Source organism: Bos mutus, chromosome 20, assembly GCF_027580195.1.
Source record: "Bos mutus isolate GX-2022 chromosome 20, NWIPB_WYAK_1.1, whole genome shotgun sequence".
NCBI classification, from domain to species: Eukaryota; Metazoa; Chordata; class Mammalia; order Artiodactyla; family Bovidae; genus Bos; species Bos mutus.
Window position 1 is genome coordinate 29,581,999 of NC_091636.1, and position 288,358 is coordinate 29,870,356.

At 40.2% G+C, this 288,358-nt stretch overlaps 3 protein-coding genes across 4 annotated transcripts; all 3 read left to right on the top strand.

Moving 5' to 3' along the window:
* The first annotated feature begins 48,549 nt into the window (after nt 1–48,549).
* On the top strand, nt 48,550–174,587 carry FCHO2 (FCH and mu domain containing endocytic adaptor 2). The gene is made up of 26 exons (XM_070357584.1): nt 48,550–48,703; nt 67,584–67,675; nt 82,875–82,949; nt 86,649–86,790; nt 86,881–87,033; nt 92,764–92,868; nt 100,186–100,284; nt 100,877–100,973; nt 120,163–120,207; nt 122,219–122,291; nt 125,444–125,468; nt 134,093–134,150; nt 134,431–134,606; nt 136,708–136,719; nt 137,072–137,096; nt 138,914–138,956; nt 141,361–141,455; nt 145,923–146,026; nt 147,646–147,775; nt 152,125–152,236; nt 155,558–155,713; nt 156,075–156,207; nt 167,933–168,132; nt 168,874–168,938; nt 171,728–171,892; nt 172,210–174,587. Exons 1-26 carry the CDS (start codon nt 48,671–48,673, stop codon nt 172,230–172,232), a joined length of 2,436 nt encoding a protein of 811 aa, XP_070213685.1. The 5' UTR covers nt 48,550–48,670; the 3' UTR covers nt 172,233–174,587.
* A 39,262-nt stretch (nt 174,588–213,849) lies between these two features.
* TMEM171 (transmembrane protein 171) lies at nt 213,850–224,341 on the top strand. Of its 2 annotated transcripts, none has more exons than XM_005889329.3 (4): nt 213,850–214,710; nt 216,826–217,535; nt 221,375–221,516; nt 224,081–224,341. In XM_005889329.3, exons 2-4 carry the CDS (start codon nt 216,893–216,895, stop codon nt 224,274–224,276), a joined length of 981 nt encoding a protein of 326 aa, XP_005889391.2. In that variant the 5' UTR covers nt 213,850–214,710; nt 216,826–216,892; the 3' UTR covers nt 224,277–224,341. The 2 variants fall into 2 exon arrangements, with proteins under 2 accessions (XP_005889391.2, XP_005889390.2); XM_005889328.3 differs by having other exon boundaries at nt 213,850–214,392.
* Nucleotides 224,342–272,025: 47,684 nt separating this feature from the next.
* TMEM174 (transmembrane protein 174) lies at nt 272,026–272,947 on the top strand. The gene is made up of 2 exons (XM_005889327.2): nt 272,026–272,651; nt 272,842–272,947. The coding sequence occupies exons 1-2, from the start codon at nt 272,026–272,028 to the stop codon at nt 272,945–272,947; spliced, it is 732 nt and encodes a 243-aa protein (XP_005889389.2).
* Nucleotides 272,948–288,358: the final 15,411 nt, after the last annotated feature.

The window sequence follows — 288,358 nt, forward strand, 5'->3', positions numbered from 1 at the left end:
CTCCAGAAAAGATAAAAGACTTGTAATTTTGGAAATTAATATTTACAAAAGCAGTAGTTTCCTCTTAAGGTTGTGACTTGTTATTACAGTTGCATGTTATTAATTTAAAATATAATTATTTAAAAGGAAATGTGTACATAACTGTCAAGTGGGTTTTTTTTTTTTTTTTTTTAGAGCAAGCAAAGTGCCTGAGGTTAGATTAGTGCAACCTAGAAAATTTAAGAGAGATGGGACTCCCAAGTCCCATTTTTTTCTTTTTTTTCCCTTTTGTTACCTGTGCATGGAAACATTGAGATACCTTACTTGTGTTGGAGAAGAGTGGGAGGGAATGACATCTGGCTATCACGCTGTTCTAAAACATCAAGAAAGATTCCAGGACTTAGGTTGTGGAAGAAGATAAAACCAGCCTCATCCTTAAGTTTTTCATCATTCTGATTTGCTGCTAAGGTCTTAAAATGTGCCTGAATCTAAAAATCTTTTGTAAATCTTTAACATTGTAATGAAACTAAAGTACAACATTTAAGATGTTTTCACTTTATACTTACTGTTACAGATGGGTGTTTGTTACCTTTCAATGAGTTATCACCCTAACTCTGGTTATTTGCATTACATGTGGTTCTTGAGGAATGATTCGAAAAGTAGCAGGTGGCCCTCACAGCTCTGAGGTTGGACTCCCTTACTGCTCTGGTGAACGCGGAAGCTGCCATCTTGTCCTTAACCTCAGAGTCTTGTGCTCACCTGATGTAAAAGAACCTGCTGAATCATCCTCGTAGATCTCCAGTGTTCAACACAATTTACAAATCACAGTTTAGAAATTCAACCCAATTTCTAAATCATTGGGAAAAGTAATCCCAGAAAATTGTTATACTAAGAACCTTTGAGATTTTGTGTCAGTTATTAGTGTAATTCATTTCTATGCATATTACAGCCATTTTGTTCTGACAATTGAAATTTTATACTAAGTATTCCTTTTCAAGTTTATGTGACCTTTTGATGAACTTCATTAAACAGTTTTAAGAAAAACAACTGAACAGTTTTAAATGAATTTCATACAACTGCCCCCCAATGATAACAATGACTTGATCTTTCTGTGCACATATGAATAATAAAACTTGCCTGTTAATATGCATGATAGCTATATCATCTTCTATAAATAATTTACACAACCTTCTTATTGTTGGACATTTCAGAAGTTATTTCTCATTTTTCACTCCTGGAGATAGATGAATGCCCCTATACTTAAATGCCTACATCTGCAGCAATTTTTCTGGAATTACATGTCACAGGAGGTCTCTTTCATAGAAACTTGTACTAGTTTTCACACTCAGCAACTTCAGTGAGTGTTACCATCTGTGCTGTAAATTCTGATTTAAATAGCATGATTTTATAATTTTGTTTTTAGGAAATCTTACATATAAGGTCATTTTCACATTACATACTTAAATATCTGAGCCTTATGTTACAGGCACAGTCTTACAGAGCTTACATTCTGTTACAGCAAGGTGGATAAGGAACTGTTCAGTCGCTCAGTCGTGTCCAACTGTGACCTGCAGCATGCCAGGCCTCTCTGTCCATCACCAACTTCCGGAACTTACTCAAACTCCTGTCCATCAAGTCGGTGATGCTGTCCAACCATCTCATCTGTCGTCCCCTTCTCCCGCCTTCAATCTTTCCCAGCATCAGGGTCTTTTCAAATGAGTCAGTGTTACCTGGTGGCAGGTACCAATGAAATGGAAAGTGATGGTGGAGATGTTTTCAATGGGGTAAGTGAACAGAGGAAAGTCTGAAGGGGGTCATTTCAGCAAAAACTTGGAGTAAAACTATAGCTGTCTGGGGGCAACTCTGAGGTTTGAAGGACGTGGGACCCCTTTCAGGGCCCAAAAGGGGACTTTTAGACATCTAACATTCAGAAATGAATTGTCCTTGGAGACACATGTGATGACTAAGAGACTTTATTGGGAAGGGGTAGTTGGGCAGAGAGCAGCAGGTAAGGGAACCCAGGAGGACTGCTCTGCCATGTGGCTCACAGTCTCAAGTTTTATGGTGGTGAGATTAGTTTCCAGATTTGCCTGGCCAATCACACTGACTCAGGGTCCTAACTAGTGGCATGTGCATTGCCCAGCCAAGAAGGATTCTGGGACGTTGGTAAGAACGTGACATCTCCTTTTGACCTTTTCTGAATTCTTCGGTTAGTGGTGGCTTATTAGTTCCATGTTCCTTACCAGGACCTCCTGTTGTAAAATAACGCATGCAAATGGTTACTATGGTGCCTGGTCAGGGTGGGCAGTTTCAGTCAAGTGTTTCCCCTAACAAAAGTAACAGTAAGGACAAATGTCATGAGACAGTAAAATGTTTGGTGTGTTGGTTTTGCCCTTGAGTAAAATTAAAGGAGCATTGTACGGTAAGGATGAGCTTTGGTGGTGGCTCAGATGGCAAAGAATCTGCCTGCAATGCAGGAGACCCAGGTTTGATGCTGGGGTCGGGAAGATCCCCTGGAGAAGGAAATGGCAACCCACACTAGTGTTCTTGCTTTGAGAATTCCATGGACAGAGGAGCCTAGAAGGCTATAGTCCATAGAGTCACAAAGAGTCAAACACGGCTGAGTGACTAAGATTTCAGGCTAAGGATTCATGATTTGCAATCATCCTAGAAATGGGTTTGAGAAAAGAAACCAAGGATGGCTCTTACGGTTTTGGGGTTGACCTGAGCAGCTAGAGGGATGAAATGTGAACTGAAATATGGAATATCTTAACATTTGGTTTGAGCCATCTATAAAGAGAAGTGGAGTAGGTAGGTGGAGTTCAGGGGAGATAATGTGGCTATAGACAAAAAATTGAAAGTGTGTAAATGTGCTTTAAACCATGAGATTGAATTATCATCTGAGAACAGGAAAAGGGAAGATGGGAGCACTAAACATGAAACTCCCAACAATGAAGTCTGAAGGCTTCAGTAAAGAAAACAAGAGAAGCCTGATGTTCTGATGTGTAGAACAAGACAGAATTTATATTTAGCAACATGGAGGGCATTTGTTCTGGCAGATTTTTTTTATGGCTGTAGAAGAATCAGAATGAGGGCTGTTTTCCCTCCCTCCAGAAGACCATAGGCTTCCTTTTTCCTCAAGACCATGTGAAGTAGCTTTGTTGTTTTCTAAAAACTGGATCATTTAAGAAATGTGGAAGCTTTTGAAGCGTGAACAGGCAAGAGTTGATAGATAACTCCCCTAAATGACTACCAGCATGTAGTGTTTAAATTTGAAAGTTAAAACATCCCCAAAGACTAACAACAATTTTTGTTTGTTACTAGACAAGGTTATTTTAGAATTTATATGAAAAAGTCAGAGAAGCCAGAAAAATTGTAAAAAAAAAACAGGTAATGAGGATGGGACAGTCCCAAACAGGTGTGTGTGTTTGTTTTAATTATGGCTACAGGAATTAAACTGATTCATGTATAGGCAGCTTAAAAGAACGAAGACCAGAAGTACCTAAATGCTTCACATGAAACTCAGATGTGGCGCTTAAGTGGGGGTGGGGGGAAGGGTTATTTGACAAGTGCTGGAAAACCGGGTAGGCATTTGTTAAAAAAAAAAAAAAGTTAGATTCCTACTTCAACCTCATACTAAAAATTCTTGTTCTTTAGTCTCTTGTGTCTGACTCTGCGACCCCATGGACTGTAGCCCTCCAGCCTCTCTGTCCGTGGGATTTCCCAGGCAGGGATACTGGAGTGGGTTGCCATTTCCTTCTCCAGGGTCTCTTCCTGACTCAGGGATCAAACCCATGTCTCCTGCACTGGCAGGTGGATTCTTTACCTCTGAGCCACCCCAGGGAAGCCACCAAATGCAGCTCCTTTTACAGAAAATGATTAATTTTCTTAAATTATAAAGAGTTCCTACAAGTCAGAAAACAATAGAAAATACGCAAAGAATATTGAGTTCACAGAAAATTTAACCTTAGATTGCTTTCTCATTGACTAGAGTCAGAAAAGGCTTCACAACACACCTAGGGAACATGGTAACAGGAATTCATACATTGCTCAGTTCAGTCGCTCAGTCGTGTCCGACTCTGTGACCCCATGGACTGCAGCACACCAGGCCTCCCTGTCCATCACCAACTCCCAGAGCTTGCTCAAACTCCTGCCCATTGAGTCGGTGATGTCATCCAAACATCTTATCCTCTGTCATCCCCTTCTCCTTCTGCCTTTGATCTTTCCCAGCATCAGAGTCTTTCCTAATGAGTCAGCTCTTCGCATCAGGTGGCCAAATTATTGGAGCTTCAGCTTCAGCATCAGTCCTTCCAGTGAATATTCAGGACTGATTTCCCATAGGATGGACTGGTTGGATCTCCTTGCAGTCCAAGGGACTCTCAAGAGTCCTCTCCAACACCACAGTTCAGAAGTATCAATTCTTCAGTACTCAGATTTCTTTAGAGTCCAACACTCACATCCATACATGACTACTGGAAAAACTATAGCTTTGACTAGACGGACCTTTGTTGGCAAAGTAATGTCTCTGCCTTTCAGTATGCTATCTAGGTTGGCCATAGCTTTTCTTCCAAGGAGCAAGTGTCTTTTAATTTCATGAATGCAGTCACCATCTGCAGTGATTTTGGAGCCCTAAAAAGTAAAGTCTGTCACTGTTTCCATTCTTTCCCCATCTATTTGCTGTGAAGTGATGGGACCAGATGCCATAAACTTAGTTTTCTGAATATTGAGTTTTAAACCAATTTTTTCACTCTTCTCTTTCACTTACAACAAGAGCCTCTTTAGTTCTTCATTTTCTGCCATGAGGGTGGTGTCATCTGCATATCTGAGGTTATTGATATTTCTCCCAACAATCTTAATTCCAGCTTGTGCTTCATCCAGCCCAGCATTTTGCATGATGTACTCTGCTAGCAGGAATGTAAATCAGTATAATATGAAGGACAATTTAAAAGCATCAAAATTATAAATACATTCTTTGACCTACAAATGATCCCCTAAATACTTAACCGATATGATAGCTCATAAACTAATGAAGATACTACATATCCTTTAATAGCCACTAAATTCACAAAAATTGAAAATACTAATTGTTAATAATGATGCATGATAGAGGAACAGGAACTTTTACAACACTGATTTAGTATAACTATTTTGGAAACTAGTTGGCCATTACTCAGTAAAGTTGAGCACTTGTATATTTTGACTAAGCCATTATACTACCAGCTGTATACCTTGAAACAACTTCATGTGTGTGCCAGAAAACACACAAGACTCTGTACTGGCATTGTAATAACAGAATAAACAGGAACAATCCAAATGTCTCACAGGATGGATGAATTCTTAAAAGAGTTCTGATCAAAAGAAGCCAGTTTCAGTAAAATACCTATAGAAAACCATTTATATTAATATAAAATTCAGAAACAGGCAAAACTGCATAGAGATGCAATTAAGTGTGTAAATAAAGAACACTACATCTTGGAAAAAGAGCTGAGGGTGGCAATCATGAGGATTTTGGGCGGTGGGTACATTTTATTCTTTAAATGGTGCATGAATGTATACTCATGTATATTTAATACATAACTTTATATAGTACCAGAGAAGACTTACCTAGTACCACACATACTCCCTCAAATTCATCTTTTATAATAAAATCAGACAAGTTTATGGTAAGGGTATAGATGTGTTAGCTTAAGTTCATTTCAGTCCAACATACTTAGGGACTAAATCTCCATGAGAGCTTTTGTTGTTAAATGTCTAAGATATCCAATGCTTCCTACAAGGCCAAGTCTATACATATCTAGATTTACCTTCTGAAATCTTTATTGATAAACTTCTCTACATACTTTGTTTTTATATTTTCACTTTGGCATTACATTTTCTCAAACAGAAAAGTTTATATAAGATGTCTGATTAACACGTATTTCCTTATCACAACTTAGACTTTGAAATATTTAACTTGTGTTCAAAGACGCACTCTTTTTTTCCTTGGCCACACTGTATGGCTTGCAGAATCTTAGTTCCCTGATCAAGGACTGAAACTGGGCCCTTAGCAGTGAAAGTGCAAAGTCCTAACCCCTTGGACAGCCAGGGAATTCCCCAAAGGCCCTCTCTTCATAGGCAGAAAGGAAGGAATTGATACTTAGGTTGAGCTAGTGGTAAAGAACCCGCCTGCCAGTGCAGGAGAATAAGAGACTCAAGTTTGATCTCTGGGTGGGAAGATCCCCTGGAGGAGGGCATGGCTACCCACTGCAGTATTCTTGCCTGGAGAATCCCATGGACAGAGGAGCCTGGCAGGTTACAGTCCGTAGGGCTACAAAGAGTTGAACACAACTGAAGCGACTTAGCACACACACAGGTTTTTCTTCCATGTCTGCTAGGATTTTACAAGCATTGCCGTTTTGTTAAGCCTCATCATTTTTTTCAACTGTAGGCATGCACATTTTCTTTAAGCTTCTTAATTCGATTCCCTGAAATCCTTTTGCTGCTAAGCCGCTTCAGTCGTGTCCAACTCTGTGCAACCCCAGAGACGGCAGCCCACCAGGCTCCCCCGTCCTTGGGATTCTCCAGGCAAGAACACTGGAGTGGGTTACCATTTCCTTCTCCAATGCATGAAAGTGAAAAGTGAAAGTGAAGTCGCTCAGTCATGTCCGACTTCTAGCAACCCCATGGACTGCAGCCCACCAGGCTCCTCCATCCATGGGATTTTCCAGGCAAGACTACTGGAGTGGGTTGCCATTGCCCTTAAACAATATCCAGTTCAGTCGCTCAGTCGTGTCCGACTCTTTGCGACCCCATGAATCGCAGCACGTCCATCACCAACTCCCGGAGTTCACTCAAACTCACATCCATCGAGTCGGTGATGCCATCCAGCCATCTCATCCTCTGTCTTCCCCTTCTCTCCCGCCCCCAATTACTCCCAGCATCAGAGTCTTTTCCAATGAGTCAACTCTTCGCGTGAGGTGGCCAAAGTACTGGAGTACATCATGAGTACATCATGAGAAACGCTGGGCTGGAAGAAGCACAAGCTGGAATCAAGATTGCCGGGAGAAATATCAATAACCTCAGATGACACCACCCTTATGGCAAAAAATGAAGAGGAACTAAAAAGCCTCTTGATGAAAGTGAAAGAGGAGAGTGAAAAAGTTGGCTTAAAGCTCAACATTCAGAAAACTAAGATCATGGCATCTGGTCCCATCACTTCATGGGAAATAGATGGGGAAACAGTGGAAACAATGTCAGACTTTATTTTGGGGGGCTCCAAAATCACTGCAGATGGTGATTGCAGCCATGAAATTAAGACGCTTACTCCTTGGAAGGAAAGTTAGGACCAACCTAGATAGCATACTCAAAAAAACAATACCCAACAATGTATAAATTCATACATGTACCACTAGGTGGAGCCGTTGACCTATATTAACCTGGCTTCCCAGGTGTGGTTCAGTTGTTCAGTCCTGTCTGACTCTGCAACCCCATGGACTGTAGACCACCAGGCTTCTCTGTCCCTGGAATTTCCCAGGCAAGAACACTGGAGTGGATTGCCATCTCCTTCTCCAGGTTTGGTGCCAACTCAGGGATCTAATCTGGTTTCCCGTGCTGCAGGAAGTCTCCTGCATTGCAGGCGGATTCTTTACCAACTGAGCCCACCTGCCAATGCAGCAGACGTAAGAGACCCGGGTTCGATCCCTGGGTGGGGAAGATCCACTGGAGTAGGAAATGAAAATCCACTCCAGTATTCTTGCCTGGAAAATTCCAGGGACACAACTGGGCACCCACACACTCACCTATTAGTACAATATTTTCCAAGAACTGAAAACGTGTGTATAAATAAGATTTCCAGCCCTTAAGCTCACCTCCATTAACATGACATTTTTACATGAAAATAATCTTGAAAACTGTTAAGGCCATTCTTCCTTTTGTATAAAAAAAAATCTTTAAGAAATGTTTTCCTAAGTCCAAGTACAGAGACTGCAGTCTAAGAAAGGCATCTTAAACTTGAAAGTGCCCACATACCACCTGACAGTCTTTTAAAATGAAGACCCTGATTGAGTAGGTTCCGACGAGGCCTCAGGTTGTGCATTTTCCACAGATTCCCTAGTGATGACTTGCAGCTTGTTTAGGGATCTTTGAGTTAGAAAGGGCCTAGAGAATTCTTTGGAACCTGAAGTTCCCTGATGACATCAAGGACTAAATAGTTACTTTGGGCATGTCATGTGAAGAGTTGATTCATTGGAAAAGACCCTGATGCTGGGAGGGATTGGGGGCAGGAGGAGAAGGGGACGACAGAGGATGAGATGGCTGGATGGCATCACTGAGTCGATGGACGTGAGTCTGAGTGAACTCCGGGAGTTGGTGATGGACAGGGAGGCCTGGCGTGCTGCGATTCATGGGGTCGCAAAGAGTCGGACACGACTGAGCGACTGCACTGAACTGACTGAAGCTTCACAGGACAGCAGGGGCTTCTGCGGGTGTATTTTGTTTGCTCAAATGACTTCAATGCCCTGAGCAGTTCCTGAAACAAAAGCTAGGTGCTCGATAATATTTGAGTGAATGAAGACAATGTTTAAGTGCTTTATGTATATTAACTTATTTCATTTTTTTGACAGTCTATGAAGTCAGCTGATTTGCTATTCCTGTTTACAGAGAAGAATACTGACATTATACATAGTGGAACCAGGATTTAAACTCAAACACTTGAACTTGTCCCTCTGGCTCCAGAGCCCATGCTTTTAACAAAAACATTCTACTGCCATTCATTTTTAGGGACCCTGTCACTAACAAAGAGATAGTCCCAAGACTGATTCAGAAGCTTATCGTCCCAAGGTCTGTTACCATTTATCTTTTTGTGGTCACTTGTTCCTAACACACTGTAGGGTTTGTTGTGCCACAGCAGAGAGTCCCAGGGACAGGAGTCATGGGTACTCACTGTCAGCGGGCAGAGCATCCCCTCTCTCCTAACCTGGCCTATAGAGCAGAGGTGGGGAACAAAAGAGGGGCAGCCAGCCCGTCACTCAAGGCTCATGAGGGAATGAGGCGCCGCCAGTCCTTACCTGGTCATCTAATTGGGTTACGTCCTGTAGTTTCCACAATCGAAAGAATGATTCTCATGATCCCAGATTGCGGAAGATCAATAAAGACAGGAGCACCCAAAGTGCCCCTGCGCACCCAACGAAACATCAACATCTACCTCGCAGGCCTTTTGCTGCGCCAGGCTTCTGCGCTGGGTCAGCGCTGGCTTCTCCATGGGAATGGCTGTTCTGGTTAGATCATCATATCGTGAGAAAACCATGTGACTTTACTTTGTTTATTTTCCCTAATCTTCCACAGCAACCATTTGATCTCATTTGTGAATCTAGTGAAAAGGAGGTTGATGCTTCTCAATTTTGAATTGTCCGATGTTTCCTCATTACTGAACTGGAGTTGTGAATGGTTTTTTTTTAAGACTTCTACAAAGACAAAGCATCCTTCTCACTGCATCATATCAGCAGGTACTTGATATCAATATGACTTATCACTAATGATGTTAACTTTGATCACTCTGGTAGGGTGATATCAGCCAGCTTCTCTGGAGTCAAATTACTATTTTCCTCTTTCCAGACTCCACTCTTTGGAAGTGAGGCATTGAGTCTAGCCCACACTTAAGAGGAAAGGAATTAAACCTCACCTCCAGAAGGGAACGTACCTACATGTGTTATTTGGAATTCCTCTCTAAAGACGATGTGACCCTTCTCCTTAAGATATGTATGTATATATCTAATTATTTACATCAGTACAAACTCATGGACTTTTTTTATTCTTTGGATAATAGTCTAATACTTTTTCTACTTTGTTGCTCAAATTCTTTCCGCTTTGACCATTGGGAACACTTGTAGGTTGGTTTCTGGGTACTTTTTAAAAAATTTTTTATTGGAGTAAAAAAACATTTAAAAAAAAAGTTTATTGGAGTATAGTTGCTGTACAACATTGTTCTGGCTTTTGCTATACAACAAAGTGAATATATATAAATATGGACAGAGGAGCCTGGTGGGCTGCAGTCCATGGGGTCGCTAAGAGTCGGACATGACTGAGCAACTTCACTTTCACTTCTCACTTTCATGCATTGGAGAAGGAAATGGCAACCCACTCCAGGTTCTTGCCTGGAGAATTTCAGGGACAGGGGAGCCTGGTGGGCTGCCGTCTATGGGGTCGCACAGAGTCAGACACGACTGAAGCAACTTAGCAGCAGCAGCAGCAGCAGCATGCTTATACATATCCCCTCTTTTTTGGGTTTCCTTCCCTTTTAGGCAATGGCACCCCATTCCAGTACTCTTCCTGGAAAATCCCATGGATGGAGGAGCCTAGTAGGCTGCAGTCCATGCGGTCGCTAAGAGTCGGACATGACTGAGCGACTTCACTTTCACTTTCCCTTTTAGGTTCTGTGTAATTTTAACATGTCCCCATTCTTTTTTATTCTAATTTTTAGCTTTTACTCTCTGGCAATAAGTGATGCTCCAGACTCATCCTATGTATTTCCTGCCCCAGCCCTAAAATCAGCTATTTTTCTAAGGAGTCTTGGTTCCTTTTTCTAGAGAATGGCATTTAAAAACTAACATCTGGGTGCTGGTTATGCTAACTGCTGCTGATGTATCACTGTTCCTACGTCTTATCAGTGGACAGAGCTAGAAAATGTATGTATACTAACCCATCTATCACCACATATCTGCATTTATTACTATGTTGTTGTTTAGTCGCTAAGTCATGTCCAGCTCTTTTGCGACCCCATGGACTATAGCCTGCCAGGCTCATCTGGCCATGGGATTCTCTAGGCAAGAATACTGAAGTGGTTGCCATTTCCTTCTCCAGGGGATATTCCCAACACAGGGATAAAACCCACATCTCCTGTCTGGCAGGTGGATTCTTTACCACTGAGCCACCTGGGAAGCCCCGTTTACTTCTACATCAGTATATAAAGATCATGGAACTGGAGATACATCATGATAATTTGACGTCAAAGTAATGTCAGAATATCCTGATAGTGTCTCCAACGCGAATCCAGTCTAGTCCTGCCTCCTACTCTTGCTTTGCTTTATTATAACTTCTTTCTCTGACAGTAATAAGCCTGGCTCCAGTTATCTTCAACATCTTTACTTATTTGTTCAATCCTAGTAAACATGACAGTACTTTTGGAATTACTAGCCTGTACCACTGAGAGAAACAGCTTAGTAGAGTCCAGTGTTGACATGTAGTATTCAGTCATAAAATCATTTCCAAAGTTACCTAGGTCAGCTCCTTTTTCTGCGACCCCTTCAGCGAGGTTGTGTCATACTCATGATACAATTAGAGTCACTTGTCTCAACTGCATTTCAGACTTTGATTCTCATCTCCCCCAGCATCCTGGTTTGTTTTTTAAATCTGCATACTGTGAAAGCTCTATGGATTCTGACAAATGTAACGAATCGTTTCTCCACTGTCCTGAAACCATACAGAAGGGTTCCATCACCCTAACAAATTTCCCCATGAGGCTGCATTGTAGTCAGCCACTTTCCCTTCTTCCAAGCTCTGGCAGCCACTGATCTGTTTTCCATCCCTACAGCTTTGCCTTTTCAATAGTATCATAGGAATGGAATCATACTGCATATAACCTTTCGCGTCTGACCTCTTTCACTTAGCAAAACGCTTTTAAGATTCGTTCATATTGCACAGATCGATGGCTTGTTCATTCTCACTGAGTAGTATTCCACTTTATGGGGACGCTGCAGTATATTTATCCCTTCATTTGTTGAAGAGCATCTTGGTTATCTCCAATTTCTGGAAATTATGACTAAAGCTACTGTACATCTTCACATACTGAGTTTTGTGTGAACATAGGGTATTCACTTGGATAAGCATTAATGGGTAAATATTATTGTTTTTTCAAGTCTCTAAGTTTCAGGGTAATTCGTTCAAAGAAATAGATAACCAATGCTCTTTTTTCCCCCCTACACTATTTGAGTATAAGCTGAAGATGCCTCTTTAGTGTGTTGTCCTAAAATATTCTCTTATATGACCGCAGAAAAATGATCAAAATTTGGATGTACTTTGCATTATTCAAATTTCACTAGTTTATCCTGATAACATCACTAATAACAAAAGAACATTCCCTTATTATTCATCATATTCAGGTGGCATTGCTTTAGCTTTTTCAACCTGGTAAGACTCCCCCTAGCCACTGTCTTTCATAACATTGACATTTTTGAAGATGATAAACCAAATTTTTCATGTCATGTCCCTCCATTTAGGTTCATATTATTTTCTTTCTGTTAGATTCAGAAATATGAATTTTGGGCAGAAGCACTGTGATGTTAAGAGACATATTATGCTAATCTGTACTGTTATGAAAGATGTCAACCTTGACCTCTTATGGTCCTGTCTACCACATTTCTCAAATCTAAAGTTACTATTTTCCCCTTGACAATTAAAAGTATATTGTGGGCTTATACTTTGAGATTATGCAAATCCTGCTTCTCATTGAACTTTCACCCACTAGTTTTAGCATTTATTGATTATTCTTGCCTGGGTCAATTATTATTATATTGATTTTTCATTCTTATTATTCTATTTTTCTACATTTTAGTTGACATTCTAAGGAAGAGGTTTTTCTTTCCCATTATTTATTTATTCTTTTATATCAATATGAATCAATGCATTTTAATAAATTTTGACTTTATGTGTCAGATGAAAATTTGGTAATATTAAATATTTTGGTTTAGCTGCTCAGTGGTGTCTGACTCTTTGCTACCCCATAGACTATAGCCTGCCAGTCTGGGATTTCCCAGGTAAGAATACTGGAGTGGCTTGCCATTTCTTTTCTTCTCTCTTCCTCACCTCCTAACCTTCCCCACCCATAGGCTTTAGAACCTCAGCAAGCATTTATTTGCTTCAGAGATGGGCTTAAAGAATTAGAGCAAACAAAACACCTAATTGAATTTCCAAACGTATTTTTTAAAACTTTCTGCTATCATGTGAACTTTTGATAGCTCATATTGGCTTGGCCAATAAGATTGTATAGAAAAACCCAAACAAACTTTTTGGTCAACCCACTATCTTAGGAACTAAAATTTTAAATTATCTACAACTGATTTGTATTAATTAGCAGTAGAAAGGGAATGAAGGGAAGGAAAATTTGTAACGATGCACAATATGATAATAAGAGGTGAAGTAAGAGATCAGGGGTGGCTGCTATCGTCCTTTTTTCTTCTTCTTCAACTAGTTAGAGCACTAGTTGATATGTGTAACATCCTTCCTCCGCTGTTCATTCCATGTTCTCTTACTCTTAGCCGGCCAGCCCCTCAGCATGTTGCAGTACTTAAGCGGGTGAGGTGAATTAAACCTTCTTTCCTAAAGCTCTCCTGAGCAGTAGGTGGATATAGCAGACTCTGTTGGTGCCCGCCAAGATGCTCTTCGCAAAGCCAGTCAGTGAAGCCCCAGCTGATGAAAGATAGGCTGAGAAAACCCACAGGCACCTTCTTCTCCTGACCGTTGCCCTTGGCTGATGGGCAATGCCCCATTCAGCATTTGCCAAAATGGGTGCCCCAGCAGAACCCATAGAGGCAGCCCCACACACTGTCACGCCCAGGGACACACTTGGGAACTGTGCTTCCTGCTCCCACAGTCTCAGGCTCTTGACTACGATCGAGAGACCTTGTTTCCCAGAGGGAGATGCTTCTAAAGGGTCCACAGGAGGAATCTCACTAAACTTAAAAGCTGCTATGGCTACCGAGTCATGTTAGGCTTTTTATGCCAGTAAGCCCGCAGGTTAAAAAGGGACTTATTTACTGGTAGGGGTGATTGGCCCTGATAATCATCAGGGGGTAGAACTGTTGCAAAGTAGAGCAGGAAGCAATAATCTGGGCATTCAGACAATCGACTGGGTCTTCTTTGTGTTGTTCTGTTGCGTGTGTGTGCTCAGCCATGGCCAGCTCTTTGTGACCCTATGGACTGTAGCCTGCCAGGTTCCTCTGTCCATGGAATTTTCCACGCAAGAATACTGGAATGGGTTGCCATTTCCTTCTCCGGGGGATCTTCCCAACCCAGGGACGGAACCAGAGACTCTTGTGTCTCCTGCGTTGCAGGTGGATTCTCTACCGCTGTACCACTTGGGAAGCCAACTGGATCTTCTTTAACTCCTCTCAAGTATGTTTAATCCAACTCAGAGGGTTGGAAAGTAACTCCAGGTAAGTTCATGGATCCACGGAGCCTACTACTTGATCTACAAATTTCTGAGAGAAGTATACTAAAATCTCGCATTATGGACTGTGAATTTTCCTATTTCCCTTTGTAGCTCTGTCAAAATTTGATTTATATACTTTGAAGATAAGTTGTTAGATATATAAAGTATGAGTGGTGACTGCATCTCAGGGGAATTGAATTTTTATCATTGCAATAAATTATTAAGTAATTTGAAATGAATATATTAATAACAATAACTTTCTTTTGGTTTATATTGCCTGATATGTATTTTCCATCATTTTTTTCTGGCTTTCCTTATTTTTACGTGTGTCATGTAAAAATTACAGTTGGAAAGTATAATTGGATTTCCTTTTGTTTTTTAACTTTTTAAATTTTTTGCTGTGCTGGGTCTTAGTCGTGGCACTTGGGTTCTTCATTGCCGTGTGTGGGTTTAGTTGCCCCTGAAGCGTGTGGGATCTTAGTTCCCAGGACAGGGACTGACCTTGTGTCCCCTGCCTTGGAAGGCAGATTCTAAACCACTAGACCACAGGGAAGTCCCCCTAGTGGAATTTGTCTTTAAAATCCAGTGTGACTCAAAAGAGTTATATATGGGTTCATATGTCCCACAGTGTTCTCTTTCTTTTCTTTTTCCTTGACCTCTTTTTTGTTTTGGAACTTTTTCTTCTTTCTTTAATCCATTTTTCTCTATTAATCTGAAAGTTATATCCTTCAATTTTGGCTTTCCAAGTGGCTCGGTGGTAAAGAATCTGCCTGCCAATGAAGGAGATGTGGGTTCAATCCCTGGGTCAGAAAGATCCCCTGGATCTTTCTGGAGAAGGAAATGGAGAAGGAAATGGCAACCCACTCTAGTATTCTTGCCTGGGAAATCCCATGGATGGAGGAACCTGGAGGCCTACAGTCCATGGGATCAGAAAGAGTCAGACATAACTTAGCAACTAAACAGTAACAACAATCCTTTCATTTTAGTATTTTATGGTAACTTCACCTATTTTACCCACATACCTAATGTCATTCAATGATATTTAAGTTAATCAGTATCCTTTCCCTTCGTTTGGAACATTCCCTAGACCCTAGAATGCTTTAACTCTGATTACTACCCTCTCCCACTTAGGTGCCATTATTGAATAATATTTTAGTTCTCTTCTTTTTTCTCCATAAAGTATACATTATATTTATTTTATATATTTGACTTTTTTTAGATTTGTCCATATATTATATTATCCTTTTGTAATCTTCCTTTATCATTTCAATTTGTATGTCACATTTTTGTCTAAAGTCATTATATGAGTATCAATTCAGTTCAGTTGCTCAGTCATGTCTGACTCTTTGCAACCCCATGAACCGCAGCATGCCAGGCCTCCCTGTCCATCACCAACTCCCAGAGCCCATCCAAACCCATGTCCATTGTGCTGGACATGCCATCCAACCATCTCATCCTCTGTCGTCCCCTTCTCCTGCCCTCAATCTTTCCGTGCATAAGGGTCTTTTTGAATGAGTCAGCTCTCCGCATCAGGTGGCCAAAGGATTGGAATTTCAGCTTCAACATCCGTCCTTCCAATGAACACCCAGGACTGATCTCCTTTAAGATGGACTGGTTGGATCTCCTTGCAGTCCAAGGGACTCTCAAGAGTCTTCTCCAACACCACAGTTCAAAACCATCAATTCTTTGGGGCTCAGCTTTCTTTATAGTCCAACTCTCACATCTACATGACCACTGGAAAAACCATAGCCTTGACTAGACGGACCTTTGTTGGCCAAGTAATGTCTCTGCTTTTTAATATGCTGTCTCATGAAGTCATGGAGTCGCTCAGTCATGTCCAACTCTTTGTGACCCCATGGACTGTAGCCCACCAGGCTCCTCCATCCATGGAATTTTCTAGGCAAGAGTACTGGAGTGGGTTGCCATTTCCTAGGTTGGTCATAACTTCCCTTCCAAGGAGCAAGGGTCTTTTAATTTCATGGCTGTAATCACCATCCGCAGTGATTTTGGAGCCCAGAAAAATAAAGTCAGCCACTGTTTCCACTGTTTCCCCATCTATTTGCCATGAAGTGATGGGAACAGATGCCATGATCTTAGTTTTCTGAATGTTGAGCTTTAAACCAACTTTTTCACTCTCCTCTTTCACTTTCATTAAGAGGCTCTTTAGTTCTTCTTCACTTTCTGCCATAAGGGTGGTATCATCTGCATATCTGAGGTTATTGATATTTCTCCCGGCAATCTTGATTCCAGCTTGTGCTTCTTCCAGTCCAGCGTTTCTCATGATGTATTCTGCATAGAAGTTAAATAAGCAGGGTGACAATATACAGCCTTGACGTACTCCTTTTCCTATTTGGAACCAGTCTGTTTTTCCATGTCCAGTTCTAAATGTTGCTTCCTGACCTGTATATCCTTTGCAGCCAAAGATGGAGAACTCTATACGGTCAGCAAAAACAACACCAGGAGTGGACTGTGGCTCAGATCATGAACTCCTTAGAGCCAAATTCAGACGTAAATTGAAGAAAGTGGGGAAAACCACTAGACCATTCAGGTATGACGTAAATCAAATCCCTTATGACTACACACTGGAAGTGAGAAATAGATTTAAGGGACTATATCTGATAGACAGAGTGCCTGAAGAACTATGGACAGAGGTTCATGACATTGTACAGGAGACAGGGAGCAAGACGATCTGCAAGAAAAAGAAATGCAAAAAAGCAAAATGGCTCTCTGAGGAGGCCTTACAAATAGCTGTGAAAAGAAGAGAAGTGAAAAGCAAAGAAGGAAAGATATACCCATTTGAATGCAGAGTTCTAAAGAATAGCAAGGAGAGATAAGAAAGCCTTCCTCAGCGATAAATGCAAAGAAATAGAGGAAAACAATAGAATGGGAAAGACTAGAGATCTCTTCAAGAAAATTAGAGATACCAAGGGAACATTCCATGCAAAGATGGGCTCAATAAAGGACAGAAATGGTATGGACCTAACAGAAGCAGAAGATATTAAGAAGAGGTGGCAAGAATACACAGAAGAACTATACAGAAAAGATCTTCACAACCCAGATAATCACAAAGGTGTGATCACTCACACTTACCTAGAGCCAGACATCCTGGAATGTTAAGTCAGGTGGGCCTTAGGAAGCATCACTATAAACAAAGCTCGTGGAGGGGATGGAATTCCAGTTGAGCTCTTTCAAATCCTGAAAGATGATGCTGTGAAAGTGCTGCACTCAATATGCCAGCAAATTTGGAGAACTCAGCAGTGGCCACAGGACTGGAAAAGGTCAATTTTCATTCCAATCCCAAAGAAAGGTAATGCCAAAGAATGCTCAAACTACCACACAATTGCACTCATCTCACACGCTAGTAAAGTAATGCTCAAAATTCTCCAAGCCAGGCTTCAGCAATATGTGAACTGTGAACTTCCAGATGCTCAAGCTGGTTTTAGAAAAGGCCAAGGAACCAGAGATCAAATTGCCAACATCTGCTGGACCATCGAAAAAGCAAGAGAGTTCCAGAAAAACATCTATTTCTGCTTTATATGAGTATAGACTTTAGAATTTCCTTTGGAAAGGGTCTGTTGAAGTAAAATATATTTTCACTTATCTTAAAATTTTTCCTAATTTTTGTTTCCTTTTTTGAGAGCATTTTGGCTGGGTAGATAATTCTAGGTTGACATTTATTTTCACTCAGCACATGGACGATATTATTTCCCTCTCTTGAGCCTTATATTGTTGCTATTGGGAAATCAGTGTTCATCTTAGATGCTTTTTTTTGTTTAAAAAAAAATTTTTTTTTAGTCTTTGGTATGTATTTCACCATGATGCATCTGAATGTGGAAATATTTTTAATCTTACTTGAGATACAACAGACGTGCTAAGTTTGAAGATTTATGTCTATTAATACTTTTTAGGGGCTTCCCTGGTGGCTCAATGGTAAAAAAAAAATCTGCTTGCCAATGCAGGAAACATGGCTTTGATCCCCAGTCCATGAAGATCCCACATGCCATGGAGCAACAAAGCCCATGTGCCATAACTATGAAGACTATGCTCTAGAACCTGGATATATGTGTTAAGTCACTTCAGTCATGTCTGACTCTGCAACCCCATGGATGGTAACCCACCAGGCTCCTCTGTCCATGGAATTCTCCAGGCAAGAATACTGGAGTGGGTTGCCATTACCTCCTCCAGGGGATCTTCCCAATCTGGGGATCGAAACCATGTCTCTTATGTCTCCTGCATTGACAGGCAGGTTCTTTACTACTAGCGCCGCCTGGGAAGCCCCTAGAACCTGGGAGTCACAACTATTGAGCCCATGTGCCCATGAAATTACTTTACTGAATCCCATGTGCCCATGAAATTACTTTACTGAAGCCCATGTGCCTTAGGGCCCCTGCTCCCCAACAAGAGAAGCCACCACCAGGAGAAGCCCATGCATCACAGTGAAGAGTAGCCCCCGCTCTCCACAGCTGGAGAAAAGCCCACAGCAGCAAAGACTCAGCACAGCCACAAATAATACATAAATAAAATTATTTTTTAAAACTAGTGATTTTTATGATTCTCTTTTTAAACAATCTTTTTGTAAATCTTCTTTTTTCTTACCTACTAATCTAATCTCTTATCTACTTCTGGAACCATAAATGTTTGTTAGAATTCACTTTTATCTTTCATCCTTTAGCTATTTTTTTTATTTCTTCCTAACTGTCCTCAGAGACTCTTTTCTTTCTCACTATCTTCCAAGTCACTAATTCTTCTTTAGTTCTGACTGATCTGCCATTAATTTCTCCACTGTTTTAAGTTTTAATTATTTTACTAAAATAAACTAGACGCTCTAGATGATTCTTTTTCAGATTTGGTCATTTTATATAGTCTCTAATTCCTTGCTTATTATTTTCAATCTCTCTTTTTATTCCTTAAATACACTTAGCTTAGTTATTCATACTGTGTCTGGTGATTTCATTATCTGAATTTGTTGTGTGTCTGATTCTGGTACCTTTGTATCTCTTTCACTTGTGGTACCTGGTTCCCTTGTATTTTGTGATTTTTAAATTAGCTTTCAGATTCCTTGGAATTTCATTTGTAGAAATTCTTGAGGCATGGGTTGGCATGGACCGAAATTATTGTCCTCCAGAGAGGATTTTAGTTTGCCTGTGCTACTTACTTGGCATGTAAGTAACCCAGGGACACTGAAGTAAGTTCTCTGCTTCAGTTTTGGTTTTTTTTTTTAATATAGTGTGAATTTAGGCTACGAAATCATGTAAGTGCTAGCTTGTGGTAATGAATTTTTAGCAGACATTTGCCCTCTTCATTGAGTGTATAGGCCAAAATCCACAAGGTTCCTTGCTATCCCCTTCTTTCCAGCAGGTTTATTTCGTGCTCACCTTTGCCTTGATAATATTGACTTTAGGGTCCCAAATCATGATTAAAAGTGCTGCTTTAAATCAATAATGAAATGATGGAAAATATAATAAACAGTTGTGTTATAACTTAAAAAATTGTTAAATCCCTGTATCATGCCTTAAACTAAAACATATTCTAAAGAGATTAAAAATGTTAAAGTAAAAAATGAAATCAGGGGAAGGTTATAAACATACTCTATGTATTCTCCCTCCCCTGAAACAACTCAACAGTGTGGAAGAAGTTGTGGGGGAAATGTGATCACCACCAGAGCCTTCAGGGTAAGTCCCACCTATGAGACTGAAGCTTTGGATTTTATGGAGACAAGCAAGTACTATTCAGACATGTAGTAATATCTATTACTGCATAACAAACCAATCTCTTCAACACTCACTGGCTAAAAACAATAACAATGCTTTGCACGTGACTCTGCAATTAGGGCAGGGCTTAGAAGGAAACTGCCGTCTCCACTCTGCATTTCATTGGCTGGGGTGGCTTCCTGGAAATGGGAGGACCCACTTTCAAGATGTGTCATTCAAATGGTTGGGGAGTTGGTTCTAGCTGTTGGCTGGAAGCCAGATGGGAATGTATTCTTTGGGCCTCATTCCTGGCTGTCTGGATCGCTCCCGTGGCCCACAGGCTTCTGCACAGCATGGTGCTTAGGGGTCAAGATCGAGTGTCCCAGGAGAACCAGATAGACGTGGTACAGCTTTTTACGACCTTACCTCAAAAGTCATATATTATTTTCATTGTAGTCACAATCTTGCATAGATTCAAGTGGAGGAAACAGACACCACCTCTCACAGAGAAGGGTGTCAGAGTCACATTGTTAGAAGAATATGTGGGATGAAAAATATTGTTTTGCCCATTTTTGTGAAATACATTCAATCACAAGGACATGAGTTTGCTGTAAACTTGACTCTTTGATGTGACATAGGTTATTGAACCCACAGATGACCCTGCCCACCTGGGAAGGACCTGATTGTTTCACAGAGCTTTGGGAATTTTCCATTGGAGAGGAAGCCATTGCATACCTATTTACACACCTACCTGGCAGCCACCACCTCTGCTGACTCATGACAATTGTCATAAGACTTCTTGGATTTAAATCTTTCCTCCACCACTTCCTGACCATGTGACCTCTCTGTGTCTTGGTTTCTTCATCTGTAAACTGAGGATAATAATAATACATATTTTAGAAAACTGTCATTAAAGTTAAAGGAATTAACTCGTGTAGAGGCCTCATACAGTACCTGACACATAGCTAGCCTACAGAGGATTCCACCCCAGGGACTCAGCTCCGTGCCTACCTGCTCATATTTCCAGGGTGAAGTAAAAGTTGCTTCTGGCCAGAGAGGGCCTTCCAAGTGTTGGGGTCCAAGTGCCATCAACCAAGGAGTCACATGAAAGAGATCTAGGGCCGGGATTTCGCTGGTGCTCCAGTGGTTAAAAATTTACCTTCCAATGCAGGGGACGTGGGTTCAATCCCTGCTCAGGGAACTAAGATCCCACATGCCACAGAGAAACTAAGTCTTCACGCTTTAACTACTGAGCCCGCCCATCGCAACAAAGACTCAGCACAGCCAATGAATAAATAAAGAGATCTAGAGCTGAGCATCTCTGAACAAATCTGGGCAGCCTAGTCATTTGACCTGCATCCTTCTGCTTCTGGCCACCTGAGGGTGGAAGACACCTTTGACCCCAGGCCACTAGCTATTCACCTCAGAGACAGAGCACCTCCTGGGTCACTCCTCTCTGGCCATTATGAGTGGTCTCCATGAACAGAGCAATTCAGTTCAGTTCAGTTCAGTTGCTCAGTCATGTCTGACTCTTTGCAACCCCATGGACTGCAGCACGACAGGCCTCCCTGTCCATCACCAATTCCCGGAGTTCACTCGAACTCACGTCCATCGAGTCAATGATACCATCCAGCCATCTCATCCTCTGTCGTCCCCTTCTCCTCCTGCCCCCAATCCCTCCCAGCATCAGAGTCTTTTCCAATGAGTCAACTCTTTGCATGAGGTGGCCAAAGTACTGGAGTTTCAGCTTTAGCATCATTCCCTCCAAAGAACACCCAGGGCTGATCTCCTTCAGAATGGACTGGTTGGATCTCCTTGCAGGGTTTTCCTCAATTGGAGCCCAGTGGAAAGGCAGACAGCTTCAGTCAGTAAGCCAAATTGCCCCCAGAAACTTCTGTGAGCCAGTGGCCTGGTTAGTCAGTCATCCTTCAGGACAGTGAGCTTGCAGGAAAACCACTGGTCATAGCATCAGCCTCCGAGATATAAATGGAAGTGACTTCTAACGAAAAGTTAAGGCATCAAATAGAAGGACTTCTGCTTTGCCTCTCCTCTGTTCTCATTCATATGGCCAAGAAATAGAAAAATAAATTCAAAGCAGTACAGGAAAACCAGAAAGGGTGCTTCCAGCAGACCAATACAGTAAGAAATTTTCAAAAAGAAATGAGACTGATTGACAGAAAAATCTGGCAGAGCAGAAGAAACTAAAGCCCTTACCTGGACCAGGGCACTTGAGCAGTTAACAAAAGCGAAAAACAATCGAGCCATACCCCGGCTCTGCTTCTACTTCTGCTCAGTCGCTCAGTCACGTCCAATTCTTTGTGGTCCCATGGCCTGTAGCCCTTAATGCCCTTCTGTCCATGGAATTTTCCAGGCAAGACGACTGGAGTGGGTTGCCATTTCCTACTCCAGGAAATCTTCCCAACCCAGGGATTAAACTCGTGTCTCTTGTGTCTTATGCACTGGCTGATGGATTCTTTACCAATGCCCTGCCTGGAAAGCCCATACGCCTAGACTCTACCAACTCATCAACTCCTGGAGTTGCTCCCACAGCAGCTGGCTGTAATTGTATGGGCTCAGATGAGAGTCACCGGTACAGTTTTCTGAAGTAATTATTTACCACAGCAGACCCAGAGTAGTGGTGTTCTGAAGACAGGCTCTTGGGAGTCTGTGCTCATCTCTTCCCAATTCCCATTCAGTACTGTTACATTGCCAGCTTGAAACTGGCCAGAGTAGGAGAATTTATACCATGAAAATCAGCAAATGCTGCAAATCAAGGCTTCCTTCCCTCCACCCTAGAGCTAGTTGTTAAACATTTACCAGCATACCACTGCTCCAGAGTAAGCTAAGATTGGAGGAAAAGGACACTGCCCAGAGGGTCAGGGAACCAAAACTAAAAAGAGAAGTTTACCTTCACAATCACCCTGTCCTTCCACAATCCCACGAGGCAGATTTCTCTAATGAACACATGCATTCACTGCGAAGTAAACAGGAGTTTTCATTTGACGTGAGGAAATGCATTCCAACTATGGATAAAATTTAGTCTAGAGTTGCACCTACAAATAGGAACAGGCAACTAAGAACTAATAAACATTTGAGAGGAATCAACAACATGAAAGAGAGCACCAAATTCAACGTACAGAACTAGCTCATGCTAAAAAACACAGAGTTAATGGAAACAGATTAGAAATAGTCAGTATCCTCAGAGTTACTTGAAAGTATATTACATTTAAAAAAAGAGATACTTCCCAGGAAACACAATCAGAATTTATGGAAATTTTAAAATATAATTGCTAGACCTAAAAGTTGGTTTGAATATGCAATTAAAGAGTTAGAAAATTGAGTTGAAAGATTCTTTGACTATGATATGCCCCAAAAGACAGAAAGAAATGAAGAAATAGGGAGGAAAAAAGAAAGAAAGAAAAGTAACATTAACAGACATGGAGGGTAGGTATAACTAAAATTGTAGGTATAGAACTGTGAGAATAAACAAGAGGAAAGTACCAAAGGAATAAGAAAAGAACATATGCCAGAACTCAAGAGGGACTTGCACTGAACGGGCTTATTAAATACCAAGCAGAATTAATGCACGGAGAAGGCAATGACATCCCACTCCAGTACTGTTGCCTGAAAAGTCCCATGGACAGAGGGGCCTGGTGGGTTGCAGTCCACGGGGTCGCTAGGAGTCGGACACGACTGAAGCGACTTAGCAGTAACAGCAGCAGAATTAATGCAAAATTATTTTCTAAAGGTGTCTGAGTATTAATATGAAGAAAGTTGGGTTTTCCTTCCTCTTCTTTTAGAAAACACCTATAAATAACAGGAAAATTATAACAGGAAAGTGAGAAACAGTGATGCCAACCCCATATCTAATGAAATGAGATGGTGTCTGAAACTAAAACAGGAAGGATCGCCAAAAGTGGCAAGGGTCACACAGAGATCCAGAGAAGCATGGAACCAGGAGCTGAAGATGTGGGAAAAGGCAGCAGAGTCCGTGACTCTAGTGTGCAGAGCTTAAGCTGAAAATCAATAAGCACTCATTTGCAAAAATGAAATGAGGTTCCGGTGGGGAGAACCTCTTTGGGCTCAGTTTGGTACCAAGAAAAAGCTGAGGAAGTAGATTTGAGCTAGAAATAGATGATTTCTTGCTAATCATATTTTTCAGGACTCATCATATTTTTCAGGAAGCAGTCTGTTGCTGAGGGAGGAGAGTAAAGGAGAAAGATGTATTGTGACATCCCTTTGTTACTGACCTCAAGTAGGCTGTGGAGAAGCAAAACCTAAAGGAACTGACTCACACACATACCCTGTATTATGAGGACAGTTTCTACTGATCTTGAATAATTCTGGCCTCTTTCACACAAAACTCCAGTAAATAGATAGTCTGGGGAAAACTTACCTTATTTCAGAGAAGGCAATGGCACCTCTTGCCTGGAAAATCCCATGGACGGAGGAGCCTGGTAGGCTGCAGTCCATGGGGTCGTGAAGAGTCAGACACAACTGAGCGACTTCACTTTCACTTTTCACTTTCATGCATTAGAGAAGGAAATGGCAACCCACTCCAGTGTTCTTGCCTGGAGAATCCCAGGGATGGGGGAGCCTGATGGGCTGCCGTCTATGGGGTCGCACAGAGTCGGACACGACCGAAGCGACTTAGCAGCAACCTTATTTAAAATTTAATAAATGAATTTTTTTAAAAAAGCTACTCCAGGAACTATGAAAAGATATGAGAAAGAATGAGGTGGAAGAAACCAGGCAAAGCAAATGTCAGATGAAGAATTTTTACCAGGGAGCAGGAAAAATTTGAGACCAAGCAAACTGCCATGAAATAAGTTTTAAAATTTTATTTCAATAAAATTCATTTGGATAAAATAAGAGCACAAAGCAGAAATATGAGCATTCAGGGAAGATAAGATAAAAACATGAAGATATATTTTTTTCCACATCGATGAAACACGAGACAGTAGGGCCCTAGGAGAAATGAAAGGAAAACAAAAATTTCAGTTGTCACTACAAGGATATATTGTACAATACGGAGTATACACACAATATTTTTAAATAACTACTTAAAAATTTCAGGTGTAAGCATGACACCAGAAGCAGCACAAAGGAAAATAAGCATTTCTGGAAACACAGTGAGGTAGGAACACAGAGGATAGGATTAAAAAAAACAGAACAAAATGAAAAAAATATGTTTTAACAGGATCAGACAAAGAAAGAAAAATCTGTTTATGCATGACTAGTGTCTTTCAGTCTAAACACTAAATAAGATGTTTAGATATCATTCAAGTAAACATTAAGAAATATTTAAGATGTACTTCTGAAGAATATTCCGGAAATAAAAAACTTTGTACCAACTCATTGAAGAAAGACATCATATCATTGGCAAAATCGGTTCTTCCACTTTTCTAAAGAGCTGGGCATATGGCTCAAGTCTCCGAATCACAGTGTGAAGTGAAGTTCAGTTGCATAGTCGTGTCTGACTCTCTGTGACTCCATGGACTGCAGCACGCCAGGCCTCCCTGTCCATCACCAACTCCCAGAGCTTACTCAAACTCACATCCATCGGGTCGGTGATGCCATCCAGCCATCTCATCCTCTGTTGTCCCCTTCTCCTCCTGCCATTAATCTTTCCCAGCATCAGGGTCTTTTCAAATGAGTCAGCTCTTCGTATCAGGTGGCCAAAGTATTGGAGTTTCAGCTTCAAGATCAGTCCTTCCAATGAACACTCAGGACTGATTTCCTTTAGGATGGACTGGTTGGATCTCCTTGCAGTCCAAGGGACTCTCGAGAGTCTTCTCCAACACCACAGTTCAAAAGCATCAATTCTTCGGGGCTCAGCTTTCTTTATAGTCCAACTCTCACATCCGTACATGACTACTGGAAAAAAATTGTCCTGAAACCTGGAATACTGGTTGTATTCTGTTACCTTAGGAAGAAATGAACTTCTATTTTGTTAAGACCATTTCATTAGGGATCTATCATAATAGTTCAGCGTATCCTAACAGGGGCACAGAAAAAGTGAATGTGGAACATCTATAACAAGTTATGTTGTGATAAATTTATTTGACTTCAAAGAAAACCCTTTGGACAGACAGGTTGAAAAAATAATGTAAAAAGGGAAAAAACAATTTTGGCCAGCTTCAGACTATATTCTAATATAATATTCAGACTTCTCCATGGAATATTATTGCTAAGAGCCAGTAGAACAATTCTATAAAATCAAGGAAATAAAGTGTCATGCAACAGACTTGTCAAATAATCTCTGAAGTAAAAAAGGCAACAGGAAGACATTTCATTTTTGTTTTGTTTCAAGTATACACTTACTAGTATCTTTGGTGGTGACATCCAATACATTTCAGTACCTTTGTTTGCTACCTTATCCCTCCATTTTTAAACATCTTGGTAAAATGATTCTGATTCTTTTGTTCCCCTTTAATGTTTAAGTTTATTTTTAAATGGTGCATTCACATGGATGGGACAAAATTCAAAAGGTTCAGAAGTCAGTCTCCTTTTTATTCATCTTACTTAGTTTCCCTCTTTAATAGCAGTCATGATTGATTCTTGGCCTTTCAGCTAAGATTATGTTTAAAGGCAATCATAGTTACCAGTTTCTTACATATTCTTCCCAAGAGAGGGTACAGTTCAGTTCAGTCTCTTAGTCATGTCTGACTCTTTGCCACACCATGAACCGCAGCATGCCAGGCTTCCCTGTCCATTACCAACTCCCAGAGCTTACTCAAACTCATGTCCATCGAGTCGGTGATGCCATCCAACCATCTCATCTTCTGTCATCCCCTTCTCCTCCCGCCTTCAATCATTCCCAACATCAGGATCTTTTCAAATGAGTCAGTTCTTCACATCAGGTGGCCAATGCATTGGAGTTTCAGCTTCAGCATCTGTCCTTCCAATGAATATGCAGGACTGATTTTTTTTTAGGATGGACTGATTGAATCCCCTTGCAGTCCAAGGGACTCTCAAGAGTCTTCTCCAACACCACAGTTCTAAAGCATCAATTTTTTGGTGCTCAGCTTTCTTTACTGTCCAACTCTCCCATCCATACATGATTACTGGAAAAAACATAGCATTGACTGGACGGACTTTGTTGGCAAAGTAATGCCTCTGCTTTTTAATATGCTGTCTAGGTTGGTCATGCTGTCTAGGCTATCTAGGTTGCTTCCTCTTCCAAGGAGCAAGCGTCTTTTAATTTCATGTCTGCAGTCACCATCTCCTGTGATTTTGGAGCCCCCCAAAATAAAGTCTGTCACTGTTTCCATTCTTTCCCCATCTATTTGCCATGAAAGTGATGGGATCAGATGCCATGATCTTAGTTTTCTAAATGTTGAGCTTTAAGCCAACTTTTTCACTCTCCTCCATCACCTTCATCAAGAGGCTCTTTAGTTCTTCACTTTCTGCCATTAGGGTGGTGTCATCTGCACATCTGAGGTTATTGATATTTCTCCTGGCAATCTTGATTCCAGCTTGTGCTTCATCCAGCCCGGCATTTTGCATAATGTACTCTACATATAAGTTAAATCAGGGTGACAATATACAGCCTTGACGTACTCCTTTCCTGATTTGGACCCGTCTGTTGTTCCATGTCCAGTTCTAACTAACTGTTGCTTCTTGACCTGCATATAGATTTCTCAGGAGGCAGGTCAGGTGGTCTAGTATTCCCATCTCTTTAAGAATTTTCCATAGTTTGTTCTTATCCACACAGTCAAAGGCTTTGGTGTAGTCAATAAAGCAAATATTTTTCTGGAATCTTGTGCTTTTTCTATGATCCAACAGATGTTGGCAATTTGATCTCTGGTTTCTCTGACTTTTCTAAATCCAGCTTGAACATCTGAGAGTTCATGGTTCATGTACTGTTGAAGCCTGGCTTGGAGAATTTTGAGCATTACTTTGCTAGTGTGTGAGACGAATGCAATTGTGTGGTAGTTTGAACATTCTTTGGCATTGCCTTTCTTTGGGATTGGAATGAAAACTGACCTTTCCCAGTCCTGTGGCCACTGCTGAGTTTTCCAAATTTGCTGGGATATTGAGTGCAGCATTTTCACAGCATCATCTTTTAGGATTTGAAATAGCTCAACTGGGATTCCATCACCTCTACCAGCTTTGTTCGTAGTGATGCTTCCTAAGGCCCACTTGACTTCACATTCCAGGATGTCTGGCTCTAGGTGAGTGATCACACCATCGTGATTATTTGGGTCATGAAGATCTTTTTTTGTACAGTTCTTCTGTGTATTCTTGCCACCTCTTCTTAATATCTTCTGCTTCTGTTAGGTCCATACCATTTCTGTCCTTTATCGAGCCCATCTTTGCATGAAATGTTCCCTTGATATCTCTAATTTTCTTGAAGAGATCTCTAGTCTTTCCCATTCTGTTGTTTTCCTCTATTTCTTTGCATTCATCACTGAGGAAGGCTTTCTTATCTCTCCTTACTATTCTTTGGAACTCTGCATTCAAATGGATATATCTTTCTTTTTCTCCTTTGCCTTTAGCTTCTCTTCTTTTCTCAGCTATTTGTAAGGCTTTCTCAGACAACCTTTTTGCATTTCTTTTTCTTGGGGATGGTCTTGATTACTGCCCCCTGTACAATGTCACGAACCTCCGTCCATAGTTCTTCAGGCACTCTGTCTATCAGATCTAATCCCTTGAATCTATTTCTCACTTCCACTGTATAGTCATAAGGGATTTGACTTAGGTCATACCTGAATGGCCTAGTGGTTTTGGCCTGCTGCAGGGTCAGGGGCACTCAGTGCAGCAATGCATACATGACTCCTTTTGAAGGAGGTCACCATTATTTTCATTACCTCCACTATAGTTTGGCCTCAGGTCAAACAATAAGGAGGAACACAGCCCCACCCATCAACAGAAAGTTGGATTGAAGATTTACTGAGCATGGCCCCACCCATAAGAACAAGACCCAGTTTCCCCCTCAGTCAGTCTCTCCCATTGGGAAGCTTCCATATGCCTTTTATCCTTTCTATCAGAGGGCCAACAGAATGAAAACCACAATCATAAAAAACAAGAGAAGGTAAGTACACATAAAAAAAAAAAACGTTAATATATGTTGTATACATGTTATATGTATAAAAAGTTTTTGCATATGTGTAAAATGCTTGTGTATATATACAGGTGTTTGTACATATATACAAACACACACATGTATAGTTTTCTTACTTTATGCAAACAGAAATACACCAGGCACTCTGTCCTATATCTTGCTTTTTTTCTGCATATTACTGTATCTTGAATACTGTGTAGTGATGTGCTGGTAAATATTTCACAAACAGCTCTCTTGCCCCTCTATAGCTTAATCTCCATGGAGCAGCTAGGATGGTGCTTCTAAACATTTGGTCACAGCCCTCCTCTGCTGGAAGCCCCTGATGGCTTCTCACCACCTTTAGAACACCATACGTGGTTTTTCTATGCCTGCAAGGCCCTATCTGGGAATTCTCTGGTGACTCAGCTGTAAAGAGTCTGCCTGCAATGCAGGAGACTTGGGTTCGATCCCTGGGTTATGAAGATTGCCCTGGAGAAGGAAATGGCAACCCACTACAGTATTCGTGCCTGGAAAACCCCATGGATGGAGGAGCCTGGCAGGCTACAGTCCACGGGGTCACAAAGTCGGACATGACTGAATGATTTCACTTTCACTTTCAAGGCCCTAGCTGATCTGACCCCCAGCTCCCATCTCACTTCCTACCACCCGCTTGCTCCGCCCAAGGCATATCAACCTTCTGTTTATATTTTGTCCTTGCTTTCCCTTCTGCCTAGTAGGTTCTTCCGCCAGACATCACAGAAGACTCTCCTCCACTCCTTTTACCTTCTCACATAGGTCTCCTATTGAGAACATTCTTTCTGAAGTCACACCCCTCATCACTCCCTTTGTTGTTCAGTCACTCAGTTGTATGCTACTCCATGGACTGCAGCATGCCAGGCTTCCCTGTCCTTCACTATCTCCCAGAGTTTGCTCCAACTCATATCCATTGAGTCGAGGATGTCGTCCAAACATCTCATCCTCTGTCACCCCCTTCTCCTTCTGCCCTCAATCTTTCCCAGCACCAGGGTCTTTTCCAATGAGTGGGCTCTTCACATCAGGTGGCCAAAGTTATTGGAGCTTCAGTTTCAGCATCAGTCCATTAATTCCTATTCCTCTTGATAATACTAGTAACTTACAGTTATTGAATTAACTATATTCCAGGAACTATCTGTTTTCCATATTTTAAATCATTTAATCCTTCCAACAATCTTTGGAGGTAGATGATATTATTCTTCCCTCTTTCAGTTCAGTTCAGTTCAGTCGCTCAGTCGTGTCCGACTCTTTGTGACCCCGTGAATCGCAGCACGCCAGGCCTCCCTGTCCATCACCAACTCCCGGAGTTCACTCAGACTCATGTCCATTGAATCAGTGATGCCATCCAGCCATCTCATCCTCTGTCGTCCCCTTCTCCTCCTGTCCCCAATCCCTCCCAGCATCAGTCTTTTCCAAGGAGTCAACTCTTCACATGAGGTGGCCAAAGTACTGGAGTTTCAGTTTTAGCATCATTCCTTCCAAAGAAATCCCAGGGCTGATCTCCTTCACAATGGACTGGTTGGATCTCCTTGCAGTCCAAGGGACTCTCAAGAGTCTTCTCCAACACCACAGTTCCAAAGCATCAATTCTTCGGCGCTCAGCCTTCTTCACAGTCCAACTCTCACATCCATACATGACCACAGGAAAAACCATAGCCTTGACTAGACAGACCTTTGTTGGCAAAGTAATGTCTCTGCTTTTGAATATGCTATCTAGGTTGGTCATAACTTTTCTTCCAAGGAGTAAGCGTCTTTTAATTTCATGGCTGCATGGAGTCATACAAACGATTAAGTAACTTCCCTAAGATTACAGAACTTGTAAGTGTCAGGGATAGGTTTAAAACCCAGTTGAATTCCTGAGTCATATTCTATATAGTCCCTCATCTGCTTTTTTAAAAAATATAATATTATACTGCCTTTGCCCAGATTTTTTAACATAGTACTTATCACTATATTATATATCTGACATATATCAGATATTATACTATATGTCTACATCTTTATTATATATTATTTTTGCCTATTAGACCTACTGGGTTATAAGATTTCTGAAGGCAAACTTTACTTATTTTCTTCACTACCATATATCACATATCTAAAACAATATCAACACACGGTACATGACACACAATTATTCAGTGAGTAAGTGGGGATATATATATATATATATGTGTGTGTGTGTGTGTGTGTATATAGGGCTTCCCTGGAGGCTCAGATGGTAAGCGATCTGCCTGCAATGCAGGAGACCCGGGTTCAGTCCCTGGGTTTGGAAAATCCCCCGCAGAAGGGAATAGCTACCCACTCCAGTATTCTTGCCTGGACAATTCCACGGACAAAGGGGCCTGGCAGGCCATATAGTCCATGGGGTCACAAATAGTCACACATGACTGAGCAACTAACACACACACACACACACACACAGAGTGTGTGTATGTAGAAACTTACAGATAAACTGAAAAGTAGGAGAGGATGTGTTTTTGAGAGTGAGGAAAGAAGGGTGAATACCCCCTACCCCAAACACTGACATCAACACATACGGCTGCAAACAATAAAGATGCTACAAAGAACAGTTTATAGCTTTTTGTGACAAGATATAAACTACTTCATCTAAAGGATATATCAGTGAATATGGATTAAAAAAAAGAAATATAAGAGTTATACAGAAGGCAATGGTTTAGCAACTTTCTTTTTCTGGGGAAAGTATATTTGAAGATGGTGTTGAATAAAGAAAAAAAGTGGTTTTAGCTGGCAGGTGGGAAGTGAGAAGAAGAAAATAATATTTTTTGGACCTAAATTAAAAAAAAATCTAATTGATGACAGTTTGGTCTTAAAACACTATTTTAAAAAAAGTATATTAAGGCAGATATCATCCAGCGGAATTTCAAGATTAGAAACAAAATTTTATCACATTTGGATCTGGTCAATTTGGCCTAGTCCTGGTTGCCTCCCTGAAAACAGTTCATCATAATGTAGTGGTCTTTCTTAATTAGTTGATGGAGAACATTGTAGTCATGTCCATAGGGTGATTTGGTTGTCTGTTTCCTTCTGCCTGTAAAAAGGGACTTTTTAAAAAGCTAGTACAATGACCAGATGTCCTGTTTAGGGTGGGACATATCTAGTTTCTGATTAGAATATGAGCTTTTGGACAATTCCATTTTTTGCATGTTTCAGAACTGATGGTGAGGAGAGAAAAGACTTTTTGCTCAGCAGCTCAGTCATGTCCAACTCTTTGAGACCCCACACACTGTAGCCTGCCAAGCTTCTCTGTCCGTGGGATTTCCCAGGCAATACTGGAGTGGGTTGCTGTTTCCTCCTCCAGGGGATCTTCCCAATTCAGGGACCGAACCCGCTTCTTCTGCGTCTCCTGCATTGCAGGTGAATTCTTCACTGCTAAGCCACAAAGGAAGCTCCAAAGACTTTTTAAAATAATATATATGTAAATAAATTAACTCGAAACTTTTATGTGATCCTTATTAGTTATCATTCATATCCATTTAGAGAACCTGGGTTGAGCGATAATAAGCAAAGAAGGGACTTCCATATGGAAAGAATGTGGCAATTGATGAACATCAGCGTATGATTTAAAAAATAAATTAATAAAAGCCCTGGGTGGATGAGTTTAAATTTTACCCTTGACCACTCATCTTCTTTTGACTTCTTCTATTGTTTGCAGTCTCATTTACCATCCTTCATAACACTCTGTTCATGCCTCTGTTAGCGGTACTGTAGCTTATCACTGTTAAGAAATTTACCACAAGCTAACGGTAATTTACCACTCAACTACTTTTGTTATCTTTGCAACTTATTTAATCTTGTGGAGCCCATCTTCTTATTTGTAAAACTGGGATAGGCTTCCCTGGTGGCTCAGACAGTAAAGCGTCTGCCTACAATATGGGAGACGTGGGTTCAATCCCTGGATCGGGAAGATCTCCTGGAGAAGGAAATGGCAACCCACTCCAGTATGGAAAATCCCATGGATGGTGGAACCTGGTAGGCTACAGTCCATGGGGTTGCAAAGAGTCGGATACAACTGAGCAACTTCACTTTCACTTTGACTGGTGGCTTAGATGGTAAAGAATCTGCCTTCAAGGTGGGAGACCTGGGTTCAATCCCTGGGTTGGGAAGATTCCCCTGGAGGAGGGCATGGTAACCCACTCCAGTATTCTTGTTTGGAGACTCCCCATGGACAGAGCAGCCTGGTGGGCTACAGTCCATGGGGTCACAAAGAGTCAGACATGACTGAGCAACTAAGCACAGCACAGCACAATAGCAGTGACCTCATGAGGTCACTTATGTGAGGATTCAGTAAGGTAATACGTGAACATGCATGCTAAGTCATTTCATTCGTGTCCAACTTTTTGCTACCCTATGGATTGCATCCTGCCAAACTCCTCTATCCATGGGGATTCTCCAGGTGAGAATGCTGGAGTGGATTGCGGTGCCCTCCTCCAGGGGATCTTCCTGACCCAGGGATGGTGCTCTGTGTCTCTTATGTCTCCTGCACTAGGAGGTGGGCTCTTTACCACTAGCACCAGCTGGGAAGCCCAATACATGAACTAAAATTGCACACACAGTTATAATTATTTTTCCAAAGAATTGATCAAGATTCGATTATAATTATTAGCTGGGAATTCAGAAACACTCTGTCCTTAAAAAATATTTATTTATTTGGCTGCCTTGGGTCTAAATCGTGGCACACAGGATCTTTGATCTTGTGGGATCTTTCGTTGTGGCATGTGGGATCTTTAGTTGTGGCATGTGGGCAGCATGTGAACTCAGTTGAGGCATGTGGGATCTAGTTCCCTGACAAGAAATCAAACCTGGGCCCCCTGTGTTGGGAGCATGGAGTCTCAGCCACTGGACAACCAATAAAGTCCCCAGAAACATTCTCTTGACGTTTTGATTTTGCTCTGGATCCCAGGTCCTTTCCTCTACTCAGGGACCACATTTCTGTAATTATCTCCCCTTTCCCTTCTTTTTGGCACATCCCCTTTGACCCCCAAGCATGACTTTTAAGGCTTCTTCCCTTTGCTTCCTCGATCCCTTCAATAACTGCCTGTTTCACTGTACCCTTTCACAGCAAAGCTGATTGAATAAGTTGTCTGTACTTGCTGTCATTACTTCCCCTTCTCTTTCAACTCACTCCAGTCATGTTTATTTCTCCACCACTTTAAAGAATCAACACTTGCTAAGACTACTTCCATCCTGCTAAATGCAGTGCTATTTTTTCGTATTTGGCCATTGATCAGTTCTTAAAACATTCTCTTAGCTTCAATGTCATCCTTTTTTCCTTATATTTCTTCTATTTTGCTACTCTTTTTAAATCTCTGACACTGGCTCATCTGTTTCTCCTGACGTGTAAGTGTAGAAGTGCCCCAGAATTTTTGGTTCAACTTAATTCCCTTCCCCCTTTATGTGTGATTTGTTCATCTCATCTATATGTGGTGATGACTCTCAAATTTATGTCTTTGAAACTGACATCCGTGTTCAACTCCCAAGTCTTGTATCCGAAAGTCTGATAGCCATTTCCACTTGGATTGTTAATAGGCATCTTAAACCGAATATGTCCAAAACCCTTGAGTCCTCCTCCCTTTCTTCAAACCAGCTGCTCTCCATACCTTTTTCATCTCCGTGGCACCATTATACACATTATGCAACATTATACACCATATGGAGAAGGAAATGGCAACCCATTCCAGTGTTCTTGCCTGGAGAATCCCAGGGACGGGGGAGCCTGGTGGGCTGCCGTCTCTGGGGTCACACAGAGTTGGACACGACTGAAGTGACACAGCAGCATACACCATTATACACCAAGCATAACTCCTAGGCCCATCCTTGATTTCTTTCTTGCTTTCACACTCTACTTCCAATCCATTAGCAGATTCTGTCAGCTCTACATTAAAAACAAATCTTGCGCCTGACCACTTCTTATCTCTTCCACCGCTGTCACCTAGTCCCTGCCACCACCTTCTCTTCCCAGGGCTACAATATCTATTTATTAAGTGGCCTTCCAATTACTGCCCCCCAAACCCCTTTACACAGAGCAGTCAAAGTGACCCTTTTAAACATAAATCAGATCATATCTCTGTTGCTTTAAAACCCTCCATTGGCTTCCTTGGACTGCAGCTTAGAATACCACCTTCCTTAGAATATGACCAGCCTCTGCCTCCCTCTCTGACCTCATCTTGGATCCTCTCTCAATTTATCACCGATCTCCAACTATACTGCCCTCCTTTACATTTATTTTAACAAATCAAGCTCATTGCTAAATCTGAGCCTTTGCATTATCTGATACTTCAATGTAGACCTGTGCAGGTGTTTGCCTGGCTGATTCTTTGGTTCATTCAGGTCTGTGCTCAAATGTCACCTTCCTCAGAGAGGCCACTCTCTGGAAAGAGGTCCCTTCTCCTCACCACGTGCGTGCACGCTAAGTCACACTAATCGTATCCAGCACTTTGAGACGTTGTAGCCCACCAGTCTCCTCTGTCCATGGGATTCTCCAGGCAAGAATACTGGAGTGGGTTGCCACACCCTCCTTCAGGGGATCTTCCCAACCCAGGGATCAAACCTGTGTCTCTCTTGTCTCCTGCTATGGCAGGCGGATTCTTTATCACTGGCACCACCTGGGAACCCCAGTCCTCACCACTCTCTATCCCAATTATACTTCACAGCATGTATCACTCTCCTCTAGGATCTCGTTTATATCCTTGGGGCTCTCTTCCCACACTACGTGCCGCAAGAGCAGCAAAGGCATTTGTTTTGTTCACTATAACATCCCCCGTATTTAGAAGAGGGCCTGTCTTACTATAGGTGTTCAGTAAATGTTACTTAAATGAATGGACAGGGCTCCATTTATTTGACTATTCGTTCTGTCTCCTCATTTGACCAAGAAACTCGGGGACTCTGCTTCTTACTGGAATACCATGCTGTTACTGAAATCTGGTGCTCCTCAGTGTGCAGAAGGTGCTGGTCTGGCAGTGACTGAGATCTCTGTTCAGGCTTCAGTGAGTTTTAAAGGGAGACCAAGCCCACTCCTCCATTCTTAGCTCAGCCAAAAGTATCTCTTTTCTTGGGTTCCGATGGTTACAGTTCCTATTCTACTCTCTATTCTTCCAGTCGCCATACACAGCCACCTCAGAGGAGGCTACCTGGTCCCAGAAGCACTGAGTTTCAGAATGTGCTCTGGACTCCACTACCCACATGAACCTCAAACCAGCTAACAGAAAAGAGCCTCTTTGAATCCAGACAATCTCTTGTCACCTTCCTTGTAAAAGAAAGAATGAGAGGGGAAAAGGAAAGAAAGAAAAAAATATATAAAAAGAAAAGAAAAAGCACAAATTGAATTTTTTTGAGGTTATTCCTCTGAATAAAGTGATTCACTGATTTAGTCATTTAATAAATGTTTATTGGTTGCCAGCCAGATACCAGGTATTCTTCTGGGCAATTGTTATATTACTGTAATCATCTCTATTGTCTTACACATCAGTCCATATTGCATTGTGAATTTTTTAAGAGCAGTAATACTCTTCATTGTATTAAATACTCAATAATTGTCTATTGCTTGAATAAATGAAAGCGAGGAGATAGTTAATGAAAGACTTAAGGAAGATTTGGCCCAGTTATAGTCATAATTAAATGAAAACAAAGAATAATGATTGCTCTTTAAATCATATTGCTATTACAATAAAACAAGTTTTAAATGTTTAATAATTGTCATAATCTGACAACCATAAAACATAAACATTTTCCATGTTTTCTTTTGATTTTTGTCCATTTACACATACATTTTCACATATTTCTAACTTTATTTTCTGTGTTATCTTTTGCATTTCTCCTTAATACTGATGACAGACATTTTTGCATGTTTTTAACTTGTCATATATTACCTTTCTGTCTGTATTTTAGTAATTTCTCTTTATTTATTATATCTTGAAATTTTCGTTTATTTATTTTTGGTTGTGCTTGGTCTTGATTGCTGTGCCCAGGCTTTCTATAGCTGCGGCGAGTGGGGGCTACTCTCCAGTTGCCCTGTGCAGACTTCTCCTTGTAGTGGCTTCTCTTGTTGGGGCGCACAGGCTGTAGGCACACGGGCTTCAGTAGCTGTGGCACGTAGGTTTAGTTGCCCTGTGGCATGTGTGATCTTCCTGGACCAGGGATCGAACCTGCATTGCATCCCCTTTATTGGCAGGCAGATTCTTAACCACTGGACCACCAGGGAAGTCCTCTCTTCCCTTATTTTTGAAATCCCTGTTGGATTCCCTGTGGTTTAGCACTATCACCCCCGAACAACGTACCAGGTATTTTGTACTTTTTTCACAGATTGCAAGGTAAGGGAGTCCCTGGGAAAGTTCATCTCACTGTGAAGGAAGAGGTGCTGCCACGTCAAGGACCAGTCAGTCCCAGATGCACTCAGGAGAGAGAAGAGGTGTGCCTAACCAAGCTGCTCGAACAGAGAAGAGTGTGTGGAGGGTGATGTTTAGCTCCATCTTGCATTCTGAACGTTTCTACCTCCTGGCCCTTGGAGAGCAGCCTTTCTAGATACCATCTGCCAAGTTTGTGCTTTTCTTTCTGTTTTGCATAAAGCTTTTGTTTTCACTATGCTGCTATTGAGTAGGGGAAAGTGAGAGAACACCAGATTTCAGGGGCCTGCATGTTTCTCCTCTGCCTTTTAATGGAGCTTAGCTTTTTTTTTTTTTTTTTTGTTAACCACTTGTTATTGTCAAGTATAAGATGAGTACAGAGAAGGACTACTGCATCTAACACAGGATGGTGCTCCTTGAAGAAATTAGCAGGAAATAAGAGAGTTTTTTTTTTTTTTTTTTTTAATAGGAGCTTCCTCTCTGCCACTCTCAGCTTGGGAAGAAGCAGAAGTTTATTTGCAAAATTATATTGAAAATAAATGAGAAAAAGAGTTCCAGGCAACTCTTCTGGAATAGAACTAGTTTTAAATTATATAATGAAGAAATGGCTCTTGTAATTCAATGTTGATTAGTATTCTGTGAGCTATGAATCCAGGATTGGAAATAGGAGATCCAACTAAGGAATGAAAGAAGGAAGTTCTCTGGGTGACTTGCTCTCAAATCTTAGAGATATTCAATATATCGTAAACCAGAGAATTGAGGATTTAAGTTATTTTGTTTTAATTTCTCCTCTTTTACTTATCAAGGTATGTTTTAACACTTGAAATATGCTTTGAGCTGTTAAGAAAAAATTCAGCTGAGTAAATTTAAAGATATAATTGACTTTATTAAAAGATTCATGAATTCAGCATCCCAGCTAACAAATAAAAGAGGCTCTCAGGAGCTACAGCAAATGGAAGGCTTTTATAAGCAGAAGGAGGCTGGGACAAAGACATTAAAAGACTATATTATTTCAAGCAAGGTCACCTTCCTTTAGGGGAAAGTTGGGGGTCTTAGGTAGATTACCTCACTAGTGCTGATCAGGAAATTCCAGATATCAGTTTAAAATTCCACTCCTTTGGAGAAGGAAATGGAAACCCACTCCAGTGTTCTTGCCTGGAGAATACCGGGGACGGGGAAGCCTGGTGGGCTGCCGTCTGTGGGGTCGCACAGAGTCGGACACGACTGGGGCGACTTGGCAGCAGCAGCAGAAGCAGCATAGACTCATTTACCAGTGGATGATGACTCAGATCTACAGGATCGAAGATTTGATCTAAATGAGAACAGATTCAGTTCTTACAAGTATGAAAGCCTCAAGAAGTTATCTTTTTGCAAAAGAAATAGTAAATGATTTAACAGTCTTCATATATGTTAATGTTTCAAATGTATTTGTATCATAATATGTAACATAATGTATGACAATATCTGCAGTAAAAAAAAATAAAAAATAAAAGTCCACTCCTGGGAGAGGATGAAACTGCAATGTCATTATTTAGTCACTCAGTTGTATCTGACTCTGCAACCCCATGGACTGTGGTCCGCCAAGCTCTTCTGTCCACGGAATTTTCCTGGCAAGGGTACTGGAGTGGGTCGCCATTTCCTCCTCCAGAGGATCTTCCTGACCTGAGGATCAAACCCACGTCTCCTGCATTAGCAGGCAGATTCTTTACTGCTGAGCCACCAGGTAACTCACCAGCCCTAACCAGGGAATTCCAGACATTGGTTTAAAATTCCACTGCTGGGAGAGGCTGAAATTGCAACTAAGTTAGGTATTAAATCTCAGTGAGGCTTAGTGTAAGTGACCCTGCTTTGAGGTCTGTTGCTTCTTTTTAACAACTCCCCCCTTTTGATCAAACACTCAGCCTAACTGAAAGATGTGGCCAACATTTAAAGCTTTAACGCCACTCTCAGCCACCACTCTATAGTTCTCACAGCTCTCCTTGATTCCTGTTTCTTGCCGAATCTTATATGGTATTCACAGGTTGCATTTCAGGCTTGTATTTTTTAAGTTGGTCACTCCTTTGTTTCTTTTTCCATGTTCCAAACTTAGGGAGATTATTTGCTTGGAGATCATTTTGCTTGGTAGTTAGCAGCTAGGAACATGCATTTGATAAGCTCTTACTAGAATACAATGCACAAGAGAGATTGTTATGATTATTTTAAGCAGGATCATTTCCATATCTAAAGTATATTTTGGAGCCATGGCCCCCAAGACCCAAACCAATCAAAATCATGTAAGTCAAAAAAAGACACCTTGATGAAGTCAGCTTCTAAAGCCAAATGGCTTGTTCAGTGATAGTATGTAACTGAGTTTCAACTTCCTCAGAAGGTTGCAGCAGGTGGTGGTGGCACAGACCACCATCTTTTTCAGCTAAAAGATGAGATCAGATCAGTCGCTCAGTTCAGTCCGACTCTTTGCAACCCCATAAATCGCAGTGCCAGGCCTCCCTGTCCATCACCAACTCCTGGAGTTCACTGAGACTCACATCCATCGAGTCAGTGATGCCATCCAGCCATCTCATCCTCTGTCATCCCCTTTTCCTCTTGCCCCCAATCCCTCCCAGCATCAGAGTCTTTTCCAATGAGTCAACTCTTCGCATGAGGTGGCCAAAGTACTGGAGTTTCAGCTTCAGCATCATTCCTTCCAAAGAAATCCCAGGGCTGATCTCCTTCAGAATGGACTAGTTGGATCTCCTTGCAGTCCAAGGGACTCTCAAGAGTCTTCTCCAACACCACAGTTCAAAAGCATCAATTCTTGGGCGCTCAGCCTTCTTCACAGTCCAACTCTCACGTCCATACATGACCACAGGAAAAACCATAGCCTTAACTAGACGAACCTTTGTTGGCAAAGTGATGTCTGCTTTGAATATGCTATCTAGGTTGGTCATAACTTTCCTTCCAAGGAGTAAGCGTCTTTTAATTTCATGGCTGCCGTCACCATCTGTAGTGATTTTGGAGCCCAGAAAAATAAAATCTGACACTGTTTCCACTGTTTCCCCATCTATTTCACATGAAGTGATGGGACCGGATGCCATGATCTTTGTTTTCTGAATGTTGAGCTTTAAGCCAACTTTTTCACTCTCCTCTTTCACTTTCATCATGAGGCTTTTTAGTTCCTCTTCACTTTCTGCCATAAGGGTGGTGTCATCTGCATATCTGAGGTTATTGATATTTCTCCCGGCAATCTTGATTCCAGCTTGTGTTTCTTCCAGTCCAGCGTTTCTCATGATGTATTCTGCACATAAGTTAAATAAACAGGGTGACAATATACAGACTTGACGTACTCCTTTTCCTATTTGGAATCAGTCTGTTGTTCCACGTCCAGTTCTAACTGTTGCTTCCTGACCTACCTTCTCAAGAGGCAGATCAGGTGGTCTGGTATTCCCATCTCTTTCAGAATTTTCCACAGTTTATTGTGATCCACACAGTCAAAGGCTTTGGCATAGTCAATAAAGCAGAAGTAGATGTTTTTCTGGAACTCTCTTGCTTTTTCCATGATCCAGCGGATATTGGCAATTTGATCTCTGGTTCCTCGGCCTTTTCTAAAACCAGCTTGAACATCAGGAAGTTCACAGTTCGCATATTGCTGAAGCCTGGCTTGGAGAATTTTGAGCATTACTTTACTAGCGTGTGAGATGAGTGCAATTGTGCGGTAGTTTGAGCATTCTTTGGCATTGCCTTTCTTTGGGATTGGAATGAAAACTGACCTTTCCCAGTCCTGTGGCCACTGCTGAGTTTTCCAAATTTGCTGGCATATTGAGTGCAGCACTTTCACAGCATCATCTTTCAGGATTTGGAATAGCTTAACTGGAATTCTATCACCTCCACTAGCTTTGTTCGTAGTGATGCTTTCTAAGGCCCACTTGACTTCACATTCCAGGAAAATTGGGCTCAATAATGGACAGAAATGGTATGGACCTAACAGAAGCAGAAGATATTAAGAAGAGATGGCAAGAATACACAGAAGAACTGTACGAAAAAGATCTTCACGACCCAGATAATCACGATGGTGTGATCACTGACCTAGCTAAAAGATAATCAAGGGCTATCCTGTTATCAAGAAGAACTTTGGCCAGATTGTCTAAAGGTCTGTGTTGCATGGTCTTCCCACGTGGTCCAGTGGTAAAGAATCCACCTGTGAATGCAGGAGACGCAGGAGATGTGGGTTCGATTCCTGGGTCGGGACAATCCCCTGGAGAAGGAAATGTCAACCCACTCCAGCATTCTTGTCTGGAAAACCCCACGGACAGAGAAGTCTGGTGGCTACGGCCCATGGGGCTGCAAAGAGTCTGACGCAACTTAGTGACTGAACACACACACGCGCTATTGCTCTTGCATCAGATACTGCAATATTTTTAAGAGTCAAGGAGAGCTTCCTGATTATAGTCTAATTTGTATTCACTCATAACTAGAGAAGTTGAGCCCTACCAAAAGAAGTAAATACTGAAACAAGAATGCCTCTTGGTCAGCCCTTTCAAACTTGATAATTTAAATTCTAGGAAGTTGACCAATGAGGTCTCAATTTGTTTTTAGACAATTAAGGGCACAGTTAGATAACCTAAAAGGCATTGCCTGGCTATGTGCCAGCCTTCTAGGTATTCACGGGCTCAAGGAGGATGATAATCATCACAGGCAAAGATAAATCCTGTGGGGGCACAAACCACTTTCACTAAGGTACTGTTACCGGACTCATTTGCAGGGAGTGCTGCATTTTCCTGTTCAAGCCAAGAGTCAGTTAGGTTCTTTTCCTGGCCCGAAATAAAAAGTTGTTCTAAATTCCAGAGATCACCCCCTCTAAGCAATGTCCTGGGAGATATGGGTGACATCATTATTTTGCAGGCCATTGAGATCCTTTGTAAAGGGAAGAAGAGAAGGTTTCATGTTTAGTTAAAATATGAAATCTTTATCTTGCAACTTGTGTGGAAGCAGTCTACATTGATGTCAGCTATTTCTTTTCTTAGTCAATTTGATTTGAAGGTGTACAGCATTTACACAGGAGCAGATGGCAGGAAGAGTATTCAGCTAGGAGATGTATATCCAGAGTTCAAATTCTTGATGTTTGGTTGTCATTTGGGTAGTGAAGAAAGCCTGGTGTAGTCCCTTCCAGAGAAATTTGAGGGCAGTCTTTGCTCTTAGGGATTCAAAAATAGAAGGGTGGAAGAAAACTGGAAATGTTAGTTTGGAGAGTTGTCATCAGATATTTGAGGAAACTACAAGAGTTCAGGTTTTTTTTCAGATATCTTCTCAGGTTTCAGCTGGGACAACAGTGAATATTTCTGGCAGTACTGAACAATCCCTTGGTTTTAGGAGGCATTCCCAAAGAAGGTGCAAAAGACATTACCATGCCAAGATCTCAGAGTTACTCCCAAAGATGGCCAAAATAAAGACTTAGATAATGACCAAAAAGAAGATGACAGCTGTCCCAGGGAGAGAAAGGATCAATAACCACTGGGTCTGGTTTTGGAAAGGAGGGGATAACATGACATTATATCTTCCTTTCTCATTTGGACCTACACACTGAAATCTAAGGAGAGCTGACTCTGGTAAGAATTCTCACACTTAGCCAACTTTTGCTGGCTTTCCCAGGACTCCATCTGCGGGCTTTGGTATTTACCAGAATTTGGCAAAGTTCTCCATTAATTTTATATTTAGTTTTCCCTTTGATGATTATGGAAATAACAGCAATTTACCAGAAAAATCCCTTGGAGTCCCAGACAACTTTGGGAAGTGCCCAAATGGGGGCCCTCCTTTGAAGATAGATATAGGGGTGCTTGTCAGGTCATTAACTTGGCAGAGTTTTGTGTGTGGTCATGTAGTCTTTTCAGAGTGGAAAAACAATTCAGACAGAGGATGACTAGAATGAGCACTCAAAGGAGTATAGCGGGGAGAGCAGGAGTTTTGTCAGTCTTACAGTCTTTTGTTTTAGGTACCTCAAATATCTTTAATCTTTCATTAGTCTCTAACAGTGAATCTTTTAATGAAGCTATTTTTTTGGAATTATAAAGCCTTTTGGAGGCTTCTATATACAAATTAAAATAATTATTCTACTGTTTTATGTGAGAATTGTTACTTTTAAGTGCACTTTTTGAATAATCTTATCCAAGTGGGACAGTGCTCACCATGGCCGTTATATTCTAGATTGTAAATCCCCTGAGAGTTTGCAGCAGTTTGGCAGGATCTCAGGCATAGACAGAATTTAACCTGCATTTTTGTCCCGCCATATCTGGCTGCAAATGGGGTGCAATCCACATCTCTGTCCAGCCATATTTTGGGAACCCCTCCACCACCAACCTGATGGTTAGTTACCAAGTCAGATTCTCAGGAGACAAAATTCTAGATCGTCTTTGTAAGATCTTGCCAATTTTGTAGGTATTTATAGCTTTGGGACCATAGTTTTCAGATATAAAATAAATAGATTGCCAGACGGTAGCACATTCAACTTGAAACCACGCCCCATAGAGTTAACAGAAGCTAATGTCGTAAAAGAAATCCCAAGTGTGTCTTACAGAACAACAGATAAAGGAACGGTTTGTTTAAAAACTCTTCTTCTAACATGCCTTTAGTGATGAAGCTTGCTTTATGTATTCCTTTTTCTTATTCTTCTTTCTTTAATTGTATACTCTCCAAGCTTCACATAGGTTAGATAATATATTACAAGACTTTTTAACCACTTAGCTAACACCTCTAATCCATGAGGTCACTACAATGGGGGCTTAAGTTGTTTCCTAGAAACTCAGTCAGCCTGTCCAGTTCAAGTTGGCTAAAGTTGTTTGGGATCACTGACCCTAAAACTGGGCCTGTGTAGGTATTGGATGAAATGACCTTTTGATGTCAGAGGGCTGAAAAGTCCACTCTCGAATAAAGCTAATCACCTCCAATTTTGAATATGCATCCCACTAAGAAGCATGTAACCCAAATATACCTGCCCAGGAGGCTTACTACCTCACCTTTTCCCTACCTCCAATCACTTTTCCCTACACCTAAGACCACCTTGCTTCTTTATGCCATTGATATCTCAAGGCCCTTGCCTTCAGGGAGGTAGATCTGGGACTTGTTCTATCTCCTCTCTTGGCTGTCTTGTGAATAAACTCTTTCTCTGCTACAAACCTTGGCATCTCAGCATGTGGCTTGCTACAAGTCAGGCAAGTAAGCCTGGCTGGGTAACAAAGTCTGGATATAAAGGATGCCATTTCTTTAACTAGGCCTTTGGTTTTGTGGAGCTGAACTAACACCTAAGAGAGATACATGTGGTGTTGGAACCTGTGGGGTGTTTTACAGCATAACTTGTTGCACAGAAATTTTCTTGAGTCTGGTGGGAAACTTAGCATCCAACCAACCTATTCCATAAACAACTTATTGTGGAAGTTTTCTTGAGGTGGCAAGCACTGTACAATGTTTAAATGTACAATCCATAGACACCAATTTTTTAGGTTTTCTGGCTTCCAAAATCCCCATTAGCCGTAGCTTTTACTGGACCTAGTCCAGTTTTTAAACCAACCCAGTATGATCCCAGTAGGAAACCACCAACAATTCTCATGGCTCTTTGGGCTGGGGAAATGGATGAAACTAGTAAAGGAGCCCCACACTGAGATCCTCCAGCCCTCTACAAGGGCTGTGAGCCCGCAAGTACTGAGGTTACTACTGCCCAAAGCCCCCACAGGCTGAGGTCAAGGGCAGAAACCCTGGGACTCCCACACTCACATAATTTCCAAAATCCTTCTGTCACCCCAAAATTCTCCATGAAATGCACCATGACTCCAGTTTGGGTTTGTTGTTTCTTTTTAGCGGGGCTATAACATAATTGCTTGAGCCAGAGATTTAATGGTGAACAGGAGCATCCCCTGGAAGCCAACATATGGATAGCAGGTATAATTAAAGAGAGCTGCTAAGAGGGAGAAGATTCTGGAGGTGAGGGTCAACCCAAAACTGAAGGCTAAACTGTTTAGCAGCCTCTTCCTAATAGAAGATCTCCTGCCAGAGCCAAACTTGAATATTATCATTTCAGTTTTATTTTTATTACAAAAGTAGCTTATACTTTGATAAGTATCCTCAAGCCCCTCCAAATTCTTTTGAAAATATTTAAAGTAATGTGAGGAAATCAAGTCAAGTGGAACTTAAATAACGACATTTTTATAAGCGCTAAGATCTAGCACAATTAAAAGTCTGAGTTATTAAAATCAGAATGGAATTACTGAAAAGCCAAAGCCCATCCACCCCGACATTCTAATATGCTCATTCATTCATCTATTCTTGCACTGAACAGTTACTGAGTGACAATTAAGTGCTGGGTATTATAGGCAGGAGTGAGTGGAACACTGTTGTTATCTACGTATTTAATACATTCAGAATGTGTTTGGATAAGTGAGGCTTAAGTGTGTGGGGCACAAATACTTTAAGGCATGAGTGAGGCTACCGGCTCAGGGCCTTATCTACACTCTGCATCCTTGGAAATTTCACTTGATGTCAGAATGTGGTTAATGCTATCCACATTCTTCTACTACACCATCTTGTCTGAAGATTAGTGACCTTAATCACTATTCACTGTAAAGTCCCACAATTTAAATACCAGGCGATTATAGCATATGGTTTTTTGAGCCTGATGAATTTTGTATCAATAGATACCCAAAATATATAGAAGATTTCTCTTCATGGCCTCTGATATACATGGGAACAGTGTGAAGAGTACGAAGTGGAAGTCAGTGTACCTTGTGCAACTCTGAATACTGTGCAAAATTGTTGGTGTTGGAATCATAGATTGGAACAGTAAAACAAGGAAAATCTGTACTAGACACCACTTTGTTATGCAAAAAAAAAAAAAAAAACCCAAAAAAAAACAACTTTGTAATGCAAGTATTTATTGCACTCAGCTGAGAGGAAGCCTTCACAAGTTAATTTGTCTTCTGATTTACCTAACTGCTTCTGCTGCTCAGATTCTGCGTAACTCCAAAGCAGTTCTATCTCTGATATGGGCAGCTATAGCACCCACAAATTTTCACTGCATTTGGAGTTCTACCTTTTGTTTTGAAGATAAAGGGCAAGAGATCCAAAATGTTTCCTAGGAGCCTGAATAGTACTGGTCATGGGAGAGGGTACTGATAGTTAAGGGCCAGAGTTCAGCATCTGTAGGAGAGGCACTCATGTTTTTTAATAAATCTGTGATATGTAAGGTCTTTTAAAGCATGGGGTCCAGGATAAGGGCCCCTCCTGTCTAGGTCTAAGTGCCGTAGTGGTTAGTGAAACTGGGAATTTAATGCCACGTTCATCTGCAGGGTGATCTAGATGGCTGTGGGCTTCCCCGGTGGTGCCAGTGCTAAAGAACCCACGTGCCAACGCAGGAGACATAAGCGACCCAGGGTTCAGTCCCTGGGTCGGGGAAGATCCCCTGGAGGAGAGTGTGGCAACACATTCCAGTATTCTTGCCCAGAGAATCCCAAGGACAGAGGAGGCCCTCTGGGGTTGCAGAGTCCAAAAGGACTTAAGTGACTTGGTACGTGCGCGCTAGGTGGCTGAATTTTTCTTAGAATTTCTTCAGCATCAAGAAAGACAGTGCTAGAATACTGGCTTAGAGAATTATAGCAAACCTCTAAGTTTGACTTTCTTCCAAACTAGGTGTAACTGATAGTGCTATGAAGACTTTTTAAAGAAAGGAAAAAGCATATACACCAAAAAGAGGATAGTAAAGTGAACCCCATTTCCAATGCCTAGCTCCAAGACTTACCCACTGATGGTCAGTCTTCATCTATACCTCTACCCATTCCTCCTCCCTCAAAGACTCATTTTAAAGCAAATCCTAGGTGTTTTATAAGTGAAAATCGCTCAGCCGTGTCCGACTGTTTGCGACCATGGACTATACAGTCCATGAAATTCTCCAGGCCAGAATACTGGACGGGTAACCGTTCCCTTCTCCAGGGGATCTTCCCAACCCAGGGATTGAACCCAGGTCTCCCACATTGCAGGCGGATTTTTTACCAGCTGAACCACGAGGGAAGCCCAAGAATACTGGAGTGGGGAGCCCATCCCTTCTTCAGCGGATTTCCCAGTCCCTGGAATCCAACCAGGGTCTCCTGCATTGCAGGCGGACTCTTTACCAACTGAGCTACCAGGGAAGCCTAGATGTCTTATAATATCCTATTTATTTCTGTAAGATATAATCACAATACCATTATCCAATGATTCCTACTTAACTACCCTTCACAGCAACATCCTTGTGAAAAGCACTGTCTGGTTCTTACTTTGAGGATGTAAATTATTTGCCATGAAGAAATAGTGGTGTAGTGTTCCGCATGTTTGAAGTCACAAGATCTGAAGAGGTGTGCCATGAATGTACAGTTAAAGTTACACTAAATCTGTTTGTCCGGCTTGGCTTCAACAACTGCATATTTTGGACCTAACTGACCTGGTTTAATTTTTTTCCCCTTACCCTCTGGAAAGCACGGCGTGGGAAGGAGATTTGGTGTCTGTGTTAAATGCCGAGGCGTGTTTGAACTTGTTTCTTTTTCCAAAACGTACAAGTTGCTGAGCGAACCATGGACTTATGTGAACAAGTGCTGCAAGAAAAAAATAAAAGAGACAAAACTGGCTGAGTTAGGAAAAATCGTCGGCTTTGGGTCACGTTCTTGCAGTCGGCAGTCCCGGCCGGTTTGCTCCGGGCGTGCTGCAGGTCAGCGGCCTCGGACTGGGTGCCTGGGTCTCGGGCAGCTCTCTGGCTCCAGGGCGTTTCCTCCTTTTCCGGCCTCGGAAAGTTTTGTTTTGGTTCTTAATTCCCTATCAAGGAAAGGCACCCTGTTGACCATTTCTCAGAGTCTCCTCCGGTTGGCCAGAAGCCAAGTTTCCCCCGTCCCAGTTGGCCCCAACTTGGGTCCCTCTCCGAGATCCTCGAAAGCTCAGGAAGCGAGTCTTCTGAGGAGGGAGAGAGAAGGCAGCCTGGCGGTGGGTTCCACTGTTTCTGGCCGACCCTTCTCTTCGCTCCGTCCCTATGCCGGTACCCATCGCACAGCGAAGGGGGCGGGCAGTCTCCCGGGTGATGCTCCGGGGCCGGGTTAGCCACCATTCCAAAAAGAATACTCATTCTCCGACGCGCCAGCGCTGGGCAGAGAGGAAGAGGACGAAAAGCCCGGGAATGGGGCCTAGGGCGCATGCGCAACCCAGCCTGGGCGTTTGAAGGCTCGCCCCGCGGCGGCAGCCGCTAGGTGGCGCATGCGCCCTGGAGGGTGCGGGCAGGTCTCCGGGAAGAAGGCGGCGGCTGCAGCGAAAGGCGGGGGCGCCGTGGGGGCCGGGCCCGTGTTTACGGAGCGGCGGGAGGGCGCGGACACGGAACCCGGCGCGGCGTCGGCAGCGGCACGATGGTCATGGCGCATTTCGTTGAGAATTTCTGGGTAAGAGAAGGATGTTGGACATGGTGTGGGTTTCGGAGGCCGAGAGTTTCTCCGCCTGACCTCGGCCTGCGGGCGCTTCGGGCGGTGGCGGCGGCTCCGCGGTCAGGGCCGGCGTCCTCGGACCTCCGCCTGCTGCGTCCCGCCTGGACGAAGCCCGTCGAGTGACGACGGGTCGTCGGCCGCGCCGACTCGCGGGCTCGCCGCCCCGGCGGGGGGCGGGGGCTGTCAGCGCGGCCCCTCAGCCCGCGGCGGGGACGCCGAGGGGCCGCCCGCCGCCCGTGCGGGGACAAAGCGCCGGATGGGGCGGGAGACGGGAGCCGGCCCCGCCGGAGACTCCCGGCGCCGGGCGCGCTGCGCGGTTCGGACGCGGACGACGGGCCCGCAGCGCGGCCACCCCGGCTGCGCGCTGCCGGCGAGTGCGGCCCGGAGCCGGGCGGGGAGGCTCGCCTCCCTCCCGCCCCGCAGGCCCCCATCTTAGCCCTTCGGCCCCCCACCATTTCCCCACGAATTCCCATGCGGACTTGGGCTGGATCAGCATTTCCTCTCGGCCTCGCAGCTCGACTCGTTGGTCTGCGCCCAGGACTTTGCCTCTGGGCCTGTTCACAAAGCGTACAAAAGTTGAATTTAGTGTAACTGGATTCCTTGAGCTTGAATGCACCCATACTTCCCCTTGTTCCCTGGGCTCCTTCGCCTTCCTCATTCTTTCCACACCTCTCTTCTAAATTCAGTATTGGTTTTAGGTGGTTCGCTGAGAGTGACTTCCCAGTCTCCCAGTGGAGTGTTTTTCTGCAGTTACTGTTTGTTGTATTGGGGAGTAGAGTTCCGCCGTGTACAGGAGAGGAACATGTGTGTGTACTTAGGTGTCTCAGGAATCCCATTTTATGGCTTGACAGTTGCAAGAGGTACAATTCTATTTTAGTTAAGATGTAGAAATATTTAAAGTGGTACGCATAAAGTGAATAAGGAATGTCTTAAATTCTTAGTTTCTAATTGTTTCACTCACGGGTTTGCTTAGTAATCAAATCAGTTCATAATTATTTGTCTTGAATGTTCCTTGTTTTCCACAAGCGACACAAATCCTAGACGTCAGCTTTGTTTTTTTTTAAATAGCTTTATTGAGGTACAGCTCACCCACCATACAACTCATTTAACAATTCAAGGATTTTTCGTATATTCATAGAGCTGTGCAGACGTCAACGACGCTTTATTGAGGTGTAATTCACCTGCCATACAACCCATTTAAATGAACAATTCAAGGTTTTTCATATGTTCATAGAGTTGTGCAGACGTCAACCATGCTTTTAGAATAATTTCTTCATCTAAGGAAGGATCCCAGTGTTTATTAGCAGTCATCTTACCTTACCATGTAGATTTGTAGTCATCTTTCCTTACCATGTAGATTTGTCTACGCTGGGCATAATAATATAAATGGGTTCATACACGTGGTCCTTTATGACTAACTTCTTTCATTAACATGTTTCCAGGATTCACCCAGGCTGTAGCATGCAACAGTAGTTAATTCTATTTAATGGTCAGTGTTCGTGGGGGGGTGTGTGTGTGTGTGTGTGTGTGTGTGTATCGTATTTAGCCATTCATCAGTGTTAGAGATTTGTTTGGTTGTGCTTTTTGGCTGTTATGAATAATGCTGCTGTGAACATTTTTGTACAAGTGTTTATGTGGGCACATGTCTTCATTTCATTTGGGAGTCGAATTGCTGGGTCATATGGTAACTCTGTGTTGAACATTTTGAGGAACAGCCAAACATTTTCCAAAATAGTTGCACCATTTTACAATCCCACTAACAATGTCTGAGGGTTCCAGTTTTTTCACATGCTGGACTACACTGGTTGTTATCTGTCTTTTATTGTAGTGGATGGGTGTGAAGTAATATCTCATTGTAGTTTTGGTTTGCAGATAACATGATTTTGTAAGTATTATTTCCCATTGTTGGGGTTGTCTTTTTCACTCTCTTGATAGTGTCCTTTGAAGCATGTAAGTTTTTAATTTTGATGAAGTTGGATTTGTCTAATTTTTCTGTTATCTGTTATGCTTTGGTTGTCATATCTGAGACGTCTTTCCTAATCCAGGATCACAGAGGTCTACTTCTGTGTTATTTCTGTGGGTTTTATATGACGTTTTAGTTCTTACACATAGGCCTGTGATCCATTTGAAGTTAGTCTTTGTGTGCAGCTCTGGGAAGAGGTACACCTTTATTCTTTGCATGTGGGTTTAGTTGTCCCAGCATTATTTAAAAGACTCTTCTTTTTCCATTGGATAGGTTTGGCACTCTTGTCAAAAATCAATTAGCAATAGATACATGAGTTTTATTTCTGGATTTTCATTGGTGTCTCTATCCTTAGGTTAGTACCACACTGTTTTGATTACTGTCGCTTTTTAGTAAGTTTGAAATGTGGAAGTGCGAGTGCTCCAACTTCATTTTTCTTTTTCAACATTATTTTGGCTCTTCTGGGTCCCTTGATTTTCGATACAGCCTACTGATTTTAGATACAGCCTATTGATTTTAGACTTCAGTTTTTACGTGGACAGTTTGTGAAACTTCTGTAAGGATTGTCTGAAATTTGACGTTCTTAGAGGTGTTTTTGTTTTTTGTTTTTTTTTTTGATGCATAATTGTGTTTTTGAAGTTTGATAACTGCACATTAACATTTAAAAGTTACGTTTTGTTTTTTGTCCATGATTTTGAACATAGCCTTTTGGGGATGTGTTTGGCTATCTTATGAATAATGTTTTGTGAACATTTTTGTGCAGATTTTTGTGTGCCCCTTGTTTTCCCTCTTCGTCGAGGCGTGGGGATAAATTTGGGTATCTGAAATCTAGAGGGAATCTCCAGTCTATGTTTTAGTGTATGTTTAGTGTTTGTTTTCACTTCCAATATTGTGCACATATTCTTAAAATAGACTGCATTTGATTTTACCTCCAAGCCTGGTTGTGGCTGAACGTGCTAAATTGGCTCTTAAAAAGCTCCAAAGAATGATAAATGAACTGGAAAACCCTGAGAACTAAATAACTTCTCAAAATTCTTAGCTGTCTATTTAGACAACTTAAAAATTTGCATATTTCAGAATCATTATAAAATAATTTCTTAAAGTAGAGAATTTATTTCTCTATTCAATTTCACGTTTCTCCCCTAATGTTTAAAGTGGCACTGTCAAAACAGAATAAAACTTGTCAAAGTGAGGTAATGGGAAACTTTAAAGCTTTAGGTTTCTAACCAAACCTATTAATTGTTTTTTTCCCTACATATAAAAAGACATATCTTTTTGTTGTGGCATTTTGTTAGAGGAAAATTTGAATCATTCAAACTCTCTTCAAGTTCATTTGAAAGCAATACATCCTGCCTTTTTCTTTATAGTTTTTTTCTTAACTAAAACTATATGCTATGTTACATATTCCTTTATTTAATACTAACCTTTGAAGAGAAAAATATATACAAAACTTCCTACGCAACAGGTGTTTGGTTGCTGATAAGTCAGTTTTTGCCACAGAGTATAGTGCTGCAAAGATAATCAAGTAGAAAATGTTTTTCTATTAAAATTAGACGGCAAGAATAATTTGATAACATATCCACAGTTACTTTTAGTATATAAAAGCAGTTGTTAGCCCTTCAAAAGATTATTTAACTTTTTAAAAAAAGTTACTGACAAATATCACAGTAAAGAAGTGTCTCCAAATGCTGCTTCTTTCTCAGAGTGCAGTACTAGTTTTTAGTACTCTTGAGATTATAGATGTCCACTTTACATTATAGTGATTAAAATGGTGATTTATATTTTTTATAAAGCCCAAATTATTTTAATTCAGGAGTTAAAAGGTTTTTTATTTTTAAGAGGTAGCTGCTGCTGCTGCTAAGTCGCTTCAGTCATGTCCGACTCTGTGCGACCCCATAGACGGCGGCCAACCTAATAAGGGAAAAAAACAAGTACAATATAACATGATTTAAATAGGTCTCATTTTACATAGTGATCCCGATCTATATAAGATATAAAGCATTCTCCCAAAGACAGCAAGTATTTTTTAGCATACATTACATTGTAATAAAATGACATTTTTACTTAGGTAACTTTTTTCAAAGATCTCCATTCAGCATATCAAGAATGAATGAATAACAATTATCTTAGATATTTTTGTTCTGAATCTTTCTTTTGGCTGCAGCAGGTCTTAGCTGTGGCACGTGGGGTCTTTACTTGTGACATGTGCGCTCTAGTTCCCTGACCAGGGATCGAAGCCCAGGCTGCTGCACTGGGAACTCGAAGTCTTAGCCACTAGACCACCAGGGAAGTCCCTGTTCTGAAGTTTTCTTCCTTTTGTTTTCTTTTCCTTTAGTGCTTAACTAGTTAAGAAGTCTCAAGTCATTTATCTGCTGATTTCACTGGTATTGGAGTGCTTTACTTTTAAATAAATTCAGAGCACCTGGTTATACAGTGCTCTCTGGTTATCCTTGGGGGATTGTTTCCGGGACCAATACCAAAATCTACATAATGCCCCGGTCCCCCCTGTAAAAGGCATAGAATGCTGTATAGCCCAAATTTGATCTGTCATTACATGGATAAACTGGGAGGATTAAAATTAAAAAAAAAAAAAATCTGGAGTTGCTATTAATAGGACTATGGAATGCAAACTATTATTATGTTTTTGCTTGGTTATTTAATCTAAATTTAGTACACGTTCTTTGGGGTTATTTATCCTTATGAAAAATTTGAAATACGTATTTTTAGAAAATTAGTACGCATTCTTTGGGGTTATTTATCCATATGAAAGATTTAAAATATACATTTTTAGAAAATTAGTTGACCATAGAAACGCAGAATATAGACTGTTACTTGAAATTTACAAATATTGTAGTTGGATCTGATCCCATCAGATGATATACAAAAATTTTTAAAGGATGTACGTTTGTATATTTGCATATATATGTTAATTAACATATTTGCATGTTTTAGTATTTAGCAGGTGCAAAAGGGAATGTAGTATAAGATCTCCCTCATTTTATCCACCCACCAAGATCTCCCAAAAGGCAATTCACTGTTACCAATTTCTTATGTAGCTTTCCAGAGGTAACGTATGTATATACAAGCAAAGAGCATATATGTTAAAATGTGTCATTATATGTTAGCCAGTTATCTATGCCCAAACTATTTTCAACTGCAACAGGCTATGAAAACTCAAACTACAGGTTCATCTATCTTGGTTCAAGTAGACTTGTCAGGTAGATATTATATAATTATTTTAGATGAAACTGAATTCTTTGTCAGTCCCTTAGGTTTTTTTCTGGGAGGGAGGTGGAGTGGAAGGCTGGTTTATTTTTTGTTTTTGCCTTTATTGTTGAAGTTGAGAAATTGTTACTGGTTTAGTCTCTTTTTACTAAATTTGCTAAGAAATATAGTCTGCATTTACTAAGAAATTGTTACTGATTTAGTTCAATTTAGGGGAAGGATTTTAGAGAATTGGTACAGAGTGATAAAAATCTGCTGTCTGGGTTCTTTTCCAGCCCTACAGACTGAATCTTAATTGTTGGACTCCTTTGAGAACTACTTAAATTGTTTGGACAAAGGCATGGCAGAGCGGTGTGCCTTGTGGCGTCCTGCAGTTTGATTAGCATAAGCCCTTTGGAAATACATTGTTGTTGTTTAGTCCCTAAGTCGTCTGTCCAACTCTTTTGTGGCCCCATGGGCTGTAGCCCACCAGGCTCCTCTGTCCATGGGATTTCCCAGGCAAGAATACTGGAGTGGATTGCCATTTCCTTCCCCAGGGGATCTTCCCAACCTGGGGATGGAACCCGCATCTCCTCATCTCCTACATTGGCAGGCGGATTCTTTACCACTGAGCCCCCTGCGAAGCCCTTGGAAATACACACACACACACACACACACACGTATGTTTTGGGAGGAGAGCAAGTAATTTTTTGAGTCAGAGGGTATCTTCTCAGATTATCCATCCTGATTTTATAATTGTGGAATAATTTAACAGAAGCACACTGGGAAGTCTTTCTAGGAATACAATGCAAGGAAAATTATGCAGAAAGGGGAATTAGGACTTATCTTTACATTTATCTAGTGTGGAAAAATTAAGATATTTGAATTGGAAGAATTTTAGTAGAAATCTAGCGCATAGGGATAAGCAAAAATTGGTCAGATGTGAGGAAAAACAAAAGCCAGGCAGTAATGGAGACCTATAATTACAGTTGACCCTTGAGTAATATGAGGTTTAGGAGCGCTCCTCTGCATTGTTGATGCTTCCTATCCACGGTTCTCTATGGTGGGACTCTGAGTCCTTGGATTTAACAAGCCCCTGATCGTGTAGTAGTACTGTAGTAGTTACTGTTGAAACATGTAAGTGGTCCTGCACAGTTCAAACCTAAGTTGTTCAGGGTTCCTCTGTGTATCTACTGGTAAAGAGGCTAGAGAACATGGCTGCAGTGGCCAGAGGCAGAGAGGATTAAATTGAGAAGTGATTAGTGAACGGTGTGATGAAATTGAGGCACAGAATTCCATCATTTCCATTACATGCTCCGTGATGGAATAGCAGGAGTAAAATGTATGGAAAATATGACAAGCATGTTTGCTTGACTTGAGGGAAAAAATAGGAAGGTACAATACAAGTAATGCAAATTAGTGGCTGCTGCAACCTTAGATAAGAAGTGTTAGCTACTAGTTGCTTAATAGCCAGTGACTGGCTCATATCATGAACTCCCGTATTGCAAAATTCAGACTTAAAGTGATGAATATAGGGAAAACCACTAGACCATTCAGGTATGACCTAAATCAAATCCCTTATGAGTATACAGGGGAAGTAACAAATAGATTCAAGAGATTAGATCTGATAGAGTGCCTGAAGAACTGTGGACAGAGGTTTGTAACATTTTACAGGAGGCAGTGATCAAAATCATCCCCAAGAAAAAGAAATGCAAAAAGGCAAAATGGTTGTCTGAGGAGGCCTTACAAATAGCTGAGAAAAGAAGAGAAGTGAAAGGCAAAAGAGAAAAGGGAAAGATGCGTCCATCTGAATGCAGAGTTCCAGAGAATAGCAAAGAGAGATAAAAAAGCCCAAGTGAACTATGCAAAGAAATAGAGGAAAACAGTAGAATGGGAAAGACTAAAGATCTCTTCAAGAAAATTAGAGATACCAAGGGAACATTTCATGCAAAGATAGGCACAGTAAAGTACAGAAAGGATATGAACCTAACAAAAGCAGAAGACATTTAGAAGAGGTGGCACGAATACACTGAATCTTAATGATCCACGCAGAGAACCACAATGCTGTGATCACTCACCTAGAGCCAGACATCCTGGAGTGTGAAGTCAAGTGGGCCTTGGCAAGCGTCACTACAAACAAAGCTAGTGGAGGTGATGAGATGCTGTGATAGTGCTGCACTCAATACGCCAGAAAATTTGGAAAACTCAGCAGTGGCCACAGGACTGGAAAATGTCAGTTTTCATTCCAGTCCCAAAGAAGGACAATGCCAAAGAATGTTCAAACGAATGCACAATTGCACTCACTTCACATGCTAGCGAAGTAATGCTCAAAATCCTTTAAGCTAGGCTTCAGCAGTATGTTAACTGAGACCTTCCAGATGTTCAAGCTAGATTTAGAAAAACAAGAGGAACCAGAGATCAAGTTGCCAACATCCCTTGGATCATAGAAAAGCAAGAGAATTCCAGAAAAACATCTGCTTCATTGACTACTCTTAAAGCCTTTGACTGTGTGGATCACACCAAACTGTGGAAAATTCTTGAAGAGATGGGAATACCAGACCACCAATACCTCCTGTGAAAATTATATTCAGGTCAAGAAGCAGTAGTTAGAACTGGACATGGGACAACATACTGGTTCCAAATTGAGAAAGGATTACATCAAGGCTGTATATTGTCACCCTGCTTATTTAACTTATATGCAGAGGACATCACGCAAAATGCTGGGCTGGATGTAGCACAAGCAGGAGTCAGGATTACTGGGAGAAATATCAGTAACCTCAGGTATGCAATTGACACCACCCTTATGGCAGAAAGTGAAGAGGAATAAAGAGCCTCTTGATGAAGGTGAAAGAGGAGAGTGAAAAAGCTGGCTTAACACTCAACATTAAAAAAACTAACATTGTGGCATTTGGTCCCATCACTTCATGACAAATAGATGGGGAAACAATGGAAACAGTGAGAGACTTATTTTCCTGGGCTTCAAAATCACTGTGGATGGTGACTGCAGCCATGAAATGAAAAGACACTTGCTCCTTGGAAGGAAAGCTATGACAAACCTAGACAGCATATTAAAAAGCAGACACATTACTTTGCCTACACATGTCCATATAGTCAAAGCTATGGTTTTTCCAGTAGTCATGTACAGATGTGAGAGCTGGACAGTAAAAAAGACTGAGTGCCGGAAAATTGATGCCTTCGAACTGTGGTGTTGGAAAAGACTCTTGAGAGTCCCTTGGACTGCAAGGAGATCAAACCAGTCAATCCTAAAGGTAATCAACCCTAAATATTCGCTGGAAGGACTGATACTGAAGCTGAAGCTCCAATACTTGGCCCCCCTGATGTAAAGAACTGACTCATTGGAAAAAGACCTTGATGCTGGGAAGGATTGAAGGCAGGAGGAAAAGGGGACGACAGAGGACGAGATGGTTGGATGGCATCACCAACTCAATGGACGTGAGTTTGAGCAAACTCTGGGAGATAGTGAAGGACAGGGAAGCCTGGCATGCTGCAGTCTATGGGGTTGCAAAGAGCAGGACACGACTGAGTGACTGAATAACAACAGACAGACAGTGAAGATGTTTTTCCTTTTTTTGGGGGGTGTGTGTGTGTTTTCCTTTTTGTTTATAGCTTATTATATGATAGTTAGAAGACATAACAAAGTAAAAATTACCTATAGCCTTTTGTTCCAAGATTTTCTTTGGAAATACAAAATTCTTAGCGAGTTCTATATACTTCTGTATCTTGATAGCTTCAAATGATACTAACATCAAAGCACTTTTCTCGTGATTAAGTATTCTTTGAAAATATTTTCAGTATAGGTTTCATGGAACAGATAAGATGTAATTTTTAGCATTCTCCTTTTGGACATTTAGGTTACTTTCAGTTTTTGTTTTTTTCCATTCATGAATTACGAGGATTGGTGATTTAAATCACCAATCAATGTGAATGAAATGCCAGATTAAGAAGGTAGCCTTGTGTGTCTTTCCAAGCATAGATTGAGAAGTTTTTAAAAAAGCTGAAATTGTTTTATTTTTCATTTTGAAAGTAATGAAAACAAATTTATATACAGAATACTACAGAAAATTTGAAATATAAAACAGTAAGAGAATTAGCTCAAAACTATTTGCTTCTGCTGTTTTTGTTGTATCTGTAAAATATTTTTTTATATGGCTTAAGGATTTAACTAACTGGAAGAGCTGAGTTGTAATTTAAAAGATATGGGAGGAGTATTTGAGGGGTGAGAAAATGATTTTTTTTTTTAAGTAATAAGATTTGTTTCTTTCAACCAGTCAACAGATGTGTTTGAGTAACTACTGTTCTGACTGCTGAGCAGTACTCATTCTACATTTTAATCACTGTTTTCTGCTTTAACAATATCTTGCCAAGAGCTCTACATAATAGTTTTAGTGATCTTGTGTGAAAATTTTAATATGTAGAGGTTATAACTTGTGGTTGAAGTCCTGTTTACCTGTAGAAAAACTGTGCATGTATTCTTTTTTTCGTAGTGGTTTTCAAGGCAAAAAAGAAATGGCCCTGGAGGGCCATCATTGCATATTTGTTGAATTCCTATCAAAAATATCTAGAAAATTCCTCACTAGAGGGGCCATTCTTCAAAGCAAAAAAAAAAAAAAAAATCTTCAGAATTAGTTTAATGTTTCATCATGTTTTTCAGAGAAGACAGAGTAAAATGAGATGATATCAAACACAAATTAATGTTATGTTTTGCAGTGATTTGTCCTAGGTTACCTGTTAAATGTCAGTAAGAGCTAGAGTGAAGGGAGAATGTAGAAAGGTTGGAAATGATGATATTTATTCATTTCTGCAGCAGTTTAGAGTGGAGAGGGAACTTAGGCAGGATATTGCTGTCCACGTGACGGTGCCTCCTGATCCTGTTCTCCTTCCAGAAAAAAAGTTTGATTAAAAAGGAAACTAGGTAAAATCAACTTTTTAATGAATAGCCTGATTATCTAGCATGCACTCTTAATCTTTTGCCTATTTTCTCATTCTTTGACTTCCCCAAAGTGAAGAATATCCAGGTTTTTAATTTTAGTGTTTAATATACGGTTGCCCTTAAAAGTTCTTTGAAGGAGAAGTATCAAAGCCCAGTTAAAATCTATAGGATTTACAGTTTTGTGCTTTTTCATTATTACTTTCCATAGCTCTCTAAAACCCAGATATGTAGACAGTTCTACTTTCATTAAGATAGGAGTTTCATAGCATCATTAATACAGTGCACATTTTTCTTCAGATGGAAATACTTTGTATTTTGATTGTATTTTGTAACTATTAAAAAAATAAAAGTGTATAGTTAAGAGATCAGCCAGAAAAGTGAATGTTTTGAATTGCCAAAATAGCTTTGATGACTTAAAGATTTTAACTTGAAATTTCAAGGCTATCTCACTTGTAGACTGTATATTGTATGCTTAGTCACTCAGTCGTGTCCGACTCTTTGCGACCCTGTGGACTATAGCCCACCAGGCTCCTCTGTCCATGGGTTTTCCAGGCAAGAATACTGGAGTGGGTTAGCATTCCCTTCTCCAGGCGATCTTCTTAACCCAGGGATCAAACCCAGTTCTACATTCCAGGCGTATTCTTTAGCGACTGAGCCACCTGGGAAGCCCCAAGACTCTATATTAGACCAGAAAAAAATCTGAACATTTTTAGTGACTTGGTGGCCTTTTTATTTAGTTATCTTTTCAGCTAAATTCACTTAAATTGATGATTTAGATGTAAAACAATATGCATAAATTATCTCATTTTTATATTAAAAAGAAGCATGTTTTTGTATGTATGCAGAGGAGGAATCTGCACTGATACAAATCAAACTGTTAATTTCAGGAATCTTACTTCAATTAGCGTATTTAGAAGAAATGATAGGTGGTCTTCTCTTAAAGGATCTGTTAAAAAAAAAAGCAGGTTCCAGAAAAACATCTATTTCTGCTTTATTGACTATGCCAAAGCCTTTGACTATGTGGCTCACGATAAACTGGAAAATTCTGAAAGAGATGGGAATACCAAACCATCTGATCTGCCTCGTGAGAAATCTGTATGCAGGTCAAAAAGCAACAGTTAGAACTGGACATGGAACAACAGACTGGTTCCAAATAGGAAAAGGAGTATGTCAAGGCTGTATATTGTCACCCTGCTTATTTAACTTATATATGCAGAGTACATCATGAGAAATGCTGGGCTGGATGAAGCACAAGCTGGGATTGAAATTGCCAGGAGAAACATCAATAACCTCAGATATGCAAATGACACCAGCCTCATGGCAGAAAGTGAAGAACTAAAGAGATTCTTGATGAAAGTGAAAGAGGAGAGTGAAAAAGTTGGCTTAAAGCGCAACATTTAGAAAACAAAAGATCATGGCATCTCGTCCCATCACTTCATGGCAAATAGATGGGGAAACCGTGGAAACAGTGGCAGATTTTATTTTGGGAGCTCCAAAATCACTGCAGATGGTGACTGCGGCCATGAAATTAAAAGAGTCTTACTTCTTGGAAGGAAAGTTATGACCAACCTAGACAGCATAAAAAAAACAGAGATATTACTTTGCTAACAAAGGTCCATCTAGTCAAAGCTATGGTTTTTCCGGTGGTCATGTATGGATGTGAGAGTTGGACAATAAAGAAAGCTGAGTGCTGAATAATTGATGCTTTTGAACTGTGGTGTTGGAGAAGACTCTTGAGAGTCCCTTGGACTGCAAGCAGATCCAACCAGTCCATCCTAAAGGAGATCAGTCCTGAGTGTTCATTGGAAGGACTGATCTTGAAGCTGAAACTCCAATACTTTGGCCACCTGATGCGAAGAGCTGACTCATTTGAAAAGACCCTGATTCTGGGAAAGATTGACGGCAGGAGGAGAAGAGGGCGACAGAGGATGAGATGGTTGGATGGCATCACCAACTCAATGGACATGATTTTGGGTAAACTCCGGGAGTTGGTGATGGACAGGGAGGCCTGGCATGCTGCAGTCCATGGGATCACAAAGAATTGGACATGACTGAGCGACTGAACTGAACTGAAAGGATCTGTATGATTCTGGACTTCCGTCTTTAAAGGATGATGAAACTTTGTCCCACTTCATATTAGGAATTATTAAAAAGATTTTTACACCTGTTTGTACTGGATTATGACAAAATTTTATTTACCTTGGGCACTTTCAGGGGGACTTTCTATGAAAATGCTACCTCTTTGCAATGTACATTGAGATTGGCAGAGAAAAGATTCTTAGTCTGAGCCTTCATTGTAATTGTCCTTCTTGGATCAGCAATGGTGTTAGTAGCTGTTCTTGCCAGTTAATACTGAAAATTTCCCTGCTAGAATTGATTATCAATAATGTTGATAAACTGTTATTTAGTTGGGCTTCACTGGTGGTTCAGGTCATAAAGAATCTGCCTGCAATGTGGGAGACTGGGGTTTGATTCCTGGATTGGGAAGATCTGGAGAAAGGAATGGGTACCCACTCTAGTATTCTTGCCTGGAGAACTTCATGGACAGAGGAGCCTGGCTGGCTACAGTCAATGGGGTCACAAAGAGTCCGACACGACTGAGCTTCTTTCACTTCACTTTGTTATTTAGTTTTTTAGACAACTTTATTGAAGTATATTTTGTGTACCATAGTTTTTCATTTGAAATATACAGTTTCATTGTTTTGGTAGTGTTCACAGATATTTGTAAACCATCATCACAGTCAAATTTAAATTACCTCAAAAAGAAATCCTGTACCTTTTATCAACCCCATCTCATCCTCACCCCACCTCGAGAAACACACTAATCTACTTTCTGTTTCTCTCTTCTGGCCTTAAATAAAGTGGAATCGTATAGTCTTTTGTGACTGGTTTCTTTCTCTTAGCATAATGTTTTCAAGGTTCATCAATATTATAGCATGTATCAGTATTTCATTTCTTTTGTAGCTGAATCATATTCCAGCACATGGGTATATCACATTGCTTATCCATTTGTTAGTTGATGGACGTTTGGGTTGTTTCCATCTTTTGATTATTATGAATAATGCTACTCTAAAATTACAAACATTATAAGCATTTGATATACATTAGTGTACTGATTTGTTTTTGTGGACATAGGTATTTTCTTATGTGTTGATTGAACTAATGACAAAGACACAGTGAAGGAAGGAGAAGGTGGGATGGATTGACAAGTAGCATGGAAACATATCCATTACCACATGTAAAACAGACAGCCAGAGGGAATTTGCTGTGTGACGGAGCTCAAACCCGCTTTCTGACAGCCTAGAGGGGTGGGATGAGGTGGGAGGTAGGTGGAGGAAGGGTCAAGATGGAGGGGACATATGTGTATCTATGGCTGATTCATGTTGATAATATGGTGGAAACCAACAAAATATTATAAAGCAATTATCCTCTAATTATAAATAAATTTTAAAAAACAATTGAAAATAAAGCTCATCACTGATGAGTACCTTCTCTTAAAAACTTAGCTGTTTGGATTTGAATTTCTTTCTGGTGTTCTAAAATTGATTGCAGTAGTGGTGCGGTAGTGGTGTTATGACTCTGTAAATATACTAACATTTTTTGCATTGTATACTTTGAAAATTTTGTATCATGTGAATTATATCACAATAAAATTGTTACTAAAAAAGAATAAAACTTTGAGGAGAAGGAAAAAACTGGCTGTTGATAATCAAGATTTTATATCAACAATTGTAACATACCTGGGAGAAAATTGCATTTTCAAACTGCTTATCACCATAGCTTTTAACTCTACTGCTTCTGTATTAAAGACTTGACTTGTTTATTAGAAAGTTAATCTATGCTCATTATTCCAGTTTCCAGAAATAATTTGCTGTTAATACATTCTTTTTGTATGCATATATGCAACCTTTTGGATTTCCTGGATGGCTCAGTAGTAAAGAATCGCCTGCCAGTGCAGGAGATCTGGGTTCAATCCATGGGGCAGGAAGATTCCCTGGAAGAGTAAATGGCAACTCGCTGCAATATTCATGCCTGGGAAATCCAAGCACAGAGGAGTCTGGCAGGCTACACAGTCCAGAGGGTTGCAGAGTCATACACGATTTAGTGACTGACTGTGCATGTGTGCAACCTGTTAATTTTTTCAGTGAAAATCAAATTCTACATGTACTGTTTTACACCTTTTTAGAAAAAAGTTTTACTGGAGCATATTTTATATATCATAAAATCTACCCAATATAAGTGTGTGAGTCATTGATTTTTAGTAACTTTACTGAATGGTGCAGCCATTATCAATTTTAGAACATGTTTATCCTCCCAGAGATTAGATTATGCCCGCTTAACAGTTAATGCTCTTTTCTACCCTCAACTCTGTAGATTTGCCTGTTCTTACATTTTGTATAAACGGAATCATACAATATATAGTCTCTTGTGTCTGGCTTTCACTTAGTAAGTGTTTATGAGGTTAATCCATAAGGCCTTATGTGTCAGTGTTTGTCACTTTTTATTGCTGATTTGTATTCCATTGTGTGATGCTACCTCATTTTGTCTCTCCATTCATCAATTTGAGACATTTAGGTTGTTCCCAACATTAGATTATTTTTGCTTTTATGAATAATTGCATCATGCTTTTTTTTCCTCACTTATATTACATATATCTGGGCAGATTTAAGAGATTAATACTAAAAATTCGACTGCAAGTTTTTAATGCAATTAAAAAACACTATATTTCATTGTAGGATATGCTGTCGTTTAACCAGTAATGTTAATGAATGTTTTTGAGTTGTTCTGTTTTTTCACAGTTATAAACAGAACTGCGGTGAATATTTTTCCACATTTATCTTTGTATGTGTGTTTTTGCAGTATAGATTTCTAACTGTGGAATTGCTGGACAAAGGGTATGAAAATGTCCAGTTTTAGTGAAATACTGAAGACCAGAAAACACCTTTAGTTATAATTCTACTTGATGATAAAACTGTTGTCTATTTGCTTGTACATTTGTGTATTTGTAGTTAGCTAAGAAAAAGCAAGCTCTGCTTGCTTGAGTTAACAGAATACGTTAAGATAAATTTTTTTGTGTGTCAAAAAAAACATATCACCAAAGGGAAACGGTGCTCGATGGGGATAAATTAGGAGTTTGGGATTAACATGTACATACTACTGCATATAAAATAATCAACAAGGGCCTACTGTATAGCACTGGGAACTTTATTCAGTATTCTGTAATAACCTATATGGGAAAATAACCTGAAAAAGAATGTGTATATGTGTATGTGTAACCGAGTCACTTTGCTGTACACCTGAAACTAACACAGCATTGTAATCAATTATACCCCAATATAAAAGAAAAATGAATGTAAAGGAAATGATAGGAACGTATCCACTTCAAGGTCTAAGATGATAAAATGGATATGTAATTCAGAAATACTTCCTGTTATTTTACTTGTCTTTGAATTAGAATAAAAACATTGGCAGCTATTAAAAGATGAATTAGAACTTGCATGGAAGTACTTGTAGTTTTAAGAAAACTGGTTAATCTCAAATGGTGACAGAATTATGAGTTAGGATTGCTAGTTTCAAGAGTAGTCTTCCCCATCTCCCCACAATTTCCAAATGTTTTTTCAGGTGAAGTTACTGAAGCCACGTGTGTCTAGACATGAGCTCCAGTGCTCTGTCTCCCACTGTATTTTTCACCTGTATATAGATATGTGTATGCTTAATACACTGTCGTTTCTTATCAAAAACTATAAAGTCGGTTTTGATAAGGTAATAGTAGGCTTGGGTTCTTTTTTGGTACTTACCTTTGAATATTTTTCTTTAAGATAATGTATATTTGTGTCTGTGTGTGTGTGTGTGTGGAGATAGAGCCATTTGAAAGTATTACAATTTTTGCTTAGTTTTAACAAAGAAAAGTTAATGATCCATTAAGTATTTGTATTAACAGGTTTGTGAAATTAAGAAAACAGTGCCTAGAATCGGGCGTTTTTACATTTAGAACGTCAAATGAGTGAGTGGGCTTCCCAGGTGGCTCGGTGGGTAAAGAACCTGCCTGCAATGCAAGACAAACCAGAGATATGGGTTCAGTTCCTGGGTGGGGAAGATACCCTGAAGGAGAGCAAGGCAACCCACTCCAGTATTCTTGCCTGGAGAGTCCTGTGGACAGAGGAGTCTGGTGGTCGATAGTCCATAGGTTGCAAAGAGTTGGACACGACTGAACACAGCATAGCACCAGCTTCTTTCTAATTTGAATATGCATAATGAATATGCATAACACACATTGGGAACCTGACTTAGAATTACGTGCCAGTGAAAACTGGTAGTTGTCAGGGAAGAATTTTGGGGACTGAGAGCTCCAGACTATGGATTTTATGATTTTAGATTTCAGATTTGTTTTTTTTTCAGGGTTCATGACTATATTAAGGGAGTTGCTGGATAGTTTAATTATTTGTAGTTTCTGCAGTATATTCAAGTAATGGAATAAATCCCTTGGAGATTTCAGGTCCTTGATTATTTTGTCTGTAATTTTATTTACTAATCTTCATGTTGTTTTTTTTTTGCTTGCTATAGACTAGAGATAATGGTTACCTCAGAGAATATTTTGGCTGGAATAAATTTGCATGAAAAACCCAGAGAAAGTAAAGAACTAAAGTTAGATCATAGTTTATTTTAAACGTGAAAAATTATAGAAGCAAAAATGGATGTGTTTAGATTTATAGGAGAACTGGAGAAAGAAATGGCACCCCACTCCAGTACTCTTGCCTGGAAAATCCCATGGATGGAGGAGCCTGATAGTCTGCAGTCCATGGGTTCGCACAGAGTCAGACACGACTGAAGTGACTTAGTAGCAGCAGCAGCAGATTTATAGGAGACTCTAGTTTTATATCCTTGATAAAATGGAAATGGATGTTCAGTATGCTAGGGATACTATTTGTATTATCTCATTACATATATTTTAATTTTTTGTATGTGTAACAGTCTGGTTACTTGCTATACTAGCTGACAGGTTTATTAGGAATCACTTCAACATAGCCGGAAGTTTCTATAATATGTTTCCTGTTTTTGTTGAACTGTGGAAAACTAAGTCTCAGATTGCATAATACTTTTGCTTTTGGCATTGCTTTCTATTTCCAACAAATACATTCAGTTCTTTTTATTATCACTAAGTGAAGTGAAGTCGCTCAGTCGTGTCCGATTCTTTGCAACCACATGGACTGTAGCCTACCAGGCTCCTCCTTCCATGCGATTTTCCAGGCAAGAATACTGGAGTGGGTTGCCATTTCCTTCTCCAGGAGATCTTCCCGACCCAGGGACTTAATCACTAAAGAAAAACTAAAACTGCTGATTGTAAAAAGAGTTGTTGAACTTAGTTTTTTTTTTGAACTTAGTTTATACTCTTTCATTTCACCCATAAAATTTCTGTTTCTAATGTTTTCTTTGTTATTACTTGCTAATTTAAATCTGTATTGGATTAAATGGCTCTAAGATTTTCTAGGGTTGTACAGTAGTCTGGTTCTGTTAATTTTCCATTAGTTGAGGTCATGGGGTTGCAAAGAGTCAGACACAACTGAGCGACTTAACACACAGCCAGTAGTCTGTTACTGCTCTTTTATTAAGATTTTACCTCCTTTCTGATATCTCAAGTTAAATTTACTGAAAGACTTACGTTAGCGATTATAAAGTGTTCTGTGGTGTTTAGTGCTTATGTGATTAGTAAATGCTGTTTTGACTCAAAAATCAAGATTTAGTTATTTTAAAGTATAGACTCTGAGTTAAATAATCAGGAATACCTCAATATAGGTAAAGGGATTGACATGAAATTTGGTAATGGTCCATGTTTATCTTTCCTAAATTCAGTTCAGTTCAGTTCTGTTGCTCAGTTGTGTCCGACTCTTTGTGACCCCATGCACTACAGCACGCCAGGCTTCCCTGTCCATCACCAACTCCCGGAGCTTGCTCAAACTCATACCCATTGAGTTGGTGATGCCATCCAACCATCTCATCCTCTCTCATCCCCTTCTCATCCTGTCTTCAATCTTTCCAAGCATCTGGGTCTTTTCTAATGAGTCAGCATCAGATGGCAAAAGTACTGGAGTTTCAGCTTCATCATCAGTCCTCCAGTGAATATTCAGGACTGATTTCCTTTAGGATTGACTGGTTTGAGTCCAAGAGGCTCTCAAGAGTCTTCTCCAACACCACAGTTCAAAAGCATCAGTTCTTCAGCCCTCAGGCTTTTTTATGGTCCAACTCTCACATCCATATATGACTACTGGAAAAACCATTGCTTTGACTATGCGGACCTCTGTCGGCAAAGTAATATCTCTGCTTTTTAATATACTGTCTAGGTTGGTCTTAGCTTTTCTTCCAAGGAGCAAGCCTCTTTTAATTTCATGGCTGCAGTCACCATCTGCAGTGATTTTGGACCCCAAGAAAATAAAGTCCTAAATTACACTGTGTTTATTTTTTTAAATTTCAAATGTGTTTCATTAATATATCCTTAATAGTAATTATAGAGTGTGTTTATGTATGTTGTGTATATATGTGTATACAATGTACACTTTAACAAAGCCTATAGTATTCCTTTGATACAGTTTAAAATTATACAGTGAGGAGCAATGCTTAACTTAAGGAAAACAGTTCATTTGAACATTGGAATTGCATGTTAATTATGCTTAAGTAATTTTGATCTCTTCTTTTGTTAAACTAAAAATCTTTTTAAATTTTAGGGGGAAAAAAATAGTGGCTTTGATGTCCTTTACCATAATATGAAACATGGACAGATATCGACAAAAGAACTAGCAGATTTTGTAAGAGAAAGGTATGTATTTTTTAATAAGTCATTTAATAATTCATTATTGAGAAACATTTCAGAATATGAATAATTGAGAAAAATTTTAGTTGGATTTGAATAAAAGTAATCAACTACTCTTAAAAAAGTATGCTCTTTACACTCTAAAGCAGTGGTTCTCTGTCATCCGTACGCTGCGGCCTAAGTCGTGGCTCTCAGTGGCACTGATCTGGTTTGCAGATCACTGCTTGAGAATATTATCTATATATTTTTTATTAAATATGCTAGCAAGGTGATAAAACAGGAATTTTGTAGGGTAATAATTACTGTTTCTTTAAACAAGTATGTCATTAAACATACTAAAATAACTTGAAAAGACTTAAGTTTTCTGAATTTGATATTTAGCTATAGTTTTATGACTTTTATTTTTAAAAATCCTTAATTATGTGTTTTTAATTGTGCAAATTTACAAAACATAGTTTTCTTTAATACTCTTAGAATATAATAGTCAATTAAAAACTATTAGTATCAGCATAATTTAATTTGATTAAGGCTATTTTGTGGCTGGTCCCACTTGGTAATTTTTATGTGAACACATTTAAAATGTTTTCCTTGCTAATATAGGGATATGCTGCCTTTAGATACAATATACCATTCATTTATTCTTTACATATATATCCCATATCTGCTGTGTGTTGGGGAATGTGGCAATAAGGATTCAGCTTCTGCCTTCTTGGAGTTTATCAACTTGTAGGAACTGAGGAACTAGGTAACGTTAGACAAATCCTCTTTGACTTCTAGCTTTCTGCTGCAGTTGAAAGGGGGACCATAAGCCCTAAGTGCTGTGGATAAAGTTGTCCCTTACTGACACACTTTCCATCACTGGAAAGAGTAAAAGGAAAGACAGTGGAACTCTGCATCCCTGGCCCTTCCTCCAGCCTCCTTCTCAACCAACACTCCAATCACTACTGTAATTATCTACCTTGCGACCAACAGGGCAGTTGTAATTACGCATTTTAGTCCTGTTTGTGTCAGTTACTATAAGAAGTCCAGGACTCCTGGGTCATCCTTCTTTGTTCAGAATCTGACCGCTGCTACTTTATTTTTCTCCATAGCACTTAATAGCCACCTGATATGAGTGATATTTTACTTATTTAGCCTGTCTCTCCCCACTAGAATATAAACCTCACGAGAACAGGGTTTTGTTTTCTTTTTGTTTTTTTTTTTCCTTTTTTTCTTATTCATCGTCCTGCACTTAGGGTAGAGCTTGGCCCTTGGTAGGCCCTCAGGAAACATTTTTTGATAGAATGAATTTCTAACAGCACTGTCCTGATCCAAGCTATCATTATTGTTGCCTGGACTGTAGCAGTAGTGCCTAACTGTCCTGTCTACATTCATTATTATTCTCCTGCAGTTTATTCTCTGTACTGCAATTGGAGGTTTCTTTTTCGAACTACAGTTTGAAAGTTCAAAGTGAAGTCTTTCAAAGTTGAAGTTTCAACTTCTGTTGAAACCACTTCAGAGGCTTCCCATTGCTCTTAAGAGGCCTACGTAGTATGACCCCAAATTGCCTTTCAAACTTTAGCTCATACCAGACTTATGTTTATTTAGATTCCTTTTTCCTCTCTAGAAACATTGGCTGTTTTATTGACAGGCTTTTATCAGTCGAAGTTTTATACATGCTTCAGTTCAGTTCAGTCAGTCAGTTCAGTCGCTCAGTCGTGTCCGACTCTTTGCAACCCCATGAATCGCAGCACGCCAGGCCTCCCTGTCCATCACCAACTCCCGGAGTTCACTCAGACTCACGTCCATCGAGTCAGTGACGCCATCCAGCCGTCTCATCCTCTGTCGTCCCCTTCTCCTCCTGTCCCCAATCCCTCCCAGCATCAGAGTCTTTTCCAATGAGTCAACCCTTCGCATGAGGTGGCCAAAGTAGTACTGGAGTTTCAGCTTTAGCATCATTCCTTCCAGAGAAATCCCAGGGCTGATCTCCTTCAGAATGGACTGGTTGGATCTCCTTGCAGTCCAAGGGACTCTCAAGAGTCTTCTCCAACACCACAGTTCAAAAGCACCAATTCTTTAGCGCTCAGCTTTCTTCACAGTCCAACTCTCACATCTATATATGACCACTGGAAAAACCATAGCCTTGACTAGACAGACCTTTGTTGGCAAAGTAATGTCTCTGCTTTTGAATATGCTGTCTAGGTTGGTCATAACTTTTCTTCCGAGGAGTAAGCGTCTTTTAATTTCATGGCTGCAGTCACCATCTGCAGTGATTTTGGAGCCCACAAAAATAAAGTCAGCCACTGTTTCCCCATCTATTTCCCATGAAGTGATGGGACTGGATGCCATGATCTTCGTTTTCTGAATGTTGAGTTTTAAGCCAACTTCTTCACTGTCCTCTTTCACCTTCATCAAGTTCCTCTTCATTTAGTTCCTTCATTTTAGTTCCTCTTGATTTAGTTCCTCTTCATTTCACTTATACATGCTTAGTCCTTATTTGTACGTATTGACCTTAGAGGTCAGCAATGTATTAATACTCACCTTTCCAGGAATGCCTTTCCTAATCTCTTTGACTAGGTCAAAATCACCTTTTATAATCTCTCTCAAGATCACATATCTCTTTGTAGTATTTATAAAATGTTGTAATTTCTTATTTTTGTTATTTGTTTCTATGTTCTCCTATAAGGGAAACAGTATACAATATTCTGTTGTATCCCAGTGCCTAGCAGAGAGCCTGAAACAATTGGATACTCATATTTCTTGAAGGAGTGAATGAGAAAGAAAATAAGAAAAGATATACACACAAATATATGATGTGCACTAAAAATTTGCGTGCGTGTGCGTGTGCGCTAAGTCACTTCAGTTGTGTCTGACTCTTTGCAACCCTATGTACTTAATAGTGTCTTTGCGAGCCTGCCCGGTTCCTCTGTCCATGGGGTTCTCCCAGCAAGAATACTGGAGTGTGTTAGTATGCCCTCCTCCAGAGATCTTCCCGACCCAGGGATTGAACCTGCCTTTCTTACATCTCCTGCACTGGCAGGCGAGTTCTTTACCACTAGTGCCACCTGGGAAGCCCCAGGATTTGCATACGCCGTCTCATTTAACTGTCGAAACCCGCCTAAGTCTTATTTTATAGTTAAGAAAACTGGGGCCCAGAAAGGTTAAATAACTTCTTAAGCTAATCATTCAGACTTACTTTCTGTCATACCCTTGTAATTTTTTCCTGCCCTCCTCCATGCTTCCTTCCTTTCTCTTTCCTTTCTCCTTTGCTCCTTTCTTTCTTCCCTCTCTCCCTTCCTCCCTACCTACAGCTTTATTGAGGTATAATTGACACACAATATAGTGCATATATTTAAAGCGTGGAGTTCGATACATTTTGACGTATACATACACTCATGACCATCACCACAATCAAGATAGTGAACTTATTTATCTTTCCTTGGTAATTCCTTCCTTCTCTCCCCACCCCCATCCATAAGCTAATACTAGTTTGCTTTTGATACTTAGGTTAGTTTGCATTTTCTATTATTTTATCTGAATGGAATCATGCAGGATATACTTAGTTGTCCAGTGCTTTCACTCAGTATAATTATTTTGAGATTGGTCCATGTTGTTGCATGCGTCACTAATTTATTCTTTGCTATTGAGTAGTGTTCCATTTATGAATATATGGTAATTTTATCTGTCAAAGGAAGTAAGTTATACCTATTTTTTGAACTTTGAATTAATTCTGTAGTAGGTATTTTTTCTGACTTCTGTTATTCAGCACTGTTGTGAGATTCATTTGTGTTGAATTTACTTATAATGCTGTTTAATATCAAATTATGTAAATATACTGAATGTATTTATCTATTACTGTTGACAGACATTTGGGATGTTTCCAGGTTTTTACTGTTACAAGTAATACTGCTTTGAATATTCTTGAACATGTGTCTCAGTGTACATATATTTATATCAGTTAATTACCCTGGAGTAGAATTGGAACAGGATTCCATGGACAGAGGAGCCTGGTGGGCTGCACCCCATGGGGTCACAAAGAGTAGGACATGACTGAGCGACTAACGCTTTCAATTTCACTTTCATTTACCCTGGAGTAGAATTGCCGAGTCTTAGAGTATATGTATGTTCAACTCTAGTAGATAATGCCAAAGAATTTTCCAAGGTGGTTGTACCAATTTACAGCAGCAGCGGCCTTGTTGGAGAGTTCCAGCTGCTCCATGTCCTCAGCAACACTTGGTTTTATTTATCCTTTTATTTGAGGCATACTGATAAGTAGTACTCATTGTGGTTTTAACTTGTATGTCCCTGATGAATAATGAGATTGAACATCCTTTCATATATAATTGGCATCTTTTCTTTAATGAAGTATCTGTTCATCTTTTGCCTATTTTTCTGGTTTTTCTTTCCTTTTATAAATACATTGAAAAAAATTTCTTTATATATTCTAGGTAAAAGCAATTTGTCAGTTATTTGTTGCAGATTTATGTAAACATGCTTGAGTTTTATATTTTGATTTTTATGTCCAGCAGCCTGGAAGTTCTTTCTTATTCTGGTAATTTTATTTATCTGTAGATTCTTTCGAATTTTCTGTGTGTTCAGTCATCTTGTGAAAATGACAGTTTTCCCTCCCCCTTTTTAATCTGTATATATTTTATTTGATTTCCTATTGCACTGGCATACATCTCCAGTGTAATGCTGAACAGAGATGGTGATGAAGAGGCGTCCTAGTCTTGTTTCCAGCCCCACATCCCACTCTTAAATATTTATTTCAGTTCTTTTCCCTTCTGTTTATCAGATTGTGGAAATTCTACATATTGTTTTGTAAGGCTTTTGTTTTCCTTTTCAAGAAAATCATGAATGGATGTTTTCTTTGTTTTTTATTTCTTTTGTTAATCTGAATTACATTGAATTTTGAACTTTCCAGTGCTGATATAAGCCAAATTTAGTGGAGATGTATTTATCATTTTTATACATTAGTAGAGCTGTTTGCTGCTATTTTATTTTGTATTTTTGCATCTATATTTATGAGTGAGATTGACTTGAAAATTTCCTTTCTCTAAATGTCCTTTTTCGGTTTTGCTAATCAAGGTTTGTTGGCATCATAAAATGAGTTGGGGTATATTCCCTGTTTTTCTATTCTCTGGAAAAAATTTGTGGAAGATTATAGTTTCTTCCTTATGTGTTTTATAGAATTTGCTGGTAAAACCACCTGGGCTTGAAATTGTCTTTGTAGGAAAGTTTTAAATCATGTATTTAATTTTTTAAATAGTTATAGGACTATTCAGATACTGAGTTTGGTAAGTTGTATTTTAAGGAGTTTTCCCTTATGTAAATTTTCAAATATATTGGCAAAAAGTTTTTCTTAATATTCTTTAGAGAACTTTTAAAATTGTCTACAGGATCTGTACTGATGTCTTACTTTTTATTCCCGATACTGGTTATTTGTGTCTTCTCCCTTTTTTCATGATCAATCTCATTGGATGTTTGTTGGTTTTAATAGTTTTTATGAAGAACCAGTTATTAACTTTGTTGATCTCTATTTATATATGTATTTTCTGTTTTGTTAACTTCTGTTCTTTATTTCCTTAAACTTTGTGTTCAATTTGCTGTTCTATTGCTAAATTTTGGGGGATGGATGCTTAACTTAATAATTTTCAACTTTTTTCTTTTCTGATATATTCATTTAACTCTATGTATTTCCCTCAAGCCTTGCTTTTGTTGTACTCCATTATTTTTGAGAAATAGGATTTTCATTGTACTTTGTTTAAATATATTTTTAAAGTTACATTGTGTTTTCTTTTTTGCCTCTGTGGGTTATTCAGAAGTGTATTTCTTAATTTCCAAATACATGTTCATTTTTAAAGGTATATTTTTTTCTTTTTTTCAAGCTTAATTGCATTGTGGTTAGAGAACATACTCTGTATGATTTAAGTGTTTTGGAATTTGTTGACACTTGATTTATGACCAGGATAGAGTCAATTTTAGTAAATATTTTTACCTACCTGAAAGTGTTTTGCATTTGTTGGATATCAAGTTCTCTATATATTATGGTAAATTTGTGAATTCTGCTGTTCCAATTCTAATATATTCTCATTGTTTTTTGTTTTTTTAATCCTGCTCATTTTATCAGTTTCTGAAAGAGCTGTTTTGAAAATCTCATGTGTAGATTATGAATGTTCATCTATGTAATTCTGCCACTTTTTGCTTTGTATATTTGGGCCATAGGGATAGAAATTTAGAACTAGTACATCTTCAGGTAAATTGAAGTTTTAAAAAAAATCCATTCTAAAGTATCCTATTGTATCTCTAGCAGTGTTTTTTTGTATTGAAGTCTTTATTTAGTTTCATCTTTTTGCATTTAGATAGTATTTGCATTATACTTGTACTTTTTTTCTTACCTGTATTGTTGTGGTGTAAATGTGTTTCTTGTTTGTTTTTAAAGCCATTTTCACAATCTTTATTCTTTATTTGGATCATTTAGTCCTTTACATCAGTGTATTTCCAGATACATTTAGGCTCAAATCTGTTGTGTCAGAGGCTGTCAAACTTTCTGTAAAAAGGCTTTTTGTGTGATTTGGTGTCTGTCGCAGCTATTTAGCTCTAGTGTTTTTGTTGTTGTTTTAATGTATTTATTTATTTGGCTGCACTGGGTTTTAGTTGTGGCATGTGGGATCTAGTCTCCTCACCAGGGATCCAGCCCAGGCGCCCTGCATTGGGAGCTCGAGAGTCTTAGTCACTGGACCACCTGGGGAGTCCCTCTGTTCTTTAATACAAAGGCAGCTATGACCAACGTGTAAAAATGAGTACGGATGTGTCCCAATAAACTTTATTTATGAAAACAAACAATTGGCCAGATTTGTTGATGGTGCTGCAATTTGCTAACCTCTTTTACTATTTTAATGTTTTTTTCTGTTTATCTTACTTGTTTTATATTTTGTCCTTTTCTTTCTTATCTTTTGGCCTTAAATTTTTTTTTATTCTATTACGTATTTTCCTTCTCTCACCTTAGAAGTAATAGCCTCGTTTTTTAGTGGTTAACCTAGAGATTGTAACATACTTCCTTGATGTATTAATTTCTAGTAATAATTGGTACTTTTATCATTTTCCTGAAAACGAAGGAACCTGAGAACACTACCACCTCCTGACTTCTATGCTTTATATTCCATTAGTGAGTATGTGTGTTTAATTTTTTACTCTGGAAATTAAAAATTTTCTATTTTTAAAACACTTTTTATTGTGGAAATGTACACTTATATGCCATTTTTGTGTGTGTTTCTTTAGCTTTTTATTATAAACCACTAAGTAATGAACTGTAATATAGTTTCAACAGTTTTTAGTATTTTCACAGTCTTGTTTAAAACAGTTCTCAGACATCAAATTATTACCTGTCCATAGACACTTATGTGTAAGTGTCCATAGATACTTATGTATCTGTAACAGCTAATGATTTAGAGGACAATAATATTACCCAGCTAACAAAATTAATGATAATTAAATATTTTTAATATCTAGTTTATTTGTTCAAGTCAGGTGGTTATGTTTTTTATATGTTTTGTATAGTCATTTTTTAGATTTATTATTTTACTTTTCCTGTGATGCTTTTGTCCTGGGTTGTTTTTCTGCTTTTTAAAAAACATCTTTTAATACCCCTTAATGTGGATTTTCTGGTGATAAATTCTCAGTTTTTGTTAGTTGGTCATATCTTTAATTTATCTTCATCTAAGAAACTTTTGTTATGGGCACTTTCAAACATGAAATATTAGGGTAAAGGAAAACGTTAAACAAAACTATGAATATGCAATTAGTATGTTCCAGGATGTGGGACCAGAGAAGGCAGTGGCACCCGACTCCAGTGCTCTTGCCTGGAAAATCCCATGGACGGAGGAGCCTGGTAGGCTGCAGTCCATGGGGTCATGAAGAGTCGGACACGACTGAGCAACTTCACTTTTCACTTTCATGCATTGGAGAAGGAAATGGCAACCCACTCCAGTGTTCTTGCCTGGAGAATCCCAGGGACGGCGGAGCCTGGTGGGCTGCTGTCTGTGGGGTCGCACAGAGTTGGACACGACTAAAGCGACTTAGCAGCAGCAGCAGGATGTGGGACCCTCTATAGAACAAATAATTTGGTTCCTTCAACATCAAAAAAACAGTACGGAAAGGTTGAGGAAAGCCAGAGATAAAGAGACTCAGAAATCACATCAATTAAACATAATATATAAATCTTGCTGTGATCCTGACTGGAGAAGATCAGTTACATGTACTATGTGTGTGTATGACAATTGAGGAGAACTGAGCACTGACCGGACACTTGGTGACATTAGAGAACTAATACTGTATTTTTAGATAAGGTAACATACTGTGGTTATGTTTTTGAAATTGCCCTTATCTTTCACAGACACATCTGAAATGCTAATGGATGAAATGCAATGTCTTTGATTCTGAGATCTGCTTTGTAACAATTCAGTAGTACTGGTATGGAATAGACAGAACAAACCTGGCCATGGTTTAACCATGCTGAAGCACAGAGATTGCAACATGGAAGTTCACTATATTAAGATCCTAGCGTCTGAGTAAGCTTTATACATGTTTGAAAGTGTTCATAATAAAAGGTTTTTTTAATGAAGACAAATTAAAGATATGACCAACTAACACAAACTGAGAATTTATCACCAGAAAATCCACATTAAGAGGAATTAAAAGATATTTTTTAAAAAGAAGAAAAGTGATCCAGGACAAAAGCATCACAGGAAAAGTAAAATAAATTAAATCTAAAAAGTGACTATACAAAACATATAAAAAACATAACCACCTGATTTGAACAAATAAACTAGACATTAAAAATATTTAATCATCATTAATTTTGTTAGCTGGGTAATATTATTGTCCTCTAAATCATTAGCTGTTAGAGATACATAAGTGTCTATGGACAGGTAATAATTTGATGTCTGAGAACTGTTTTAAACAAGACTGTGAAAATACTAAAAACTGTTGAAACTCTATTACCGTTCATTCAGTTCAGTTGCTCAGTTGTGTCTGACTCTTTGCGACCCCACGAATTGCAGCACGCCCAGCCTCCCTGTCTATAACCAACTCCCGGAGTTCACTCAAACTCACGTCCATCAAGTCGGTGATGCCATCCAGCCATCTCATCCTCTGTTGTCCTCTTCTCCTCCTGCCCCCAATCCCTCCCAGCATCAGAGTCTTTTTCAATGAGTCAACTCTTCACAGGAGGTGGCCAGAGTATTGAGTTCCAGCTTTAGCACCATTCCTTCCAAAGAACAACCAGGACTGATCTCCTTTAGGATGGACTGGTTGGATCTCCTTGCAGTCCAAGGGACTCTCAAGAGTCTTCTCCAACACCACAGTTCAAAAGCATCAATTCTTCAGCACTCAGCTTTCTTCATAGTCCAACTCTCACATCCATACATGACTACTGGAAAAACCATAGCCTTGACTAGACGGACCTTTGTTGGCAAAGTAATGTCTCTGGTTTTTAATATGCTATCTAGGTTAGTCATAACTTTCCTTCCAAGGAGTAAGCATCTTTTAATTTCATGGCTGCAGTCACCATCTGCAGTGATTTTGGAGCCCCAAAAAATAGTCTGCCACTGTTTCCACTGTTTCCCCATCTATGTCCCATGAAGTGACGGGACCAGATGCCATGATCTTCGTTTTCTGAATGTTGAGCTTTAAGCCAGCTTTTTCACTCTCCTCTTTCACTTTCATCATGAGGCTTTTTAGTTCCTCTTCACTTTCTGCCACAAGGGTGGTGTCATCTGCATATCTGAGGTTATTGATATTTCTCCCAGCAATCTTGAATCCAGCTTGTGCTTCTTCCAGCCCAGTGTTTTCTCATAATGTACTCTGCATATAAGTTAAATAACAGGGTGACAATATACAGCCTTGACGTAGTCCTTTTCCTATTTGGAACCAGTCTGTTGTTCCATGTCTAGTTCTAACTGTTGCTTCCTGACCTGTGTATAGGTTTCTCAAGAGGCAGGTCAGGTGGTCTGGTATTACCATCTCTTTCAGAATTTTCCAAGGTTTATCGTGATCCACACAGTCAAAGGCTTTGGCATAGTCAATAAAGCAGAAATAGATGTTTTTCTGGAACTCTCTTGCTTTTTTGATGATCCAGCAGATGTTGGCAATTTAATCTCTGGTTCCTTTGCCTTTTCTAAAACTAGCTTGAACATCTGAAAGTTCACGGTTCATGTATTGCTGAAGCCTGGCTTGGAGAATTTTGAGCGTTACTTTACTAATGTATGAGATGAATGCAATTATGTGGTAGTTTGAGCATTCTTTGGCATTGCCTTTCTTTGGGATTGGAATGAAAACTGACCTTTCCCAGTCCTGTGGCCACTACTGAGTTTTCCAAATTTGCTGGCATATTGAGTGCAGCACTTTCATAGCATCATCTTTCAGGACTTGAAATAGCTCAACTGGAATTCCATCACCTCCACTAATTTTGTTCATAGCGATGCTTTCTAAGGCCCACTTGACTTTACATTCCAGGATGTCTGGCTCTAGGTGAGTGATCACACCATCATGATTATCTTCGTCGTGAAGATCTTTTTTGTACAGTTCATTACTTAGTGGTTTATAATAAAAAGCTAAAGAAACACACACAAAAATGGCATGTAAGTGTACATTTCCACAATAAAAAGTGTTTTAAAAATAGAAAACTTTTAATTTCCAGAGTAAAAATTTAAACACACATACTCACTAATGGAATATAAAGCATAGAAGTCAGGAGGTGGTAGTGTTCTCAGGTTCCTTCGTTTTCAGGAAAATGATAAAAGTACCAATTATTACTAGAAATTAATACATCATGGAAGTATGTTACAATCTCTAGGATAGCCATTAAAAAAATGAGGCTTTCTAAGATGAGAGAAGAAAAAAATGTAACAGAATAAAATGTAGCAACTAGATAAAATTCAGTTCAATATTTTGATGAGACTACTTCATCGGCAATATGTATACTTCCATCAAAGACATATAGTATTTTGTTTTTATCTCTTTCATGATGTTAGTAGCCATTGATGCTCATCACCTAGATCCATTATTTTATTAAGGGTTTACTTTCATTTGTATTTTTGCTGGGTATAGTATTCTAGTTGAAAGATTTTTTTTTGTAATTTTTTAGGAGCAGTTTTAGATTTACAACAAAATTGATAGCCAGGCTCCTCTGTCCATGGAATTCTCCAGGCAAGGATACTGGAGTGCATTTCCATTTCCTTCTCCAGGGGATCTTCCTTACTCAGGAATCAAACCTGGGTCTCCTGCATTGCAGGCAGATTCTTTACTGACTGAGCCACCAGGGAAGCTGAAATTAAAAGGAGGTTTTGTGTGTGTCCCCGTCCCCAGACACATAGCCTTTCCATTATCAACATTACTCATCAGAATGATACTTTTTTTTTTTTAACCAAGAATGAATCTACATTAATACATCACAATCATCTAGAATCCGTAGTTTACCTTGGGGTTCAATCTTGGTGTTACACATGCTGTGGGTTGGTCAATGTATGATGACGTATACCCATCATTATAATATTCTGCGAGTATTTTCACTTGTCTAGAACCCCTGGTGTTCTGTTCCAATGTTTCCATAGTTTTGCCTTTTTGAGAATGTCATATTGTAGTTGACTCTTAAGTAGGGGTTCCACCCCTCTGTGTAGTTGAGTGTCATGTATATTTTTACAGTGGACACTTCATATCTGCAATTTTGTATTCATAGATTAAAACAGTTGTGGATCATTTAGTAATCTGTGTATAAGTGGTCCCACACAGTTCACACCTGTGGTGCTCAAAGGTCAACTGTAGTTGGAATCAGACAGTATGTAATAATAACATTTTTAGGTTGGCTTTTTTCACTTAGTAATATGCTGAATAATATTCCACTGTCTGGATGTGAATTCATTATCCATTCTGTCTGTTCTACTGAAGGACAGACATCTTGGCTGCTTTTCAGTTATGAATAAACCTACTGTAACCATTCTTGTGCGTGAACTTAAGTTTTCAACTCCTCTGAGTATATAGCAAAGAACGCAATTGCTAGATTGTGAGGAAGAATCTTGTGAAGTGGCTGTATTATGTTGCGTTCTCACCAGCAGTGAAAGGGAATTTCTGTTGCTCCACATCCTTGCTGTTGTCAGTGTTCTAGACTGTGGCCATTCTAATAGATACATAGTCGTATCTTGTTTTAATTTACATTTCCCTGATGACATATGATGTAGAACATCTTTTCATATGCTTGTCTGTCATCTCTATGTTATCTTTGGTGAGGTGTCTCTTAAAGTTTTTGGCACATTTTTTAATCAGGTTGTTTTCTTACTGTTGAGCTTTAAGAGTCAACAATATATTTGGGATAACTTTTTTTTTTTTTCCTCATTCTTTTGCAAATAATTTATCCCAGTCTGTGGCTTGTTTCCTTATTTTCTTGACATCTTTCATAGAGCTGGTTTTTATTTTAATGAAGTCCAGCTTATCAGTGAATTCTTTCATAGATTGTGTCTTTAGTGATTTATCTAAAAAGACATCACCATAGCCAACGTCATCTAAGTTTTCTCCTATGTTATTTTCCAGGAGTTTTATGGTTTTGCATTTTACTAGATTAAAAAACAATTCTTCAAAGATGATTGCATTGTTTACTGTTCAGATATTAGCTGTCAGTCTCATTATTGTTCCTTTGAAGGCAACATTTGATGGTGGGAAGGCTTTAGCTGCTTTTAGATGTTCTTTTTGTCTTTGACCTTCCCCAGTTTTACTATGATGTGACTTATCTTTTTATTTTTATTGATGTGTACATATCTTTTTATTTGTCCTCTTAGGATTTGTTGGGCTAACTTGAACCTGTGGTTTGATAGCTTTTATCAGCTTTGGAAAATTCTTCAGCATTATCTCTTGTAGATATTTCTTCTGACCTGTTCTTACTTTCTTTACATGTCAGACATTTTTGCATTGTCCTTTGTCTTTTATTTTTCTTTTCTGTTTCCCAGTCTTGTGTTTCATTGAGCTTTTCTTTTTTTTAAATTAATTTTTGTTGGATTGTAGTTGATTTACAATATTGTATTAGTTTATGTTTCACTGAGCTTTAAACCAGAATAGATTTTTCTCACCTCTCTTTAGTTTACCAATTCTCACTACAGTATATTGGAGATTGGAAATGGCAACCCACTCCAGTATTCTTGCCTGGAGAATCCCATGGACAGAGGAGCTTGGTGGACTTTAGTCCATGGGGTCACAAAGAGTCGGACACTCTGAGTGAGTGACTGAGTGACTAACACACACTACAGTGTATTGAATCTACAGTTTAACTGCATCCGTTGAGATATTAATTTTAGTTATTGTATTTTTCAGATATAGAATTTATATTTTTATAATGCATAAACTCATAAAGTCTGAGCTTTATAATATTAACATTTGGAACATTGTTAAATTTGTTTCTTCTGATTGTTCATCTTATCTTGTTTCTTTATCTGCCTGGTGGTTGTTTGAATGTGTTTAAGACAACCATGCAGGGTCCAGTATCAGAGTTTGAAAAGATAAGAGTTTGTGGTCACTTTGAGAGCTTGCCTACTTATGGTTCATCCTTAACTCCTTATGCTTATTCTTTGGGTCTCAATTCAAAGGATATGGATTTTCTCATGCTCCCCACCTGTGGCAAGTCTGAAGCTTACCTTGTGAGGCTTTGCTCCATTTCTCAGTCTTAGCTGCCTCTTCTAGATGCCCCCAGGGAAAAGCTGCCCTACATATCTGTCTCTCTCTCTGGATATCCTCCTCTTGGATCTTGGCTTACTGATTCTTAACTGGTCTTCAGTTCTCTGATGCTCTTTAAGCATACCCCCCACGTCTCCTACTTTTCTCTTTTCTCATTGGAAGGTTTTTAGATCAATTTGCTATTACTGGAAATTGAACTATTTTTCCTTGCTGTTTAACTTATTCACGGATATATAATTTCTGTATTAACTTTTAAAAAATTATTAAAGTACTACTCTTGTAATATAGTATATTAAAAAGATGCATAGAAATTTAAAGGAGCAGGAAAAAAATCACAGTGCTGTCAGTGAGAGGCAGTTACTATTAATAGTTCCTTTTTTTTAAAAGAGTTTTTGTGGGGTTGGGTTTGGGGAAGAGTTTGGAGGTAAGCTTATTTTGGCTATTCTGAGTTTGAGGTGATTAAAATATCTAGGTAGAGTTATGCTTGAGGCATTTAGATATTAAACAGATGATTTGATTCAAGAACAGGGTGTCGATCTGAATTTGCACATTAAAAACAATGTTAGTTGAACCTATCAGAGTAAATAAATGGAAGGCAGTGGTAGTTGTAGACTTCCTCTGTTAAGGGTGGCGCAGATTGAGAAGGGATAGGGTAATTATGGGAGAGGTAAGATAGAACTCAACTTTTGTAGAGTTGGAAAGGCCAAGACAGTATCATATTTTTTATTTGTAAGTTATGTGCCTATGGGAACATTTTTTTCTATTCCATATTTAATGGCTTTGGTTCAGTTTTTTTAGCATAAAATTCTGTATGCTGAATAATAGTATGTAAAACAATATTATAGTGTGAAATATTAATTTGCAGTTATTCTGTGGCTCTTCTACTCTAGTCAGTAAAGAAGAAATTATGTTCAGAAGAGGCAAAGTCTACATGGAGGAGTTAAAAAGAGGAGGATGCGAAAAAAGTGAGGAGAGAGAGGGAAAAAGAAGGAAGAATGAAGTTAGTGTTTTACATCTAATCACAGACCAGATTAAGAACTTGACGTTCAGGATCTCAGACTTGCTAATAGTCTTGTGCAGATGACTGTCATCAATCTCGTATTCTATTAAGTGTGCATAATCATGAAATCACAGTGTTAATAATAAAACTATGTTAAACACAAAAGATTTTCATACTAAATCAGTTTGTATGTATAGAGACAATATAGGAAGCAGTACTTTTGTTCTTCCTGTTCACATAACCATTGGTACTAAAAAAAAAAAGAGTGACTTTATACTGAAGTTTCTTGGTGACATACGTTATTTTAGTTCTATACCAGACAAGTTCTTTAAATAGACGTGCACAAAGGGCATTTAAAGATAGATTAGAAATTCATGACCACATACCTACTTATTTTTAACATATACTTTGAATTATCTGTTTATTTCTGCAGTTGTAATTATTTTGTATTTTTTGTGTTTGGTCATTAAACAAGAGCCCTTACAATATTGATATTTGATTTAACAGAGCTACAATAGAAGAGGCGTACTCCAGGTCAATGACAAAACTAGCAAAATCTGCAAGCAATTATTCACAACTTGGGTGAGTTAATTTCTTTGAACAGCTCTTTCAGTGTTGATTTAGCCGAAGTTTTTGAGAATAATAGGTTTCCATTAAAGATGTAATAGTTCATAAATATAAAATATATAGTTGTTTAAAATATGCCTATATGAATATATTCTTGACTTAATAGAAAATACAGCTGAATTTGTTGAATCAGTTAATGCAAAATGAAACTTACTTTTCCCCCTTTAAAACTACGTAGTCTTTCAGTAGTATAATTTTGGGATTATAAATGTTATGTGTTATGCACATTATTCTGGTTTTCTATAAGTTCATTTACATTCTGTTGAACAGTGGTCTTTAAAAACCCACTTAATATAAATTTTATTAAAATGATTAAAATGCATTAGAAATGTCAGTTAGGATTTTATAGACTACCTTTAAATTTTCCTTTTAAAAATATGGGCTCAAGAAATGTTTTCTTTGAAAACTGAATATTATTAATAAGAATATATTTTGAATGAGGTATACTTATAGCCATAACAACTCTGGAAAGAGTAATTGTATAATTTGAATAATAACAAGTCTGGAAGGAATACTTAGTCTGACTTATATAAAATTGGGGGAGATATATTTTAACTAAGATGTTAAAATAGTCTTATATTTACTTAGTGTAAAGATTTTTACAGTGATACTCAGTAAAAGATTCCTCTTCCTCTGGGATTCTGATGAATCTATGATTCTTCTGAAATTTTATATAAGATTTTGTGTAGGTGTTAATCCATACTTCTGATGAAGGGGTGTATACCGGTTATCAGATTCACATATGGTTCTTATGATCTAAAAAGCTGGTTAACAATGACTATTTTATGAAAGTATTGTCTAGTGTAATTGGATGAGTTTAAACAGAAGTCTTCCTAGTTTGTAGCCCAGATAAAGGGGGTTAGGGCTCTTAGTTCATCCTCAGGGTGGTGACACTGTCCTTTATGTAAGTGCTAACAGCCGCAGCCAAGAGGATCTTCTGCAGTTCTGTTTTCACCCAGAGGAGAGTGGAGACTGGTAGCTGATGGCTGTGTTTGTTTTTTCCTCCCAGTTGTTCTGCAGTTATTGGTTCCTTCCATGCAACTTCATTCTTCCTTCTTTTTCCCTCTCTCTCCTCACTTTTTTCGCATCCTCCTCTTTTTAACTCCTCCATGTAGACTTTGCCTCTTCTAAACATAATTTCTTCTTTATTGACTAGAGTAGAAGGGCCACAGAATAACTGCAATAATAGAAACTAGCTTTAACGAACTGGCTTTTTTTTTTTAACATATATATAACAAATTATTTTCTTTCATACGCTCACTCTTTTAGGTTTCCAGTATGATTGATATTTTAGAAATAATATTTTAAAACAATTTTTATTGGAATATAGTTGATTTACAGTGTTGTGTTAATTTCAGTTGTACAGCAGAGTGAATCAGTTATCCGTGTGTGTGTGTGTGTGTGTGTGTGTGTGTATGTATACACACACACACCCAGTCTTTTTAAAATTTCTTTTCCCATATAGGTCATTATAGAGTACTGAGTAGAGTTCCTGTGCTTTGCATATAGCGTAGGTGCTTGTCAGTTATCTATTTTATATATAGTAGTCTCCCAGTTTATCCTCCCCTGCCCCTTGGTAACCATAAGTTTGTTTGTTTTCTGCATCTGTGACTCTACTTCTGTTTTTTGTTTGTTTTTTGAAGATTCTTTTCCCATGTAGGCCATTAACAGAGTACTGGGTAGAGTTCCCTGTGATACACAGTAGGTTATTGTTAGGTGTATTTTATACATAGTGGTTTGTATCTGTCACTCCCTGTCTCACAATTTATCCTTCCTCCCCCTTTTCCTGGTCACCATAAGTTTGTTTTCCACATCTGTGACTACTTCTGTTTTGTAAATAAGTTCATTTATGCCGTCCTTTTTTTTAGGTTCCACACATGAGTAATATTGTATGAAATTTGTCTTAGTTCACTGAACATGAGGCATAGTTTTAATCTAGGAAATTCTACCTTATTTTTGTTACCAGGTGGGAGGTAGAAAAAAACATGTGTTTCCTAATAAAGTTGTCAGTAACTTTCCTATTAAAGTTGTCAGTTCTGTCTTTGAAATGTATGCCTTTCATGAATAATAGATGTTCTATCATTTTTTTAACAGAAAAAATGATTTTAAATATTACTGAAATTGAATTTTATCTTTCTGAATTTAATTTCATTTAAACATATTTTGGATTCATTAGCTTCATTTCTTAGTGCTTATTGTATGTTACTGTGTATTACTTGGCCAGAAAAAAGTTGTGTGTATCAACCTTTATAAAATGGAATAGTTGTAATTCCTTAAAGAAACCTTATTTAAAGAAATCTTATGCTAAACCTCCTTTGTTAAAGTGAAGGGACACTCTGGTCTGTTTTGTGAAATCCAGACTGTCAGGTATCAGGTTTACTTGAAGTGATACACATGTATTTTGGTGCTGTTGTGAGTGCATACTTTTCAGGTGTCCTTTTTTCTCTTGAAATTTTCCATCTAATTACTTGCCAGTTTTAGTGCTGATTAGATTCTAAAGTGGGAGGTAAGATCTAATCAGAACAGTCCTATTTAAGTATTTATCCTCTTTGAACATTATTGTTACTGCTTAAAATGATTGTCAGTCAGCTTTCTTGCAGGCTAAGAAACACAGCAACCGGTAAAGAGTACATATTAGGATGAGTGATTTCTTTCTCTACCTTCTTGCCTTAGTGATCATTGCTACTCTTTGTTTTTGTTTTATCATAGAGCAAGGCAAGTGCTGTTGAAAATATCTGACAAAGTACCTGAGGAAAGCATAGGATAAAATTACTCTTATATCATTCTCTACTGACCAAATTAAACTGACCTTTGGCATCCTAAGTATTATCCAAGATATTATAATATAGTCATTCTTGGAAGTACTTGAACCTGCTAAAAATATTAAATTCTCAATGTTGAGAAAAAGTGATAGAAAAGTGTCATACGTTCTGTACCAAGTGTAGTAGGAAGGGGACCGTCTAGTGTTTGTTGAAGTACATGGTAAAATCTGAAACAAAGTTTCGGAAGACAGTTCTAAAATAATTCTTAAATAAACTTTAATGATGAAGACATTTAGAAAATCATGTGCAGATTTAACTTTTGCATGTTGAAATTCAGAAGAGTTTTTACTTTTTAATTGTATTTTTTTATTTGGCCACACTGCATGGCATGGCTTGCGGGATCTTAGTTCCTTGACCAGGGGTTCAACCTGTGCCCTCTGCACTGGAAGTGTGGAGTCCTAACCACTGAATTGCCAGGGAATTTCCAGGAGCTTTTATTTTCAGTGAAACTTTTTAAATGGAGCACTACAGGGTCTAAAATTGAGATTTGATAATAGATTAGTTTTAAACAGACAGTGATTAGAAAGTCTTCTGATAGAAATCTAAATAACCAAATCAACTCAGAAAATGACATTTTATAGTTAAGAGAGGGTCATGGCCAGACCTGTGATATGAATTAAGTCATTTCTGTGTATCTGAGGTATAAAAATATTTTAAATAATTAACCAAGGCCTAAAAAATCAAGATCAGTCTTTCAGTCATTTCATTTGTGATTTAATTTCATCTCATCTTTTGTTCATTATTTCCTGTTTTGGTTCTATTAGGTTCTATTTTGGAGCTTAAACTTTTTTTTTCCTTTTAGTAAATTATTCCCATGTTTTCTTCACTTTAGAACATTTGCACCAGTGTGGGATGTATTCAAAACATCTACAGAGAAATTAGCAAATTGTCACTTGGATCTTGTTAGAAAATTACAAGAATTAATAAAGGAAGTTCAGAAGTATGGAGAAGAACAAGTTAAGTCACATAAAAAGGTATCAGTTTTGTTAATCATTGGTTTGGTTGGTCAGATATTGAATACTTTGTAGTTCTGTTATTTTGATGAATCATTTCATACCTAACAGACTAAAGAAGAAGTTGCAGGAACTCTGGAAGCTGTTCAAGCCATTCAGAGCATAACTCAGGCCCTCCAGAAATCCAAGGAAAATTATAACACCAAGTGTGTAGAACAGGAACGTTTGAAAAAGGAAGGAGCTACACAGAGAGAAATAGAAAAGGTAATTGTAATAAAAATAATACCTCTGTGTTTTCAAAGCGTTTTCAAATACAAGACTGCATTTAATCTTTAAACACTCAAGAATGATCTCATGCTAACGATGAAAGTCACTGCGCATGTTAATGATTTCCCTAAGTGAAACAGAAGTAGGTTTGCAAAATATGTTGTGTATGGTAAGTAGTTTAGCAAATACATGAAAAGGGATGATTGCTTTATATCAGTGACACATTTGTAGGCTATTTGTATAAGATAATTGATGAGATAGTCCTTGGTATAAGATTTAATAATAAGGTAAAAAAAATTTTTAAGCTAGACTTTGGTATATTTAGCAAGGCAATAGATACTTGAAGGTAAGCTATAAATATATGTTGTGGGTGATTTATTGCTGACTTTGAGCCCATGTATCTAGCATTGTGGTAAACCACAACGCTTTCCCTGACTCTCATCTTGATTGAAAGTAGATTTTTTTTTTCTCCCTTTCAAAACAGTTTAACCATCCACTTGTTTGATGTGGTATATTATCATTTAGGAATCAGTCATAGAGAGTGATAATTTTGAAAGCTTTGTAGATTATTTGAAATATCCAGTTAAAAAAAATGTAACTATCTTGGAATTATAATAATTATAAACTTGTATATACATGAGCAAAAACTAGAAATCTGGAAAAATCAAAACAGTCAATGGAATTTGGGATATTATGTTTCCTTTAGTGTTGTGCAATAAATAAAAATTGGGAGGGGGTAAAAAATGAGGCACAGCAAATTCATGATTTTCAAACACAGCATTTCAGACACAGCAGTTAAGAATAAAATATAAAAAGAGAAAGTAAAGCAAAATAAAAGGCAATGGCACCCCACTCCAGTACTCTTGCCTGGAGAATCCCATGGATGGAGGAGCCTGGTGGGCTGCAGTCCATGGGGTTGCGAAGAGTCGGACACGACTGAACGACTTCCCTTTCACTTTTCCCTTTCATGCATTGGAGAAGGAAATGGCAACCCACTCCAGTGTTCTTGCCTGGAGAATCCCAGAGACGGGGGAGCCTGGTGGGCTGCCGTCTATGGGGTCGCACAGAGTTGGACACGACTGAAGTGACTTAGCAGCAGCAGAAGAACAATATTATTCTTCTTAATGAACTAGAAATGGAACAGAAACTCAAAGGCATGTGTCAGGATTGATTATGCAGGCTTGTTGGACCCAAAGTCCTAAGTTAGGCGGTGGAATTTAGCTCTTGTATGGTATAGGGGACTAAATACTGCCCACTTGAGGTGAAGCCACAAGGAACCCCACTCCCTTGGAGAAGCTATAAATAGCAAAAAAAAAAAAAAAAAAAGACGTGCTGCTGAAGGGCTGAAGCATTATTGGAAGCTGGGGCTTAACGGACACAGTTCTGAGTGGCAATCAGGCCACGGATTTGCCCTGATTATGACAATTTTGATCATATCCTCAATATTCTTCCAGGGATGTAATTAAAAGCTGCCTTTGTAAGACTGGTAGTAAATTGGAACCTTGGAGGGCTGGCAGGAGATAACCTGAAACTGCTAGATGGGGACGGGTGAGCATAAATGATTAAATACAACATAGTTCTAGGAGGTGATGTTTACCTTGTATTCTATAGAGTTGTCCACCGATGGAGGGACAGGGAGAAGAGAGGGGAAAAAAAAGAAACCTCACACTTGAAACGAGCAAACAACCACACTTTTAGAGTACATCTTAAGAAATCTCATATAGCTTTCCCCTGCTATACAACAGTGGATTTTTCGCATGAAAACTTACATGAACCAAAATGGCAGAGAAGCAGTTGCCTTAGAACACATCTTGCTAATGAACATATGAAGGAAATTGAGTTAAAGCACAGATGCTTACAGAAGCAGTTCAGATCTGTGGAGACCAATGCCGAGATGCTAAGTGTAGATCCTGGAAAGGAGCTTGGATCACTCTCACTGGTCTCAGGGTGTGTGCTCCCTTCATATTGGCTCCTGCAAAGCAAACACTCAGTACTGTTTTTCTTTTCACCTTTTTTTTTTTTTGTAAAAGTGAAAATCCTCCCTGGATTTTTTTCCAGTTTGTGAAGACAGGTGCTAATGTAATTCATTAGTAAAAGCAAAGTGGCATAAGACAAACTTTGGGAAAGCAAGGGAGACCTTTGTTAAGACAGATGGCAACAAATTTAACAGCTAGAAGAAGAATTCAGTTCAAATAAAATTTAGATTTATTAAACATGATCAGAAACATTCATATATGTTGAGGATGTTCAGAGTTGCAAATGAACGTAACACTTATATAAAAGAAATTAAGAAAGACAGATGAAACAACTAGTAGATGGGAAAACAGCTAACTAGAAAACTTGGCAATGAAATATATAGTTACTTCAATTTTAAAAAAGCATTAGAGAAGATAAACTTCAGAGTTGATATAGTGAAAGACTGAATTCGGGAACTTACCAGTGACATATGCAGAGAGTAAAGGTCACCATGGTCTGCTGTGGATTTTAGAAGAAAAAAATTGGAGAGGATGGTAGACAGGTAATATTTGAAGAGTTAACAGATCAGAATTTTTTAAGAATTAAATTCAAGAATTAGATCATAAATACATTCTCGGTATTAAGCAGGTTAAAGATAATTCAGACTGAGACACCAGAAAAAAAAAGAGAATGTTAAAAGCTACCAGGTATATCTTTTCCCTCACATCTCTGAAATTAGAATGCATCTTCACATGGTGGTGGTGTTATAATCACTGTGGGCAGGTGGCATCTGCCGTGCGGTCTCACTGGCTCTGTGAGCTTGGTTGTATATCTGGTGGCTTGACTGGACAGCTGCAGCACTGGTGTTTCAGGTGACAGACCACGTTAAGACCATCGAGGGAGGAATGGTTCTGATTGTTACTTGAAAACCTTTTGTTGAGATCTGGTAAAATCAAGAAAATGTAAACACCACTGTTTGGAAGAAAATCTGAAGATGGTGGTGCAGCACTTTTAAGATATTCTGTGTCAATAATATTTTTGGTGACTTTGAAGACAATAATATGTAGGGGGAAAAACAGACCTTAGCAGCCCCTGACTTGGAAGTAACTGAGAAGAGTCAGACTCTGAATGTGAAGAAAAATTTAGGAGTATCTCAAACAGTTTATTTTGCTGTCTTTTTTATTTTTATCACACAAGAATAAAAATCTACCTCCAAGTAAGTCTAAAAGAGCTCTTACAATAAGTCTAAAATAAAAATTTTAAGTGATAAGAAAGCATAATTTCATGGTTTAATCGACAGTGTTTTTCTGTTTGAGTGGTATACAAAATAATGGTGTGTTTTACAATTAATGGTATATTAGACTTCCCTGGTGGCTCAGACAGTAAAGCGTCTGTCTACAATGCGGGAGACCTGGGTTCGATCCCTGGGTTGGGAAGATCCCCTGGAGAAGGAAATGGCAATCTACTCCAGTACTATTGCCTGGAAAATCCCATGGACAGAGGAGCCTGGTAGGCTACAGTCCATGGGGTCGCAAAGAGTCAGACACGACTGAGCGACTTCACTTAGAATTAGTAGTAGTCAAGTATAACATTAAGCATAACTACTGAAAAGAGTATAATTTAAATCTTCTGAATCAGCAAAAAGAAGAGAAAGCAGTGCTTTTTTCTAATTGTTCTGCTCAAGAGGTGATATTGTTGCTTGTGATACTTGAGGTGTTAGTGTGTCTCTGATTCATATGTAGTTAAATCCAAGCTTAAGTAAATATTTTGGCCTGTAATAAGCTCTTTATTACCATGAATGTAGATTTTTTTTTTTTAAACATAGATCTTTGAACTATTTTTTGTGTGTGTGAACTTGAAAACATACTTACTGGATATTATGACATAGTATGCTTCTCATCTTCATTTACAAACCCTTTTATAAAGCGCCATTTAGAAGTTACTCATATTTGTGGACTATGACAAAGTACTTATTTTTTATGTATATATTTGATTCATAAGATGTTACTGGGAAAATTATATAGACCCTTAAACAGAGTTATTTCCAGTAGTATATCAATAAATTTATTTATAATGCTAAGGAAATGATAAAATACAGGATTTCTTTCATTATCACTAGGTAATCTATTAGAACCCGTCTTTTAATTATGAGAAGAAATGTAGCTATTGCTTTTAAAGCTTAGTTTCTTCTGACCCAGTTTCCTGTTTACTTATTTATTTTATTTGGCTGCATTGAGTCTTAGTTGTGGCGTGCGGCTCTTCATTGCGTCACGCGGGGACTTCTGTTGTAGTGCGTGGGCTCTGTAGCTGCAGCCCGCAGGCTCAGTAGTTGTGCACGGGCCCTAGAGCATCGGACTTGGTTGTTCCCTGGCATGTGGGATCTTCATTGCCAGACCATGAATGGAAACCGCATTCAGTTTTGATACAAGATATGGTTTTAATACACTGCAAGATAAAGTGGTGCCCTATATTCTTTGTTTATAAAGGCCAGCAAGGATAGAGCATATATGTTTAACATAATATATGCAGTAAAATTTTCAAGACAGTGCAGAGTTAACTTTTTTAGGGTCTAGAACTGTATGCATCTCTTGCCATTCCCAACTTCCAGGTAAACCCAACTTTGTGTTTCGAATGCTTAATAGATTAGTTTCTAATACTTATTTTTAGACTCCTGAACGTAGCTGGAAATAATTGCCTATGGTTCTGATTGTCTGTGTACAAATTGCAGGTTTTGCAGCTTAGCCCTCAGTGGCTCTTTGTAATACTTTTACTCCTGTAATTATTACCAGTTGCATCCTCCATAACCATGGTTTGAAACTTTATTCTGAAGTTTCCAACCACAGCCTTCTCTTCTTCACTCATAGCAGACTACCTTTTATCACACCAAGAAAGTGGAGATCTTTTATCTTGAAGTGCTATAGCTTCTCTCCTATTTTTTGATCTTCTTTAAACTCTTATTTACTTCAACACCCCTTCCCTTCAGACTTCCTGTATTCAAATTGAGCAGTCTTTTGAGAATAATTAAATTCTTGATAGCCACATGTCTGCCCCAATCTACTGGTTACTTTCCACCAATTTCTAGCCTTTTTTGTATAGGTTATGCTTCTTTTATGAACTCCCTGAGGAAGAGAGTCCTACATAATTTGTCTTCCTGTTCCTTGGTGCCTAATATTTAATGTATTGTTAAGTTTGTGTTGAATAAGTAACTTTGATAAAAGTTAAAACTATTATAATACAGTAGCAATTAAAAAATAGAAATCTTGAAAAATAGACAATGATTAAAACAAATTACTGACTTTCTGAAGTGTAAAAAATATTAAGCAACATCAAGGAAAATTGAATTTTTTTTTTTTTTCAACTTTTGTGCTAGCTTTATAGTCACTGATCAGACCTTAAATGGAGTATCTGTTGTGGGAGAAAGGAAGAAGACTCATAGCATATTCTGCTGGTATTGTCACATTCTTGATTGCTGAATTTTTAGTAACATTGTACTGTTATAATGTGATTGTGTGATCTTCCTCTGGGTTATAAATGAAAGTATTTTAACTTTTAAAAGCACATTCCATTGGACAAGAGAATTAGGATTTAATTTCTACATCATTGTATGACCATAACAAAAACACTAATAAGAAAGACTTGAAAAAAGGTGTTAAAGTTAGTTTATGTCATCTTGAACTCAGCATAGGCCTCATCTCTTAAAATGAACTTTTTTTTTTTTTAAGGAAAGTAAAGTGATTTTGTGTAATTCTAAATGTTTTTGTTTTGTTACAGGCAGCTGTTAAATCTAAGAAAGCTACAGATACTTACAAACTCTATGTGGAAAAATATGCATTAGCAAAAGCAGATTTTGAACAGAAAATGACAGAAACAGCTCAGGTTGGTACTTTTAAGGCTTTAAATCTAAAATAGGATATTTGTATTTATTGTTTATAAATTACAGTAAGTTATATTAAATATATTTCTGATATAATTTTTTGTCATAAGATTTTTTTATATAGAAACTGTTAAAATACACAGTCTCAATATTTTAATAATGCTGTTTTAAAAATACACCTCTTATTTTGGAGATTGAAAATTATGGTCAGTCAGTAGTTATAATATCATAAGGGATTATTCAGATCAACTAGAAGAGAATGTTCTAAGAGAACATTGGAGAAAATGAGGACATTGGTAGATGATGAAGATTATGTATGGGTTTTAAAATTGACTTATACTTAAGTAGAAAACTGGAAATCACTCAGTGCTGAGGATGTAGTAGTTAATAAATAAAGCAATCAAGAATCCCTGCTCTCCATTTTAGTAAGGGAAAATATAAGATTTTAAAAAGTCTGTCTCCCATTAACTTGGGATAAATTATATTCAATTTGATATTCTTAAGGCCTTAATTACAGGGCTAGATTTAAGATGGGTGCCTTTTATGAATCATATCCAAAGCTTCTACCCTCATGTCTTGTTCTCTTGGTTTGTTTTTTTCCTTAACAGCTGTCATCATCTAACACCATGAATTTTATTTACTGTTTCAGACAGGATAGGATGGGTATGCTGTGATGACAGAGAATCCCCACAGATCTCAGTGGATTACAATAGCAAGTGCATGCTACTTGTCCATGATGAGTCAGCTCTTCACTCTGGCACTGAGACTGGTAGAGAAACCTCTTTTTAGAGCATTCTTAGTCATCGTGTCTGAGAGGACTAGAAATGTGGTGAAGCACACTAGCTTTGCTGCCCATATTTTTTATTGTCTGTCTTCCACCATTGAGTAAGTTCTGTGAGAGCAGAGACTGATTTGTGTGCTGCTATCTCCTCTGCATTTAAAACAGTTCCTAGCTCATGGTAGGCACTCTGTAGGTGTGAAGAAGGACTTTATGAATCTGCCTTTCTGGATTCTAGGGCGTCATCCTGCTTGGAGTGCTAAATGAGTCACGTCCCAGAAACAAAGGGTTTGCGTGCTTGTGTGTAGGCATAATGTACTCATCTTACCATGTTGCAGGCACTGCTAGATGCTAGATGTATACAGTATGTATGTAAATAAATTCTCTGTGCTTTATGTGGAGTATACAGTATAGAGGAGGGAGACAGTAAATATATGCTTAATTATAAAGTTACAGATTATTATAAATGTTACAAAGGAAAAGAACAGGCTTCCATGAGATCATGAGATAGAATTATAGAGATGACCTAATTTGGACTAGAGACTTCCTGGGTAGCTCAGCTGGTATAGAAAATACCTGCAAGGGAGATGAAGAGGAATGTGACTGAGAGACCATGGAAAAAAAAGAAAATACCTGCAATGCAGGAGACCCTGGTTTGATTCCTGGGTCAGGAAGATCCGCTGGAGAAAGGGTAGACTTCCCGTTCCAGTATTCTGGCCTGGAGAATTTCATGGACTGTATAGCCTGTGAGGTCAAAAGAGTCAGACATGACTGAGTGGCCTTCACTTAATTTGGATTAGGGAGTTAGGAAAGGCCTTTTTGGAGAACTAACATTTAAAATTGAGCCTTGAAGAATCGGTACAAGACAGTCTAGGGTATGTGTGTTCCAAGCATTGGGGACCATGGCTATGAAGGCCTAGGTGTATAAAAGAGCTCCACATTCTAGAAAGTAAAAATGCTTACTAAAACAGGAGAGATGGTGGTTAGAAATGAGATTAAAGAAATAGTCAAGGACCAGGCTCTAGTGAGGGCTTAGGTTTTCTTCTAAGAGCAGTTGGAAGGCACTGAAGAGCTGTATGCAGGGATACGACATGATATGATCTGCATTTTTAAAGCTAATTTTGACAGTTTCATAAAGAATGGATTATAGTGAGGCCAAAGGAGAATCATAGTCCAATTTGGAAGGTAGTATTGTAGTCCAGTGAGAAGGATAAGAGTCAGTGTGGTGGCCTTGGAAAATGAGAGAAGTGAATACATTTGGATGTGGCAGGGTTAGGGTGGATGGGAGAATTCTGAAGGAGTTCCAGGTCTCTTCCAGGTTTGACAGAGATGAATAGCAAAGTCTAGATGAAGAGCTGTTAGTTTGAGGGGTCGGAAGGGGATCTCCTGCATTGTAGGCTGATTCTTTATCCACTGAACCATCGGGGATTAATCCCTATATACTTAAGTGGAGAAAGCAAATGGCTGTTTTGGAGGCTCTAAGTAATCTGGACTGGACATAATGTTCACAGTCCCTTATTGACAATTCTGAATTCTCTGAACCCCCCCCCCCCCCGCTTTTTTTTTCTAGAATTCATTTGGCAGCAGAACTTGATTTGATCTGATGTGAGGCTATATATAGTCTCTTTATCCTACTTAGGCTGAATATAAATGTTTTCCTTTAGTGTTTGATAAACAGATGCCACTGCAGATCCTACTGGTAGTATAATGACATATATGATAACACGTTACCTTTATTTAAAAAAAATCCAAAATATTTAAATTCCCAAACACTTGGTCCCGAAAATTTTGAATAAAGAATTGGGCCTTTATAATATAGGGGCTTGGCAGTATACAAAACCATAATGACATGATCTTTGGATAGAGAGTGGGGAATTAAGCCAAACTCTGAGAGGTTCATCATTGTCAGTTTGGAAGAGGAAGAGATGCTGAAACCCAAGTAGGAGAAGCCAGAGAAGGAAGAAAACTGGAAAGTGTCATGTCCTGGCAGCTCAGAAGTGATAATGTTTCAGGAAGGGTTTAGTTGTGTTAAATGAGGCTCCAACTCCAGTGAGATAGAAAGTTACAATTTCTGTAGCAACTGTGGTGGTTGTGGACTCCAGCAAGTTCTGTTTTATCTTTTAAATCATTAGGAACACTCATGTATAAGGCAGTTATTGATTTATTTTCTATCGGAAAGATTAGTTTCTATCAGTGAAAATCTTGCCTTCAGTTATTTAATTTGAAAAAAGAGAAGTTAGAATTTGTTCAAGTCAGTGTTTTCGTTTGTATGTGTTACCTTATATAGAATCTCAGCACTTATTTTTCCCTTCCCTCTTGCTGCTTCCTCATTACATTTTTTTTTTCAGATTGGCATTTTAATTGTTTATCTTGCCAATCCCAAGATGGAATAATTAATTTGTTTGAGCAGATGTTTAGCCACGCTGCTTTTAAATAAAGGTGATGGTATGCGGTGCTAATACGTGTATGTTTTCTCTCGTGTTCACTCTTTCTCTCTCTCTCTCTAGCATGTACACACAACCATAGAACCGGTTAACTCTTGTTTCTTAATAGATAGTAGGCTTTATTTTGGGTTACTTAGAAGGGGAAAGAATTCTTTTGCTGCTTTGGTTTTTGTTCCAGGCCAAGCAGGTTGACCTAATCCTAATGGGAAAGGGGTCTGTCAGTCTAGCAGTAATGAGATTTTGGTGGCAGGACCACACCAGAGTGAGAAGAAATTGAGTCCTTGGGTGAAAGAACTTAGACTTTACTTGGAGTACTTGTGATGTAAATTTTTTCACTTGAGAATGTGTGCTCAGTCACTCGGTCGTGTCTGACTCCTTTGCAACCCCTTGGACTGTAGTCAGCCAGGTTTCTCTGTCCGTGGGATTTTCCAGGCAAGAATACGGGATGGGTTGCCATTTCCTCCTCCAGGGGATCTTCCCCATCCAGGGATTGAACCTGCATCTTCTGTGGCTCCTGCACTGGCAGGTGGGTTTTTTTGTTTGTTTTTTTACCACTGAGCCACCTGGGAAACCCTGAGTTAAGAATAAGCATGACTAAAATTGTGACTATGCTTATGCTTTTCACCACTATCAGTTTAACTTGAAACAGTAGGGAGATTTTGTTTACTTTGAACAGTAACATGGCTAGTACAAAGAATTTGAGATTTGTTTAATTAACACCCTCAGATTAAGTTTAGTATTAGAGTGCTTTTATATCTCTCTCTCTATCTATCTATCTATCTGTAGTGGTGGTGTTCAGTTGCTAAGTCATATCTGACCCTTTGTGACCCCATGGACCCCATGCAGCACGCCAGGCTTCCCTGTCCTTTACTATCTCCTGGGGTTTGCTCAAACTCATGTCCATTGAGTCAGTGATGCCATCCAACCATCTCATCATTTATTGTCCCCTTCTCCTGCTGCCTTCAATATTCTCAGCATCAGGGTCTTTTCCAGTGAGTTGGCTCTTCACATCAGCATCAGCCAAAATATTGGAGCTTCAGCTTCAGCATCAGTCCTTCCAGTGAATGTTCAGGGTTGATTTCGTTTAGGATTGACTGGTTTGATCTCCTTGCTGTCCAAGGGACTCTCTCGTCTTCTCCAACACCACAGTTCAAAAACATCAATTCTTTGGCGCTCAGCCTTCTTTATGATCCAACTCTCACATACATACATGACTACTGGAGAAACCATAGCTTTGACTATACAGACTTTTGTTGGCAAAGTGATGTCTCTGCTTTTTAATATGCTCTCTAGATTTGTTCGGAGAAGGCAACGGCAACCCATTCCAGTACTCTGCTTTTCTTCCAAGGAGCAAGTGTTGTTAAATTTCATGGCTGCAGTCACCATCCACAGTGATTTTGGAGCCCAAGAAAAGAAAATCTGTCACTGTTTCCACTTTTTCCTCATGTATTTGCCATGAAGTGATGGGACTGGATGCCACGATCCTAGGTTTTTGAATGTTGAGTTCATAGCCAGCTTTTTAACTCTGCTCTTTCTCCCTCATCAAGGGCTCTTTAGTTTTTCACTTTCTGCCATTAGAGTGCTATCATCCATCTGCATATCTGAGGTTTTTGATGTTTCTCCTGGCAGTCTTGATTCCAGCTTGTGATTCGTCCAGCCCAGTATTTCACCTGATGTACTCAGGCAGGGTGACAATATATAGCCTTGTCATATTCCTTTCCCAATTTTGAACCCAATTTTTGTTCATCTGTAGTGGCTGACAAAATTGTACTTTTTAAAAACGCTAATGTAACAATAATATGAGCCCAGTGAATTTGAATGCAAGGAAGAAAAATCTGTTCAGGAAAGTTTATTCATTTATATTCAAACACTTGATACTATATTCCTTTGCTAAATAACTTAATTTATTTAAGTCACTAATTTTGAGGAATTGTGATATTTAGCAATATCTTCCCACCAGAAATAAAGCATAATTTCAAAATTGCAGCTAAATCATGCTTTTGGGTTCTGTTTGTCTTCACGCTTCAAGATATTTCTCACTTATTAAGGATCTGACTTAGGTTTGGTGTTTCAAAAGAGAAAGAAGGTGCATAGTTTTCTTGGTATTAGGAATCATCCATATGAAATTAGTGGCCATTTGACCAGTCTTTTCCTGGATTTGAGACTACCTTTCTGTGGGAAAACATCTTGTTCATCAAATTGCCAAATATTAAGCTAAGGGTGAATTCTTATAATAGAAACATAAAGTAGAATCATGTTCTGGCTGACTGTTCCTCAGTTCTTAAGAATAATTCAGGATCTTGCAGTTTTGGTATTCTTATTGGACTTGGTCAGAATTAGCCAAAACAAGTTCTGTATTTTAACTCTGTCATTCCTCACGAATAAAATTGGTAAGTTTTTGGACTGTTGTTACATTACTGCCAAAATTGTAATTTCACCATTATTGATTTTTTTTGAAGTTCATACCCTTTATACAAATACGGATATGATTATTTGGCTTAGAGATTCTGATGCATGCTGAAGGAAACTGAACATTTAATATGGGGTGAGGGAATTTAATTTGATAAACTAGGGAAAAATAGCAAACATCTAGGCCTGCTCCTTAGACCTGATATAATTTGCCAAGAAAGAGGGTAGTCAGGTTTGGCAGTGGAAATGACAGATGTATTTTTTCTTTTTTTATTTGAAAATGACTAGTTCAGCATTTCCCAAATCCTGTTTTGAAGAAAATTATTGTGAGATATTAATAGATACTCAGAGAGGAAGAGAAGGGTTGTATGGTTAAATTTGGAAGACACAGGGTTAAGCAGAGTAAAATAAGCTTTGTTACTTTAGTATTTCTCAGTTTTTAATATATTTTTACTTTAATATATCTTTACTTCAGTTTTTAATATATTTCTTATGAAGTGAAGTATAGCACTGGTTTTCTTCCCGGGAAGTAAAGACCACAATAACGTGGAATTTTTTTCCCAGCAATATTCTTACCTCTTTCTAGCCCATTTCCTGAATAGTGCTGGGGGATCTGTGTGTTTTGTAATTTGAAAACATTCCCCAGGTCATCTGAATCATCCCTGCCTTCAGTTGAGAACTGCTGAGATAGAGTATACACACACGTTTTCACAGATTTCTTAAACCATAGATTACCTCTTTTGGAGAGTACATATTAACATTTTAAGAATTAGACATTTTGAAAGTCGCTGGGCTAGATTGTAAAGTCTTAAGAAGTAAACTGTAGTTTTAGCTCTGCCAGCTAGTTGTTTTTCAGTTTTTTTAAATACTTCTCCTTTTGGTTTTTTGACACTATTCTCTTCTGGGTCTCCTCCTAATTTTCTGACCCTGATTATAAATTTTAATTTGTGGTATCTTCTAATACTGAAAAAATTCATATTTGCCTGTGAAATGGCACAACAAAAAGTTAACTTTTTCTGATGTTATATTTCAGTATCTAGAAGCATAGTTCAGTTCAGTCGCTGAGTTGTGTCCAACTCTTTGTGACCCCATGGACTGCAGTACGCCAGGCCTCCCTGTCCAACACAGACTCCTGGAGCTTACTCAAGCTCGTGTCCATTGAGCCATCCAACCATCTCATCCTCTGTCGTCCCTTTCTCCTCCTGCCTTCAATCATTCCCAGTATCAGGGTCTTTTCAAATGAGTCAGTTTTTCCCAACAGGTAGCCAAAGTATTGGACACCAACTTCAACATCAGTCCTTCTGATGACTATTTAGGACTCATTTCCTTTAGGATGGACTGGTTGGATCCTTGCAGTCCAAGGGACTCTCAAGAGTGTATGTTTAAAAAAAAAAAAAAGAGTCTTCTCCAACACCATAGTTCAAAAACATCAATTCTTCGGCACTCAGCTTTCTTTACTGTCCAACTCTCGCATCCATTTATGACTATTGGAAAAACCAAAGCTTTGACTAGATGGATTTCATTGGCAAAGCAACATCTCTGCTTTTTAAAGCATTGTTAAATTTTATATAATAATGGTAACTTGTTAAATTTGGTTAGCTGTATTAAGATGACTTCGAAAAATTTGTTTTAATTTCAGAATATATCTGTGTGTGTGTAATTTTTTTTTTTATATATTTGCTCCCCAGAAATTTCAGGATATTGAACAAACTCACCTCATTCACATAAAAGAAATTATAGGATCCTTGTCAAATGCTATTAAGGAAATTCATCTGCAAATAGGCCAGGTAAGTTTTCACTTTTAGTAAACTGATTCATGAGAATTTCATGTTCTCTTATGACTTTAAAAATCCAAATTCATTGCGTGGTACTGAATTATTTCAGATGAAGACTATATAAAGACTATATATTTACATGTATTAAATATGAAATAACCTGGAGTTTATAATCCTATCAAGGATGATAATTTAATTTTAAAAATTAACTTTGCTCAGTCTCTTTACATTAAAAGTCTGCTGTTAACAATTTTTGAATATTTCTTTTTAAAGTTTTATTTTAAAATTTAGAATAGCAACTTTAGTAAGTTATAGAATTTATACTTAGAAATTTTCCAAAAATATAAAAGTGGTTTAATGATGATATTTAGGGTGCATTGAAATATAACAGAGAAAGATGAAGTCTTTGTTACTAAAATTCTAATACTATTTTCATTGCTTTATGAGTTTTATTTCTTATAAGACTGATGTCTCTAAAACACTCAGATATAAACATGTTACTGCACTGACTTCTATTTTAATTGTTTTGTGAAAATTTTGTCTGAAATACAGTAAGAATATTTATGGAAAATGAAAAAAACTTATCTTTATTTCATTTTAACAGGTCCATGAAGAATTTATAAATAACATGGCCAATACTACAGTTGAAAGCTTGATACAAAAATTTGCTGAGTCAAAAGGCACTGGGAAGGAAAGACCTGGTAAGATGACAGACTCTGCAAAGAGGCATATTCATATTTCCCATTCAGTAACAAGTGTGTTTGCCTTTAAATTCCAAAATTGCAAAATGGAGCTTGGGAGATACCTAAAAATCTGTGTGAAACCTCAGATGTCATTTACTTTGCGTCAGATGGTACATTAGGTTTTTGTTTTGACCTTCAGTATTAATAATTAAGTACTACCTAAAATGGTTATCACGGGCTTCCCTGGTGGCTCACACAGTACAGAATCTGTCTGCAATGCAACAGACATGGATTTGATCCCTGGGTCAGGAAGATGCCCTGGAGAAGGGAATGGCAACCCACTGCAGTTTTCTTGCCTGGAGAATTCCATGGACAGAGGAGTCTGGCAGGCTGTAGTCCATGGGGTCGCAAAGAGTCAGACACGATTGAGCAACTAACACTTACTTACTAAAGTGGTTATCATACTTTACTAAATGAATATATTAAAGTTTATATTTTCATAAGTGTAGTTAGCAACAGAAGGCCATTTTATAAGACAAAGAGTGGAAGAGAATATTGAGCCCTCAGAGCATTGAAGACAGTGGAGAACCTTTCTTAAAATTTAGTAAGAATTTAAATTTTCTTTCCTCATTCATATATGTATTCAATGTTTTTATCGAGTGAGTATAGGAATCCTCTTTCCTATTTTATGAAGAGATGACTATAGGTTTCCTTAATCTCACTTTTAATATACATTTTATATCAGATATCATAAGCAGCATTCTCTTACCTACTCAGCATACTTACAGTCTTCTATTTAATAGATTTCTTGAATCTATTTATTATACTTACAGTCTTCTAGATTTTTAAAATCATTTATTCCATATTCTTTCAAGATACTTGTTTTCATTCCACAGGTAAAAAGTATTCAGTTCTCAGTGGACTGAAGTTAAAATCTAGTTTAGAATTCAGGAAAATGAATAAGTGATTTGAGAAGTCTGAGCCATTTTTCTTTAGTTCACAATACTAAGTTTAAAACCTAAATCATCTTCACTTCCTTTTCCCACATTTTGTTAAGTTTTACATTGTATTGATTCAGTTTCTTCAGTATTTTTCCCTTCAGGCTTTCCTCCTTATATCATTGAATGCAGCAGGAGGTTTCTAAATACAGGCACAGTAAAGATTTCTCTAGTCTGTCTTATATTGTATAGCATATTAATGCTTTGGCTGTATAATTATGAACTTAATAACTGCCTTACTCATAAATCGCTGTCTTTTCATTATCAGTTCAGTCGCTCAGTCGTGTCCGTCTCTCTGCGACCCCATGGACTGCAGCACACCAGGCCTCCCTGTCTATCACCAACTCCTGGAGTTTACCCAAACTCATGTCCGTTGAGTTGATGATGCCATCCAACCATCTCATCCTCTGTCATCCCCTTCTCCCCTTCTCCATCTTCAATCTTTCCCAGCATCAGGGTCTTTTCCAATGAGTCAGTTCTCCGTATCAGGTGCCCAAAGTAATGGAGTTTCAGCTTCAGCATCAGTCCTTCCAATGAACACTCACGACTGATCTTCTTTAGAATGAACTGGTTGGATCTCCTTGCAGTCCAAGGGACTCTCAAGAGTCTTCTCCCAACACCACAGTTCAAAAGCATCAATTCTTCGGTGCTCAGCTTTCTTTACTGTCCAACTCTCACATCCGTTCATGACTACTGGAAAAACCATAGCCTTGACTAGACGAACCTTTGTTAGCAAATTAATGTCTCTGCTTTTTAATATGCTGTCTATGTTGATCATAACTTTCCTTCCAAGGAGTAGGCGTCTTTTAATTTCATGGCTGCAGTCACCATCTGCAGTGATTTTGGAGTCCCCCCCGCAAAATAAAGTCTGCCACTGTTTCCACTGTTTCTCCATGTATTTGCCATGAAGTGATGGGACCGGATGCCATGATCTTAGTTTTCTGAATGTTGAGTTTTAAGCCAACTTTTTCACTCTCTTCTTTCATTTTCATGAAGAGGCTCTTTAGTTCTTCTTCACTTTCTGCCATAAGGGTGGTATCATCTGCATATATGGGGTTATTGGTATTTTTGCTGGCAATCTTGATTCCAGCTTGTGCTTCATCCAGCCTAGCTTTTCTCATGATGCACTCTGCATTTCTCCTTTATAGAGAGAATGAACTTTAGATTCTGGACTTAGATTCAAAGTCTTTCAGGATCTGCCCTTGCCCAGTCTTTAGTGTTACTTTCCATTACTTCTTTTCTGTCATCCTCCACTGCAGCCAACCTGAACTGCTTGCTGTTTCCTATTCATACTCCCTTTGTGCCCTTGGTACCTTAGTTATGTTCATGTGTACTCTAGAAAATGCTATATCCCCTCATTTGCCTGCACCATCGTTGTTGTCTAACTTAGATTTTAGTAATTGTGCTTTTGTGAAGAAAGGTTCTGTATTTGATTCATCTGTTTATCTTCATTATGTGTAAATAGTACATTTTTGCTCAGTGAATGAACAGATGGACATATATGGTAAGGTTAGGATGTTAAAGAGGTTGGAATGGTTGAAGATACTGGAATGGATGGAATGCTGTTAAAAAAGTCTTGGTAAAGAAATAGTAAATAGTTATGGCTAAAAGTTTAATGAGTACTTATTTGTACCAGGTACTGTGTCAACTGCTTTGCAGGCAAAGCTTGGTCTTCAGGAACTCTTTGAAGTAGGTACTTTTATTCCCATTTTACAGATGATGGAAATATTGAGAGGTTAAGTTATTTGCCCAAACTAAGTACATGGCAGAATACTGGGATTAAATTTCAGAATCCTTGACCTCAAGGCCCATGCTTTGGAGGAATGAGAATTGAACTGCTTAAGTTGACATATGTAGAAAGAATGAGAATGCTGAGATATATAACTATAGAGTAGTGTGAAACCCTAAAATTTATTGTAAAGATTGGATGATTGGATGGCATCACCAACTGGATGGACATGAGTTTGAGTAAACTCCGGGAATTGGTGATGGAGAGAGAGGCCTGGCGTGCTGCAGTCCATGGGGTCGCAAAGAGTCGGACACGACTGAGTGACTGAACTGAACTGAAGACGAGTTATGAGAGGTAAAAACAAAGAATTTTTATATAGATCATTTAGAAATATTGATAGAATAAAAGCAAATGTGTATTGGCTGACTGAAAATGCCTTAGAACTGAGTGAGGCTGGTAGATTGTATCATTATCAGTATCCTTTTTGTGACACTATTTTGTAGTTTTGCAAAATGTTATTTCAGGAAACTGGGCCAAGTGTACAGGGAATCTTGTTGTATTTCTTTCCTTTTTCCTTTTTTATGCTGCAGCTAAGTCACTTCAGTTGTATCCGACTCTGTGCGACCCCATAGACGGAAGCCCACCAGGCTCCCCCGTCCCTGGGATTCTCCAGGCAAGAACACTGGAGTGGGTTGCCATTTCCTTCTCCAGTGCATGGAAGTGAAAAGTGAAAGTGAAGTCGCTCAGTCGTGTCCGACTCTAGCGACCCCATGGACTGCAGCCCACCAGGCTCCTCTGTCCACGGGATTTTCCAGGCAAAAGTACTGGAGTGGGGTGCCATTTCCTTCTCCAAGACATGAAAGTGAAAAGTGAAAGTGAAGTCGCTCGGTCATTCCTTTTTTATAAAACTGTGTAAATCTACAGTTACCTCATTAAGTTCAGTTACTTGCTTATCTGTGGTATAGCACAGTACTTAACCCTGTAGTTTGTGATCTCTACTTTACTACTCGTGAGATGTAAGCCTCAAAGTCTTCATCTATAAAGTGAGGATAATAATAGTACCTACCTTGTGGGGTTTTGTGAGGTTCACCTGAGATAATGTAACATTTATTGAGTACTTAGTGTTATTTTCCCCAAATTAATACATACTCGATTAATAGATAGGTACTATGGGATATTGCTTATTTATAAATTTAAATGTATTTGCCTCAAGATATACAAAGACATGGAGCAAATTTCTGTGACTAACTGGTAAGAGGGAGGCCAAGATTGGTGACGACATGGGCTTTCCTAGAATTACTTAACCCAGAATTAGGTGACAGTTTTAGGATGACTGTTGACATCATGTATATAGGTGACTGATTTTCAAGATAAATGATCCTAGAACTAATTTAGGGGAAAGAAAAGGCGTGAGTAGGGGTGGAATGGAAAGGTTGAATACTACTTCTCTAGTTGACTTGCTGTGGGCAACAAGTTACGCCTCTTTCATACATTTTGCACTATCTGTGGGCACTAGAGGGAGCTCATTTCAGTAATGGAAATTTTGTGTGTCTCAGAAAATAATACATGTGATTGTAAGAAATTACTGGATTTAAAGAATTTTGTTTTGTAAGAAATACACTTCCTTCAATTGTGTATACTAGGGCTTCCCTGGGAGCTCAGCAGTAAAGAATCTGCCTGCAGTGCAGGAGATGAGGGTTTGATTCCTGGGTTGGGAAGATCCCCTCAAGTAGAAAATGGCAACCCACTGCAGTATTCTTGCTTCAGAAATCCCATGGACAGAGGAGCTTGGCAAACTGTGGTCCAGGGGGTTGCAGAGTCAAAACACACACACACACAAGCACTCTCTGTCTCTCTCTCTCTTTCTCTCTCTCACACACACTCTCTCTCTCTCTCTCTCTCTCTCTCTCACACACACACACACACACACACATATGTCCCTCACACACACATACACACAAACACAGACGCACACTGCTGGTAACGTTTTTTTCTCTTTTGTAAGGGCTCCCTCTGGTGGATGAGTTCTTCTGTGAACTGGTTTTAGTCCAATGGGACACAATTTTAAAAGAAAGCAAGAGGCTGACTTCTTTAGAAACTTTGCATAAACTGAAAGTTAAACTATTTGTCTTACACTGAAAAATGAGTATTTTTTTCTGTAGTCAGTTATCTGTTGAAAGATGTAACCTCTAGCTCTATGTCTCCAATTTTCCTGTGTAAATCACACTTTGAGAGCATTAAATTTTCTCACTATTCATTGAGACTATTTTATATATAACATAAATATACATATATAATAATCTATATTTAGTAAATATATATTCCATTCAGTTCAGTTGCTCAGTCGTATCCGACTCTTTGCTACCCCATGGACTGCAGCACACCAGGCCTCCCTGTCCATCACCAACTCCCGGAGTTTACTCAAATTCATGTCCATTGATTCAGTGATGTCATCCAACCATCTCATCCTCTGTCGTCCCCTTCTCTTCCCACCTTCAGTCTTTCCCAACATCAGGGTCTTTTCCAGTGAGCCAGTTCTTCACATCAGGTGGCCAAAGTATTGGAGTTTCAGCTTCAACATCAGTCCTTCTAATGAATGTTCAGGACTGATTTCCTTTAGGATGAAAGGAAAGGAGAAAAGGAAAGATATACCCATTTAAATGCAGAATTCCAAAAAATAGCAAGGAGAGATAAGAATGCCTTCCTCAGGGATCAGTGCAAAGAAACAGAGGAAAACAATAGAATGGGAAAGACTAGAGATCTCTTCAAGAAAATTGGAGATACCAAGGGAACATTTCATGCAAAGATGGGCTCAATAAAGGATAGAAATGGTATGGACCTAATAGAAGCAGAAGATATTAAGAAGAGGTGGCAAGAATATACAAAAGAACTATTCAAAAAAGATCTTCACGACCCAGATAATCACAATGGTGTGATCACTCACCTAGAGCCTGACATCCTGGAATGTGAAGTCAAGAGGGCCTTAGAAAGCATCACTACGAACAAAGCTAGTGGAGGTGATGGAATTCCAGTTGAGCTATTCCAAATCCTGAAAGATGATGCTGTGAAAGTGCTGCAGTCAATGTGCCAGCAAATTTGGAAAACTCAGCAGTGGCCACAGGACTGGAAAAGCTCAGTTTTCATTCCAATCCCAAAGAAAGGCAATGCCAAAGAATGCTCAAACTACCGCACAATTGCACTCATCTCACACGCTAGTAAAGTAATGCTCAAAATTCTCCAAGCCAGGCTTCAGCAATACGTGAACCGTGAACTTCCTGATGTTCAAGCTGGTTTTAGAAAAGGCAGAGGAACCAGAGATCAAATTGCCAACATTGGTTGGATTATCAAAAAAGCAAGAGAGTTTCAGAAAAACATCTATTTCCGCTTAATTGACTATGCCAAAGCCTTTGACTGTGTGGATCACAACAAACATATATATTAAGATTAAATATACATATATAGAAATAAATGTATTTTATGATATGTAGTATCATTTTTGTCAATACTTTTTTATTGAGTTATAATTGACAGATACCATTGTATTAGCTTTAAGGTATGCAACATAATGATAAATGTATATATTGCAAATGATTGCCAGAGTAAGTTTAGTTAACATCTATTCCCATGCATAGTTAAATTGTTTTTCTTGTGATAAGAACTTTTAAGGACTACAGTTGGCCCTCTCTGTTTGAGGATTCCACATCCATGGACATGGAGGGCTGACTGCATTAGGCCTTATAAGGGACTTGAGCATCTTCAGAATTTGGTATCTGCAGGGATCCTAGAACCAGTCGCCTTCAGATACTGAGGGATGACTGTACTCTCTTAGCAGCTTTCAAATACATACTATGTTGTGCATTATGTCTGTAGGCTTATTTTGTCCTATAACTGGAAGTTTGTATGTTTTGACCACTTTCACCCATTTTACCCAGTGGGTTTCCCCCTCACCCAATCTGTATCTGTCAGTTCAGTTTTATTTTTTAGGTTCCACATGTAAGTGAGATCATAGAGTATTTGTCTTTCTCTGACTTATTTAACTTAGCATAATGCCTTCAGGTTCCATCTGTGTTGTCACAAAGACAGGATTTTCTTCTTTTTATGGCTGACTATTTTGTGTGTGTAGATATATATATATGTGTGTGTGTGTGTGTGTATGTGTGTGTAGATATATATATATTTTTTTTTTCTTGATCCATTCATCTGTCAGTAGAGACTTAGGTTTGTTTCCATGTCTTTGCTCTTATAAATAGTGCCACACTGAACATGGGGCTTCCCTGGTAACTGCTCAGATGGTAAAGAAACCGCCTGCAACGCGGAAGACCTGGGTTCGATCCCTGGGTTGGAAAGATCCCCCAGAAAAGGGCATGGCAACCTGCTCCAGTACTCTTGCCTGGAGAATCCCCATGAACAGAGGAGCCTGGTGGGCTACAGTCCATGGGGTCGCAAAGAGTCGGACACAACCGAGCGACTAAGCACATACATACACTGACCATGAGAGTGCAGCCTCTTTTTTTTTCGGTAGTGGTTTAATTGTCTTCTGATAAATATGGAGAAGTGGAATTGCTAGATCATATAGTAAGTAGTTCTATTTTTAATTTTTTGAGGAACTTCCATACTGTTTTTGTCATTACTTTTTAAATGTTGTACTGCCTGGCTTTTCTGGAATTTGAGTTACCCTGAGCAGATGCTTTGGATGTCAAAGCACTGTGTCTGAAAGAATCGTGAATAAACAGGTGTTTTCTAATTGTGAATGGCTTACTATGTTCTAATGACATTGTCTTAGTATTTCTACTCATCCTCATATATTTTAGTTGCAGCTAAAATTAAGATTAAAATCTGTATTTTTAAAATTTCCTGTTTTACAGTCATTCTGCTAATTTCACTCTGTGCTGTTTATAATTCATAAAATCTAAGCGAGTTTCCATTTATAAGAAATAAAAGGATAGATAACTTAAGTAAAAAGTTGGTAAACCAGGTCTAATATGTTTAAATAAAAGATTTTGTTGCAAAGCTTATCTATATATTCATTATATAATAATATAGGTTTATGGCTTCCATCTGAGGACATCCAGAGAGAAGGAAATGGCAACCCACTCCAGTATTCTTGCCTGGAGAATCCCAGGGACAGAGGAGCCTGGTGGGCTGCCCTCTCTGGGGTCACACAGAGCTGGACACGATTGAAGCAACTTAGCAGCAGCAGCAGAGACTATATATTGTGTTTATAGTTACAAATAGAAAAAGCCCCAGAAAGGTAGGCATAAAACCAGCCACCAAGAAAAAAGGAAAAATGAGATTCTTGTAGTCAGATCACCTACATGTGAAATTGATTAGTTTAGATTTTTAGAATTTTTCAGCTTCTAATTTTAGATATATTATTTTAAATATAGGGTATAGATAATAGAATATTATTTTAAATATAGTTGAAAAAAAATCTAGTGATCGTCTTTCTAGGCTCCTCAATGATTTGGAGTAATGCCAAACCTATAAATTAACCTTCTTCCACAAAGTTTTTTTTTTGTTGTTTTTTTTTAATTTGGAGAAGCATTGAAACGCTTCTGTAGAAAGCAAAATTAAAATTAGCTGATAAAACCAGAGCCCCACAAACCACACCAGATTTTCTGTGATTACTTCCTTTTTCTAATTGATAGTAAATGGGAATGATCAGAGAAAGAGAAAAGAATGGATGATGATTAGTGAAGAGGATAATAAGATTTGCACAAATCAGAGAGTGAAAGAGGAGAACTTCCAGAAAGGCTTTTCTTTGTGCAGAGTACACCTCTACCTCTGGATAGGGCAATGGCAGCCCCCTCCAGTACTCTTGCCTGGAAAATCCCATGGACGGAGGAGCCTGGTAGGCTATGGTGCCCTACTTACCTAGGACAGAGGCAGAGGAGTCTGCCCTGTGGGATGCGTGTGCCTCCTGATAATGGTTATCTCCTGAGCCAGATTTAGCTTTGCCTCTTATTTTGAGGCCCACAAAGAATGAATGTGGGGTGGGGAGAACATGTATTTTGTGATACATAAAATTATAAAATTCAGGTGTTGGTGTCCATGAAAGTTTTTTGAAACCAGTCACACTTGTCTGCTGTGACCCATGTCTTATCTGCTCTCACACTTTGGTAGCCAAGGTCACTAGTTGTGACAGACTTTATGACCTACAATGTCTAAAACACTTATTATCTTGACTTTTTATAGAAAATCTTTGCCCAACTTTGGAGAATGTACTTTTTTGATGTAGATGGTAGCAAGCTTGATAATACATTAGAATTGTATAACTTATAACAATACTAATTTTTTTTTTCTAAAAGTTGATTCTGCTGTTCTTGGATTCAGAAATCATTTAATCTGATACCTTACACCAACTACATCTGTGGTCATATCACAGCACAGTACCTGATCATCATCATCATAATCCTGAATTGTGAAGTAAAGATTAAACTGTTTTGAGCAGACTTTAAGGAAAACTTAGTTCTTTAATTTGAAATAACCATTAAAAATATTCACTGTATGTGCATGCTCAGTTGCGCCCAGCTCTTCACGACCCCATGGACTGTAGCCTGCCAGGCTCTTCTGTCCATGGAATTCTTCAGGCAAGAACACTGGAATGGGTAGCTATTCCCTTTTCCAGTTGATCTTCCCAACCCAGGGATTGAACCCAGGTCTCCTGCATTGCAGGGAGGTTCTTTACTGTCTGAGCCACCAGGGAGGCCTATTCAATGTATAAACACTGATCCAAAAAAAAAAAGTAAAAAAAGAAAAAAAACTAAAGGAAGCTCGTTACAATTTTTACATGTGCATCAGAATAAAGACAGGGTTTTAGTTCCTTTTGCAGTATGTAAAAGAAGTTAAATCAACTTGACCTTAAAAGGAAGTTTATGGAAAAGAAACTGAGGTACCCCAAGGATTCAAAATCAGGAATATAGCCAGGCTACAGAAGGAAACCCAAACCAGTAGAAATACTAGGTATTATTTTTCCTTTACTAAGTCTCTGCATTCTACTGCTTTTTTTTTTTCTTTGCAGAATGGCTTTCTTTGCTTCTCCGGGTACATTATGTAAGGTGATCTCTTAGTAAATTCTAGATATTTTCACTTGTCCTTTAATTGCATCCATAGCTCAGAATTAACCCAGGTTTTTGTCCTTTTTCTTGACCAGAAAGAACCTGGTCTAGGTAATCTTGGGTTGGGGTGATCTTCTTTCTCGTTCAGTCAGTTCTCACTAGGTATTACTAGTGGCTGCTGTTCTACTTGTGAACAGTGGGAAATTCCCAGAGAAGAGAGATTATAGCAAGCAGAGTGTTAGTTCCTAAAGGTTTTATTAGGATCCCAGAAAGTGAAAACATGACTTAGTCGAGGGAATGGAAGCAATGTCAGATTTTGGACATAGGGGGAGATTATGTTTCAGTGCCAAGATGCTGTGTTGGAGAACTTGGTGAAAATTTAGATTTTACAGTGACTGAAATTCTGTGGTTAAAACCTGTTCTTTTTATTTGAGATCAAGGTTCCTAAATTAGCTTCATCACAGCTTCTCAAGCCTTGGCTACCTGTGAGAATCATTTGTTGAAAATATTTTCCTTTTCCTTTTTATTTCTTTCTCTCTCTTAAAAAAATGTACAGACATTGTACTATCCCAGAAATTTTGATGTCATTGGTGAAGGGTGGGTCCTTGGTAACACTATATTTTAAAACTTATTCGATTCCAACATGCAGCCATTGTTGAGAAATTGTAGCATTACATCCCTGGATGCTTGTCATAAATGCAGACGCTCAAGCCCTACCCAAGACCTACTGAATTAGAATCCAAATTTTAGTAAGATCGGTGGGCAGTTTGTGGTGCTTCCCTGGTGACTCTGGTTCAGTGGTCAAGAATCCACCTGCCCATGCAGAAGCCACAGGAGAAGTGAGTTCAGTCCCTAGGTTTGGCATATCACTTGGAGAAGGAAATGGCAACCCACTCTAGTATTCTTGCCAGGATACTCATGTGGACAGAGGAGCCTGGTGGGCTACAGTCTATGGAGTCCCTAAAGATTAAATGACTGAGCATGCACGCAGGCAGTTTGTGCAGTAAAATGGGAGAAACACTGTCTAGACTTACTGAATATCTGACAGTGGACCCAGGGAATCCTTGGGACTATCATTCTCAAAGTGTGATCCTAGGACCTACTGCATCACCTGGGAATTTGTTTAAAATGCAAATTCCTGAGCACCAACCTAGATCTTCTGTAGAGAACACTCTGCAGATAGGCCCCAACAATTTGTGGTTTAACAAGCCCTCCTGGTGCTTCTAATACAGGAAGCATTGCATTAGGAGAGTCAGAGGCAACTAGGACTTGGATTGAGGGAATTGTCTCTATAAACCTTTATTAAAAGAAATACTCCTGAAATGAAGTAGTATTGATGTTTGCAACTTTATTTTCTAATGGTTTAGTGGGTGGGGGAAAAATGTGTCTCTGAGTATGTGTAGAATAGTTCAGTCACTCATTCGTGTCCAACTCTGTGACCCTGTGGACTGCAGCACGCTAGGTTTCCCTGTCCATCACCAACGCCCGGAGCTTGCTCAAACTCATGTCCATCGAGTCGGTGATGCCATCCAATGATCATCCTCTGCCTCCCCTTCTCCTCCTCTCCTATGAGTCAGTTCTTCGCATCAGGTGGCCAGAATATTGGAGTTTCAGCTTCTGCATCAGTTCTTCCAATGAATATTCAGGGTTGATTTCTGTTAGGATTGACTGGTTTGATCTCCTTGCTGTCCAAGGGACTCTCTAGAGTCTTCTCCAACACCACAGTTCAAAAGCATCAATTCTTTGGTGCTCAGCTTTCTTTATAGTCCAACTCTCACATCCATACATGACTACTGGAAAAGCCATAGCTTTGACTAGATGGACCTTTGTCAGTAAAGTAATGTCTCTGCTTTTTAAATATCTTTCTAGGTTGGTCATAGCTTTACTTCCAAGGAGCAAGTGTCTTTTAATTTCATGGCTGCAGTCACCATCTGCAGTGATTTTGGAGCCCAAGAAAATAAAGTCTCACTGTTTTCATTGTTTCCCCATCTATTTGCCATGAAGTGATGGGATGATGGGACTGGATACCATGATCTTAGTTTTCTGAATGCTGAGCTTTAAGACAACTTTTTCACTCTCTTTCACTTTCATCAAGAGGCTCTTTAGTTCCTCTTCACTTTCTGCCATAAGGGTGGTGTCATCTGCGTATCTGAGGTTATTGATATTTCTCCCAGCAATCTTGATTCCAGCTTGTGCTTCATCCAGCCTGACATTTCTCATGATGTACTCTGCATAGAAGTTAAATAAGCATGGTGACAATATACAGCCTTGACATACTCCTTTCCCAATTTTGAACCAGTCTGTTCCACGTCTGGTTCTAATTGTTGCTTCTTGACCTGCATACAGATTTCTAAGGAGGCAAGTAAGGTGGTCTGTTTTTCCCATCTCTCTAAGAATTTTCCACAGTTTGTTGTAATCCACATGGTCAAAGGCTTTGGTGTTGTCAATAAAGCAGAAGTAGATGTTTTTTTGGAACTCTCTTGCTTTTCTGATGATCCAGCGGATGTTGTCAATTTGATCTGATTCCTCTGCCTTTTCTAAATCCAGCTTGATCATCTGGAAGTTCACAGTTCATGTACTGTTGAAGCCTGGCTTGGAGAATTTTAAGCATTACTTTGCTAGCGTGTGAGATGAGTGCAATTGTATGGTAGTTTGAGCATTCTTTGGCATTGCCTTTCTTTGGGATTGGAATGAGAACTGACCTTTTCCAGTCCTGTGGTCACTGCTGAGTTTTCCAAATTTGCTGGCATATTGAGTGCAACACTTTCAGAACATCATTTTTTAGGATTTGTACCCCCACTAGTTTTGTTTGTAGTAATGCTTCCTAAGGCCCACTTTATTTCGCACTCCAGGATGTCTGGTTCTAGATGAGTGATCACACCATCATGATTATCTGGGTCATGAAGATCTTTTTTGTATAGTTCTGTGTATTTTTGCCACCTTGTCTTAATATCTTCTGCTTCTGTAGGCCCATACCGTTTCTGTCCTTTATTGTGCCCATCTTTGCATGAAATGTTCCCTTGGTATCTCTGATTTTCTTGAAGAGATTTCTACTCTTTCCTATTCTGTTGTTTTCCTCTGTTTCTTTGCATTGATCACTGAGGAAGGCTTTCGTATGTCTCCTTGCTGTTCATTGGAACTCAGCATTCAGATAGTATATCTTTCCTTTTCTCTTTTGCCCTTAGCTTCTCTTCTTTTCTCAGGTGTTTGTAAGGCCTCCCCAGACAGCCATTTTGGCTTTTTGCATTTCTTTTTCCTGGGGATGGTCTTGATCATTGTCTCCTGTACAGTGTCATAACCTCTCCGTCCGTAGTTCATCAGGCACTCTATCAAATCTAATACCTTGAGTCTGTTTGTCACTTTCACTGTATAATCATAAGGGATTTGATTCAGGTGATACCTGAGTAGTCTAGTGGTTTTCCCTACTTTTCTTCAAATTAAGTCTGAATTTTGCAATAAGGAGTTCATGAGTGGAGCCATAGTCAGCTCCCAGTCTTGTTTTTACTGACTCTATATAGCTCCATCTTTGGCTGCAAAGAATAAAATCAGTCTGATTTCGGTGTTGACCATCTGGTGATGTCCATGTGTAGAGTCTTCTCTTGTGTTGTTGGAAGAGGGTGTTTTCTATGACCAGTGTGTTCTCTTTGCAAAACTCTGTTAGCCATTGCCCTGCTTGCTTCATTTTGTACTCCAAGGCCAAATTTGCCTGTTACTCCAGGTATCTCTTGACTTCTTACCTTTGCATTCTAGTCCCCTGTGATGCTGCTGCTGCTAAGTCACTTCAGTCATGTCCAACTCTGTGGGACCCCATGGACTGCAGCCTACCAGCCTCCTCCATCCATGGGATTTTCCAGGCAAGAGTACTGGAGTGGGGTGCCATTGCCTTCTCTGCCCCTATGATGAAAAGGCCACTTTTTTTGGTGTTAGTTCTAGAAGGTCTATAAGTCTTCATAGAACCATTCTTCTTCAGCATTAGTGGTTGGGGCATAGACCTGGATTACTATGATATTGAATGGTTTGTCTTAGAAACGAACAGAGATCACTCTGTCATTTTTGAGATTGCACCCAAGTACTGCATTTTGGACTATTGTTGAGATGAGGGCTACTCCATCTCTTCTAAGGGATTGTTGCCTGTAGTAGTAGATATAATAGTCATCTGAGTTAAATTCACCCATTCCAATCCATTTTAATTTGCTGATTACTAAAATGTTGACGTTCACTCTTGCCATCTCCTGTTTGACCACTTCCAATTTACCTTGATTCGTGGACCTAACATTCCAGGTTCCTATGCAGTATTGCTCTTTACAGCATCAGACCTTGCTTCCATCACCAGCCACATCCACAACTGGAAGTTGTTTTTGCTTTGGCTCTATCTCTTCATTCTTTCTGGAGTTATTTCTCCACTGATCTCCAGTAGTATATTGGGCACCTACCAGCCTGGGGATTTACTCTTTTAGTGTCCTATCTTTTTGCCTTTTCATGGGGTTCTGAAGGCAAGAGTACTGAAGTTGTTTCCTGTTCCCTTCGCCAGTGGGCCACGTTATGTCAGAACTCTCCACCGTGACCCGTCCATCTTGGGTGGCCCTACACGGCATGGCTCATAGTTTCATTGAGTTAGACAAGGCTGTGGTCCATGTGTTCCATTTGATTAGCTTTCTGTGATTGTGGTTTTCATTCTGTCTGCCCTCTGATGGCTAAGGATAAGAGGCTTATGGAAGCTCCTGATGGGAGAGACTGACTATAGGGGAAACTGGGTCTTGTTCTGATAGACAGGGCCATGCTCAGTAAATCTTTAATCCAATTTTCCATTGATTGGGAGGGCTGTGTTCCCTCCCTGTTGTTTGAGCTAAGGCCAAACTATGGTAGGGGTAGTGAAGATAGTGGTGACCTCCTTCGAAAGGACTTGTGCACACACTGTTGTATTCAGTGCCCCTGACCCTGCAGCAGACCCCTGTCGATCCACCTCCACCAGAGACTCCTGGACACTCCCAGGAAGTCTGGGTCAGTCTCTTGTGGGGACACTTTTCCTTTCTCCTGTTTCCTGGTGTGCACAAGGTTTTGTTTGTGCCCCCCAAGAGTCTGTTTCCCCAGTCCTGTGTAAGTTCTGTAATCAAATCCCACTGGCCTCCAAAGTCAAATTCCCTGAGGGTTCTAAGTCCCTTTGCCAGCTCCTTAGATTGGGAAATCTGTTGTGCGTCCTAGAACTGTATAAGCAGTGTGAGAATTTCTTTGGTATAATTGTTCTGCAGTTTGTGGGTCATCTGCTCAGCAGCTCTGTGTTGGGGCTATTGGTGGCCTCCTCCAAGAGGGCTTATGCCACATACTGGGTGACCCAGATCTGCTGCACGCATAGCCCCTGCCCCCATGGCAGGCCACTGCTGATCCGTGCCTCCTCAGGAAACACGCAGACATTCAAAGGCAGGTCTGTCTTACTCTCTTTGGGGTCTCTGGGTCCTGGTGCACACAAGGTTTTGTTTGAGCCCTCCAAGCATCTCTGGTGGGTATGGGGTTTGATTCTAAATGCAATTTTGCTCCTCCTCCCATCTTGTTGTGGCTTCTCCTTTGCCCTTGGACATGGGGTATCTTTTTTGGGTGGGATCCAGCATTCTCCTGTCGATGGTTGTTCAGTAGCAAGTTGCAATTTTGGAGTTTTCATAGGAGAAGATGAGCGCACGTCCTTCTAGTCCGCCATATGTGTAGATAAGAGAAAGAGGAAGGAAATACGGCAAAAGGTATTATCACCCCTCCATATCATTTATAAAAATGATAAGACCTAGGTTTAAAAAAGGTAAGTAACTAGTCCAGGATAACTAGCCAACAAGCAAGTGGCAAAACCAGGACCTGAACCTCCATGTCCTTTGAGTACCACTGCAAGCTAGAGTTTGGTGCTCTTTTTCCTGTTAGCTTTCTTGGTTCAGCATCTGAGACACGTAGGAATGTGGCTGTGTTGCGGTCCACAGGCCCAGGAGCAAGCTTGAAAATGTCACTGACTCCCATTGTTTACGAGCCCTCCCCCGACTTTGCCTCTTTCTCTCTCCCTCCTCTCTTCCTCATCTCTCCCTCATTCTCATCACTTTTTGTTGAACTTTGAGGTCTGGGCATATTTGTATGTTTTAATTTGGCTTCTAAATAGAACCAGTGATCTGTGGTTTTAGTTGAGTATATGCAGTAAATACTTGATTTAGGTAGCCCAAACCTATTTGATTTTGGGGGCCAGTTTATAACTAGACAAAATTGCTAATTTTGTTGATGGCTTGAGATTTAGAATTGATTCCAAAACAATGGAAACTATTAATTAAATGTTTCACATTTTTTTAATATTCTACCTCATTCCACAAAATACATGTAGTGATGAAAGGTTAGTGTTAAATACATTCTTTCCTCCTGTAACATTTCTTAAAAGTTTTGCTCCAGATTAGATTTGGATGAATTGTTTAGGTTATTGACTTTTTCTCTTGCTAGCAACAATTTATTCCTACCTGATGATTAAAGCATCATATATAAGAATTGTTTGGTTTTGGATCATTGGCCCTCTTTGAGGTCTGCCTTCAATTTCTTCTGCATTTAATTGAACTCTTGATGGCATTTTTAGATAATGTATAAAAGAGCATCAGGAGGCAGAGCCAAAATGGTCTTATTTGCTTTTATACAAACTAAATTGCCCTTGTGGCCCAGCATAAAATCTAAGTACTAAGAGCAGTTATTTATTTTGACAACAGAATTAATTGAGCCTAAAACAATTGAAATTCCAGTTGTAGCAACTATTCTTTGACTCTCACTCTGGCTTTGGTACTGTCAAAAAAAGTAACTTGTCTTATGATTAAATAGCAGAATGATGGGCAGTGGACTGCATTTGGGAGAGATGCTGAATAAACTTTCTACTTGTGAAACGGTTCAGAAGTGACATGCTACCAGGGGGGTCAGAATGTGCATTGATATCCAGCTGAGCTGTCAACTGGCACTGAGCCAGGCACGCAAAGCTTTGCCATGTGAAGCAGCATGTGGAGCGTATGCCATTTGAAAGAGAAAATCTTTTTCATGCATGATTTAATGGTTTTTTTAAGGGCATATATTTAGTTTTATTGTTCCAGAAACTGTTAGTATTTCTGTTTTAATAGAAAAGATTATGTGTGGATGGAAGTCAATTAATTCTTTTAAATATATAGTAATTTTATAATTTGAAAGTATTTGACATCTAACATTTCAGAAATGTCATTTTGAATAGCTTATTTTTATTTGATATTTTTTCTGTTTCAGATAGATTTTAAGAAGATTATGTTTAAAAAAGATAAAGGGAAAAATAATCAAGATATGTCTAGGTAAAATGTGAGAAAAAAATGTAGAATTTTGTTTGAAAGGATTGATGTTAATAGGGATAAGGAATGTCTTACTATTTTCACATATTTGAAGACATCCAAAGATCTTAAAAGAATATATACTATATTTACTCAGGTGATGTTTTAAAAGGTTTTCTAGATACTGTTTTTTAAAATTGTAAATAATGCAATTTGGTATTGCTCTTTTGTTTTGTTCCCTAGAAAAAGCTCATAGCTTGAGTATTATAGATTCTGTAAATAGTTACTGGGCACAAATGATGTGCTTGTAATAGGAAAATTTTTGATTAATTATGTTTCTGGTTGTCTTTTTTTTTTTGACTGGTGGTTATAGTCTCTCAAGCTTTATTAGGAAGTGATAAAATTAATAATACATAATAAACGGCTGGTGATTTAGGCAGAGATTTTTCATTCTTCATAATTCTTAAACAGCAAAAGATGGCTGTTTATCAGATGCACATACTACTGAAATTCCTTACCTTTATTAGTCTTTCAGTTCTCATCTCTCTGTAAACTATTAGTGTAGGCCTTTAAAGGATTCTAAGACCAAGCTCATTACCCTTTCAGTTAATGAATTTTTAAGCTTCCAGATTTACAGAGTGGACCTGAAGTCCTTGAAATTTTAATTGGGCCATTTTCTGACTCTTAAGAATTTTTTGGATGGAAGTAGTGAATGTATTTTTTTCGTTTTAGCCAAATGATGTTTATTATAAGAATGCCCCAGTAGGGAAGGTATTGCTAATTAATTAATTAAGACCTTGTTTATCATCACATTTATGACTTTTATTCTGCCTATCACTAAATGTTAATCTTCTCTATTTGAATAGAAACTGGAACTGAGGAAGTAAATCTTTGACTTAGAGGTAAAAAGAAGGACATTTTAGCCAATATTTTTAGATGCTCCTACTTGTAGAGAAATTTTCCTTGTTCGTTAGTGGTTTTCTTTCATAATGGAATGACCTATAAGAACTCTGATCATGAATTTGGACATAGTTACAGTTAAGCTTAACATATCAGAAGGATCAGTAGTGAAATCGATTATGTACTCTTTACTTCAAGCTCTATTTAAAAATCTCTTGATGTAGCAGATTGTACCAATCACCATTAATAAATTAAAAATGGTTTCACAAAAAACCTTGACTTGCATAAATTTGTATATTACAGAATAGGGCTAAAGTGACAATTTAGTGGAACGTAAAATTTTAGTTTGATAATTTGTTTTATGTATATTTCAATAGAAAAACAATTCCTACTGTTCACTACTTTATTTACTGTCTAAATAATTTGGTATTTTACATATATGAAAGATACCACATTTTATAGCATTTAAGGTTAGTCTCAGCAGACCTGTCATTTCAGGGCTGTTTTAATTGTTTTTCAGCTGGTTTCCATTTTGTTTTTGTCCCCTTCTCTGCAGTCTATCTCTGGTACCAGTGCTGAATTAATTTTATATAAGACCACTTTCAGGAAGGTGTATGTGTATCTCTTTCTCACATGAAAGCTCTTCCCATTGCCTGCAAACTAGAGTTTAAATTCTTTGACCTGCTATATGGATAGATCTGGGTTTTGACTTTAGCATCACCTCTTAGCTAGTATGTAATTAATTCACTTACTTATTTAGCAGATACTCATGGAAGACATTACTTGCTGGGGCGCAGTGGTGAACTGAACAAGCAAGGTCCCAGGCTTCCATTCTAGGAGTGTTTGCTGTCTTGGCCTCTTGGTCTTACCACCAGCACAACCAAGGATTCAGCAACTGCCTCTTACTGTTGTTTTCTCTCAACTGTACATACAACAAGCTCCCAACTACATGTTAGATCTCTGTGCTCCAAGTTGTGTGGCATCATATATAAAAGGTTTGCAGTAAATTGTGGTCATAATAATGGGCCAGTCACAGTTTTTTTTCCAGTAACACTGAACATGCTTGCTATTTGATTTTTAAACTATTGCTGATATTTTAGTTAACATCAGGTAACCCTGAAACATTTCAGAATCATTAAAAAGATGTAATGGGATCCCATCTGATTGTTTTCTGTCACTTTTTTTTTTAACCAGTACTCGTCCATGTAATAACATTTTTCTTTTTAGGCCTTATTGAATTTGAAGAATGTGACCCTGCTAGTGTGGTTGAAGGTAAGTTGACTAGTTGTAATGTGTGGCAGCTAGCTGATAGCTTCTGTTTACTGAATAGAGAGGCTGCTGCCCATTGGTGTTGGCATGTCTGTGGAGTGATGTAAAAAATCTGAATGTGGTTTAAAGGCTTGCTGTATTAATGTTTGCTTTATAAGTAATAAGTTTGCCCGAAGGATGCTAATGTGTTAGAATATATATTTTTTAAAAGATTAAATATAACATATATTTGTTTTTAGATAAACATTGAGAATGTTTTCTCCATTGATATCCTTCTTTAAACATTCTAATGTTATAAATATGAAACATCACTACATATTGATGTATACTGCTTATTCTACAATGGGTAGCATTTCAGTAATTAATAAGGTTATGCATTAATGCTAATGTGACTGTCATTCAAAATAGGTGATGATTTGAATTGGAGAAAGGGTCCACAACACTTCCTATTTAAATTTATGTTGTTTATAGTATGAAACCCAAGAGATACCTGCAGTTTTTGTTGTAGGTTTGTGTGTGTGTGTGTATTGTGTTTTATATATCACTTTGTGAGCTGCTAGAAATAATTTGCAAGCAGTCTTTGATTTTTTTCCAAGACCTGTATAAGAGTTTAGAGAAACGGTTTGCTATTTATTGTGTGTGTAAGGTTATTACTTCAGCAGTCAAGGAGCTCTAGGGCCTAGACTTTTTATAGTTACTAGCTGTTTGATTAAGAGCAGTAATTGTTTTAAGTTCTCTGTAATCTTTAAAAATTCCTCAAAAGCTGAAAAGAATTTAAAGAGTTCTTTAAAAATGTTTATAAGAAATAATACCTACTCTGAGGAAAAAAATGTATTTTATTTTTAAAATATTTTAATATGCTATACAGATATATGGTTCAGGGAATTAGTTGTACATGAAAGCAAGTACATTATTCTAAGACATTTGAATTATTATCCTGATTGTAGTGATAATAGCTGTATAACACTTAGTTACAAAAACTTAGTTACATAATACTTTTGAGTTTCTTCATCTACAAGATGTGAAGTTAGCTTGGGTGTACTCAAGCCAGTCAGTCCTAAAGGAAATCAACCATGAATATTCATCGGAAGAACTGATGCAGAAATTGAAGCACAATACTTTGGCCATCTGATCCGAAGAGTTAACTCATTGGAAAAGAGCCTGATGCTGAGAAAGATTGAAGGTGAAAGGAGAAGAGGGCAGCAGAGGATGAGATGGTTAGATAGCATCACTGACTCAGTAGACATGAATTTGAGCAAACTCCAGGAGATAGTGGAGGACAGGGAAGCCTGGTGTGCTGCAGTCCATGGGGTCGCAAAGAGTCGAACATGACTTAGCAACTGAACAACAGCAGCTAAGCTTTAAGTGCTGAATTCTATTAACAATTGATAGCATTACTGACCTTTTTAAAAAATAATTTGTCATGCAAGAAGAGGAAGAACTGCCTTATTTGGCAAAACAAATGATATTTTCCCTCATTTATGGTTGGATCCACTTATGACATTGTTTTTATTAGAGATAACACATGTACAAAAGAATGCCATATTATAAATATCTGTCATACTGTTAATGGACCTGTTGTCACTTATTTATTTAAAACAGCACATTTATATTTTGTGACCTTTTATACAGAGAATGTGATCTGACCTGCATTTATAACCAAATCTCTTATAATGAATGATGTACTTTCTTTGAAGTCTTAAGATATCTGCAAATGCTTACTTTGCCTGAGGTAATTTAGAGGAGGAGAGAATGTCATCGCTCAAGTGATTGTTCTATGTATAACCTTTTGGTGAATAACAGGCTATATTATATTAACATAAGAAAAATTTAAACAGATTATGGCCCTGATTTAAATTTTAGGGCTTAGTAATTGATGCTTGTATTTCTTTCATCCAAATTTAGTATCAACATTTATGAGCAAATCATGTGTCAGGATACAAGATGCATTCATAAATTTAATATGTTTATCAGGAAGAGTCATGTTTCTATAACAATATATGTTTATTTTAAGGTATAAAACCAAGGAAAAGAAAGACTTTTGGTTTACCAGGAATAATTAAAAAGGAAAAGGATGCAGAGTCTGTGTAAGTATATTAAGTATTGTCAAAATTCTTTCCATTTTTAGAAATAATATTTTATAAATAGTCTTATAACAATAAAACTTATTATGAATTTGAAAAGAAAAAATTATTTTGGAAATAACTCAAAAGTATATATGGCTAAGGTGTGAAAAATACAGACTTTTCTAAGAACATTTGCCAACCCCTCTAGTTTTAATTAAAAATGTTAACCTTTTATATTATTTTAAAATTTCAAGATGAAAGCTTTAGTATTTTCAAATTGAAACTCAAAAGATGCCTTTATTTTATAAAATTATACATGCATATTTAAAAAAATAAAAAATACAGTGAAAACTAAAAATTGTTCTAAGTCTTAATAACCTAAAAGCAGCACCATGGTCAACAATTCGATGAAAATCTTTCAAGACAACTCTAAGCATATAGGAACTTAGTGATATACGTATACATAAATGGAAAATGTTAAATGGAGGAGAAAAAAGCCATAACACATTTTAAACATTTATATTCATCAGTTTTAGATGGAAGATGCAGTATAAACTTCTTTTACCTTTAAAAAAAATAAATTGGTATACAGAGAAATACAGTTATCATATGTGAAATTAAACTAGTATATTAACTAACTCAAATTTTGTACCTTGGCTACACAGTAGAACTACCTGAGAAATTAAATGTATCTATGCCAGCCTCTGCTTCAGACCAGTGAAATCAGATTCTTTGGGTGTGAGGCCCCAGAAGTTTAGAAGTTTTTGTGTTGTCTTAATATACAATGGGGGTTGAGAGTCATTAAACTATGATTAACCAGAGACAAATTGGAATTAAAGGAACTTTTCTTTGCTTGATTATTCAACCCATTTAGACTGCAGAGACACTAATGCAAAATCTCAAGTGATTTGTTGATCCAGTAACACTGAATGAAATTTGTTTAAAATCCCTGCTATGCTAGCACAATCAGAAAAACCCTCCCAAGAGTTAGTATTTTGATGGACAGTCATATTTTCTATGTAAGAGAACAATTTGTGCTTTGGGTATTCTTGTCTCCTCCCTGGTTATATGCTTATCTGAGTTTCTAACATTCCAAATGTCTGTTTCTTTCCTCCTCCCTAGTGGTATTTTGGTTTAACAAATTAAGACTATTTGCAAAGTGACTTATGCCTATAGCTACTGTCTCTTCTGCAGATGTCTTTTGAACTTTGTGAAGGGGGTATTTTGCTTTGTGAAGGGGGTATTTTGCTAAGGGATGGAACCTAATCTCTTTTATAACATTGGAATTGAAGTCTAAACAGTTGATTTGTAAGTGAATTTTAAAAATGTAGCCAGTTTATCTGTTAGTGACTGTATTATAAATAGTTAATATATATAATTGACAGCTTTCACAGCTGTTCATTTAGGGAGCTTCTAATATTTTTGTGTATTTCATGTTTTTAAAGTAGTTTTTCATGATCAGTAATTTCCCAATATGATCATTAGGCCACTTGGATATTGGAATATTTTAACCAATAAGAATACTAAGTCGGAAAACTAATGCCTAAATCATTGCATCACTATCGCCATCTTTCAACACTGCTTGGCAGGAAAAATGTTAAGAGTTCACTTTGCTTGAAATGCCCGAGGCTCTTGGCGTGCTTCTTCTCATAGCCTGAAGGCTTTTGAAATGCCAGCAATTGTGTACGAGGGGTCCTGCTCAGAGCTTGGTCTTCCTGGGGCTTCATCTTCAGGTCTCATACTGCATGCTGTGAAGGCAAACAGATAAGTGCTTTACCACAAAGACTAGAGAATTCTGGCTTAAAGCCAGAGAATAAATGGTTTGGAACTTTTACATTTATATTTCAACTTTATCTTTTAAAAAGTAGATAACATCTTAAGTGATTTGATTCGTGCAGGGATTGAATTGATCATTATAGTAGCTTTTCTAGTCATTTCCTCAGAGTATACATAGGTTTTTTTGATAACAATATTCCTTATAATCTACCAATAATAAGGAAGCCCTTTTTCAGCATTTATGATTTTAAGTAAATATAAAGGCAAGTGGGATTTGCATTTACCCTCGGTGCTCCCTTTTGAATTAAGAGCAGGATAGTCATTTCCCTCTTTTTATCATTCTTTTAGTCTACTCCATCTTATCTTTATTTAAGAAAGTTCTTCATGGATTTTTCTGGTTTGTGCTTGGTCTTTGAATTGATACAGATTACCTGATTATCTTATATTTTAATTTTTTTTATTTTTTCATTTAGCTCTTAAAGTGTAATGTCTGCGTTTTCAGACTGTTATTAAAGTGGCAGAATCTGATATGATATTCAGTTAAGTCTATCAAGCCAAAGACTATACCTAATCCACTGCCTTTTAAATAGACACTCTAATTTCTGTTTGTGAATTTGTTTTAGAATGTATATGTATAAATTCTTCTAACCTCATTCTAATGACTTTAATGCCTTTAATTTTATATATTTAGGGCTTTATTTGTTTAGTTGAGAAGGTTGGTGTCTTTTGTTTTAGATTTAAAATAATAGTTTTCACTAGATTATATCCAGATTTATATTTGCTTATCAGTTAAATGATAAAATATCAGTGCTCAATTGCATATTACATTAGACTAGAAACTATTCCAACTGGAAGTCTAGCTGTTCATTTAACATATTTGGAGAAAAGTGGTTTCACTTCTGTATATTCTGCCTTATGGAAGTACTTCAAAGGGAATAAGTTAAAATTTTTTTATTTAAAAATGTTACTGTTGTTTACCAATAAATGTAAATACAGGCTTTTTAAAAGCCAGACTTTCTTCTTTAGGGGAGCTTTTTGTTTGTTTGCTTTTGTTTTTTTTTACCTTTTTCTACCTGAAGGATTAAAAGCCACTAGAAATCCTTGACAGCTTCGTTGATACGATTCATGTGCCAATTCATGGAAAAGAAGTAATTTTGAAAGTTTTAAAAATATTTGTAAGCTTTTGGTTTTATTTTGTCTTGTATAAGTAAAGGGGAATGTCTGAATTTTAAAATCATTTGGTATATTTTAATATTCATGATTTGATTTCTCTAAATACTTTGATGGGGTTTAAATGAAAGTTATGTTTCAGTACCAAAGCAAACACTTTCAATACAGTATATTTACCAGATAGTTCTAATAGTTGTATGTTTATAATGTTTTGTTTGTTTTAATAGGGAATGCCCTGATGCAGATTCACTTGTAAGTAGATTTTATTTTGGTTCAAACAGTTTAGCTATTTTCATTAGGAATACTGAGCATATTTGGGTTGAGTTTGTTTGCAGATCTTTCCAAAAAAAATACTAGCCATATTATTAGAGATTCACTATTGAAATTATTTTACAGATGTATTTTTGGTTTTACATTGCCAGATGCTTTCCTTTAATAAATGTAAGTTATTTCTAACTAACTTTGAAAAGTGGACATTTACTTTTAAAATTGGTGTAGAGCCATAGTATATTACTCTGTCTTGGGAAATATGTCAGATATCAAATCTGCCTGTTTTATTTTAAAATGTGCTGTTACTAATTGATTCTCACCTCTATTAAAATACTACTGTATCTGTTCATGTATTTGAGGTTTGTTTAGGAGACTGACATTTTAGAAAAAGTAGCAACAAACATGGTTAGTACTTTTGTGTGCTCTTTATTTTGTGTTTTAAAGAAAATTTGTATGTATTTCTTATTTAAATATATTTCTTCATGTATAATTAAAGAAGACATCAAATGGAGCTCCCTGTGGTTATAATGAGAGAATAGACTTACCAAGTGATGTTAAGTAATGGGTAGACAGATATGGTCAGATCTGTCATTAGGATTGGTCATTAGACACTGGTTCTGTTGCTAAGTGTAGTAGAGTTAAGCTTTCTCCTTTATTGTTCTTGCTTGCATAACTTGTTTCTTTTGACTCCAAAACATTATGGTCTTTTTCAGCATATTGGCATACCAACATAAAGAACTACATATTTTGTAAAACATTGTGGTTTATTTTATTTAAGATAAAACTCGTATTTTTGTTGCACGTTTCAGCTTTAAGATAAGAAAACTATTGTTTGTTAATAAATTTATAGTGAAAATAAATTAACTTCTGATGAGCTCTAGGCCTAAAATTATTGGTGTGTGTGGAATTTTAACATTTACTTTCCACTTGCCTGTTTTGATACCCTTAGTTTACTAATTAATGAAAAAGTCAACAGATATGTTTGGCATTTACTGTAGTGCTCATCATGCATTTTATTTCTGAATGATTTATAGCATTTATTTGATGAGTGCAACATTGAATATAAATTTTAATACTTTGTTTTATTTTATATACACACTCCTATAAATAAAATATTTAAAATTTTCTTAGTTTATTGATACTTTTCTGTAATGATCAATATTTAGTAGTTTTGAACTTTAGCCAGTACTTATCTGGAATTAGGGGCTTTAAAAGAGGACATGAAATTCTACTGCTATGTAAGAAATGATTGATCAATTTGATGGTATAGAAATGAATATCATAAAATTAGAAAAAATACACCATAGAAGGATTTGAATCACTAAAAATACAGTTGGGCAGAGTGTATTTGCAAGATGTTTAACAAGGGGCTAATTATTTTCCTTTGCAAAATTTTTATACAAGTAAGTTTAATAAAAGACAAGCAAGTATCCCAGTAGGAAAAGGGCATTAGGATAAAAACAGGCAATTTTAATAAGAATAAATAAAAGGTTGTGGTGAATAATCATGCTGCTGCTACTGCTGCTAAGTCGCTTCAGTCGTGTCCGACTCTACAACCCCATAGACAGGAGCCCACCAGGCTCCCCCATCCCTGGGATTCTCTAGGCAAGAATACTAGAGTGGGTTGCCATTTCCTTCTCCAATAAGTAATGTTATTCAAAATTGTAGTCTTCTTCTGATGCAAATTAAAATGAAATTTCTATATTCACCAATCATACTGGCAAAAGTTTTGATACATGTGTACTGTTGTTAAGACTGTAAACTGGTATAATCTGTCTTGTGCATAGTTTGGCAGTATCTCTCCAAATAAGAAATGTATATTCTTTTTGACTTTGCAGTGCTGCTGCTAGGGCTTTACTGTTATTGCTATAGTCACAGGCATTGTGTGTATGTGCATGTGTGTGCTGCTAAGTCACTTTAGTCGTGTCCGACTCTGTGTGACCCCATAGACGGCAGCCCACCAGGCTCCCCCATCCCTGGGATTCTCCAGGCAAGAACACTGGAGTGGGTTGCCATGTCCTTCTCCAGTGCATGAAAATGAAAAGTGCAAGTGAAGTTGCTCAATCGTGTCCGACTCTTAGCGACCCCATGGACTGCAGCCTACCAGGCTCCTCCGTCCATGGGATTTTCCAGGGAAGAGTACTGGAGTGGGGTGCCATTGCATGTGTGTATTGATATATATATACACACATGTATATATATATTCTTCATCAAGATATATGCTTATATAGATAAGGAGAAAAGGTAGATAGAGACATGTTTATTTCAACACTGTTGATATTAGCAAAAAATTGGAAGCACTAAAGAAAGCATCAGTTAAAATGGGGATTGGTTAAATTATTAAACATTCACTTGAAGACATAGTCATGTTACAGAGCTAGATGGCTCTGTGTCTGTTGATGGGAAGAACTATGTGGTCTTTAAAATAATTGCTTTTTAAAATATATACATGTGTATATGATATGCATTCTCTTTTTTAAAAAGAATGAGTTACAAGATGTTGAATTTTGGTTACCTTTGAAGAGAAGGATTACAGTAGTGATCAGCAGAGAAAGGAGGCTTTCATTTTTTGTTGTTTCCTTTTGTTTATGGCCTCTGGTTTATTTAGGGCTTCCCTGGTGGCTCAGTCAGTGAAGAATCTGCCTGCAGTGGAGGAGACCTGAGTTTAATCTGTGGGTCAGGAAGATCCCCTGGAGAAGGAAATGACAACCCACTCCAGTATTCTTGCCTGGAAAATTCCATGGACAGAGGAGCCTGGTGGGCTACAGTCCATGAGGTTGCAAGAGTCGAATAGGACTTAGTGACTAAACCACCATGATTTATTTATGGCCTCAGTTCAGTTCAGTTCAGTCACTCAGTCATGTCCGATTCTTTGTGACCCCATGGACTGCAGCACGCCAGGCCTCCCTGTCCATCATCAACTCCCGTAGTTTACCCAAACTCACGTCCATTGAGTTGGTGATACCATCCAACCATCTCATCCTCTCTCGTCCCTTTCTCCTCCTGCCTTCAGTCTTTGCCAGCATCAGGGTCTTTTCCAATGAGTCAGTTCTTCGCATCGGGTGGCCAAAGTATTGGAGATTCAGCTTCAACATCAGTCCTTCCAGGGAATATTCAGGACTGATTTCCTTTAGGATGGACTGGTTGGATCTCCTTGCAGTCCAAGGGACTCTCAAGAGTCTTCTCCAACACCACAGTTCTAAAGCATCAATTCTTCAGCGCTCAGCTTTCTTTATAGTCCAACTCTCACATCCACACGTGACTACTGGAATTTCCATAGCCTTGACTAGACAGACCTTTGTTGGCAAAGTAATGTCTCTGCTTTTTAATATGCTGTCTAGGTTGGTCATAACTTTCCTTCCAAGGAGTAAGCGTCTTTTAATTTCATGGCTGCAGTCACCATATGCCGTGATTTTGGAGCCCCCCAAAATAAAGTCTGCCACTGTTTCCACAGTTTCTCCATGTATTTGCCATGAAGTGATGGGACTGGATGCCATGATCTTAGTTTTCTGAATGTTGAGCTTTAAGCCAACTTTTTCACTCTCCTCTTTAACTTTCATCAAGAGGCTCCTTAGTTCTTCTTCACTTTCTGGCATAAGGGTGTTGTCATCTGCATATCTGAGGTTATTGATATTTCTCCCAGCAATCTTGATTCCAGCTTGTGCTTCATCCAGCCCAGTGTTTCTTATGATGTACTCTGCATATAACTTAAATAAGCAGGTTGACAGTATACAGCCTTGACGTACTCCTTTCCTGATTTGGAACCAGTCTGTTTTCCATGTCTAATTCTAACTATTGCTTCCTGACCTGCATACAGATATCTCAAGAGGCAATTATGGCCTATTTGTCACCTTTTTGTTTATGGCTAGTCTTACTGTAACTTAAATGTCAGCTACTTTGGTAGGGAAATATCCATCATTTTCTTTTCCTTTCTTAAAAGGTCTATGTATGTAATTTTAAAAAATTATTTTGAGATACAGATCTTTTGAAAGTTGACGAACTGTAAATTGCTCTCTTCTTTTAGTTTTAGCTAATTTCCCCTCTCCAGAGAGATTGAGAAATATACCGTTGACTTGTGAGCTCTTATCCCAATATTTAAAAAAAATTACTACTACCACTATCCGCCAACTGCCTCTAAGGTTGTTGACTAAAGTTACCTGCTCATTTCTTTTTCTTGTACTGCTTTTGACTTAATAGTTTGCTCTAGCAGTATGGGGCCCTAATATAGAAACCATGGATTGAATGGACAAAGGTGTAAACAGGTAATGTGTAAGTTTTTATCAATATCATGAATAGTTCTAGCATTGAAAACCTTATACAGTAAAAATTACTGCTATTTTTAAAAAAAAACACATACCAAGAAAGCATTTTATTTTTAAATAATTGTCAATTTATAGATCATTACAAAGATAATACAGAGCAGTCTCATGTGCCTTTCATCTTGCCTCTCCTGATGGTAACATCTTGTAAAACTTTGGTACAGTAACATATATAACTAGAATATTGATACTGCTGCTGCTGCTGCTGCTAAGTCGCTTCAGTCGTGTCCAACTCTGCAACCCCATAGACGGCAGCCCACCAGGCTCCCCCGTCCCTGGGATTCTCCAGGCAAGAACACTGGAGCGGGTTGCCATTTCCTTCTCCAATGCATGAAAGTGAAAAGTGAAAGTGAAGTCGCACAGTCGTATCTGACTCTTAGCAACCCCATGGACTGCAGCCTACCAGGCTCCTCTGTCCATGGGGTTTTCCAGGCAAGAGTACTGGAGTGGGGTGCCATTGCCTTCTCCAATATTGATACTAATACAGTCAAAACAACATTACCATTAAATAAGAATCTTTTTTTCCCTCACCTATTTAACCCTGTCCTAGTGCTCAGATCCCTGGAATTTACTGATCTGTTTATCACCTCTATATGTTGACCTTTTCCAGAATGTCAGATAAATGGGATCCTATAAGATACAACTTTTTTAGACTGGATTCTTTTGCCCTAGGAATATTAGATATGCATTTAAGATTTATTCATATTGTTGCATGACTCCATAGTTCATTCCTTTTCTGGCAGTAAAGAGTATCACTGTATAGATGTCCCACAGTTTACTTATTTACCTATTGAAGGATATTTTGCTTGCTGCTTCTTTTAGGTGATTATGAATAAAGCAGCTTAATAACATTTGTGTGCAGGTTTTTGTGGGAAAATAGTTTTACTATCAAGTGGGTGAATACCTAGGAGTGTGATTGCTGGATTTCTGGGAGGATCTTTCATTTTAATTGCCCCTTTTCTGTCACTTTTCTTCTGATACTACCCTCCCCCCACCAACCACCTCTGGCAACTACTAATCTTTTCTCCATTTCTATAAACTTGTCATATCAGTAATGTTATTTAAGTGGAATTGTATGTAACCTTTTCAGATGGACATTTTTTTACTCAGCACCCTTTTCTGGAGATTATTCCAGATTGTTGCATGTATAAATAGTTCCTTCCTTTTTATTGCTGAACAGTATTCCACGATGTAGGTATACCAAAGTCTGTTCACTTATTGTGGGATATTTAGTTGTTTCCAATTTTTGACTATTAGAAATGCTACTTTGAACAATTGTATACAGGTCTTTGTGTACATAAAGTTTTCTTTTGACACTGGTATTTTTCTTTCTGAAGTCTATTTTATTAGTATCTAATAGTGAAATAGTCACTGTCATTTTTATTTTTTAAATGAATATTTCCTGGTGTATATACTTTTTCATTTTCCTTTCAACCTACCCCTTTTTGTTTATTTGAAGTGAGTTTCTTATGGGTAGCATATGGGTCATGTTTTTTTAATCCATCCTGTCAATCTGTCTTTTGATATATATGTGTATAGTATATTAATATGTAATGTAATTATTGACATGTTGGGGTTTGTCTGCCATTTAATTTTTTGTTTTTGTTCTTACCTGTCTTTGAATTTTGTTTTCTTGTTCCTACTTTTCTGTGGGTTATTTGAACCTTTTGTTTTTAGAATTTCACTTGGATTTATAGTTTGGTTTTTTTGTTTCTTTTCTGAAGCATATCACTTTGTATATCATTTTAGATGGTTACTGTGGGTCACTCTCCAGTGTCTTCAGATGGATGTTTTTGTTTATTTTGACCAGAGTTTATTGATGTAATTTGCAGGAGGTTGATTCAAAGCAGTTTATTTGGTCTTATAGAAAACAGCTCTGTATTATTTTAAATTAGTACATTGTATAGTATAGTGTATTGTAAACAAATTTTAAAATAGGGTAAGTAGCAGATCCCACATAGAACCTCTAGGAGATTAAATATCTGCTATATTTATAGGGTATCAAGAATACAAATAAAGTATTTTGAAAAAAACTTTTTCATTCTGATTTTTAATGAATCCACATTTGGCAAGGTTTCTTTAAAGTATCATTTGCTTATTATTTGCACTTTTAAGTATTATTTGCACATTAGCAAGCAACATACAGAACTCAAAGAAAGTGCTCTACTTCTGGGGTCATAACTACATCACTTGTCATCTTTTTGTCTATGGAATCTGCTCTTTACCTTATATTAGATATTTCACTTCTAAACTTTAATCCAGTCTGTTAACTCACTGCTAGCTACATTAGGGAGAAGGCAATGGCACCCCACTCCAGTACTCTTGCCCGGAAAATCCCATGAATGGGGGAGCCTGGTAGGCTGCAGTCCATGGGATCACGAAGAGTCGGACACGACTGAGCGACTTCATTTTCACTTTTCCCTTTCATGCATTGGAGAAGAAAATGGCAACCCACTCCAGTGTTCTTGCCTGGAGAATCCCAGGACGGGGAAGCCTGGTGGGCTGCCGTCTATGGGGTCGCACAGAGTCAGACACGACTGAAGCGACTTAGCAGCAGCAGCAGCAGGTACATTAGAATCTAACAGGCACAGCACAAGGTTTATACAGTTATAACTTGGAAGCTGAAACTGTGTAAACCTTGTGCTGTGCCTCTTAGATTAGCAATCCCTCATGTTTCTCTTGATGAGCTTCAACCAGTGATTGGAGGAAGACTGGGAAACTTTACCAGGAGAAATGATATAGGCTGTCCTCTGCATGCATGCTCAGTCGTATCCGACTGTGTGACCCCATGGACTGTGTGTAGCCCACCAGGCTCCTCTGTCCATGGAATTTTCCAACCAAGAATATTTATGTGTGTTGCCATTTCCTACTCCAGGGATCTTCCCCACCCAGGGACTGAACTTGTGTCTCCTGCATTAGCAGGCAGATTTCTTTATCACTACATCACCTGGGAAGGCCATTGGCTGTCCAGTTACATACAACTGGTAAACCCTGGTTTTTCTTGGCAGTCCTTTTTTCCTCCCCATTTTCAAAAACTTTTAATTTGGAAATATAGTCTAACCTCAAAAAATACATATACAAGAGTAAACTAGTACAAAGAACACTTGTATACCTTTAACTTTTTACTACATTTGCATACGTACATGTGTTTTTAATATTTTTCAGATCCATTTGAGCATACATTTTATAGTCTTTAGCCTAACTACAAAAGCATTTTTAGAGAAGTGACCCTTCTGTATCCCTTCTGCTTCATTGCCCTTCCTTCTTTGGAACCAGCTTTATTTTATTTATCTTTTCAGTATTTTTTTTAATAAAGATAAACATATCTATATGTTAAATTTTAAATTAACCCATCTTTCTTACTTAAAAGGTAGTATACTATATATGTTCTCTTGTACTTGTTTTTTTCAGTTAGCAGTATTTCCTGGAGGTCTCTACATATCAGTTCATAAAAACTTCTCATCTTTTTTGTTTTTAAATACCTGCATAGGACTTAATTTTGTGTATACACCTATAATTTATTCATCTATACTTGGACACGTTGTGCTTTCCAAAATTGTGAGTTACAGATAACCTTATTGCATGTATATTTTTAAATTCTTGGGGGGTATATCTTCAGAATAAATTCCTAGAAAAGGAACTCTTGGGTAGAAGAATAAGCATGTAAATATTTTTATTAGATACTGCTGTTTTTCTCTCTGTGTGAATTGTACTATTTTGTATTTATACCAGCACAATATAAAAGTACATTTCTTCACAGCTTTGCCAACAGAGTATATTTTCAAACTTGAATTTTTATCCAGTCTCATGGGTAAAAGATGGTATTTTAGTATAGTTGAAATTTTCTTGGTAGTCTTTTATTTATTTGTTTTGTAATTTTGATATGTATTTCCATGTACTCAAGCTGTCAGTCCTCTGATTTTACCTCCTCTCTTCCATGATACACACAATCCCAAGCTTTTATTTCTTCATTTTGAAGATTTGGGTGAAAAGTTGGTTGTTCGCAGAACTGCTGGCATGCCTAGTGGAACACCTGTTCTCTTCCTTTCCGTGTGTATCCTGTTTGGTTTGCAGTGCTCTTCTCTTTTAGACATCTTAAGTATGGAGTATCATTAGAAGCTAACTAAAAAGACATAATTTCCCATAGTGTTAGTAATTTTGTTAATCTCTTGATATTTGATAAATTATAGTAAAATCCCTCAGTAATAGTTAAATTAAGACTGTTTTGATAACCTTTACTGTTTTTGCAGTTGGAGCCATTGTTAAAGTTGTTTTCTTTCCCCATAGAACATTCCTGATGTGGATGAAGAAGGCTATAGTATAAAACCAGAAGCAAATCAGAATGATATCCTTTTACCATCTGGGTATTCTTGTGGATTGTGTTGGCATATATAAGTAGACAGTTATAACAAAATAATCTATTGTTTAATAAAGACTTTAATTTCTAATTGTAATAAAATGTGCCTCTGTGTTCTTTATTTGATATGTTATGAATAAGTTAGTAGTTATATTTCTGGTAAAATCCATCTTACCTTTTAAAGTTTTTTGTTCCTTTTTATCAATGTGTGAAAAACTGGTTGTGCACTAAGATAATGTAAAAACTCGATTCTTTAACCAATACTCACATACCAAAGAGAACCATTTCTACTCATCTAGTGATTCTGATTCTGAAGATGAAGAACCAAAGAAGTATCGGATAGAAATCAAACCTGTGCATCCAAACAACTCACATCACACAATGGCTTCCTTGGATGAATTAAAAGTGTCTATAGGAAATATAACACTCTCCCCAGCAGTATCTGTAAGTAAGAAAATAAGCAAGTTTCCACTCACTATATAGAAGCCTTTGGGTTTTGTTTAGTAGCTTATCTACCTGCGTCTGGATAGTTTCTAGTGAAGTCACTCAGTCGTGTCCAACTCTTTGTGACCCCGTGGACTGTAGCCTACCAGGCTCCTCTGTCCATGGGATTTTCCAGGCAAGAGTACTGGAGTGGGTTGCCATTTCCTTCTCCAGGGGATCTTCCCAACACAGGGATTGAACCTGGGTCAAAGGACTAACAAAAATTAAAAATCACTTAGTGAAAGAAAGTGAAGTCGCTCAATCGTGTCTGACTCTTTCTGACTCCATGGACTGTAGCCTACCAGGCTTCTCCTTCCATGGGATTTTCCAGGCAAGAGTACCGGAGTGGGTTGCCATTTCCTTTGCCAGGGAATCTTCCCAATCAAGAGATCGAACCTGGGTCTCCTGCATTATAGGCAGCCGCTTTACCCTCAAAATCACTTAGTAATAGTTAGTTTAAGCATGTTGGATGAGGAAATAATTTATTATATTTTTAGCTTTATTGAGTATACAGTTTATAATCTTTATACAGGCAAATGAGTTTGTGAGTTTGGCTTAGTTTTGTTTCCTTTTGAATGTGTTTTAAGTGAAAGCATGGAAAATACACTATTTTTGCCATTGATGTATTTTATAAATACTACTATATGTCTCAGGCAGAATTTTGTAAACTACAGTATTAACCTTTTCCTCATCTGATGTTAAAGTCTTTCATCCATTTTTTGGGTTTTTTTTTTTTTTGGTAAGCTTTATTGTAAAAGGGAATTCCATTAAAATGAATCTCATGATTAAATTGTATCTTCTTTTTTTTCCTGTCACTGTAATTAATGGTTGTTTTCCATAATTTTCATACTGGAAAAGTCACAGATAAGAATTCTTAGTTGATAGTGATTAATTCCTCAATTCTGAGATACTAAACGATAGGTTTTGAGACAGAAAAACAATCAACATAATGGATCTTTCTAATGATGTCATACTTTTAAATTCAGAAATGTTAAACTGTGGGGAATAAAAGTATGTCTTAGAATGTCAAGTTAGTTTATCTGTACATACTTATTGTGGTTGATATTAAACTTACTGTTCTTGATAATGGAGAATAAAACTTCTCGCCATTTTGTATTATTATTTAATTGCAGATTTAAGTAGTTTATATGTATTTGTTGGAAAAAGTGTTTTTCTCCCAGTGTCATCAGTTCAGTTCAGTTTAGTCATTCAGTCATGTCTGACTCTTTGCAACCCCATGGACTGCAGTATGCCAGGCTTCCCTGTCATCACCAACTCCTGGAGCTTGCTCTAACTCATGTCCATTGAGTCAGTGATGCCATCCAACCATCTCATCCTCTGTCATCCCCTTCTCCTCCCACCTTCAATCATTCCTAGCATCAGGATCTTTTCCAGTGATTCAGTTCTTCGCATCAGGTGGTCAAAATATTGGAGTTTCAGCTTCAGCAGTCAGTTCTTCCAATGAATATTCAGGACTGATTTCCTTTACACTTTTAGAATTTGAGAACTGTTTTTTCCACCAAAAAGATATTTCTGAAGTGAGGTTTTATTCTACCATTGTTATTAATACCAAGGTTAAATCATGGTGCATATATATATGAAATAGGAAGTTGTAAAGCCATTAAAAAGTTTTATTGTGTAAGAGCATAAATAATTTAAAATATATATGTAAATAAAAGCCTAGAGGAAATAAAATATTAATCATCTTTGGGTAGGGAGATAATTGATGCTTTGTGCTATTTTTTTTTTTTAAAAGGAATGTATTGATTTCATACTCAGAAAATAAGTAATAATCAGAAAAATTAATTATTAATATCAGGTTTGAAAAGAGGATCTTGAGAGTATATTTTGTTGCCTAGTTTGCTTGTCTAGCTTAAATTGTTTTTTCCCCCAACAGTGTATGTCTTTTAAGTATATATATATAGATTTTAGATACGATTAAGAAGGGAATAGACAGATTGTTAGAGCATAGATATATATTTCAAACTCTGAAATGAATACTGTGGTTTTTTTCTTTTTCCTTTTTTAACACTGTTTTCTTTTTCTTTCCATGTACTACTAGAGACACAGCCCAGTAAGTGCAAAATTTTATATTTTTATTTATTGACTTAAAAAATCATTGTATATTTAAACATTGATTTTCAAAATATTTGCTTTTAGATTAGCAAGTCATAGTATCTTGCTGTAGATACTAGTATTTTAAAACATTTCATTTTATTGAATTATTTAAAGGTACACATGTTATTTTTGATTATAAAACAAAAGGTTTTTTTCTGTAATCTCTTTAGCTAAATACAGTTTATAATTGAGCAAATATATGAAAAACTTAAAATTATGTTCTCAGTGTTAACATTTTATCAAGTAATTGTATTACAAACATTAAATTATTTGTTTGATGGCACTTGGTTTTTGCATTTCTATTTTAGGTGCAGATGAATCGGAATTCATCTAGTAAGTTTGACATTTAAATTGGTTATTTTAAGTCTATTAAAATTTATCAGAGAATTTGCTAAGCTTGTAGCCTAACATACGTAGTTGTAGGAATGGTCTTTGCTAATCATTAACCATGACAACAGACTATAGAAGTATACCTATTTTGCAACAGAAGACAATTTATGTGTATTATTTCTTTTAGTTTTAAGATGTGCTTTAAGCTTTAATACATGACTACCACATTTTTCATAAATCAGCAAAACCAAAGAGCAGCTTCTGATTAAGCTTATAAAACAGTTAAACTATCATAACTCTTCATGAAGCAGAAGGCGCTTCTGAGTTTTAGCTTGGTCTTTAAGTCATATCACATTTATAGTTTCTATTATAAAGTTTTTAGTATAGTAACTTAAATTATACTACAAATGATTTGGGGATGGTAACATCATTTGCAGAATCATGAGTTAAACATAACAGGAATTGAACCAGGGTCTCCTGCATTGCAGGCAGATTTTTTACCAGCTGAGCTATCAGGGGAAGCCCAAATACAGCGCACATTGTGGGAAAAACAGAGCTGAGCAGCCCACACCAAAGTTATGCAGTTTTGTGAACAGTGCCTAATAAAAACCATGACATCAGTCGTAATTAAAAATTCTAGCACAGTTCAAAAGACCTATTCTTAGTAAATACCAAACTAAAAGTAAGATTTCATTAATACTTTTAAAAAATAAATGGTAACTAGCTTGTTTATAGGGGATAGGAGGAAAAAGAGTATAAACTCAGTTTCAGCAACTGAGTTATGAAGATGAGGGCAAAGTGCAGAAAGATAAAGAACACCACAGTAAACACTTTGAGGCAAAACATATGGCTGAGAAAAGCCAAATGGGAGAATGTGATATGAATGGGCATTATGTACAATGTGGAATTATTCCACATTTGTTATTGTTTAGTCGCTAAGTAGTATCCAACTCTTCTGTAACCCCATGGGCCCACCAGATTCCTTTGTCCATGGGATTCTTATCCAGGCAAGAATACTAGAGGGGTTTCCCATTTCCTTCTCCAGGGGATCTTCCCAACCCAGGGATTGAACCTGTTGCCTCCTGCATTGGCAAGTGGATTCTTTACCACTGAGTCACCAGGGAAGCCTGTTATTCCTCACAGTTTGCTGTAATTACCCATGCTGATGTGTTCTGCATTCATCAGCTATTCTTGGTGATGCAAAACATTAAGGTGCAGTGAAAATTGCTTATGAACCAACAGAACTTTTGCTTTACTGATGCTGTTCCCCCAGGTACCAGTTGCTTATGAAATGATTCATGTTACAAATGCAGAAGGTAGAAAAATAGACTATCTCATAAAGAGACTGTTGTTCCAGTTTGTTACAAAAATTTTATTTTTCAAAATAAGGTGTTCTTCAAGAGTTAGTATCTACTTTTGGTCAATAAAATAATCACTAATAATATCTTAGAGCTTGAAAAGTGCTTTCATGATTCATCAGTTAAAATTGTTGAGTAGTACATACGCTTTTAAACATCTGTTCTGATTTTTAGAGTTGCATCCCATATTTTTTTATGAACAGCAGTTTAACAAATATGATGGTTTAGTTGACTCAAGTTATTTCTTATCAAAGATACTAGAGATAAAGGTTCAGCAGAAATTCAGCTCTTATTTTAATATTCTTAAATGGTAGAAAATTTGTAAAAGGATTGTTTTCCTTTTCTTCGTGTGTGTGTGTGTTATTATCAGAATTTAAAAGTTGATCTGTGTGTAGTAGTTCTCTTTACATTAAAATATTTTATTGGATTAATTTTTTCATAATATTTCAACTTTTTAACTAGGTGAAGAGTTAACAAAATCAAAGCCGTCTGCTGCATCCAATGAGTAAGTTTTACGTTCAAAATCTTTTGTAAATGACTTTATTTTTTAGAGAAATTTTAGGTTCACAGCAAAATTGAGTGGAAGGTACAGAGGTTTTTGCATATACGCTTTGCCTCCACATATGCCAAACCTCCCCTGCTATCAGAATCCACCACCAGAGGAGCATAGTTACAATTGATGAACCTCTGTTGACAAATTGTTAACACCCCCAAAGTCCATGGTTTACATTAGGATTCACTCTTGGTGTTGTATGTATCCTGTGAGTTTTGACAAATGGATAATGACATGTGTCCACCATTATAGTATCGTACAGAATAATTTCACTGCCCTAAAAATCCTGTGTCTTCTACCTATTTAATCCTTTCCTCCCCGCTACATTTAAATTTTAAGTATCCTTTTTTTCTTTCTAGAGAGTTTTACTTTCTCTGTAGTTTTAACTCTAGAAGACTGTTTATATTCATCCCATTTCCTAAGCTGTGAAATGTCAGAGTTTTTAGATGTTTTAAATTATTTCTCATTTGACAGTATTTATTTCTATGATAATTAGAAAAACATTCATTCCACTGTATTTGGCTTTGGGATCCTCACTGCTGTTTTAAGTAAATGATAGTATCCCAAAGTCATGCACGTCTATTTGTTTTTAACTCTAGTTTACATTGGCGTGTAGCTGATTACCAGTGTTGTGACAGTTTCAGGTGGAGAGCAAGGGACTCAGCTACACATGTACATGTATCCTTTCTCCCCCTGACTCCCCTCCTGTCCAGGCTGCCACATAACCCTGAGCAGAGTTCCCTGTGCTGCACAGTAGGACACTGGTTATTCATTTTAAATACAGCAGCGTGCATGTCTATATTTCAACTAGTTATTCCCATGGAAATTCTCTCACTTTTCCTTCAATTTTGACTTTGTAAAGTAGACTGTATACTTTATGAACCTCAAAACGAAATGTTTCAATTAAGTTGATAAAGGAGAGAAGACGTGTTGCCAGTTGTTCTTAAAAAGAAAAAATATTTTAAGCCAGTGTTGCATGGGTTTTTTCCCTCACTTCTATATTAGTAAGAATACTTTAAATATTTATTGCATGAGTAAAAGTAGACTTAATTAAATGGATAGTTTGAAATGGAAACTTCTGAAGCTAAGCACTAATTGAGCACACCAGTGGTATTCATTTGATTTTTCATTTTTAAAGATAAGTTGTTTAGTGTTTTAAGACTGTTTTCAGGAATCATTTATACAATTATGATTCTGTACTTTATCATAAGTGTGTTTCCATATGGGTACCTGTTGAGATATTAGATCTCTACTTATAAGTGATTGTAATATTTTATTATCGTGGGCCTGTTTTCTCAGATTTCTAAAAAATATTTTAAATAATGGTGGTTTGATACATTAAATTATTTTAAAGAGGGGATTAATTTTATTTTTTTGCATAAATACAATTTTTATTTGTCAAGAATATCTCAGTAAATTTGGGAAAATTAGTTTAAAAAGGGGTACAAACGTCAGGTGTTCAGAATAGAGATTAAGCGTCTTAAAAGGGGTATGACTAAAATGAAAAAGAGAAACATTTATATAAAAGTTTGTATTAAAGTGAAGAGCCAAGATTGAAATCCTGAGAGTAACTAGTTTGGAGGATTCCAAAGGTTAGTGGAGGAAAATCTTTGGTTATGCAGCACATGGAGGTTTCTGAAACGAAAATGTTCATGCTCTTGATTTTGTAGTTAGTCTTGGTAACCTCTCATAAAAAGGCATGTATGACCCATACATCCAGTGGCCCAGGCAGGGATTACCGAGGGAGAAATTCTGCCTGTTTATGATTTACTACAGTGGTCAGACCGTTGAAGTTTGTAGCGTCATTTATATACATAGGGCTTAAGCCACCACCCTGTACTTAAAAGATACTTTTTAAAAAGTCCTTTACCCCCTTTCTTCATCAACTTACAAAATTTCTATTTGATTTCATGTCACTTAAGAAATTTCTGTCCAAGACTGGGTTCTAGATGTGAATTTCACAAATCTGACACTGCCATAGAGTTAGCTCTGTGAGTTTAGGCAGCTCTTTTAGACTCCCCATGCTGCTTTTCATTTGTAAAACTGAAATTAATTTCCATTCTGGCAGCTCCTATGATTATTAGAATATAACAAGATTTAATTTGTAGGGATTAAATTATTCTCACTTAAGAACTTTACATAATGTTATTGTAGGGTTCTGTTTATAGCAGTTAATACAGTTTATTAAACCTATTTACCTGCTAATTAAGTTCTTCATATATTCAACTGGCAGAACATCCAGTTCTTTGATCATATATATTGCTGTTGTAGTTCTTTCTATGAAATGTATTCCTAGATTTTATAACTAATAAAATGCTCATTTGCTAAAATGCTTCTTTTTAAAATGTTGTGATAGGAAAGGGACCAGTGATTTACTTGCTTGGGACCCCCTGTTTGGACCATCTCTTGATTCATCGTCTTCAGCTTCATTAACTTCATCATCGTCATCAGGTAAATATATTTATTTTTTTAAACTGCAGCAGTTATTTTTTCTAACTGATTTATCCATTATTTCAATGTTGTACTTCACTATCAAAAATTTAACTTGTCCTCTGATCATATTGCCATATAAAAGTAATTGTGTACTGATTTGTTAATTTACATTAAAGACCATATGTCTTTAAAGTAAAAATTCATCAAAAACCAACTTTTTTTCCCTTTGTATATCACTGCACAAATAATAATTTTTAGTATTCAACTGTGTGTTAATATAGATGTGTGTTATTGTGTTAATATAACTAGTGTATGTTATATATAACTAGTAATATATAAGATGTGTGTTAATATAACTAGTCCATTCTTGATGTACATTCAAATTGCATCCAATTTTTATTGTTATGGACATTAATAGATAAAACAGATTTTGTCCACACGTCTCATATCTTTATAATAATTTATCAGTACAAGATTTAGGAGTCACAAGGTATGCCCATTGATGCTTATTGCCAAACTGCTTTCCAGAAAGGCTTCAGCACTTCCCAAGAAGTGCATGAAAAGAACTTAATGAATGCATTTTAGTTAGTCTTCTGGAAAGAATATATTAAATTCCTCTTTTCTTCAAAATATAAAATCCCATTAGTCAACAATCAAAGCATGTTTAATAAAACCGCTTGTTCAAAAACAGAAAATAAAATCACTTTAAGTTGATCTTCAAACTTCTTTGGGATTTCAGAAATGCCATACAGTATTTAGAGTTAAGGAAGTGTTGCATGAAGTCCTTTTTATTGTCAGTATTTTATATATGAAAAAATTAAAGTTCAGAGATGATCAGGAACTTCTCTAACACCGTGTAACTAGGAAATGAGGCATAGATTCAAACCTGGATTTTACTAATTCCAAAATCTTCATTCAATTCATCATATTCTGGCAGATAAAACAGTAAGTTACATTGAAACACTTTGCTACAAATACTAAAATAAACACTAGTATTTCCAGTTGGATTGTTTAGAAACTAATGTTTTTTAGTTCTAGAAATTATGTGGATTTTAGGCAACCTTAACTGAAAAATTGAGAATTTTGAAGAGCAAGAATCAGTCGTTAGATAATTGAACATATTCTGAAGTGGCATTATAGCCTTTCTCATTTGGCTTTTGTTTACTGTTCAGTTTTAGGAAACTAATCTTACTAATGGATCTTATAAGTAAAATAATTGTATAGGAAAAACTGAAGTTGTATTAAGGTCTTAATCAAAATTCTCACATTGTCTGTTCTCACAGAGGTTTCCGCCATACAGAAATTTCTTCATAATTCCACCATTGTTTCTGTTTTCTTTAGCACAATCTCTCTCTTTTCAAAAAATTGCTCTTTTCCTCTTGCTACCATCTAAAGAATGTTTTGCCCATATTCCTTTCAACTTCAGGTAAAACAAAAAAATGATACTTTAGTTGTCATTTGATGTTTAGTGGGTTGGGAGTGATAAAACTTTGTTTTTGCTTATTTTAAAATTTATTTTGATACGCTTTTTAAAACCTTCCTATTAAGTCTAAAAAATACTATATTATTTTCCCTTCAAAGAATGTTAGTGTTGTTGAAAAGAGTTATTCTGCTGTGCAATAATTATTATTAGGTCTTCACCCATAATTATTATTAGGTCTTCACCTGGACAGGATATAATTATTGATAAAACTGATGAATACATTATGATGATTCTATTTCATAAGACTGGCTGTAAGTGAAATTATTAAATAGGCATTTTGTCTTAAATTTCCTTCCACCTCTTTTTGCAGTACATGTCTCCCTTATTTTAACATTGTCTACACCATTAACCCATTTTCACGTTAGAATGGGCCAGGTTGTCAGATTATTCCCTCCTCTCTTTTGTCCCCTCCAGAATGTTAATTCATTAATGACTCCATCTCAACTAAACTAGTCTAAGAAAATAATTCCTATCAGTTAGTAACTGATACATTAAACCTTTCAGTGTTTTGTATTTAAAAAACATGCTTGGAGCTTGGTACAGAAGTGTTTTCAGTTGCTTTTTCTACCATATAGATGTTATATATGTATAACTTACATACAAATTTATATATAATAAAAACATGTATATAAAGTTTAATATAAATATCTCATACCTGCCTCCCCTTTGATAAGTGCTAGTATAGACCATCTCAACTCCAACACTGATTTCGCCTGTCTTACTCCCTGTGACAGTTTTAAGTTTTATTGCTTGTTGAGGAACACAGTACCCAGCACCATCACTTTGACACCTTGTCAAATCTTTTAGACTTTTACAGACTCTTAGCATTACCTTTTGCTCCTCTGGGAAAAAAAAAAGAATAATTCTGGCTTTATATATTTTGGGGCCTTAAATTTAGTTTCTTATTCTTGTAATTATTTTCCGCGATGAATATAAAGTTTGAGCTCCTTGTCTTGTTCCATGTATTATTAAAATTTTCTGTTTTTGAGTAATTAAAATAATACTACCTGAAATAACAACTATTTGCCTATATAGATTTATATTTTAATTTTAGAATTTTCTTGTTGCTTCTAGTTTTCAGTTGCTTTCTTCTGTTGCTGTTGTTCTTAATGAACAAAGTAGGAACTCCACTTTTCTCTCCCAGATTGATTTGTCTGGGCGTGTGATAATTCAAAGTTAACTTGAAACCAGGTCAGATTTGGGGTCTAGAAAACCCATCACCAGACTATTCCACCAACCCTCTCTGCTCTCCTGCTGTGATGACGCCACCAGGAAGCATAAAAAATTTTCTTTTGCTTCATGGTTGCAAAGTTGGTGGATTTCCTTTACTGAGGAACTTGTTAAAATTACTAGTGGAGCCCAGAAGGCACTCGAGATTGCATTGTAAAGCTGAATGAAAATACTTTCAGGTTCTCTGGTGCTTTGGATAGATTTGTTTATAATTTATGTATTATAACTTACAACTAATAGATTAATTTATAACGGTGAAGACAATGAATATTGCTGTTAGTTTTTCTCAAAAAGCAAATTCTGATTATTCGAAGAAGTGGAACTTGACACTCCTACCAGGCTTGGATTGAATCAGTCTAAATGCCACTTGTTCTGTATTCACGTGTTAATACCTCTGCTATGTTAAGCCCTCTCACAAGCGTGAAGTAGCTTGAGTGTTGGTCACTGCTGGTTTTGTTGATAATGAACACATCTTTAAAGTAAATGTGTCATCGCACAAGGAAGTATTCCAGCCCTCAGGTTATTTCACATTTTTTCCAGCGTTCAGCTTACAGTAAGGGGGCAGCATGAAAGAACCGGTGCTGACTGGAAGATGGCAGCTGCTAAACTTAATTTCTCATCAGGGTTCTACTGTTTTCTTCAGGCAGCCTGAACTGTGCTTGCATCTTTTATCTCTCCATGTGATCTGCTTTCTAGATAATTCCGTGCCCCCATGCATTTGCTTTCACTCCTATGTAACTGCCTTTTTCTTTGGGTCTCTTCCTACCACCTCCACGCTCCCTTTTACTCCTCCATTGCTGACTAAGAGTTCTCAGCTCTACTGTTTATTTTTATGTGTGCGTACTCAGGCACTTTCTTATATTTTTAGCTTGGCGCGTTGTAAATGTACAGAAGTTACTGAGATACAGTCTTCAATCTAAATTATAGACCCACTTCTTAGAGTGGACCAAAGGAATTTGAAGGGCCTTTTAATTAAGGATTATTTAAATGTATTTGCTTCCATTCTACATTCTTGCTTTGATTATGCTAATACGTGTGTAACTTTTGATAATATACGTTTGAACTTTATTCATTAATTTCTGTCATGCTGAGAGTTATTTTTAATTAGGACTACTAAGATTTGTATTTCTGATTTTTAAAACTGCAACATTTGCAAATAGTGTTGAAAAACATTGAACACTAAATTTATGTAGGATTTAGGAAGTTAATATATAATTTTCTGTGTTTGCCAAAAATTAATTATAGTGATTTGGGGAGGGTTTTTGTAAACTAATAAGATATTTTGATTGTCACCAAAAAATGGCACAGTGTGGTTCAACTTAAAAGTGAGATTACAAGTTTAATTAAGGTAGATATTTTATTTAGAGTTCATGTTTTTACTTTGAAGATGTTGCTTCAAAGGCTTGTTCTTACATAAGTGTAAAGTACAAGTATTGGCAAGAAACTAAAGACCTTAGGCCTTAAATTAGTTTACTTTTACCTTCTTATTAGGTTTAATTTTTATATGTATAAATAATTGAAGCTAATATAATTTATAATTGTCAGTTTTATTGAAAACTTAATTTTTTTCAGGAATATTATTGGTAACTCTGAGAAAGTCATATTTGATAGACTCCCAGCATTTCACAAATAGCCATAATTACATTTGAAAGAAAAAGAACTTCTGAAAAATGAGCTTTGAATCCTAATGATTCCTCTGTCATGGAATGTTTTTATCTAAGGATTGCTATGTATTAATGGTTTTCTTCAAATCCTCTTTTTCCACCCACCAGCCAGGCCCACAACTCCTCTTTCTGTAGGCACCATTGTCCCACCTCCAAGGCCTGCTTCCAGACCAAAGCTTACTTCAGGCAAACTCTGTGGGATTAATGAAATAGTATGTACTCAGTTTTCTTTTTCATTATAACTGTTTTGATTTAATATGCAAATGATATTTTTCTGTATATTCCTTTACTGCTAAATCCTTGGCATTTTCTACTTAAGTCTTCACAGTATAGAAAAATTTCCCTGCCTTATTTCATCTTTTATTTGCCAGTTTAATTGCCAGAATTAAATTTCTAAGTGTCAAGCTTAATCTTTTCCCCTGATACACATCTGCAGTGTTACCCCATAATCCATGTATTGAATGTTTTAGCTGAAGTAAAACAGAACAGATTGAAGGAAAGAAGACTAGTTTGGGAGAGTCTGACTCTGAATAGAACCCAAATATCTGGGGACAGAAAGTGTCTTTCACCTCTTTGTATCTAGTACCCATGACTTGACATGTAGTAGGCACTAAATAGGGAGAAGGTGATGGCACCCCACTCCAGTACTCTTGCCTGGAGAATCCCATGGACGGAGGAGCCTGGTGGGCTGCAGTCCATGGGGTCACTAAGAGTCGGACACGACTGAGCAACTTCACTTTCTCTTCACTTTCATGCATTGGAGGAGGAAATGGCAACCCACTCCAGTGTTCTTGCCTGGAGAAACCCAGAGATGGGGGAGCCTGGTGGGCTGCTGTCTGTGGGATCGCACAGAGTCAGACACGACTGAAGTGACTTAGCAGCAGCAGCAGGCACTAACTAAATACTTAATTCACATAACTTTATAAACAGGAAAGGGTTGTTTTTAATTAAGCTCAGTATTCCATATTTTAAAGATGAAACACCTCAGGAAGTGTTGGTAATGTATTATTGGAACAGTTAGGAATTTGGAAGGAAAAAATCCATTCACCAAGTAAAAGATAAATGGATTAGAATCATATTTTTTGTATTTGTTTTTAACCAGAAAACTGGAGAGACAATAGAATTAAGATTTTCTCCTCTGAATGGGGCAAACTTTTCTCAGTAAGGAGGCATTACAATGAATTATAAGGAAAATGTAGACAGGTTTATAAATGCCAAAAGTGAAGCAATATTTAGGAAGAAAATACTTGCTTCAAATGAAAAAAAGAGTTAGTGAAAACTCAGATAATACTAAGACCTCCTCAAACTAAATCAGGCAAAGCTAATATAGACAGCTCGTAAGACAGAAATGCCAGTTTTGTTTTTATCTATAGCATTAGCTAAAATATTTAAAAATTTATTATTTTTTCCTTCTTCTAAGGTTCATCGATTCATTGCTGGCAAGAGTGCAGAAAAATATTCTCTTATATTATTATAGGCAATGGGGTAAATTGAGTTACCCAAATAGGAAGCAGTTTGGCATTATGTATGAAAAGCTTTCATACTGTTTAATAATTTAGCTTCTGAGAATATATCTTAAGTACGCTTTTTAAAATACAGAAAAAGTTTTATATACATTACAGAAAAAGTTTTATATACAAAGATTCTCTTGACAGGATTATTTTAAAATAGCCTTTTCAGCTCTATGGTATCTAATTGTGAGTTTTAAGAAACACAATAAATTTGGTTTATTAATAGTATGTTAAAACTAATCTTACTTGATACCTAAAAATATTTTCTGATAACTGGGGGATTGTTTGAGCATTTTGGTAAATGACATTTCGTTTTTAAGCCCAGGCCATTCAGCCCACCTGTAACTTCTAATACCAGCCCACCTCCTGCTGCTCCATTAGCACGGGCAGAAAGTTCTTCCTCTATCTCATCTTCTGCTTCACTAAGTGCTGCCAATACTCCAACTGTAGGTAAGTGAGTATCACAGATTGCATGCAAAAGTTAATGTCCAAAATATGATCAGGTTGATTGATGGTAGTAAAGTTTTAACATTTGACATTTTGGTTTTTGGAAACACACCTGGCATTATCAAACTAATAATGATAGTTCCTTTTCTTTTTCACATTTTATATTATCTGAATAGAGAATTTTAATCATGATTAGCACTGTTAAGAATGCATCAAACTTATAAATTTTTGACCAATATAAATATAATTGAAGGCAGAATATGATGCAGTACTTTCTACTGTGAATTGATATTTGCATTCCTAAAAAAATTTGTTTTAAAAAGCAGTTGACTCTGAAAGAAAGAGGGCTTTGTGCTTGCAGTGTGATCCTTGGACCTGCAGCATCTGTCTGTATCACCTGGAAACTTAATAGAAATGCAGTCCTTTTAAGTTAGAAACTGTGAAGTGGGGCTAGCAGTCCTTGAATAGGCCTTCCAGGCCATTCTGATGCATCTTAAGTTTCAGAATCCCAACTCTAATTAAGCTGATTTAATTATACCCAATTTGATTTGTCCGAACTCAGAAGAAATGCATCTTCTGTGTGTATCCAATACAAAAATTGCATGAGTGGTACAGGCTGAGAAAAATGATTTGATTTCTAAATGTCTGAACATGGTGTTACTATTTTATTTTATATACCTTTGTGAACAGACTGTTTTTCCCATGTTTTAACTTTATGTAAATAATATATTCAATAAGTATTTCTGTTTGCTGTAATGGGCACTTTCTTTTTATATTTTGTTTGCATATGTGGTTTTCTTACTTTTTATTTCCATAGAATCTGTGTTTTACTCATAAAGAACATAGGTGGGTCCTGTTAGAAATCAAGCAGGTCTGAGTTACCAAAATTGCTTTAGTCCTTTCCCATTACCTAGATAATTCATAAGGTTTTCTGTTTGTAAAGGAAACTTTAATTTTGATTAAGTTGGAAAATATTTATCGTTTTAGCCAGTGCTGGCAATAGGAGAATCAAAGTAGGTGGCATTGATGGTACAGGCATGCAGGAGGATGTAATGTGGACTTTGTGCAAGAGTTTCTTTAAATCTATCTAAAATGTTCTCTCTCTCTATTGTGATATTTATTCAGCTCTGTGTTCAGATTTAAGTTTTTGCTTCTTGTTCTTGAAAGTATTTTCTTTTCCTGCAATATTTTGTTTTATTTAAATATGATAGAAGATGATAATTTGATTGGGACACTCTGTGAAATTGAAAAGCACAGTGAAACTTCACAAGGTATTGTATTGAAAGCAGATGTATGTGTTGACTAATGATCCTAAAGTATATCTAAAATACTGTTACCCAATTTTTCCTTTTCCAGCAATGTATAGTGTTTAAGAAATCAAGAATAACTCTGAGGTTTAACTGTCTCAATTTTGTACTAATTATGTCCAGTTTCTATACAGGATCTATTAATGATACTGGATAAAGTATAAAAATATACAGTATTTTTGCATTATCTTCCATCCCCCTGCTCTTCTTTCCTCTCTATTAAGATATAACAACAAATATTACTCTGGGGCTATCAGAAGCAGAGAAAAACTGATTAGGAAAGAACCAGAAAGATTATATCAGTGTAAAGAAAACTATAATATAAAGACATCCAAAGCAAAGGCTGTCATACAAAAACCACTCGTACAGTGAGCTGAAGTTAGAGGTGCAGAGGCGGGAAGTAGTTGGATTAAGCACCTGTTTTTCACTTCTGAGCTGAAAGGAATTCCACAAAAATCTATTCATTGATTGTTACAAAGGTAGATACTCTTTATTTCAGCTTTCTCTGTCTGCATTTTCAAAACACATACAGTGTTTAAATATGCAACAGTTAAGTCAGAATTAGAATGCATATTATCCTTAAAAAGAATATCCAAGGAATTATTTCTATACAGTGAGTTATTCTAAATAATAATGCATATTATCCTTAAAAAGAATATCCAAGGAATTATTTCTATACAGTGAGTTATTCTGAATAATACAGTACACATTTAGACTTTTAGGGACTTAAGTAAATATTTCCTATGTCAAACATTTTAAGTATGCATATACAATATGGCCTTGGGAGCAAAAATGGAAAATACAAAGGAGGATATGCAAAAATGTTAAGTAGATTTTGAGTTTTTACCTAACTCTCCAGTATTTTTTCCTTCTCACCAGTATTTCAATAACAGGCTTTACAATTTAGGGGAAACTATTTCAAGAACTCTCATTTTATATGCCTAAATTGGGTAATTGAAAAGAATAACTTTGTAGGTTCTTTTGATTTTTAATGTCAGAGCAGTAGCAGACATTAATGTTACCCCTGACTGTGTGTAAATACTCACTTGTGTAGATTATTTAAGGGAAAAGATTAATTTCATATTTAGGAAAACATAATTTTCTCTAATAAAATATTACTATAGCCTTCCTCTTTCTCTGAAAATATGCTTTCCTGAATTTCTAGTGACTCTCTAGTTTAGAACAAGATATTTTTTAAAAAATTGAACTAATTTAGATTTACAAAGAAATTTTCCCACTGCATGAACATGTGATTGCATAGTTGTAATCACATATCCTAGAAACTACTGCCTCTCAAGCCCTTCATTTAATTATCTCTCGCCTCATTTTGAATTCCTGTCAAGTCATTTGTATCTTCAATCCAGGATTCACAGTGTTCAGTGATCTTGCAGAATGAAAAACACAATCATGTTTCTTTTAAACGTTTCAGTGGCTTTTAGTGCCAGAGGAATAAAATTAAAGGTCCTTCGTGTCCTGTCTGGGTCATAAACACTTCTTCAGACACATTTTCATGTCCTTTCATCACTCAGCCTATCACCCACAAAGTATGTTTCTGATTTGCAAAAAAACTCCTTGTGGTTCAAAAAGGCACCATTTCTTCCATGCCTCTTTGGCAAAGTGTCTGGCATATATTAGTGCTTAGTAAATAGTAGCTGTTGTGATTTTGGGAATACATTTTAATACTGAGTTTATTTTCGTATGAAATTTTAAGTTGTCTTGTTAGGGAGGATTTACTTTCCCAGTGACCTAGAAATAGCAGTTCCTGTTTCTGTGTATTTTTAATCACGGAGCCCTTTTTTTAAATTATGAAGAACCTTCTAAATCAGAATTTATCAAAATCTTTAACATTACAAAATCTTCCTGTCCTCTAAAGGTAACAAAAGCTCTTTCTCATTGTTTGTAGGATACTAAGTTTAGTTGCAAGGCAAATAAAACTGATTTTTGTCAGAATTAATATTGTGGGTATCACGAAGTAACTCATGTTGAAATAAACATATCTGGTGGCTGTGAACATTGTATAATGTTTACATAACAAAAACATACATTCCAGTTTCAGAGCTATGTGTTGATCTAGGTTATTTTTTTCTTTAAGAATGAATAATTACTCTATAGACTTACTTTTACAAAATTGCATCATAAATCATATGTTAAAAGAAATGTTCCACTTTCCGATCAGTAACAGTAATGGTAGGCATAAATGAAAAGAGTACATTTGTAAAGAAAAAAAAAGGCAGTGTGCTATTTGAACGGATTTTTCTGTCATGAAGTAAACCAGATACTTTGTTTAGGTTTTTAAAATACACATGCATTGAATTTGTTTACATTTTGTTATGCTTTTAAAACATGTATGATTTGTCTCTAAAGCTATCTTACTAAGTGAACTTTATGTCAGGAATGTTACACCCAAATGATGTTATTAGTCATATTTCAAGGAAAGATAATATGGGAATATAGTACAAGCATTAGACAAAGAAGAGGTAAAAGAGAATTATAGCAACCCACTCCAGTGTTCCTGCCTGGAAAATCCCATGGACAGAGGATCCTGGCAGGCTATAATCCATAGGGTTGCAAAGAATCAGACGTGACTGAGCATGTGTGCGTGTGCACCCGCACGCACACACACGTACATACACAGCGGTAAGGAGTACATGATCACATTACATTGCTCATTTAGAAGTACTGAATGGAGAGCGATACCTTAAGTAGAAAAATCTCAGGGTAGAACCTGAGAGAATTTAATATCTGAGTGGTTTTGAAGCCATATTTTAGTAACTTCAGCTCTTCATGTGAAGAGCTTTTTCCCCTCTGACATTCCTTAACCCACCCCTTCTGTGTCATTCCATTAAAAGTCAGTGTGACATGTTTTCTTGACTTTTTATTTGTCCAATTTGTTTTATGCTGTTTTTTAACCAGATTTATACTTGGGGCATCTTTGAAACCAGAAATAGAGTTAATTTTGACAAGCTAACATTTTGACTCTACTCTGTCTTGGTATTCAATAGATATCTTTCTATAGGATTAACAAATGACTTATATTTATTCTAGGTGTGTCACGAGGTCCCAGTCCTGTCAGCCTTGGAAATCAAGACACCCTGCCTGTGGCAATTGCCCTCACAGAATCTGTTAATGCCTACTTTAAAGGGGCAGATCCCACCAAGTTAGTTTTTCAAAGATGTGTGTGTGTGTGTGTGTTGCAGGGCACAGGGGACTTGGTAAATTTTGAGAGTTATCTTTTGATTCTCTATAGGCTAGGGTTTTCTATTACTTGTTTACTTGCTTTTTGCTACCAAATATAGTCATTTAGAGATTGTCTTTCAGATATAAGAAACCACTATAATCAGAGTGTTGGCTTTTTTCTAGTTTATGTACCTTTTTGGCCAGGTTTTATGACCAGTGTGACATATCTGTTGTTTAACACATCTGTAGAACAGGATTGTGGCAGCTGACCTAGATGGGGACAGAATTCTGAATCTTCACCTAATGTATATCTTTGGTGAAAGTGTGATTTTTGCAAGAACGACCTACAGTGTATATCTATTTACAGCAGACTCTTGAAGGATTAGTTTAACCTCTTACTTTTAAGAAAATGATCTTTGGGTAAATGATCACTCATTTATTTTTCATGTATAACATTCATTCATTAAATATTTTAGTGCAGGACTAGTATAAGTTTGCATTGTTGTGAAAGAAAGTTTATTAGTTTTCTCTTGAGATAATGTAAGCTCTCTAGAGAAGAACTTTTGTTTACTAAAGTATCCTCAGCACTTATAACAGAATCTTACACATGGTAAGTGTGCAAATATTTTATGAATGAATGTGTGTTGAATGAATAATGTTACTTATGAAAAGTAGAGGTATTGATAATATGCTATGAAGCAAAACCAGGTTAAGGGGATAAACAGTTAACAACAGTCAGCTACTATTTTAGATAAAATGATCAGAGAAAACTTTTTTAGGTTGATTTAAGTAGATGTGTGAAAGACACTGAGGGAAGAGCATTAACTAAAGACACATAACTTGAGTGAAAAGCGTTCCAGGCGGTGTAAGGGACTGAGGTAGAAGCACACTTGAAATATTCAAGAAACAGCAGAAAGAACCATGTCACTGAGTAGAAGTAAACAAGGAGGAAGGTAGCCACGCTAAGTCCACAGGCGGAACAGATCAAGTTGGGTATTGCAGACCATGATAGCGAGGTTGGAATTCATTCTGGGTGAGGTGGGAAGCAAGTTGAGACTTTTGAGTAGAGAAGTGATGAGGTTACTAACCTATATTTTTGAAGTAGCACTCTGCCTGCTATATGGAGAATAAACTAGAAGGAGCCAGAGTAGATGCAGAGAGAAAGGGTTAACCACTGAAGTCCAGGTGAGAAATGATGGTTATTTGTATAAGGGTATTAGCAGAGGAGATGGTGAGTGGTAATGGGAGTTTTGAATATATTTTGAAAAGAGAGCTGGCAAGATTGTTGAGTGTGTAGATTGCCAAATTTAAGACACCTTAGTGGAGATGTTGACGGTAGTTGAATACATGATTCTGGAGTTAGGGAGATAGGTTCAGATTAGGGAGAAAATATTTGGAAGTTATTAGTTTGTACATGACACTTTAAACTGGGGGCATTAGGGTGTAAAGAAGAGATCTGATGAGAACTAAATCCTGGCAAAAACAGGAAGCTAAGAATGATCAGCAGTGGAGTTTGGGACAGCAAGCAATATGAGAGGTGGGGAGAGAACCAATAGAGCAGTATCCCAGAAACTGTGAATAAACTCTCATGAAAGCAGGCGTCAGGTCAAGAAAAATTGATACTGACATTATAGAGGTCATTAATGACCTTCACAAGAGCAGCTCTAGTAGACTGGTGGAGATGAAAGCCTGCTTCAGGGGAGCTCAGGGGCAGGAGATGATGCAAATACAGACAGCTGTATTCAGAGAGAGCAAATGTTAGGCAGTTCTTTTAGGATAGTTTGCTCTAAGTAAGAGCAGAGAAAGTGGGCGGTAGCAGGAGAGAAATCAGAGGAGGCTTTTATTTATTTTAGTTTTTGTGTTTTTTAAAGATAATAGGCATTTCAATATGCATGTGGGAAAAATCTAATATTTATGGAAAAAATTGAACCTGCAGGAAAGGGGACAATTGCATGAGTGAAATTCTTCAGTGTGAGATGTGCTTCAGGACAGAAGTGACAGGATTAACCTTAGGTGCATAGACTTATTATCTCTTGAAATAGGAGGGAAGGCAGAAATATAGATGCCTTCAGCCTAAGGGACATTTAGGATTTTAGCAGTGAGACTGTGAGGAAGTTCTTTTCTCATTTTATTTCCTTCATAAAATTTAAAGGAAAGTCATTGACTGCAGGTGGAGGGGGTGATATTTTACAGGTTAAAGGAGAAAGTAAGTATGAAAAGAGCTAGGGAATGTAGTCGAATATCCTATACCAATACTAAGGGGGTCCAATTGAGAGTTCTGGCTGTATAGTTATATGTTTTTTCTAGTCACGTTGAGCCATGTAGAAGGGGGTGAGGATCTGGATTTGGTTAAGACTTTCGCCAAGCAAGCATAGTCAAGTGAGAGAGAACCAACGGGTGGGTTATACAAAGGAGTGTGCATAATGATGGACCATGAAGTCTCAGGCTGGGGAACTGAGGATATGAAGGGAAGGGAGAATGAAGATTAGTGGAAAAGCTAGAAGGAACATGGACTATGGAGGGTTTTGATGAAGTTGGGGATGCAGTACTAGATGGAATGATTTAGAAACGTAGGAGGTGACAATCTGATCCGTGGGGAGTCAGACTGAGATGATAGCGGGGCTTAAGTGTGGCTGAGGTAGGCTGGAAGGCAGGATCCAGAAGGTAAGGGGCTGAAGAACTAGGTGACCAAAGTACTGAGAAGATTTATCTGTGTGGATATTGAAATCACTAAAAATTTATGACAGGAGTAGTGGTACAGAAACAGATTGACAGTGAGTCAGGAGCTTAAATTTTCAGGAAACGAAATGTTGAAAATGATTTGAAGGGTTCTGATAGAGAGTAGTATAATCTGATGGTTTTTCAAAAGAAGGTGGTTCTTCTTTCAAAAGAACGTTTTTCAGAAGGAGGAAAGAATATACAGTTGTGAGAAGCAGTGAGGAGCAAGGCACCTGCCACTGCCACCACCAGGCCCAGCACTTTGTAGGGTTTGGAGGGAAAACAGCTACAGCTGGAGATAGTGTTTCCAGGGAAGCAGTGGCCTCAGGAGGCCGCCAGCGGATGGTCTGAGCAGACATCATCAGTGTGCTTCCATTTGTGTTTGGAATTTAATTCCAGGGAAGGCTGGTGTTAGACGAATATGTCATTTCACAATTGATCATTTTTTATTAAGAAATAATTCATCCACAATTATAAAATGCTGTATGTATAAATAAAGCCCTTTTTAAACTAAATATGCTTTAAATGGAGATTTAAATGCCTTATTTATAAACTTAAAATTTTTCACAATCTCCACTTTCAGGTGTATTGTGAAGATCACTGGTGACATGACAATATCATTTCCAAGTGGAGTTATTAAAGTCTTCACCAGTAATCCATCTCCAGCTGTGCTCTGCTTCAGGGTGAAAAATATCAGCAGACTAGAACAAATTCTTCCAAATGCACAACTTGTGTTCAGGTTTGTGTACTTTTATTTTGAAGGTGAAATTCCTTTTTAAGAAAATTTTATTTCTTCTTTGAAGCAATAATAGTTCAGTTTGAAGATAGTACCAAAATTATTATGATTAATTAGGCTTCTGCTGTCTTTGTTTTATGCGTGCCGATGGTGGTAATAGTTATTGTTAAATCCTTCTCTGCTGTACATCTTCTCATCTTTTAGGTAGCCTTCTACTGTGTACCATTCTTTATCCCCTAACTTTAATTTTTTCTATCCTATCTTTTGGTTCATTTCTACTAGTCTTTCCCAAGTCACCAAATTACTACAGACAGGCAGATAAAAAAGATAAATAAAATAATGAAAATATTTCTTACACATACAGTGATCCATCACAGTGTGATTCTAACACAAAAGATTTCTGGATGAACATGCAAGCTGTTACTGTCTACCTCAAGAAGCTATCAGAGCAAAATCCAGCTGCTTCTTACTATAATGTAGATGTATTAAAGTATCAGGTAAGTGTCATATCATTAATAAAATATTAAAATATTTTAATATTCAATTAAAATATTAGCAAATAGAATATTGCATGTCATTAAATAACATGTCATAGCCAAAATGAAGTTCATTTGAGCAATGCAAAGGTATTTCAAACTTTAAAAATCTTTTCATAAGCTTACGGAGATTTTGACGAATTTGATCAAATTCACCACCTATTACCAATTAAAATACTCTGTAACTATAAATATATGAATATGTCCTTCATCTGAAAAGACTAGCATATCAATCTTAATAATGAAATACCTAAAGCATTGAAAGAAGTGGCAAAGACACCTATTATTCCTATTAGTACGTAAGATTTTTCTGGATGTGTTAGTATAGTTCAGTTCAGTCACTCAACTGAACTGAAAAGTGTCCAACTCTTTGCGACCTCATGAATTGCAGCACACCAGGCCTCTCTGTCTATCACCAACTCCCGGAGTTCACTCAGACTCACGTCCATTGATTCGGTGATGCCATCCAGCCATCTCATCCTCTGTCGTTCCCTTCTCCTCCTGCCCCCAATCCCTCCCAGCATCAGAGTCTTTTCCAGTGAGTCAGCTCTTTGCATGAGGTGGCCAAAGTGTTGGAGTTTCAGCTTTAGCATCAGTCCTTCAAAAGAACACCCAGGACTGATCTCCTTTAGAATGGAGTGGTTGGATCTCCGTGCAGTCCAAGGAACTCACTCTCAAGAGTCTTCTCCAACACCACAGTACAAAAGCATCAATTCTTTGGTGCTTAGCTTTCTTCACAGTCCAACTCTCACATCCATACATGACTACTGGAAAAACCATAGCCTTGACTAGACGGACCTTTGTTGGCAAAGTTATGTCTCTGCTTTTTAATATGCTATCTAGGTTGGTCATAACTTTCCTTCCAAGAAGTAAGCGTTTTAATTTCATGGCTGCAATCACCATCTGCAGTGATTTTGGAGCCCCAAAAAATAAAGTCTGACAGTTTCCACTGTTTTCCCATCTATTTCCCACGAAGTGATGGTTAGACAAGAGAATTAAGAATTGGTGATAAATTTGGTAAAGAACCAAAGTTATCAGTACAGGTGATATATTTCTGAATATATCAAGAGATATATTGATATCAATATATCTCAAAAGAATCAACTTAAAAACTGATGTAGGAGAATTTAGCAAAGTGGTCATTTAAAAATTAATATTAAAATTAATAGCTTTCAAAATAACCATTTAGGAAAACTAATGGAGAAAAATATTCACATCAAAAAAAAAAAAAACTAATTAGAGCTGGAGACAGTGTCCAAGGTGTTAACACAGGAAGATCCTGAACTCACTTTCTCTCAGGGACACATCACATCTGTAGCTGCATGTGGAATGTTCCCTCTTAAAGAGACTGAAAGATAGCTAAATAGATTCTTCACATCAGCTCATAAGAAAAGGACCACACTGAGGCAAGTAGGAGAGGCTGAGATCCAGCTTCACCACAGGCCTCAACCCCAGCAAAGCAGCCTATTTATTACCTGATGGAACTCAGAAACATGGAGCTTCTTTCTGAGGAACAAATGGTTTGTAACCAGCACAGACACTCCAGCTTCTGAGACCTGCACTTGATAGACAAGTCCCTGAAACATCCAGCTTTGAAAACCAGTGGAGCTCACATCCACAGGAACCAAGGGCTGCAGGGATCTGAAACAGCTTTAAAGGGCTTGCATGCAGACTCAAGTACTCTAGGTATACAAGTGGCCATGTGAAGGAGATGCATTTGCTGATCTTAAAGTGTCAGCTTGAAGGGCCAGGGTGTGAGGTGAACACTCTCCAGGGAATGAGGTGCTGAAGGGCACCTCTTTTGCTCTCTCCCAGCAAACAGGTACCACTTTATGATTATTTTTACTATAGACTTTTTCTCTTGGTGGGCACTACTTTATCCTCCAACCAGTGGACTCTCCCTCTCTCATGCTAAGGCTGGCAGGTGCTATCTTTTTTATTTAAGACTTCCCCACCCCCCTTTCCTTGATGAGTGTCATCTTTGTGCTGTCTTCTGCAACACTGGTATCTACTAGAGGAGTTTTTATAGATGTCTGGTGCCCCAAGTTTTTCAGCTGTAGCCCAGGGACACCCCTTGTTCTGGAGGCCAGGGTAGCTTATAATTCTGAGTCCCACAGGACTGTAACAGTTAGTGAGACAGTTCTTGGCAGGCTACTGCCACCAGGGTAATGCACAGAAAGCAGACTGAAAAGCTTCTGTAGTCTTTCTCTAAAAGACTTCATTTGCTTGGCCTGGAATAGCAGTCCAAGGGACAGGCTTCAGATTTGATGCACATCTAGGAGTCTGCAGGTATGTTCTCAGAGAACATAGGCTTGGGGATGCAGTCAGTTCACTCTCTCTGCCTTGCCCCAGCTCGCCAGTTTCTCCCAGAAAGGAACTTACACACTTGTCCAGAGCCCTGATTTTTATGACTGTCAACCAGGGGACATCTTCAGATCCCCTGATCAGGTGGCCAGCAGGGCTTACACTTGTGTTCAGTCCCACAGGACTATATCTATTTGCCTGCTTTCAAAGCTGCTGCCTGAGGGTCTAGCTTCCTAATCTGAATCTACATGCTGGCAGATTTCCTGCTTTGGAACACGAACCGGTCTTGGCACACCCTTGATCACCAGGAGGTAGTAAATATAAAATAGGCTGCTTGGACAATCACCAAGGTTTGAGAAGCAACCAAGAGCTAAGGCAAGTTTGAACAATAAGGTTCATCTCCTACAAGAGGTTAGTCATTCAAGACTGGAAGGGATGGCTGTTTCACCTAATACAAAGAAGTACAGAAAATCAAATAAAATGAGGAAACAGGAATATATTCCAAACAAAAGAATAAGCTAAAACCTTAGGGAAAAAACCTTGATGAGACAGAGGTAAGTAATTTACCTGATAAAAAGTTCTAAGTAGTGGTATTAAAATGCTCACCTCACTTGGGAGAAGAATGGATAAGCACAGTGAGAATTTCAACAAAAAAGTAGAAAACAAAAGAAAGTAACCCATAGAAGTCACTGAACTGAAGAATAGAGTAACTTATTTGAAATATGTACTGGAGGGGTTCAGCCACACACTACATGAAGCAAAGACAAGACAAGTGAATGCAGACAGGGCAGTGAAACTCACCTGAATCAGAACAGCAGAAACAAAAAACTTTAAAAAGTGGACATAGCTTATTGGACAGCATCAAGCAAACTAACATTCACATTTTGGGAGTTCCAGGAGAATAAAGGGGCTGAAAACTTATTGAAGAAATAATAGCTGAGAACTTCCCTAAGAACCTGGGGAAGGAAACGGACATTAGATCCAGGAAGCCCAGAGAGACCCCCACTAAGACACATTATAATTAAAATGTTGAAAGTTTAAAAAAAAAGAATGTTAAAAGCAGCAATGGAAAAAACCAAGGGAACTCTCTTAAGACCATCAGCAGAAACTTTGCAGGCCACAGGGATATATTCAAAGTAAGTTTTTAACCAAGAATTCTCTACCTGGCAGTTATTGCTCAGAATTGAAGGAAAGATAAAAGAGTTTCCTAGACAAGCAAAATTTAAAGGAGTTCATCACTAATAAACCGGCCTTACAAGAAATGTTAAAGGGACTTCTTAAGCTGAAAAGGGTGCTAATTGGTAACAAAAATATGAAAGTATAAACCTCACTGGTAAAGGTAAATATAAAGTAGAGGTGGATTAATCATATATAGGTAATATGAAGGATAAAAGACAAAAATAGTAAATAACTACAATAATTAGTGAAGGGATACACAATATTAAAAGATGTAAAATGTGACGTGAAAAACAAAATTGGGAGAAGTAAAAATGTAGAGCTTTGGAAAGTATTCAAACTTAAGTTGTTTGCAACTTAAGACTGTTAGGTTGTTAAATGTAAAGTGTTAATGTTGGTCACTTAGTCGTGTCTGACTCTGCAACCGCATGGACTGTAGCCTGCCAGGTTCCTCTGGCACATTAGACTAGATAGACTTAACAGATAATTAGAAAACATTCCATCCAAAAGCAGCAGAATACATATTCTTCTCAACTGCATATGGAACATTCTCCAGGATCATACATCAGGTTAAAATACAAGTCATAATGAATTTAATATTGGAGTCATATCAGGCATCTCTTTCTGGGTCACAGCAGTATGAAACTAGAAATTGGTTACAAGAAGACTGAAAAATTCACACATACGTATAGATTACACAGTATGCTACTGAGGAACCAGTAGGTCAACAAAGAAATCATAGGAGAAGTAAAAAAATACCTTGAAACAAATGAAAATACAATATACCAAAATTAATGGGATGCAGCAGAAGCATTTCTTAGAGTGTAAGTTCAAAATGATACATGCCTACCTTAAGAAGAAAGAATAATCTCAGACAGCTTAACTTTACACCTCAAGCAAGTAGAAAAAGAAAAGCAAACAGAGCCCAGCATTGGTAGAAGGAAGGTAATAACAAAATTCAGAGCAGAAATAGATACTAAGAAAAATGATCAGTGAAACTAAGAGCTGGTTCTTTGAAAAGATAGACAAAATTGACAAACTTTTATCTAAACTCACCAAGATAAAAGGAGGGCTCAAATAAAATCAGAAACAAAGGAGGAGTTGCTACAACCAATACCACTGAAATACAGAGAATCACAAGAGACTGCTATGAACAATTATATGTCAACAAATTGAACAACCTATAAGAAATAGACAAATTGATAGGAACATCCAGCCAGCTTTCCAGTACTGAATCATAAAGTAGAAATATGAATAGATCAGTTCCTAGCAAGGAGATATGAATCCATAATCAGAACCCTCCCAACAAACAAAAGTCCAGGACCATATAGTTTCACTGCCAGATTCTGCCAAGCATTAAAAGAATTAATACCAGTTCTTCTCAAACTGATTCCAAATAGATGTCAGGGATTAGATCTGATAGATAGAGCACCTGAAGAACTATGGATGCAGGTTCGTGACATTGTACAGGAGGCATGATCAAGACCATCCCCAAGAAAAAGAAATGCAAAATGGCAAAATGGTTGTCTGAGGAGGCTTTACAAATAGCTGAGAAAAGAAAAGAAGCTAAAGACAAAGAGAATAGGAAAGATACACCCATTTGAATGCAGAGTTCCAAAGAATAGCAAGGAGAGATAAGAAAGCCTTCCTCGTGATCAATGCAAAGAACAATAGAATGGGAAAGACTAGAGATCTCTTCAGGAAAATTAGAGATATCAAGGGAACATTTCATGCAAAGATGGGTACAATAAAGGACAGAAATAGAATGGACCTGACAGAAGCAGAAGATGTTAAGAGGTGGGAAGAATACACAGAAAATACACTATACAAAAAAGATCTTCATGACCCAGATAATCACAATGGTGTGATCACCAACCTAGAGCCAGACATCCTGGAGTGCAAAGTCAAATGGGCCTTAGGAAGCATCACTACAAACAAAGGTAGTGGAGGTGATGGAATTCCAAATGAGCTATTTCCTGAAAGATGATGCTGTGAAAGTGCTGCACTCAGTATGCCAGCAAATTTGGAAAACTCAGGAGTGGCTACAGGACTGAAAAAGGTCAGTTTTCATTCCAGTCTTAAAGAAAGGCAATGGCAAAGAATGTTCAAACTACCGCACAATTGCACTCATCTCACACGCTAGTAAAGTAATGCTCAAAATCCTCCAAGCCAGGCTTCAAAGTTCATAAACCATGAACTTCCAGATGTTCAAGCTGGATTTAGAAAAGGCAGAGGAACCAGATCAAATTGCCAACATCCATTGAATCAACAAAAAAGCAAGAGAGTTCCAAAAAAACGTGTACTTTGCTTTATTGACAACACCAAAGGCTTTGACTGTGTGGATCACAACAAACTGTGGAAAATTCTTCAAGAGATGGGAATATCGGGTCACCTTACCTGCCTCCTGAGAAATCTGTATGTGGGTCAAGAAGCAATAATTAGAACTGGACATGAAACAACAGACTGGTTCCAAATAGGGAAAGGAGTATGTCAAGGCTGTATATTGTCACCCTGCTTATTTAATTTATATGCATAGCACATCATGCAAAATGCCAGGCTGGATGAAGCACAAGCTGGAATCAAGATTGCTGGGAGAAATATCAATAACCTCAGATATGCAGATGACACCACCCTTATGGCAGAAAGCGAAGAAGAACTAAAGAGCTTCTTGATGAAAGTGAAAAAAGAGAGTGAAAAAGTTGGCTTAAAACTCAACATTCAGAAAACTAAGAGCATGGCATCTGGTTGCATCACTTCCTGGCAAATAGGTGGGAAACAATGGAAACAGTGAGAGGCTATTTTTTGGGGCTCCAAAATCACTGCAGATGGTGACTGCAACCATGAAATTAAAAGACTCTTGCTCATGACCAACCTAGACAGCTTATTAAAAAGCAGAGACATTACTTTGCCAACAAAGGTCCATCTGGTCAAAGCTGTGGTTTTTCCAGTAGTCATACATGGATGTGAAAGTTGGACCATAAAGAAAGCTGAGCGCCGAAGAATTGATGCTTTTGAATTGATGCTTTGTGGTGTTGGAGAAGACTCTTGAGAGTCCCTTGGACTGCAAGGAGATCAAACCAGTCAATCCTAAAGGAGATCAGTCCTGAATATTCATTGGAAGGACTGATGCTGAAGCTCCAGTACTTTGCCACCTGATGTGAAGAACTGACATTGGAAAAAACCCTGATGCTGGAAAAGATTGAAGGCAGGAGGAGAAGGGGACAACAGAGGATGAGATGGTTGGATGGGATCACTGACTCGATGGACATGAGTTTGAGCAAGCTACGGGAGTTAGTGATAGACAGGGAGGCCTGGTGTGCTACAGTCCATGGCATCGCAAAGAGTTGGACACGACTCAGCGACTGAACTGAACTTCTCAAACTCTTCCAAAAAAAAGAAAGAAAAAGAGGAAAGACTTCCAAACTCATTTTATAAGACCAGCATTACCCAGATACCAAAACCAGATAAGGACAGAACAAGAAAAAAATTACAGGCTGATATCCCTAACGAATCGGAGAAGGCAATGGCACCCCACTCCAGTGTTCTTGCCTGGAGAGTCCCAGGGATGGGGGAGCCTGGTGGGCTGCCGTCTATGGGGTTGCTAAGAGTCAGACACGACTGAGCAACTTCACTTTCACTTTTCACTTTCCTGCATTGGAGAAGGAAATGGCAACTCACTCCAGTGTTCTTGCCTGGAGAATCCCAGGGACGGGGGAGCCTGGTGGGCTGCCGTCTATGGGGTCGCACAGAGTCGGACACAACTGAAGCGACTTAGCAGCAGCAGCAGCAGCAGCAGCATCCCTGATGAATATAGATGTAAAAATCTTCAACAAAATAATAGCATACTAAGTAATACATTAAAAAGGTCATACAGCATGATCAAGTGGGATATATTCTAGGGATGCAAGGATGGTTTTACACCCAGAAGTCAATCAACATAATATACAACATTAAGAAAAGGAAGATGAAAATCATATGCTCATCTCAGTGGATTACAGAAAAAGAATTTGACAAGATTTAACATCTATTTATGATTAAAAACTCCCAATGTAGTGGGTACAGAGGCAGTGTGCCTCAACATAAAAAATGTTATATATTGCAAGCCTACAGCTAGCATCAGGCTCAGTGGTGGAAATCTGAAAGCTTTTCCTCTAAGGGCAGGTATAAGACAAGGAGGCCCACTCCTAACTCTTTTATTCAGTAATAAAAGTTCTAGCCAAATCAATTAGGGAAGAAAAAGAAAAGGCATCCAGTTTTATCACTCTTTGCCAATCACATAATATATGTAGAAAACCTTTAGACTCCTTCAAAACAAAACTTAGAATAAATACTGAATAATAAATGAATTCAGTGATGTTGCAGAATCCAAAATATATCTGTTGTGTTTCTGTACACTAATAATAAACTAGAAGAGGAAATTAAGAAAATAATCAAAAGAACAAAATACTTGGAGATAAATTTAACCAAGGAGATGAAATACCTGTACACTGAGAACTAGAAGACAGTGACAAAAGACAAAACTAAATGAAAAGCTAATCCATGCTCATTGGTGGAAGAATTAAAATTGTTAAAATATCCATACTACCCAAACAGATGTAATGTAATACCTATTAAAATTTCAGTGGCATTTTTTCACAGAAATAGAATGTGCTTAGTCTCTGAGTCATGTCCGACTCTTTGCGACCCCGTGGACTGTAGCCCACCTGTCCTTGGGGGTTCTTCAGGCAAGAATACTAGAGTGGGTTGCCATGCCCTCCTCCAGGGCATCTTCCCAACCCAGGATTCCCACAGCGCAGGTAGATTCTTTACTGACTGAGCCACCAGGAAAGCCCCAGAAATAGAATAAACTATCCTGAAATTTGTATGGATTCACAAAATTTGTATGGATTTGGTCAAGTAGCCAAAGCAATCTTGAGAAAGGACAAAATGCTACAGGCATTGCGCTCCATGATTTCAAACCATATGACACAGTAATGGAAACATGGTATTGGCAAAAAATAGTGAAATGAGTCAAGCAAAGGAAGACAGAAATCGCAGGATCTTTCTTATATGTGGAATCTATAAAACCAAACAAAGTAGACCAAGTTCATAGGCACAGGGAACATATTGGTAACCACTGGGGCACAGGGGGCTGGGCATAGGTGAAATGCATGAAGTGGGGGCGGGGGGAGTAAAAAATTACGGACTTGTAGATATAAGTAAGTCATGGGATGTAATGCACAGCATGGTGACCAAAGTTGTTAATTCTGGGTTACATGTTTCCAAGTTGCTAAGAGTATATTTTAAAAGTTCTCAGGACAGGAAAAAAATTTGTAGTATATACGTATAGTGACACCCAATAACTAGACTTACTGTGATGATCATTGTGGTCACTGCACAATGTATATAAATATCAAATCACCACATTGTACACCTGAAGCTAATATATCATTTATACTTCAGAATTGTTTTTAAAAAGATCTATTATAGCATCCCTTTCCTGTGGCTACAGTGAACACACAAATTTTTTTTTCAAACTAAGAAACATACCTCTTCTGCCTTGAATATTGTTAGAAAGGTATACTTTAAAAAGGAAGACTTATTTTGTAAAAATCTGTTTCTAAATTAGCTTATAAATTCAATGTGACCCTGATCAAAAACTTGGTGAATTCTGGAGACCTGACAATCATTTTTAAGTTCTCAGAAGCATAAAGCCTGGAAAATTAAGAAATGTTTTAAAAAGTAACCTAAAGTACTGTTTAGTTTTAATGGGAAAACATTATAAGCCAACAGTATTTAAAATAGTTTGGAACTGGCAGAACAATAGATGGCCAGATGAATGGAAGAGATGAGAGTATCCAGAAATAGATCTAAGAATAAACAGAAAACTGCTTATATGACATAGTAGCATTTCAAGACAATGTGGAAATGATGAAGTTTTCAATAAGTGAAATTGGGGCAACAGACTAGAGATTTGAGGGGAAAATTTGGCTAAATCTCCAGCTCATACCTTAAACCAAAATAAAATCTGCATGTATCAAATGTTTAATAATAATAAATCAAGCCATGAAGTGAAATGAAGTGAAAGTTGCTCAGTCGTGCCTGACTCTTTGTGACCCCATGGACTATACAGTCAGTCCATGGAATTTTCCAGGAGTGGTTAGCTGTTCCCTTCTGCAGGGGATCATCCAAACCCAGGGATCAAACCCAGGTCTCCCACATTGCAGGCAGATTCTTGACCAGCTGAGCTACCAGGGAAGCCCAAATAAAAACATAAAAAACACTAAAAGCATGGGTGAGTATATGTATACCCATGGGTATATGTGCATGTGTACCGTGTGTTTATTACATGTTTTAATCTTCAAGTGTGGAAGACCTACGTATACTGCAAACCCAGACGACATGCAGTAAGCGAGTAAGATACTTGAGACAGAAAGAAATGAATCTGTGTGTGTTTGTATTTGTTTAAACAGAATCAGTATTTAATCTGAGGGAAAAGTATTATGTAAAATAGATCAAAAGGTTTACTTCAAAGGATCCTTATAAATTACAAGTAAAAGATGAATAATTCAATAGATAACTTTTAGAAAGATGCTCCATGTCAGTAGTAATCAGAGCAATGACTGTTAAGACAACAATGAGATACCAGTTTTAGTTCTCATTAGATTGACCAAAATGAAAAAGATTGCTCTATTAGAAAAGGTGTGTGTGGGTGTGCATGCTCATTCATGTCTGACTCTGTGACCCTATGAACTGTAGCCCTCCAGGCTCCTCTATCCATGAAATTACCACTTGTTAATAGAAGTACAAATTAATAGAACCTCTTAGAAGGTAACTCTATTAGATTGTTGAATAGATGTAACCTTTAATTCAACAGTTCCAGAAATCAGTTCTTTGGAAATCACACAGATGGGGTTGGAAGGTACAAAGGATATTCACTTCAGCATTGTTTGGAAACCACTCGAGTACATGTCCACAGAGAAAGAGATTGATTAAATTAATTATTATGGCCATTTCAAAGAATGAGACAGATCTCGTTTGCATCCCTAGGAAGTCTGGAAGTGTATGTACCATGAGATTAACAGTGGGGAGTAAGTGCCAAGGGATAAGTTTCCTATTTTCATATTCTTATGTCTTGTTTGAATTTTTAATAGGGTAACTGTATTAAAAATGACTTATGTTTCTAGGAAATAGACTTAAAAGAATAAAAAAGTACTGCCACTTAAGTTGGCTTAAAGTTTATTCCAAGTATTCATTTTATCATTCATTCAGCAAGTATGTATTATTCAATGCTTGCTAATTGCTATGAATAGCATAGGGAGATAGTAAACATAATAAGTAAATAATGTATATTGTGCTATGGAGAAAGAAAAGTCTGTACAGGATGATCAGAGTAGGTCTCATTGAAAAGAAGTAAGTGATTGTGATTAAAATTTCATTTGGAGTTTGGAGTATTCCAACTCCAGGCTTGTGGAACTGCATGGTGACCCAGTTTTTCTGTTTTAAATCCAAATTCTTATGAAGAATCTTAGAACTTTCTGTTGAATGTTGACATTCTCAAATGTTACCTGCATAAATAAGAATCATGTGGTTAACACCCTGATTTCTGTACCTGTTGAATCAGATGTTCTGCATTTGGAAGGTAGCAATGGTTGGAGAAGGCAATGGCACCCCACTCCAGTACTCTTGCCTGGAAAATCCCATGGACGGAGGAGCCTGGTAGGCTGCAGTCCATGGGGTCGCTGAGGGTCGGACACAACTGAGCAACTTCACTTTCACTTTTCACTTTCATGCATTGGAGAAGGAAATGGCAACCCACTGCAGCGTTCTTGCCTGGAGAATCCCAGGGACGGGGGAGCCTGGTGGGCTGCCATCTATGGGGTCGCACAGAGTTGGACACGACTGAAGCAACTTAGCAGCAGCAGCAGCAATGGTAACACTAATATCACCAATGCCTCCAGATTTTCTGCATTTGGAGCCAGAGAAATATGCATTGTCCACAAGCACCACAGAAATTTTGATGTAAACAGTCCCAGGTCTACACTTTGAGAGTCATGCTTATACCTTTGAGATGAGCCTGCTTCACTCTACCTAGCAACAGACAACTCCCTCATTATTGTTTTTGAATGTGTGATCTCTTGTGTTCATGTATATGTCAGTATGACTTGTTTACTTTTGTAGGTCAAAGGTTTGTTTTTTTCTTGTTTGTTTTTTTCTCTCTTTAAAGGTGTCATCAAATGGTATTCAGTCCACTCCTCTAAATCTTGCCACATATTGGAAATGTAGTGCTGGCACCACAGATCTTAGGGTGGATTATAAGTACAACCCGGAAGCTATGGTGGCGCCAAGCGTGCTCTCCAACATACAGGTGGTGGTACCAGTGGACGGCGGAGTCACACACATGCAGTCCCTTCCCCCTGCAATATGGTGAGTAAGTAGATTCTGAATTCCTACTACATTTCTGTCTGCAGTCCCCCAGTATAGGACCTCATTTCTGAAAGTTGTCTTACAAGTTTGAAAATTTTTAGTGTATTTTCACATAGAAATCGTGTTATAAAATGTATTGTAGATTTTACTAGTCAAGCTACAGTAGCTTCAACCCAGAATAAACAAACCAAGTTTGCTGTCCCCACCCAGACTTGAGTGATTCAGTACAACTTTACCCTCAAAGTACATTACTTCTCTAAACTTTTTTCATTTAAAAATAAAGATAATTATTTTACAGAGTTAAATATAGTATCTAGCATATCTATAGGAAAACCTACCTGGTTAGTGTTAAGTATTAGTCCCATCTCTTAACTGCCTCTCTTGCTTCCTCCATTAATGTTAGTATATACTCTGACGATTCTTTGTTTATATCTGCTTCACCATTTAATAATAAAACTATTTTCCTTGAGTAATGAAGGTACTCGATCACCTATACATTGTTTTCCTTTCTCTTATCAACAGAAATAGAATTATATAATTTGGTAAATATCTACTTATTAAGAAAAAGAATAGTATTTTGTTTATATTATTCATAAACACATTTTCACCAGTGATACTATTCTAAAGTAAATTTAGCACTAGTTCTAGTGAAATATTTAAAATGTATTTACTGAAGTGCTCATCCATGTACAAGGAAGGCATCATACTAGACACATTAGCTGAAGATATTTGTTCTTACAGGAATGCAGAACAGATGAAAGCCTTTTGGAAACTGTCTGGTATTTCGGAAAAATCAGAAAATGGAGGTAAGTGTGTGCATGGTTTGTTTATGATATAATGGCACTGAAAATGGATCTTTTAGGCATGTTTATGGAAAATTTTCTCCTGGAATTTCATGCCTTCAGTTCTAGAACTGACCACTAGGTGGAAGTTAATACCTTAAAGAATGGACCAATTGAGATTCAGAACACATTTTTTTCTTCTAGATTGAAAGTGCTTTCTCTGTGAGAAAATGTTTTGCTATAACTTTATAAATATTATGTAAATATTCCTTATGTTCATGTGCTAACTAATGTTAGCACATGAGAAGATACCTATTAATTTATAGATGTCTGGGAAACCTGATAATTGAAACTGATAACTAATTAAAGTAATTAACATGCTGTTTAGTTCATTCTGTTAATGGGGTCTGCCTGGCCTCCCGGAAATAGTACAGAAGCTCTCAGGCTTTAAAAACTCCCCTTGCCTATCTTGCCTACTCTTTCTCAAGAGAACCTTTCCTTGGTCATATACCCTTATTAAAACTATTAACAGCCTTTAATTCTGTGATCATTATTTCAAGAAGAAGCAAGGTAATCGCCTCCGCCCACCACGTCTGCATGTGTGCTCACAGTGCAGAGAAATCTCTACTAGTCAGTTGGTCACTCCTAGTGTATCCTCTCACTCAGTTTAGAATATAATTCCCAGGACAGTCTTTAACATTTTAATGGCAGTTTCTCTTAATCAAAGGAGACTTCTCCTATCTCTTTTGAATGCCTAATTAATCTCCAATAACTTTTCCTATTAGGTAGGTTTTTTGGCTTTTCAAGTTTTACTCACTTTTTTCCTTTTGAACATTTTAAGCATCATGTGATTAAAATATATCATCAGTAGTTTTTCTTAAAGGTATTTCTGCATAAAAGACCAGGTGCATACTTGTATTGTTCACCTCCTGTGCTGAACTAGGCTTTTACAACTAGAGAACCACACTCCTAACCCAGCTAATCTCTGGTTCCTTTGTTTGTATTTGGTACTTAAAGGTTGCCTGTGCTCAGGTGGCAAATGTACTGATTTTTACTCTAGCTGTATGACTTAGGAGATAAAACTGAAAGTCCTAGTTGAAACTGGAAGTACAACCAGTTAGCAAGGAAGAAAGGGTTTTTATATTTTAATATTTTCCCCATATTTAATGAAACAGTGTTATTGTAGGTATTTGCCAAGAAGGGAATTTGTTCTCTGAAAAACAGGATACAAATTTTCTAACTGGGTGTTGTAATTATAGTTTCCCTCTGCTGTTCAGGTATCAGAGTGACTGTATGAGGACTGTGTGAGAACCACATCTTACAAGTGTGGTTCTGATTTGGTTAGTCAACCTTTAAAAAGATATCTCCAAACTAGAATACGATAAAGTAGAAGTCTGTTTCTGTTTTGGCTTTATGCTCCGGAGAGGAGCAGGAAATATTCTAAAGTTTAAGGGTTGCCCTGTTGGCTGCTCTTGGCCTGTGGTCGCACTTTCACAGAATTGAGTTGCATATCACAAACTAAAAGCTTAGGGAGCACTTGGACACGGGCTAAGGGTTAGACAGCAACTCATTTTCCCAACTGATCTGTGTGCCACCAGGTACAGTAGTATAGGATGGGTCTTTGTTATATTTTCTTTCAAGTTTCTGTCTGTGGTGTTCAGTTTCTGCACGGGGAATCACAGAATGTCACTGTTTCTACCCAGCAATTCTGTCTGCTTTTCTCAAACCAGAAACCTGGGAACCCTCCCTCTTAGGCTTCTCCTCCTATTTACCCTTTGACTTCAACTCCTGAATGTTTTCCAAATTCATTCTCCTCTTTCCTTTCCCCCAGTGTAGTTCAAACACACTTTTCCTGTCACCTAGAGTCCTAGACCATTTTATTGACTTGCAGGTGGTGTCCCTGCCTTGCATCTTGTACCTTGTTGCCCTTCTAAGATTCTTACCTGAAATGTTTTGTCTTCCTTGTCTTTGGTGGCTCCCTACGTTTATTTATTATTGTGGTCTGTAAAGATACTTAGAGCTTTCCTCAGCTACCAGTCTATCGTCTTCTGCCACTTTGCTCCACTTACATCTGTTCTCCTGATCTTCTGGTATAGATGTAGTTACCTTAAATGCATCGTGCTGTCAGCTCTCCCGTCTCTGCACCTGTAGTTACCTTTTCCTGAAACAGACCCCATCATCCCCACAACATTTTATGTGCTTTGTATCCATAGCTTTTGATAGTTTCTTTTGTATAATACATTTATAATACTATAAATTTATAATATTCATAATTATATACTATTTCTGCCAGACTATTAGACTGAGGAATGTGGAATAAATGGTTACATTGAAAAGAAAGCCCCTCAGACATATTTGGCATGATTTTAAAAAGAAAGATGAATACAGAGGTAATACTGATACAGCTCTTCCCAATCTTAGCTATCTTAGCTTCTTTACCTCTCCTGCCCCATGGTACTCAGCAGTCATTTCCCTTTGGCTTTAATGCCCATTCATTGTTTCCAGGGCTTCCTTCCTTCCTGTCCTCAGCCTTGCTTGTCTTTTGACTCACTTCAACACACACAGAGTGTAGGAATATCAATAGTAAATCTCTCTGAAGACTGTTATTAAGTCAAGGAGAAGCATGGATTAAGATTACTTAATGAAAATTCAGATTCACTGACTAAAATCTGATTTGAAAACAGGACAATGATTCACTTATACGTTTAAAGAATTTGGAATAGGATTGACTTTTTTTTAGCTTTTACTTGCTCACTTGCCTTTTTTGGTGTGAAATAGTATCCTGTATAAATTCTTTCTTCTCTTCCTTATAGGTTCTGGGTCCCTCAGAGCAAAATTTGATCTTTCAGAAGGACCCAGTAAACCCACAACACTTGCAGTGCAATTCCTCAGCGAGGGAAGTACCCTCTCAGGAGTAGATACTGAACTTGTAGGCACTGGCTACAGGCTTTCCTTAGTAAAGAAGCGGTTTGCCACTGGTAAGTTGGGAGATTTCAAGCTTTTTCATGTACGTGGGAAACATTTATATTCTAATAGTTACTAAATGACTCTCAAGTAGTTTATAGTCTGAAGGCATGTAAATGTTTCCTTTGACCTTTGGTACAAAGTGCCAGATAGAGACACGCCTGGGAGAGAGAGTACTCATGGTCAGTATAGCTGAACACCTGTGATCTGATTCTAATGTACTGTAAACAGCAGATGGGAACTGGGGTTTGTGTCTGTAACCACAGTGGAAATGTCCTCCTTTGAGTTCATTTGAAATTATAATGGCAAAGGTCTACTTGGTGTTTTCCAGGACGATACCTGGCGGATTGTTGATGGACCTGGGAAAGTGGTTGGCTCAAGGGAGTAGTACAGACCTGCCGTTCTGCATTATTTTTCTTTCCAAACACTATTCTGACTTGTATTATATCTTTAAGAGCTAACTACAAACATTAAATTGCACTTTTGAAGTGAGTCACCGAAGAAAATAGCACTGAAATGATTTTCAACGCTGTAAATGATCAACTGCAATATTCAGGAAGCACATTTATTCAGATTCTCAGTAAAATGAAGTTTTTATAGGCTGGAAATTTTATCTTCAGTGTCTATGTTGAAAAGGGGGCTTTTAGTGTAATATGAGGCCTGAAATTTCAGGAGAGGAAGCACAAGATAATTTAGCTTTCTATAAGTTTTTAGAGTCAGAGGTAGCTTTTAAAAACGTTTAAGTTTGATATTAAATGGATACAAACAGAACGTGAATTCTAAGTTTGGGATAATGTTGATAACACTCAATCAAATTGAGTTATGTGCCATAAAGTAATCAGACCAGAGTCCAAGGTGTATGCAAAATTTATAATTTGATTCTCATATAAACATATTAATAAAGTGTAAATGGTGTTTTATATGATTTTTTTTAATCCTCAAGTGCAATGTGTTTTAAAATAAGCTTGCAAAAGACAGCAGAGAAATTTGCTTCTGCAGTTAACTTTATAGAAGTTGTGATTGTTTTGATGAATTAATGCTGTTAGATTTAATTTATTTTTATATGGATTGCATAACGTGTGCCTTTAAAACAATAACAAAACCCAGAAATGTGCCTATCCAGTTTGTGTTCATTAATGTGCCTCACTTTTTTCCTCACAGTCCAGATTTTGTATTCAGAATCTTAGTCAAGAATTTTTACAAGATAATTGCGATTTTTTATAAAAATCTTTGGTTGCAATTGCAGTGGGAATTCAGAATAACTAGAGGACAATTTATACTTAAGAACCCTGGCTCCCTTCTTTAGTGTTACACTGTAGCCACTAGAGAAATATAACTAACAGCCTATGTTTACAGGGGAAAAGATTACCTTCAGATGTTCCATCCTAACCTTATCAAAAAATTCTGCAACACCGTAATGGTAAATTGGTAACTGGCATTTTCACTCTCAACTTAACATTTCCCCTCACTCTTATTATTGGAAATTTATATATTTATTTACTGAATGTGATGTGAGCATGAGTTTGTAGTAGTTTGTGAGGAACACACTTTAGAAAAGATCAGTTTTGGCATTTTCAACACTTGGAAAAATTGGCAGTTTTTATGTTCTTTTTCTTATCACCACCTGCTAAAAATGAGGAAACTATTTGAAACGATGGATTGGGTTAAGCGTTTCTTAAAATAAACTACTAATATTAAATAGTAAAAAACCTAACTTTATAACAAATCCTGATTAATTGAAGGAAGTAAATATTTTGGACACAGTTTCATAATTTACAAATGGGAATTTTATTTATAAGGATAAGTACCAGTGTCCTGCATTTTGCATAGAAGTAATAAATTGTGTTATATATAGTAAATTTATATAAAATCACTAATTGTTCTCTTAAGCTCTACAGAAAGTAAAATCCCTCCCTCTATACATTTATGTAACATCTTGCTATATTAAATACAGCAGAAAATCTACTCATTAGCAATATATATATATAACACAATATGTGCTTTTTAAATATATTCAGTGTTAGCCCCATTCTAAATTTAGATTTGACTAAAGCAATACATAAGATAATTTGCTAAAATTTTCATCTTGACTAGATAGTGGACAGAATTAGAATTTCTAACATATTGTACCCTTTTAAATGCCAATTACAGTCCCTTACTGGAATCTTAACTGTAATTGCTTTGCAAACTGCTTTTATTGGGAAGTTAATATTTTATTATTGGATAGACACCATTATACTCACCATGTTTGTTTTTAATCAAGTATTACCTTAAAATGTACAAACTAGTGAAATGGTTATACTTCTGCACTTTCTTAATTACCAGTCCTCATACCAAGTATTGGTACATAAATTTGTATCGGGTGCAGGTTACAATTTTGAAGCCATATGAGTTTATATTGATTTTTTCATTTAAAAATCCACTAATGGTGTAAAAAAAGACCAATAGATTTTCAATGGGAAATGTATTTTAGCAAGCTGGTTCTTGCTTATGTATAGTGATAAACTTTGTAGCTGCCTCTTTAACCAAGAATTTGTAAACACAGAACTCTTAACAAATGTGAGTTTTTAAGATTTGTTATTTACTACTTTGAGTTGTAATTAGAACAATGCAAATCTTACAATATTTTGTAAATATTTTTGATTTTTCAGAAAAATGTAAATTTTACATAAAAGTTGTACCCTTAATAAACATGTAATATATAATTTATCAGTTGGTTTGTGTGTTGTACTTTTGTTGATGGTAATAATAGCTATGTCATAGACATTATGACAAGGCAGGCTTGGTAAGTAATGAATAATTGGTTTTGAACTTTGTATCACCATTTAGACAGCCATTTACTAAGTTTTAATTGGTTATATAGGAAAACTTCATTTAGCATATAACCCAAAAATGTAGAAATTGTTTAACAAGGGATTATTTTGGTTTCTAAATATACTTAACTTGATGTTAAGCTTTAGCAAATACTCTCCCCCTGACCAGTTTTTTAGGAACACAGTGTTGCCGTTTCAAAATTATACTCTTCCAAGGAACATCAAGGCTTTCAGAAACCAGTGGATTTAGAAAGGAGTTAAAAAAAAATTTGAAAAAGATTTCCTCATAAATATTAAAAATTTTGCTGACTCTATGTCATAAAAAGGACAGGTTGTGTTGGGTTGGGGACCCTGTGTAACGAACAGGTAGCACTCTTACATTCATGTCATACACTTCACTTACCTTATTTCTTCATTAGTCTCTTTTTTCCCCTTCCCCTGCTCCCACCTGTTATAGTGAATGATGCTAGCTGCTATAATAAGTAAGGTCTCGACCTTAAACACTGTAAAATAGTATTGCTCACATCACAGTTCTAAGGAGGTTGGAGGAAGAGCTCTGCTCCTCACAGTAATTCAGGGCAGGCTCCCTCTGTTTTTGTGACTCTGCTCAAAGTCTTCTCCATTTGGCCAGTGGATGGGGAAAGAGAGAAAATGGGTATTTATGGACCAGGCCCAGAATTGGCATTATTTCTGTTCACATTCCTTTAGCAACAACTTGATCTGTGCTCCCAACTAACTACAAGGAAAGATGAGAAATATATAGTGTGGCTGTGTGCCTAGGAGGAAAAGAAAACATGTTTTGATAACCCAGTAATCCTCTGGCATGTATCCTAGCCTTTCTCTATTTGGTTAACTTACTTTATTCCTTTCTCCTAAATGTGTATTTAATGGTGTCTGTGGCTTTCACTACAAAGGGTCTATTCCATCATCTCTTGCTATATATACATATTTTACCCCTATTTTAAATTATATCTGATTATTTCTGTATTTCTTCTAATTATATATGATATTTATGATTATCTATAACTCAGAAACCAGTGCTTTAGTATGCAGCGTTCCATTGTCAGTAATTTTTTAACTGCAAGTAACACAAAATAAAACTAAAAACGTTGTAAACAAAGTGTTTTTCACATCACAAAGTCTGTGAGTTTGTTTGTTGCTGTTGTTGGACAGAACAAGTGATTCTCTTGGCATTTTTTTATGGTTGCGATATGGCTGCCACAGCTTCAGATTATATGTTCTCATCCAAAGCTAGGAGAGGGGCAGTTTCAGGTATGTCTGTCCTTTTTGTCAGGAGAGTTAAAGCTTTTCCAGCACATTTCTGCTTATTTCCTGCTGGCCATAATTGTGTAAGGGGCAGAATTGTTTAAAGTAGCCTTTTTTTTTTTTTTTAAATGATAAAGGAGAAGGTGCTGGGAATGGCTTGAAAATGAGCTGGCCAGCAGATCAACCACAGAATTTCTGACTGGTGGCACTAGTAGTAAAGAACCTGCCTGCCAATGCAGGAGACAGACACACGTTCAGTCCCTGGGTCGGGAAGACCCCCTGGAGGAGGACACGGCAACCCACTCCAGAATTCTTACCTGGAGAATCCCATGGACAGAGGAGCCTGGAGGGCTACAGTCCATAGGGTCGAAGAGTTGGACATGACTGAAGCGACTTAGCACACCAGTGCACGTGAGCATCTTTTTTTACAGCATATTTCCAATTCAATCTCTGTGCTTAGCCCAATCAACTTATTTGACAATTTTAAATTTTAACTCCGCAAGGAGCAGGGTGAACTTGAAAGTGCTCTATGTTTTATCTTCAGAAGAGTGAATCAGTATAATTTCCCTAAAGAGCAGTTTTCTAAAATCTTTAAAAACATTATTTATCATTTAAACTAGTAATTCATCACTGTTGGGAATTTGTCCTAAGAAAATGAAACAAGTAAGCAAAGATAAGTTTATAATATGAAAAGCTTGGAAGGATTGGTTGAGTTGATAACTCCCATTTAGTGAAATACTATATAGCTAGCTAGCTAGCTAAGTCACTTCAGTTGTGTCCAACTCTGTGCGACCCCATAGACGGCAGCCCACCAGGCTCCCCCGGCCCTGGGATTCTCCAGCCAAGAACACTGGAGTGGGTTGCCATTTCCTTCTCCAATGCGTGAAAATAAAGTCGCTCAGTCGTGTCTGAGTCCTAGCGACCCCATGGACTGCAGCCTACCAGGCTCTTCCATCCATGGGATTGTCTAGGCAAGAGTACTGGAGTGGGTTGCCATTGCCTTCTCCCGAAATACTATATAGGTATTTAAAATAATCATGATCAAGGTTCTACTGAATAGCACAGTGAATACCTATAATAAACCATAATGGAAAAAAATATGAAAAAGAGTATGTGTATATATGTATAACTGAATCTCTCTGCAATACACTAGAAACACATTGTAAATCAACTTCAGTAAATTAAAACAATCATGAAGGTCTATAGTCATTAATAATGAAAAGGTCAGTTTTTATTCCAATCCCAAAGAAGGGTGATGCCAAAGAGTGTTCAAACTACCGCACAATTACACTCATTTCACGACAGCAAGGTAATGCTCAAAATCCAAAGACGTTCTCCCACTGTTGTGAAGGTTCTGAACCCCACTTCAGGCTTCCCAGCCTGAGGATCCGACAAAGAGACTACGAATCCCCAGGGAATCTGACCTTCAAGGCCAGCGGGACTTGATTATAAGAATTCCACAGGACTGGAGAAAACAGAGACTCCAGTCTTGGAGACCACGAAGAAAACCTTGCCCACACCAAGAGTCAGAGGAAAGGAGCAGTGACCCCATAGGAGACTGAACCGAAACTACATGCTAGTGTTGGAGGGTCTCCTTGGTTGGGGCTCATCACAGGGATGGGAACACTGGCAGCAGCAATCTGGGAAGGTCCCCCTTGGCATAAACCCTCTTGGAGGTCGCCATTAACCTGACCATAGAGCCCAACATAGAACCCGTAGACCTGAGGGCTGGGTCACCTCAGGCCAAGAAACTACCAGGGAGGGAGTGCAGCCCCACCCATCAGCAGATAACTGAACTGAAGCTTTACTGAGCAAGGTTCTGCCCAACAGAGCAAGACCCAGTTTCCCCATCACCAGTCCCTCCCATCAGGAAGCTTACCAAAGTCTCTTAACCTCCTCTATCAGAGGGCAGACGCAAGAAGTGAGAAGAACCACAGTCCCACAGTGACTAAAAAAGGCACATTACAGAAAGTTAATCAGCATGAAAAAGCAAAAAGTTATGTCCCAAAGGAAGGGACAAGATAAAAACACCGTAAAAACAACTAAATGAGGTGGAGATGGGCAACCTTTCAGAAAAAGGGTTAATGATAGTGAAGATGATTCAGGATCTCAGAAAAAGAATGGAGGCAAAGATTGAGAAGATGCAAGAAATGTTTACCAAAGAATTAAAGAACTAACAGAGATGAATAACCCACTAGAAGGAATCAATAGCAGAATAACTGAGGCAGAAGAACATAAATGCCCTAGAGGACCGAATGATGAAAATCACTGCTGCAAAACAGAACATAGAAAAAAGAAGGAAAAGCATGAAGACAGCCTAAGAGACCTCTGGGACGGCACTAAATGCATCAACATTCACATATAGGGGTCCCAGAAGGAGAAGAGAGAGAGAAAGGACCTGAGAAAATATTTGAAGAGTTAATAGCTGAGAACTTCCCTAACATGGGAAAGGAAATAGTCAACCAAGTCCAGAAAGCAGAGAGTCCCAGGCAGGATAAACCTAAGGAGGAACACATGGAGACACATAATAATCAAACTGGAAAAATTAAAGACCAAGATAAAACATTAAAAGCAACAAGGGAAAAACAACAAATAATATACAAGGGAACTTCCATCAGGCTATCAGCTGATTTCTTGACAAAAACTCTACAAGCCAGAAGAGAATGGCATGATATATTTAAAGTGATGAAAGGGAAGAACCTACAACCAACAAGACTCTATCCAGCAAGACTCTCCTTCACATTTAATGGAGAAATCAAAAGCTTTCCAGACAAGCAAAAGTTAAAAAGAATTCAGCACCACCAAAGCAACTTTACAACAAATGCTAAAGGAACATCTCTAGGCAGGAAACAAGAGAAGGAAAAGACTACCTACAGAAAATAAACCCAGAATAATTGAGAAAATGATAACAGCCTCATACATTATTGATCAGTTCAGTTCAGCCGCTCAGTTGTGTCCAACTCTTTGCGACCCCATGGACTGCAGCATGGCCCCATTTATTGACTTCAGCACATTATTGATAGGATCATAAATATCATTAATTACCTTAAATGGATTAAATGCACCAGCCAAAAGACATAGACTGACTGAGCAGATGAAAACATATGCATGTATGCACTTTCACTTACTACATCACTCTGCTTGATCTCCCCAAATTGTATGTAACTTACACTGTTAGGTTAATCATGTTCCCATTATGGCTTGCAATTGTAATTATCTTTTTGTCTGGCTGTTGATTGTGAAAACTGGTAAACATCTTTTACTATTGTGATTATGGGACCATTACTCAATACCACTGTATCATGATTGGTCAACAGAAAAATAATAGAATTCTGTATCACCAAAACTACCACTTAATAGAAAAACCTGTAATCACTTTTTAAAATCCAGATGCATATCAGAATTATCTTGGAATTTTTTGAAAAATACAAAATGCACAGGTATTGCTTTCTTTTCTGCCAGAGTTCCAGATGTTTCTAATGAGCAGTCATGTCTAAAAACAACTGGACTATATGAAGATCTGTTACTTTTATCTAGTTTGTTTCACTTTTTCTATTTCATATTCATGGTTCCCATTCATTTAAGTTTATATTTTCCAATTTCTCCATCTTTTTTTGGATGTTCCTCCTTAAACCTTTAGTAGAAAAAAACATATATATATATATATATATATATATATGTAATATGTATAGTGTATATATAGTTTAGAAAACTAATGAATTTTTGCCAAACTAAAAAATTAATGACATTTTGATTCCACTTAATTGACTTAGTATGAATACAGTGCTGCTGCTGCTGCTGCTGCTACTGCTGCTAAGTCGCTTCAGTCGTGTCCGACTCTGTGCAACCCCATAGGCGGCAGCCCACCAGGCTCCTGCGTCCATGGGATTCTCCAGGCAAGAGTACTGGAGTGGGTTGCCATTGCCTTCTCCGAATACAATGCTAGATTTGTAATTAAAAAAAAAAAAGATATGCAACAAAAGTTTACTGTATAGCACAGGGAACTATAGTCAATAATAACTTATCAGTTCGGTTCAGCTTAGTCGTGTTCAGCTCTTTGCAACCCCATGGACTGCAGCACACCAGGCTTCCCTGTCCATCACCAACTCCTGGAGCTTACTCAAACTCAGGTCCATTGAGTCGGTGATGCCATCCAACCATCTCATCCTCTGTCATAATAACTTATAAAGGAAAATAATCTCAAAAATATATGTGCATATGTATAACTCAATCACAAAAGAATTCTGTTTTTTGAAATTTAATGATGTTTATCTTTTTGCCAGTTTTTCTAAATGTCCTATGGAAATCTAATAAGAAGGTATGAGATACAACATTCTAAATATGTTTATGTAGGACATAAGATTAATATTGACTATGCCAAAGCCTTTGACTGTGTGGATCACAATCAACTGTGGAAAATTCTGAAAGAGATGGGAATACCAGACCACCTGACCTGCCTCTTGAGAAACTTATATGCAGGTCAGGAAGCAACAGTTAGAACTGGACATGGAACAACAGACTGGTTCCAAATAGGAAAAGGACTACGTCAAGGCTGTATATTGTCACCCTACTTAATTTAACTTATATGCAGAGTACATCATGAGAAATGCTGGGCTGGAAGAAGCACAAGCTGGAATCAAGATTGCCAGGAGAAATATCAATAACCTCAGATATGCAGATGATACCACCCCTATGGCAGAAAGTGAAGAGGAACGAAAAAGCCTCTTGATGAAAGTGAAAGTGGAGAGTGAAAAAGTTGGCTTAAAGCTCAACATTCAGAAAACTAAGATCATGGCGTCTGGTCCCATCACTTAATGGGAAATAGATGGGGAACCAGTGGAAACAGTGTCAGACTTTATTTTGGGGGGCTCCAAAATCACTGCAGATGGTGACTGCAGCTATGAAATTAAAAGATGCTTGCTCCTTGGAAGAAAAGTTATGACCAACCTAGATAGCATATTGAAAAGCAGAGACATTACTTTGCCAACAAAGGTCCGTCTAGTCAAGGCTATGGTTTTTCCACTGGTCATGTATGGATGTGAGAGTTGGACTGTGAAGAAGGCTCAGTGCCGAAGAATTGATGCTTTTGAACTGTGGTGTTGGAGAAGAGAGTCCCTTGGACTGCAAGGAGATCCAACCAGTCCATTTTAAAGGAGATCAGCCCTGGGTGTTCTTTGGAAGGAATGATGCTAAAGCTAAAACTCCAGTACTTTGGCCACCTCATGCGAAGAGTTAACTCATTGGAAAAGACTCAGATATTGGGAGGGATTGGGGGCAGGAGGAGAAGGGGACGACAGAGGATGATATGGTTGGATGGCATCCCTGACTCAATGGACATGGGTTTGGGTGGACTCCCGAGAGTTGGTGATAGACAGGGAGACCTGGTGTGCTGCAGTTCATGGGGTCACAAAGAGTTGGACACGACTGAACGACTGAACTGAACTGAACTGAATGCTGGGAAAGATTGAGGGCAAAAGGAGAAGGGGAAGGTAGAGAATGAGATGTTTAAGTAGCATCGTCAACTCAGTGTACACAAGTTTGAGCAAACTCTGGGAGATACTGAAGAACAGGTAATCAGGGCATGCTGCATTCCATGGGGTTGCAAAGAGTTGGACACAACTGAGCAGCTGAACAACAGCAGCAACATGGAATATTGCCATGACATTGTTAGATGTTAAAGGTAATTATTTTTTGTTTTTAAAATGCATATACCTAAAGCAAAAAACCTTTGTACAATTATATACCAAGTTGTATTATAATTTCTGGGTGATGGGATATTTTCTTTAATATAGAATGTTTAATATCCAAATTGCACGTTTTAAAATAATGAGTAGGTATTACATTTATACCAAAAACTTTATTTTGAAAAACAGTTTTAGAAATAGAGTACAAGCTGATATAAACAATGTACAGGATCTTTTTACGTGGTGGTCTTCCTATTTTGATCATTGCCTTAACCTTTCACTTGATTCTGTCATTCTGCAAAATAACTACTTTGTTTTGTATTGCTTATTAATGTATGGGAGTAGATTTCTGCTCCACTTGCCCCCCCCCACTACCACACACATACACTTTTTTTGTTTCAAAGCTAAATACCCCAATTTATTTTTCCTAAGTGAATACAAGATCAATTCTTTTTTCTGCCCAAATCAATCTCTTTTAAAAAGGTATGATCAAGAGAAGGGACAGAAGAAATGTGTAAGTACAATGTAGTTCAGGCTATCTTTTTTTTTTTTAAACATAACAATATTTAATTACATCAGTTTCCTGTCAACACACAAGTCAGTTAATGATGTTGACACTGGCCATTTTCATGGGTTGGCAGGAAGCTCTTCCACTAAAGTCTCCCATGGTTTCCACTGAATCATTTTTCCGTCTTAGGGTAGCTTTTGGCAAAATTAAGAGCCTTTTAAATTTCAGAAACTTGATGTTATCACCTCAATATCATTCCTATAGTTTAGGTGGCTGGGCTTCCCTGATAGCTCAGTTGGTAAAGAATCCGCCTGCAATGCAGGAGACCTGGGTTCGATCCTGGGTTGGGAAGATCCCCTGGAGAAGGAAAAGGCTACCCGCTCCAGTATCCTGGCCTAGGGAATTTCATGGACTGTATAGTCTATGGGGTTGCAGAGAGTCAGACACTACTAAAGGACTTCACTTTCACAGGTAGCTCTACTATTAGCTCTATTACTAGCTCTATTAGCTCTGTTATTTTCCATCCCAATTCTAGCAATTATCTCAGTAGTTCATATCAAAGCATAACATTCTGACCCCTCAGCCAGTGCTCATTCTGACTTCTAGTAGCAGACCTACCAACGTAGAAGAGTTGGAAGATAACCAGTTAAACACCCATTTATCATCACTGGACAACTAGCATCAATCTTTTCTTATTCTCTACTTAGGCTACTTACGATCTTAATTGAAAATAACCTAAAATGAAGACTCTTTGTAGTTTATTTATCATTCCAGTATTGTAACCCAGAAAAGGAGAAAAACCTCCCTACAACATCAAGGAAGAAGGTCCAACTCCACCGTCAGCACCCAGAGCTGGAATTCTACCTAAACTATTCCTTGAAAGTCGTACATCAACAGTGACCTACTCCTGCCTGTGATATTAAAAACTCCAGAGGGTCACATTGCTGTACTTCAGATACTAAATGACCTACCCTATTACAGTGTGTTAGTACATACATACTTGATTATACATGATACACTCTATATAAGTATACATTGTTTACTCCATGCATGAATACAAACTATGAATATAACATAATTACACAGAACAAAATACTAATTGTACAAATTCCATTACGTCAACTCTAGTCACCGTACTTATCACAACCAACAACTTTCCTTAATCCCAAGCTTTGGGAAGTCTGCAACTCATTCACAAACATGTCCCTCTTTTTGATTTGGGCCCATTTAACACGTGGAGGTTTCTAGAACTGAACTATATCTGCCATCTGGTTCTTCAGGACCATCTCACTTAAAATCTCCCAACCTTTCCTCTTAAATAAGACATCTTGTTGGACTAATGACTAATCAGCCCATGTGCACACATAACTATGATGTCATACTTCAAATATTTTTAAATGTGAGGGCAGCTATGGCCATCTGAGTCCTTGATGCAGTCAAGCAACATATAGCCAAGTCTGTATTGAATATTATTTTTCAACATCAGGAACCATAGATATTAGTCAACGCTTGAAATACATATGAAAATGGATACATGTGTACATTCATGCTCCAAATAAAAATTAGCTAATTCCCCTTAGCTCCTGTACACCTCACAGCATATATTTATTACCAATCTTGCCAAGTTTCCAATAAGTACATAAAAGCTTACTTTCTATAAGAAATAACTAAATCATAAATTAAGACATACTTTAGCCAAGATTTTTAACAAAATGAAATTTTCAACACCAAAAACTCTAAACCTACTCACCTGCACTTCCTTGTTGGTACAGGGGATAAGAATCCACCTGTCAATGCAGGGGACATGGGTTCCATCCCTGGTCTGGAAAAATTCTGCATGCTGTGAGCAATTAAAGCCCATGTGCCACAACTACTGAGCCCTTAAGCTACATCTACTGAAGCCTGTGCCCCTTAGAGTCTGTGCTCTGCCACCAAAAAAAGGCACTGCAATGAGAAGCCCAAACACCACAACTAGGGAAAGTCCTCACACAGCAACAAAGACCCAGCACAACCAAAAAAAAAAACAACCTATGGACTAGGAAAATGTACTCCCTCCACAGTAACTTAAAATATTTCCACTAATGACCTGCCTCTTGAGAAACCTGTATGCAGGTCAGAAAGCAACAGTTAGAACTGGACATGGAACAACAGACTGGTTGCAAATAGGAAAAGGAGTATGTCAAGGCTGTATATTGTCACCCTGCTTATTTAACTTATATGCAGAGAAACTCATGAGAAATGCTGGGCTGGATGAAGCACAAGCTGGAATCAAGATTGCTGGGAGAAATATCGATAACCTCAGATATGCAGATGATACCACCCTTATGGCAGAAAGTGAAGAAGAACTAAAGAGCCTCTTGATGAAAGTGAAGGTGGAGAGTGAAAAAGTTGGCTTAAAGCTCAACATTCAGAAAATTAAGATCATGGCGTCTGGTCCCATCACTTCATGGCAAATAGATGGGGAAACAGTGGAAACAGTGGCAGACTTTATTTTTCTGGGCTCCAAAATCACTGCAGATGGTGATTGCAGCCATGAAATTAAAAGACACTTACTCCTTGGAAGGAAAGTTATGACCAACCTAGACAGAATATAAAAAAGCCGAGACATTACTTTGCCAACAAAGGTCCGTCTAGTCAAGTCTGTGGTTTTTCCAGTGGTCATGTATGGATATGAGAGTTGGACTATAAAGAAAGCTGAGCGCCAAGGAATTGATGCTTTTGCACTGTGGTGTTGGAGAAGACTCTTGAGAGTCCCTTGGACTTCAAGAAGATCCAACCACTCCATCCTAAAGGAGATCGGTCCTTGGTGTTCATTGGAAGGACTGATGTTGAAGCTCAAACTCCAATACTTTGGCCACCTGATGCAAAGAGCTGACTCATTGGAAAAGACCCTGATGCTGGGAAAGATTGAGGGCAAGAGGAGAAGGGGACGACAGAGGATGAGATGGTTGGATGGCATCACCGACTTGATGGACATGGGTTTGAGCAAGCTCCAGGAGTTGGTGATGGACAGGGAAGCCTGGCGTGCTGCAGTTCAAGGGGTCGCAAAGAGTCGGACACAACTGAGCAACTGAACTGAGCTGAACTCTAGCATGCTACTTAAATTCACAAAATTTTGATGGACAGGGATCTCCCTGTATCTAGCTTGTTACTCTAACAATAAAGCAAGGCACTAAAAATACCTAGATGAGATTACTAATTCCATAAACACATAGGTTTGGCCCCAGTCTTTCCATTAATTCTTAATAAAATTACACATGCAAGTATTCTCCATCCAAGTAAGAATGGCCTTTGGATCACCAACAATTAAAAGGAGGAGGTATGAGGCACATTACCCAGTAGCTTATGACACCTATGTGGAGCCCTGCACCAAAGTCACAGACTGTACCAAAGCCACAGATGCAGAGCCCTGCATCAAGGTCATCTCCAGAACTGATTGAACCTCATACCAACCGTTGCCAAAAGCCCAGTGATCTAAACTGGCAAGCTCCCTAACCCCACATTAGGTAAAAATACCCAGCCTAACCAGTCACCTAATGCCATCCTTCTGGCAGGAATTTTCTTTGTCTTGAGGCTATAAAAATTGGGTGCTAGCCCACAAAAGCATGAGCTCTCCCTTGAGCTGCCCCTGCTGTTCTAACAGCATCCCCTGCTCTAATAAACTCTATTCTGAAACACTCTGGGTCTGAAAATTCTTTTCCAACCCCTGCTTAGACCATAACATCTGGTGGCCCAAATGGGGCTTCCCTGGTGGCACAGAGGTAAAGAATGCCTGCAGTGCAGAAGACAGGGGCTTGATCCCTGGGTTGGGAAAATCCCCTGGAGTAGGAAATGGCAACCCACTCCAGTATTCTTGCCTGGGAAATCCCATAGACAGAGGAGCCTGGTGGGCTACAGTCCATGGGGTCACAAAGAGTCAGACACAACTGAGTGACTAAACAACAGCAGGAGTTGTGAAATGTCATGCCAGCCATCAAGGTCATATGAGTAACTCAAATTAATAAAACTTGCAGTGTAAAGTATATTAAAGATATAATAAACTTAAATTTTAATTAGGCTAAAAAGTTGCACCTAAAATGACTTTAATATTCCTGATCACACAATAAGACTCAAACAGGGATCCAATATTCCTTTATGCTTAGCCCTAAATGTAATAATTAAAACTATACCAGAGTACTACTTGCAATAGCCTGAAATTCAAAGGACTTGGTATTAATTCATCTCTCTCCTAAAAGATGATGCTGTGAAAGTGCTGCACTCAATATGCCAGCAAATTTGGAAAACTCAGCAGTGGCCACAGGACTGGAAAAGGTAAGTTTTCATTCCAATCCCAAAGAAAGGCAATGCCAAAGAATGCTCAAACTACCACACAATTGCACTCATCTCACATGCTAGTAAAGTAATGCTCAAAATTCTCCAAGCCAGGTTTCAACAATACATGAACAGTGAACTTCCACATGTTCAAGTTGGACTTAGAAAATGCAGAACCAGAGATCAAATTGCCAACATCCATTGGGTCATCAAAAAAGCAAGAGAGTTCCAGAAAAATATCTACATCTGCTTTATTGACTATGCCAAAGCCTTTGATTGTGTGGACCACAACAAACTCTGGAAAATTCTTAAAGATACAGGAATACCAGACCACCTGACCTGCCTCTTGAGAAATTTGTATGCAGGTCAGAAAGCAACAGTTAGAACTTGACATGGAACAACACACTGGTTCCAGATAAGGAAAGGAGGACCTCAAGGCTCTATACTGTCATCCTGCTTATATGCAGAGTACATCATGTGAAATGCCAAACTGGATGAATCATAAGCTGGAATCAAGACTGCTTGGAGAAATATCAATAACCTCAGATACGCAGATGATACCACCCTTACGGCAGAAAGTGAAGAGGGACTACATAGTCCCTTGATGAAGGTGAAAGAGGAAAGTGAAAAACCGGGCTTAAAACTCAACATTCAGAAAACTAAGATCATGGCATACAATCCCAGCACTTCATGACAAATAGATGGGGAAACAGTGACAGACTTTATTTTCTTGGGTTCCAAAATCACTGCGAATGGCGATTTCAGCCATGAGATTAAAAGACACTTGCTCCTTGGAAGAAAAACTATGGCAAACCTATCCAGTGTATCACTTTGCCGACAAATATCTATCTAGTCAAAGCTATAGTTTTTCTAGTAGTCATATACAGATGACTCTCAAGTCCAGTTCTCAACTTAGACCATGAAGAAGGCTGAGCATTGAAGAATTGATGCTTTCAAACTGTGGTGCTGGAGAAGACTCTTGAGAGTCCCTTGGACAGTAAGGAGTTCAAATCAGTCAGTCCTAAACGAAATCAATCCTGAATATTCAATGGAAGGACTGATCTGAAGCTCCTATACTTTGGCCACCTGATGTGAAGAGTCAACTTATTAGAAAAGACCCTGCTGCTGGGAAAGATTGAAGGCAGGAGAAGGGGGCAACAGAGGATGAGATGGTTGGATGGCATCATTGACTTAGTGGACATGAGTTCAGACAAACTCTGGGATGTGGTGAAGGACAGTGATGCAGTCCATGGGGTCACAGAGTCGGACACAACTTAGCAACTGAACAACAATGACCCTTTCAACATTAATCACTATTCAAGAATACTTATGTCTTAATTTTTCTATCTTGGCTGCTGGCCATAATATGATTTCTCTCAATCCCAGCAGAAACCAACCAAGCTCCTTTCTACTTAATAAAAGGAGAATCAGAACTTGTCTCTGGCTTCAATTCTGAGCATGCAGCAGGTCCATTTGCCCTATTCTTTCTAGCAGAATATGCCAACATTACTATCATAAATATGTTTTTTACAATTCTATTCATAGGAGCATTTCACAACCCTCACAAACCAGAAATATACTCAATTTTATTACCTAAATCATCTTCCTAATAATTTTTCCTATAAATTTGAGCATCCTATCCATGATTCCAACTTATACATCTTCTATGAAAAATTTCCTACTAATAACACTAGCTCTTTTAATATGAAATGTATTATTAACCATCATTATAACAAGCATCTCACCAAAAATAATGTCTGACAAAACAGTTACTTTGATGGAATAAATTATAGGAGTTTAAATCCTCTTATTTCTATTATTATAGGGATAGAACCTACTAAGAATTCAAAAATTTCTGTGCTACCAATTACATCATATTCTATAGTAAGGTCAGCTAAATAAGCCATCAGGCCCATGCCCTGAAAATGTTTATTAATATCCTTCCCATAGTAATAAATTCCCTATTTTTATTATCATTTCACTATTAGGAACTACAGTTGTTATGATAAGCTCACACTGATTAATAATCTGAATTGACTTTAAAATAAACATATTAACTATGAGTTTTAATTAAAAATTCAACCCACGAGCCAAAGAAGCCTCCACTAAATATTTTTTTGACACAAGCCATCACATCTGTTCTTACTAATCTAATATATTCTAGCCAGTGAACAAGTATAAACATGTTTAATTCAACAAAATCCATTATCACAGCAGCCCTTGTCATAAAACGTGAACCTGCCCCATTCTACTTCTGAGTACCTAATTCTATTAACATGACAGAAACGTATCACTTTCAAGTTTCTTTTTGATAGAAATATAAAAACTTTTATATTGAGTTTCATCATTCATTCATCTAAACATGTTGCTAAATAAAGCTATTTTATCAGTCATAGGAGGATGAAGTCTCAACCAAACCCAACTACAAAAAATCATAGCCTGCTCATCAATTGGTAACATAAATTGAATAACAGCTATTATCATTTATAATCCAGCTATAATAATCCTATACTTATAAACACTAACTACATTTATATTATTTATATATAATTCATCCACCACAATGCCATCCCTCCCCTAATTTATGAAATAAACACCCTTAATTGCTGTATTTATTCTCATATTATAATTAGAAGGCCTCCTACCACCTTTTTACCTGAATGATTACTCAAGAAATAAAAAATATTTCACCAATATTAATAGCTATCAGAACACTGTTCAATTTGTATTTAAATATACAATCTATTCCGTATCATCAACCACATTCCCATCAATAACATGAAAATAAAATGACAGTACAAAAATTGTGAATTGAATAATGATTTTACCACCACTAATCATAGTATCAACAGTACTTCTTCCCTTTTCATCAATATTATCAGCACTGGAGTAGGATCTAGATGAACACAGACCAAGAGCCTTCAAAGCCCTAATCAAGTATTATTTATGTAATTCCTGAAGATAAGGATTGCAAGACTTATATCCTACATCAACTGAATGCAAATCAAACTTTTTAAAATTTATTTTTAATTGGAGGATAATTATAAAATTGTGATAGTTTCTGCCATATATCAATATGTCCCATCCCTTTTGAACCTTCCTCCCACTTCCTTCCCCAAACACTTTTATTAAACTAAATTCTTACTAGATTTGGTGGGCTTTGATCCCATAAAAAATCAAGAGATCCCATAGAAAAAGCAAGAGAGTTCCAGAAGAACATCTATTTCTGCTTTATTGGCTATAGCAAAGCCTTTGACTGTGTGGATCACAATAAACTGTGGAAAATTCTGAAAGAGATGGGAATACCAGACCACCTGACCTGCCTCCTGAGAAACCTGTATGCAGGTCAGGAAGCAACAGTAAGAACTGGACATGGAACAACAGACTGGTTCCAAATAGGAAAAGGAGTACATCAAGGCTGTGTATTGTCACCCTGCCTATTTAACTTCTATGCAGAGTACCTCATGAGAAACGCCGGGCTGGATGAAGCACAAGCTGGAATCAAGATTGCCAAGAGAAATATCAATAACCTCAGATATGTAGATGACACCACCCTTATGGCAGAAAGTGAAGAGGAACTTAAGAGCTTCTTGATGAAGGTGAAAGAGGAAAGTGGAAAAGCTGGCTTAAAACTCAACGTCCAGAGAACTAAGATCATGGCATCTGCCAACACTTCATGGCAAATAGATGGGGAAACAATGGAAACAGTGTCAGACTTTATTTTCTTGGGCTCCACAATCACTGCAGATGGTGACTGCAGCCATGAAATTAAAAGATGCTTGATCCTTGGAAGAAAAGCTATGACCAACCTAGACAGCATATTAAAAAGCAGAGACATTACTTTGCCAACAAAGGTCCGTCTAGTCAAGGCTATGGTTTTTCCGTAGTCAAATATGGATGTGAGAGTTGGACTATAAAGAAAGCTGAGCGCCAAAGAATTGATGCTTTTGAACTGTGGTGTTGGAGAAGACTCTTGAGAGCCCCTTGGACTGCAAGATCAAACCAGTCCATCCTAAAGGAAATCAGGCCCAAATAATCATTGGAAGGACTGGTGCTGAAGCTGAAACGCCAATACTTTGGCCACCTGATGCAGAAAACCTACTCATTGGAAAAGACACTGATGCTGGGGAAAATTTAAGGCAGGAGAAAGAGATGACAAAGGACAGATGGTTGGATGGCATCACCAACTCGATGGACATGAGTTTGAGCAAGCTCCGGGAGTTAGTGATGGACAGGGAGGCCTGGGGTGCTGCAGTCCATGGGGTTGCAAAGAGTCTGACACAACTGAGTGACTGAACTAACTGATGTCATTCACCACAGGGCTTGGCCAAAAGGCCTCAGCCTGTCTTTACATTTACAGTCTAATGCTTGCTCAGTCTTTTTTTCTGTGTTCATAAACTGCTGATTATTCTCAACAAACCATAATGTCACAGACACTGAGCATCTGTTTTTTGGTCTGTGCCAGAGTGGAAGTCCTGCCTGAAGCCTTTTAATTGTGCCAAATCAGGCCTGGAGCTTTACTAGAAGTTGATCATATCTGCAATGTAGCTGTACCACTCATGCATCTGTAGTAATTTTTCCTAGTTATACCTATTATTAATATAATTGGAGGATCCAGAAACTGAATAGTTCCACTAATAACTGGAGCACATGATAGCATTTCCCCCAATAAAAAAGCTTTTCACCTTTCCCACCACCATTTCTAGAACAGGCTGACAGGCTCAGCAGTGTATCTATGTCTACTGGCAATCTGGCCTACATGGGAGCTTCTGTTGACCTAACTGTTTTTTCCCCTACATTTAGCAGGTTTATACTCAATTCTAAGTGCTGTTAATTTTATCAGCACAATTATTAGCATAAAATCTCCAGCTACATCTCTTTACCAAACACCACTGTTTGATTCATTCTAATTCTGGCCATACTATTATTGTCACTCCCAGTTCTAGCAGTCAGAATCACTTTGTTAATAACCACAGTCAATTAATTTTTCTTTAATCCTGAAGGTGGAGATGATCCAATTTTATATCAACATTTATTCTGATTCTTTGGCCATCCAGATTTTAATGTCCTTCATTTACCTGGCTTTGGGATAATTTCACATATCATCACATATTATTCAGGAAAACAAGAACCTTTGGAGTACACAGTAATAGTCTGAAGAGTTATGTCTTCCCAGGCTTTCACATGTGAGCTCAACACGTGTTCACAATAGGAGCAGATGCTCATATGAGAGTGTATTGCATCAGCTACTCTAATTACTGCTGTCCCCGTAGGAGTTGAAGTATTTAGTTGACTAGCAACCTTCTATGGAGGTGATATTAAATGACCATCAGCCACATTATGGGCCTTAAGTTTTATTGTTTTATTTTCAATAGGAGTTTAACTGGAATTGTCCTAGCTAATTCATCTTTAGTGCTTTTCATCATACATACTATGCAGCAAGACATTTTCACTATGTCTTAACAACAGGAGCCATATTCACCATTTTAAGAGGCTTGATCATTGATTTTCATTATTTTCAGATTACAGACTCAACTCAACCTAAGCAAAGTTTCATTTTACAATTCAATTTGTAAGCATTAATATAAATCTCTTTCCACAACATTCTTGGCCTTTCAGGAATACCACATTACTCTTGCTGATATAGATGTATGCTGCTGCTGCTGCTAAGTCACTTCAGTTGTGTCCAACTCTGTGCGACCCCCTAGATGGCAGCCCACCAGGCTCCCTCGTCCCTGGAATTCTCCAAGGAAGAACACTGGAGTGGGTTGCCGTTTCCTTGTCCAATGCATGAAAGTGAAAAGTGAAAGTGAAGTCGCTCAGTCGAGTCCGACTCTTTGCAACCCCATGGACTGCAGCCTACCAGGCTCCTCCATCCATGGGATTTTCCAGGCAAGAGTACTGGAGTGGGGTGCCATCGCCTTCTCCGGATACAGATGTATACACAACACGAAGCATCACCTTATCCATAGGTTCATCATTAATAGAAGTAATACCGGTGATTTTTATAATTTGTCAAGACTTTGTATCTACACAAGAATTTAGACGCAGTAGTGGAATTAACAAATACCTTGAACATCTGTTTCCCACCATAACATACTTGAATAACTTACATAAATTTAAGAAGGAAGGAATAAAATCTTCTCCAGCTGGTCTCAAGCCAACTTCATAATCACTATGTCTTCTCAACAAGTGAGATATTAGTAAAAATTATGTAACTTTGTCAAAGTTAAATTACAGGTTCAAATCTTTTATATCTCTATGCCATATCCACTCCAACTAGGCTTGCAAGACACAACACTGCCTTTTATAGAAGAAGAACTGTATTTTCATGATTATACAGTCATAAGTGCTTTCCCAATTAGTTCTGTGGCTCTTTACATTATTTCATTAATACTCATCAAGGCCATGCTTTTTCCAGTGGTCATGTATGGATATGAGAGTTGGACTGTGAAGAAAGCTGAGCGCCGAAGAATTGATGCTTTTGAACTGTGGAGTTGGAGAAGACTCTTGAGAGTCCCTTGGACTGTAAAGAGATCCAACCAATCCATTCTAAAGGAGATCAGCCCTGGGTGTTCTTTGGAAGGAATGATGCTAAAGCTGAAACTCCAGTACTTTGGCCACCTCATGCGAAGAATTGACTCATTGGAAAAGACTCTGATATTGGGAGGGATTGGGAGCAGGAGGAGAAGGGGACGACAGAGGATGAGATGGCTGGATGGCATCACCGACTCGATGGATGTAAGTCTGAGTGAACTCCGGGAGTTGGTGATGGACAGGGAGGCCTGGCATGCTGCGATTCATGGGGTCGAAAAGAGTCGGACACGACTGAGCAACTGAACTGAACTGAACCATTAAACTAACTCACATAAGTTCAATAGACGTACAAGAGGTAGAAACAGTGTGAACTATTCTAGCTGCTATCATTCTAATTTTAATTGCTCTACTATGGTTACAAATTCTTTACATAATAGATTAATAATCCTTCCCTAGCTGTAAAAACTATAGGTGACCAATGATAGTGAAGCTTTGAACACACAGACTATGAAGTTCTAAACTTTGATTCCTATATAATTCCTACAATGGATCTAAAGTGAGAACTACAGCCACTGCAAATCGATAATGGGACAACCTCACCTTCAGAAACAACAGTCTGAATGCTAATTTCACCCAAAGACGTTGTACGCCCATGAGCTATTCCCTCGTATGTCTAAAGACAGATGCTATTCCAGGGCCACAGGCTTGGACAACATTCAGAAATTTAGGGGTCAAGTCACAGCCTCATGCCTATTGACTTCAAATTAGTTTCACTAAAACATTTTAAAAAGGGTCAGCATCAAATTATAAAATCATTAAGAAGCTAAATAGTATAAACTTTTTAAGTTAAAAACTGAGAATTTCAACATTTCCCTAAGGATAAGCCACAATAGATACATTAACACGATTCATCACTATTATAGTTCAGTTCAGTTGCTCAGTTGTGTCCGACTCTTTTTGACCCCATGAATCGCAGCACGCCAGGCCTCCCTGTCCATCACCAACTCCCGGAGTTCACTCAAACTCATGTTCATCGAGTCGGTGATGCCATCCAGCCATCTCATCCTCTGTCGTCCCCTTCTCCTCCTGCCCCCAATCCTTCCCAGTGTCAGAGTCTTTTCCAGTGAGTCAACTCTTTGCATGAGGTGGCCAAAGTACTGGAGTTTCAGCTTTAGCATCATTCCTTCCAAAGAAATCCCAGGGCTGATCTCCTTCAGAATGGACTGGTTGGATCTCCTTGCAGTCCAAGGAACTCTCAAGAGTCTTCTCCAACACCACAGTTCAAAAGCATCAATTCTTCGGTGCTCAGCCTTCTTCACAGTCCAACTCTCACATCCATACATGACCACTGGAAAAACCATAGCCTTGACTAGACAGATGTTTGCTGGCAAAGTAATGTCTCTGCTTTTTAATATGCTGTCTAGGTTGGTCATAACTTTCCTTCCAAGGAGTAAGCGTCTTTAATTTCATGGCTGCAATCACCATCTGCAGTGATTTTGGAGCCCAAAAAAATAAAGTCTGACACTACTTCCACTGTTTCCCCATTGACTTCCCATGAAGTGATGGGATCAGATGCCATGATCTTAGTTTTCTGAATGTTGAGCTTTAAGCCAACCTTTTCACTCTACTCTTTCACTTTCATCAAGAGGCTCTTTAGCTCCTCTTCACTTTCTACCATAAGGGTGGTATCATCTGCATATCTGAGGTGATTGATATTTCTCCCGGCAGTCTTGATTCCAGCTTGTGCTTCTTCCAGCCCAGTGTTTCTCATGATGTACTCTAGTACTATTTACTATATTTATTTCAATTGAAAATTTCAAAACACTCTTATTTTTCAACTCAGAACTGAAATTAAAACATCAAACATTATACCCCTTGAGGAACAAAATGAACAAGGATTTTTTTCACCTCTTTTACTACCCAAACAATAACAGAATTACCTATTGTTGTTTCAATAGTTTCTCAAACCCCACTAACTAATTAGCAACTGTGTCATTTCTATCCAACGATGATGAATTCAACATACACCAAAACAGATAATGGCCATGTGAGGCTTTTGCCGTCCGCAGCTCTGCCACTGGGGAGACAGTGCCAGGACCCTTCCAGGCGAGGGCTCTCGTAGGCACAGGGCTCCTCTGAGTGGGCGGGGACTGAGACTCACTGTGTCCTGCTGTTGCTCAGTCGCGTCTGACTCTCTGCAACCCCATAGACTGTAGCCCCCCAGGCTCCTCTGTCCATGGGATTTCCCAGCCAAGAATGCTGGAGTGGGTTGCCATTTCCTCCTCCAGGGGAACTTCCCAATGCAGGGATTGAACCTGGGTCTCCTGCACTGCAGGCAGATTCTTCACCAGCTGAGCCATCAGGCAAGCCCCCTCACTATATGATAAGCATGCAAGTAAAGGCAACCCGAACACTCATATCATTTATTTATTGGCTCAAAAAACCTGCTAGGCACATTTATACCTTCTACACAGTGCTCAATAAATCTAGGAATTGCCATTCCCTTATAAGCAGAAACTAATTACTGGATTCCCCCACCCCAAAAAAGGAACATTTTGTTTCCTACTCCAAGGGACACCCATTCCACTTATTCCTGTATTACTAATAATCAAAACCATTAGGCTATTTCTTCAGCCAACAGCCTTAGCGATATGACTAACAGGCAGTACTACTGCTGGCCACCTATTAATTTTTTAATTGGAGGAGCAGCCTTAGCCTTATTGTTAGCCCTACTACGACTTCTATCATATTTATTATTTTGATCTTGATCTTATTTACTGTTGTTGAATTCCCAATAGCATTAATTCAAGCTTATGTCCTTAACAATTAGGAACCCTTTATTTGCATGATAACACTTAATGACACAGACTCATGCATATCATCGGAGAAGGCAATGGCACCCCACTCCAGTACTCTTGCCTGGAAAATCCCATGGACGGAGGAGCCTGGTGGGCTGCCGTCCATGGGGTCACTCACTTTCACTTTTCACTTTCATGCATTGGAGAAGGAAATGGCAACCCACTCCAGTGTTCTTGCCTGGAGAATCCCAGGGGGGGGGGGTGGGCTGCTGTTTATGGGGTCGTACAGAGTCAGACACGACTAAAGTGACTTAGCAGCAGCATGCATATCATATAGGAAATCCCAGTTCCAGCAACTTCTAGGAGCCCTGCACTTATAGGAACCCTCACTTGGAAGGGTACTGGTGCTTTTTCCCCACTGACAGAGCTGTCTTGATGGCAAAAGTTGAGTTGCTTCCTGCCACAACCCCCCTTTTCAATGGACTTGACCCCATTCCCAGCGCCCGTCTTTCCCAATGCAACAGTCGAGTCCTCTTTCCCTCGGGACTCTGTCTTCCTGGGCAAGGTTTCCTTCACTGTTTCTTACTCACCTCTGATTGCTTCCTCCTCCATTCATCTTCCTGCTTCTACAGGCTTATCCTGAAATCCATCTTCATCAAATGGGAGATCTCTGGATTGTTTCCCTTTCATTTTATTTTTTATTTATTTTTTTAAATTTTATTTTATTTTTAAACTTTACATAAATGTATTAGTTTTGCCAAATATCAAAATGAATCCGCCACAGGTATACATGTGTTCCCCATCCTGAACCCTCCTCCCTCCTCCCTCCCCATACCATCCCTCTGGGTCGTCCCAGTGCACTAGCCCCAAGCATCCAGTATCGTGCATCGAACCTGGACTGGCAACTCGTTTCATACATGATATTTTACATGTTTCAATGCCATTCTCCCAAATCTTCCCACCCCCTCCCTCTCCCACAGAGTCCATAAGACTGTTCTATACATCAGTGTCTCTTTTGCTGTCTCGTACACAGGATTATTGTTACCATCTTTCTAAATTCCATGTATATGTGTTAGTATACTGTATTGGTGTTTTTCTTTCTGGCTTACTTCACTCTGTATAATAGGCTCCAGTTTCATCCACCTCATTAGAACTGCTTCAAATGTATTCTTTTTAATGGCTGAGTAATGCTCCATTGTGTATATGTACCACAGCTTTCTTATCCATTCATCTGCTGATGGACATCTAGGTTGCCTCCATGTCCTGGCTATTATAAACAGTGCTGCGATGAACATTGGGGTACACGTATCTCTTTCCCTTCTGGTTTCCTCAGTGTGTATGCCCAGCAGTGGGATTGCTGGATCATAAGGCAGTTCTATTTCCAGTTTTTTAAGGAATCTCCACACTGTTCTCCATAGTGGCTGTACTAGTTTGCATTCCCACCAACAGTGTAAGAGGGTTCCCTTTTCTCCACACCCTCTCCAGCACTTATTGCTTGTGGACTTTTGGATCGCAGCCATTCTGACTGGTGTGAAATGGTACCTCATAGTGGTTTTGATTTGCATTTCTCTGATAATGAGTGATGTTGAGCATCTTTTCATGTGTTTGTTAGCCATCTGTATGTCTTCTTTGGAGAAATGTCTATTTAGTTCTTTGGCCCATTTTTTGATTGGGTCATTTATTTTTCTGGAGTTGAGCTGTAGGAGTTGCTTGTATATTTTTGAGATTAGTTGTTTGTCAGTTGCTTCATTTGCTATTATTTTCTCCCATTCTGAAGGCTGTCTTTTCACCTTGCTAATAGTTTCCTTTGATGTGCAGAAGCTTTTAAGGTTAATTAGGTCCCATTTGTTTATTTTTGCTTTTATTTCCAATATTCTGGGAGGTGGGTCATAGAGGATCCTGCTGTGATGTATGTCAGAGAGTGTTTTGCCTATGTTCTCCTCTAGGAGTTTTATAGTTTCTGGTCTTACATTTAGATCTTTAATCCATTTTGAGTTTATTTTTGTGTATGGTGTTAGAAAGTGTTCTAGTTTCATTCTTTTACAAGTGGTTGACCAGATTTCCCAGCACCACTTGTTAAAGAGATTGTCTTTAATCCATTGTATATTCTTGCCTCCTTTGTCAAAGATAAGGTGTCCATATGTGTGTGGATTTATCTCTGGGCTTTCTATTTTGTTCCATTGATCTATATTTCTGTCTTTGTGCCAGTACCATACTGTCTTGATAACTGTGGCTTTGTAGTAGAGCCTGAAGTTAGGTAGGTTGATTCCTCCAGTTCCATTCTTCTTTCTCAAGACTGCTTTGGCTATTCGAGGTTTTTTGTATTTCCATACAAATTGTGAAATTATTTGTTCAAGCTCTGTGAAGAATACTGTTGGTAACTTGATAGGGATTGCATTGAATCTATAAATTGCTTTGGGTAGTATACTCATTTTCACTATATTGATTCTTCCAATCCATGAACATGTATTAGTGTCCTCTTTGATTTCTTTCACTAGTGTTTTATAGTTTTCTATGTATAGGTCTTGACCCTGTCATGAACCAGCAGTGTGATCTTGGGCAAACATTGCTTTCTCTGGGTACAGCTTCTCTGTGTGTAGGGAGAAGGGGCCGGTCAGATGGGGCCAGGCTAATGCTCCAAGGGAGTCCAGCCCAAGATCTGTTCCACACACTGAGCCTTCCTGGTTGTCCACTCTCAAGACTGCGCTTGAGTAAAGGCTTTGGGGCTGAAGGAAGATCTCCACCTCTGAGCTCCAGGGCCCATCCTGCCCCTCTGCCCTTCGAGGCAGCGGCAGAGTCGGGACTGGGATTGCCTCTAGAGCCACTGCTCCTTTCTGCTCATGGCCTGCATGACAGGTGCCCACTGCTTCTTTCCTGACACGGGGTCAGACTGTCAGTGGACATGACTGAGGACCATGCCTGGACCTGCCTGGCCTGTCAGGTCCAGGCACCTTTCAAAGTCTTGGGCCAGCAAGGGTTCCTCTGCTGGGTGGGCTCCTGCTGCTGCTCCCATGCCAGCAAGCATTCCTCTCTTCCATGACCTCAGGACAGAGGCCAACAAGGAAAGGGATCATCTCGCCCCACTTTACAGATGAGGAAACTGAGCTACAGAAAAATTAAACAAATTCCCCAGCTTCTGCTCAGAGCCAGGATGAGACGTGGGTCTTCCAGGTCCCATCCATGTTCCTTTAATTGGCTCCAGAGAGAAGCAAGTTTCACAAGTCTGGTTGATGTTCCCCAGCTGGCGTCTCACCTAAGGGTTTTCACATGGGAAAATACAATGGCTCCTACCTTGATAATGCCAGAAAGATCGAAGCAAATCCAAGTGCAGCCGAGGAGAGGTCCCGCGGGATTAGCATCCACCAGCAAGGGTTGGGGAGATAGTGTTGGAAATGAAGTTGACCTGTTTGTATAAATGACAACGAGATGACTCCTTCTATAGGGCAGGGTCACCCATCACCTTCAGTGGGTGCTCCTCCTGGCTGAGCATGGGTTTCAGCATCCCTGAGCTCCACCTCCTCCTAAACTCAAAGCCGGAGAGCAGCCTCCACACGTCTGAGAGACGTCCTCAGGGGATGGAGATGTCGGGAGGGCTCCACTGCCCCATTTTCAAGTCCTTCCCAGGCCAGAGCGTCCCCTGCCTCCCTCAGTGACCTCTTCTTTGGCCTACAAAGTCCGCAGGAGAGAGATGAAATGACAGGCAGCTTCCTGTCAGCCTAGCTGCCCCTCTCCTCCATTCTTTCTTATGTGTCTGCCTCCCAAAGGGGAGGAGAAAGACTTTCGAGGCATGTAGGTCTGGTCTTCAAAGAACTCAAGTCAGGTGGAGGTGGTGGGCGGGCAGGGTTCTATTCCATAGCATGGCATTTGTTATTTCACTTTATGTACTTGCATTATGTCGTTTGTAAACCAGCTTGAATCTTTGTTGACATATATTGTATGAATAAATCGATGTAAAGAGAGAGAGAGAAAGTGTGTGTGGGGGGGGGCGGGGGCAGGAGGTTGATTTCTCAGCACTTCTCTGCGTGTGTCAGCAACATCTCATCACTGGTTTGTCTGATGCTCCATCCACTTTCAATCTGTTTTATAAGCTATGACCTGCTAAGGCTCTGTTTATAAACTTTCAGTGGTTCTCCTTTGCCTATATGTATGCACTCTGTTGTGTTCGCCTCTTTGCGACCCCATGGACTATAGTCCACCAGGCTTCTCTGTCCATGGGATTTCCCAGGCAAGAATACTGGAGTGTGTTGCCATTTCCTTCTCCAGGGGCTCTTCCCCACCCAGAGGTCAAACCCACATCTCTTGTGTCTCCTGCATTGGCATGCGGATTCTTTGCCACTGAGCCACCTGGGAAGCCCCTCCTGTGCCTACAGAACTCAATAAACACATCCCATCTGGCAGGAAAGGATTTCTGACTTTTCCTAAGTAAGTTTGTCTCACATTTCCCCTGACCTCATTCAGTGTTTTAGCTTAACCTAGTCTGGCTCATTTACTCTTGCCTGGAAAATCCCATGGACGGAGGAGCCTGGTAGGCTGCAGTCCATGGGGTCATGAAGAGTCGGACACAACTGAGCGACTTCACTTTTCACTTTCATGCATTGGAGAAGGAAATGGCAACCCACTCCAGTGCTCTTGCCTGGATAATCCCAGGGACGGCGGAGCCTGGTGGGTGGCCGTCTATGGAGTCGCACAGAGTCAGACATGACTGAAGCGACTTAGCAGCAGCAGCAGCAGTCTAGCTTGTTAACTCCAAAGCACTCTTCCAACCCCTGACCTTCATCTATCACCATCTCTTGCTCCACATGGGATACCTGCCTCTCTCCATCGCCGACATTCAAAACCCTCCCCAGCCCAGGTGATGGCTCCTTTACAACAAGTGCCGCCCTCTTCTCCCCCTTCAAAACTGTCCCTCGACAGTGATGACAATGAGAAACAGAAGTGCAAATTACCCCCTGGACAAAGCCAGAGGACATGTATAATGCAAAACCACAAGACATAATATTAATAAAGAGCTATCAGTGCAACGACACCCAGAGAATGGGAATCACCTGGGTGGCCCTGCTGGCTGACCTGAGGGAAGGCTGCTCCCCCCCATCACCTCATCACCAGGTGAAAGCAAACCCATCAAGCGGGAAGGGTACCTTTGGAACTGTAGGTGCACATCCCAAACAAACCAAACACACGTGGTTCTCCAAAGGCCAGAGACAACCACTCTCGGGCTCAATTAAAGAACCGTTCAGCAGCGAGAGCAAGCAAGTGCCTGGGCAGCAGATGTGTTTCTGACCTGATCTGTCTCCAAGAAAATGTGGGGAAGAAGGGTCAAATATAGAATCACATATACAAGCCGTACTTGTAGGGAAGGCTCCAGCAGAGGAACTCGATAGTTGCAATCTTGGCTGGCTTGCGGGGAGTGATGTCTAAAAGAATCAACTCACACGACCCACAGCACATCATAGGGGAATACCTGTAACAGCTTGGAACACAGGCCTGTCCTCTCTCCGCACATAACTCCTAACAATATCTTGCCCACAAAACACTGACCTTATCCAAAAACAAGTACTAATTTTAAATGTCTATGCATTGATTGTTTTTAGAAACACCAACTCCTTTTACAAAAGGGAGAGAACAAAACAGAGAGAAGCACGACAGGTGAAACCAATGGCAGGTCACCAGAAAGAGGCTTCCATCAAATACATTTGAGAAACATGAATAACGAGGCCAAACATAAAATTATGAGTTTGAGAACTTGATGAGGCATTGACCTCTGTGGAACAGGAGCTCCTGGTAAGGCTAAGAAAGCAGGAAATGAAAGATGAGCCATCACAGCTGAAGAGAGCAGTGGAGGAACGTGGAAGCCTGGCAGCCAGGAACCAGTAAGAAGGAATTATTATCTGTGTCAGTTCATATCTAGACTCAGCCTTACGAATTCCCAGGATTCTTGATTGGCTCTGCATGGACCCAGACCTGGCTGGCTTGTCTTCTGTCCCCAGAGGCTTTTATCCAGTTTCCTTAGAAATCCACTTCCACTTAGAAATCCAGATCCACTTAGCTGACTGCTGGCCTAGTTCCTCCACCATCATTAGCTTTGACACAGGGAGTCTCCTGGTTCGGTTTCATTTCCATCTCATCCCATCCCAAGTCATCTCATCCTTCATTCAGTAAATATTCATTGAGCACCTACCATTATTCCCTGGTAGCTCAGATGGTAAAGAACCCGCCCACAATGCAGGTTCAATCTCTGGGTCAGGAAGATCCCCTGCAGGAGGGAATGGTTACCCACCCGTGTATTCTTGCCTGGAGAATCCCATGGACAGAGGACCCTGGCAGGCTGCAGTCCATGGGGTCACAAAGAGTTGGACACAACTGAGTGACTAACTTTCTTTCATCATGGTTCCACAGGTATGTTGCCAGGCCCTGGGAATATGGTGGGGAGCAGTTCAGACACCTCCCTGCTCTCTTGGTGCTTCAGTTCAGTTCAGTCGCTCAGTCGTGTCTTTGCAACCCCATGGACTGCTGCACACCATGCCTCCCTGTCCATCACCAACTCCCAGAGTTTACTCAAACTCATGTCCATTGAGTTGGTGATACCATCCAACCATCTCATCCTCTATTGTCCCCTTCTCCTCCTGCCTTCAATCTTTCCCAGCCTCAGGGTCTTTTCCAGTGAGTCAGCTCTTTGCATCAGATGGCCAAAGTATTGGAGTTTCAGATTCAGCATCAGTCCTTCCAATGAATATTCAGGACTGATTTCCTTTAGGATAGACTGGTTTGATCTCCTTACAGTCCAAGGGACTCTCAAGAGTCTTCTCCAACACCACAGTTCAAAAGCATCAATTCTTCGGCGCTCAGCTTTAGTCAAATAAAACACACAGATCTTTAAAACAAAACAAATCAAATCAAATATACGTATAATTGTATTGTGAAGAAGGCACTGGTAAAATAAAGCTTTTTTCTTAGGACAAAAGCTGCTATTTAAGCAATCAGGGCCTCTCAGTTTAAGAAGAAGCACAGCACCTCGGACAGATCTTTGTGAAATAGATCTCCAGTCCAGGTTCGATGCATGAGACAGGGCGCTCAGGGCTGGTGCACTGGGATGACCCTGAGGGATGGGATGGGGAGGGAGGTGGGTGGGGGTTCAGGATGGGGGACACATGAACACCCATGGCTGATTCATGTGAATGTATGGCAAAAACCACCACAATATTGTAATTAGCCTCCAATTAAAATAAATAAATAAATAAAAAGAATCTCCCAAGGAGCCTCTCGGCTATAAACTATAAGGCCAGATGGGCCCCTCTGCTGGGAGACAGTATCCCAGGACTGTCTCGGCGATGTCGTAGAGGCTGCTCCACCTTTTTGGAGCACAGAGCTCTGAGGTTTCTAGGGAAAGGATGAGGAGAGGACAGGACAGCCAAGGAGACATCCCGCACCACCACCAAAGAAAGCCCTGCTGAGGCTGACCCTGAACTCATTTTTAAAACTATGTAGTCCCTTGTCCTTCCCTGGTAGCTCAACTGGTAAAGAATCTGCCTGCAGTGCCAGAGACCCCAGTTCGATTCCTGAGTTGGGAAGATCCCCTGGAGAAGGATAGGCTACCCACTCCAGTATTCTTGGGCTTCCCTGGTGGCTCAGACAGTAAAGAATCTGCCAGCAATGTGGGAAACCTGGGTTGGGAAGATCCCCTGGAGGAGGGCATGGCAACCCACTCCAATATTCTTGCCTGGAGAATCCCCAGGGACAGAGGAGCCTGGCAGGCTACAGTTCATTGGGTCACAAAGAGTTGGACACGGCTGAGTGACTACACACACACACAGCACAGTCCCTTGCTCATTTAAAGTTGGCGTGTAAAATTTTCATCATAAATGTAAGTAGACAAGATTTCTATGTCACGTAATAAATACATGTAAAAATAAAACACACCTCATTTTAAAAGGTAGGATACACACCCACTGTTAAATGTCTGTGATTTATTTTAAAACTCTGCAGCCAAGTGTGACATTGTGTATGTGCTACTTAGGTTAAACTCCAACAGGCCAGTTAGGATATCCAGAAGTCAGCTAAGATAGAAAGGCCACAGGTCAGGTGGCTCCCACAAAGGCTTCTGCATCCTCATCTCAACCCATACCTGGACTTGGCTAATTAGCGTAAGGGTCCAAAGTGTGGTTTTATTGGTGAAAGTAGTGGTCTGTTAACCGCACAATGAAGCTAGCGATGGGCTTTTTCCCTGGGGCATCCGAGGTATGCAAGATCTGTGGGTGGCTATGATTTTAGAGGTATCCCTTACTCTAGAGTAAGCAAGGTCGACTTGCCCATAGGGAAGGCACCAGTGGCTCAACCCTTCCCAGGTCAGCCAACAGCTGATGGACAAGGATGTCTGATGACCTGATGCTCGTTGAGCATTAGAGAATTCTGGCTCCAGAATGGGTCAGGGCCACCTCCTGTCAGGTCAGCGTGTTCATGCTCATGGGATGGGCAGCCATATACACTGCTTTGTGCATGTTAACACGTTTAATAAGCATCTGTATGTCTAGTAGAATTTGATCTGAGATGTCTGAGATCTTTGCTTTCACATGTTAATGGGATTGTGAGGGAATAGCAAGCCTTCAGGTACTTCAGATATTTTTGGTAGCTACTGAAACAAACCACAGGGTGTATATGATTAACTTGGTTTAGCCTGTTAGTTCATGAAATAATCATAATATCTTATTAAAAATTAGCCAACTTTTATGGTGGCTCAGATGGTAATGAATCTGCCTGCAATGCAGAAGACCCAGGTTCAATCACTGGGTCAGAAAGATCCCCTGGAGAAGGGAATGGCTACCCACTCCAGTATTCTGGCCTGGAGAATTCCATGGATAGAGGAGCCTGGAGGGCTACAGTCCATGGGGTTGCAAAGAGTCGGACATGACTGAGTGACTAACACGTTATTCAATATATCAAATATTACATGGTTTTTGTTACAGTAAACTTTTATTTCCATATACTTCCTCCCCACAGAATTTTATCCCAATGTAATAGTTTTACTACAAGAGCATTTCTTATTAATCACCTTACTATATTTCTTTGAAATAAATATATTATGCTTTGGAAAAACGGAGAAGGCAATGGCACCCCACTCCAGTACTTTTGCCTGGAAAATCCCATGGAAGGAGGAGCCTGGTAGGCTGCAGTCCATGGGGTCGCTAAGAGTCGGACACGACTGAGTGACTTCACTTTTACTTCTCACTTTCATGCATTGGAGAGGGAGATGGCAGCCCACTCCAGTGTTCTTGCCTGGAGAATCCCAGGGACAGGGAAGCCTGGTGGGCTGCTGTCTATGGGGTTGCACAGAGTCGGACACGACTGAAGCGACTTAGCAGCAGCAGCAGCAGCAGCTTTGGAAAAAATATACATTATATATATTTTCCACATCACAAAATATTCTCATTTCAAATTTTTTTAAACCATTTATAGTGTAAAAATCATTCTTACTGCTATAGGCACTTTAAAAAACAGCAAATGCAGAGTCTTTCTTGGAACTCCCCTTGTCTACCCGAAGACAGATCTTCCAAACAAAACTCAATTGTCATAAATCCCCTTCCCAGGAGTTTCATCAACCAGGGAAGACTGACTCTTATCACAGAAGAGAAGTTCCAGAAGTCAACACCACACCCCAGCAAACTGTCACGAATGATCACACCTCCCATCTATTTCTCTAGGGGCCCATTCATCTCTCCTAAAAACCACGTACTCTCCCCTAAGAAGCCACCATTCCCCTTCCCTTTTCCCTACTAAGCCTGAATTCTAGACCACCTTGGGGACTTACTCATTTTTCCCTGGGTATCTCCCATATATCCAGGAAGTAGCCATAATGGTAAACTTCAGTCGGTTTTTCTTTTGTTAATATTCTTTGGTCATGGGGTTTCAGCCAAGAACTTGGAAGAGTAGAATGAAAATTACCTTCCCTCCCTTACATCTTGCTGATGGATGGAGGTGGTTCTGACTTTGGCCTTGGCAAGAGATAATCTAGGGCCCTGGAGGAAGAACTCATCCCAAGGGGGCCTAGAATGATGACATGGGTCCAGTGTCAGGGCAGGGTCACTGTGAAGGAAGAGCTGGCACTAGCTCAGCAGGAGTCCAGGGCTTGAAGCCCCTGGCTTGAGCTAGAAGCCATTCTGCTTTAGGAACCAAGCATTTGAGAACAAATTCAGGAGTGTAACCCCAGGACCCCATGCCAGGGGCATCTGAGGTGGAACAGGTTCCACCAAGGGCTTGTCTTCTCTTGAAAAACCATGCTGGCCAGGCAGGGATTTGGACCATCAGGGGTGTCACCAGAGTGGAGCACAAGGCTCCCTGGGCCTTGGGCCACCTGCTGGAACAGTCCAGTCGTTGGAAAGTGAGTCTAGGAGCAAAACCAGGCTGGGTTGCCAGGCACTGCCTAGGGCTCTTGGCTTTGGGAACACTGATTTACACAGAGAGCAATTGAGCCTAGAGCTGTTCTTTCCCCAGCAGCGCTCTGCTGCTCAGGTGCTGGCTCTGAGCAAAGCAGACACGTGAGCAAAGGCCGTGCTGGCAGATGGTGTGATGAAAAGATGCAGGCCTGGAAATGCAGAGCATTAGAAAGACTGCCACTGACCTGGTCGGCCATGGACTGTAATCCATGAGAAAGACGTGAAGGAGGGAGAGGCGCCCTCTGGAGCAGGCGCAGCACACGGGTGAGCATACAGGATGGTTGTAGGTGGAATGACTGGATGAGCATGCCAGACAGAGCTGGCGCAGCTCCTGCATTTGAGGAGGAGCTGCTTCAGGTCAACTGTGGCGCAGCGCGAGCTGGTAGGGGCAGCCCCTGAGGTGGACAGAGAGGAAGGGCTGGAGAGCAGAAGAACAGGTGTCCCCCATGCGAGGTTGAATGCATCCAGGAGTGGGTAGGACTGGAAATGGAAGCGATCGGAGCACCCGGTGCCAACACCTGAGCAGGAGATCTGGGAGGTCCGTGATGACAGCAACAGAAAAGGCAGAAGGCGGCACCATGGCATAAACAGCAAACGGATAATAAATAGCTATGCTGGTGATAAGTGCCCTGAATGAAAGCTACCAAGGACTCCGAAAACAGCGGGTGGTGTGGGGGAGCCGGGGCTGTTTCCCATGAGGGAGTCTCTTTGGGGAAGTGCCATTTAGCTGGAGAATTAAAGAATGGGTAGGAGTTTGTTAGCTTGCTCTTGACTGCTCTGCTGCAGCTGCTGCTAAGTCACTTCAGTCGTGTCCAACTCTGTGCAACCCCATAGATGGCAGCCCACCAGGCTCCGCCGTCCCTGGGATTCTCCAGGCAAGAACACTGGAGTGGGTTGCCATTTCCTTCTCCAACTTGACTGACTCTAAATTGATGTTAACAAAATAGCCATCGCCACCTCCTGTGCTCACCCATGAGAGGGGAGAAGCTTGGTGCGTCATGGCCAGCTCGGCCACTTCCTGGCCAGCCAGGAGCTGCTCCTCTTTCTGTGCGTCTGTAAAATGGAGCACAGCCATAGCCACCTCATCAGCTTATTACAAAATGCAAGAGACTAAGAGGCGGACGTCACAAAACAGAGTAGCTTTTATGCAGGGTTAGCTGTTATCACTGTTTAGGAGAAAATATTTCTCCCGATCTGCATCCAAGCACAACTTACAGTAGGTCTTTCTGTATTCATTTAATCCTTTCAATAACCTTATGAGGTAGGTTAACAAGAAAAAAAAAAAAAAAAACCCAAAGCAGCTTTCTTTTCCTTCTTTTGGAATCAGCACTGCCTCAAGCCCTGGCTTTACCTGCATTCTGTGTCTGTGACAAGGGACCTTCTGTTAAAAACAGGGCACTCAGGAGGTGGCTTCCCGCCAAACCACCTTTAATTTGTTAGATGCCTGGTTCTCAGGTGTCCAAGTTCTTATTGCTTCACTTCTGAGGCCAGCAGTGGTGGCCACAGAAGTCAGGGCTCGGGTGTGTGACCGTGAGGAGATAACCAACGCCACCGGCTGCGCCCCACCCACTGGACCCTCAGCTGGGTTTGGAGAAGCCCCCGGCAGCCCCCATCTGGAGAGCCATCTCCAATGTCTCAGACATGTTTCCAGATGTGATCCTAAAACGGGTAAATGACTCGAATGCACAACAACAGAAGGATTCCAGCCCACCCTATAGGAACCAGGCGGGAAAAGTTAACCTTTTCTTTCCCTCTTCTTTTTCTCATTTACTGTCATATTTATTTCACCTGGGTTTATTTTCACAACAGTCAAGACTGATTTGAGTCCTTTTTGGAATCATCAGTGGCAGCCAGGACGTGGAAAGCCAGAACTGAGGGCACAGTGATGGGGTGGATACCGTTAGGTGGACGTGGGAGAGGCTGGCAGGCAGGACCCGAACCCCAGCCCCTGGCTGCTGGGGGAGGGCCTGGCAGGGTCCCCTCATGCCTCCAGGGACACCCGCAGCAGAGGCGCCTTCCTGAAGCTTGGGTGGCTGCAGACGGTGGTGGAACAGAGGCAGAGAACGACAGGGCAGAGAACACAGGGTGGCCACCTGCATGGCTTGTCTTTGAGATCCCGCGACAGCCCTGCGAGATGCCGAGAAATACTGGGAGACATGTTTCAGAAGAAGCGAGTTGAGCTGGCATTCAAAGCCAACGTGACTCACCTTGCTCTCAGCAAGCATCCTGACCCTGACCTTTCTTTTCCTCTGTCTCTACCTTCTCTATGGATTTATCAGATCAACCTTCCTGAAGATTGTGGGGAAGGAGCCGCAGATGGAAGACGAGGCAATTAGCTGAGCTGGAATACATTCACTGACAGCCCTCCGTGGGCCAGAAACTTCCTCCTCCAGGCATCTTTTGAAGTAGGTCTGCTTATTTCCTTATTATAGACGAGGACACTGAGGCACAGAAAAGTTGTGTGCTTGCCCAAGGTCACACAGCTAATAAGTGGCAAAGCCAAGATCTAAACTGAGTTCTGATTCATCCCTTTTGTATATGCTGGGGAGGAATGACTCATTGTTTGGGAGCTGTAGGTATCTGATGGAGCCAACAGCAGATGCCAGGCAACAGGGACCACTGCATTTCCGTGGACCTCTTACTATGCACACCTCCTCTAGTCTCTGCCCAGGGGCTGCCACCTCTGTCGAAGTGTGTCTCTCTCTCTCCCTTAACAGTGAGAAGGCCTCCATCGAGAAAATCAAGTGGCAAATCCTCACTTTCATTCTCTCTCAAACAACTCCTTGTGTTCCACACCCCCAGTTCCAGCTAGCCACACTCAAGCTGAGCTGTTATCAGCCATGAAAAATCAACAGCAATATTTATCCCAGGCAATAAAATGACTGCAAAAAAATTCATCTTTGCACTGGGAGTCAGCTAAGGGGCCAAACTAAAACAATCAACTCAAGTTTGCCAAATCCCATCTCAGATATGGAGGGCTTCCCTGGTGGCTCAGACAGTAAAAAATCTGCCTGCAATGCAGGAGACCCGGGTCAATCCCCAGGTCGGGAAGATCCCCTGGAGGAGGAAATGGCAACCAACCTTTGTATTCTTGCCTGGGAAGTCCCATGGACAGAGGAGCCTGGTGGGCTACAATCCATGGGGTTGCAAACAGTCAGATACAACTGAAGCAACTAACCCACCTCAGATATAGCTCTCAGGCCCCTGGGTCAACAGCTAACACAAGTGTGGGGAGGAGGAAAATGCCCCAGGAACCTTGGTCTCCCCTGCCTGCAGCACCCTCTACAGGGTTAGGCCGCTGGAGGAGGCCCAGCCTGATGCAGAGGCATAGCTGGGAGTCCTGGGAATATGAGTTGGAACATGGATCCAAGAAAGCACTCGAGAGCAAATTCCTGTACCCCAGGGGAACCTCAAGAAATGTCAGGAATTGGAAGAGAGGAATGCATGCCTCTGGGTGCTCAGGTTAATCTGGAGCAGAACCAGAGGGCAACCAAAAAAGAAAAGAAAAACTAGAAGCTGGCAGAATCGACTGATGAACTGTCTTTGTGCAATCCTGTGAATTCTGAAACATGAGCATAGTTAATTCTACAGTCTTGAGCCAACCACTCGTTCTGAGCTGCTTCTCTGGGTTGGCAGTGGCCTGGGGAGTGTCAGGCATCACTCGGCCCCTTGCTTTCTGCCTGCCTGGAGCCCTCAGTAGCCACATATGCACATGTCAACTCTCCTAGAGGATGGGCCCAACCCTGTTGATGTTCTAATGACCATCACTGACAAACACAGGAAGCTGTTTCTTTAAGAATTCCTGAACTTCAGGACGATACATTCCATTGCCTCCTCACCTTCACCACTCAGATGTCTAATGGGCATCTCAAAGTTGTTGTTCAGTCACTAAGTCATGTCTGACTCTTTGCAACCCTGTGAACTGCAGCATGCCAGGCTTCCCTGTCCTTCACTATCTCCTAGAGATTGCTCAAACTCATGTTCATGGAGTCAATGATGTTTCTGTCACCCCCTTCTTATCCTTGTCGTCCCTTCTCCTCCTCCCTCAATCTTTCCCATCATCAGGGTCTTTTTCAATGAGTCGGCTCTTTGGCTCTTTACGTAACCAAAGTATTGGAGTTTCAGCTTCAGCATCAGTCCTTCCAAGGAATATTCAGGGTTGATTTCTTTTAGGATAACTCGTTTGATCTCCATGCAGTCCAAGGGACTCTCAAGAGTCTTCTCCAGCACCACAGTTTGAAAGCATCAACTTTCACACCAATCTGTGAAGCCTCACCCTCAAACTGGCCTACCTGCAGTCTCAGTCAACTCCAGAACCATGTTTCCAGTTCTTCAGGTCAAAAACCTTTGGGTCAAAACCCACATCCAGTCCATGGAAAACTCTGCTGACTCTATCTTTGAGATGTATGAGACACATTCAGAATCTAATTGTGTTGATCACCTCCAAACAGTAGCCACGGTCATCTCTCTTGGATTATTCATAATGGCCTCCTTAATGGTCTCTTCATCTCCACTTCCTCCTCCCATGGCTATTCACACCCGGAATCCTGTTTTCTTTTTTAAAATAAGACAGATCAATCACACTCAGTTAAAAAACCTTGAAAAGGCTTCTCATCACTCTCAAAATATTTACAACAGGGAATTCTCTGGTGGTCCAGTGGTTAGAACGCTGTGCTTTCACTGCTGGGGGCCTGGGTTCAATCCCGGGTTAGGGAACTAAGATCTTGCAAGCTGTACAGAGTGGCCTGTGGGGCGGGGTGGGGCGGGGTGGGGCGGGGCGTGGGAGGAAGTACTCACAAGGGCCTACCAAGCCTGACAAACTCTAGAGACGTGACATACACACCTTTTCTCTCTGACATCCTCCTAGTCTCTCCCCCTTGCTTAACTGCTCAAACTACCTTGGCTTCTGGTTCTTCCTTGAATATGCTATGCCTGCTCCTGCCTCAGGCCTTCGTCCTTGCCGTTTCCTCTGCCTGAAGTGCTCTTCCCTTCTCCCAGCAAATACCTCCACATTTCTCTGCGACAGTTTTAAAATATATTCACAAATTCTTTGATACTCTCCCCTTCAAGAGGTGGGGCCTAATCCTTCTTTCCTTGACCTAGTGACTCAATTCTAAGGAACCGAATAAAGCAGAAGCAATGATGTGGAACTTCAGAAACTGTGTCATAAAAGGCACTACAGCTTCCTCCTCATTCATCCTCTCTTGAATCACGCCCCCCAGAGGAAGCCATCTGCCACATCCTGAGAACATTCAAGCAGTGTGGTGGAGAGAGGTTTACAGAGTGAAAAACAGCCCTCCCCCGCAACAGCCACGAGAGAGAGGCACCCTGAAAACAGATCCTCCAGCCCCAGTCAGGTCTTCAGACAAGGTAGCCCCAGCAAACTGCTTGACCCCAGCCTCATGAGTGATCCCAAGCCAGAACCATGCCCTGCTAAGCTGCTCCCAGATAAGTGACCGTCAGAAATCATGAGAGAGGATAAACCTTTGTTGTTTAAACTCTGCCTTTGTAGATCATTATGCGATGATAGATATCAATAGGCTTGCTTTCTCATTCCCCTTAAGTTTTTGCTGCCATATCACTTTCTCAGACATGCCTTCCTCAACTACCCTATGAAACTGGAATCTCCCCAGCACTCCCCAATCTGCACTTGTGATTTCTTTTTCTCCACAGCACTTATCACCTTCTGCATGCCTGCTCAATCGCTCAGCAGTGTCCAACTCGATAGCATCCCCATGGATTGTAGCCCACCAGGCTCCTCTGTCCATGGGATTTTTCCCAGCAAGAATACTGGAGCGGGTTGCCATTTCCTCCTCCAGGGAAATTTCCCAACCCAGGGATGGAAGCCTTGTCTCCTGCATTGGCAGGCAGATTCTTTACCACCGTGCCACCTGGGACCCCCAATCATCCTCTAGTACTCTGTGTTATTTCCACATTTCTTTCACTGCCTTTCTCCTCATTAAAAACACAAGTTCCATGAGGCAAAAGGATTTTGTGTTTCTTACTGGCACATAGTCAGCACTTAATAAATATTTGCTGAATGAATAAATGGATGCATTCCTCAGCTTTACTCTCCATATTCATTTCCTGAATTCAAGATTCATCCGTTTTTAAGGCTTGTTCTGATGCCATTTTTCTAAAGACTCAGACTGGACTGATCTTTTTTCATACCACATGGGCTGGAAAAGGCCACCAGGTCCTAGATAGTGACAAGGTCATCCAGTCTCCTAAGAACAAGTCTGCTACAAAGATAAGCACCTTGAAGGCTGGTGGGTACGTCTTTCATACTTGACTGGTGAGTGGTTTCCAAGGAGTTTAATTTAGTCAAACAGGCTCCAAAAGACACAAACAGTCCAAGCAGCAGACATCCCAAGTGGAGGCTAATCTGATTGTCCTTGGTGCCAGTACATTCAAATCTGTCATGTGTGGCCAGCCTGCAGTCATGTGGCACCGGAGGGGCAGCTGTATCAACAGGCCCCTCGCGGGCCCACACACGACGGGGCCGGAGATTGAGTTTCAAATAAGGAAGGAGGAAAAAATGCGTAGGGGAAGGAGAAGGAAAGCCCTTTGTACAGAAAGGAGTTGCTAGCAGGCCTGTGTAGAGCAGATCCTACAGTCGGGGCTGCGTTCTTAGAAAGCTGCACGCCCCTGCTGTTGTGTAATCACCACTGCTGGCTATTTGCTCCTTAGCTGGGCGTGCTGGGAGGCCCTTCCAGCAGGTGGTAGAACCTGACACTTTGACCAGCTCCACCCAGACACAGATTGCCGCAGTGTCCTTGGGAACAGTGTCTGTTTTGTTGATGATCAAAAAGCCACATAATAAAAAAGCCATTTTCCGAGTTTGTGGCACTGTGTGTCCTCTGGGTGACAGGCGTCCCCCAGGAGGAACAGTCAGTACATCTGGTTCAGGCCTGTGCTCCCCGTTAACCAGTTGTGGAGGTCACTCTACATCTCTTAGGCCTCGGTTCCTCAGCTGAAAAATGAACTTTTTAGCTCCCCTGTTGCCTGTAACCTTTCTGGAGTTGCTGGAGACACATAGCGGAGAACCCCACACAGGCTGTATGTAGGTGAAGTAGGTAACACAGAACCTGGCCCAGAGCAAGGGGTGATGATACTCAAGATGGTAATAATCTTCTGGCACTGCGGTCAGTGGCCCAGCAAACCCCTCCCACTGGACCCTGCCAGCCTTCCTCCCCGAGGGAGCCCTGTCTCACCCGCCCAGCCTTTGGGCTGCAGAGCCCAGGTGGCCACCCTTCCCTATTTGCCTCCCTCTGGCCCCTTTGAGTCTCCCTCTCACTTCTGTAATCAGCTAAACCAACTCAATCTTTACTGCAGTGGAAAAGGACTGGGGACAACTTGTATTAGGCATGCAAGGCGCTTACTCTTTCAAAAGGTTAAGGCAATGGTTGTGAACTCTTGACTGGGTTTCAGAAGTGGACAGGATCCCAGAGAGGAGTGGCAGGGATGGGGAAGGGCTCAGGGCGCTCCCCTGTTTGAGCTTGACTCACCTTTCACAGCGCCCTGACCTCTGGTGTGGAAACTGGCACAGTTAATTCCGTGTCACGTGTTATATGGGGCAGGTTACAAATAGCACGGGGATTAGCAAACCCATCCCGAAACCGCCTGGTTCAAGGGCAAAGTTACCAGTTTAATTCCAGCAAATCATTAGCGACTGAGAACTGGGAAGGGAGTTCGATGGCAAACAGGGGCTGTGACCATACGTGAATCTCGGAGCTAGGACTGAAGGCAGGGAGGACCCTTATCTCCCACACCAATGGAGCGCACGTTTCTTTGTAACCTGTTCGTCCGGGCGCTCGCGGTGAGAGGCTCGCTCCACTGACCCCGGCCAAGATCTCCGGAGCGGCAGGAGGGCCACAGGCCACTGGGTGGACCGTCGCAGAGGGCGCAGCGGCGGAGACCTGGGGACCCCTGCCTAGGCGGCGGTCAAGCCGAAGAGAGGGGCAGGAGCTGCCCTTTTCCCCCACTCCCAGCCCAAATTCTGGGCTCTAGGCCCGGAAGGGAACCGCCTCCTACACGCCGCCCGGATCGCGACCGTCGCCTTGTGACTTGGGACAGCCAGGAGAACCCCAGCTTCGGCCCCCTGCCCGAGGGCCACAGGCCAAGGAGGTGGCGGCGGGGGGCACTTTTCCCGGATTCCTTGCGCGCACCGGTACGGACGCGGAGCCTCCCGGGCCCCAAAGCTGCCCCTCACTCTCCACCCCGGAGCCGGCGCGCCTCTGGCCCGCAAGGGCAGCACCCGGCGGCGGCCAGCTCCGGCCAGTCCGCCCGGCCCGCGCCGCTGCGCCCTCCCCGCACTGCGTCCTCTGTAAACACTCCGCGCCCCGACGCGCAGGTGGGAGAGCGCGGGGCCGCCGGGCGCCGGCCAGGCCGCGGGCGGGGGCGGGCGCCGCGCTCTGCCGGGTGCCAACGGCCCGTGCTGCCAGCCGATTGCCGGCGCAGGCAGCGCGCTCGCAAGACCGAGCCTCAGGTAAGCGCCCCGGGCCCCGCGCTCCTCCGCACCCCTGGGGACCGCGCTCTGCGGTCGCGGGCCGAGCGCTGAGTTTAGCATCCAGGCGGGGTGCGCGGAGCGGCGCCGCGCGGAACAGCCTCGCTAAACCTGCTCCAGCGGGAGCTCTGGCGCTCGAAACTCACAGAGCTCTTTGCCAGGAAGGGCTTTGCCTCTCTTTGCGTCAGCCCCCAAACACAGCGCTTTGGACGTGTTGACCCGCTGCTCATTTGGAAATGTCCTTGGCAAACAGCGTCGTGAGGCGGATTTGGCTTTGGGGAAATGAAGTGTAGGCTGGTATTTGGGAAAGGTTTACTTTCCTATTACTAAAGATATCTGTGCCACTGTGTGAGCGCATCGGTGGTCGGGGGTGGCGGGCAAAGAGATGGACGAACTACTCACGTACTAACTTGAATGGGGGATTAACTACCTATGCCAAGTACTTAGTCCATTAGTCCATGGAAAGGAAGCTACACATCCAAATTTAGGTTTTACTAGTATTTGGGAATTTTCCTTAAGGCAACTGAAGCCTTGTGACTCACATCAAACTCAAAACACTACCCTACAATGAATTGATAGGGCTTTGTAGCAGAGTCACCCTTCATCTCTATCTCCAGACCAGCAAAAAATATTACAGGATTCAGAATCTTTTTGTTTTTTAACTTGGGCAATACTTTCAGTGTTTGTTTCAGCTTAATTTCATCTTCATAAATATAGTTTGTCCAAGTGTAAAGTACAAACTTGTTTCCCACTTCTATTTCCTTCTCACTCCAACTTCCTTCTGATTTTATCTTATTTATTCCTGGAAAAGCACTTCCTAGAATAAGATCAGCCCTTTCCTTTCTTTACTGAAACTGACGCTACTTGCACATGATTTGCATTTGTCAAGATGGCCTTGGCTTTAGCGACTCAATCTCTAGCTCTTTCATGGGATCATGGAGGCAAGTGGCATAGAATATGTTTCAAGTTTTCTTTCTTTGAGTAAGTGAATATGTTCTTCACACTGGGGTTGTCTTTTTGAGTGCCCTGACTAGAAGGGTCCTGGAAAAATATTCCATTCATTAGCATAAGACAAGGTAACTGGCTGATAAACTCAGTCTGTATAAAGTAGACAACTCGTGACCCACTGCTTGGGGGTACATTTAATATAGGAGACCTTTGAAGTACAGGGCTCGGGTGGTCTTGTGGAAGCTGCTTTCCCACTTGATTTCATGGATACTCTTTCAGAGTCAAAGTTCTCTTGCTGTTTAGTGTTTTGTAACTGGTGATTTTTATCAGCTGCATATTTTTAATGGGGCCGAAACTTTTTGTGGAAGTGGGTGGCCCCATGAAGGAAGGGGAGCAGGAGGCCACCTGCCCACCTGGGGGACAAGGTCTACGTGGCCCACTGTGCCAGACCCCCCCAAGTCATCTGAGACCCTGTAACCAGACCATCAGATTTCAGGGCAACCCCAGTGTGTGCCTGTTTGAGGTCTCAAGACTCACATTTTGACAATATTAACTTAATCTCTCCCAAACTCACTGTGTTCCTGAACCGCCTTCGCCTTCCATTGAAACTGTTGAACTTGGGTCTTCTGTAGATGGAGCCTTAGAATAAAGCCAGGAATGGAAAGTTGCTGCAGTCTAAAAGAGGAAATGGAAAGTTAATTACTGAAGGAGAAAATTTACCCACTTGGAAATGCTCAGAGCAGCTGTGATGAAATGTAGGATGTCAATAAATCAAAACAATCCGTGTGGTTCTTCCTTCACTTACCATTGTGTGTGTGTATGTTTGGCCTGGGGAAGTGAGTCCATAGGACTCATAACAGGAAAAGCCACACCCAGTTACTTTTGTTGCATGGCTTTTGAGTTTTCAAGATACTCTTAGGTGCCTGGCAAATGCATTTCCCCTTCTTACATATCTTTATAAAAGTACATATTCAGGAGTTTCTGAATGCCAGCTCCTCTGACTCATGAACCAACTCATTGTTCTACGGTGTATCAGTTCCACAAAGTTGTTCCTTATGATTTCGTCCTAGTGTGATTTTGGGAAAAGAACAGGGCGGGACAGGAACACCTGTAGCCCTTTTATAATTTGGTGTTTGGTTATGTCTGCAGAGCTGCTAAAACCATCGAAGGGAACCCATACATCCCACCCACCTCGGGCAAGGGGCCTCTCCTGGCCATGTCTCCTGCAGCCGCTGCTGAGCCAGACGGGGTCCGGGGAGACAGGCATGTCAGCAAGCTCATTTTCTTCCTTTTTGTCATCGGTGCCATCCTGCTGTGCGTGGGAGTTCTGCTCTCCATCTTTGGGTTCCAGGCATGCCAATACAAAACCTTCCCAGACTGCAGCATGATGCTGAAGATCGCTGGGCCCGCGTGTGCCGTGGTTGGGCTGGGGGCTGTGATCCTGGCCCGCTCCCGGGCACGACTTCAGCAAACTGAGGAGCGCCTGCGAGGCAACAACCAGGCGGACTCCGACCGACCCTTCCTCTGTGGGGAGAGCCGCCAGTTTGTCCAGTGTCTCATCTTTGGGTTTCTGTTCCTGACGAGCGGTATGCTCATCAGCGTACTGGGCATTTGGGTACCTGGGTGCGGCTCAGACTGGATGCAGGAATCACTGAATGAGACAGACACAGCTGACTCAGAGCCCCAGATCTGTGGATTCTTGTCCCTTCAGATCTTGGGTCCCTTGATTGTGCTTGTGGGATTGTGTTTCTTCGTGGTCGCCCACGTTAAGAAGAGAAGCAATTTGAATGGGGACCAGGATGCTTCTGAAAGTGAAGAGAGACAAACCCAGAGCCTGGAGCCCATCCAGGTGACCGTAGGTGGGTCGCTGTCTTTCCTTTGCTTGTTCATATCACCGTGGCTGCAACATCAAGGCTGCTTTTGGGTCTGGCCTAAATTCTCTCTCTTCGTCTCTGTCCTCTGTCTGTCTGTCCTTCTCTCTCTCTCACACACACATAGATGCACACAGACACAGTTCTGCCTCTGTCATTATCCCCGTAAGAATCACTCAGCACATCCTTTCCTCCCAGCAAAACCCTATTATCTAACAAAAGCGTCAGGACATTGAGTTGTGACCTTGACTGAGGTTGCAGGGCAAATAAAGAGGACAGTGAGAGGTCGTGAGGCTACCCTGGGAGCCTTCTGTCACCTAAGGGACCTGCCACGTGACCCTGTTTCCCTGTTATTCTCACAGCAAACTCTTATGGCACTTCTGGTTGTTGAAAACGTGGGTTCTCATCACTGGTTATCCTTGACTGGCTGCCCTCGGAAGTCCTTAACTTCTCCTGGCCTTACTTTGTGTTCCTGTAAAATGAACACTGCACTTCTGAGTTTCCTGGCAGCACTGACATTCTAGGATTCTGAGTCTGTTGCAAGTCCATTGGTCTTCCACATTTTGGAGGAGTCTTCTCTACTCTTGTCCACCTTATTCTTCATCTTCTGTAATTTTGTCCTTGACTTCAGGGTCGGGGCAAAGTTTGGGAGCAGGGGCATAGATACAGATGAAATGTGACTGCCCTGGTCACTTCTTTGCCCTGTGGGATGCCCAGAGATTCCTTTTGGGTCCCCCTGCAGAAGGTCAGGGGTCCCGGGGTCAGGCCCGCCATGTCCCGGGGTCAGGCCCCCACAGAACCACATCAGGAGCTCTGGTCTCACCTTCACACAGAAAGAAAAGCCCCCATCGCTGCTTGTTTTTGCAAATCGCTGTTTTATTTCAGTCTCCCACCGTGAAGGCACAGCCTTAACATCTAAAAGGCTGGGTGGGCAAAGGGGATTACAGAGCAGAAACTGTGGAGGGAACAGGGAAGAAGTGAGCTGTTTCTCGTGGGTGAGGCTGTCTGCTGAGCCGGCAGTTCTCACTGGGAGGATTCCCGGGGCTGTGGGCTTTGCATGGTATTGGCCTCAGAGAGGAAGGGCGGATGGATTTATAGATGATCATTGTGTTCCGTCAGGGTTGAAGCTCCCAGCTTACTTAATTGTGCGTTTATACACTTATGGTGACATCAACACTAGTTATTTGTTAATAATCGCTAACACACATAGAGCTTATTCTTGGGCCAAATAACGATCTAAGTGTTTTAGTGTGCGCTCTTCAAGAGCCTGTTACGTGAAATTCATCCATGCCCTCAACAGTCCACTGTGGCAGATACTTAGTGTCTCCATGTAAAAGATGAAGAAACCGAGGCTCAAGGATCCCAAGTAATTGGCCTAAGGTCACAAACTAGCGGGTGGCAGAGCCAGGATCCTAACTGAGGCGGTGGGCACGCATGTGCTCACATAGGCCCTCCCGGGACACTTGCTGTAATTCTATTTCTGCAGGCTTCATCCTTCACCTGGTGTCCTGAGTCATTGTTAAATGATGAAAAGGCTCACCCAATATTATAGATGCTCTTAGTTCTTTTGGGGAACACAGTGCGAGCCAAAAAAATATACTCGTGGGACGCTCATGTTCTTCCACTTAGGTGGGGGTGTATTGAGTGTGCCCTTTGGGTTTACTATCAGGGAGTTTGGGGGTCCAGCCTTACTCCTGGTAACTGGAATCAGGGGGAACTGGGGGCAGAGCTGGAGCAGGGGTGTGGTGATTCCTGAGCATTTCTGTCCTGATGTTGGCACTGAAGAGTTTAAAATCTTTTCCATATAACCATTTAAGTCCTATCAAATTTGTGAAAATCTGGCACTGTAATTCACTGTCTTTCTCTCCTTTGATATTATGGAATAGGGTTTACATCTTTAGAAATCATGCCTTTTCGCACAATTGTTAAGACTCTGGACATTGTCTGTCAATGGTCAGTTCTGCCTTATGAGGGAAAGTGAGGGTGATATGAGGCAAATCTTATCCAAGTGCCAGAACTCAGCTCTTCCCAGAACAGAAGACAGAGTAGATAAACCAGATGCACGGTACGCACTGTGGGCACACCTGGTGTTGGGCCCTGGATACACAAGCAGGTGACCGGTCAACCCACAGAGGACAGCAAGTCCTGCAGGAGAAACCCCATAGTGAAAGGGAGCCAGGAGTTTCCCAGGGATAGCAAGAGAGCTGGGCACAGACCTGGCAGAGGGCTGGGTAAGCCTTGGAGATGGCTGGAGGAGGAGTACTTCCTTGTCTGTGTTTGATAGGTGATTGGCCTGCTTTGGAGGCTTATTTCCAGCTCCTTTGTCCTGCAGTGTGTAATTAAAGTGAACACTCAACCTACCTTCCTCCAACCTACCAAGACCTTTTGAAAAAATCAAATGAGAATCCCAAGACAACCACCATTGTTTTTCGAGCTTCAGTTAGCCACGCATATTTTAAGCTCCAATTGTCATCTCCTTGCAGAAGGAGGGGTGGAGTTTATGCGTTTTCTGCAGGGGAGGCATTTGAGGCAACAAGGGGGAGAGTGGAGCCACTGGCCAGACGGCCAGTTGGGAGTGTTTCTTCAGACATGCAAACAGGCACCACTTGCTGCTGGGTGTGGAGAAAGTCCCTCTGAGGGTGTGTGACCTCTGAGAGAGCTTGTTCCATGCGCAGCACCGTCTTAACCCCTCATATGAATCTGGTCCTCCTATCTGTCCTCTGAGGCAGGTGCAGTTACTGCCTGCAGTTTACAGATGTGGGCTGGGGCCTGGAGAGGGCAAAGGGCTTGTTTCGGCCACGCCGGGTAATAACTGGCGAGTGGAACCCCGGTCACTTTCGAGAACCCTGCAAGCATCAGGACTGCCACGTAGAAACCAGTCTCCTCCCTGAAGGGAAGTAAAGTCCTTTCCTCCTTCCTTCTTCCCGAGCTGTCATGTGGAGTGGCCAGCTTAGCAGAGGTGGCCCTCAGACCTCTTCATAGTGGTGCCGCCACGTCTAGAAGGTTCCGGGCAACTCATCTAGTACATTCTGAGTTGGAATCTGAGCTTGTATCTGGTCCCCTGTTCCCCTCCCCAAAACACAGGAATGTGTTCTGGAGTGAACAGTAGCAATAAAAAATGCAGGGGGGAGAAAAACCCTAGCTTTGCTTTGAGTTTGACTTTCTTTGATAAAGCTTGGAAGAAACATTGGTAGATAATAAAGCTCAGCAAGAATGGAAACCACATTTGTGGAAATAGGGATGAGGGATATATTGTGGCTGTGCCGTCATTTGTCCAGAGGCTGAAACTGCATTTGAGGAGCAGAGGCGCTTTATCCAACAGCTGACTTTTGAAGAATTAAAACTGTAAGTGGGAAATAAAAACTTGACGGCAGTGGACATCCCAGGGGAGATAAGGAACATTGTTAGCAAACACTGGCCAGAAACGCTTTAGCTGAGACTTGCTATGAAATGTAGGCTGTTTTTTTAATATGGTAAAAAAGATATAACCTACAATTTACCAGTTTAATCATTTTTAAATGTATAGTGGCATTCGGTCCATTCACCATGTTGTACAGCCAACCATCAGCATTATCAATTCCTGGAGGTTTCTTCGTTACCCTGAACAGAATCTCTGCCTCCATTAAACTCTAACTCTATTTTCCTCTCCTCCAGTTCCTTAGTGACCTCTATTCTCAAATCTGTAAATTTGATAGGCCCACTTTTCAATTCTGCTGTTCTGACCTTTGCTATAGATGGGCCAAATGTATAATTAATGTCTTTAGCTCTTGCTCATTTGCTTACATTTATTACTCATCCATCTTCAACAAAATGTTGTGTTTCCTTAGGTGATGCCGTGATCATATTCCCACCCCCTCCACCACCTTACTTTCCTGAGTCTTCAGCTTCTGCAGCTGCCCGGAGTCCTGGGACTGACGGTTTGCTTCCAGATGAAAGCCCACCTTCATATTACAGTATTTTTCAATCTGGGTAAGATTCTCCCTTTGAACTGGAAGTGTAGAAACATTGAACCTTTTCAGGCCTATGCCTGTCTTCAGGCCAAGTCAGCTTTATGCTGTGATACAGGTGTAACCATCAAGGAGGAGTATCTATTTTGCTGACATGATGTCAGAATTATCGTCTTAATATTCACAGTACCTTCCAGGAAACTTTGGCTAGCACATAAGTTAAAAATTATAAGCGTGCTTACGCCAGGTTCATGTGAAGCCTTCTCCAGGCATCTGTATGCGCTTGTAGCAGAACTGGGTCTCAAAATGCTGGACCACCTGTCAGCCAGCCTGAGCGCTGGACCAGAACTCAGGAGGCCCCTGCTAAGTTAGGCTGCTGTGGACTGTGGGAGGTGTGGGGGTCCCAGGAGACCCCCAGAATGTACAGAGGTTCTGATATCTAATGGGGATACTTGAGTGACTGACTGAAATCAGCCTGCACCCGGCCTTGAGCATGCCAGTCTTTTCCCCTCAATTTTAAGTTGTTCCCTGGGCCTCAGAGTCTTCTCAGACTGATTGAAGAGAAATGTTAGATTCCCATTTACATCCCCCAGGCTTCCCATTTGTCACAAATTAGGAGGCCTGCCTGGAGTCACATTAAACAGTATAAATGTGAGTGTTTTTCCTTGAGGCAGAGGGATGCCATTGAAAGCTGAGGAGTTACAGCAACGGAATGCGAGCAGTGGTTAGCTCAGCTCCGACTGGGGAAAGGCTGAGGGCGGCCAGACCATTTAGGAGGCTGACTCATGATCATGGAAAGGCTGGAGGTAACAGGAGCCTGGGACTGTGGTGATCAGAAAGGGAGGAGCAGGACTTCTTGGTGGTCCAGTGGTTAAGACTCTGTGCTTCCACTGCAGGGGTCGTGGGTTCAATCCCTGGTCAAGGAGCTAAGATTCCCACATGCCGTGTGGTGTGGCCAAATTAAATAAAATGATAGAGCATTTCCTTAAAAAAAAAAAAAAAGAGTGGGGAGGAGGAGTATGGGAGGGAGTCTGTGGTGGAGGATGATGGGAAAATCAGAGGTTGTGATGTCAAGGGTGAGAGACAGGGACAGGGGAGGTCCCTGACTGAGGAGGATGGGAACGGGCTCGTATAATCAGGAGAAGAGAATGTCTGGCTTGTGGTGGAAGCAGAGCAAGGCCTGGGCCTTGGAGGGAGACTGGACGGGCCTGAGCTTGGAGGGAATTGAGGTCCTGGAGATGGAATGGCCAAGAGGCAGCTGAAACCAAGAGGTCAGAAGCATCAGAAACCTGTGGAGAATCCACGGGCAGGGAGGGTATGAAAGGAAGGAGTTCTGGGAAATGCCAGGGCTGGTGAAGGCACTGTACCTTCCCAGATGGGAACCCAGGGTGTAGGAAGTGAAGGCAGGATCGCTGAAAAATCTCCCAGGACAGAGCAGCACTCAGTGAAAATTGACTTTTGAAAGGCACATTTTTTAAAGGCAGTGAGAAGGGGGACCCAAAAGATTGCTAGGGACCTGGGCATGCTAGGGATGAGTGCTGCCTTACCGGGTTGTTCATGTTTTAGGATACACAGTCTAGTGCTCCAGACTGGGTGGCGAGCTGGAGATCCGACCAGGGGCGAATGCAGGAGTTGCCCTGAGTGGATGAAAGGGAGGTTAGGTTCTGGAATTTGGAGAATTCTGTTTGTGAATTCTTTTCTCCAGTGATGAATTTCACAGAGATAAATAGATAAATGTCTATTACTGCTACTAAAAACGACTCCCGCTACTATGCCAGAGTCTGGCTTTTCTTCCATTTCCTTATATCATTCTCATAGTTCCTTAGAAGGTAGACATTGCCATCACCCCCATTTTACAGACGAGAAAGCTGAGGCTTAGAGATCAAACAGCTCAAAAGCAGCAGGGTGGAAGTGTAGATGCAGGTCTGCCCTTTGCTGGAGCCCCTCCATTAACCAGGATGCCTTCCCAACTCCCTTCAAGCTTTTGGCTTAATGATTTAATTTTCTATTTGCATACGTTTGTCTCCCTTATGTTAGCTGTCTCCAGATGAAGTAGCAGAGAAGAGTAGCTGTGTGTGTGTGCATGTTCTTTTTGGAAGGCATCTATATGTTTGTGTGAATAGTGGCTCTGATGGTAAAGTGTCTGCCTACAACGCGGAAGACCTGGGTTCTATCCCTGGATAGGGAAGATCCCCTGGAGAAGGAAATGGCAACCCACTCCAGTACTCTTGCTTGGAAAATCCCATGGACGGAGGAGCCTGGTAGGCTACAGTCCACAGGGTCGCAAAGAGTCGGACACGACCGAGCAACTTCACTTCACTATATGTTTGTAGCCTTTGTCTTTTCAATGACAAGGGGAATGACAACAGGGATGAAACTGTCTTAATATTACAATCAGCGCTAAGGACAGTAAGGGGTAAGAAGTTAAAACATATCTACGCAAAATATATATGGGAAGAAACTACTCTGGAAGCCCTTGCAAATGCTTCCAAATGCATGTAATTAAACATGTGAAAAGCACCTGGTATTGAAGCGTGATGACTGATTTCCTCTTCTCCCGTTCACGTTCCCTCTTCTTCTTCATAGGTCCCCAACTCCTGAGGGCCAAGGCGCGGCCTCTGAGAGAGATTGTGAATTGATATATACTATTTCTGGGACCGCTTCATCCTCTGAGACCTCCCACACGCTCCATCTCTTATCTGAACTGCCTCCCAGATACGAAGAAAAAGAAACTGCTACTACCACATCCTTGTCTCCATCTTCTGAGCCTTCCCCGCCATGAACCATGGACTCAAATTCAATTTTATATAGAATCAATCACTATTTTATTTAATTTGTTTTCTAATAAAAAACACAGTAGCATCAGCTGTGTCCTGACTTCTTGGAATAGCATAAAAATTAGTAACAAACCTTCCAGATTAAGCCGTCAGTGCTTTAGACCACGGGAGAGGCAGGGTGCCTCCAGATGGGAACTTAAGCAGGTTCTCTCACTGAGACCTACTATTCCGGGAGACTGGTGGGGATTTGTACTGGGGCGTGGAGAGACAAAGGCTCAGAGAGGCTGATGAACTTATTTAAGGTCACATTGCTTCTCAGTGGTGAGGTTAGATGTTGAACCCACCTAGCTGGTTTCTGAAAGCCAGGTGGATATCTCTACCCTGTGCTGTCAAAGGCCAACCAAAAGCAGTGGTTAATGTTTAGCTTGGCCCATTGGCTTTCCAATGTTAATTGCTTCTGGGGCAGGGAAACCAGATTACTCTCATTTATTATTTCTTCCTCTTCTTCCCTCTCCTCTTTCTTCCTCCTCTTCCTATTCCTTTTTTCTTTTTTTTCTATTTGAAAGAAGGTAGTTAGGGTAACTAGGTAATCTACACTGGGGCAGTTACCAACACACTGATGCCTGAAAGCCGTCTTACAATGATGTGACATTTTGGAGAAGAAATTTCTTGGGACATTTTGGTAACTAGTTTCCCCCATAGAGATTCAGGAAGGATGTGTCTTTCTGTATTATAAGGTGCCCAGCTGTCTGCACCACCAGCTTTTATTCTTATAAGTCTATTGCTGAACAAAAACACTGGTATAGTTGGGTACTATAATAGATATTTATTCAAGATATAAACCTTAAACAGTAATCACTAAGTATTATCGATTTTACCTGGGAAAAACTTATTTTTAGAATTGAAAATTTGTAGGAACTTAGCATTTTTGTTAACAAAATTTGATGTAGCAACAATGTGAACTTTTTAATGCCTTTTACCACAAGCCCTTTCTACCATAATCCCCATAAAAATCAGTATTGTCCAATATTTAAGTGCCTGAAAGCAGAATTTAAGGCGTTAATGCTTCAATAGTTTAACTGAAGTAATGACTGATTTCATGGGAATTGCCACTGCAATAAATCAGGAGTAACAGTCTGTACCAGCAGGACCGACCTATTTCTAAACTGAACATTTATTGGATTGAACTACTCTTAAAATTCTGCTTTTTTCCCCCCTGGAAGGTTAATTATTCACATTCTAAAATTAGGACAAAGGGTAGATTATCACCACTTGCTTCTGCTGTTTCTTGTTTAAAAGGATTAAGCCCAAACTTCTAGGTACACTTAAGTTTTAAACACTTACAAGTTCTCATATATAATCAAGAGCCTTTTGAATGGCTCAGAGTTAGGGTTTGTAACTGGGTGTTTTACTTTTATATGCTAGTAAATTTAAATGGCAGTTAGAAATGCTTAGGTATAAGTTTGACCTTCCGGTGGGAGAGGTCTGTTTTACTTCCATCCATCTCCTCAGTATTCAGCCAAGTGAGAGCTGATGAAGCCACAGCATTGCAAGGGGACCCTAAGCAAGAGATGTTCATTGCAGGACTGAGTCTTGGGCAGCCAAGCTGGGACGAATCCTTTAGTCATAGGAAGATGCATCCTTCACCTATTAAGTTTCTTAAAAACTATGACACTCTGAAAACCCATCTGGCAGGCTGTTACTGATTTTCTTTTTGTCTTTTTATCAGTTAACTTTTTTTTTTTATGTGAAATTAGTCATATAAGATCAACCGTTTTAAAGGGAACAATTCAGTGGTGTTTAGTACATTCACAATGTTTTGTATAGTCACCATCTCTAATTCCAAAATATTTTCATCCCTAAATAAAACCCCATACCCAGTAAGTAGTCTCTGCCCCTATTTCCTTCCCATCCCCTGGCAACTACCAACCTGCTTCTCTCTCTGTAGATTTACCTTTTCTGGGTATTTCATATAAGTTATATCATACACTATGTGAACTTTTGTGTCTGTCTTCTTTCATTTAGCATGCTGTTTTAGAGCTTCATCCACGTTGTAATATGTATCACCACTTCATTCCTTTTTGGAGCTGAGTAATATTCCGTTGTATGTATACACCACACTTTATTCATGATAGACATTTCAGTTGTGTCCACCTTCTGGCAGTTGTGAATAGTGTAGCTACTAATATTTGTATCCAAGTATTTTTTGGAGTATCTATTTTCAATTCTTTGGGGTATATACATAGATATGAAATTGCTGGGTCATACATGACCTTTAAGTTTTTGAAGAACTGAATACTGTTTTCCACAGAGGCTGCCCCATTTTATATCCCCACCAACCATGTACAAAAGTTCCATTCTTCCACGTCCTCAGCACCACTTATTTTGTTAATATTATTATCACCTTCAGTTCAGTTCAGTCCCTCAGTCGTGTCCGACTCTTTGCGACTCCATGAATTGCAGCATGCCAGGCCTCCCTGTCCATCACCAACTCCTGGAGTTCACTCAAACTCATGTCCATGGAGTCAGTGATGCCATCCAGCCATCTCATCCTCTGTCGTCCCCTTCTCCTCCTGCCCCCAATCCCTCCCAGCATCAGAGTCTTTTCCAATGAGTCAACTCTTCACATGAGATGGCCAAACAGCTTTAGCATCAGTCCTTCCAGTGAACACCCAGGACTGATCTCCTTCAGAATGGACTGGTTGGATCTCCTTGCAGTCCAAGGGACTCTCAAGAGTCTTCTCCAACACCACAGTGCAAAAGCATCAATTCTCTGGCGCTCAGCTTTCTTCACAGTCCAACTCTCACATCTATGACCACTGGAAAAACCATAGCCTTGACTAGACAGACCTTTGTTGGCAAAGTAATGTCTCTGCTTTTTAATATGTTATCTAGGTTGGTCATAACTTTCCTTCCAAGGAGTAAGCATCTTTTAATTTCATGGTTGCAATCACCATCTGCAGTGATTTTGGAGCCCCCCAAAATGAAGTCTGACACTGCTTTTACTGTTTCCCCACCAACTTCCCATGAAGTGATGGGACCAGATGCCATGATCTTAGTTTTCTAAATTTTGAGCTTTAAGCCAACCTTTTCACTCTCCTCTCTCACTTTTATCAAGAGGCTCTTTAGCTCCCCTTCACTTTCTGCCATAAGGGTGGTATCATCTGCATATCTGAGGTGATTGATATTTCTCCTGGCAATCTTGATTCCAGTTTGTGCTTCTTCCAGCCCAGCGTTTCTCATGATGTACTCTGCATAGAAGTTAAATAAGCAGGGTGACAATATACAGCCTTGACGTACTCCTTTCCCAATTTGGAACCAGTCTGTTGTTCCATGTCTGGTTCTAACTATTGCTTCTTGACCTGCATACAGGTTTCTCAGGAGGCACGGGAACAACCTAAATATCCATTGACAAAACAATTCAGAGGTTTGAGGAATGTGCACTAAGTTTTCCTCCTTGTCAGAGGTTGGAAATGGCAATAAGGAAGACCCTCTTCCAGCACTAAGAAGCTGAAGCTGATGATCTGGCTGTGGTGGGGACACAGTGGACGTGTCAATTGCATGCATATCTCAGGAGATTTCGTGAGTCTGGTTTCACACCCCTGCAATACAGAGAATATCACAATAAAGCATTTATCCCAGGAATTTTCATCTTAGTTGACTTTGACACATGTCATAAGTTCTGAGATCAAGCCTTGAGCCTTTGGAGTGGGAGTACTGACTCCAAGACCCTAGACTATCAGAGAACTAACCGTAGGGAGTATCACATAGTGAGAACTCACACAAAGGAAACCACTTGCATACAAGACCCAGCATCACCCAACCACCATTAGCACCCTGTGCAGGACGCCTCATCTAAACAACAAACAAAACAAAAATACAAACCCAATCATCAACAGACAGGATTACCACCTCACTCAGCCTTGCCCATCAGAGGAAAAACAAACAAGCAAACAAAAACTCAGCACAAATCTCACCCTATACGAAGCTTACACGCACCACTGGACCAACCTTAGAAGGGCAGAAACCAAAAGGAAGAAAGAATTCAACTCTGAAGCCTGGGAAAAGGAGACCTCAAACGCAATAAGTTTAAAAAAATAATGAAAAGGCAGATAAATACTACACAAATGAAGGAACAAACTAGAAACACAGAAGTCCAAATAAATGAAGAGGAAGTAGGCAAACTACCTGAAAAAGAATTCAGAATAATGATAGTAAAGATGATCAAAAACCTTGAAAACAAAATGGAGAAAATGCAAGAATCAATTAAAAAAGACCTAGAAGAAGTAAAGAATAAACATACAAACAACATAATTACTGAAATTAAAAATACTCTGGAAGGAATCAATAGCAGAATATCTGAAGCAGAAGAATGAATCAGTAAGCTGAAAGATAAAATGGTGAAAATCACTTCTGAAGAGCAGAATAAAGTAAAAAGAATGAAAAGAACTGAGGATAGTCTCAGAGATCTCTGGGACAATATCAAATGCACCAACACTCAAATTATAGAGGTACCAGAAGAAGAGAAAAAGAAAGGGTATGAGAAAATTTTTGAAGAGATTATAGTTGAAAATTTCCCTAACATGGAAAAGGAAATAGTCAATCAAGTCCAAGAGGCATAAAGAGTCCCATACAGGATAAACCCAAGGAGAAACACACCAAGCACATACTAATCAAACTAACAAAGACTAAACACAAAGAAAGAATATTAAAATCAGCAAGGGAGAAGCAACAAGTAACATACAAGGGAAGCCCCGTGTGCTTAACAGCTGATCTTTCAGCAGGAACTCTGCAGGCCAGAAGGGAATGGGGGATATATTTAAAGTACTGAAAGGGAAAAATCTACAACCAAGATTACTGTACCCGGCAAGGATCTCATTCAAAATTGATGGAGAAATAAAAAGCTTTTCAGACAAGCAAAAGTTAATAGAATTCAGTAGCACCAAACCAGCTTTACAACAAATGTTAAAGGGACTTATATAGTCAAGAAATACAAGAGAAGAAAAAAGATCTACAAAATCAACCCCAAACAATTAAGAAAATGGAAATAGGAACATATATATCAATAATTACTTTAAATGTAAGTGGATTAAATGTGCCAACCAAAAGACAGACTGGATGAATGGATACAAAAACAAGACCCATATATATGCTGTCTACAAGAAAACCACTTCAGACCTAAAGACACATATAGACTAAAAGTGAAAGGATGGAAAAATATATTCCATGCAAATGGGAAGCAAAAGAAAGCTGGAGTGGCAATCCTCATATCAGACAAAATAGACCTTAAAATAAACAATATTACAAGAGATAAGGAAGGACACTACATAATGATAAAGAGATCAATCCAAGAGGAAGATATAACAATTGTAAATATGCACACAACATAGGAGCACCTCAATACATAAGACAAACACTAACACACATAAAGGAGAAATTGACAGTAACATAATAATAGTAGGAGACTTTAACACTCCACTCACACCAATGGACAGATCACCAAAACAGAAAATTAATAAGGAAACACAAATCTTAAATGATACATTAGATGAAATGGATCTCATTGATATCTTCAGGACATTCCATCCAAATGAAGAAGAATACACCTTCTTCTCAAGTGCACATGGAATAGTCTCCAGAATAGACCACATCTTGGGACACAAATCAAACCTCAGTAAATTTAAGAACATTGAAATCATATCATGCATCTTCTCCAACCACAATGCTGAGACTAGATATCAATTACAAGAAAAAAACTGTAAGAAAAACAAACACATGGAGATGTGTTAAACAACACGTTTCTAAATAACCAACAGGTTACTGAAGAAATCAAAAGGGAAAGCAAAACATTTCTAGAAACAAATGATGATGAAAACACAACAACTTAAAACCTATAGGATGCAGCAAAAGCAGTTCTAAGAGGCAAGTTTATAGCAATACAATCCTACCTCAAGAAATAAGAAAAATATTGAATAGACAACCAAACTTACACCTAAAACAACTGGAAAAAGAAGAAGAACAACAACAAAAAAATCCAAAATTAGTAAAGGGAAAGAAATCATAAAGATCCGAGCAGAAATAAATGAAAAAGAAATGAAAAAAACAATAGTAAAGATCAATAAAACTAAAAGTTGGTTTTTTGAGAAGATAAACAAAATTGACAAGCCTTTAGCCAGACTCATCAAGAAAAAAAGAGAGAAGAATCAAATCAACAAAATTAGAAATGAAAAAGGAGAGGTTACAACGGACAAGGCAGAAATACAAAGGATTATAAGAGACTATTATGAACAACTATATGGCAATAAAATGGATAACCTGGAAGAAATGGACAGATTCTTAGAAAAGTTCATTCTTCCAAGACTGAACCAGGAAGAAACAGAAATTATGAGCAACCCAATTACAAGCACTGAAATTGAAGCTGTGATCAAAAATATCCCCAAACACAAAAGCCCAGCACCAGATGGCTTCACAGGAGAATTCTATCAAACATTTAGAGAAGAGCTAATGCTTATCCTTCTAAAACTCTTTCAAAAAATTGCAGAGGAGGCCACCATCTTCGAGGCCACCATCTTCAAGGCCACCATCACCCTGATACCAAAACCAGACAAAGACAACACAAAAAAAGAAAACTACAGGCCAATATCATTGATGAATATAGACGCAAACATCCTTAACAAAATTTTAGCAAACAGAATTCAGCAACACATAAAAAATCTCATACACCATGATTAAGCGGGGTTTATTCCAGGAATGCAAGGATTCTTCAATATATGTAAATCAATGTGATATACCATACTAACAAATTCAAAGGTAAAAACCATATGATCATCTCAATAGATACAGAAAAAGCCTCTGACAAAATTCAGCACCCATTTATGATTAAAACTCTTCAATAAATGGGCACAGAAGGAATCTACCTCAACATAGTAAAGACCATATATGGTAAGCCTACAGCAAACATTATTCTCAATGATAAAAAACTGAAAACATTCCCCCTAAGATCAGGAACAAGACAAGGGTGTCCAATGCCACCACTATTATTCAATATAGCTCTGGAAGTCCTAGCTACAGCAATCAGAGAAGAAAAAGAAATAAAAGGAATCCAGATTGGAAAAGAAGTAAAGCTCTCACTGTTTGCAGATGACATGACACTGTACACAGAAAACCCAAAGATAGTATCAGAAAATTACTAGAGTTAATCAGTGAATTTAGCAGAGTTTCAGGATACAAAATCAATACACAGAAATCACTTTCATTTCTATATATTAACAATAAAAAATCAGAAAGAGAAATTAAGGAACCAATCCCATTCACCATTGTAACAAAAAGAATTAAATATCTAGGAATAAGCTTACCTAAGGAGACAAAAGAACTGTACACAGAAAATTATAAGTCACTAATGAAAGAAATCAAAGATGATATAAACAGATGGAGAGATACTCCATGTTCCTGGGTAGGAAGAATCAATATTATGAAAATGACTATACTACCAAATGCAATCTACAGATTCAATGTGATCAGTATAATTACCAATGGCATTTTTCACAGAACTAAGACAGTACTCTTACCTGGAAAATCCCATGGGCGGAGGAGCCTGGTAGGCTACAGTCCATGGGGTCATGAAGAGTCAGACACAACTGAGTGACTTCACTTTCACTTTTCACTTCCATGCATTGGAGAAGGAAATGGCAACCCACTCCAGTGTTCTTGCCTGGAGAATCCCAGGAACGGGGGAGCCTGGTGGGCTGCTGTCTATGGGATTGCACAGAGTTGGACACGACTGACATGACTTAGCAGCAGCAGCAGCAGGGCAAAAAATTTCACAATTCATACGGAAACACCAAAGACCCCGAATAGCCAAAGCAGTCTTGAGAAAGAAGAATGGAGCTGGAGGAATCAACCTTCCTGACTTTAGATTATACTACAAAGCTACAGTCATCAAGACAGTATGGTATTGGAACAAAAATAGAAATATAGACTAATGGAACAAGATAGAAAGCCCAGAAATAAACCCATGCACCTATGGGTACCTTATTTTTGACAAAGGAGGCAAGAATATACAATGGGGCAAAGACAGCCTCTTCGATAAATGGTGCTGGGAAAACTGGACAACTACATGTAAAAGAACAAAATTAGAACACTTCCTAACACCATACACTCAAAATGGATTAAAGAACTAAATGTAAAACCAGAAACTATAAAACTCTTAGAGGAAAACATAGGCAGAGCACTCAATGACATAAATCAAAGCAAGATCCTCTATGACCCACCTCCTAGAGTAATGGAAATAAAAACAAAAGTAAACAAATGCACAGCAAAGAAGACATACAGATGGCTAACAAACACATGAAAAGATGCTCAACATCACTCATTATTAGAGAAATGCAAATCAAACCTACAACGAGATATCATCTCACACCAGTAAGAATGGCCATCATCAAAAAGTCTACAAACAATAAATGATGGAGAGGGTGTGGAGAAAAGGGAACCCTCTTTCACTTTCGGTGGGAATGTAAATTGATACAGCCCCTATGGAAGACAGTATGGAGATTCCTTAAAAAAAACTAGGAATAAAACCACCATATGACCCAGCAATCCCACTCCTAGGCATAAACTCCGAGGAAACCAAAGTTGAGAAATACACATGTATCCTGTTGTTCATTGCTGCACTATTTACAATAGCTAGAACATGGAAGCAACCTAGATGTCCATCGACAGATGAATGGATAAAGAAGTTGTACATACACACAATGGAATATTACTCAACCATAAAAAGGAACACATCTGAGTCAGTTCTGATGAAGTGGATGAATCTGGAACCTATTATACAGAGTGAAGTGAGTCAGAAAGAGAAAGATAAATATCATATTCTAACGCATATATATGGAATCTGGAAAAATGGTACTGAAGAATCTGTTTACAGGGCAGCAATGGAGAAACAGACATAGAGAATAGACTTATGGACATGGGGAGAGGGGAGGAGAGGGTGAGATGCATGGAGAGAGTAACATGGAAACTCACATTATCATATGTAAAATAGATGGCCAATGGGAATTTGCTCTATGGCTCAGGAAACTCAAATAGGGGCTCTGTATCAATCTAGAAGGGTGGGATGGTGAGGGAGATGGGAGGGAGGTTCAAAAGGGAGGGGATATATGTATACTTATGGCTGATTCATGTTGAGGTTTGACAGAAAACAACAAAATTCTGTAAAGCGTGTGTGTGTGTGTGTATGTGTATAACCAAATCACTGGCTATACAGCAGTAATTAACACAACATTGCAAATTAAAAGAGATATGGTAGTCTGGTTGGATCTGCAAGGATCCATAATGATAAGAACCAAGATAATTGTTGAACACGTTAAAATTCCTGAGTCCCATTTCGTCCTGGCCCAAATCATCTCAATCTGGGAAACACTGCCGAGAGGACAACAGAGGGAACTGCAGAGGCAACATCTTGTGGGCTAGAATATCTGGGATTCTGAGCTCCTTGTTTTAACTTCAGTTCCTTCTGGAGGGTTCTGTTTATACTTCCCAGCCTGCACTAAGGATCTTTGAGGGGTAGCATGTGAGTTCCTGGTTAGTCCCCAGTGCTGATGGAGGCTTTGCAGTATTGCCCAGCCCTAGCCTTCTACACAACTCTGCATGTGATTCATGAAAGAGCCCCAAGGCAGTGGGACAACAAAGCCAGGGTGATGTCACCTACCCTTTCCTCCTGTATTTCCAGACTGAGGAAATTTGGACTCATTTATTAAGGAAGGCATGGTTTTGGGTTGGAAGAGGTCAAGATGGCTATGTGTCTACAAACTGGAAGCGTCAATGACATTTATCAAGATGAGACAGAGTGGAGGAAAATGCTAATCGGGTTGAAATGGAAAATGCTCAAGATCGTCCAAGTGGGCAAAAGTATGAAACTGCCTCAGCCAGGACTCCTTCTTCTCAGTTCTTCCCAGTCCATGATGGACCGACCAGTGTGGTGGCCTGGGCTCTGCTAGCTGCCACCCTGGACACTGATCCTTGAGTCTCTGGAGTAGAAGTTTCTACAAAGGAAAGGGAGGTCAGGAAGCACGCTGTGGGAGTGGTGTCAAACGAAAAAACACACCCAAGCTAAAAGTTGAGAGTTATTGTTTATTTGGTGGAAATTTTTAGGACTCAAGCCTGGGAGGCAGCATGTAAAGTAACCCCGAGAGAAATGTTCTGAGGAGGTGAAGTGGGAAGCCATGATGCATAGGAGCTTTACAACAAAGGGCAAGTAATCAGAACATCAAAAGATTTTTGTAAATTAAAGAAAACCAGATATCTCAAGTTAAGGAATTTGGTACTTTTCTATGTATAGGAAGATGCAAGAGCCTGGGCTCACTGAAATCATTCCTTTGATATGCATCTCAGCTATCTGGGGCCAGTATCCTGTGTTTTCACATCCTGAATTTCCTCAGGGCTCATCTTAGGGAGTGGTTGCAGTCTTATGGCTGCTAGATGGCAGGTATTCTTTCCTTCCTGAGTTCCCTCAGAGCTCACCAGCTCACTGTAAGTGTGGCTGCAAGTGCTGACATCGTTTGTTCACTGATACGGTAGGAAATATTCCATTCTCAGTGGTGAGTGGGTGGAGGGGTAAAATGTCCTCTAGATGTTGGTGGGCAATCATGCATGGTTGGGTGCTTCATGCCATAAGCCCTCCTGGATCTTGCATACCTGGGATTCCTGGAGTATCATGCATGCTGCCACCAATCCGAGTACCCCAACAGGAACAAAGTGGAGGACATGGATGGAGCTTTTGCTAGTAAGGAATGCTTTGGGGGATGGGAGGAGATTCCTGCTGAGTGAAGTATGTGACTGCTTAGAAATGCTGTCTGCACCTTGTTTCACTGAGCGGGTGCCCGGCCCTCTGTCTGAATGGGACCAAGGCTAGGAGTGCAGGGTGACTTAACGCTCTCCCTCCCTGAGGGGACAAAGTGACAGATAGCAACTTGATGAGGAAGAGAGTTGGGCGGTGATTTAACTGCTTTACCAGTTCTCCAGGAGCTTGCTCAGGCCTGAAGGGGCGGAAGCTGGGCAGGACAGTTTGGTTGGGGTGGATGAGCCACCACTGGTGTCATGTGCCAAACCACTCCTAGGAAATTTCCTTAAAGGCCTTTGAATGAGCCAGTGAATCTGCCAACAGGTGCTGTGCGGGTCAAATGGCTTATTAGGGGTTTTCACAAATGAGGAGGACTGTCTCTTCCAGAAGAAGGAGGGAACCAGGATCTAGTATGACTGCAGAGGCTTGGTGAGGTCCCAGGCCCTAGAGGAGCTGTGGTTCTTCCGCAAGCTCAGGTCCACCCTGGTGGCTCCAGACCCCAGGTAGCAAGTAACCATTGCCCCGCCTGTCAAGTCGCCCAGGCCCCGCCAGACGTTCTGGTGCTCCTAGCTTCCTTCAGGTCTTTAGCTGCTATGTTGCCTCCAAGCTTTCCTTCCTCAGGCTCTGAAGCTCTGCTCTCAGCCCTTTTTCCAGATGGAGTTTTCCACAGGAGCCTGCAGGTTGGGGGCTAGAGTACAGCTCTGCGGGTGCCAGCTGGCTGAGCTGTTCCCCCATAGCTGCTCTGTGAACACTAACAGCTGTTATCAATCCCATGGGTCAAACCTGGCAGAGCCAGATGTCCTTCAGGAGGGCCTGTGCCCTTCAGGGCTGTGTGCTGGGGCGGGGCCTTCACAGCTGGTTAGATGTGTGTGGCCTTGGGCGGGTCGCTGCTCCGTTCCTGCCCTGGCCCATGTCTGAGGTGCCCTTTGGCTCTGGAAAAAAGCCAGAATTGTAGTCCAGCTTCTATCAGGGTCTCCTCTTTCCATAGTAGGTTGCTGGCTTTGGAACTGTTTCTCTCTTTGGATTACAATTCAATGTTACTACCATTAAAACTACAGAGTAAAGTAAAATATTTTTTGAAGTTTTTAAATCCTTAAAATATATCTTACTAAGCATATATGTAAACTTAGAATAGTGTGTTGAAAGTTATTTAGATAATTGTTTTTCTTTGCTTTTATATTACTGACTTGATATACAATTACAGTCATTTATTCCTGTTAATATTCAGTATTAAGATTAATTTTGATTTAATTTTTGAACACATAAAACATATACTATATGAAAAAATGTGCTAGAAAAGTCTTGGTTCCACCCATTTCTCATCTACCCTGTTCCACCCATTCCCTTTAGGCCATCATTATTTTTATTAGTTTCAAGTATATACTTCCAGTGTTTCTTTTTTCGTATGTATATGTGTGTGTGTGTGCGTGTGTGTGTGTATATATATGTGTATATATGTGTGTGTGTGTGTGTGTGTGTTAAGTCACTTCAGTCATGTCCGACTCTTTGTGACCTCATGGACTGTAACCCACCAGGCTCCTCTGTCCATGGGATTCTCCAGGCAAGAATACTGGAATGGGTTGCCATGCCCTCCTCCAGAGGATCTTCCTGACCCAGGGATCGAACCTGAGTCTCTTATGTCTCCTGCCTTGGGAGGCAGGTTCTTTACCAATAATGCCACCCAGGAAACCACCTATATATTTATTTATTTATATACTGGGCTTCTCCTGTGGCTCAGTGGTAAAGAATCTGCCTGCCAATGCAGGAGACACGGGTTCAATCCCTGGATCAGGAAGACCTCCTGGAGGAGGAAATGGCAACCCACTCTAGTATTCTTGCCTGGAAAATCTCATGGGCAGAGGTGTCTTGTGGGCTACAGTCCGTGAGATTACAAAGAGTCGGACATGACTGAGCACGCATACACATGCACACCATTATGTGAATATCTCATGGTTTGTTCAACTTTTATGGACATTTAGATGGTTCCTGTTTTTTAAATCAGTTTTTGGTTGTGCTGGGTCTCTGCTGTGTGTGGGCTTTCTCTAGTTGCAATGAGCAGGGACTGCTCTTCGTTGCAGCACACGGGCCTCGTTGTGGTGGCTTCTCTGTTGCAGAGCACAGGCTCTGGGCTCACAGGCTTTAGTAGTTGCACCACAAGGGCTCCGTAGTTCTGGTGCCTATGCTTTAGCTGCTAAGTGGCATGTGGGGTCTTCCTGGACCAGAGATTGAACCTGTGTCCCCTTCACTAGCAGGTGGCTCCTTAACCACCGGCCCTTCAGGGAAGTTCCCTAGTCTTTTAATATTATAATAGTATCACAATGAGTAACCTCATATTTATGCTGTTTTTTATTTGAGTAGATGCATCATCACTGTAAATTTCTAAAAGTGATATTGCTACTTTGACATGTAAATGCATATTTAATTTTGTTCAGTTTAATTCAGTTCATTTCAGTCGCTCTGGTATGTCCGACTCTTTGTAACCCTGTGGACTGCGGCACGCCAGGCTTCCCTGTCTGCCACCAATACCCAGAGCTTGCTCAAGCTCATGTCCATTGAGTTGGTGATGCCATCCAACCATCTCATCCTCTGTCATCCACTTTTCTTCCTGCCTTCAATCTTTCCCCGCATCAAGGTCTTTTCCAATGAGTCAGTTCTTCACATCAGGTGGTCTATGTATTGGAGCTTCAGCTTCAGCATCAGTCCTTCTAGTGAATATTCAGGACTGGTTTCCTTTAGGATTGACTGGTTTGATCTCCTTGCAGATTGATCAAATTGCCAAACATCTGTTGGATCGTTGAAAAAGCAAGAGAGTTCCAGAAAAACATCTACTTCTGCTTTATTGACTACACCAAAGCCTTTGACTGTGTGGATCACAACAAAATGTGGAAAATTCTGAAAGAGATGGAAATATCAGACCACCTGACCTGCCTCCTGAGAAATCTGTACACAGGTCAAGAAGCAACAGTTAGAATCAGACGTGGAACAAGGGACTGGTTCCAAATCAGGAGAGGAGTACATCAAGGCTGTATATTGTCACCCTGCTTATTTAATTTGTATGCAGAGTATATCATGTGAAATGATGGGCTGGATGACACACAAGCTGGAATCAAGATTGCCAGGAGAAATATCAATAACCTCAGATATGCAGATGACATCACCTTATGGCAGAAGGCGAAGAGGACCTGAAGAGCATTTTGATGGAAGTGAAAGAAGAAAGTGAAAAAGCTGGCTTAAAACTCAACATTCAAAAAACGAAGAGCATGGCATCCAGTCCCATCACTTTCTGGCAATGGGGAAACAATGGAAACAGTGACAGACAATTTTCTTGGGCTCCAAAATCACTGCAGATGGTGACTGCAGCCATGAAATTAAAAGATGCTTGCTCCTTGGAAGAAAAACCTTTCTTGGTGGCTCAGACCGTAAAGCATCTGTCTACAATGCAGGAGACCTGGGTTCGATCCCTGGGTCGGGAAGATTCGCTGGAGAAGGAAATGGCAATCTACTCCAGTACTATTGCCTGGAAAATCCCATGGACAGAGAGAAGCTTGGTAGGCTACAGTCCATGGGGTTGCAAAGAGTCGGACACGATTGAGCGATTTCACTTCACTTCACTTCAATTTAGACAGAATATTAAAAAGCAGAGACATTAATTTGCCAACAAAGGTCCATCTAGTCAAAGCTATGGTTTTTCCAGTAGTCATGTATGGAAGTGAGAGTTGGACCATACAGAAAGCTGAGCACCAAAGAACTGATGCTTTTGAACTGTGGTGTTGGAGAAGACTCTTGAGAGTCCCTTGGACTGCAACCAGATCAAACCAGTCAATTTTGTTAGATATTGAAAAATTTTCCTCCATAAGGTGTGTGCCATTTTGCACTCTTATTAGCAAGATATAAAAGTGCCTATTTCCTTACAGTTTCATCAATAGAGCATGTCATTCAAATCCAACTTTTGGATTTTTACCAATCTGTTAGGTGGAAGATCATATTTCAGGGAAGTTTTAATTTATACTTCTCTACCTATGGCATCACAGACTCAATGGAAATGGGTTTGAGCAAAGTCTGGGAGATAGTGAAGGACAGGGAAGCCTGGTGTGCTGCAGTCCATGGGGTCGCAAAGAGTCAGGCACAACTCAGTGACTGAACAACAATAACCTATGAGTCAGATTGAAAATCTTTTCAAATGTCAAGGGATTTTGACTCTGTGAACTATCAGTTTACATTCTTTGCTCATTATTTACTGGCTTGTAGTCTAATTTTTTTTAATTTAATTCAAGTCTTACTTGATACAAACAACCTCACTTTTCATTTGTACCTACCAGAGAAATATAAAACAAAATGTCATCACACTGTACTTTGCTCCCCCCACCCCCTGCAAACTCACTGTAAACCGAAAAATACTGGCGATCCCTTAACATTTAACCTTTCTTCATAGCTCTTATCAAATTTACTAGAGAATTCTGGCACCAAAGCAATGTTATAGTCTTTTTCAAAATCACAGCCAGCCAGCTGGTTTTGTTAGAACATGGTGCTAATGAAACAAAGGTGGCTCTTTTTGATACCCACATGTGCTATTGGCTCTACATTGAGTAGAGCTGTTCTCCAGCCAGTAGTGGGGCTGTCCAGCTGCATCCATTCAGACAGAAGTCTCAAAAAAACACTCTGCGGGTAAGGACGGGGCAATGGTGTCATCTCCAAACATTGTTCACTTGGGGGGTGGATGTTCCAACTCCCGATTCTTTGGAGGCTGGGCACAGGTTTCTGCCTAGGAGTTTCACTGTGAGGTCAGCCACCAGTTGAGAAGACACATGTGTTCAACAGGAAAGCGTGCAGAGCCCTGCGTAATGATGTTCTTAAGTTGGAGAGACAGATGGGGCTCGCTGGCATGGTCTCAGCAGCAGTTCTAAAATCATGTGTGATGTCTCTGTGTTATTAATTATGTGTTGCTGCATAACCAATGATCCCCAAATGAATAAACTTATTATCCCATGTGTTTCTGTGGGTCAGAAATTTGGGAGCAGCTTAGCTGGGTTTTTCTGGCTTGCAGTCTCTTTGGAGATGGTGGTCAAAATGTTAGCCAAGGTCACAGTCCTCTGACTTGATTTGATGGGGGCTGGACAGCCCACTACCAAGATGGTCCCTCACACGAATGACAAGGTGATGCTGGCTCTTGGCAGGAGGCCTCAGTTGCTTTCCATGGGGATAGCCATAGTGCTGCTAGAGTCCTTCCCAGCATGATGCCTGGATTCCCTTCAGCAAGAGGTTTAAGAGAAAGAAAGGGGGAAGCTGCAGTGCTTTTCAGAATTTAGTCTTGAAGCCAAAGATGATCATCTCCACCATAACCTATTTGTTATAAGCAAATCACTAAGTCTGGCTTACTCTCAAGGGGAGAGAAATTAATTTCTACCTTTTGAAGGAAGGTGGCCCAAAGAATTCATGGCATATTTTAAAATCACCACAGTCACTAGGGCCAGGATGGTTTTTCTCCTGTAACTGAAGGACTGCCAGACCCTGGGGATGTCCTTTATGTCTGCCTTTCTGGTAAATCAATGGAAAATGTAGCCTCCTCCTCGGTGGATGGTTTGCCCCTTAGGAATTAACTTTCATCGCAACCTGCTTTCCTTTGACCTCTTTTAACCACAGGTTTCTGGACCTTGCCAAGGGGTTCTATTTCAATGGATCTGAGGGGTTGGTGAATCTGTATTTTTACAACTGTTTCAGATAAAGTGAGCCCTGTGGCTCTGACCCAGAAAGATGGAGTAAGGCACTGACTTTTCTAGCTCTGTGCTTTTCTGTCACCAGTCATTGAGGAAAGACTTGGCTGCACCATTGCGTCCATCAGAGCACTCAGCATCACATATGACAGAGGGTCAGCTCATTGTAGAACCTTGATGGATGGATGATGGATGCGTGAGTGAATGAATGTGTGAATCAATGATTGAAATGCATCAACTTGGATGAGGTTTTTTCAAAAGTTAATATTCCCAACGTTACCTATGGCATCATTCTCACCCCCAAATATTTAATCTGACTCTCATAAAGCCTCTTGACCTAATTAACAGTTTATGGAGAATATAGAGGATGAAGGAGTGCATTACACAATACCTTGAGAAACTAACGATCAATCTAGAATTGGGGGAATTCAATAAGATGATTGGCTTGGACTCTTCAAAAAGTTTACGGCACGGGGTAAAGGAGGGCAGAAGCCCTGCTCTAGATCGAGAGTTGCCAAACTATGACTAGCAGGTCAGCTGTCTATTTTTGTAAATATAATTTTATTGGAAACCAGTCATGCTTATTAATTTGCAGGTTGTCTATGGCTGTTTTTGTGCTACAGTGTCATAGCTGAGTGACTGCAACACAAACAGTGTGGCCTGGAATATTTTCTCTCTTGCTCTTCAGAAGAAGTTTAGACCTAACTGGTCATTAAAAATAACTCGTCTGCTTCCACCGATGACAGACTAAGTAGTACTGGCTAGCCATTCTGGCATATACAACTAGAACTCTGGATGAAACATGTGAAATAATTGTTTTCAGACATGAAATGACTGGCAGCACAGGGCTGGATTCTGGGAGAAAGGAAACAAACCAGGAGAGCCCTACGATCATTTAGGCTTTCTACCAGAGGCACTCCCCAGATCCCCAACTTAGGGAGGGGTGTGCAAACAATAGAGTTCTCACTGAGCGGACAAGACGGACACGGACTGGCCGGGAGGGGAGGCTGAGGCAGCTGGAATTTGCATTTTAGAGGAAGAAACTCCACAGAGAAGGAGTTCTAGACCCTGCTTTTTGAGTCTTTGGCTAAATACTAGGCTGTGCACATATAGTGGGAGACACCAGAAGTCAGATTGAAAAGCAACACCCTGGGAAAGAAAGGTTACCAGGGAGCTGTAAACATAATAACTCCTGGAGCCCACAGAGTTGGGAGATGCTTGAGTTCTGACCAACCGGAATGGAAAGGCCTCACGGAGCACAGAGGGTTTTAGGGCTAGACTACCAGAAAGGCCACACCTCAGGATTAGGGCTAACCTACTTTAGATAAGCTAACTCAGCAAAGCTTAAAAACAAGTCCTAAAAGAATCAAGTCAATCCCTGAATTAACTGCCTGTGAAAACAAAACTCAACATCTCTGAAGGAAGACAACATAGATGCCTTTGACTTTTGATTCCAAGTTTACTGAGAATTCTAATCATGAATGGGTTTTGAAATGTGTAAAATGCTTTTTCTGAGCCTATTAACCTTTAGCTAGCACCGCATATTTTGGTAAAAGACTAGTTCCCTCCAAGATCAAAGACAGGAAGGGAGTTTTCTTTCACCATTTTTATTCAACATTTTACGTGGTCCTTGCCAGTAAAAAAGGCAAGAAAAGAATGGGATAAATATTGGAAAGGAAGAAGAAAACATGGTTGTGAGCATAGAGAATCCTAAGGATTCCACAAAAAAGCTACTAAAACCAAAAAGTGAATCTAGCAAGAATACAGAACACAAGGTCAATAGACAGAAATTAAATGTATGTCCTTATTTAGCAAAAACAAGAGGAAAATGAAATACTGCTTATAATATAGAAATTTGTTTTCAGATAAACTTACATATAAATATACGAACTGTATACTGAAAACTACAATAGATTGTTGAACAAAATTAAACAATCTCTATGAAATTAATTTTTAAAATTAAACTAAATCTCTATGAAATGTCCAAATGAGTGGACAGATTTACCATGTTCATGGATCAGAAGAATCAGTATTGTTAAAATGTCAGTTCTCCCAAACAGATTAACAGATTCAGTACGATCCCAACCAAAATCTCAACAGCTATTTTTAAAAAATAAAATGGGAAGTTTATTATAAAATTTATATGACAAGGACCGGAAGACTCAAAATAATTTTGGAAAAGAAGAACAAATCTGAAACACACTCTGAATTCAAGACCTACTATAAAGCTATAGTAGTCAAGATACTTGGAGAAGGAAATGGCAACCCACTCCAGTGTTCTTGCCTAGAGAATCCCAGGGACAGCGGAGCCTGGTGGGCTGCCGTCTATGGGGTCACACAGAGTCGGACACGACTGAAGTGACTTAGCAGCAGCAGTCAAGATACTGTGATATTGGCATAGACTAGACAATGGAATAAAATAGAATTCAGAAGTAGACCCATATACACAATGTCAATTTTTTTTTTTTTGCAAAGCTGTCAAGGCAATAGAATGGGAAAAAACAGTCTTCTTAAATGTGCTAGAACAACTGAATATATGTAAAAAAAAAAACCTCAACCTCTATCTCACACTATATATAAAAATTAACTCTATGAATTCTAGACCTACATATAAAAGCTAAAACTAAAAAACTTCTAGAATAAAACAAAGAACAATCTGGGAATAGGCAAAATTTTCTTAGGATACAGAAGGGTGTCAATCTTAAAATATTGGATTTCACAAAAATTAAAACGGGTCTTCAAAAGACACCATTAAAAAATGAAAAGCCAAGTCACTGAATAGAATATTTGTAATACATAAACCTGGCAAAGGACTCATATATACAAGTCAATAACAAAAAGGCAACCCAGTTTTTAAAAGAGCAAATATTTGAATAGACACATCACAAAAGTATATATGTGTGTATATATATATACATATATATGCAATAAGCACATGAAAAGATGTACATCTCTAGCTATGAGGGACATGCAAATTAAAACCACACTGAGATACACCCAGTAAAATGAAAAAAAAGTAAAAAGATTGATAACATGAAGTATTGTTAAGAATGTGGAGAAACTACTCATATATTCCTGCTAAGAGTATAAAACATTATAAGCACTTTGGAAAGCAGTTTGGCAGTTTCTTATAAAGTTAAACATACACTTACTCTATGATCTAGCAATTTTAAATCTAGATTTTTACTCAAGAGAAATGAAAATATATGTCCACAAAAAGAGTTACATATGAATGTTCCCAGTGGCTTGAATCACAATAGCATAAAACTGGAAGCAATTCAGTTCATCAATCGGTAAATGGATAAATGATCTGGTATATTCATACAATTGACTCTTACAGATCAATAAAAAGGAACAAATTTCTCATATACACAATAAGACAGATGATTCTCAAAAATATGCTGAGCAAAAGAAGCCAGATACAAAAGAAGCAAATCCAAATTCTTGGATTTATGAAGTTCTTGATAGGCAAAGCTATCTATATTGGTAAGAAAATCGGACCAGTGGTTGACTGGGGCAGAGTGGTGAAGGGGCAGTTGGTTGCAAAGTTGGCATGAGGGAACATTTTCTATATTTTGATGTGGTGATTGTTGTAAGAGTATACATATATATGTGTGTGTATATATATATATATATGTAAAACTCATCAAATGTACATTTAAAACAGATGCATTAAAATTGAATGTTAACTTTACTTCAGTTGAAAAATGTTCTAATAGACTGAAGACCAAATAAAGACTAATAACCAAATGCACTCTGTGAATTTCAATTGGATCCCAATTTGGTGAAAACAAAGCTATAAAAGGTATTATTAAGATGACTGGAATTTATGACTATGGTCTGGCTATTAGATAATATCCCAGAATGTTGATAGCCTTAGGTGTGCTTATGCTATTTTGGTTGGGTAGAAGCATGTCCTTATTCTTAGGAGACACATGCTAAAGTTTTTATAATTGAAATTTCATGATGCCTGCAACTTACCTTCAAATGGTTCAATAAGAACAAAATTCCGTACACAAATGCAGAGAGAGGAGCAAATCTGGTAGACGTTAATCCTTGTTGAAAAAGATGAAGGGCATTTAGAGTTTCTCTGTACTTTCAACTTTGATGACTTTTCTACATTTCCCACCAACTTTCAATAATAATGATGATGATGACAGTTACTATTACTATTGCTGCTGCTGCTAAGTCACTTCAATCGTGTCCGACTCTGTGCGACCCCATAGACGGCAGCCCACCACACTCCCTCGTCCTTGGGATTCTCCAGGCAAGAACACTGGAGTGGGTTGCCATTTCCTTCTCCAATGCATGAAAGTGAAAAGTCAAAGTGAAGTCGCTCAGTCATGTCCGACTCTTAGTGACCCCATGGACTGCAGCCTACCAGGCTCCTCCGTCCATGGGATTTTCTAGGCAAGAGTACTGGAGTGGGGTGCCACTGCCTTCTCCATTACTACTAGTGAAGAAAAATTAATGTTGAGGTGTTATCGCTTGCCCCAAGTCTACAAATTCTTCTTTAGGGAAGGACACTTATAAAGACATGGCTAGAATCATAATTTTCTCCAAACTCTTCTAAGTGCTTGTTTTTAAACAGAATTCTAGAAACAAAGAGCATTACAAATACCTGCCTGCAGTTCTGCTGGATTTCTGGGTCTCTCGGCAGCTCCCTGGGGGAAGGAGGGTGGTCTCAAAACACGTCAGGGACACCTGGGCAGGGGCCATGTCTCTGCTGCCCTAGGTAGGAAGGAGGTGAGTGGTTACCTAGTTCCCCACTCCTGCACGGTTGAACCCTCTCTGAGCCTGCACAGGCTGAATCCCAGCTAAATCCTGCAGGCCAAACTGAGTCTCAGGGAAAACAAGACAGGTGGCCCGGTTTGCTAAACAATGAAGACCAGGTTTATGCGGGCACCTTGCAAAAGGCACTCCTTACAAAAGGCTACACATCTCTTACAAAATGGTACATTTTGGTATTAAAATGTCTCCCTTCAGACCTCTAACTCACCAGCAGCCTGAGACAGTGCCCAGGCGAGGTCTTGGATCCAAGCTGAAGAGGGAAGGGTGGGACATCCCAAAGCTCTTCCTTAGGAAGGTCCACCATTAGCAAGTAGGGGCAGAGCCAGAGAAGAGTGTGATAGGGGAATGTGTGGTAAACGTGTGAGACATTACACAAGAGTGGGGCATCTCAGGTTAAGGGCCGAAATTACTTTACTGGATCTGGATGCTGGGTGAGCTTGGGGATAAGGACCTTAGTAATTTCCCCCAGGGAGGGGGAAGGGGATAAATAGGCCTAGAGATTGCCCTAAGGCACAGATGATACCACTTTTATGGCAGGAAGCAACAGGAACTGAAGAGCTTTTTGATGTAAGTGAAAGAGGAGAGTGAAAAGCTGGCTTAAAACTCAGCACTCAAAAAACTAAGATCATGGCATCCAATACCATCACTTCATAGCAAATAGATGGGAAAACAATGGAAACAGTGAGAGACTTTACTTTTTTGGGCTCCAAAATCACTGCAGGTGGTGACTGCAGCCATGAAATTAAAAGCCTCCTTGGAAGAAAAGCTATGACCAACCTAGACTAGACAGCATATTAAAAAGCAGAGACATTACCTCGCCGACAAAGGTCCGTCTAGTCAAGGATATGGTTTTTCCAGTAGTCGCATATGGATGTGAGAGTTGGACCATAAAGGAAGCTGAGCACCAAAGAATTGAGGCTTTTAAACTGTGGTGTTGGAGAAGACTCTTGAGAGCCCCTTGGACTGCAAGGAGATCCAACCAGTCTGTCCTAAAGGAGATCAGTCCTGGGTGTTCATTGGAAGGACTGATGGTGAAGCTCAAACTCCAATCCTTTGGCCACCTGATGCAAAAAACTGACTTATTAAAAAAGACCCTGATGCTGGGAAAGATTAAAGGCAAGAGGAGAAGGGGACGACAGAGGATGAGATGGTTGGATGGTATCACCAACTCAATGGACCTGAATTTGAGTAAACTCTAGGAGTTGGCGGTAGACAGGGAAGCCTGGCGTGCTGCCATCTATGGGGTCTCAGAGAGTCAGACACGACTGAGCGGCTGAACTGAGAGATTGCCCGGGAGGGAGGAAAATGGGGGCACAGGATGCAAAGGATTTTTCAAGAAGTTGAGCGGTTGCAACACTGTTATGGGTCTAGGAGAGAAGGCTCCATTACCGGGTATGTGTGTGGGAGGGGGGTGTGGGCAGTGGCAATTCCCTGAATTGGGAACAGTTGTGACCTATTCTCTGCCACAGTCACAGTAGCTAGAGGGTGGGTATCCAGGCTCCGCTAAGGAAATTTGGGCCAGGATTTTCAATCCATTTACAATTAATCTCTGATGGTTTCCAGGAGCTCCCCTCATCTAGTTTTCCTTTCTCTTCCCTTTTCTCCATCTTAGCTAGCCCTACAGGGTCCTGATTCCAACCGGCTGCTACTATGACTGATGCTCTGAAAGGGCCACAGGGAATTAATGTAGCTGATGGTCGCTTACAGCTCAGGTCAAGTTCCATAGACAGGCACGCCCACAGAGAAATCCATTCACTAATACTGTTCACCTTTCACAGTGTAGCCTTGAAATGTCCCTGAGCTGAATGATCTCTTCCCACTAGTGGTGAGGAGCAGTGGGGCACAGATGAGATCAGCGCCCTGTTACTGCCACTCAGATAAAGTGATCACCTTAGAATTTCTCCTACTTGGTGAAAGAGATAATGTTCCTGCAATTTTGCTTCACTAGTCAGGGTTCAGTCTAAGCTGTACTAACAAGCAGATCCCAAGGTTGCTTAGTAAGACAGTTGTGTATTATTCTCTCACAAAACAGCGTGGAGGAAGCTGAGGGCTAGAGAGGTGGCTCTGCCCCAAGAGGCTGTCCAGGGACCTGAGACCAGGAATTCGAGTCACTCCGTGTGGTCCCATTGCCATCCTTGATACTCAGCTTCATCACACAGTCTGCAACAGCTGCCCCAGCTCTTGCTGCCATGTCTGCGCCAGGGGAGGGGGAAAGGGCAAGAAGGGCCCCTTGCTTTTGTTTGTTCATTCATTCATCCATATTGGGGGGAAATACACATAATATAGAACTTTTCATTTTGGTTATTTTAAAGTGTGCAATTCAGGGGCATTAAGTATATTCACATGATTGTGCAACCTTCACCACCATTCATCACCAGAGCTTCGCCCATTTCTTTTACAGGCACGATCCCAAAAGTGACATAGATCAGTTCCACTCACATCCTTCAGCCAGAAATTAGTCACATGGCTACACCTGCTGGAAGGGAGATTGAAATGAATGTATTCTCTACCCAATTATGTGCTCAACTGAAACCTGAAACTTCCTTGTTAAAGAAAAATTGTGCAGTCCTAAAATCCTGACTCAATTTCATCCTCCAAGAGGCTCAGCTCTCTTGCCTGTTCTTACAGTCTTGTGTTTGGTCTCCCGTCTGTATGCTTTGTATGTGCCGGCCAGCATCAGGGCTAGCTGCCTGGGGTCTGGTACCTAGAAAACACAGCTGCTTTCAACAGCTGGTGGTGAGTCCTGCATTTAGAATTTAGCGCATCCTGCTATGTTCCCCAAAAGTTGAGTCTAGATAATTTTTCGTAAAGAAAAATAATTTTCTTTAACTTATTTGAAATACTTGCATGTATCGAGGATGCTTTGTGAGTCATTTAGTAAAATGAGTAATTATTTCTAGAAAACTGGTCACTACCTGATTTGTCTTTCAAGCAAATGTGGAGGTATATCCCTAGCTTGGAGTATGGGGCTATCTGCTGCATTTCGTTAGGTTCTTCTGATCCTGCTGTGGCAGGCATGGTTCTGAAGAGAGATCAGGCCACAGGTGTGATTACCTCTTCAAGGTCAGCTCATTCTTGCATCTACTGCTGTATAAAAATCATCCCCAAACTTAGGGGATTAAAGTAACAATAGTCACTTCATTATCTCTTACAAACTATGGATCTCTGGATCAGAAATTAAGGAATGGTCACGTCCAGCTCGGGGTCTCTCATGAAGTTGTAATCACCTGCCAGATGGAGCTGGAAGAAAGAAGAGATGAAGCAGCTGGGGCTGTCCAGACATTGATTTCTCACCTCACATAGTCTCAGGACCTCTGCGTGTGGTTTCTCCACATGGAGCAGCTTGGGCTTCCTCACAGCATGGCTGTCTCTGGGCAATCAGACACACGGCGACTGACGTCTTCCAGATTGAATACACTAGTGGACAGTGTGGAAGCTATGTTTGATGACCTAGCCTTGGAGATCACATGGTGTTGCTTCCACCATATTCTAGGGGACAGTCACAAAAGCCCATCAGTTTCAAAAACAGGGAACATAGACTCCATCTCTTAAGGAGAGTAACGTCAAAGTAACAATGTGAGAAGAGAAGGAGAAATAGGAAATGCTATTGTTGCTATCTTTGGGGGAAAACCACCTGTTACACCAACTTTGGCTAATTAAGAGCTTTATGAGCTCCAGAAGATGTGAGGTGGGAATCAGGAAGTCACTTTTGTGTTTCCCAACTTGAAATTTCTAAGTGTGCTGCACTTTGCTTATTTCTTTTTAATCTGGAAGATAAGCAGCACTGGTCTGGAGAGAACTGTTTTTAATACAGAAGAGTCATCTGCTACAGTCTTCTCCTTGGCAATGAAGCAGAAACAGCAGCAGCAGACAGAAGCATCTGGAAAGAGTCTCTGCCAGGATCTGAAATTGGCTATGGTGGTTTTTAAGGAAAAAGCTACCGAAAGTCAATTTTCCTAAAATATAATCGGTGTCCTCTACTTATTCATAGCTCCTGCTCTTAAGTTTTGTTTACATATGGCCACCATGGCAGCTCCTTAAGGCCCCTTGCCTTCTCTCTGTATCATAGCACTTTTACTTCAGACCCTGCCCTCAACCTTTTAGCTTCCCAGTTTCTAACGGAGAAGCTGATTGCCCGTGTTATTGTTTTGAACTTGGCTACACAGGTCATAAGTCCCTTTCTGCTAGGGTTGCCAACTTGTCCTAGTTGGCTTAGGAATTTTCTAGTTTTAGCACAGAAATTTTTGTGTTCTGGGCACTCGCTCAGATCAGGCAAATCATGGGGATTGGCCATCCCTCCCTCTATCTAGGGAAGGCTTGCCCTGGATCAAATGCCCCATCAAGAGGAGGGCTGCATCATCTGGTATCCAGCAAGGCTCCTGTCTTCCAGCTTCTCTGAGGAGGGGATGTGAGTTGGGCCAGCAATGATCAACATCTCTAGTTAAAACTGTAACTGCATGAATTACTCATTAGAAGAGGAGGCAAGGAGGTATCATAGCGCATGTGCAGCAGTTAGACGCAGTAGAGGGGGCAGTGAAGTAGGAATCAAAATATCTGGTTTCTGCCATCGAGTACAGCCAAATAATTCATCTTTTTGAGTCTCCGTGTCTCCATTTGCAAAATAAAAAGACTAGACTAGGTAGGGCTTGCTTCCTTTCTTTTAACTTTTGTTCCAGAACTTCATTCTAAAGGGTAGAATTGCTCACACTCCTCAAGACATAGTCTGCTACCATTATCTTTACAGCAAGTTTCTCTCCTCCCCTCCCTTCCCCTACTCTCCCCTCCCCTCCCCTTTCTCCTCCCTCCCACTTTCTTCATTTTCTGCTCTTCCTGCTTTTTCCATTCCCAGCATTGATCCCTTTTCTCCCAATAGGCAACCACATCAATATGAAAGATATTTCTCTTTGAGTAGGTATGTAGTTTTATAACATGAGCATCATTTCATGTATGGACTTTAAATTTTCATATATTATATTGTACTATCACTTCATTTTATTCCTAAATTTTTTAAACTCAGCACCATTTGCTAGTCTCCACGGCTCCTTCCATAGTGACATTTTACAAACCCTGTTTAGTATGGCAGAATACTGTTATACAGACTTCTCACTAACTGAAATCGGCAGGTTTTCTAGAGTGGCAAAAGGGAGAACAAGAACAAAATATCTTTAATCACCACCTCCCCAGTTGTACTATGTGGTCTGCATTAAGGGGGCCAAAGGGATGAACATGGAGAACACACGGCTGGGGAGTGAGTGAGGAGTTAGGCTGCGAGAGCGGTTACGGAGGTACTCCTGGGCCTCGGACTCTCTGAACTAGCAGGCCTTCCCCAAACATCCCATATCTTCCGAACTCTCACTGGGGGAGCTCACCTATCCCTCGAGGCTGGAGGGCATTTTCCTGGAGGAACTGAGAGGAGTTCCCTGGTTCTGGCTCATATTTCATCAGACACAGAAAGAAAAGCAGTTGCTTAAGACCTCAGCCAGAGATTCACCTCCAACAGCACAGATATCTGCTAGCTCTGATTCCTCTTTCCCGGATGGAGATCCGGGTTGGCATCCTGCCCGGAGAGTTCCCGAGGTTAATCGTGGCTATGAGCAGAGCAGTGTCTCTCGAAGGCCAAGTCGCTCTCCTGGTGGTAGTGAGGCTCGGGGGGCCATATGGGGGCTGGGGAGAAGCTGCGGGCGGGGAGCAGAAGCGGGGAGCAGCCCCTCCACCTGCTGACACCTGGAGACTGAATTCCATTTCAGGCAGCAGCGATTTACGCGGGGTGGCCTCTGCCGTGTTCCCCACACCAGCACCACGGAGAACTATCCAGAAGGTTGAGAGGAGCGTAGCTACCCTTGGAGAAAAGACAGCCCCTCCTCTCTCTCCTGCTTGTGGTCCACAAGGCCTTCATCTCCCACTCCCACCTCTCAGCAAGCCTGGCAAGATCTCTGTGAGGCTTGGCTGCTGAGGGGAGGGAGGGATGCGGGGTGGAGGGGATCTTCTGTTCCCCCAAATGACACACTTTCTCACCTGAGCTTCGTACAGAGGCACCTCTGGACTCTGTTCCAGGCTCAACTATTTCCGCTCCTTTGAAGATACAGAAACAACAAAATACAAACCCAAAATAAGCAAATCTATAAACAGGCACACACAGAGACAGCAGAGACCTATTGTTTCCAGTCCCTCTCCAAATTTCAGCTGATTCTACATTAAGATCTGAGTTTTCCACCTTGTGATTTTCAACTTCCCGGAGAAGAAGATAAATACCATCCTAGAATTACATACACACTTAACCTGTATGTCTTCCTTTGCTGTGATAGGACTTTTGCTGACGCTAAGAATCGGCGAAGTTTCATCTTGGCCTTCAGGTCTAGTGGCAGCTAATCCTCGGTACCCAGGCAGTGGCCTCAGGGCCTCCTGGCGAGGGCCTGGGTATTCAACCCCACCAGGGACCCAGCTCCTCAAGCACCCAAAGGGGAAGTGTAAAGAAATGTAGCAAGATAAAAATAAATGTAGCAGAGAGACTTCCCTCATGGTCCAGTGGCTAAGACTCCATGCTAGCAATGCAGGGGGCCTGGGTTTGATCCCCGATCAGGGAACAACTAAAGATTCCATGTGCAACAACTAAGACCCTCTGCACCCAAATAAATTAAAAAATAAATAAGCTCTTTAAAAAATAATAAATAAATGTAGCTGATAGTTGCTGAGCATATACCATACCATTCTCTTTCTCTATCATCTCACTTGCTCCTCATACCCTTATCACACAGATACTGTCATGAGTCTCTTTTACAAATGTGGAAACTGAGGCTCAGAGAATCTAAGCAGCTGATGGAGTTGATATCTAGTGATCAGTGGAGCCAGGCTTTGATCACAGAAAAGACTGCAGAGCCCAAGCTCACTCTTAACCACTTTGTGTGTGTAAACTCATACACACACACACACACACACACACACACAATGGTGTATACATGTACCCTTTTTTACCCTGTTTATACAGTGTAATCACTTTAATAATATTCACAGAATCATAGGTTGTTGGGCGTAAACTTAGAGATGACCTATCTGGCCCGTCCTTGACTTTTGATTTCCACAAAAAAGGGAAGAGGAGACTTTCCTTAAAGAAATAGTTCTTAACTGGCCAAGCATCGGAATCACTTGGTTACTCTGGACTCCAACCCCAGAGCGTCTAATTCAGTAGGTCTGGGTGGGGTCTCAAATCTGCATTTCTGTCAAAGTCCTGAGTGACGCTGATGCTGCTGGCACTCGGACTGCATCCTGACAAAACTGCATGAGAGTAAAGTGGACTCAGTAAGAACCATAGTACCCACTGCAGTGCTGTTACTTACAGTTTCTTAGCAATGTCAAAACCTATGCGAGCCCAGCCAGGCCATTCTCAGCTGAGTCACTTGTTCATAAAATAACTCTCTTGCTCTCAGCAACAGAACCAGGATGCGGTAGGAAGAATTCTTTAAAAAAAAGACCTCCCCCTCCCGAAAAGGATTTCATACCCATTTCCCCCCACCCCAGACTGTGGATATGATGGCATTCCTGTGATTGTGCTATGTTCTATGGCACAGTCCACCTAGAAGAGGACTATCTGAGTGGGTTTCATTTAATCATACATGGGACTTGCCTCCACGCTTCCAGTGCAGGGGTGTGGGTTCAGTCCCTGCTCAGGGAAATAAGACCCCACATGCCTTGAGGCCAATAATAATTTGATCACACACACCGTTCAGAGAAGCAGAGAACTTTCTGTGGTTGTCACAGCACAAGATTAAGGCAAGGAGGAGGCAGAAGAGAAGACAGAGGGATCTGAAGTCTGAGAATGAGGGCAAGTGCTGCTGTGACGATGGAGAGAAGGAGTGGGGAGGCAGAACATGACTTCCAGCAAGGAAGTGGGCCTCCACTCCTGCATCTGCACAGGGTGCTTGCAAACAACCTGAAGGAACCTGGGAGCAGATTCTTCCCAGAACCTCCCAGATAAGCTGATGCCTGACCTACTATAACAGGAGTGACCTTGTAAGCCTCTAAGTTTGTGGTTATGACCATGCTAAGCGCTAAGTCACTTCAGTCGTGTCCGACTCTGTGCGACCCCAGAGAGGGCAGCCCACCAGGCTCCCCTGTCCCTGGGATTCTCCAGGCAAGAACACTGGTGTGGGTTGCCATTTCCTTCTCCAATGCACAAAAGTGAAAAGTGAAAGTGAAGTTGCTCAGTCGTGTCCGACTCTTAGGGACCCCAAGGACTGCAGCCTACCAGGCTCCTCCATCCATGGGATTTTCCAGGCAAGAGTACTGGAGTGGGGTGCCATTGCCTTCTCCGGGTTATAACCATAGTAGGAGGCAAATACACAAGTACACACATCCCTGAATTCAGAAAGGAGCTACTGCCCAACACAGACCCACCCCATCAGAAAATCCTCAGACCATAAGCTAAGCCCCTGGGAGGTTTACCTTATTGTTTGCTAAAAGTGTTAGTGGCTGTGACCTAAATTCCAGTCCCAACAAGGTAACATTAAGTTCAGTTAGAACAAAGGTCATTGGAGGAACACCCCAAGGACTGCCTGCCCCAGTGCCCCTTGCGGACAGCCTGACTCAAGAGCTCAGCAGACAGCTTGCACACATGTGCCTGCCATTCATGGAAGAGCAGTTTAAAAACAGTTCAAGAAAACACATTGTCCTCCTGTGCTGCTCCTCGGTCAGATAACATACTTCCCTGTTTCTGAGATTAATCATCTATAAAGATGTCCCTTGCCAGGATACGGAAGCTCAAGCAACAGGATGGGATAAGTATATAGATCCTTTACAGCAATGATCCCCACACCCTACCCCAAAGATTCTTGTTATTCTTATAACAAAGTGAAATACCTGGGACCATTTTGATTTTCAATGTGATTATAGTACAACTCTGATAGTACAGGCATTCCTTTGGTAGCTCAGATGGTAAAGAATCCACCTGCAATCCAGGAGACACAGGTTTGATCCCTAAGTAAGGAAAGGGAATGGCAATCCACTCCAGTATTCTTGCCTGAGAATTCCATGGACAGAGGAGAGCCTGGCAGGCTACAGTCCATGGGGTCACAAAGAGCTGGACATGAATGACTCTCACACACACACACAGCTCTGATTCAACCACCATCGTGACTTTTTATTGTAAAAGGTCAATATAACTCTCTGCCACCAGTCAGATGCAATTCAAGTAAATAAAACTGGTTAGTGGTGGACAATTCCTACTATTGAGATGTCCCCAAATACCTCCAACTGACTTACAGGTCCCTGCCATTCATATAGTGCAGATCACCTCTCAGGGTTGAGGTTCCACATCTGTTCCACCCTTACTGTGCATTGATCCTCCTGCCACAATTCCTGTTCTGGGTGTGGCTGAGTACATGAGTGGCCTTGCTCATGCTCTCTGAAGTCTGCAACCTTGGCCCCCTGAAGGCACAGAGCTGGTTGGAGCATGGCTTTGGACCCTAGCTGCCTCTCTCAATGATAGCTGCCTGATTTCCCTGCTCTAGCCCTAATGAGAGGTACGTCTCAGAGGAAGTACCTGCCTTGTGTGGGACACCAGAACCAGTGTAGAGTCTGGACTTACAAGCAGGGTTGGAAGCTGTGAGTTCTGACTCTGTTTTCTTCTCATAGCAGCTAGATGCAGAGTTGAGCCCAAGGACCAGTTTCCCTGAGAATCCAAACATGTCCTCCAAACCTTGCTTGATTTTGCTGATCTCACCATTGCAGGATGATTGCATTGCAATCCACTGCATGGACTATTGCTGTGTCCATTGACGCTGGTCTGCTGTGCAGAGTATCCAGCTCCCTCCTGCTGCTCTGTTCCACCTCCAACCCCTTTTACACCCCTTGGCCCACAATATGCTCGGGGTAGGGGAAGCCAGGTGGTGTCACTTCTACCCAAATGTGAAGAAATTCTTTCTGAATTCTAGAAACTGTGAAGTGTTTTGAGACACGTATTTGAAAGCAAAACTAGTAGATAGCTGTTCTTGCATGTTGTCCAAGCTCATGGCTTTGTTTTATTCTGCCTTTTATGCACTTTGAATGGTTGAAATATTTGATACTTTTTTTTTTTTTTTTTTGCTATTAGAGAACTGGTGGTACTTCATCTGTAATCAAATCAAAGTCAACGTGGCCTGCACAGCAGGAAAACAGGTTACACTTCAGGAGCATGGCTGAGCAGCTAGATTGCTGACAGACGTGTTTGTCACTATCAAACATTTTTTTTAAAGGCATTTGCTCAAACACATAACACACACCCACACGGCTCCCACAAAGCAATTTACTTCCCACCACAATGTGTTCAGTCAAATGTTTCGTTAACAAATGTGACTGCATTTAGTTTCGCTTCCCACCAGAGCTCTCTGATAAGCTCTGAAAGCTCTGTTTTTGTGGTTTAAGTGTCAGTTTTCATTCAACTCTTTGAACTGTAATCATTTCAAAATTATAATTTTTCACTAGGAGTGTGGATTAGTGCTTAAAAATTGAAATGATGTTTAAGTCTGAGAGACAGTGGAAATATGCAAAAAACTCAGAACAAAACAGAATTTAACATTATTGATGACGGCAACAGATTTGTCCGTGCAGATCCCATTGAGAATTTGCCGGTAAAGAAAGATGAGGCTACTAACCAACTGTAAGTGAATAAGCAGACAAACACGCCTGATTTAAAATCTTGGGGCATATTTGGATGTTCACACAGACAAAAATTCAAGCAGTAGCACAGATGAAGACTGTATTTTCCAGAGTGACAATGATATCTATTTCACATGTTCGTTTGTACTATGACCTTGACATTCTTCCCCTAGAGAGGAAGAATCTAATTCTCTTCCTTTTGTATCTGGATTGACTCAGTGACTTGCTCAAGCAATAGAATGCAACGGAAGTGATATTCTGGGACTTCCAAAGCTATTAACAAGACACCTTGCAGCTCCCACCCGGGACTCTTGAAACACTTGCTGTTAAGACATTATCTCTCAAAAGCCAGTTGCCGTGCTTAGAGAAATCACCTGGAAAGGCTACAGGCAGGAGGTCTGGTAGACAACCCTTGCAGAACTCTGAGCAATAGCCAGGATAACTCAGCCATGTGAGTGAAACATCTAGGACATCCAACTCAATTGGGCTTATAAATGACTGCAACCCTAGCCAACTGCCCAGCAAAACTCAGTCAACTTACAGAATTACGTTTTAAGTCCCAAAGCTTGGGGGTAGTTTGTTCTACAACTGAAACATTCTCCCTTTCTCTTTCCCGATTGATCATGCATCCTTTCAGTGATATTTTATGCATGTACCTTCAGTGACAAGTATACCTTGCTCCCCTTGCAAAACGATAGCATAGTAAATACACTATTCATTTTGCTTTTTTTTTTCAGTCAACAGCACATCTTAGAGATTATTCCATACCTGTTCACATAGACCTGCCTTGCTCTTGAACAATGACAGAAAAAAACAACACACACACAACCAATGTTTGTTCCCAAGCAGAAACCTAAACAGGGCAGAATTGAACACCCTGTTCTTCTCTCTTCCGAAGCACAAAAAGTGACAGAAAAGGAAACACAGGTCTTGAGAGTGTACCCTCTCTGAAACAGTGACAGGATACCCCATTGTTTATCAGCATAACTTCTTTATCCAGGCCACTACTGATGGACATTTAGATTTTTTTCCCCCCAAAGGCAGTGATTCATTGTCTATTGTGCTAAAATATGCTTTTGTGCAGATATCTAAAGGATATACATCAATTACATTCCTATAATTGAATTCAATTATATGTGTACTTTAAATGTTAATAGATATTACCAAATTGCTCCCCTCCAAAAAAGAAAATTGTCAAGTCATATTCTCACCAATTAGATTTAAAGATGACTATTTTCCTATACTCTTGCCCCAACAGTGCTCAACCTAAGTTTAAAAATTGTTTACCCTCTAACATGTTCTTTGATAGGTTATTCTTTTCCTTTGCTTGTTGATTAAATACTCAATAAAATAGAGAAGCACACTACCAAGATAATACTGTATTGTCTCTCCACCTCTCTTCCTCCCCTTGCTTAATTTTTGTTTTGTTTGGAAGAGAGGGTCCTTAAGACTACTATCATTCTCATGAATTTGGTTTAAAAATGTCATGGTGGATACATACCTCAATGATGCCTATTTTAAAAACTAATCTTACAAGTTAACAAGCCAGCCTGGCGGCAAGTTTTTCCATCATCATTTAACCAGTAACGGGTCTAAAGGTTTTGTGCGTCCACACGGGTGTAGAGCTCCTTCTTTGCTGCTGTTGTTCAGTCGCTCAGTTGTGTCCTGCTCTTTGTGACCCCATGGGCTGCAGCACACCAGGCTTCCCTGTCCCTCACTGTCTCAGAGTTTGCTCAAATTCATGTCCATTGAGTCGGTGATGCCGTCCAACCATCTCATCCTCTGTCGTCCCCTTCTCCTTTTGCCTTCAGTCTTTACCAGCATCAGGGTCTTTTCCAATGAGTCAGCTCTTCACATCAGGTGATTAAAGAATTGGAGCTTCAACATCGGTCCTTCCAATGAATATTCAGGGTTGATTTCCTTTAGGATAGACCTCCTTTTAATGATTGTACTAACTTACAAGCTCAGGTAGTATTTTTCTTAAGGCTCTGTCTCAGAGCACACTGACTGAATGTCAATGTTTGTAGCAAAGTGTTCACTTGCTTTAAATGACTGGCTCTGGAATAGTTCTTTGTGTTTCTAGCAGTCTGTATAGTTATCTTTTTCAGAGGAAGATTTTTCATGTTTCCACAGTGTTCTTATTTTTACGGTGGTAAGATTCCTTTTTTCCCCTTCTTTTCCCTAAATTCAGTACAGGTGAGAGGGTGGGTGGGGTAAGGGAAGTCATTTTAAACCAGCTTATTAGTTATATTCCAGTGGGTGGGAGGGTTGTTAGCTTTTTTTTTTTTTAATGAATTTTGCTTAGTACTGTCCATTCACTGTCATGGCCAGTCAGCAAAATGCTTTAATTTTCAAGTGTAGAGCATGTGGCTTGGTTGAAGTTTATTTTGGTTTTCCGTTGGTTCTTCACCATCGGAAAAGTATTCAAAAACTCCTGTGTTAGCTCACAGGCTTCTGAATATTTTGCTGTGGTCCACAGAGGAGGCTGAGCAAGGTAGCAAGGAGATGCCATATCAGCTATTGCAACCTTAAAACAAAGTTGGTGTCTCTTTGAACTTTAAAATTGTTCTTATGCAGCTTATTTTATTTTTGTCTAATCAAACAAGGTTTTTCCATGGTGGGGGGGAATTGTTTACCCTGAATTCTCATAGAGTTTATGGATTTTATTATAGTTGCAAAAAAAAATGAACTTAATCCTTGATTTCTATTTGATATCTAGATACCACTTATTGAGAAACTCCCAGCTATAATTGTATGAAACAATTATCTATGTCAGAATATTAAAAAATAAATTTTATGGATTGGGAAAGATAGCATGAGCTATTAGGTAAAAAGAGAGTTGATGAATAACATAGTTTCATGTGATTCCATTTCTATAAAATGTGTAAACTTCTTGTAAGAAAAAAAAGTCTGGAAGTATAAATACAAGGTGTCAATAAGAAGCAAAGCCTATCCAAATTATAAACCACAATCAAACCAGCAATAAAACACTGCCTGAAATTTCCTGCAAGGAAAATGTCATGACTGCTTCAGAAGGAGGTGACTCTAGAGAGGGCAGAAAAAATATTTGGGTTGAAAGAGGCAGCCAAACTGAAAAGGGTGCTCGTAAGAAAAGATATTCTAATGTGGTATTTGAACAATTAGTGAAAGAATGATTTTAACATTTTTAAAAGCATGAACATCAATGATTTAACAAGTCTTAGTTCTATACATGAGAATGGATCTAGGTTGATTTGCTGAATAATTTGCTAGTTGTTTAAGTATTTAGCTTTAATTGACTAGTTTTCACTTGTTGTTGTAACTGCACCTTGAGTTATTTTGTCTCTGATTCAGTTAGTTACACATCTGATGCAGCTGGAGATGGAGACAAGGGGAGCCCAAGGGAGATAACTTTAATTTATAATGTCTGTGAGGACCTTTCCGGTTGATCAGACAATACCTGGTAGAGAAATTTTCAATAAGGTGGAGTCCTGAGGTCTCTCCAGCAGCCACTGCTTTCACTGAGAATCCCACCCCAAAGAATTTGCCCCTGCATTTTTTTATTTCGAGGAATTAAAGAAAGCTTTGTTTTTTAAAAAAGAAAGTGTATTGAATGCAAATACTTTCAACACATTTAAAATTAACAATTATTCATCATTGTGGAAATTTACCAGCCAGACTTTCTGAATTCAGAGTTGAATTATTTGTATTCATTGGAGAACTATTCCACTGGTACAAAGGGTTACACTGTGGATAAAAGGAAGGAATTGATTGCTCACTTTAAGGACAAAAGGCTCACAAGGTTGGTTTACTTAACACATATTTTTCAAGTTTCAATGCTAAATATTCTTGAACAACAACTGCAAGGGGAAACTGGATATTTTTATTTATGAAGTCACGATAGTAAAAATAAGAATTGAAAACTGAAGGAAGAGACTTACTTGATCAGATATACTATAAGTCATTTGAGACAGTTTATTTACACTGAAAAAATTTTGAAGAGAGAATAGAGAAAGACCTGGTTCTCCGGACTGCCTGCGTGCCAAGTCCCTTCAGGCCGACTCTTGCGACCCTATGGACTGTTAACCCGCCAGGCTCCTCTGTCCACGGGATTCTCCAGGCAAGACTCAAGTGGGTTGCCATGCCCTCCTCCTGGGGATCTTCCTGACTCAAAGATGGAATCCATCTCTCTAATGTCTCCAGCATTGGCAGGCGGGTCCTTTACCACTAGCACTACCTGGGAAACCCTCTTATAAACTGATGCAGAAAAAAGTCTTTTTTTTTTTTTTTGATCAATCACTGTGTCAGGTGCCAGGGGCTATGATGATTTTCTCTAGTTAAAATCTATATTTGGACTATCAACTACAATTGGTATCACCACTTGATAAATTTATGATAATAAACATCCATTCTTTAAGATTTACCTGGCTTCTTAAGAAGTCAAAGGGGTGAATCAAATAGGATGTGATCACCCCAGTATCTTTCAAGTCTTTCATGATGACACTGATCTCTGCAGTTGCCTCCAGGAAAGTATCACTGATTTTATTTTTCTGTCCTAATAAGGAAAGACTTCTATTGGGCTTTTCCTACCATAGTAGCCCTTGCTCCACGGATTAGAAAGTCAATGTGGGGATTTGCCAATTGCCAAGTGTATCTATTCTGATTTTACATTCAGCAACTGGGGAAGTAAACACAGGGGAGTTTCACAGACCTACTGGCCTCATTGTCATTCAGTAAGACAAAATTCCATTTAGCACCTGACCACCTTAAGCCCCCCCTTTTATTTATGGAGCAGTGGCATTTTGGGTCCCTAGAAAGAATGTCAGTTCAGACTCAGGGTATATCAGTCCCCAGAGGTTTGGGCAAATGCCTCTATGTCCTTTGAAAAATAGTTGGAGGAAGACCTAAAGTATGTATATTGTAGCAGTGTGGCAGGGTTCTTTTTCAAGGGGAACCAGCCTCTCCTCCAATCAAGGCCCTCCAGGTCTATGAATGGATTAGATTCAAAAACTGAAAAAGAAGCCTGACTCTCTGTTGTGATGACACGGGTCAGGTTTTGGTCACCAGATCTGGAGTTTTCCCTGTTATACACACCAAGTAACATTTTAGTAGTATACTCATCTATTTCATTCTTAGGGACACAATGATCAATTAGCCATAGCCAGAGATTACGGAAAGTCAAAATATCCATTATAATAAATGCAGTCATCTTGTCTCTGGCTATTAAGTGCTTTCTCTTGGCTTCTACTAGGTTGAAATTCCCACATCACCACCACTAAAATAAGGGGACCCACCTCATTGGCAATTTCTCGATATCATACCTGGCCTAGAGAAGACAGCCATCGGCAAGCTTATCAAGGGTACTGATGCTCTCTGCACTAGGGTACTTCTCAATCCTTGGAGAAGGGATCAAGGGGTGGAAAACAGGTACAAAGATCAGTCATAAAAAGTCCACTCCAATAGCTCTCTCTCTCAAAGGCTTTGAACTCCTGTACATTATACCAGAGAACTTCTGGTGTCTCAACCTCATTGAATACAAGCCACATACCAATCAACCAAACAAGTATACTAGTAAGGTCACCTCCAGCTATACAAATCAGCATTAACTTAAATCTAGAATACATTAACTTCAATTTAAGTAACAATAAATTAATAGCACTAACATTAAATCTAGAATATCTGTTAAGTGCACCTACCCAAAAATTTATCAATCCAATATTATTTTCTATTCTCCTTGGTCTAGCATCCTTAGGATTAATTTCTACACATATTCTCCACACTTATGCCAATACAAATTTTTTAAATCTTGTAAGTCTTTTGCAGAGTTCACCATTTTTTTCTGAGTCAGAAGAGAATGTACTATATACCCCTAGAGTATGCTGAAATCTAATATGTTTAGAGCAGTAAGAGGTACTTGGCACGAATTTTGAGGATAGGCGTCCTTTGCCGGTGAAGGCAAGGTTATTATAGCATATTCGGGTAAAATAAGTGGGGAGAGGTGCTTCTGCCAACAAAGATGGCTCAGAATGACTCCAAGCTCAAGATTCTCACTTCCTCTGAGCCTACGGGTGTCCTCATTCCAAGTCTCAAGTTCCCAGTGCTTCACAATCAACCTAACTTTCATATTAGAAACTTGATAAGGTTGTGAATTAAACTTTTGTTGTAATTACGTAAATGGCATATTTAAATTTTGTGTTTGATTTTTAGTGAGCCCTGTAGATACTAGAAAGAATAGATTCTTTTAAGGCCAGTAGAAACTCTTTGGCTTTCTCACCATTACTTGGGCTGAGATTTTACAGGCTTGAGGTGGTTGTTTTTCTTTTTGTAAGTATTCAAGGGCACTCAGAAGTGGCCATCTCCATTCCCCAGTTCTCACAGCCCATCATTACTATCATTCAAGGTGCCAGCCACTTGGTCCCTAAGGCTCTTTCTTCACTATGAAGAAGGAATTCACAGGGCCTGGACTCCATCTTAGGCCTGTTCATACTGATCATGCTCGGCCACCTTTCCAATGGACTCTGAACTCTCTGTTTAGTGCCTATGAAAACAACAACAGAAGGATAAGACCCCCTCCAGACAGGGGAACCTTGAAGATGGTATCTAGGTTACTCATCACCTAAGAGAAAACATACGCTAATCACCCCTTCCTCCAGACAGGCCATAAATTTTTCTGTATCTATCGGAGTGTAACCTCGGGCTTATTGATTATTGGCTAATTGTTTGAGCACATGAGCACATAGCCCGTGAATGATGGGGTTATTGGGATTGTATTTTCCTTGGTTTATGTAAGTCTCAAGGAATTTGGGGTGGTGGGTTCAGACACACGCACATGGGGTATAAAAGATTTTCACAGATGCTGGTCGGGGTCCTTGGCTGAGAGGAGGCTCTGCCTTGGGCCCGCCGGTGTAATAAACTGCGCTCCACTGTCTGCATTGTCCCTCTGAGGGAGTTTGTTTCCCGGAACGCGTGGCTACAACAACTAGGCACTTTTTTGCAGCCTACTGCAGGTACTATTTTGATTAATTTTGATGTTACTGCATGCCATGGGTTGCTAATGTTCCATTTTTCACTGGGCTTAGCATTGTATGTGAGGGCAAGAAAAAGACCAAACCAACTCCCGAATCCCATCTTTGTAGGTCTGTTTCCTAAACCCACTGTTGGTAATATGTGTTAGTCAGGATACAGTTGCTGTGCCATGCTCACTTCAGTCATGTCTGACTCTCTGTACCCCATGGACTGTACCTGCCAAGCTCCTCGGTCTATGGGATTTTTTAGACGAGAATACTGGAGTGGGTTGCCACACTCTCCTCCAGGAGATCTTCCCAACCCAGGGATGAAACCCGCATCTCCTGTGTTGCAGTTGGATTCCTTACCCCTGAGCCACCAGGGAAGCTCCAGGATCCAGTTAGGGAAACACAAACCATATTAGTTATTTTAATAGAGAGGACTTAATTTAGGAAACTACTTAAACAGGTATTAGAGGACTGAAAAGGCAAAAAGTGACCTCTGAGGTAACTCAGAGATAGTAAAAAAAAAAAAGAAAGAAAGAAAGAAATAGGTTGGGGGAACAGAGGGAAGAGGCTGGAAATACATTAGAATGTAAAAGCTCAGAGATGGGACCCTATGGAGCTGGCACCTGGCCTTCTGAATAAAGGATGTCACTCAGCTTGTGCTGGCATCTCAGGAATTTAGATAAAGAATCTTTGGGGAGCCTCCATTAAAGTCTTAAAGGACCGGGTCCAGAGAGCTTCTGGGTTGGTGAGCATGTGGAGATTTGGGGAGAGAGGTGCCCTCTAAGAGAGGATGGGAGCTCCTCACACCTTTCCCCATACCTGCTCTGTGCACCTCTGCTGTCTGACTGTTCCTGAGTTACAGCCTTTTAAAATAAGCAGCAATCTATTTACAAAGAGCAAGAGTGACTCTGAGGAGAGCGCGTGGTTTGGCTGCTGGTGGTGTTTTTGAAGGGGCACAGTGAGGCTGGGTCTGGGGGGGTGTGTGGAGGGAAACTGCAAATTGGAAGTGTTGCTGCTAGGATGAAGAAGTGCTACTGGAGCGACACTGCCGGCAGCAGCAAGACAGGAAACAGCGCAGCTGACCCTTGAGCAGCGGAGGGAGTGGTCAGGGACGTTGACCTTCCATGCAGCCGAAGAACCCACGCACCACTTACAGTTGGCCCTTGGTATCTGTGGCTTCCCTGTATCTCTAGTTCTGCATCTGCAGACTCAACCAATCACAGATCGTATAGTACCGTGTATTTACTACCGAAAAAAAGCCCAGTTTATGTGGACCCATGCCGTTGTTGTTCAAGGATCTATTGCTTTCTCCTTCCTTCCACCTTGCAATCTCCCTCTAATGCACCATGTTAGCAGAACTGGATATGGAACCACTGGGCAGAGGAAAATGTCCTTGGCAGAGTCTCAGCCAAAGCAAAGTATCAAAGGGTGGGTTTGGAGCAGACTCACAACAGCTTAATAATCAGCATACTTCTCTTGATTGTAACCTGGTTGTCAAAAGGATGAAATGAAACTATGTATATTAAATATCTAGAATAGTTATAACCTGATTCATTACAAGTATTTGATAAATGTTGACACTATTTTTCCTGGCACATAGTGAAATGAGCACATGGAGTCTTTTCCCTTCATTCTGTTACGCAGTGGATTACACTGATTGGTTTTCATATGTTGAATCATCCTTGAATTCCAGGAATAAATCTCAGTTGGTCATGATATATAATACTTGTTATAGGCTATTGAATTCAGCTTGTTAGCTTTTTAAAAATTGGTATCTACCTATATATAGGAGATTCCTATACACACACACACACACACACACACACACACGGGATTTGAGTTTTCAGTGAGAGAGGCTGAGTCAAGGTGACCTTAAAAGTGTAACTAGAGGGATCTGAACCAAGATGTTAGACAAGAGGGTGGAGTAGAAAGAACCTCAGCTTACCTCCTCTTACGGCACACCAAAACCACAGCTATTTACAAAGCAAGTATTAGAAAGAAAGACTGGAATCTACCAGAAGAGACCCTCTACAACTAAAGATATAAAGACGGCGCTGTAATGAGACAGGTAAGAGGCGTGGAGTCACAGTATAGTCATTTGTGGTGACCCACAAATGAGAGATACAATCGCAGAGGCCTTCCCCAAGGAGTGAGGGGTCTAAACCTCACATCAGGCTCCTCAGCCTGGGAGCTCTGCACGAGGAAGACAAGCCCTCAACCGTTTGGTTCTGAAGACCAGTGGGGTTTACGACTGGGAGCCCCCCAGGGCTGTGGGAATTAGACTCCACTCTTAAAAGGCTTACACAAAATGTCACACTGTCTGAGACCCAGGGCAGAAGCAGTCATTTGAAAGGAGCCTGGGTTAAACCCATCTGCTGATCTTGGAGAGTCTCCTGAAAAGGAGGCACCCAGAGCTCACCCTGGGGCACAGGCACTGACAGGAGCTGTCTGGGGAGCTTGTGGACACTAGGGCTGCCAAGTTCTATTCTGTAACCCTCTCTACAGCTTCTTGGCCTCAGGACCCAGGCCCACCCCCTGCCCACTAAGCTGTAGGCACCAGTGCTGGGATGTCTCGGGCCAAGCAACAAGCCAGGTGGGGTTGTAGCTCCACCTGCCACGTGGCAGGCATCCTTAGGGCTCCCTGAATCCACAGCCATCCCTGGACACAGCCCTGTGCACCAAAGGGCCCAGAAATCAACCGCACACACTAGTGCACAGGTGCTAGACCCAAGACCCAGGGTCTTCCAACCAGCGACCGGGAGACCCAGTGGCAGGCACTTACCCCAGGATAAACACAGCCCTGCAGCCAGCCATGGCCAGACCCAGCCCACTCACTGGTAGGGTAGAATCATCCCCCGGACCTGCTGGGCCCCAACCCCGCCCTCCAGCAGCCCTACCCAGCTTGAGACACCCTGGGCCCTTCAGCCAGCTGCCCCCAGGATCTGGCTCCACTCACCAGTGGGCTGACACGAGATTTGGGACAGCCTGGACTTCACAGCCATCAGTGTCTGGAATCAGCCTTAACCACCAGCAGTCTGACAGCAGCTCTGAGCAGCGTGGGCTCTGCAACCAGAGATTCCAGAGCCTGACTCTGCCTGCCAGGGGGCCGCCACTAGCCCTTTGGTTGTTTTTCAGTCACTCAGTCGTGTCTGACTCTTTGCAACCCCATGGACTGTAGCACGCCAGTCTTCCACGTCCTTCACCATCTCCTGGAGCTTGTTCAAACTCATGTCCATTGACTAGGTAATGACATCCAGCCATCTCGTTCTCTCTTACCCCTGCTCCTCCGGCCTTCAATCTTTTCCAGGGTCTTTTCTAATGAGTCAGTTCTTTGCATCAGGTGGCCAAAGTATTGGAGATTCCGCTTCAGTATCAGTCCTTCCAATGAATATTCAAGACTGATTTCCTTTAGGATGGACTGGTTTGATCTCCTTGAAGTCCAAGGAACTCTCAAGAGTTTTTTCCAACACCACAATTCAAAAGCATTAGTTCTTTGGTGTTCAGCCTTTTTTATGGTCCAACTCTCACATCCGTACATGACTACTGGAAAAACCATAGCTTTGACTAGACGGACCTTTGCCCATCGGTGGGTAGGCACCAGTCCTAGGAACTCTTGGACCCCAACTCTGCCTACCAGCAAGGGGACACTGGCTTCAGGGCCACTGCAGGACACAGCTAACACACCAGTGGGCCAGCGCCAGCCCAGAACCCCTTCAGTCCTGGCTCTGCCCACCAGCAGGCCAATTCTAGCCTCTAGGACAACTCAGGTCCCAGCCCCACCCACAGGCAGGGCAACACCAGCTTAGAGACACCTTGGACTCCTCAACCAGCCATCTTGGGATACAGTCCCTCTCACAAGGGGGCCAATACCAGCTTTGGGACACCCTGGAACCCACAGCCAGCTGTGTCAGGAACTGGCCACACCCACCAATAGGCTGTCACTAGATCTGGAAATCCTGGTCCCACAATTACCCACCCCAGAACCTGGCTCTGCCCACTAGTGAACCAAACTAGCCCTGGCATCCCCTAGAGTTCCATAGCCAATTGCCTTGCATTCTGGCCCCCCTAACCAGCAGCCAACCACTTCCACACAAACCAGAGCCTGGCAACCAACCAGACTGAATGCCAGCCACACCTACCAGACTGGCTACGGCAGCCAGCCACCACCAGAGGAAGACCCAGGCAGCCCACACACGGGGAACCCCTGGAGTATGTAGCTTTGGGGACCAGAGAGGAGTGCAGTCCTGGGATACATAGTACATTTCTTACAAAAGATCACTTCTCCAATGTTGGGAAATATATTCAATCTACCAGATATGTAGAAATTAAAAGCAGAAAGAATATTTTCCAAGTCAAGGAACAAGCTAAAACCCCAGAAGAAGAACTAGGTAAAGTGGATTTACTCAATAAAAGTTCAAGGTGATGATCACAGAACTTGGGAGAAGAATGGATGAACCCAGTGAGAAGGGTTACAGGGCATTAGAAGGGATAAAGGAGAATCAAACAGAGCCCAAGAATACAATGACTGAAATGAAAAACACATTAGACGGAGCCAACATTAGATTAAATGATACAGAGGAATGGATTAGCAAGCTAGAAGAAGTGCAGTTGATGGAAAACACAGAAAAAAGAATAAAAAGAAATAAGGACAGTTTAAGAGACTTCTGAGACAAACATCAAACATATTAACACTTACATTATAGGGGTCCCAGAATGAGAAACAAAAGAGAAAGGAGCAGAGAATTTATTTGAAAACATCATATCTTTAGGAGAAAACATACAACACTCTTTGACATAAATTATAGCAATAGCTTTTTTGAATCTCTCTCCTAAGGCAAAAGAAACAAAAATAAACAAATGGGACTTAAAACCTTTTGCACAGCAAAGGAAACCATTGACAAAATAAAAAGACAACCTACTGAATGGGAGGAAATATTTATAAATGATATGACTGATAAGGAGTTATTATCCAAAACATATAAGTAGCTCATACAACTGAATATAAAAAACCCTGACCTAATAGAAAAATGAAGAGAAGACCTAAATAGACATTTCCCCAAACTGCCACCTGGCCAACAATCACAGGGAAAGATGTTCAACTTTGCTAATCAGAGAAACGCAAATCAAAGCCACAATGAGACATCACCTCACACCTGTCAGAACTGCTGCCATGAAAAAGAACACAAATAACATATGTTAGAATGTGGAGAAAACGGAATCCTCCTATGCTGTTGGTGGGAATGTAAATTGGTGCAGTATGGAGGTGCCTCAAAAAACTAAAAATAGCACTATAATATGATCCAGCAATTCTGCCTCTGGGTATATATCCAAAGAAAATGAAAACAGTAATTCAAAAAGATACCTGCACCAAACAGAAGAAGACTCACAGACCCAGAAAACAAACTTATGATTACCAAAGAGGAAAGGTTGGGGGGCAATAAATTAGTAATATGGGGTGAACAAGTACAAACTTCTACATACAAAACAGATTTACTGTATAGCATGGGGAATACTATTCAATATCTTATAATAACCTATAGAGGAAAATCATCTGAAAAATACATATAACTAAATCTCTTGCTATATACTGGAAACACAATATTGTAAATCAACTATACTTCAATAAAAAAGATAAATGCACCTCAGCTTTCACAGCAGCATTATTTACAGTAGCCAAGATATGGAAGTAGCTTAAGTGTCCAGGAACAGATCAATAGATAAAGAATATGAAATATATATATGTATATATATAATGGAATATTACTCAGCCATAAAAAAGAATGAAAATTACCATTTGCAACAACACAAACGGAATCGGAGGGTATTATGCTTAGTAAAATAAGTCAGCCAAGAAATACAAATACTGTATGCTATCATTTATACGTGGAATTGAAAACAAATAAAGCAAATGAATGGAGCAAAACAGAAGCAGAAACAGACTTGTGGATATAAAGAACAAACCAGTAGCTACCAGCAGGGAGAGGGAATGGGGGAGGGACAAGACAGGGGTAGGGGATTAAGAGGTACAAAACACTATGTACTAAATAAAGAAGCCACAAGGATGGACTGTACAGCACAGGGAATGGAGCCAGTATTTTATAATAACTTTAGAGTATGGCACCCCACTCCAGTACTCTTGCCTGGAAAATCCCATGAATGGAGGAGCCTGGTAGGCTGCAGTCCATGGGGTTGCGAAGAGTCAGACACGACTGAGCGACTTCACTTTCACTTTTCACTTTCATACATTGGAGAAGGAAATGGCAACCCACTCCAGTGTTCTTGCCTGGAGAATCCCAGGGACGGGGGCGCCTGGTTGGCTGCCGTCTATGGGGTCGCACAGAGTCAGACACAACTGAAGCGAAGCAGCAGCAGCATCTATACAATTTTTAATCACTTTGTTGTAACCTAAAACTAATGCAATATTGTAAATCAACTACACTTCAATTTAAAAAAATGAAATAAAAAGAAAGTACAGCTAGGATTTTCTTACCCGTGTGCCCGGGAAGCCCTTCTAGTTTTGAATTCAAGGGCTGTTTGGAGGAAGTTGATCTCTCTTGCCTACTCTTTCCATGTTTCCAGTTCTTAATCGCTTCCCTTGTGGCTCAGCTTGTAAAGAATCTGTCTGCAATTCAGGAGACCTGGGTTCGATCCCTGGGTTGGGAAGATCCCCTGGCGTGTTCTGGCCTAGAGAATTCTATGGACAGTCCACAGGTTGCAAAGAGTTGGGCATGACTGAGCGACTTTCACTTTTCAGTTCTTATCTTAATTACAAGTGGCTGTAGCTAAAGACAAATGGGAAACATGAACTGAAGGATTTAGAAGAACAATGTTTTCAGAGCCCAACTGTTAACTCAGGGGTTAAGCGCCTGAAAAGAATGTCAGGCTAGCTGACCAGAATTTTCATGATTAACGAGAAAAGCTGGCTGCCCTGGATCTCTGATCTAGCCCAGTGAGAAAAAGGGCAGACCACGCCTACTGCAACAACGCTCCGTCCTTGCTGCTCTAGGACGCTTGCAGGGAGATACCTGAGAGGGTTATTTCCTTGCTTTCCCATCTGTTTGGCAGCAAAGCTGGTCACAAGCCTTGTCCTATGGCAGGGAGAGGTATTTTGGAGGGGAGAAAAGCCCCCTAGTTTCCCAGGAGCACTTGGGATTAACGTGGGGTTTCCAGAGATTCCTGATGATAAGAGCCACCTGGGGCATGTTCCCTCCCTTGGAAATGTTAGTTCTGTTGAGCTAAGGTGGGAACTCAGATGTTGCCAGTTAAAATAGTGGCCCAGGTGATTTTTATCATCAAGCAAGTTTGGGAAGCCCTACCATAGGGCAAGAGGACAACTCTTCCTGGACCTTGAGCTCATGCCTGCAAAAGGGAGCAGATATAATATTTAACCACTGAAGAGAGACATCTGTTTGGAGACAGGAACAGGGCTACAGTTACTGTTCCATGAAAGATGAAACCGGTGGGACTGGGCACTTCCCTGGCAGTCTAGGGCTTAAGACTCCATTCTTCCAATGCAAGGGGTGTTGGGTTCCATCCCTGGTTGGGGACCTAAGATCCCACAAGCCTCCTGGCCAAAACAACCAAAACATGAAACAGAAGTTACATTGTAACAAATGCAATAAAGATTTTAAAAAGGGTCCACATCAAAAAAAATCTTTTGAAAGAATATCGATGGGGCTGTTCTTAAGTTCTGTAGTTATGAATGACAGATCACATCACGGAAGGGCAAGTTTTCTTCCCAAAATGAGCTTGGCTGTGGTTGCAAAAACACAGGAGGCTTGAAATGCAGCTATTTACTTCGCCATGGAAACCAAGGACTGTGCTGCCACCACTGAGCGAGGGTCTGAAGTGGGTGTCCCTGAGACCCCAGGTCATACCCGATTCTCTGCCAATGATGCAGTGCATGGAAAGGCTTCCAGGGTGTTTCTCCTCTCCCACAGCAGCAACTACTCCCCAGATGCTGACAGCAAAGGCACTTGGAGCTGGTCAGGGAAGAGCAGGACCTCAGGACTCTGCGAGACTTGCTGTGAAAGTTTGTCATTACAACTAGAGGTTCCTGAGGTGGGGAGGAAAACAGACCATCCTCAAACAGGTCTCTGCTTATTTCTAGTGAGCTGACCCAGCAGGAAAGTTGGGGTAGATTCCTGAGCGTGTGGTGGACACATCTAGGGCATCTGTACAACCCAGCGCCCTGGAGGTCCTCTGCCATTTCTACAGTCTTGGTTTGGGCAGGGTGTGAACAGAGCTTCCCTGGTGGCTTAGCAGCAAAGAATCCACCTCCCAATGCCTGCCAATGCAGGAGACAAGGTTTCGATCCCTGGCTGGGGAAAATCCCCTGGAGAAGGAAAGGGCTATCTACTGCAGTAGTTTTGCCTGGGAAATCCCATGGACAGAGGCGCCTGACAGGCTACGGTCCATGAGATCACAAAGAGTTAGACACAACTTAGCAATTAACAACAAAACAGAGTCTTGGAGCAGCCCCTGACACATCTAAAAAAAGTACCTCCTGGCACATAAAATGTGCTCAGTAAAAACTTTCTGAATGAGTGAAAGAGAGTGCTTGTCATTGAATTGCAAATCAGAGGCCTCCAACTGTTAATAAAATTTATGAGAAAGCTTCAGGCTTCACTTCTCAGACCTTTATTCTTCTAAACAAAGTTCAGGCCTCTGAATGTTCTACTCTGTTAACCACAGAAGCCCAAAGTTCTTCCATAACTAACCTGAACCAGGGGCTCCTGGGCTCTGCTCTCAGGAGCTCTCACAAGCCCTCTGCCCTGGGGCAGGCAAGAGGACAATGGAGCAGGGCTGCAGCCGCCTGGAGGACTTCCCTCTCAACGTGTTCTCGGTCACTCCATACACTCCCAGCACTGCCGACATCCAGGTGTCAGACGACGACAAGGCAGGGGCCACCTTGCTCTTCTCGGGCATCTTCCTGGGACTGGTGGGGGTCACATTCACCATCATGGGCTGGATCAAATACCAAGGGGTCTCCCACTTCGAATGGACCCAGCTCCTTGGGCCCATCCTGCTGTCGGTGGGGGTGACGTTCATCCTGATTGCCGTGTGCAAGTTCAAAATGCTGTCCTGCCAGTGGTGCAAAGAAAGTGAGGAGAGGCTCCCGGATCCGGAGCAGACGGCGGGAGGACAATCCTTTGTGTTCACTGGTATCAACCAACCCATCACCTTCCACGGCGCCACTGTGGTGCAGTATATCCCTCCTCCTTATGGCTCTCAAGAGCCTATGGGGATGAATACCACCTACCTGCAGCCAGTGGTGAGCCCACGTGGCCTCATACCCACTGGAGGGTTGGCGGCCACCATGCCAAGCCCCCCTCAGTACTATACCATCTACCCTCCGGAGAATGCTGCCTTTGTTGACGACCAGGACTACCCTTCCTTTGCGGACACTGCAGATGGCAGGTAGGGTGTGTGGAGTGCGGATGATCCCCTCCCTCCTGTGGGAGTCAGAATCTATGGCTGTGTTCCGTTTGCAAGGGAGGTGGTGGGAGACTGCGGATCTCTGTGTGGTCTGTTGCTGCGACGGTGGCATCGTTTTCGAGAGTCGTGCTGGGGGCTGTAAGGCATCTTGTCCTTTCTGCTTCCGTTTCAGGTCCAGCCCTGATGCTGAGCAGCTAGAAGAGACACCGCTGGGTGATGAGGACTCTGCCTGCTTCTCCCCTCCTCCGTATGAGGAGATATGCTCCCCTCCTCGATAGACTGTGAGGCTGAGGGCGCAGCATTGTCATCATGTTGCTGACAGCTGAAGTGTTCTGTGCGCAGAGCTGTCTAACCAGGAAGTCTTGACAGATACCATTTGGGGAGGTTGGGGCAGGGAGTAGTGGGAGGCTGAATCTCTCTGGTTGGTAAAAATTAGGCAGGGGTGGGGAAATGCCTTTCTGATAGAGCTAGAAATCCCCTGGATATGATTCAGGATCAGGAATTTCACCTGTTTATCCACCACCCATCCCTTTCCCACTGGGAGGCACTGGTGTCTTCATTTGAGCTCTAGCAGCCAAGGGAACCTGAGGAGGGCATGGCAACCCACTCCAGTCTACTTGCCTGGAGAATCCCATGGAGAGAGGAGCCCATGGCTACGGTCCATGGGATCGCAAAGAGTCAGACACGACTGAGCAACTGAGCACCGCAGAGTACAGCACAGCCAAGGGAAAATCACTGCTGCTGTGACTTTGGGAGTTTCCACAGCAGTGAGAGTAGGGGTGGGAAGGAAGCAGGGGACAGAAAACAGGCTCAAATGGAGATTTTCAAGTACCTGTTCTCAGCCCCTAAAGGGCATCTGCATGTTTGTAAGAACTTGGTGGCCAGCTGGTGTCCCTGGAGGACTCTGGATATCTTAAAGTCTGCAAAGATAAATGAATTAAGTGGAATAAAAGAACATCTCCTGTTAGAATAGTATTAGATAGCTGGATTAAACATATGAAATAAATCATAATGGGACAATGAAATCAATAAATCCTTAAGTTATCACTGGGTCCCAGCAGTTCTTCAGCAAGGTTGAAGCCCATCTACCCCAGGAAAGGATCTGTGCTGGAACCAGGGGCCAACAGAACATGATCACTTCCCTTCACATGGATGAGATCTGTTAAATTAGAAGAGAGTTCCTGTGTCAACACCTGGAAAACCATGAGTCATAGAAACAATCTTTATGGTTAAGAAAAGCTCATCTTCTTTATATAAAAAAAAAAAATCTTTGGTACCTTTAACTTCCAAGAATCTGAACTGACAGCTAGAACAGACTCACAGACTTTAGAAGAGACAGATAAAACCATCAGGGCTTAAAAGAAAGTATTTTCCATAGGCTAAAAGGACAGGCCATGTAAGGAAAGGGAAGCTCAAACCAAAGGAAGACAGGACATAGCAATCCTTTAGAGTCTGGGTACTGCATTTATATATGGAGTGATTTTTACTAATCTTGATCAGAAATATCTAGTTTTCCAAGGATATGATTAAAATAAGCTTGATATTATTATTGTGATTTGTACTCTTACAAATTTCATCTTAGGGATGAAATCTCTGTGTTTGAGGATTCATTTTCATGTTCACTGATAAAAGGTAATTGAAAGATATAATTCATTTTATAGAAACTAGCTTTACACTCAATGCATTCATGAACTGCTGGACTCCTGCCTGAGGACCATCAGTTCAGGGAGGACATTTGGTGACAGGGACACAGTGGTGTCCCCACCATCAATGCCTACACACCTTCCTCCTCCTCCCTCCTCATCCTTGTTCACCGCACAACTTTTATTCCTGGATTTGGGTTCTGGCAAGTGGCAAGGGTAGCTCAAAAGGGGAAGAGGTGTTTGGAAAGGATATGAGTGTGGAAGGTGGGAGGGCAGGATAGCCAGTTTGTTGTGGTGATGCTTGGAGTCTGATATGCAGGGAACCAACCTCGGTGGGGCTTAGTTCCAGGCAGCAGACTCATTCAACACCAACTGCCTCAAGACAGAAAAAGTGCTAACACAGAGGAAATTTATGTTTTTAAAGACAGAGCATCAGAGCTGATGGCTCAAGGTGGGAGGTGGGGCTCCCAACATAGGAATTCAGCACCTATTTGCTGAGCATCTCCTCTGTCTTCCCTCGGACTTCCCTTGTAGCTCAGTCAGTAAAGAATCTGCCTGCAATGCAGGAGACCTGGGTTCGGTTCCTGGGTGAGGAAAATCCCCTGGAGAAGGACATGGCAACCCACTCCAGTATTCTTGCCTGGAGAATCCCATGGACAGAGGAACCTGGCAGGCCCCAGTTCATGGGGTTGCAAGAGTCAGACATGACTTAGCAGACAATCTCATCTCATCATCTCCTCTGCGTCAGGACTGAGGCCATCAAGTGGGGATGTATCACTGAAAAAGCAAAGCACAGAACAAGAGCTGTGGGTTTGCTCTGGTGAAGCCTCTAGAGAGGAAGACGGATACTGACCACTTATTCCTGGTCCCAGAACCATAAGAGGGGGACTTGGACTAGTCAGAAGGGTCATCAGGGCTTCCTTGCCGAAGTGAAGTCAGGACCACTGCCCTGTAGAACCCTGGGAGCACTGTTACACAGACAGCCATGCCATCAGACTCCTTGGACTTCTGGGGACTATGCTGGGAGCTAAAGGAACAGTAGCTGATACTAGACAAGCAGGAGGAGGAGGGGGAGCCTGGCAAGACCGTGGAGTGGGGGGATGGTACCAGAGGGCGACTTGCAGGCTGTGTATACCTTTATATTTCACTGCTGCTACAGTTTCCAAACAGAGCTGCCGTCTAACACCCAGGAAATCATATTCACCAGCTCTCTGGCTTTGAAACAACCCCACCTTGCTCTCTTTCTGTCTTCATTTCGGGGTTGCCGGGATCAACATGATGGGAAGTCCACTGAGTGGCCCCTGGACTCACACCAGGTCTCTGGCCAGCAAGGACACACTCCTAGCAGAGTTGCAGGTTTATTGTCCGGATATCTGCCTTTCCTCATTCTCTCTCTCAGCATCCATCAGGGCTGAGTGGAAGATCACAACTGGGGACGGTGACTTGGGGTCTGCCTGGTCCCGGCTGTGATGTCCACCCTGAGATTCCTGGTGTGGAACGTGGCCCTGGCTGTAGGTACAGGCTGAAAGGTCTGGTGACCCAAGCAGAACCCACGGGGCCTTGTCAAACATCTTAGCCTATGTCTGCAGAACTACTAGGAAGTCGTTGAAGAGTTTTAATGAGGAGGGGGATGCGATCTGATTCTGAACACTTGCTGGTTAGAGCAAGACCCAGAGGTGTATACGGTGTGCTACTGACCTTGCTGGTGAAGTCCAGAGCACCGGGAGACGCCCTCTCCTCCACCCTCCGTCTTTGCTGGGGTGCCATGGCTGGGCAGCCTCTTCGATTTACATGTAATTCCAAACAAAGCTTGTCAATCAAAGGAGACAGGTTTTTAAGAACTAAATATTAACATCTCTCAGGAGTCAATTGGGGTTGGGGCTTTGGGCTTGACACACTGCTGACAGCTGGCAACCTTGACGCGGCAGGAAAGGACCGTCGGAGCTGGGAAGATGAGGCTCAGGCACCAAAGGGAAGAGGTTTTCGCAAAGCTCTTAGGCTTCTTTCTCCGCTCGGGCCAAGGTCTCTGCTGCAGTGTGGGTCTCGTCCACTTCCTCCTGCCGGGCCCTGGGAGGTGAGTGTCTTTTGGAGACTGCCATCAGTTACCCTCTTGTTTCACTGAACCAGGCACGGGTGTAAGTTTCAAATGCATGAAGTGGTTCTGCTCCAAAACAGCTTTTTAAATGCTCACCCCACATTTTGGGGGTCGGGTGGGGTGGGAGGTACAGTATAAAAATAAACTAATTGTTTGTGATGAGCTGGCCTTGGGTACCTGTCTTCAGCTTCCCACTTCTGGGGCTCCTCAGCAGCCATGTTGAATGTCAGGTCAGTGGAGTGATGCTAAGCAAAAGCCCCACACCCCGGATGGGGTGCTGGTGTGTCTCACCTCAGAAGCACCTCATAGCCAGGCACTGCCTGCAGAGCCTACTGCCCACACCCCTTGGCAACTACTGAAGTCCTCCTGCAAAGGCCTCCACATGACTGACACTCAGTTCCTACTGAGTGCTGCTGCTGCTGCTAAGTTGCTTCAGTCATGTCCAACTCTGTGCAACTCCATAGACGACAGCCCACCAGGCTCCCCTGTCCCTGGGATTCTCCAGGCAAGAACACTGGAGTGGGTTGCCATTTCCTTCTCCAATGCATGGAAGTGAAAAGTGAAGTCGCTCAGTCGTGTCCAACTCTTCGCGACCCCATGGACTGCAGCCTACCAGGCTCCTCTGTCCATGGGATTTTCCAGGCAAGAGTACTGGAGTGGGGTGCCATTGTCTTCTCCAATGCATGAAAGTAAAAAGTGAAAGTGAAGTCGCTCTCTTACTGAATAATCAATGTGAAATGAATAAATGAAGAACTTTTCAAATAGATACAAACAAATCGTTCAACTTAGCTCCTTTTATTATGAAAAATTTCAAAGAAGTAGAAGCGTAGAGAGAATAGTATATGAAACCCTCTGTAGCCCTCAGTTCAGTTCAGTTCAGTTCAGTCGCTCAGTCGTGTCCGACTCTTTGCGACCCCATGAATCGCAGCACGCCAGGCCTCCCTGTCCAATACCAACTCCCAGAGTTCACTCAAACTCACGTCCATTGAGTCGGTGATGCCATCCAACCATCTCATCCTCTGTCGTCCCCTTCTCCTCCTGCCCCCAGTCCCTCCCAGTATCAGAGTCTTTTCCAATGAGTTAACTCTTCGCATGAGGTGGCCCTCACCTTCCCTCAACTCATGGCCAATCTTACTTCTTTTATCACCCCCCGCTTCCACCAACTGGATTTTTAAAAAGCAAAACCAAACCATCAAATCATTTCATCCTAAAAAATTCCACTGTGTAGCTTTAAAAGATAAAGGCTCCAAAAAAAGGCAACACTGTTGTTACACCCTCACAATTTATAATCCTTTAATGTCTTCAAATATTGTCAGTATTCAACCTTCTTGATTTTCTCTATTTTATTTAATTTTTTTTACTGCTTTGTTTTGTTTGAATCAGTATCCAAATGAGATTGGCTTTTGGCTAAATGGATCCTAAATTTCTGTCTACATTATACTATCTTTTGAGAGGCAGAGAGTTGGCATGACATGGTAGCAGAGTCATATTTATTAAATTTCGCTTTCCAAACAAAAATGTTTTTCAAGATTTTTTTCAATTCATATTTCCCTCTCTGTAAGTTCCCTGAAACTCTAGGACTCCACTGGAATTAGAAACTTAGTGTTTTCTACTTTTAGCATATTATTAGAGAATTTTTTTCCCAAACATTGTCCTAGAAAATAATTTTCATGAAGAGAAAAAGATCTTCAAGTGTTGGAGAAGTACCTGTTGCATAATAATTTCAAGAGTTTCAATATCAGAAAACTGATAATCATAAGCATCTTTGGCTTGGTTGGGAAAAGTTTATTCCTCCAGAGACCATAAAAACTCCTTTGAACATTTCAAAAGTGAGAACCAGTGTCTCCTCTTTAAGAAACAAACCTCTCACTCTGCACTAAAAAAGTTGTACCATCACCTGGTATAATTGAATTCTCTGAGGCTACTGACTGTGGGGCTCTTACCAATGAGTTCTCAATTCTCAAATTAAAAACTAATGTATTTTCTGGTTTTACCTACAACTCTTCCTTTGAAGGTGTGTGTGTGTGTGTGTGTGTGTGTGTGTGTGTATGTCTGTTCGCCTACACTCTTTTATTATAGAATGTGATTTATGGATTTCTTACCCACTCACTACCTGTAAATCATCAAGATTTTATGTCCCAAGCAGTCAGCAGTTGGTTATAAAATCAACAGTGAGCTGTACTAAATAAACCTTCACTGGATTGCTCTTAAGAATTGGTGACAAATCAGAAAGTGAAGACAATTCCATGGGAATGATTCTCACCTGCCTCTGGGATACCACAAAGGTCTCAGATATGGGGATTTTATTTGTCTTGAGCTTTTAGGAAGATTAACAACCAGGTGAACTGGGAAATCAGTTTTCTAGGTTCCAGAAGTTTTCTTGGAACAAAGAATTTGTCCTCCAGCACAAAACCTACACATGTGTAAATCATAAGACACAGATATGTATGCTAGAGTCTGTGCTTACACACAAGGGGCTGGAAATGAAGATGTGATTTTCCTGTTCTAACCTTTCATTAGTTTAAAAGAACACATTTTTTTTTCTAAAAGGGGGGTATGTGTGTGTATACTCTTCTTTAAATATATAGAATATCTCTTAAAGAAGACATAAGAACTGGTAATAATTGTGTCTGTGGCAGAGGATGGGAGACTTATCACTTTAATTCATGCTAGTTAATAATTTTTCTACCATGTTCATGTATTTCCTGTTCCTAAAATTATTTTTAGAATACAAGAAGAAAACTAAATGATCTATCTCCATGTACTTTTCTTTTTTGATGGGATGATAATCACTTTACAATATTGTGTTGGTTTCTGCCATACATCAAGATGAATCCGCAACAGATATACACACGTCCCCTCCCTCCTGAGCCACCCCGCCATCTCCCTCCCTACTCCCAGCCCTCTAAGTTGTCACAGAGCACTGGGTTGAGCTCCCTGTGTCACACAGCAAATTCCCACTTGCTATCTATTTTATATACGGTAATGTATACGTTTCCATGTTACCCTCTCCATTCATCCCACCCTCTCCTTCCCCTACTGCTGCTGCTGCTGCTAAGTCGTTTCAGTCGTGTCCAACTCTGTGCGACCCCAGAGACAGCGGCCCACCAGGCTCTGCTGTCTCCGGGATTCTCAAGGCGAGAACACTGGAGTGGGTTGCCATTTCCTTCTCCAACTGGGTCAAGTCTGTTCCCTATGTCTGCATTTTCACTGCAGAATACACTTTTTTCCTCCATGTACTTTTAATGTTTTTAATGTTTAATGCGGGAGACCTGGGTTCGATCCCTGGGTTGGGAAGATCTCTTTCCCCTGGAGAAGGGAAAGGCTACCCACTCCAGTATTCTGGCCTGGAGAATCCCATGGACTGTATAGTCTATGGGGTCTCAAAGAGTCGGACACGACCGACTTTCACCTTCACTTTTCATCTTCTTGAGTCCTCACCTAAATGATTTTCATTGCTATTGTTGCTTATATATGTAACAAACACACAAGACACATAGAAACAAATGTGGTATATAGATGGACACAGTGCAATACAACATGAATAACACTTCTACATAGACACATACATACAAAGTCTCCGGGAGAAAGAACAGTTTTCACTATGTATGTGGAAGAATTTTCACACATACATGTTGTTGCTAAAGTCCTCTGTCCTGGGATAAAACACTAACCAACGTCAACATAACAGCAGCACACACACAGAGTCAGAAATCTGATTCCACATGGTTCTTTCTTTGATGGTTTGTTTCAACCCCGCCTTCACACTGGGAAGAACTGTTCACAGCAGATAGCCATTCACTTACCAAGGAGCCACAACCATTGTACCTTCAGAGATGAAACAAAGCCACCTAAGTAAACCGGTTCCACATCAGAAGGAGCGGATTACCTTTGCACCCTCCCCCACCTCCCCATTGGGTGTGAGAGGAAATTGTGTCTGCAGCAGCTGCCCCTGCCCTCTTCCCTCCTGGAATCTGTCTGGGACTCCTCCTCTAGGGCCTGTGGGGCTGGTTTGATCCCACTTCAGCCAGGAAGGATGCCCTGATCCCTCAACAGATTGAACAGGAGCCCCACAAACATGCTTGGAATTTTTCAGGAGGCAAACAGATGGCAAAGGGGAAACAGAAAGCTCTGTCTGCAAAGTGCAAAGAGGGCAGGTTTAGGCTGGAGTGTGTCTGCGCCTCATTAGAGCCCTTCAGAGGCCACGGGGCTCACCCGTGGGGGTCACCTTTCTGGTCCCTGCGCTCAAGTCACCGCAACTGACTTCCTAGCTCACCCTGTGGTCCTGAAGGCCTGCGGCAGGAGGCATCAGCATCGTGCATTTGTGCACTTAGCAGACATGTTTCCAAAACTGAACAAAGTGAGCGCACTCCCTGGGAAATAACTGACCGTATTTGTTGCCATTGAGAACTTTCAACCTTTCAAGTGAAAATTAGAATTTCTGAAACCTTCTATTTATCATCATGAACTTGACAATTTCTCTAAAAGTGGACTTTTCTTTACAGATCAGTACTGATATTTTAAACGGTAATTTCTAAAAATGTATATAATGAAATGCTTCAACATTTGAAAGGTCTGTATAACTCAGTGAACTAATATTTTCCACATGACCACTACAGGATATTACAAAATCATTTGTGGGGAAAATGCATTCAGAGTGCAAGACAGACCAATGGATTTTAATGTAACAGTACAAAATGTTCATTGATACAACTTCAGATTCCACACTGCAACTAGCCTTTCAGAAATTACCACCTAGGTTTTGGTTTAGTATCCAAGAAGGATATACAGAATTATCTGAAAAGCTTTTAAAATACTTCTATATATTCCTACTATACATCTGTGTAGGCCAAATTCTCTTCATAAAATTCAATCAAAACAACATATGGCAACAGATTCAGTGTAGAAGCAGATATAAGTTCTGAGAGTCTATTTTCTGTTAAGTAAGATAATAAAAACTTTGCAAAAATGGAAAACAGTATCATTTCTCATTTTTTTTTTTGCTTTGGAAAAATAGTCTATTTAATACAGAAAGGGTTTATAATACTTTTAATTTTCATTTTTTAATATTTTTGAAGGTCCTGGAGTTGTTTTAATTTTTTTCCTAGCTTTACTGAGGTATAATTGATGAAAAAACTGTAAGGTATCTAAAGTGTACAATGTGATGATTTGACACATGCATTATAATTTTTAAATGAATAAATGAATATTTTATCCTTTTTAAATTTTAATTCTAATAAGGTAAATAGGAAATACTGATAGTCCATAAACAAAAATTCTTTGGGCTTCTCAGTAAATTTCACAGGTATAAAAGGTTTTTAAGACCACAAAGGTTGAGAACTGCTGGAATATATTATTACAGGGGGAGGTGGTCAAGTGCCCTGTAAAAGACTACAGTTCCCAGCCTCCTTTGCAGCTAAGTTTGGCCATATGACTAAGTTCTGGCTAATTGGATGTAAGTAGAAGGTTTTGGAAGGGGGTTCCTTGAAGACTGCCTAGAAAACAGATAGCTGGGGAATTCATTTCTTGACTTTTCATTTTTCTTCTTGAAGACTACAACTTATATATAATCACAGAAACTTCAGCAGTTGTCTTGAACAGTGAGATGACCTTGAGGATGGAAGCTACAAAGCTGGAATAGAAAGATAGAAGAAGGCTGGGTCCCCATTGACTACAATGCTGCCTAGTAATTTACTTAGATCTTTTACATTAGAGAGAAAGGGACTTCCCTGGAGGTCTAGTAGTTAAGACTTTACCTTCCAATGCAGGGAGTGTGGGTTCCATCCCTGCTCAGGGAGCTAAGAGCCACATGCCTCAGGGCCAAAGAGACTAAGACATAAAACAGAAGCAATATTGTAACAACTTCAATAAAGATTTTTTTTTTTTAATTAGAGAGTAATATGGGAATTCCCTGGTGGTCCTATGGTTAAGACTCTTGAACTTCCGCTTTAGGGGGCATGAGTTCAATCCCCAGTCAGAGAACTAAGATCCCTCAAGACACATGGTAAATAAATAAATGAGAGAAATAGATTCTGCTGTGTTCTACAGAATCTAATTCTGCCTCCTTTAAGTGTGACAAAATGCTAAGGCCGGATACAAAGGAGCCATCTTTATGTGGATGATATAACTATTTCAAAGGTATTTCCATGGGTTTTATTCCCATGTCAACCACTGTCTTAAGGTGTGATGCTGAAAAAGCGTTTTTCAGGGTTAGTATTGCAGGTACTCAGGGATTCATTCAACTCTTTGAGTGACAAACATTTCAGAAGCCCATCCTATTGGCAGGCAGTGAACCAAGCACTGCGTACAGCTGCCCCCAGGGCCCTTGTGGTCCATGGAGGAAACTGCTTCACTCCAGGACCTAGCACTGCCCTCCCAGCTCTGCTCCACAGTAGGAAAACAGACTGTTTGGGGTATGGAGAGAAAAGCAGACAGCTTGTCCCCTCATTGGTATTTCCTGGGCGTGACTTAAAGTTCTCTTGAATAAATTTCATCATCACCCACACTCACTGAACCAGAATGGCCCAAATAAACAAAAAGGCTTTCCTCTTCCTTCTCTTTCATTTTGATGGGTTGACATATCTCATGCTGCCGATTAGCCATGTCAGTTGTTGAAGGCTCTCTCACGCTACATTGTTAACATAGTAACTGGCTGGATTTCAAAGGCCAGTTGTAGGAGGGCAACCCACCTTGTGCATGGAACCACCTGTAACTGAAATCCTCTAAGCAAAGGCAACTTTCTGCAGAATTTCAACAGTCCCATTATACAGAGTCTATTACCATTCACACAGGGGCATCATAGGTGGGGGCTGGATGAAAGAGAAACACACAGAAGCCTTACAGAGTCCAGTAGATTCCAAGCAGGTTCAGCATCTTTGGGGTAAACAAATGTCTCCCCAGCTCATTGGGCTTGGGATGGATTCAGGCCAGAGCTGACCTGCACAGCCTACTGAGGCTTAAACATAATATTGTTGATGAAAAACTGCAAACCCTACAGAGTTGTATTTACTGACTCATGCTCCTCCGACAGAGAGAGCAGACTTACGTAAAGGCGTAGCGCCTCTGCCATTCAATCAGTAAGCTGCGTAACCTTAGGCACGTGGCTTAAGCTTGCTGAACACAAGAGTCATGTCCAAGCTCTCAAATCAAGTTATTCACTTTAGCAGATGGACTAACATGGGCAAAAATGTACTGACATGGTATAAGAAATGACTTTTCTATTAGTTTTACCCTATCCTTCGCTATCAATTTGGACTAGCCTTGTTTTCATATAAATAAAAACCCCAAATAAACTTATTTCTTTCTCACATATAATAAATCCCGAGATGGATAGTAACAATACAGGGCTTATCCTTTGTATTACATCATCAGTGGCCTATTTTTCTGCCTTCTTCGTTCAGCACCTGGCTTTCCTCTTCAAAGGCATCTCACGGTCCATGATGGCTACTGAAGCTCCAGTGTTACGTCTACAGTCGAGAAGGAAGGAGAAAAAGAAAAGGTAAAAGGATACACTTCCTATCTGACTTGATTCTTTTCAAGAGTTTCTGGAAGTTCCATGTCATACTTCCAATTTTAATTCTTTGACCAGAATTTGGTCTTGCAAGGACCTCTGGGAAATGTAATTTTTAAAAATTACTGTTGTTCACCTGAAACTTTGGTGATTGTTTCAACAATTCAACAATGTTAATCGACTGTACACCAATACAAAATGTTTTTGGTGTTAAAAAGTTAAAATTAAAAAACATACTGTTTTCCACTGCAAAGGGAAAAGAGTAGAACAGATGCTGGGTAATGACTCAGCCTCTTCCATACTTGGTTTCTCTCTCTCTCACTCACTCCAGTCAGATTCAAACATCTGCTCAGGAATTTGGAACTTTTCAGAAACTGCTTCTTTTAGATCCCTCTGCTGAACCAAAAATATTAATTCTGAAATGCCAAGTATAAATATACATGCCAGATGCAAGGTTTCAGCCAAAGAAGTTCAACTTGTAAGTTTAGAAGGACAGATGCAGTCACTGGCGGGGAGCTTCAGTGAGTTACAGAGCATCCAGGCTGTAAAACAGGCGAGCTTTTTTGACTGAACCTCGACTCCGTGGATTTGCTTGTATCACATATTTGTCTCATTCCTCTGGGTTTTTGTGGGAATTTTGGTCTCCCCCTGTGTCCCCCTTGAAGGACATTATTTGTTGTGGAAACGGTGACATTAAATTCAGATGGCAGGAGCTGGTGATAATGACATATGCAAAACAAAGTGTGTTCATTCCAGGAGCTTGTGATTTAGCAAGTTTGAACTGTTCAGAGTTTAACCTGCTCCTTGAGTTTGGAGAGGAGGTTGGTAAGGGGAGAGGGTGGGAAGCCAGACACCTTTGGGAGCTGCCATAACTTCTTTGTGGGCATTAGAGCTATATTTAGTGCAATTAAGTTGCTAATTCAGTAAAGACTGCACAGTTCCCTTGTGGCCTGGGAGAGCGAAATGCAGCTGCTAACAGTGGTTGATTTATAATCAGGGAATGACCTAGGTACCAGGGGAAATAAGCCAGATTCTTCTGAGGACCTAAATCACTCTCTCCGCCAGGTGATCAAAACAGCATGCTCACCCTGGGCAGAGCACCGGAGTTGGGCAGCCTCCAAAACCAGGCTTGAAAAACTCCCAGTTTTCAGCAGGATTAGACCCCTGCCTCTCCCTTGTCCCTCAGAAGGATGCAGGAAGTGTAAGAGAGTCTTCAAAGGCTCAGAGATCAGTACCCACACTTTCCTTAACCTCAATCCCAGCCCGAGGGAACACATGACTCAAAAGGCAGAAAGGTGTGTATATCCTGTGGTCTCTCCCACTAGCGAGTTCGGGTCATTGCAGATCACGTCTGGGGGCAAGCAGCGCCGAGAGGAAGGGTTAGCAGGTTGTACTGCACACATCCTCAAGGGATGCCATTCTTAGCTAGTCTAACTCAGTGGTCCTCATACATGGCTGCATATTAGAATCTCCTGAGCAGCCTAAAAATCCCAGTGCCCAGACTGCACCTAGACCAGTTAAATCAGAGGAGGCGGGACCAAGACATCAATAATGTTTACAGTCCCCCAAGTGAGTCCGGTGTGCAGCTGAGTTTAAGAATCGATGGTCTGACTCATGCAGACTTTGATGTAACGCCTCCCCGCATGGCCCGCAGCTGTGCTGGGAACAACCTGCACAGACATATGTCACAGCCCTGGGTGGGGGTGGAGAAGAAAAGTGGTGGCAGAGAACAGTAGGGAGATGGATACACCTTCTGGAAAGAAATAACTCAAAAGGAAATCTAGAAACTGGACCTGCGAAACATTAAGGCATTGTTTGATTTGGGGTCCCTGGATGGCTTCTTGCTGTTTAGTCGCTAAGTCATGTCCAACTCTTCTGCGACTCCGTGGACTGTAGCCCGCCAGCCTCCTCTGTCCATGGGATTTTCCAGGCAATAATACTGGAGTGGGTTGCCATTTCCTTCTCTGGGGATCAAACCCATTTCTCCCGCAGTGGCAGGTGAGTTCTTTACCACTAAGCCACCTGGGAAGCCCCCTGAATGGCTTACATAATTGCAAATTTCACTTTTAATTTGCCCCAGTTCCTGAGCTTCATTTCTTGGATATTTTTCTAAGACGTGTATTTTATGTCATTAAAACAAGCAACCCACACTCAAGTGTCACTTCAGAGTTTGCAAAGCACCGTTCCCAAACACACCATCCTTACCAGGCTGCACAGCTTATCCAGATACTGCCCTGGCTTGTGGGGTCCAAGCGCCTTTCCCTGTCACATCCAGATGCCGTTAGAACTGGAGGGTGGCTTTTTCATTTATGCTTTCTGCTGGGAATTTTTTTTTTTTCTTTTTGTCTTCTCTGAGTTTTCAATTCCTACAGGTAGACATAGAGGATGCAGAGTAAGGGCAAAGTCGGCATTTATGATGTAGTCTCATCCTCACCAACCTTGACCCGCAAGCTGGGGCCTAGCTCACAGGGCCCTGCCAGCCCCTCCTCGAAAGGCTCAGAGTTTGGAACATGGGAATCACTCAGCAATACCCGTGGAACATGTGCGCAGGTGGATGGAGCAGCAGCAACCCCTCCTGGGAGGCCACAGGTCAGGAAAAAGGCTCTGGGTGCTGAGAGGGAGGCCATGGCCCTGGAGAAGGACGAAGCATGTGCAGCCATTTATTTGTTTTATTGAAGTACAGCTGATATACAGTTGTGTTCATTTCTGGTGTACACAAAATGATTTAGTTATTTACATATATGGGGCTTCCCTGGTGGCTCAGGTGGTAAAGAATCCTCCTACAATGCAGGAGACCCGGGTTCGATCCCTGGATCAGGAAGAGTCCCTGGAGAAGGGATTGGCTACCCACTCCAGTGTTCTTGCCTGGAAAATTCCATGGACAGAGGAGCCTGGAGGGCTACAGTCCATGGGGTCGCAAAAGTTGGACAAGACTGAGCAACTAACACTTTCACTTTTGCATATACATACATGTATATGTACGTATGTATATATATACACACACACACAGAGATATATATTCTTCTTCAGATTCTTTTCCATTTTAACTTCCTGGGAAATATAGTAGGACCTTGCTGTTTATCTATTTTACATATAGTAGTATGTATCTGTCAACTTCAAGCTTCTAATTTATCCCTCTCCTGCCCTTTCCCCTGGATAGCCATAGTTTGTTATCTAGGTCTATGAGTCTGTTTCTGTTTTGTAAATAAGTTCATTTGTATCATTTTTTTTAGATTCCGTATATAAGTGATATCATATGATATTTGTCTTTCTCTGATTTCAGTGTCAGTTCAGTCACTCAGTTGTGTCCGACTCTTTGTGACCCCATGGACTGCAGCATACCAGTCTTTCCTGTCCATTACCAACTCCCAGAGTTTGCGCAAACTCATGTCCATCGAGTCAGTGATGCCATCCAACCACCTCATCCTCTGTCGTCCCCTTCTCCTCCTGCCTTTGATCTTTTCCAGCATCAGGGTCTTTTCCAAGGAGTCAGTTACTTACATCAGGGGGCCAAAGTATTGGAGTTTCAGCTTCAGCATTAGTCCTTCCAATGAATATTCAGGACTGATTTCCTTTAGGATTGACTGGTTTGATCTCCTTGCAGTCCAAGGGACTCTCAAGAGTCTTCTCCAACACCGCAGTTCAAAAGCATCAATTCTCTGGCGTTCAGCTTTCTTTATAGTCCAACTCACATATCCATACATGACCACTGGGAAACCATAACTTTGACTTACTTACTATGATAATCTCTAGGTCCATCCATGTTGCCACAAATGTCATTATTTCATTATTTTTTATGTCTAAGTAATATTCCATTACATATATATACACACACACACACACACCTCCTCTTATTTATTATTCACCTGTTGATGGACATTACCCACTCCAGTACTCTTGCCTGGAAAATCCCATGGACGGAGGGGCCTGATGGGCTGTAGTCCATGGGGTCACTAGGAGTCGGACACGACTGAGCGACTTCACTTTCACTTTTCACTTTCATGCACTGGAGAAGGAAATGGCAACCCACTCCAGTGTTCTTGCCTGGAGAATCCCAGGGACGGGGAAGCCTGGTGGGCTGCTGTCTATGGGGTCGCACAGAGTCAGACACGACTGAAGCAACTTAGCAGCAGCAGCAGCAGCAGGTTGCTTCTATGTCTTGTCTACTGTAAATAGTGCTTCAAAAAACCTTGGGGTGCATGTATCTTTTCCAATTAGAGTCATTGTCTTTTCTGGATGTATGCCCAGAAGTGCAGTTGATGAATCATATGGTAACTCTTTTAGCTTATAAAGAAATCCCATACTGTTCTCCATAGTGGCTGTACCAACTTATATTCCCACCAACAGTGTAGGAAGGTTCCCTTTTTCCACACCCTCTCCAGCATTTGTTATTTGTAGACTTTTTGATAATGGCCATTCTGATCACTGTGAGGTGATACCT

Bases quoted from the DNA above. Each gene is read 5' to 3' on its own strand.
- FCHO2 (XM_070357584.1), top strand. From the start codon at position 48,671: ATGGTCATGGCGCATTTCGTTGAGAATTTCTGG. The intron at 122,292-125,443 runs GTAAGTATATTA...TTGTTTTAATAG, and splicing joins GAAAAGGATGCAGAGTCTGT to GGAATGCCCTGATGCAGATT. The intron at 168,939-171,727 runs GTAAGTGTGTGC...TCTTCCTTATAG, and splicing joins GGAAAAATCAGAAAATGGAG to GTTCTGGGTCCCTCAGAGCA.
- TMEM171 (XM_005889329.3), top strand. From the start codon at position 216,893: ATGTCTCCTGCAGCCGCTGCTGAGCCAGACGGGGTCCGGGGAGACAGG. The intron at 217,536-221,374 runs GTGGGTCGCTGT...GTGTTTCCTTAG, and splicing joins GCCCATCCAGGTGACCGTAG to GTGATGCCGTGATCATATTC. The intron at 221,517-224,080 runs GTAAGATTCTCC...TCTTCTTCATAG, and splicing joins TACAGTATTTTTCAATCTGG to GTCCCCAACTCCTGAGGGCC.
- TMEM174 (XM_005889327.2), top strand. From the start codon at position 272,026: ATGGAGCAGGGCTGCAGCCGCCTGGAGGACTTCCCTCTCAACGTGTTC. The intron at 272,652-272,841 runs GTAGGGTGTGTG...CTTCCGTTTCAG, and splicing joins GCGGACACTGCAGATGGCAG to GTCCAGCCCTGATGCTGAGC.